The sequence below is a fragment of the Rhinatrema bivittatum genome, chromosome 7, assembly GCF_901001135.1.
Source record: "Rhinatrema bivittatum chromosome 7, aRhiBiv1.1, whole genome shotgun sequence".
NCBI lineage: Eukaryota > Metazoa > Chordata > Amphibia > Gymnophiona > Rhinatrematidae > Rhinatrema > Rhinatrema bivittatum.
This window is the reverse complement of record NC_042621.1, coordinates 264,644,624-264,932,981: the sequence shown is the minus strand read 5'-3', so window position 1 is coordinate 264,932,981 and position 288,358 is coordinate 264,644,624. Positions and strand designations below refer to the sequence as shown.

The 288,358-nt window shown below is 44.2% G+C and overlaps 2 protein-coding genes across 5 annotated transcripts; one reads left to right on the top strand and one right to left on the bottom strand.

Moving 5' to 3' along the window:
* Nucleotides 1–11,379: 11,379 nt before the first annotated feature.
* Nucleotides 11,380–110,529, bottom strand: LOC115095886 (aspartate aminotransferase, cytoplasmic-like). 2 transcript variants are annotated; one of them, XM_029610181.1, is made up of 9 exons: nucleotides 110,405–110,529; nucleotides 73,431–73,619; nucleotides 68,481–68,598; nucleotides 65,882–65,994; nucleotides 63,937–64,041; nucleotides 58,217–58,367; nucleotides 39,140–39,305; nucleotides 22,331–22,473; nucleotides 11,380–11,733 (listed from the first exon to the last, which is right to left on the bottom strand). In XM_029610181.1, exons 2-9 carry the CDS (start codon nucleotides 73,596–73,598, stop codon nucleotides 11,600–11,602), a joined length of 1,098 nt encoding a protein of 365 aa, XP_029466041.1. In that variant the 5' UTR covers nucleotides 73,599–73,619; nucleotides 110,405–110,529; the 3' UTR covers nucleotides 11,380–11,599. The 2 variants fall into 2 exon arrangements, with proteins under 2 accessions (XP_029466041.1, XP_029466042.1); XM_029610182.1 differs by lacking the exon at nucleotides 73,431–73,619 and having other exon boundaries at nucleotides 110,405–110,519.
* Nucleotides 110,530–144,682: 34,153 nt separating this feature from the next.
* On the top strand, nucleotides 144,683–283,697 carry PPRC1 (PPARG related coactivator 1). Of its 3 annotated transcripts, XM_029610178.1 has the most exons (14): nucleotides 144,736–144,864; nucleotides 165,423–165,572; nucleotides 174,702–174,851; nucleotides 193,158–193,265; nucleotides 200,742–204,501; nucleotides 223,290–223,343; nucleotides 224,070–224,130; nucleotides 224,832–224,899; nucleotides 241,529–242,393; nucleotides 269,608–269,796; nucleotides 275,587–275,653; nucleotides 281,417–281,538; nucleotides 281,907–282,058; nucleotides 282,852–283,697. In XM_029610178.1, exons 1-14 carry the CDS (start codon nucleotides 144,784–144,786, stop codon nucleotides 282,953–282,955), a joined length of 5,931 nt encoding a protein of 1,976 aa, XP_029466038.1. In that variant the 5' UTR covers nucleotides 144,736–144,783; the 3' UTR covers nucleotides 282,956–283,697. The 3 variants fall into 3 exon arrangements, with proteins under 3 accessions (XP_029466040.1, XP_029466038.1, XP_029466039.1); XM_029610180.1 differs by lacking the exon at nucleotides 174,702–174,851 and having other exon boundaries at nucleotides 144,683–144,754; XM_029610179.1 differs by lacking the exon at nucleotides 174,702–174,851.
* Nucleotides 283,698–288,358: the final 4,661 nt, after the last annotated feature.

The window sequence follows — 288,358 nt, the reverse complement described above, 5'->3', positions numbered from 1 at the left end:
CTGAGTATGCCCAGCAAGCCACTATCCATGGGGCCACGCGGGGTCCTCCTTCAGTCCTTTTCTTTCCGCGGTGCTGTTGCCTCGTGGTTTGTGGAGCCCTGTTCTGTTTTTTTCAGAGTTTTCTTCTGCTTTTTTGGCGGTTTAATCCTTCACATCTGACTGGGGTCCCTCTTCCCTAGTCCCCCTAGTTAGTAGGGCGGTGTGGTAAGTTTTCTACCTTCTTTGCGATCGGTTCCAGGGGTTTTTTGGAGTTGGTGTCTGCTCCGCACTGACCGCTTGCCGGCCTGAGGCATGGCTTCCTCCGGTTTTTGTCGGTGCCACCAGTGCCCGCAGACCACGTCTCTGACTGATCCACATGAAGTTTCTATTCTTTGCCTGGGGGCATCGCACGATGTCTGGGGTTGCCGGTTCTCAGACCAGATGATCCCGAAAGGTCATCAAGCAAATTTGGATAAAATGGAGAAACCTTTTGGCTCCAGGAAATCGGGCCATGCACGCTGGCGTCCAGCATGTCAATGCCGCAGAGTCAGGGGAAACCCTTGGACACCGAGCCATTGATGTCCACCCCCCCATCGGGTCCCGCTCTGGAGAGAGGCACCAGGGATCAACCGCTGTCTGTGTCGTTGGATTCCTCGCCCTCCTTGGCAATGGGGAAAGACCAGGCTGAGCACCATGGGAGATCAAGGAAGCACCATCACTGGTCGCTATTGGCACACGGCACTGGTTCCGGGAAGGCACTGGCATCGGCTGTGTTGACCCCGAAGTGGCCCCGCGGAGACGAGGCTTCGCTCTCAATCGAGCTTGGGAGTCCGAGGCATTCCCACGGATGCCCATGTCAGTGCCAGGGATCAATCCCCCTCATTTCAAGGGCAATTTGGTGGTGCCTGCTCTTCCTCCACCTGCCTTACCTACAGTGACCTTCAAGGATGAGCTGGATTGCAGGGTTCAGTTGACAGTGCTCTGCGCCCTCAGGGGTATCGAACTGCCGTCCCCATCAATGCCACCACCACCACAGATGCCGGAGCCTACTCCCTCGATCCTAGCACCACTGCTGGAGCCTTCGATGTCCTGCTGGGTGTCCTCCCTACGCAGCCGGTGCCCTTCGATGCCGCGGCAGCCATCATTGTCTCCCCCCTCCGGGGTGATAACCATTGCCAGTTCCTCCAAGGAAGAAGACTCGGCACTTCCAGGGCCATCAGGGCCTCTGGCATCTCAGCTGCCACTCCCAGCTCTGGTGCCGGGGACCTCGGTGCCATCAATGCCCCAGTGCCTACAGGTCCCAGGCCAAGGGCAGTGAGCACAGGTCCCCCACTGACCTTGCTTGGGGATTTCAGTGAGAAGGAGGCTCTGTATGACCCATAGGGGAAATGATACTTCTGAATCCCCCTCCGGTCTCAGAGGATGTCCTCTCGGAACTGTCCCCTCTGGAAGAGTGGCGCTAGTCTCCACCAGAGGACTTAACCTTTGCCGGTTTTGTCCGCTCCAAGGCAGCGTCCATTCCCTTCCAGCTCTTGACGGAAGAGGATGCCAGACCCCACATGCTGGAGGTGCTCCCATTTGTGGATGAGCCAAAAGAGGTGGTAGTTATTCCCGTGCATGAGATCTTCAAGGAGCATCTGGGCACATCCTGTGTCCGTGTCACCAGTAAGCAGGAAGGCTGACGCTGTCTACCTTGTATAGAAGTCCCTGGGCTTTGAGTGGCGCCAGCGCCCCCTCCAGTTGGTGGTAGTGGAGTCTGCCCTCAAGAAGGCCAAATGCTCCTGGACTCATGCTTCTGCAGCCCTGAGTTGGGAGCATAGGGAACAGGATGGTCTGGGTAGGAAAGTGTTCCAGGGGGCAGTGTAAATAGCCAGCATTGCCTCCTACCAGCTGTATATGGCCCATCATTCTCGGAACCTCTAGAAGCAGGTTCAGGAGTTAGCGGAACGCTTCCCTCAACAGCAGCAGGATGCATTCCTGGCACTGGTCCAGCAAGGCTTCGAGTGTGGTGAGTACAAGGTGCGTTTCACTTAAGACGTTTTCGAGACATCAGCTTGCATGGCTGCAGTGGGCATCAGAGCCCGCAGGATGGCTTGGCTCAGAGCTTTGGATCTCTGGCCCAAGGTCCAGGAAAAACTAGCGGACCTCCCTTGTTTGGGGGATAATCTTTTTGGGGATAAGGTCTAGGATGCTGTGGCTCAGCTAAAGGATCATCATGAGACCATCCCGCATCTTTCGGCTAGTGCCTCGGATGCCCCTCCTCTGCTAGGTCATCAGTGAGGTAAGGGGCCTGTAGGTTTTTCTACCACCAGAGGAAGTATTACCCTCTATTTTCCCGCAGACGCTCTCATCATGTGATCTCTAGAAGCCGCTCTGAGCAGCAGCAGGTTCATATACCTCAGCCAGCACCTCAGCCGAGCCCCGCTACGGGGTTTTGACTAGAAGCGAGGGAGCGCAAGTCCAGTCATCATGCCCTCGGCACCAGACCTTCCAGTAGGAGATCGTCTGCGGTTCTTTCTGGATTGCTGGCTAGCGATCACCCCGGACCAGTGGGTCATTTCCATCATTCTCTGAGGGTATCGTTTAAACTTCCTAAGTGTCTCCGGGGATGCTCCCCTATGCCTCCTCTTGGGGTCAGTCTTCCCCTCAGGAAATACTGCTGTCCGAGCTCTCCGGGGTCACCAAGATATAGACAACTCTCATACAGGCCAGGGTAGTCGAGCCCATTCCTCTGCAGCAGCAGGGAAATGGATTTTACTCCCATTATTTCCTGATCCCCAAGAGGACCGGGGGACTCCGCCCCATCCTAGACCTGAGAGCTTTAAAACATTTTCTCAAACGAGAAAAGTTCAAAATGGTCTCCCTCAGCACTCTGATCCCTCTTTTGCAGAGGGGGGACTGGCTTTGCTCCCTCGATCTCAAAGATGCATACGCTCACGTCGAGATCTCCCACAGTCACCGGGAGATATCTCTGCTTCCTAGTGGGCACCAGGCATTTTCAATATAGAGTGCTGCCGTTTGGCCTTGCCTCGGCACCTCAAGTCTTCACCAAATGCCTGGCACTGGTGGGGGTGCAAATGTTCCCCTACTTGGATGACTGGTTGATCAAGAGCAGTTCTCATGAGAGAATGCTTCGGTCTCTACGTTTGACCATTCAGGTGTTGGAATCTCTCGGGTTTGTCAACAACAACCCGAAGTCCCATCTGACCCCGTCAATGCACTGAATTGTATCGGTGCTCACCTGGACGCGGTGGAGGCCAAGGCACATCTGCCCCGCGACCGGGGCACTCACTCTGGCAGCTTTGGTGGGCTCAGTGCACTGGAGCCAGCAGGTCACCGCCTGTCTCATGCGCCACCTTCTGGTTCATATGGCAGCCACAGTCCATGTCACACCCTTTCCCACCTGCACATGCGCAGGGCGCAATGGACCCGGCGGTCCCAGTGGCAGCAAGCCTCCCAGGCTCTCAATGCATGTATATCTGTCATGTCACCACTTCAGACCTCCTTGTCTTGGTGGGAGGACCTGGCCAATTTGGAGCAAGGGGTCCTTTTCAAATCCCCCTCCTTCCAGGTTGTTCTCACCACTGATACATCCACACTGGGGTGGGGTGCCCATGTGGAGGTCTCCGCACCCAGGGCCTGTGGTTGGCTCAGGAAGCTCAGTACCAAATCAACTTCCTAGAGCTCCGGGCGATCCATTACAGTCTATCAGCGTTCCAGGATCGCTTGGTAACTAAATCGGTCCTAATCCAGACTGACAATCAGATGTCGATGAGGTACATCAACAAACAGGGGGGGCACGGTGTCATTCCTCCTGTGCTAGGAGGCAGTTCAGATTTGGTCCTGGGCCTGGTCTCAGGGTATATTACTTTGAGCGGTGTACCTGGTGGGGACAGAGAACATAATGGTGGACCGTCTCAATCAGGCTTTTCGGCCCCACGAGTGGTCCCTGGATCCAGCGGTAGCGAACATGATCTTCCATCGTTGGGGCATCCCAGACATGGATTTGTTTGCCTCTCTCTGCAACAACAAGGTGGAATCTTTTTGCTCTCTTTACTGGGAGGAGGGCAAAATGGCCTTGGATGCTTTTGCCTGTCATTGGGGCAAGGGGCTTCTGAATGCATAACCTCTGCTTCCGCTGGTGATAAAGACACTCTTGAAGCTCCAGCAGAACAAGGGAACCATGATCCTAATAGCCCCCTATTGGCCGCGGCAGGTTTTGTTCCCACTCCTGCAGAACCTCTCTGGCTGGAACCCGATCAGTCTAGGGACCTCCCCAAACTTAGTCACATAGGATTGGGGCAGGCTGCATCATCCCAACCTCAGGGCATTGTCTCTAACAGCCTAGACGTAGAAAGGCTAGTCTTGCAGCCTCTAGCATTGTCTGACGAGGTATCTCGAGTTCTGGTTACCTTCAGGAAGCTGACTAGAAAGTCATGCAGCCTGAAGTGGAGAAGGCTTGCTATCTGGTGTGAGCAGCATGGGATGGAACCGTTTACCTGCTCCACCCCGAAGCTCTCGGACTACCTGTTGCACCTGTCGGAAGCTGGTTTAAAGACCAACTCAGTCAGACCAACTCAGTCAGCGCCATTGGGGCTTATCATGGGGTGGATGGTACATTCGTCTCAGTACAGCCCTTGGTGGGACGTTTCATGCGTGGTCTGCTTCAGTTGAAGCCCCCCTGTGTCCTCTGCTTGTATCCTGGGACCTTAATGTAGTCTTAGCTCACCTCAAGAAGGACCCTTTTGAGCCTATGCGCACGTGACCTGAAATATCTGACCTGGAAGGTCATATTCTTGGTTGCAGTCACCTCAGCACGTTGGGTCAGCAAACTTCAAGCGTTGGTGACATACCCACCTTATACGAAATTCTTCCACGATAGGGTGGTTCTCTGTACTCACCCTAAGTTCTTGTCTAAGGTGGTATCGGATTTCCATCTAAACCAGTATATTGTCCTGCCCACCTTCTTTCCCAGACCTCATTCACACTTAGGTGAACAGGCTTTGCATACCTTGGATTGAAAGAGGGCCTTGGCGTTCTATCTTGAGAGGACAGCAGGTCATAGGCAGTCTACACAACTCTTCATCTCATTTCATAAGAGCAGAATGGGAGTTGCTGTGACCAAGCACATGCTCTCCACCTGGCTAGCAGACTGCATCTCTTTCTGCTACGCACAAGTGGAACTGCAGCTTGGGGGCCATCTTAAGGCTCAATCTGTCAGAGCCATGGCGACTTCAGTGGCTCACTTGAGAGCAGTCTCTGTGATGGAGATCTGCAGAGTGATGACATGGAGTTCTCTCCACATGTTTGCTGCTCACTATTGCTTGGACAGGGACGCCCACCAGGATAGTAGCTTTGGCCAATCTGTCCTCCATAACCTTTTTCAGGTCTAATCCCAACTCTCCACCTAGGGTCTTTTTTTTTTTTTTTTCGGGTTCAGGGTGTCTTCCTCTGTTACCAACAGCACCTAGGTTGTTGTGTTCTTTGGCACCTGTTTAGTGTCTGTTGGTCTGTTCCATTCAGAAACAGCTTGCAACTAGGTATTCACCCATGTGTGAGGACTACCATCCTGCTTGTCCTAGGAGAAAGCAGAGTTGCTTACCTGTAACAAGTGTTCTCCTAGGACAGCAGAATGTTAGTCCTCACGAAACCCACCCACCACCCCTCAGAGTTTGGTTTCATTTTTCAGTTTGTTACTTTTGTTTTGTGATTCTCTGTAATGAGACTGAAGCGGGACCCCGTGTGACTGCGCGGATAGTAGCATGCTGGGCATGCTCAGTGCCAGTTAAAGTTCTAGAAACTTTGACAGACATCTTCTGTACCGGGTTCCATCTGATGTCACCCATGTGTGAGGACTAACATACTTATGTCTTAGCAGAACACCTATTACAGTTAAGCAACTCTGCTTTACCAGCCACTAATACTAAATAATATTCATGGCTACAAAGATCAAGGCTGAAGGACTCTGGTACTGTAGAAGATGTGTGCTTGACCTATCACAGCCTGTTATTGAGTCAGAGAAGATTCCACTGACCTATTAGGTCCCTTGAGGCACTGCAAGAGAGACTGTTGAAGATTCAGGCTTTTTTTCTTTCAAGAAATTTATTAGAAGAAAATTGACTGACTCTTATGTCAGTAGCATAGTAGATGATACCAGAACACAGGTTTTAGTTTAGTGTAATAAAAATGTATTTATCGCCAAAGCACTAGGCGATTTATATTTAATACATTCATAAAAAAAACAGAAAATCAACATAATAATCACAGTGAAACTCCATCAATGTACAGCAGAAAACATAAGACAACATCTATTCAAAAGCCTGTTTCAACAAAAAAGCCTTCAACAAGCTTTTACAAGTTTTAGTACAATTAACCTGTCTAATAGTTAAAGGCATAGGGGCGGATTTTAAAAGGCCTGCGCCCCGGCGCGCGTAAGTCCCAGGGCTTTCGAAAAGGGGTGGGAGGGGGCGTGTCTGGGGGCGTTCCCAAAACGATGCAGCGTTTTGGGGCGTGCCGCAGCGTTTCGGGGGCGGGCCCAGGGGCGTGGCGCCGGCCCGGGGGCGTGGTCAAGGCCTCCGGACCAGCCCCCGGGACCGGAGGATGGAGCGGGGCTGCCGGCCAGCAGGCATAACTTTGCTGACAAAGGTAGGGGGGGGTTTTAGATAGGGCCGGGGGGTGGGTTAGGGAGGGGAAGGGAGGGGAAGGTGGGGGGGAGGGGGAAGGAAAGTTCCCGCCGAGGCCGCTTCGAAATCGGAGCAGCCTCTGAGGGAACAGGCAGCGCGCGCTGGGCTCGGCGCGCGCAGGTTGCACAAATGTGCACCCCCTTGCGCGTGCCGACCCCAGATTTTATAAGATACGCGCGTATCTTATAAAATCCAGCGTACTTTTGTTCTTGCCTGGTGCGCGAACAAAAGTACGCGATCGTGTATTTTTTAAAGATCTACCCCATAGTGTTCCAGAGTTGAGGAGCTGCCACTGAGAATGGCTGGTTTCAGAGAGATGAAGGCACATCAAGCAGGTCCAGCTGGGACGTCCTTAGACATCTCGTTAGTTGGTAAAAGCGAAGTAATGCATTAATCCAGGGAAATGAAGTAGCTTTTAATAACTTTTTGTACAATGAGAAGAACACTAGAATTAATTCTAAGTTGGACCAGCACTGGAGTGGTGTGATCACAGTATTTTTTTTGCCTTCTATGAGCCTGGCCATGGAATTGGAAAAGGACCAAATGGCCCACTCAGTCTGCTTAATTGTCTTCCTCACTGGATCTCCACCCTTTGGGTAGATGAGCATAAAAATTCCCATTCTGCAACCAACACCAGCTCCCCCACTCATGACTTTTGCTTAACTTGCAACCCTGTTCCTACTTACTTTTCTCTATATCTGTCACAAGCATGTTTAAATTCTGCTAGGACAAACAGTATGGTAGTCTTCACAGATGGGTGAAATAATCAAATGGAGCCTGGCACGGAAAACTTTTGTCAAAATTTCTAGGACTTTGACTGGCACACTGAGCATGCCCAGCATGCCACTATTCGCGTGTCCATGCGGGGTCCCCTCTTCAGTCTTTTTTTCCATGTAGTAGTTGTCTCGCAGTAGTGGAGCTCTTACTTCATCTTTTTCAAAGTATTTTTCCCGGTCATTTTTCGACTTTCTCGGCACCGGTTAAAGAATGCCTATGCCCACATCTAGATCTTCCCCAGCCACAGGAAGTATCTCCATTTTCTAGTGGGCAAGGAGCATTTCCAATACCGTGTGTTGCCCTTTGGCCTCGCTTCAGCCCCGCGGGTCTTCACCCTGGCGGTTGTAAGGGCACACCTGCACTGGCAGGGAGTGCACATGTCTGGACGATTGATTAATCAGAAGCAATATCCAGCAGGGGGTGCTCCGCTCCCTGACAATAACTGCCCATGTGCTCCAGTCTCTGGGGTTTGTCATCAACTACCCCAAGTCCCATCTCAGCACATCTCCACATCTGGGCTTTATTGGAGCCAGACTGGACACAGTTCAGGCCAAAGCGTTTCTGCCCTATGACCTTGCGCTTGCCCTGGCATCACTGGCGGGTTTTGTCCGCCACAGTCAGGTTTCCGCTCGCCTGTGTCTGGGTCACATGGCTGCATCTGTCCATCTTACTCCATTCGCTCGCTTGGGTATGCGCAGTGCTCAATGCACCCTGTGCTCTCAGTGTCTGCAAGCAACCCAGGACCTCAACGCACATGTCTGCATCACGCAGCCTCTTCAGTTCTCCCTGTCCTGGTGGGAAAATCTCTCCAATCTGGAGCGGGGACTTCCGTTTCAAGCTCCCCCGCACCAGATTGTGCTCACCTTTAATGCATCCACCCTGGGTTGGGGGGCACATGTGGACGGCCTCCGTACACAGGGTCGATGGATGGCACAGGAAGCTCGCTGCCAGATCAACTTCCTGGAGCTCTGAGCAACGGTCCCGAAACGCTCTCTGGGCTTTTCGGTACCGTTTGTCCCACAAAACTGTCCTGATCCAAATGGACAATCAGGTTGTGATGTGGTATATCAACAAACAAGGAGGCACGAGCTCCTTCCTCCTTTGTCAGAAGGCAATGCAGATATGGTCCTGGGCCCTATCCCAAGGCATTCTCTTGTGAGCGATTTACCTGTCTGGGACAGAAAATGTGGTGGACCACCTGAGTCGGGCGTTCTAACCACACAAGTGGTCACTGGACCTCAGGTGCATTGAGGTCCTGTGTTGCTTGCAGACACAGAGCACAGGGTGCATTGAGCACTGTGCATACACAAGCGAGCGAATGGAGTAACATGGACAGATGCAGCCATGTGACCCAGACACAGGAGAGCGGAAACCTGACTGTGGCAGGCAAAACCCGCCAGTGATGCCAGGGCAAGCGCAAGGTCATAGGGCAGAAACGTTTTGGCCTGAACTGTGTCCAGTCTGGCTCCAATAAAGCTGACCGGATCTTCAGCCTGTGGGGCACCCCGGATGTGGATTTTTTGCCTCCCCTTGCAACAGCAAAGTGAGCCACTTCTGCTCCTTGTACAGGAGTGACAGGAAGACAGCCTCAGACACCTTTGCCCGCTACTGGGACAAGGGTCTTTTATATGCGTATCCTCCGCTTCTGCTAGTAATGAAGACTCTCTTGAAGCTCCAGTAGGACAAGGGGACCATGATCCTTGTGGCCCCGTATTGGCCGAGGCAGGTCTAGTTTCCAATTCTGCAGGACCTGATGGTCAGAGAGCCCATCCGTCTGGGGACTTCCCCCGATCTGATCATGCAGGATCGGGGCAGGCTGCACCATCTAAATCTCAGGTCATTAACTCTCAAGGCCTAGATGTTGAGAGGCTAGTCCTGCAGTCCCTCGACCTCTCTGATGACATGTCTCAGGTACTAGTAACTTCAAGAAAGCTTTCCACCAGGCAGTCTTACAGGCTCAAGTGGAGAAGGTTCGCCATCTGGTGTGGAGGTCATGGTTTGGATCCATTCACCTGCCGCATGCTGCAGTTGCTAGATTACCTGTGGCACCTCTCGGAGGCTGGCCTGAAGACCAACTCAGTCGGGGTCCACCTGAGTGCCATCAACGCTTACCATCAAAGTACTGGTGGTACGCCCCTCTCTGTGCAGCCCATAGTAGGGCGATTTATGCAGATGAAGCCCCCTATGCATCCTCCTGTTGTGTCCTGGGACCTCAACGTGGTGCTAGCACAGTTCATGTGTGACCCATTCAAACCTATGCACTCCTGCGATCTGAGGTACCTAACGTGGAAGATTCTTTCCTTGTGGCGGTCACTTTGGCTGCAGAGTTAGTGAGCTTCAAGCTTTGGTGATGTATCCGCCGTACACTTAAGTTCTTTCATGATAGGGTGGTCCTGCATACTCACCCTAAGCTTCTGCCTAATGTGGTAACTGATTTTCATCTTAATCAATCTATTATTCTGCCCACCTTTTTCCCCGAGACCTCATTCTCACCAAGGCAAACGGTCTCCACATAGTTTGTACTTTAAGAAGGCTTTGGCCTTCTATCTCAAACGCACTGCAGGCCACAGGCAGTCCATGCATCTCTTCATATCCTTTGACAAGAACAGAATGGGCATTGTGGTGGGCAAACAAACTCTGTCCAACTGGCTGGTGGATTGCATCTCCTTCTGCTATGCGCAAGGGGACCTTCAGTTTGGAGGCCACATTAAGGCTCATTCGGTGAGAGCCATGGTGGCATCGGTAGCCCACTTACGAACAGTTCCCATTGCTGAAATCTGCAGAGCTGAAATGTGGAGTTCCCTACATGTTTGCTGCTCACTACTGCTTGGACAAGGATGGTTGACATGACAGCAACTTCATCCAATCTGTCCTTCGTAACCTCTTCCATGCTTAAAAACCCAATTCTCCTTACCTAGGGGCCATTGTTTGGGTTCATGCTGTCTCCCTGTGATACCAACAGAACTGCAGTTATTTTGTGCCCATTGGTACCTGATTCGGTGCCTGTTGGTCATAAGCCTTGCTGAGAGCAGCCTGTAGCTTGGTATTCACCCATCTGTGAGGACTACCATCCTACTGCTCCTAGAAGAAAGCAGAGTTGCTTACTTGTAACAGGTGTTCTCCTAGGACATCAGAATATTAGTCCTCAGGAAACTCGCCCACCACCCCGCGGAGTTGGGTTCTCATGCATTTTGTTTTATTTTTTTGCTCGTGAATTCTGTTACGAGACTGAAGAGGAATCCCCACGTGGACGCATGGATAGTGGCATGCTGGGCATGCTCAGTGTGCCAGTCAAAGTTCTAGAAACTTTGACAAACGTTTTCCGTGCCGGGCTCCAACGAATGATGTCACCTATCTGTGAGGACTAACATCCTGCTGTCCTAGAACACCTTTTACAGGTCAGCAACTCTGCTTTCTGTTAGCATGCTGCCTCTGTTATCTTGTCAATCACAAAAAAAAAAAAAAATCCAGAAGAAATCTCCTAATTATTAAAGTGAAAAACATCTTCATGGTTTAAATGTGTCATCAGCCCTTGCAAAAGAGCGACAGAGAGAGAACGATATCCATCCAAATCATATAGAAGTTGATATTCAACTGACCATTGCAAGATAAAATTGCCTGGACAGCTTTGTCTGGATGTTCAACCAGTAGAATAGTCAGGCTGAATATCTGCCTCCAGCACTGCCCATTTTTTTTCACCCAGATAAATTTTAAGTGGACAACAATTTACCGCAGAGAAAATTTAGAGAGGGAGCAGGAAGAAATGTTAAAATATTGGAGTTTGTCCAGCTACTTCCTAAAGTTAGCCGGACAAGCCCCTTAAACATTAAGGATTTACTACTACTACTATTTATCACTTCTGTAGTGCCACTTGACATATGCAGTGCTGCTCAGTACAGCTTAAGGTCTAACCATGACAAATGTACAGAACAAGAGCGACTTTGGGAATTTAATTTATTAAGAAAATGGTTAAAATCTATAAGGCAGTACATGGAATAATCAGGGATGTAGATTTAAAGGCTGTCTCCAAAAGGTAGTTTTAGACTGGATTTGAATAAGGCTGGAGAGGAGGCATAACGCAGTAACTCGGGAAGTCATTTTCAAGCATATAGTACAGCCAGGTGGAAAGGACAGAGTCAGGAGTTGGCAGTAGCCTCTTTTCAGGAGGTCACAGCTTCAATAAGAGCCTCAGCAAGGAAAATCGTACTCTGGGCAGTAAGGTCACAGATCTTGATGGCTCCCTCAGAGGTTAACGGAATGAGCTTCTTCTTCCTTAGGAACTCTGCCTGTTGGGCTGGAAAAATAAATCACACTATCTTTGAGTCATTCAGTCTGCACTTCCACCTGACTGTGAGTTAGCGTTCTCATTTTCCCATCTATCCAGTGAGGTCATATGTCCCAGTTTCCAAAAAAAATAAAATAAATGCAACATGGCATAGGAAGCACAAAGCCAAACTCCATTACTTAATGCAGTTAGTGTGCACATGCCCTGTAGAATGGGTGTTCGTTCCCGATACTATCATCCAGCCATTATGTTAAGGTGTCTGATGATAGAGGCTAAAAGTATATAGCCTGAGGCCTGCGTGGCATAAATCAGACTACAGGGATGCATTACCTTGATTGGTTCACTTAGAAGACATAATCTGGAAGTTCAAAGCGTGCATGTACATGCTGAAGCTTTATTTCCTTAATTGAGAAGTATTTGTTGGATTTTTATATATCATTTTGTATACTTTGGAAGTTTCTTCAAAGAGTTAGGGATCTCATCTCCTCCCAAATCAGGGAGCTGAAACATGGACTGAACCCTTTATTTATGAATCAGTGCTGTTGTACTCAAGAACTACATGTTTAATTCAGTGCTACTTTTTTTTAGATATTTAAAGGAAGAAAGAGAATATGAGCCAATTCATGCAGATAATATGAACTTTTCGCTAACCACTTCGTTTGATTTTTCTCATGTTTTAACTCATCCTAGGTGAGTGACTCCCCACCCCACCCACGTGAATATCACACCCTGACCTCCAAAAACAGTTAATCCTGAAAACAGCCAGTTCTGGGACAAGGATGCAAGGTAGTGAAAAAAGCAAGAAAGAAGGAGGGTAGACAGGAAACTTTTGGGATTATAAAGGATAAGGGAAGTTTTAACACTGCTATTGCTCACAGGATTCAAACTTGTGCTCATGCAGTAATTTTTCTGTAGTAAACTGAGAAGAAATAGCCTGGACAGCGACACAATACATAAACTTGGCAATTTTCTGCTACTAATAGTTGACATTTCTATAGTGCTACATGGTATATGCAGCACTGTACAAATGACACATAAGAGACAGTCCCTGCTCAACAGAACTTACAATCTAATCAAGACAAACATACAGGGCAAAAGAAATTTGGGGAGTTTCATATAGTAAACAATGGCTAAAATGAGTTCGCTAATGAAGCTGAAAGTGGACAATTAGGCTTAAAATTTAAAAGCAGTCTCAAAAATGTGAGTTATTAGATGGGATTTAAACAAGGCAAGAGGGACCATGACACATCACCTCAGAAAGACTTTCAAGCGCATGGTACAATTAGGTTGAAAGCATGGAGTTGGGAATTGATGATGGAGGAGAAGGACATAGATAGCAGTGACTTGTTTGATGAGCGGAGTGCACAAGGAAGGATGTGGAGAGAGAGAAAAGGAAATAAAAACATAAGAACATAAGTTTTGCCATGCTGGGTCAGACCAAAGGTCCTTCAAGCCAGCATCCTGTTTCCAATAGTGGCCAATCCAGGTCACAAGAACCTGGCAGGACCCCGAAAGGTAAATAGATTCCATGCTGCTTATCCCAGGGACAAGCAGTGGATTTCCCCAAATCCACCTTAATAATGGTTTATGAGCATTTCTTCCAGGAACTTGTCCAAACCTTTTTTAAACCCAGCTACACAATCAGCTCTTACCAAATCCTTTGACACAAATTCCAGAGTTTAATTATGCATTGAGTAAAAAAAAGTATTTTATCCTATTTGTACAGGTCCCTGGGTCACTCCCCTAGTCACCTTTCTCCAATGAGAAAATTGACCATTTAGCCTGCTTTATATCTTTTAACCAGTTCTCAATCCACAATAGAATTTTGCCTCCTATCCCATGACTTTTTAATTTCCTCTCATGAGGTACTTTTTCAAATGCTTTCTGAAAGTCCAGATACACTATATCAACTGGCTCGCCTTTATGCACATGTTTATTCATGCCTTCAAATGATTAGTGAGGAAAACTTCCCTTTGCTAAACCCATGTTGGGCTTGTCTACAATATACGTTCAGCAGTTTTGTTCTTTATAATACAGTGGGCCCTTGGGTTACGAACAGCTCGGGTTACGATCAAATCGGGTTACAACCAACATTCAAGGTTTTGGGTTGCGAACAAATTTTGAGTTACGAACACAATTTTCGGTTTCAAGTTACGACCAGATTTTGGGTTACGACCCGTGTGCCACGTGCATGCAGTTTTGTTTTTTTTCTGGATTGGTTGTAATTGGCCCGTTGTTGCTGCCTATTGCATTTTTTTGGTCTTGGAAGGCGGGATTTAAACAGAAATTGGATGGCTAGTGTTGCACGTGGGCAGACCCAGCACGGAAATGCAAACAACAGCATCGGTGAACAGCAGCGGGGGACAGCACTCAGCTGGCAAGGTACAGAACGGTTTCTGGAGGCCATAGATGTTCTTATAAACATTCAGGTCAATACAGTAAAGTGCGGCCGCGGTTACCCTGCTCCTAACCCGCTTTCTACCCACTTTTTGGCCGCGTTAGCCCTTCCTGCGATACACAATCCCCTTTAACCTACTCTTACCGCGTCCTTAAATCACCGGGTAACCCCAACGCCAGGGCATGTATATTACATGTAAACGATCGAATTAGCTATTCCCTCCCATACAGTAACACGCGCCCCGACTATCGCTTTTTTACCCTGCCATTTTGCCGCGTGTTTAACCTGCTAACTTACCGCCTACCCTTACCCCTGCGTTAGAGGCAGGGGTAGGGGTAGGCGGCAAACTTTCCCCCAGCCCCCGCTCACCTGCCCTGGCCGCGTCCATGGGTGCTGGTCTCCGGGGCAGCCCCAGTCCTCTCCCCTCCTCCCAAAGCAACGAAAGCGGAAAAAAGCGAGAAAAAAAAAAGCTGCAAGAGAGAGGGGAGAGAGGACGGGCAATCCTACGCTCGGGATTGCCGGTCCTCTCTCCCCTCCTCCCGAAAAGCAAGGCTGCTTTTCGCGCCTTGCTTCGGGAGGAGGGGAGAGAGGCAGTGAAAAGCAACGAAGCGACTTACTTTTTTTGCAGCCCCCCTCCGGAGACTGACATCGGCGACGAGGGACCGCGGCTCCCCTCCCCTGCCTCCAGCTGCCCACGAAGATAGACGCATCGCACGGGCGAAAGCGGCCCCTGTGCGTGCAATTGGGCCGCTCAAGATGTGGCGTCACGACGTTTGGCGTCAAAGAAGTGTTAAAATGGCCCCAAAGATAAAGAAATCAATAACTATTGAAAAGAAGAAGGAAATTGTGCAGAAATTTGAGACTGGCGTTCGAGTGACCGATCTCGCTCTCATATACAGCATGTCAAAATCCACCATTTCCACAATCTTACAAAAAAAAGATTTGTACAAGGAAGTTAGTGTGGCTAGAGGTGTCACTCAAATTACCAAGCAACGATCAACAGTGATAGATGAGGTAGAAAGCCTATTGCTAGTATGGATAAATGAAAGGCAGATGGCAGGTGATTGCCTATCTGAATGTCTAATCTGTGAAAAAGCTAGGGCTATAAATGCAGATTTCGTAAAGGATAAGCCATTACCAAGTGAACACGGTGAAATATTTCGTGCCAGTAAGGGGTGGTATCACAATTTTAAAGCAAGAACAGGGGTTCATAGTGTAACTAGGCATGGTGAAGCTGCCAGTTCAGATAAAAAGGCTGCTGAAAACTACATACCCCACTTCGAAGCAATGACACAGAGAAATGGCTTTTCCTGTCAGCAAGTTTTCAACTGTGATGAAACTGGACTATTCTGGAAGAAAATGCCCAAGAGAATATACATTACCCAGAAAGAAAAGAAAATGCCAGGCCACAAGCCAATTTATTTTATTTAAATTCTTTTAATATACTGATGCTCAAGACCAAGTCTTATCGTACCGGTTTACAATGGAACTAGGGGAAACAATTAACAACTATATAGAAGATAAAGTTACATTAAACAGGGAGCATAAACATGGGCGTTGGAAGAAAGGAAAGATTTCAAACGAATACAACTGGAGAGAACTGAAAATAGCGAAAAACAATTAAGTAGCGAGACATATAAAGATTAACATAAGGTTGCTGAATTCGGCTGGAGATTTATCATAGGCAGTTATTAGCATAACAGGTAGGCATTGGCAGCGGAGGGAAGAGCACTCCAAGACACCAAGAGTGGGAAACAGTGATGCCAAGAGTGGCATGAATAGCCCGAGGAACAGTGACAGGTTAAAGCAACCCAAACATAGGTATCAACACCTGAAGGAACTGTGAGAGGAGCAAATGTTATGAACTCTGCCTATGGGTCTCCCTGCGAGCAGGCCCTGTTTTTCTCAACTTGTTGCTTTATCTTCGCGATGCCGCCAATGTCGGCCCGCCCCCCGCGCGGCAGGAGCCACGGACTTTCCCTCTCTATGCGGCCCGGAGGCCGCCTGTGCTCCTAGTCTTCACCGCGGCCAGAGCCGCGGATTTTCCAGCTTCCTGCGGGGCCGGGACCGCCCCCGACGCTGCCTTTCATCTTCACGGCGCTAAGGCCGCATGCCCCAGGCTTGAGTAGCAGCTGGAGCCGTCCCCGGGGCCTCCTGCAGCGGCTGGAGCCGCTGCCGTCATCGAGGCCTGCTTCCCAGGCCAGCCCTGCGCTTCTGACATTGTGCGTCGGTGCAGGCCGCTGTCCGCGGTCCTGCACAGCTTCCTGCTCTCTCCTTAGGCACCGGCGCGCGCTTCTCTTCTACATTTAAAGGGCCAGACACAGGAAGTGTGCTGGCCCCATCTTCAATGGGACTTCCTGCTTCAGCCCTATAAAGGGCTGCTCCGTCAGTCTGTTCTTCGCCTTGCATCGAGGTGACTTCGCTCTGGAGGCTCCTGCCTGCCAGAGCCTTTGTAAGGTCGTCTACTCTTCGTGGAGCTCCTCGTCTCGTCCATTTGTATCATGTCAAGTCTTCGTGCCTGAGGCCCTTGTCCAGGTGTCCTGGTGTCTTGTGATGATCTTCTACGTCTGGTGTTCCTGCCTTCCTGAATGTTCGTTCCTGTGTCTTCGTCTGTGCTCCTGAGCCTTCTGGTCCTGTGGGCCGGACTCCCTCGGACGACGTCTTTCCCGGGTTGGAGTGGCCTGCAGGTGGACTGCTGTCCTGCGCTCTCGAGCCGTCATGTACTGGATCTTTCCTGCGCTGTCCCGTTCTCCTCGTGGTCCGTGACCAGCCTGCAAGGGCTGTGTAGGGTGCGCAGTAGGACAGGGTGGTCTGCGACTCAGTCCCGTGGGTGGCCTGAGTAGGGCGCCCTGAGAGACAGTGCCAATGTCCGCCTTCCCTACTTCTCGTCTCGTCTGGATTCCAAGTTCCTTGTTATGTCTGCACTTCAGCGTCATGTATCTGATGTCGTTGCATCGACCCTGGTCCGGGATGCCGTCGCATCGACCACTGGTCTGTGATGTCTTCGCATCAGCCTTGGTGTCAAGTCTTTGTCTGCGATGCCGTTGCATCGATCCTGGTGTCACGTCTTCATAGTCCTGGTGTCATGTCTTCAAGCCAAGTCTTCGTGCCATGTGATGTCGTTGCATCAACCCAAGTCTTCGTGCCATGTGATGCTGTCGCATCAATCTTCATAGTCTTGTCTTCGTGTCAAGGTCCGTCTGCCCTCAACCTCAGGCCAGGCCTGCTGCTCCATGCTGCTCGCAGCAGGTCCGAAAGGGCTCGGAATGGTCAGAGGACCATTCAACTTCCAACATCCTCAGATGTTGGCCTTGGGAGCTTGCCGGCCTGGCAGAGAGTAGACCGTCAGCCAGGCGGAGCCACCGTCAACCCTTGGCTCGGCCCTGAAGGTCTGGGTCGGGTTGAGGCCCATGGGCACACTAAACACCCCCGTTCTCAACAGAATGCAAGGCCTTTCGAGGCCCTACTCAACAGCAAAGCAGCACCAAGAGTGGCAAGAACAACCTAAGGCTCCAAAAGAGGAGCAAAAGGCACCAACAAAAGTGGCATGAATATCCCAAAGCACCAGAAGACCAGCAAAGGAGATCAACAGTAGAATTAGCATTCCCAAGGCACCAAAAAAGGAGCAAAAGGCATATACAAAAGTGGTATGAAAACCTCTAGGCACCTAAAGAAGGGCAAAAGCACCAACAGTGGCATAAGCAGCTAAAGACACCATGGGAGGAGTAAGATGGCACCAAAAATGCCATAAACATCCAAAAGGCATAGAGTGAGAGGTAAAGCAGCAAGCATAGTGGCATCAAAACCCCAATACACAGAGGGATAAGGCAGCAAGTACAGTAGCATCAATACCCCAAGACAAAAGAGGAGCAAGATAGCACTAACAATGTTATAAACTACCAAAGGCATAAAGTGAGAGGTAAGACATCAAGCACAGAGGCATCAAAACCTCAAGACACAGAGAGGTAAGGCAGAAAGTGCAGAGGCATAAACACTCAAAGGCATTGTGAAAAAAAGCAAAAACGCACAAACAGTGGTATGAACAGCTGTGATGAGCAGCGTGAAAGTGAGCCCTTGTTGCTGTGGCGTAGTTCACGCAGCTTCATAGATGAACCTATGAGGCCTACTCCAACAGCTGGTGAACATGCCCTGATGCGGGACAGACTAGAGCTTCACCTATATCAGCCGCTTCCCCCGCAGGTTGAGCCCTTGGATTCTAGTGGCTGGCAGGACTTAGGTGGGTCCCTAAGCTGGTGGAGTGGACAAGAGTCCAGAAGCATGCCAGGGTCAGGACAGGCAGCAGACTGGAGAAACAAGAAACAGATCAATGATCAGGGAAGGTGGCAGATAAGTATAAACAAGGTACAATGCAAGAGGTCAGGTCTAGGCAGCAGGCAAATGTAGTCAGGTCCAATGCAAGAGGTCAGGTCCAGGACAGTAGGCCAAGGACTGTTGAAGCCACACAGGAGTCACTGGATGTGACAGCAGGACGAGGCAAGGCTGGACGAGGTAGGGTGGAGCACAGGAACACAGGAATAACCAGAATTCAGGCACATAGAACAATCAGAAACGCACGAGGAATACACACTGCTACTAGGCAGGAGACCCATTGCTGAGACGAGGCAATGCTGCGGGGCCTTTGCTTAAATAGTCTGGTCGAGCTGACATCGGGAGGGCCCAGTGGCCTGACCACATCAGCGGCAGTTGGCAATGTGTAGAGACGGTCATATTCTGCCATGACAAAAGGCCTCTGACAGTGGTGGGGGTGAGTGCAGCAACTCATGGGGCAGTCCCATGATCCACCAAACATAACAGTCAAGACATTAAAAGTGCAGCAAAGCAGTACCAACAGTGGCATGAATACCCCAAGGCATCTTGAGAGGGGGCAAAATGGTACCATCATTGGCAAGAGTTCTCCAAGGCACCATAAAATTGCCAGGAGCAGGCTGAGCAGTAACAGTGGCAGAACAACTCAGCAAGGTACCAAACCAGGAGACAGGTAAGGTGGGAAGAGATGAGGTTTATTTCTTTTTTTAAATTTATTTTGGGGGCCAAAACACCCCAGTATAACCAAGAGAGAGACATGGTAGGGAGACCAGTCCAAGCTGCAAAATTAGTACAACAAATCAGCAAGGCATTGAATCAGGAAAGAGATAGGGCATAAGGAACTGGCTGAAGAATAGTGGCAAGAATGGCAAGGTGCTAAAGGGAAAACTTGCAGGCATTGGCTCACTGTAGCTATACAATCAGTCCTTCTTCCACTCACATAGAAATTCAGGTACTCTCAAAAGAGGGAAGTTTAATTTAATGAAGGCAAACTTTTCTACCAACTCTGGCATAAACCATGAACAATGTGGACTCATAATATCCTCTGCGATTGAGGATATCAATTCACTAGATCCACTGAAACTCATCCACGTCTGATCAGACTGCAGATTTGTATACCCAATATGCCAAAGAATCTGTGGCTATCTTCTTGATGGGTTATGCGAGATAGCATGTGCTGTGATTTCATTTGCTTTGGGGGTGGGGGGAATAATCTCCTCTGCTGCCAACTGCTATAACTATGGCCTGTGTTAGAAGAGTCCATTCTGCAATAGCCATGGGTGATGAGGGAGGGTGGTGGTGAATAAATGTAGGAGAGGAAGTGATAGCTAACAAGGTGCAGCTCATAATATCAGTAGTTTGTGGGGTGCCTGTTTTCTGTGCTGCATCCTTACTGTTCATCTGAGAATCTCTATCTGCTGCAGACGCTGCTCAGGAGGAATCAGAGATAAGCACTGTGCTGCTTTTTGGTGCTCCCTGTGGCATGATGGAATTTGAAAATCAGTTAGTCACTAGTAGTAGCTAAGTTTTTTTAGTTTTTCAATAAGTGTAATATACTGTAGGACTGTACACAAGTACTAGTGTGGTATAGAGACACACAGATAGCAGAACAGTTAGCACACATTCTCTTTTGTTACAAAGCATGCCACACAATATCTGCTTGCTGACTGGTTATATAGACTTCCACTAGGAAATTGTTGTGGTTCTGGCCGCAAGTACCGCCTGGCTCCTAGGCACGCGTGCGCGCCACTTGGGCGCTTTTCTAGGCCGTTTCCCGCCAGTGGTGACTCCGCCCAACTCCTGATGTCAGACGCCGCGGCCTTGATAAGCCGGCCGCGGCCATCCAGTCTTTGCCTTGTAACGGGTTAGCCTCCCGGTTTCCTGTTGCGCTGTGCCCCGGAGTGACTCGCTTTGCTTCGTCGCTCCGTTCCTGCTACAGTACCTGCCTGCCTGCTACAGTACCTGCTTGGTTCCTGCTTGCTTGCTACAGTACCTGCTGGTTCCTGCCTGCCTACTATGGTACCTGCTTGATTGCTACAGTACCTGCTGGTTCCCTGCCTGCCTGCTACAGTACCTGCTTGGTTCCTGCTTGCTTGCTACAGTACCTGCTGGTTCCCTGCCTGCCTGCTACAGTACCTGCTTGGTTCCTGCTTGCTTGCTACAGTACCTGCTGGTTCCCTGCCTGCCTGCTACAGTACCTGCTTGGTTCCTGCTTGCTTGCTACAGTACCTGCTTGGTTCCTGCTTGCTTGCTACAGTACCTGCTGGTTCCCTGCCTGCCTGCTACAGTACCTGCTTGGTTCCCGCCTGCCTGCTTCAGTACCTGGTTGGTTCCTGCTTGCCTGCTACAGTTCCTGCCTGGTTCCAGTACCCGAATCCTGCTACAGTTCCTGCCTAGTTCCAGTACCCGAGACTTGCCACAGTTCCTGCCTGGTTCCAGAACCCGAGCCCCGTTACAGTATTGCACTGTCCTAGTCTGGTTCCAGTTACCTGACCTGACCCACAACCCGCCTAAGTCCCAGTGGCCGGGCCCCTTCGGGCTCCTCCCGGGGGGGCTTCGGCTTCCAAGGGTGAAGCCACATAAGTCCCAGCGGTTGGGCTCCTACAGGCTCCTCCCGGGGGAGTACCAGCTTCCAGGGTGAAGAGCATCTACGTCCTGCTTGAACATCTGCCTCCCGGCCTACTATTCACTAGAGACATTGACCACCTTTCCCAGTCTCCAACAGAGACTGGGAAAGGTGTCCACTAAACAGAGACTCCCATAACAGAAATAACAAATTATGGAAAAAGAGTCTCTCTCACATATACTCACACACTGTAGTCTATGTATACAGACTCCTTTTTATACCCACAGAAGGTCAGAGAGAACAAAGAAAAGAAAGGCTGGTATTCTACCGGGTCAGTGCAGTGGGCACTAGTCAGAGACAGATCTCTCTGTGCTGTGTGTACACAGAGAGAGACACAATCTTACTCCTACCTGTTCAATGATACAGTAATTCTAACAGCGAACAGAGTAAATTGCAATGTCTCCTAACCACATCAACATTGTGAAAACAGGGAACAGCACAGGCCATCTTGCTTTAATGTTTCTCCTTCCTTTTCTTTCTAATTTATTTTTTTTTTTACTTTTTCTGTGGCTCGGAGAAACAGCTTTAGAAGTATAACCTCTCTGTCTAAAATTCAGCAGAGAATTGACTGAATACAAAACGATGACTGTTCAATTTGCATCTTGCTTTCAGTTTTAAAAAACGAGTAACTCATTGTCTATCCATACAGGTGCCAGCTGGGATAGGCTGCTTGAGAATAAATGAAATCTTGATTGATCCTGTTCCTTCCTTGTTCTTCCCACCCTGGCTCCAATCTGCCTGGTTTCAGTGGCTTGCCTTGAGTAGAAAAAAAAACCTATGCAGTTTTGCTTGCCCTTAGACTTGAATGGGATCCAAAAATGAAAGCAAATAAAAATATTTGTTATTTTCAGGGGCACTATTAATTAATTTAGTTTTAAACAAAATTAACTAAAAATGCCCTGTTTCATTTCTCATTATCCATTTGTTTCAAACAAATTCACATCTCTAGTTAACCTAACATTGCCCCCACTTACTGTTAATACCAAGATCTTAATGCAGATTATGAAGAAAACTTCCTAAAAGTGACACACATTAAATAAAAATGCAGATACATTAGACTAGCCCTGACAGTGAAGCAGCAGATAAGAGCAGTTGAAGCTGGATTGAAAATCACCATCCTCATAAAAGTCATACCAACCACACCTGACAGCCAAAATGTGATAAAGTGATTGTAATCCACTTTGAAACCATTTTGAAAAAAGTGGAATATCAAATGTTTGGAAATAAATAAATAAATAATATTTCACGTTACGTACAGGTAAGTTCCAGATAGGTGTAGATTCCTGTCTGCCTAAGGAGGTACTCCCAACATCCTGGTGTCTTCAGAGTTATTAGCAGATTCACCAGCATCTCTCTGATACTTCTTAACTTAGTGACCATTGTCCTTAAATCTTCCTTACTGATTCAACCAAAGGAAAAAAAAATTAAGAGACTGCATATGTCACAGTAAAAGTGCAATAACTGAAAAAAGTATGCACCATACTTCATGTTAATTTACCGTACTGTCATGTTAATTTCTACCTCCACATAAAAACCCCTCTCCTCTCAAAAGTGCAAATCTCCAAGATGGCGTTTTAGTGAGTCGAGCTGAAGCGTCTTTTTGCTTAATCACTTTTCTGCCATATGCAATGTGCAAGCGAAGGGCAAGAGAGCGTTTGGCTTCGGATGCTCCCTCTCCCATTCCATTGGTGGGCCCTATGGACGCCAATGTTTGACGGGGAGCTGTAAAAACCGGGAGAGGGCTCACTGGCCAGTGTTCAGGGGGAAGACAAGCCCGAACCCATCCCTGAGCTATTGACATCACTGTCCCCAGTGGAGAAGTCAACACCTGTTAACCCCACTGAAAGACGTACCCAGCAGCCCCATTGAGACATGGAGGCGTTGGAGATGGGTGCCTTCACCGAGTCTCCCCCAGAGCCCACAACACTAGAGGAAGGCATTTCAGCCCTTTTGGAGACCTTTGGGGAATTGGGAGAAATTGCTACAAGAGCTGCGTTGCAGCAGGCCGTTGAGATCTCAGCTGAACACTTATTTCAAGTTACAGAATTGGTAAGATCCCAGTCCTTCAGTTTTGAGACAATTTGGGAAGCAATTCATATTTTGAATTTAAATCTTACAACTCAGTTTAATTCTATCATTAATAATGTAAAAGATCTGGATATTCAGTTAAAGAACGTTGAGAGAATCTGGGGATCATAAAGCTGCTTTGGAATCTTTTAAATCTAATTTAGAGAGCTCCACCGTCACACATCAAGCATTAATCAAGGAAAACTAGCAACTTCAGTTTAAACTAGAGAATACAGAGAATCAAATGAGGGCAAGAAATCTACGCTGCATTAACTTTCCTAAAGTTTCACACATTTCACCTAAGGATATGTGGAGGAGGTATTTGCTAGAAATACTTAAAACCCTGGAGTCTATGCTTCCTATAATTTCTAAGAAATATTACTTTCCTCCATTGAAGAAAAACTCTCTGGAGAGTAATAATTTGCATGTCCTATTACCTCCTGAACCACCAAATTTGGATATTTCTGCAGTTTTGGAGATGGTTTTGATTTTTCTCTGTTCCACCCACCTCTACGAGGCTGTCCCTCGTCATATCCATCCTGAATCTTTTCAGCTGAATCTTTCTAGTCAATTGGAACTCCCAATAATTGAGCTATGTAACTTCGTCAGTTAATGCCACCTGTCATCTTTAGTTATTTTATGTAATGTCACCTTATGTACTGTTGCATTGTAATGTTGCCTTACGTAATGTTGTTCCCTGATTATCCCGTCCAATGTAATGTTTTTTTTATACACTGTTGCTTCCTGCAAATTTGATTATATGTACAGCTGTCGTAAGCTTTGTTGATTAATGTAACTGTTTTTCATTTAAGCCTGTCATTTAATCTATGGTTGAATTTTGCTACGTTAACTCAGTTTTTTAGATCTGTATCTTCATAGCCTGTCTTTGGTTATTGTTATCCTGTTTTTTCCCCTATCCCTTGTTACACTGAATTTTCCACACCTTTTGTTAAAATGTGAACCGGCATGATGTTTCTGACGAATGCCGGTATATAAAAGCAGTTAAATAAATAAATAAAGTCAGATGAAAAGTGGCAACATCTTCAACCTTGATTGTTACCTTTTTACTTGATACTGATAGGGAATAGATTTTAAAAAAATATTTTGTTCATCATACAGAGCTTTTTCTGAATCATAAAGTTCAAATATTTCCAGACCTTTCAAGACAGAGGAGAAGACGTAAGTTTTTGGTATTGCGGCCCAAAGTTCTTGAATTAGGGCCATTATTTGTATTAAAATTTCCATATAAATGTTTAATTAAATACCCATGGGGTTTCTTATCTGTTTTTCAACTTTCTCAATTAACAACTTTTCTATCTAATAAAGTTGGGGCCCAGCTTAGCTCCTCTCCGGTCTCTGTTCAATGAGCTCTATAAAGTAGCAATTTGACCTCTTATACATGATACACTGCCCCATTCTCGCTGGATTTGATATTTGATAGTTTTTTCCCCATGGATATTGTAAATCTTGGATCACTACATTATGGGCTTGTTAGATGTGGTATTTGGCTGTGTATTTTCTCATTTCTTTATGCTGTAATATTACATGTATCACCTTTCAAGTTTATGCTTGATATTATATTATAAATGCATAAATAGAAAAAAACCCCTCTCCTCTATACTACTGAGGTACCTCTTTGATGCTATACCCAGCCACCGCTCCTCTATCTCCCTTATACCCTGGCTTTATTTATTGAAATGCCGCCATAAAAGATAACAGGACTCGGCTCTCCCAAATAAAATTTCCAGGTAAATCATAATTAAAAGGTTGCCATATTAGTTTATTTATTTATTTATATATTTAAAAATATTTCTATACCGTCTTTTCAAACTAGTTTGATCAAGACGGTTTACAAATTTCGATTATATAGAGCCATTAACCAAAGAAAAAACAAAAATAAAAATAAAATAAAATAAAACGTCAAATTTAAAAAAGTATAGATAAGAAATAGAAAGAATAAAAATACATTATATTGTCATAATCCCTACTCATAAAATAAATATACTAATTTTTTAACAAAAATAGTCAAAGATAGAAAGGAAATAATAAATCTAAAAATATAACTCATATAAACCATATTCCTTCAAAATGTGTAATTGAATAGTAGATTGCTACAAAAAATGTGGCTTAAAAAGAAGTGAGTTAGTCAATTTTCAAGATGAGCATATGCAATCTTAAATAAATAAGTTTTAACTGCCTTCTTGGATAACATGAAATAAAGGTTAACTAGCAAGTTGAAGGTGATATCTGCACCGACCTGATGAAGAAAGCAGAGATCTTTAAAAGATCATCACAAATTTGTTAAGTTGGTCCTGGGACCTGTGCTCTTAACATATAAAATGTTCAAAAAAAGGGAACGACGAGTGTGGTAATCAAATTTGCAGAGGACACAACATTATTCAAATTTGTTAAAATGGTAGTGGATTGTAAGGAACTGCAGAAGGACCTTGTGAAACTAGAAGACTGAACAACTGAGCAGCAGATGAAATTTAAGTTCAAATCTTTTTATTAAAAGGGCATGGCAATGAGTTGACACTTTTCACCACCATGTAAGACAGCAGGTAAGTTATTACATGAACAACAATAATAATAGCAACAACAGTAATAGAGATCCCATCCCTGTCCCCAATCCCAAGTACAGGTAAATCTCATTGCAGGGGAACAACTATAGCACCAAACAAAAAGACATCTGCTATGTCCTTAAACTTATTTAATATTAGGCTCTGTGTGTCAACATTTGCAGGTATAAGTCCCAAACCTTTAAAAATGCTTTTTGTTTTTTAGTCAAATCTATTCTCTCAGCATACTGCTCCATAGAAAGTGGTGATGTAAAGCAATCCACAATTGCGACAATGTGGGGGCTTCCGACTCAAGCTATTTCTGTAAAATAGTCTTCTTTTCTAAAAGTAATACTTTCCTTCCCCACAGTATAAAGTATTTATTTTTAAAAGGTATATTTTTGATATCCTCAAAGACAAAAGATGAAGCTTCCAATGGTAGTACCACTCCTGTTACAGTAAAAATGTTGCATTGCACTTTCTCATAGGACTCCCTGATGGGAGAGCAAGACCAAAACTGTGACCCAGACCACAGCTTGAAATTTACAGTAATACATTGATCAAACTGAAAAATGGGCAATAAATATACATGTTTATGAGAAAAATAAAATTGCATTAAAAAATTTAACGGAGTTTCCCCACAAACCAGCAGTTGTAAGAAATAATATCCTAGAAAAACATTTTAAATGTTGAGATTGATTCAACTCTATACCCAATTCTTGTTTCCAACCATGCAACACATTAGTATACTTGGGTAGAGTTTCTCGCTGCATAAGAGACTTGTAAAAAGAAGAGATGGGATGACAAATCAAGTCAAAATGAGCTAATAAAAATTCCCTATTCTTATGAAGCACCTCAAAAGACAACCCCACGATTTTGTCATTATCCCAAATTTTCTTCAAAAGGGGCTCCTGAGAAAGGAAAAAGAGCAACCCTGATGTGTTCCCTATTGAAGGTTAAAAACATCTGATTGCATACCATTTATTAACACAGTTGCTACAGGTTTGCTTTATAGGACCTGAATGATTCTCATAAAATAGCCCTCTATACCCTTTTACCTTCAGGGTTTCAAGCATAAAGATCCAATCCATCTGATCAAAGGAGAACTTACCACTTACCTGATAATGTCCTTTCCTCTAAGGAAGGCAGGCCAATCCACATCAATGGGTTATGTATTCCTACCAGCAGATGGAAACAGAGTAAATCTGACTTGCTGACTTCACTGACATTTAGCTCTGCCCTGACATTGGCCTGCCAGTATCTCTAGAAGAGCCAAACTGTGGACAAACTGGTTATACTTGAACTTGACTATTAACAGTCAACCATTCATGCTTCCAACCAACTGGGAACCACTGAGCTCAACAAAAAAGGAGCACATCAACTAATCTTAGGGCTGGTTAAGTCACTTACCAGTCCTTCAAACAAATTAACAGACATAACACACTTCATTGTCCGCCTATAAAGGACGAACTAAAAGCAAGTAGGCAGCCCAGGATGGGCTTTGGATTGGCCTGCCTGTGGGATGTACCAAAGCTACTCCCAAAAAGGACGGGTGGCTGCCTGTAGTCTTATCAACACTGCACATGTGAAAACCGCATCCTCCTGAGTCCTATCATCCAAGCGGTAATGCTTGCAGAAAGTGTGTAAGGAGGACCATGTTGCTGCTCAGCAAATCTCAACAGGAGACAACTGAAGCTTTGCCCACAAAATCACCTGGGCTCTAGTGGAATGCACCCTGACCTGTCTAGATAATGGGACATCTGTATCCACATAGGTGGCTGTGATAACTTCTTTCACCCAGCGGACTATAGTCACCCATATCGCCAGTTCTCCTTGTTTATCTCCACCATGGAGCATAGTTGATCAGACTTCCTGAAAGAACAAGTAATCTTCAATTACTGCACCAGATGCCACTTGATATCCAAGGCATGCAACAGACGATAATCACGCTCATCTCTATCCCTGTCTAGCATGGGTAGGGAAATAGACTGATTTAAATGAAACTCTGAAACCACTTTTGGCAAAAAGGAAGGTACAATCCTAAGCTGTACCTCCCCCAAAGTTATTTGTACAAACAGCTCATAGCATGAAAGAGCATGCAGCTTGGAAACCTGTCATGCCGAACAGATTGCTACCAAAAGGTTCGCATCTCTTGTGAACACTAACCAGCCCGGTGTCTCCAAGGAAACCCCCTTCCTGTAACCACCACTGCAACTGGATGCTCACCTCCAATGGAGTCTCACTGTGTATTCCTGCGACTGCAGATTCCACTGAGAGAAATGCGTGCTGAAGGGGCCACATGTGTGCCCTTGCCCAGGGAACTATATCCAATGTGGCTGCCATTGATCCCAGGACCTGCAGGGTAAGACCACACCATCGGGTGAATAGTCCGTTTCAGGGCCTGAACTTGAGTAACTAACTTCTGAATGCAAGTCTCCGGTAGAAACACTGTGCCCTGCTCCATATCGAATCGCACGCCAAGTTACTCTAGCATCTGAGACGGCTGTAAACTGCTCTCGGCCAAGTTCACCACCGGCCTAGCTCCTTAAGCAAGGAAAGAACCTTTTGAGTTTCTAAGTAACTCTTATCTGCACTTTTGGCTTGAATCAATCAGTCATTCAGATATGGATGTACTTGAATGCCCTCCTTGCGCAGAGACACTGCTACCACCACCCTGACCTTGGAGAAGATCATGGGTGCAATAGTCAGCCCGAAGGGCAGGGCCTGCAATAGATAATGTCCCAGAATGGCGAAGCAAAGGAAACACTGATATTCCTGGAGAATGGAAATATATTGATAGGCCTCCATCAGGTTAAGAGACATGAGAAATTCCCGTTTGTACTACCATTATTACGTAACAGAGTTTCCATTCTGAAATGAATCACATGCAAATGTCGATTGACTCCCTTCAGATCCAGGATGGGCTGAAAGGACCCCTCTTCCTTCTTGGGAACAAAATAATGGAATCGCGCCCTGTATTTTCTTGCAATCTGGGAACAGGAATTATGGCTTTCAAATCCAACAGCTTCCTTAAACGTAGTCTCCACTTCCACTCTCTTCTGTAGAGAGTTGCATGGAAAGACCATAAATGCTTCTGGAGGGATTTGAAGAAATTCTAGAGCACAGCTGTTCCTTACTACTTCCAGGACCCACTGGTCTGTTGTAATTTGGACCCACCTTTGATAAAAGCAAGGTAGATGCCCACCTATCTCCATATCTAGTAGGTGAGTGTTATAATATGCTCCTCCAGAGGGGAGGAGTTAGCAATCTGTTAGGATCTGCTATGCTGAGAGGAGCAAGCTGCTGTGACCCGCTGCCCACGGGCCCCCTCCAGCGAGCAGACTTACCCGCGACTCTGCCCTTCTTCACCCGACGCGGCAGGACGCCGTCGTCGGGCCTCCCACGCGGCTGGAGCCGTGGCCTGGAGGCCGCTCTGGATCCTCTCCGGCCCCGTGGGCTGGGAGCCACCACCAGACGCCATGACCAGCTTCGCGGCACTGGGGCCGCATCCCCGGGCTGCACCAGCGGCTGGAGCCGCCCCCGGGGCTCCTCGCAGCGGCTGGAGCCGCTGTCGACGTCGGGGCTGGCGTCCAGGTCAGCCCTGCCTCTCTTCAGCATCACTACGTCGGTGCAGGCCGCTGTCCGCGGTCCTGCACAGCTTCCTGCTGCTTCTTAGGCGCCGGCGCGCGCCATTCTGCCTGATTTAAAGGGCCAGCCACAGGAAGTGTGGCTGACCCCACCTCTAATTGGACTTCCTGCTTCTGCCCTATAAAGGACTTCAACTTCAGTCTGTTCTTCGCCTTGCATCGGAGTGTCACCCTTCTGGAGGCTCCTGCCTGCCAGAGCTCCATCAGGCCTTCCTGTCTTCTCCATGGAGTTCCTGTTCAGTTCCTGTTCGGTTCCTGTTCTTTCGTCTTGTCTTCGTGCCTAAGGTTCCTGTCTACATGTCCGTCCAGATGTCCCGTCCAGGTATCCTGATGTACCTGCCCTGATCTGCCAAGTCCTGACGTCCTGCCATGATCTGCCAAGTCTTGACGTCCTGCCATGGTTTCCCCCATCCTGAAGCTCCTGCCTTCCCGGATGTTCTTCCCTGCGTTTTCGTCTGTGCTCCTGAGCCTTCTGGCCTGCTGTGCCATGGACTGGCCTGCAGGTGGGATTTGTCCCTGCGCTCTTGAGCTTCTGTTCCTGCCAGCCGTTGAAGCTTCGGATGCCATTGGTTCCGACATCGGAGTATGTCCTCGCCTGGTCCTTCCCTGCACATGTACCACTCTCCTCGTGGTCCGCGACCAGCCTCCGGGCTGTGTAGGGCGCGTAGTGGGACAGGGTGGTCCGCGACTCAGTCCCGCGGGTGGGCTGAGTAGGGGGCCCTGAGAGACTGTGCAACTGTCCTTCCGCCCAAGTGTCTTCTGTGATGTCTTCGTACCTGAGTCTTGCTACAGTTCCTGATGTCTTCATTCCCGAGTCCTGCTGCAGTTCCTGTACCTGAATCTTACTGCAGCTCCTGTCTGGTTCCAGTACCTGAACTATATCTACCATTGTCCTGTCTTCGTGTCAAGGTCCTCGACTGCCCGCTACCTCAGGCCAGGCCTGCTGCTCCATGCTGTTCGCAGCAGGTCCGAAAGGGCTCGGAATGGTCGGAGGACCATTCAACTTCCAACATCCTCGGATGTTGGCCTTGGGAGCCTGCAGGCCTGGCAGAGGGTCAGCCCACCAGCCACGCTGGAATACGCTGTCAACCCTCGGGCCGGTCCTGGGTTCGCCTGGGGTCGGGCTGAGGCCAAAGGGCACACTAAAACATTCACAACACAAGCAGATGAGAGTTAGCAGTTTGTTGTGCTCAGCTCCTGAAGTGGGAGGAGTGAGCACTCTATTGTAAATAGGTGAATCCTTGGGCCGATGGCAGATGACAGCGCCCCCAGGAGGATATCCTGAGAGGGACCACGGCTAGGCTTGGGTATGGAGACAGACACAGATAGTTCATTTATTAGACAGGTTAGTAGAACCACCAGAGGTGGCAGTAGTGAACTGATATGCCCAGCAGGGCTGAAGTCCCTCAGATACTGGAACTATGATCCCAGGGTTGCTGAGCTGTAGAGAGACTATAGATAGTGAGTAGACAGGGTATGCTGTATATATAGCCAGTAGTAGATGACACACTCACATAGATTCTTAAGAAGGCTCAATAGCTGGAAAGAGTTAGGCCCTCGAGGAGCGAGTACCTGATTCCAGGGAAAGCTCTGAGAACACGATGGTAACTCACAATTGTCTGTATCTGTAATGGCTTCCAGGCAGTAGAGAATCTTCAGTGTATTCAGGAACATGAGCCCTCGAGGCGAGTACCGGTTCCTATATGCAATCTGAAATATTCAGGGGCGGATTGTGGGAAAATAGTGGCCCGGGGGATTTTTCTCCATACTGGCCCATGGGTAGCTAATTACATATACAATATAATTTACATATATATATTTATTTATTTATTTTAGTTTTTTCTATACCGGCATTCGTGAGAGTGTCACATCATGCCAGTTTACAATAAATAGGGGAGTGACGAAAGGTATAGAGAACAAAGTAAATTACATGTGTTGAACCAAAAAACAATTACAGTTAAATAAAACAGGGATAAGTACAACTTGGAGCAGAGAAGTGATATGAAAAAATTAACATAATATATTAATCTAACTTTGACAAGGTACATTTACAAAGATTTGATGAGGTACATTAACAGGAGATTGTGGTAATTGCTAGGAATTGTCCATTTGAACTAATAGTAGGATTTATTATGTGAGGGTAGAGATAGGAAGTGTTGGTTTTCTGCATATGGGTAGTTATTGGAAGATGGTTGGAGGTGAGTTAAGGTTTAATCCGAGTCTGGGAAGGCTTTTTTGAATAGCCACGTTTTGAGTCTTTTCCTGAAAGTTGGGAGGCAAGGTTCCTGCCGTAGCTCTGGTGGGATGGAGTTCCAGAGAGGAGGTCCTGCTGTGGAGAAAGCCCTGTCTCTGAAGGTTATATGAAGGGAGGTTTTGGAATGAGGTACCTGAAGAGATTCCTTATAGTACTCTCTTATAGGTCTGGAGGATGTGTGTTTTTTGAAAGGGATTTGAAGGTTGAGCGGAGAGATTTGTTGTATAGCTTTGTATATTGTGGTGATGGACTTGTATAATATTCTATAATGAATCGGCAGCCAGTGAAGGTCTTTGAGGATCGGGGAGATGTGATCTCTTCTCCTTGTATTTGTAAGTATTCTGGCTGCCATGTTTTGCACCATCTGAAGAGGTTTGGTATGCAATGATGGGAGACCTAATAATAAAGCATTGCAATAGTCTAACTTGGAGAAGATTATTGCTTGTAAGATTGCCCTGTAGTCATGGTTGTGGAACAGTGGTTTTATTCTTTTTAGGACGTGCAGTTTATAAAAGCAGTCCTTGGTGGTTTGGTTTATAAACGCTTTTAGGATTAGCCGATTATCAATGATCGCTCCCAGATCTCTCACTTGGGCTGTTTGTAGATTTGCTGAAAGGTTTGTGGGGATGTAGCTGTTCTCTGTGGATATGAGAAGGAGTTCCATTTTTGAGGAATTTAGGATTAAATTCAGGCTGGAGAGGAGGGAGTTAATTTCTCTAAGGCAAGTTTCCCATAGATCTAGGGTTTTTTTGATGGATTCTTTGATGGGGATCACAATCTGGACATCGTCAGCGTAAAGATAGTATTTTAGGTTCAGGTTGGTTAGTAATTGGCAGAGAGGGAGAAGGTAGATGTTAAAGAGAGTAGGTGAGAGGGATGATCCTTGCGGGACTCCTAGTGGTGAAGGGTGGCTCTTGGATTCTTTGTTGTGTATTTTGACCTTGTAGCCTCTGTTTTTCAAGAATGTATTAAACCAGGCCAATGCTGTGCCAGCTATGCCGATGTTTGATAGTTGGTTAAGGAGTATTGCATGGTTGACCGTGTCAAAGGCGGCTGAGAGGTCCAAGAGAATCAATAAATAGGCCTGGCCTTTGTCAAGGCCCATGATGAGGTAATCTGTCAAGGAAATAAGAAGTGATTCTGTGCTTAATGTTTTCCTAAAGCCATATTGAGAGGGGAAGAGAATTTTGTGATCCTCAAGGTAGTCTGATAATCTAGTGTTAACTAGTTTTTCCATGACCTTGGCAATGAAAGGGAGGTTGGAGATTGGGCGAAAGTTGGTGGGGTCTTCCGGATCTAGGTTTGGTTTTTTCAGGAGCGGTTTAATGGAAGCCATTTTAAGGTCGTCTGGATAGATTCCTTTGGATAAGGAGCAGTTGATGATGTCTGCCATGGCTTTGGAGATGGTGTCTGGAATGAGAAGAAGTAGTTTGGACGGGATATGGTCACAAGGGTGAGATGAGGGTTTCCTTTTTTTCAGTACTCTTAGGATCTCTGAAGTTGTGATAGGTTCAAACGAGTTGAGAGAGATGTTTATGTTGGGGTGTAGATAAGTATTGTGAGGAGAAGAGGTATTGGGCTTCAGCTTTATTAGAAGGTTAGTGATTTTGTTGCTGAAGAAGAGGGCCAGCTCCTCTGCTTTTTCTTGGGCTTTGTTAATCGGTATATCCGTTCCTTGGATTTGAGTTAAGTTGGAGACGTAGGCGAACAGGGCTTTAGCGTCAAAAATCATGTGATGGATCTTAAATGCGTAGAAGTCTCTTTTTGTTTTTAACATGGTACTTTTGTAGCGGTGGAGGGCAAGTTTATAGGCAGAGAGGGAGGACACTGTAGGTGCTTTGCGCCATTTGCTTTCATTCCGTCTGAGGGAGAGTTTTAGATTTTGAAGTTCTTCATTAAACCATGGTTGTCTTTTAGGATGGTTGTGTTTGAATTTTTTAGTTGTCAGAGGACAGAGTTTGTTTGCTGCCGCTTTTGTTATATTTTGCCATGAATGAAGGGCTGAATTTGGAGTGGAGATGTCTATGAGGGGGAGTTCTAATACTAGGTGATTATGGAGGTCATCTGAGGTGCATGATTTCCTGTAAGTGAATTGTTGTTGAGGGGCTTGTTGTTTCTTTGTGTCAGCGAGATGGTGGTCGAGATTAAGGCGTGGTCTGACCAGGGTACTGGTTCGCAGACCGGTTGTGTAGAGTTAGAGATGCCTGAGTTAATGAAGATGAGGATGGGAATGAAGAAAAGAGCCATGGGGGTGGCTTGCTGGAATGGTGGCTACTACCTCCTGATTACTACCTTACGCAATAAGCCTTCACATGATTAATGCAACTCCAACATTGCTCTATGCTTCAACGGCAAGGGGAAATGTGGAAAAGAGGATTTGCATTCAGACAACAACCAACAAGGACTGAACCACACAGTTTGGGTAAATAAATAAGCATGGGGGTAGCTTGCTTATTGCGGTGGTTACTACCCTAAACCAATTAAGCCTGATACTTCACTTTGAATGCATCTACAGCATTGCTCTCTGCTTCAACAGCAGGGGGAAATGTGAAAAGAGGATTTACATTCAGACAACATCCAACAAGGCATTGATCTGTGCAGTCTGGGTAAACAAACACTGGGATAACTTGTTTGATGCAGTGGTTACTACCCTTAACCATTAAGCCTTATGATTCACCTTTGATGCAACTCCAACATTACTCTCTGCATCAACGGCAGGGGGTGGCAGGAAATTTGAATCAGTTACTAACAAGGGCCCTGAACTTGGTGGTCTGTGAGCTTGCTGGGCAGACTGGATGGACCATTTGGTCTTTTTCTGCTGTCATTTCTATGTTTCTATATATATGGCTATCTTAAAGTTTATCAAACTCTCTTTAGGACAGGTCTGTGGCCCTATAAGAGTTAGTTGGATAAGTTATCTGGCTAATGTTGAATAGAGGCGTTACCCGGATAACTTATCGGCTAATGATGCTCCTTCCTGGAATCCCCCCCCCCCCCACCACCACTTATAGGGCTAAATTCAAGCTAGACAACTGATAAATGGCTGAATATGTAGGTTTTGCCATTTAGATAGACACTTTTTAAGTTATCCATCTAAAAGGATTTTGAATATCGATCTCTTCATTGATTAAAATTTATAAGCCAGGTAGAACTTTAAGATCAGCAGACCACAACTTATTAGATGTGCCATCGATTAAGTAAGTATGGCTACATGAAATCAGAGAGGACATTTTTTGTTGCAGGGCCATCAATTTGGAGCAATTTACCAGATGAAATCAGGTCAATTCAATGCTATTTAGCTTTCAGGAAACAAGCAAAGGCATTTTTCTTTGAGCAAGTATTTGGTGGTCGGAGATAAGTAGGTGTAACATTTCGGCTGGCTGTGGGAAGGCCCTGCAACCAGATGCACCTATTCGAAGCACAGGATGCCACCAGGATCTCTTCATAGTAGTGACACTGCCATCATATACTGGGTTGTTCTTGCCGCACCTCCCCCTAAGTGCGCATTCGTCCTGCGTTTTTATATCCTGCAGTGGGAAAGCCCGGCCAGCGCTCCTCTGATAACATCAATATGGCTGGATATTTAAACCTCAGCCACGCTCCAGCCCAATGCCTCAGTAACTATTTCTTGTACACTGCAGTGCATTTTTGCTACCTTTCTGTGTTTTGCCTTGTTGTCCTGCCTGCTTCGTTGTCTTCTTCCCATTTTGCCCTGCCTACCCTGCTTTGTCTTGGTCCTTAGTTTCTTGACTTGCCTTGTCTTGTCCTGATTCCTGGTTCTGACCTCTGCTATGGAAACTGACTACTCTTTTGGATTGCCACCTGCCCTGACCCGGAAACTGTTTACTCGCTGCCTGCCCCGACTTTGGCTTGGACTTTGACCTGTCTTTTTAGTGCCTGCCCTGATCTAGGCCTGAGTCCAGGTACATTTACAATTATTTGAACTTCTGGATCGCCTAACACAAAAGGCCTAGGCGATAAACATCTTTACATATATAATCATAAAGTAAAATAAAACATACATTAAATGATTGTAAAAACAAAACTAAAGCAGCACACAGCAAAAGTGAAATCAAATAAAACCAATAAATAAATAAATAATATAATTCAGTAATAAAACAAATAAAATACATTCCAGAATTAAAAGGAAAAAAGTTAACTTAAAATGAGCCAACTTAAAAGATAAACTTAATATGCCAACTTAAAAAGAATGGTCTTAATTTCTTTTCTAAAATTCTTTGGTGAGGTACCCTTGCTCGCCCCCAGCCCTGACACTGCCTGCGACTGGACTTCATCAGACTGTTCCTTATGGGACTTTTACCTAAGCCCTGCTGGCCCCTGGAACCCAAGGGTTCAACCTGTGGGGAATGGGGCTGGTATATGTGAAGCTCCAGCTCCAGTCCCAGAGAGATGGAGTCCACCAGCTGTCGACATGGGCCTAGCAGATGCGCCTGTTAGGCTGCGTCAACCACGCCACAACCCAAGGGCTCCCATCCATGACACTGGGCATACTTAACATATAATACCTTTTGAAAGAAGAATTGGTATGTTACGTATGTTTGTTTTTAATTTGATTTTAAACACTTTTAAAGTCTAGCACTATTGTAGTACTGTATCTGTGCATTACAGTTTACTGTATATGTACCCTATTGTCATCCACCAGAGAACTTCAGATTTTGCAAGATAAAGGACCTGTAAATAAATAAATAAATAATGTATTAAGAGCCATCTGAGCAGCCACAAATTAATCATTATTAGGAGTAATCTCAATTCTTGCACTTTATTAGCTGCAGTCAACTGCCATTCTAATCTTAATATTGTACTTTGGACTGTTTGTAATCTGCTTAGCATGAAAGCTATAAATATAGTTGGAATATAAAAATAATTAAAAAATAGATAACTCATTTGAGAATATCTTCTTCACAGTAATGTAAGAAATAATGTTCTCTCATAGCACAACTGTGACCATTTCCCAAAAAAAGATAGAAGAATTTCAATGCCTCTTATTAGAGTTAGAAAACTCATCCCATCTATGTATTAAATAATCTTTAAACCCTTGGTCATTATACAGATTTTTAGGAAATCTTCAATACCAATGGGCTCCCAGAGGTCTGAAACCCTCATATCCAACCACACTGATGAATGGTCAGAGATTTCAAACTAGCCTATTTCAGATTTGACAACTCTAGTGAATTTGTCCCTTTCAGGAGTAGGTGATTCATATGAAGTGTGAATTATATGCTCTCGACTGGATGGAGGGCGCTCCATACATCTACTAGGTTCAAACTATTACATAGATATGATATAGCCTTAGTTTTAAGAGATCCCTGGAAAGACGATGGAGAGGATCTGTCCATAGCCAAGTCATGAATACAATTAAAGTGCCCTCCCATTAGTAAAGGGCCTCGTGTATAACCTGCCAGAAGATGTATAATTTTATTGAAAAATGTATGGTCATAAACATTAAGGGCATGCACATTACATATCAGAAAAGACTATGCATATAAAGTCCCAGCCACTAATAAGAATCTCCCCTCAGGGTCTTCCACTACTTTGGAAGCATTATAAGGCACCATGTTACCTGTAAGACTGGTCATACTTGCTTCCCTAGTGCTTAACTGTGAGGAGAATTCTTCACCCACCCACTGTCTCCATAAATTTAGATTTTCAACCTCATCCAGATGAGTTTCCTGAAGCATAGCAATATGAGTTTTATTTGTTTGTAGTGCATGCAAGATTTTATATCTCAGTTACTGATCCGATACCTGACACGTTTGTGATAATGCACCTGATATCTGAATGAATCATCAGGTCAGATTTAAACAGAGAGAAATGAAAGAGATATGAATAATCAAACTTAGGGGCTGGATCACCCAACCTAGATCTGGTCCGCTTGCTCCAGTTTCTGCAATTAACACATTTAAATACATATCAAAGATTGCAGAGTACCATCATCATCATCATCTCCCCTGATAGCAACCCCCTGAACCCACTCCTTTTCAAAAAATCCCTCCCAACATCCCCCTACCCTCTTCCCATACAACCATCCTGTCCTCCCCCTCCTTCCCTTTGGAAACTCCCCCCTTAACCATAAACAGGAACAAAACAGCAGACTCTACCAGAGAGCAAGAGACCTCTGAATATCAGAGTTAGTCAGATAACTTATCCAGCTATCTCAGCTCTTCCCAGTTAAGCCCCCTCCCTGCCTATTTAGCAGGATAAATAATTATCTGACAATGTGGCAGCTACTTATCCCAGGCAAATATGCCACCACCGCTACTTAGCCAAAACTTATCCAGATAAGTGATGCTGAATATGGAACTCATAGTGTCTTAGCATGACGACTGGCGTTTCCTCCTCCTTTCTCCAGAGGGAACCACCCTCTGTCTTGGCTCTCGCTCCTGGGTGTCTCTTAAGGTGGACTGGGCTAGACAGCGGAATCCGGTCTTTAAGGTTTTCTGGGGGGGGGGGGGGTGTCTTTGTCATATCAGAACATAAGAAATGCCAAACTGAGTCAGACCAAGAGTCCATCAAGACCAGTATCCTGTCCCCAACAGCGACCAGTACCTGGCAAGTACCCAAACATTAAAAATAGATCCCATGTTAGTAATGCTGGCAACAAGCAGTAGATATTCCCTATTGATTAAAAGCAGTTTATGGACTTCTCCTCCAGGAACTTATCCAGACCTTTTTTTAAATCCAGCTACACTAATTGCCTTAACCACATCCCTTGGCAACGAATTCCAGAGTTTTTCTGTGCGTTGAATGAAAGAATTTTCTTCAATTTGTTTTAAATGTGCTACTTGCTAATTTCAAGGAGTGCCCCCTAGTCCTTCTATTATCCAAAAAAGTAAATAACTGATTCACATTTATCTGTTCAAGTCCTTTCATGATTTTAAACACCTCTATCATATCCCCCCTCAGCCGTCTCTTCTCCAAGCTGAACAGCCCTAACTTCCTTAGCCTTTCCTCATAGGGGAGCTGTTCTATCTCCTTTATCATTTTGGTTGCTCTTCTCTGTACTTTCTACAGTGCAACTACATCTTTTTTGTGATGAGGTGACCAGAATTATACACAGTACTCAAGGTGCGGGCTCACCGTGGAGCGATACAGAAGCATTAGGACATCCTCCGTTTTATTTGCCATTCCCTTCCTAATAATTCCTATTGCTTTTTGGACCACCAGAGCACACTGAGCCAACAATTTCAAATGTAATATCAACTATGACGACCAGATCTTTTTCCTGGGTGGTAGCTGCTAATATGGAACCTAACATCATGTAACTACAGCAAGGGTTATTTTTCCCTATATGCATCCATATTAAATTTCATCTGCCATTTGGATGCCCAATCTTCCAGTGTCACAAGGTCCTCCTGCAATTTATCACAATCTGCTTGTGACTTAACTACTCTGAATAATTTTGTGTCGCCTGCAAATTTGATCAGTTCTCTCGTTGTTCCCCTTCACACCCATCCCAGTAATGATTTTCTGAAAGCATACAAGTAGTAAACATTATACAAAGCCAAGACTGCATCCCACCAGGCAGCAGCTGTGTCAGTATCCTGGAAAAGGGCAGCAATGATGTAGCCTCCTCGGATGGGTGGCTTGGACCAGAGAGTCCTGGCAATGTGTGCCATGTGACTAGAAACGTGCTGTAAAACTTCCTGATCCTTTACCACAATAGTCAGGCTTCCCACCAGCTCATCTACACAGATAGGGAAACAAAGAGAAGAGATGTTATAGACTTCTGCACACTGCCTTCGGCTGTTAACCTAACGGTCACAGCCATCTCTCTTAAAACACAGAGATCACAAAATGCAAGTCTCCACTGGACACGTAAATGTTCAAGGGCCATGTAGTGTCATTCTCAGTATTAGGACGAACGCCCGCTCTCCCGGCTTGCGCACCGGCCCTTTGCTGGTGCGCACGATTCTGTATTTAAATTAGGTGATGCCGGCAAAATTGAGCGTCTGGTTTTCGGCCCGACACCCGCGGGCCAAATTCAAATTTATTTTTTTTTACTTTTTGGGACCTCCGACTTAATATCGCCATGATATTAAGTCGGAGGATGCACAGAAAAGCAGTTTTACTGCTTTTCTGTGCCCTTTCCCGGCGCCGGAAGAAATTAGCGCCGACCTTTGGGTCGGCGCTAATTTCTGAAAGTAAAATGTGCGGCTTGGCTGCACATTTTACTTTCTGTATCCCGTGCGCATATCTAATAAGGATGCATTTGCATGTTGAGGGCGCTATTAGGTGCCGCGGGTTGGACGCGCGTTTTCCTCCCCTTACTGAATAAGGGGTAAGGGAAAACGCGCGTCTAAGAGCAGGCTAACAGTGCGCTCCATCGGCCTGTAACTGTACTGTATTGGCCTGTAACTAAGAAGTTAGCCAGCTAAATTAATATTTGGGCACTTACCCAGCTAAATTGTAGCCATCTAATAAGCTAGCCGACTAGAATTTAACCAAGTTAGAGGCATTCTGTGGGTATAACAGGCAGAAGTTAAGTCAGCCAGATAACTTAGCTGGTTAAGTCTGGTTAGGCCAAAGACCTGTCCTAAAGTTAGCCAGCTATATTCAACAGTGTGGCTGCATGATTGAATATACCTCCAAAGTTAGCCAGATAAACTTATCTGGCTAACTTTGCTATCCATACTGTGTCTGAATATGGACCTCACAGAGAATGTTTTTCAAAGAATCTAACTGAGTAACTATCCAGTTAGGCTTTTAAATTCCTCCTCTCCTGCTCTAGCTAGGGTACAATGTGCACACCAAGTAGAAGCTACAAATACATGTGTACACTTTCACAGAACACACACGTTTACTCAGATTAAAGAGAGGAATTCCTAAGGCCATTTGAAACCAATTGGATAGTTGCTCTTTGAAAATTGACTGAAAATTGGACTGGTATAAAAATACTCGTTGTAATGAGTTTAAATGCATTGCATGTCTCAGGAATGCCTCTTTACCACAGCAGTGCTCAGAATGAACAATAACTCGCAGGTGCTCAGGTCCTGAACTTTACAAAAGCAGTCCTTTAGGAAAATTGGAGAAATTACTTACCTGATAATTTCGTTTTCCTTAGTGTAGCAGATGGACTCAGGACCAATGGGTGTAGTGTACTCCTGATAGCAGTTGGAGACGGATCAGATTTCAATCTGACGTCAGCCCCTAGTACATATACCCCTGCAGGAAGTGCAGCTCTTCAGTATTCTCCTCGAAAAGCATTGTGGATATATGTGTGACTAATTGGATTAACTTGAATAACTTTATAACTTGATGTGGTTGAATTGGTTATAGCTGGAGACCGCCAGTATACTCAACCGGAAAGCATTCACACCCGGTAGGGTGGGTGTCCTAGGTGAATGAAAATATGGCTTACCTTTGAATCATTCAAAATTTCATGTGTAACGGCAGTTAAGGGTGGGATGCTGAGTCCATCTGTCTACACTAAGGAAAACAAAATTATCAGGTAAGTAATTTCTCCATTTCCTAGCATGCAGCAGATGGACTCAGGACCAATGGGATGTATAAAAGCTACTCCCAAACCGGGTGGGAGGCTGCCCTTGACCCACTTAGTACTGCCCTTTCAAATGCCATGTCCTCCCGAGCCTGGACATCCAGGTGGTAGAATCTGGAGAAGGTGGATGGATGGATGGAGGACCATGTCGCCACCCAGCAAATCTCGGTGGGTGACAGCATTCTGGTTTCTGCCCAGGACACTGCCTGGGCTCTAGTAGAATGGGCCTTGTCCTGTAAAGGCGGAGGCTTGCCTGTTTCTACGTAGGCCGCCTTGATGACTTCCTTGATCCAGCGGGCTATGGTTGCCCGCAAGGCTGCTTCTCCTTGTCTCTTCCCGCTGTGAAGGACAAATATGTGGTCCGTTTTTCATATCGGTTCCAACATTTCCAGGTATCTGGATAGAAGTCTGCCGATGCTGAGGTGGCGTAGACTACGAGCCTTTTCTGAATTCTTCAACTCATCCGGCGATGGTAGTGAGATGTTTTTGGGTTTTTTTTGTTAAGATGGAAGTGTGACACCACTTTGGGAAGAAACGAAGGGACCATGCGTAGTTGGATGGTTCCTGGGGTGAGTCTGAGGAACGGCTCTCGACAGGACAGTGCTTGTAGTTCCGAAATGCAGTGTGCTGAACAAACCGCCAGCAGGAATGCTTTCTTTAAAGTTAACAGGCGGAGGGACAGACTTCGTAGGGGCCTGAAGGAGGCTCCTGCTAGGAAATCCAAGACCAGGTTGAGATTCCAAAGAGGTACCAGCCACTTTAGTAGTGGGCAGATGTGTTTGAATCCTTTCAGGAAGCATGAAATGTCCGGGTGAGACGCTATGCTGTCGCCCTCGCTCTTGGAGCCGTAGCATGACAATGCGGCTACCTGTACCTTGATGGAGTTGAGAGATAGACCCTTCTGTAGCCCGTTCTACAAGAATTCCAGGATCACAGGAACTTTAATTGAGTGAGGATTGATGTTGTGGTCTTCGCACCAGGCTTCAAATACTCGCCAAATCCTTATGTACGTTAAAGATGTGCAGAACTTGCGTGCTCAGAGTAGTGTGTTGATTACAGCCCCCGAGTATCCGCTCTTTCTCAGGCGAGCCCTCTCAATGGCCAGGCTGTAAGAAAGAATTGAGTTGGATCCTCGTGGAGGATCGGGCCTTGTTGCAGCAGGTCTGTGTGGAGGTAGTGGCAGGGGGGTCCCTGCTAGTAGTCTTCTCATGTCTGCGCACCATGGTCTTCTTGGCCAGTCCGGGGCCACTAGAAGAATTAGTCCCCTGTGTAGCTGTATCTTGTGGATGATTGCACCCAATAGGGGCCACGGCGGGAAGGCGTATAATAGGGTCCCCTGTGGCCAGGTCTGTACCAGGGCATTGATCCCCTGGGACTGAGGTTCCCGCCTGCGGCTGAAGTACCTGGGTACTTGGGCGTTGGACCGGTTTGCCTGAAAGTCCATGTCTGGTGTCCCCCACCAGTTCACTATCATTTGGAATGCTGCAGGCGACAGCTTCCATTCTCCTGGATCTAGACTTTCTCTGCTGAGGTAGTCTGCCGTGATGTTGTCTTTCCCGGCGATGTGGACGGCTGAGATCTCCTGGAGGTTTACTTCCGCCCACGACATTAGAGGGTCGATTTCCAGAGACACCTGTTGGCTTCTGGTTCCCCCCTGATGGTTGATGTAGGCCACTGTCGTGGCATTGTCCGACATTACTCTGACTGCCTTGTCTCGAAGTCTGTGAGCGAATCGCAGGCAGGCTAGTCTGTCCGCCCGCGCTTCTAGGCAGTTGATGTTCCATCCTGACTCTTCTGTGTTCCACTGCCCTTGGGCGGTTAGCTCCTCGCAGTGTGCTCCCCATCTACGTAGGTTGGCGTCTGTGGTGAGCAGGGTCCAGGTTGGTGAGGATAGCCTTGCCCCCTGGTTCAGGTGGCTGCCCTGCAGCCACCACCATAACTGGGTCCCGGACCCTGCCCAGGAGCAATGGATGGCGTAGTTCTGAGACAGTGGATTCCATCGCGATAGGAGTGAGCACTGTAGGAGTCTCATGTGAGCTCGCACCCATGGCACTACTTCCAGTGTGGATGCCATCAGACCGAGGACTTGCAGGTAATCCCATGCTGTGGGGCGAGGTTTGCTCAGCAGGATTTGTAACCGGTTCCTCAGTTTTGATCTCCTTGTGGAAGTCAGGCTGACCTTGTCTTCTTTGGTGTCGAATCGGACTCCTAGATATTCTAGTGACTGTGTGGGCTGCAAATAATTTTTGTTTGTGTTGACCACCCATCTGAGGCTCTCCAGTAGAGTTTTGACTCTGTTGGTTGCTTGTTGGCTTTCCTCTGGGGATTTTGCCCTGATCAGCCAATCGTCTAGGTAAGGGTGTATGAGGATTCCTTCCTTCCTCAGTGTTGCCACCACCACCACTATGATCTTGGTGAATGTCCGGGGTGCTGAGGCTAACCCGAAGGGTAGTGCCCAGAAGTGGTAGTGACGGTCCAGGATTTTGAAGCGTAAGAAGCGCTGATGCTCCTGATGACTTGGGATGTGAAGGTAGGCCTCCAAAAGATCCAGGGATGTGAGGAACTCTCCCGGTTGTATCGCCCTTATTACAGAGCGTAGGGTTTCCATGTGGAAGCAGGGAATCCTCAGGTGGCGGTTGACAGACTTGAGGTCCAGGATGGGCCTAAACGTCCCCTCTTTCTTGGGGACGATAAAATAAATGGAATAATGCCTAGTATTTATTTCTTGTGGAGCCACTGGGGTTATGGCCTTGAGGGCCAGTAGTCTGGTTAGTGTAGCTTCCACTGCCACCCTCTTGGAGAGGTCGTGGCAGGGGGATTCCACGAACTTGTCCGGAGGGGTTCGTAGGAAATCCAGGTAGTACCCCTCTCGAATGATGGCTAGGACCCACTTGCTCGAAGTTATCTCGATCCATCTGTGGTAGAATAGGGCTTGTCTGAAAAAAATTTTGTTTTCATCTCTATCATAGGAAAAGAGGGGATCCAAGATGTTAAGAAGCAGATATTACAAGAAATAACCAAATATCATAGATTAGCATTAACATAAGCTTCACCTGCTGCTATCTCTATATATTACCTAACCTCCCCTGGAGACAAATTTAGGAGTGAGTGTCCAGATATTCTCGTAGATGCGATGGTTCTGAGAAGACATATTTAGTATTTTGAAATACGAGTATACATTTGCAAGGGAACCGTAAATTAAACTTTGCTCCTCTAGTTACAACCTCATTTCTCATACGAAGAAATTTTTTTCTTCTCTCTTGTGTTGTTTTTATAATATCAGGGAAGACCCGCACTTGCTGACCATGAAATTGTTGATCCGAATTGCGAAAGAAAAGTCTAAGTACGGAATCTCTTTCTGATATATAAGTAAACGTCACCAATAAAGTTGCTCTTGATGTAATGGGGGTCTCTGATGATTTTTCCAATAACTCTGTTAAATTTAATGATGATGTTTCCTCAATTGCTTGTATTCCCTTTTCCTTTTGGTCATTAGGCAATGGTATGTAGAATGCTTTAGAAATAGTTGGAATATCAGTCTCTTGAAACCTCAGAATCTTTATAAAATAATTTTTAAGCAATTCTCTAGGTGGAATAATTCGAGACTTAGGAAAGTTCAGAAACCTCAAATTGGGTCTCCTCATTGTATTTTCTATCGCTTCCATTTTGTTTGACTGTAAGGTTTCAGACTTAATCAAATTAACTTGAATTTCTTTAACTTTCTTTATTTCTTGCTCCATTTCTAACATAGATGCTGCCATATGAATTGTCTTATTTTCAAGACTTTATTAACCTGTTCTTTTAACATTGTAGAAATGGATTTAATAGATTTATCCATGCCTAAAAGTAATTTCCACACCTCTTGCAAAGTAATTTTTTCTGGCACATTCATCAACATCTCACTTGTATCTGGAATTATCACTCCTACCTCCAGGAGATCTCCCATGTCCGCTTCTGCTTTCCTTCCCTTCCGATCCTCAGCTCCTCGGCCGTTGGAGCCCTGCACTGGGCTCTCTGAGTCGGCTAGAGTTCCACTACCAACTCTCTGGGTCGGCGGGATCATAGGGGTGGCTGGGACAGCTGAACTCCCAAAATATTCCTCCGGTCTTTTAGGAGGTCCTGCCGGCGGGCTGGGAGTTCTAGGTGCTCCAGGACTAAGAGATGTTTCTTCGGCCATTGCGGTTGGCGTCTGCTTCTCGAACATGGCAGCGGCCCCTCCCGCCGGTCTTTCAGCAGCGGGCCTCGCAAAAACCTCCTCAATCTGCGGTTGTCTATCTTTTGATGTCGGCATTGAAGTATCTCACGTACTCGAGCCTTTCTTTTAGTGTGCGGCATCATAGATTAGAGGAAATATTAGTTCAAAAAAAGAAGAATATAGAAATGCTCGAGAGGAAATTTCACCGCGGTACTGGGGTGTCTGCGTGTGCTTATGCAGGTGCCACCTTGGATCCAGCCAATCTGTTTCAGAACATGATATTAATGTTAATTGATATGAATATTTTTTTCTTTATCTCTGTATTTTTCTGAGGACATTGTAATAAATGTTAATATTGTTGAAAATTCAATAAAAATAAAAAAAGAATAAAAAAAAGAATAGGGCTAGTCTGCCCCCTATGGCTTCTTCCCTTGGACGGGTCGGCTGAATCGCATTGTGGGGTGCAGCTGGGGCCTGGACCCAAGCTGGTTCCCCTCTTGTTGTGCTTGTTCCGAAAGGACTGATACCTGCCGGTAGGGTGGGGCGCTTGATAGTTGCTTCTGAATGGGTTGAAGCGTTGTGAACCTCTGCCCCTGGAGGCCCGGGGAAAGGGTCGCTGGTTTCTTTTATTCCTGTCCTCTGGTAGGTGCGGCAATGGGGACTCGCCCCATTTGTTGGCCAGTTTCTCTAGTTCACTGCCGAACAGAAGGGATCCTTTGAAGGGCATCCTTGTGAGACACATTTTGGAAGATGCGTCAGCCAACCAGCTTCGGAGCCAGAGTTGTCTCCTGGCAGCCATAGCTGATGACACTCCTCTGGCCGCTGTGTGCACCAGATCGGAGGCGGCGTTCGCAAGGAATGATACTGCTGGTTCCATGGCCTCTCCAGGGGTGTTGCTCCTGGTCTGAGATAGGCAGGCACGTGTCACTACGGTGCAGCAGGCCGCTATTTGTAGAGACACAGCGGCGACGTCAAAGGACTATTTAAGGATGGATTCCAGACATCGGTCCTGAGCATCTTTGAGCGCTGCTCCTCCCTCCACTGGGATAGTAGTCCGCTTCAAGACCGCGCAGACCATGGCATCCACTTTTGGGCATGTCAGAAGGTCTTTGGCCGCCGGGTCCAGGGGTTACATGGCTGCCATAGCTCGTCCCCCTTTGAATGTGGACTCTGGAGCACTCCATTCCAGGTCAATTAGCTGCTGGACGGCTTGTAAGAGAGGGAAATGGCAAGAGGTCTGACGGAGTCCCTCTAGCAGGGGATTCGTCTTAGGCTCCCCCGAAGCACTTGCGCTCGGGATAGCGAGCTCCTTCAGACTGTAGGTGATCAGGTCTGGGAGCTTGTCCTTGGTGAAGAAGCGTCTCATAGTTCGGTGAGGCTCTGTCCCCGGGGGGAGTTCCCCTTCTTCTAGGGGCTTTGCTTCCTCTTCAGAGTTGTCCGTGTCCCCATAGGTGGGGCTTCTGGGCGGTGGAAACATTTGTCTAGGCCTAGAGTGGTCTGAGGGATAAAGGTCTTCTGGTGGAGACTGTGGCTGTTTAGCCGGAGGCTCCGCCTGCATGTGGACGAAGTTGTGTAGCCCTTTGAAGAATTCCACCCATGAGATAGACGCTGGGTCCAAGCTAAAGGGCGTTGAGTCCCTGGAGGTCCCTATCTGAGGGGGTGTCCTGCTGGAATTTGCTAGGTCCGGGGTACTCACTGAGGAGCTAGTGCTCGGTCCTGGGTGGGACTGGCCCTGGCCTGGATCTCCCAGGACCTCCTCGCACTGGGCGTTGGCCTCTTTGCTTTGTGCGGCTCTGATATGGCATGCTGGGCAGAGGCCTTGAGCTCCATTACTGGTGGTGCCATGGCTATAGGCGCGTAAACCCTTATGCGCTTCGGCGCATCTAAGATGTGCGTCTAAGTCGCAGATATGCGCTCAGCCTGATAGGTGTGCAATGCACGTATATCTTATGCGAGCAGCCCTTGTGCGTGTACTTTATGCACACATGTCCCTTGTGCGTGGAACTTTATGCGCACATGTATTTTGTGCGCCTAGCTGGCCTTGTGCACCTGGATCGAGATGGCGGACAGAGCGGCGAATAGGGCCAATATGGCGACGGCGACCACGCGGGCAACATGGCGACCACCTCGGGGGTCTCCACGTGGGAGGACCCTTGAAACTAACCGGGGCCTGGTCCTGCTAGGGCAGATCAACCCGGCGGCACAGGTCCCGGCCGGCGACCTGTGCGACTCCTCGAACCTCGGAGACCGGAGTCTATGCTGAAGATTTCTACCTTACCTTGTCTTCGGCGCTTCCCGGTTTCGTCCCGGGCAATCTCCGGCTGCGGGGCGAGAGGGCAAATACCTTTATCGCCGCGCCCGAGGGTGCACCCGCTGCCTCTCAGCCACGCCCGAGATCGGGGGCTAGGTCCTCACCACGATTCGGCCGCCGGACCGAGGCTCACCTCTGAGGGACTACGGAAATCACCTCGGGAATTCTCAAATGGGGGAGGGACCCGAGGGTATCACCGCAGGAGAGCGGGGCTCGTCTTCAGGTAAGTTTTCTTCCGAATTTGGGTTTTCTCCGTTGAATTTTGTTCTAACGCTGTGAGAGCGTGCAGATAGTCCCTAACTGCTATGGAGACGGAAAATACTGAAGAGCTGCACTTCCTGCAGGGGTATATGTACTAGGGGCTGACGTCAGATTGAAATCTGATCCGTCTCCAACTGCTATCAGGAGTACACTATACCCATTGGTCCTGAGTCCATCTGCTACACGCTAGGAAAATGGAAATTATCACACAAGTAGTTATTATATACGACGATATACCTACCTCTGTACATATGTTCCTGATTTATGGTTCCTGATTTATGGTTCACAGTTACATTTAATTGAGTTTATGAAAGTTCTCTTTTAATAGTTTTCCTGTATACTTGTGTTAATGTATTCTGCCTTGAGGCGACTGTTTTAATGTATTTCCGCCCTGGAGGCGACTGTTCAGTTCCTTGTAAACCGGTGTGATATGTATTCTTTACAGGAACATCGGTATATAAAAATTAAAAATAAATAAATAAATAAATAAATAAATTATACTGTATATCATAGCAAGAAATTTGTTCTGGTATTTCTTTTGGAAGGAAGTTGTACAGTTAGAGGTCAATTTTCAAACCAACTAGCCACCTCACTACAGTTAGGCAGCTGTTTGAAAGGCTTTGAAAATGTATCCCTACTGGGAGGCTTAAATTTAGCCACTCAAATTCTGGGCAGGCCATAAATAGAGTTAGCTAGTGTTCATTTTCCGCACTAGGTAGCTAACTTAGGGCCTGATTCACTAAGGTTCTTCCCCCATTCTGTGTCTGTGGGAAAAAAAAGCTTAATGAATCAGGCCCTTAGCTGTCTTGAATTCAGCAGTTATGCTTGCACCTGGAGCCAGCTATCTACTACCTTCCCTCCCGCCCAAGGTAAAAGCAAGCCCCCGATAATTTCCCCTACCTACCTTCCTACCCCCAGAACCTCCCCAAAATTCTCTAATGCCGAGGTGACAGGAGGTCACAGTCTTATCTTCTACTGGCCCAGCATCAAGCGTTGCTCTGGTAATGTCTATCGCCGGGGCAACGTTGGGCGCCAGTCCAGTAGTAAGTAAGGCTGTGTCCTCCTGCTGCCTCAGCTTTAAGGAATTCATTGGAGCTTCCGAGGTGTGGTGGGGGCTTTTGTGGCACTTGTTTAGTTTTACGTTGGTTTGGAGGGAGGATTGGGGGGGGGGGGGGGCTTCTGGGACTCGTTTTTTACATCAGGTGAGAGAATGAGAGGAGAGTGGGGTGGGGGAGGAGTTCATCCCAGCCTCCTTTTTTTTTTTTACACTGAATGAGACAGGATGCAGGATTGACTGTTGGTCCTCATGGGGGCTTCTTTTGCTTTGGAGATTGGGTGAATGTGAAGGGGGATTGTCAGGTTTATTTGGGGGTATTCTTTTAAAAAGAGAACATTTAGCTGGCTAGTGCCAATTGTTGGCACTAACCAGCTAAGTTTAGAACCCAAATCTAAGCGTCTTAAATCTGGCTGTCTACATTTTTACTGATTTTCAGTTAAAAACCTTGGCACCTAGATTTGGCTAAAAATGTGCTTAGCTTAGCTGTTCAAAATCTTGTTGATTAAGTTAGGTGCCCTGAAGTTTTTTGAAAATTTCCCCCTTAGTCAAGTTCAGCCTTCTTTGAATTACCCACATTTGGGAAATTAGTTTGGTTGATGATTCAGAGGAAGAAACAAACACAGAGAAAACTGAAGTCAACCATACTGTACAGGTGAAAGAGTTAATTTCTTATTCTAAATTATTTTATTTATTTAAAATATTTATAGTCTGCTTGTAATAATAAAATCATACTAAGCAGATTAAATTAATCTAAAAACAATAATAATAATAAAACAAAACAAATCAAGTGAGCAGAGCAAGTCATTTGATGAGCACCTATCAATCAGAGTCTCAACAAATGAAATACCCACTAATAATGTTAACCGTTTTGTAGGATCTCATACAACTTAGTTTTAAAATGTCCATTGGATAAAAAAAAAGAAATCATCATTGTAAAAATAAGACCTGTCCAGGACTGTCTTGTGACTTCTAGCTCATGTCTGCATGGTTCACGGTCCTGGAGCGTGGACACTAAGAATGAAATATGGATGTGTGTGATAATAGAGATAGTCATTGTCTGATGGGAACGACTAGTTTTGCACTGGCAAGCTTTATGTGCTGTTTTTGCTGTGCAGTAACTCAGTGTATAAAGAGGGAGGGGAGAACTTCAGCAGATTATTACTAGTCTAGAAGGGACTCTTAACTGTGCTATAAATGCAGCTAAAACTGTCTCAGTAGTCAGCATATAACATAGTTTAAGAAACTTTTCCAATCAATGACTTTGAATCTCCTTCTTTCTAGTCCTGATGAGGTCTTAGTCTTCCTTGTATTTATTTATTTTTTGACGCAGTAGTTTCTTCCTGCTCAATAAGAAAGAGGACTAGACTCTAGCAATATAAGCCTTATTCGCAACTACCCAAGGATTTTTTCCCCCTCTTTTAATCCCCTTCCAATGTATATTTCATCCACTAATTGCAGTGATAGCCCTGAGCTGGACACCATGCATCAAGGCTCTTTCTGGAACCATTCAATCATGGGCTGTGAACTGTGGCAATGACCACAATTTTTGAAGGCTGCCTTTGGCAAGTTTAGTATAAATATAAATTCATTGAGAAGACAGACCAATCATAATCACCTTAACATGATGCAAATGTCTTCTATGAAAGAATTAGACTGAGATTAATACCCTAAAAAATCAGAAAGAAAATAAAATAAGAGAAAACAGAATGTAAAATCAATCACTATTTAACATGTGTAATGAACATACAGACTATGGAAGGAATAGTCAGGTAGACCAGATGGGCCAACTGGTCCTTATTTGCTATCATCTTCATTTGACTTAGGTTCAGAAAAAACATAGGCAGTATTTCCTTGCTAAGAAGGTGGTGGGTATCTGGAATCGCCCACTTGCAGAGGGGGCGGGGGGGGATGGGCACAGGAAAAATTGGTTTTGTGTTTCTTCTTTGGCTTATTTTTGTGTTTTTAAATTTTTTTTGTTTCATTTATGCACATAAAATGTGTTTTTATGCACCCATGTATAAAATACATTTTATGCACGCAAATGCGATTTATGCACATAAAAAAGTTCATGCATGTCAAGCAATGAAACACAATGAATGCACATCCCTAATAGAGAGCAGTGGTAGGAACTGAGTTGAGAAGATGGGTAAGAGTCATGAGATGGAGGTGGTGGCAATGGCTGTGTTGGTTTAAGTGTGGGAATTTCTATGCTTATGTACCCAAAGTGGTAGAGAAAGAAAATTGAGCAGACTGGATTGGCTAATTAACATAGTAATAATTATTAGCAATTGGTCTTTATTCGCCATCATCTACTATGTTACTATTCTTAACCTTTTGCAACAGCTGAATATAAGCATGCCGCTCTGAATGGGGATTTATATGCAAATTTTAAGCAAACTTTTCAATAGCCAAACAGAGAGCATATTTAAAAAGAAATCCAGTGAGGCACAACTATTATCCACAGTTAATCAGCTGTAATGACATGGTATTCAATGTCTAATTAGTAAAAGAAACAATTTTCCTTTCATGTATAATTTTTTTTCCCCCTTACTATCTAAATAACAAAATATGGCAATATTCGGCTCCTCTGGTCACAGGTTTTAAAACTGTAGTCAGAGAATTCTTTATGCCTTGCAATAGAACCCAACCTCAGGCTGCCACAGCGACTGGTGGCCTGGAGATAAAAAAAAAAAAAAAAGACAGGTTCTCAGAATACAGACCGTGCGTCTTGGCCTACAAAAAAAAAGACTGGGACGTGTTGTTTTTACATAACGAGGGAGATTCTCAAAGCCATTCACCGTGTTCAAGCGGCTTAGCTGAAAAAAAAAAAAAACTCTTCAAAAAACTTCTCCCCAGCCCATTGCCCAGCTAAACGTATACCTGGGTTTCCACGGCCCACATACCTTCACAACTGCGGTAAAAACAGCCAGTCCTTTGGTGGTGTTAAGGTTTGAGAACTAAAAAACTGTGCACATGCTTGACATTTTCAAACATATGCATGCAATTTTCATCCCCGTCAACGGGTACATGTAGCATGCCAAATTTGCCAAGGGAAACACTATGGGCCCGATATTCAAAGCACGTTCAGCGCTATGTAGCCGAATAAAGAGGACTTTTATGGCTAAGTAGTGGCAGCTGAATATGCACCTACTTTCAGTGGCCGCTGCTTAGCCACATAAGTCCCTTATACGGCTTAAAGTTACTCGCACAAAAAGTAGGTGTGGATTGGGTGGAGCGAGTTAGCCGTATAACTTATACGACTAACTACCCAAATTCGGAGTTCGCCGTGTAAGTTACTTACACGGCCAGCTTTGAATACCTACCCCTTGTCTAGTTGCCCTTTCAAACCTGACTGCAGTATACCTGGGATACAAGTGCCCAAATGCATTGTGAACAACAAGGGCTCTTCAAACTTTCCTCATGAAGCTGCCTAATTTTCCTGGTTATTGTATTTAGACATTTATTTATTTATTTAACGTTTTTCTATACCGGCATTCATGATTAGAAACCACATCATGCCGGTTTACATGAAACAAGGGGTGAGAACAAGATACGAAACAAACAAGTGCAAAGAGAACAAAAGTTACATTACAACAAGGGTCTTAAACTGGGAAGAGAAAATAGAATAAGAGAGCCGAACAGTAGGGATTACATTATTTACATTATAATGTGAGTTCTCTTGTATAGTTTGCTGTCTCTTGTAAAATTGCTATCGTTTAGTTCGGATCTGGGAAGGCTTGTTTAAATAGCCAAGTCTTAAGCCTTTTTCTAAAAGTCGGTAGGCATGGTTCTTGTCTCAGATCCGGAGGGATAGAGTTCCATAATGAAGGACCGGCTGTGGAAAAGGCTCGGTCTCTGAAAGTTAGGTAGTGAGTGGTTTTGGTTTGGGGGACGCGGAGTGATCCTTTGTAGGCTTCTTTGATGGGTCTGGTGGATGTGTGTTGTTTGAGAGGAATTTGTAAATCGAGCGTTGTTTGATGATGTATAGCCTTGTGGATAATAGTGAGAGACTGTTTCCCCAGCTGAAAGTCGCCCTAATTGGCATACAAAAGTTGCATACACGGCAGAAGAAACTTAATGTGGAAAAGCGCAGAGTGATTCACATAGGGAAAAATAATCCTAACTACAGATACACGATACCGGGCTCTGTATTAGGAGTCAACAGCCAGGAACAGCATCTCGGTGTCCTTGTGGACAATACGTTGAAATCCTTGACACAGGGCATGGCAGTGGTGAAAAAAAAAAACCCAGAGTATTAGGAATGGAGAATAAAATGGAGAATATCCTATTGCCTCTGCATTGGTCCCTGATGCGACCACACCCTGAGTACTGTGTGCAGTTCTGTTCACCCCATCTCAAAAAAGACAGAGAATTAAAAAGGTGCAAGGAGGGTGACAAAAATAATAAAGTAGGTAGAACTTCTCTCTTATGATGAGAGACTGCACAGGTTAGCTTGGAAAAGCCAAGGCTGGGTGGGGACATGTCAGAAGTTTATAAAATCATGAGTGGGGTGGAATGGGTAAATAAGAAGATAGCCATTCACCATTTCAGATCGTACGAAAGAAGGGGACAGTCCATGAAACTAACAACCCTCGGAATTCAAACAAATAGCAGGAAATGCATTTTCACTCAATGCACAAAACAAGCAGTGGAATCTGTTGCCACAAGACGTGGGCAAGGCGACTGGCACAGCAGGGTTTAAAAGAGGTTTGGACTGGTGCCCGCAGGTAGGCAGGTAGACTAAAGAAACAAATATTGCCATCCCTGAGCGTGAATGTCAAGATACAGATCTACTTTTTGGCATTTGCTGGATACTTACAACTCGGACTTGGCTACTGTCAGAGACAGGATGCAGGGCTTGATGGACCTCAAACTAAGCCAGCATGGTATTTCCACTGACTTAGTGATCTGCATGTGCAGCTGGATTGTGATATCACTAAACATCTGAATGGACCTGACATTGCATAGTGTGAAAACAGAAATAAAGATGAACATATGCTCATTTGCATACTTCCTGAGCCTGTTCCATTTTGCAGATACGTACTGTATACAACACCTCTGAGTATACTACCATAGGAGGATGCCAATCTTGAAATACACTTTTATCTACTTGGATTTTTTTTTTTTTAACTTTTCCCAGTTGGACTGCGATTATGGACAGAAAAAGAGAGAGGGTCATGTGTTCAAGAGTCAAGAAGAGCCTGGCTTCAAACTGTTTTCCCTTAAGCACAGACAAGGATAGGGCTAGCAGGGACTATGATTTTTTTTCCCCTGCACTAGCATGCTGTATGAGACAAAGGACAAGAACCAACAGACACAGGGTTAATTTCCAGAGCTCATGATGCAACTCCTGCCCCACTGTGTACTGCTGTGGGGCAGAAGTACACACTGAGTGAGCCAATGAGACTTTATTTATTTATATATACCGACATTTGATCTGAGATATCACATCGGTTTACATTCAGGTACTGTAGGTATTTCCCTTTCCCCAGAGGGCTTACAATCTGGCAGGTCAATACAGTAAAGTGCGGCCGCGGTTACCCTGCTCCTAACCCGCTTTCTACTCACTTTTCGGCCGCATTAGTCCTACCCGCGATACACTATCCTCTTTAACCCATCCTTACCGCCTCTTTAAATCCCTGGGTAACCCCTTCCGCCCGCGGCATGTATATCAAATGTAAACGATCAAATTAGCTATTCCCTCCCATACAGTAATGCATGCCCCGACTATCGCTATTTTACCCTGCCATTTTGCCACGCGTTTAACCTGCTAACTTACCGCCTACCCCTTACCCTGCATTAGGGGGAAAATTTCCCCCAAAAGGAAACCTAAAAACCTAAAATCCCCTCCTCCCGAAGTGACTTGACATGTTACCAACTTACTTTTTGTTGCTTTCAGCCCCTTTCCTTCTCTGCCGGGACCCTTGCAGCGGTCCCCCCGTGCAGGTCCCGGTTCTCCTGGCTCAGCCCTCATCTGAAGATTGTGAAGTCAGGTAAGAGCCCACTGTTCTGTGCCCTCTCCAGTCACGGCGCGAGTGGAGCAAAGCAAAGCGTACTTAAAGCACATGGACAGGCGTGCGTGACGCACGCCCGCCCGTCCATGTGCTTCATTGGCTTGAGCGCCCAAATTGACGGGCGCTCAAGCCAATGCGCGGGCGGGCATGATGTCACACCCGCCCGCGCAAATGGGTTGCGCGGGCCTAATGTGTCACAGACGCTTCTTGGACGCAGCTTGCATTTGCAAGCTATTTAAATACTGTATCGAGTGGTAGATGAGCAGGACTGTGCGTGTGGCAAACGCGGGTGCGCCCGGCACTAACGCAGCTCTTCTACCACTCCTTACTGTATCGGCCCGTAAGTTTGTACCTGAGGCAATGGAGGGTAAAGTGACTTGCCCAAGGTCACAAGGAGCAACAGCGGGACTCGAACCCTGGTCTCCTGGTTCATAGCCCACTGCTCTAACCACTAGGCTATTCCTCTTCCTTCCTGCTTTCTCTGTGCCCCTTGGATTTCAACATAAGATATGCCATACTGAGTCAGACCAAGGGTCCATCAAGCCCAGTATCCTGTCTCCAACTGTGGCTAATCCAAGTCACAAGTACCTGGCAAACATCAAATAGAGTCCATGCTACTAATGCCGGCAACAAGCAGTGGCTATTCCTTATTGATTAAAAGCAGTTTATGGACTTCTTCTCCAGGAACTTATCCAAACCTTTTTTAAACCCAGCTATACTAACTGCCTTATCCACATCTTCTGGCAATGTATTCCAGAGCTTAATTGTGCACGGAGTGAACATTTTTTTTTCTACAATTTGTTTTGAATGTGCTACTTGCTAACTTCATGGAGTGCCCCCTAGTCCTTGTATTACCTGAAAATGTGAAACTATAATTAAACTTATTTCAAGTCCTTTCATGATTTTGTAGTCTTTTATCATATCCCACCTCAGCTGTCTCTTCTCCAAGCTGAACAGCCCTAACCTCTTTAGCCTTTCTTCATAGGGAAGCCATTCCATGCCCTTTATCATTTTGGTCACACTTCTCTGTACTTTCTCCAGTGCAACTATATCTTTTATGAGATGCGGCAACCAGAACTGCACACAGTATTCAAGGTGCAGTCTTCACAATGGAGCAAGAGAGAGGCATTATGACATCCTCTGTTTTATTTGCCATTCCTTTCCTAATAATTCTTAATATTCTGTTTGCTTTTTTGACCACCATGGCATACTAAGCCGACGATTTCAATGTAATATTAACTATGACTCCCAGATCTTTTTCCTGGGTGGTAGTTCCTAATATGGAACCTAACGTCGTGTAACTACAGCTTGGGTTATTTTTCCCTATATGCATCACCTTGCACTTGTCCCCATTATATTTCCTCTGTTTATGGACACTCAATCTTCCAGTCTCACAAGGTCCTTCTGAAATGTTTCACAATCTGCTTGTGACTTAACTACTCTGTATAATTTTGTGTCATCCACAAATCTGATCTCCTTACTCATCGTACCCCTGTCCGGATCATTTATAAATATATTAAAAAGCACCGGTCCAAGTACAGATCCCTGAGGCACTTCACTGTTTACCCTTTTCCACTGAAAAAATTGACCATTTAATTCTACTTTCTGTTTCCTGTCTTTTATCCAATTAGTAATCTATGAAAGGACATCGCCTCCTATTCCATGACTTTTTAATTTTCTTAAAAGCCTCTCATGAGGAACTTTGTCAAACGCCTTCTGAAAATCCAAATACACCACATCTACCGGTTCACCTTTGTCCACATGTTTATTAACCCCGTCATAATAATGTAGATTTGAGGCAAGACTTCCTTTGAGTAAATCCATGCTGGCTGTGTCCCATTAATTCATGTCTATGTACATGTTCTGTAGTTTGTATTCTTTATAATAGTTTCCACGATTTTTCCTGGCACTGAAGCCAGGCTCATTGGGACGGACTTGGAGAGATGGCACCAAAAGGAGGTGAGCTGCTCAGGCTTGCTGGACTATAGCAGGGACCATTGTTCACAGAGAGAGAGAAAAAAAAAAAAGGCGAGAGCCCCAGCAGAATAATTGTTTTAGCAGAGATTTTGAGAGAGCCAGAGAGGGGCTGAAGCTGCACCAGAAGTGAATCACTCCCACAGGCTGCCAGAGCTTGGCTGCAGGGGTCCGACGAGACTCTGATAATTGTAAGTTCTGATCCTGTTTCGTGGCCAATGGATTTTTGCAGAATGGAAATGGAGAGAGAGAGACTTTTCCCAATCCAAGAACACTTGGGTCACTGAGTAGTGATAAAAGGAAAATCTGAATCCCTGGGGCATGAGATTTTGCTGCTGGAACTGCTTGTCTGGAGGTCTGGAGAGTGAAAAGCCATCCTCTGCCAGTAAAGAATCTCCAGCATACTTTTTTTCTATTTTTTACTTCTCTCCTCCAATACCAATGTGTTGAAGTACTTGCTGACCTAAGTACTTTTATACCACTGGACCCTGCTGTAAGTTGATAAGGGAATTCTGAAAGGGCTGACTGCTTCTTTTTGCCTGGGCTCTGGGAGAACTGTTTTGGTTGAGAGCAGGGAATAAATGGGTTTTTTTTCCCCCCTTTTCCCTAAACTATTGGTCTGTTGTCCGTGCACTAACAGTGTTTCATATCCCATCTCCAAGTTTAATTTTCTTCATAAGTAAAACTGTTTGTAAATCTTTAAACAGCTTGATATTGTTTTGCAGTGCTGCTCAGGAAATGCCTCGCGGGGCGTCTTGGGTGTGGTTGGGATGTTTTTTCGTCCCCCTCAGGTTGCTATGAATCTGAACTACTAATAATTTTTTTATTCTAGGTTTGGGTCCCCTCCCTTGGTGCCTGGTAACTCACACTACTCAGCATATTATTACTTGAGCATGGAATCTAATATATTAAGAACAGCAAATGCTGACCAGGTTCCAATCGGATCAGTATTCTCAATAGATTCTGCATGTCAAAAATTCAGCATATGTAAGATGCAAGGGCATTAAGCTAACATAATGTAAACCTCTCTCATGAACAGGGCACAGACGTACTGCAGACAATAATGGCTCTATCTTTCTCAAGTCCCCACACGTGCATCCTGAGTTCGAGACAAGCTGCTGTGTAGAAGACATGACTCGGTTCAGAACAGCTAGATCCCGCTGTACCGCTTTCTGCTTGCATATAAAACCCTGGGCTTTTAATTCCCTGGTGAGCTCTCAACCTAGATTTATGTACATGCATACAGCGGCCTGGCAGCCCTTTCCTAACTGCATCTGCCATCCTTACCATGCAGGCCAAAAGCTGTAGAGAAGGTCTGCGCACAGAAGAACTCAAAACCCTGAGATTCAAAGTAACGAACAGGCCAAGCATCTGCCTCCAGGTCCCCAGAAGAGAGGCCCTGCATGGACAGATCAAAGAATGGGAAAAGGCTCCTCACCTGTAAAACAAAAATCCTAGGTGGTTAAGGAGAAGAGGAGAATCCAGGGGGGAAAAAAAAAAACTAAAAAAAAACTAGTCAACAATATCACTACTGCCAACAACCCCGATAAGGGGAATCCAGGGAAAGGTATGGGGCCAGGGGGTCCACATTTTGCATCCCCCCTTAAAATCTCTCTCTATATATATATCTATATATATATGTTATATATGAAAGGCTTGTGTCAGTCAGTCGGTCATGTCAGTCACACTGTTGTAGCTGTATGTGGCCACCAGGTGATGCCCAGAACAGTGGAAGGTGCAATGTACAGAATCAATATACTCTGTCTGCAAAACACTATCGCAAACACACACACAGGCACATACATACACACACATGGATACTGGTACATACAGGCAGAGACACATGCACATTCTCCCCCAAATGCACACAAACACACACACACAGAGGCACTCACCCCCACAGGCACAGGCACCCACACACAGATGCACAAACACACAAGCTGTTATTGACCAGACAACCCAAGCAACACTGGGTGTTTGCTAATATGCTATTATTATTTAGTGTATTTAGCTCATGCCTTTTCACTGTAGCTCAAGGCAAGTTACATTCAGGTACAGTAGGTATTTTATATCCCATCATTCCAAATATAGATCAATGAAGGTATTTCTGTCTACAATCCTATCTTTCACGTTCCCACACACAGGGACAGACAGATTCAGGCAAAACACACGTAGGTGCGCATAAGCATGAATGCAAGCTCTTGCCAGCATGCACAAACTCCCAAATGCGTGAACACTGTCGCTGTGATAATTTACTAGTAACTGTATTAGTCTCTGTGCAAAAGACAGAATTTTAAACTATAAGGCAGGACATAATTTTGAAGCAAAATGAAGCTAGATCAAGATGACTGTCCCTAAAGGACTACATTTCCCATCTTCCCCACTGGCTAGCTTCCAGGGAAATCAGTACAGGGAGGAGCAGAGTCAGGGCTGAGTCAGCACTCTCTCAGCTGTAAGCTGTTAGGTTTCATCAAAGGGCCACAAGAAAAACAGCAAACACTACAGAGGGAGGAACACAGAGAAGGAGGACAGCACAGCCTACCCGTGGAGAAAAACTCTGGAGGAGGAAGAGTCAGAACCTGAAGACCACCACAGCCCTTAAATTAAGACCTTTCCCTAAGATAAGGAGAAAACTCTGTTGCTGTCTTAAAGGCAGCTTGGGGAACTTTGTTTAAGGAATGAAACATCTTTAAAGGTTCTGTAGGAATTCAGAGGGGACAGATGTGAGAGCGAGAGTAACACAGCACAGTTCATAGACGTGAGAGAGACACTGGGGAAAGGACTAGAGCTAGCGTATGTAGACACCAGTGAGCTCTAATTAAGAAAATACTCAAGTCTAAGAAGAGGAGATTTAATGCAATCGACTGGAGCTTTGTTTCTAAGAGAAAATTAAACATTATTTGTCAGTGAGAGTTCTGGGCAGTAGAAGCTGTCCTAAGTCATGGTTCTGTTTGAAAGGTGCTTTGGAAATGCAGCACTGCAACTGCGGAAGTTATGCATTTAAAACCCGGCTTTGAGAACCATGGCCTTGTAACTGCTGAAAGTGGACGTAGTGTGCAGGGTTACTAAGCAGCATCAGTAGTGTGTGCTTTGCAAATGCTGACGTTTTACATTTAGAGCCCAGAGTTTGAATTGTTGCTAATTGGGTCTAACTGGTGCTTTGGAGACTCTGACACTGAAACTGCTCAAGACGTACATTTAAAAGCCAGAGTTGGAAGTGTTACTGCTTGACTTTAATTTGCAGACAGTGGCACGGCAATTGCTTTAGCTTAGACAAGAATTACGTAGTTAAAAAGCCAGAGTCTGAGTTGTTATTAAACAGTTTTAATTCATGCTTTAGGAGACAGTAACACTGCTGGCTGGAGGTCAGGAAACTGCGATTCAATAAAATAAATCTACAAATTGAATTGTGGACAGATGAATTATTGGGGTTAGGGAAACAGGATAGCACTAAGATCCTGGGGAAACTATTACCAGAGTTGAGGGACAAAAGGCCAGGTTTAGGCCTCCTCAAAGGGAGAGGACTGGCACTCCTGCCAAAGGGTCTCCTACAGTGAAAGGCTAGAGTTATTCCTAGCCCACAGGGCATTAGTTCCTGACTGAAATAAGTCTTAGTCTCATCACAGGTAAGTAGGGCTGCCAACTGGCTACAGATTTTCAAGACAGGTTGATCCAGTCCTGGTTTTACCCCATGGCATGTAGGAAGTTGTAGTTCTGACCTACCTATGCATGCCTTAAGAAAAGCAAAAACTAGAAGTCCCTGCTTGCCATGGGGTAAAACCAGGACTGGATCAACCTGTCCTGAAAACCTGGAGCCAGTTGGCAGCCCTATATGTAAGCCAAGCTTTGCGCCAGTGCTGGGCCCCAGTATCTCCCCTTTACAGGCCGTTGCCATACTGTGTGCTGCTGCCCGTGCACGGCTCAACACGCGATTGGACGCGTGTCCATAACCCCCCCCCCCCCCCGATGCAAAATGGGGGAATAGCGTGTCCAAAACACGCATGGTTAATAGTGCTCATCACATATAAATTCATGGTGATGAGGTTATTAGCTATTCCCCTCCCCCCCCACCCCGATACAAAAAAACAATTTAAAAAAAGAAGAGCGCACCTGACGCATGCATTTTTACTCTAAAAATTTAATTCCTGCCCCGGAGCAGGCATCAATTCTTGAGGAGCCCCAAAAGTTGACAGAAAAGCAGAAAACTGGTTTCTTCAGACTTAATATTGTGGTGAAAAAGAAGAACCGTTTTCCTGACCCGCTGACAGCCACCTCTCCTGGGTGCTCGATGCCGAGGCGGCTCTAGAGATGCAAAGTTTTCCCCAGCGCCTCCTTCTTACTGTGGTAGTTCATTTAAATATTAAATCGGGTGCCCGGGAGAGATGGATTGGCGCGCGTTAAGAGAGCGCATGCTCGCTCGTGAGCACCAGTTCAACGCTTGCCGATATTGCATCGGCCTGACCGAGTCAGGGGATTGCTTAGAACCTCCCTGACAAGGTAAATATTAGCTTCTATAGCCACCAACCTGAGGGGGCCAATGCAATGTAGTGCGTGGAGTGTAGCGCACAGCTTGATGCGCGTTTTGGACGCGCTAGAATAACTCCCGATGCAATAATGGGATTAGCGCGTCCAAACCAGCGCGCGGTTAATAGCGCTCATCACATGTAAATGCCATGTAGATAAAGCTATTGGCTATTACCCCCCATGCCAAAAATTACCATGTGCCCCATGGGTACTATTGAACTGGCAAAAATTAAAGCCACCCCCGGAGCTGGCGTTAAGTCTTGACGCGCCCCAAGCCTCCACATAAAAAGAAGAAAATATTAGAGATGTGAATCGTGTCCTCGATCGTCTTAACGATCGATTTCGGCTGGGAGGGGGAGGGAATCGTATCGTCGCCGTTTGGGTGTTTAGAGTATCGTGAAAATCGTTAAAATCGTGAACCGGCACACTAAAACCCCCTAAAACCCACCCCCGACCCTTTAAATTAAATCCCCCACCCTCCCGAACCCCCCCCGCCCCAAATGCCTTAAATTACCTGGGGGTCCAGCGGCGGTCCGTAGCTAAATCGGGGGAAGGGGGAGGGCAGGAAAACCGGCACACTAAAACACCCTAAAACCCACCCCCGACCCTTTAAATTAAATCCCCCACCCTCCCAAACCCCCCCCCAAATGCCTTAAATTACCTGGGGGTCCAGCGGCGGTCCGGAACGGTCTCCTGCAATTGAATCGTGTTGTCTTCAGCCGGCGCCATTCTGCGCCGCCATTTTGCAAAATGGCGGCGCAAAATGGCGGCGGCCATAGACCAACACGATTCGACTGCAGGAGGTCGTTCCGGACCCCCGCTGGACTTTTGGCAAGTCTTGTGGGGGTCAGGAGGCCCCCCCAAGCTGGCCAAAAGTCCCTGGGGGTCCAGCGGGGGTCCGGGAGCGATTTCCTGCCGCGAATCGTTTTCCGTACGGAAAATGGCGCCGGCAGGAGATCGACTGCAGGAGGTCGTTCAGCGAGGGTTCCAGACCCCGCTGAATGACCTCCTGCAGTCGATCTCCTGCCGGCGCCATTTTCCGTACGGAAAACGATTTGCGGCAGGAAATCGCTCCCGGACCCCCGCTGGACCCCCAATGACTTTTGGCCAGCTTGGGGGGGCCTCCTGACCCCCACAAGACTTGCCAAAAGTCCAGCGGGGGTCCGGAACGACCTCCTGCAGTCGAATCGTGTTGGTCTATGGCCGCCGCCATTTTGCGCCGCCATTTTGCAAAATGGCGGCGCACAATGGCGCCGGCTGAAGACAACACGATTCAATTGCAGGAGACCGTTCCGGACCCCCGCTGGACCCCCAGGTAATTTAAGGCATTTGGGGGGGGGGTTCGGGAGGGTGAGGGATTTAATTTAAAGGGTCGGGGGTGGGTTTTAGGGTGTTTTAGTGTGCCGGTTTTCCTGCCCTCCCCCTTCCCCCGATTTAAAATTTTTTGACGATAAATCGGGGGAATTGGTATTGTATCGTGGCCCTAACGATTTTTGACGATTTAAAATATATCAGACGATATTTTAAATCGTCAAAAAACGATTCACATCCCTAGAAAATATTGCTTTTCCGTGGTTCCTCCTATTTAATATTATCGCGATACTAAGTAGGAGAAATCCCAGAAAGCAGCATCAGGGGGAAAAAAAAAAAAAAAAAAAAAGTCTTGATGGCAGTCAAGTTAGGAAAACAGATGCTCAATTTACAAGTGTCTGTTTTCCTAACCTGCGCACAGCCACCTGTCCTGAGTACCTGTTGACAAGGACGCTCAACTGATCCCCCTAGCGCATCCTTTTTAGCGCGGCACCTCATTAACATATTGAATCGCGCACCCAGGAAAGGTGAATGGGCGCGCGTTAGGGAAAAACGCTTGTATTGCACCGGTCCCCCGAGTGTTCGAATTCTAGGAGACTTGAGTAGAGGAGATTCTGAAAATTGGAAGCTCACTGACCTAAGAGGCACTCTTCTTTCTTAAAGTTGTAGGACCCTCCCCCAGAACGTGAAACCTCCAGGCCCTGCACAAAGGCCAGCTCTCAGAGACCTGATCGCCACCACAAGGCCCAGCACCATTACATTCACACATGCATATGTAGGCAAACACACAGGCAGGCAAACCAACACACGGGCACAGCTCACACACACACAGGCTCTATAGACCAAACTACCCTAGCAAAGATCAGGCACCTTTCACTAGGGTACATATAAACGAACTAAAGTTCAGTAAAAGGAACAGCTATTTATAATTTCCCTAAAAGAAATAAGACAAGTAATAAGGAAAAGCAATAATACTATCGTGTGAAATATAACGGTGGTTGATTCAGATGTGCCTCTCTCCTTCTGTATTTACCTGTGTTCCCATTCTATGGAAGCAGCCAGGTTGGGAACACTTCTGGGAAGTTCTCTTAAAATTGCAATGGCTTATCAAAATACTACATGTAGATCTGTGGGTCTGTGCTAAACACTATCTTCTTTTTTTTTTTTTTTACCTTCATGACCTCAGCGATGAGCTCCCACTGTTCAGGGGTGGGGTCAGCCCCCGTTGGAAAATGAGCGCAAGCCTGCAGTACGACGACAGATCGCTCGGGCGCAGCCTTTTAGTGAAGGAAAAAAGAAGGAGAAACAACAGGTCAGATCCTGGAACATTCACTTCACAGACAGCTGTCTAAGTCAGCATCCCAGCTATTGCCATAGCGCAATGCATTTCAAGATTCCTAGAGCAGGCTGAGAGAATGATGATCTTATTTTGGGTGGGGAATAGAAGGGAAATGGTTTGCATTGCACTCCGGCACCCCCTGGTAGCTAAATGTAAGCGGTTTCAGGGACTCAGAGAAAGACATAAACCATTTCAACAAATGGTCGGCAGAGCTGCAACTGCAGCTGCTATGGAAGATGAACAATTAAAAAAAAATTTCAGATACTTGCAATGGCCCACAAACCTTGGACTGCCTGCAACACCGCTATGCTACCCTTTATGTTATGTTCTCAACTTGGACTGGCTATACTTTCACCTGGGACGGTTCATTTAATGGATTTATTTCAGCATTGACCAGGGCACTTTACAACATAAGAGATTTTGAGATGTCCGGTCTGCCTCGAGATAATTTAAATATGATTTGGCGAGGACCCCTGAAGCAGGCATAAGCACGCCAAAACTTCACGGTGACAGGTCATTTGATGTATTCAAACTGATGAAAACATGTTTCTAATTTTAAGATAAGTACTTTTATAGTTCTTCTCTAGTTTGATTAATTATTTGAATAATCATTTTGGTCGCAATTGGTAGATTGGATAATTAGTACAGTACGATTATGTCTATACCCCATTGCATGGCACAAGACATGAGATTTGATCTTTAGCACTTTATGTATCTGATACTGATTGAATGATTTGTTTTTTGTTAAGTACTGAGCCCATTCCCTTTTATGTATGCATTTTACAATACAATACATACAGGTAAAACAGGCCTCTGTCCAAAAGAGCTTACAATACATGAGTTATACTATGAGTATATCATGTATCTACAAGTCAAGGGGGGCAAGCCAAAGCAATCCTGGTTTTATCCCACTGCATACAGGGAAATGTAGTTCTGGTTTCCCCAATTGATCTCTATAAGAAAAACAGGACTACACCTCCCTCAATGCAGTGGGGCAAAAGCAGGACTGGCAGCCTGGGCCCCTTGATCTGTAGCTGTGAGTCATTCAGATGGCAGTTTTCTGAGGGCGGTGAAGATGTAAAATGGACATAAAACTGCTATTAACTGGTACAAAAATGTATACTTTTTTAAATAATACATTTAAGAAAAATGTATACTTTTGTAAACCGTTGTGATGGCTCTACCGAATGACGGTATATAAAACTCAACAAATCAATAAATAAATACAAACTACTAGTTTCATCAAATATCTCTTTATCCTATAGCTGTTTCCCCTTTTCTCTGGTCCACGTCGTCATCTTTATTACCCAAGGATCGCACCCATTACTTCATCAGTAACCAGTCTCCCCATAGGCAGAGTCCAGTACACCGTGTGGGGATTATTTTAAAAGTGTCCCCATTGGTCCAAAGTCCATGTGTACTGTTTTCCCGGTCTTTGCAGCAATTTTCAAAGGAAAAGTAAGCGTGGACTTTCACTTTTGAAGATTGCCGTGGGTACGTGCAGGCACTTGTGCCTGTATTTTGCACAGGTAGAATTTTGCCTGAAAACGTACAAGGATGGAGTTGAAAATCCCATCTGTACGCGTACGTCTCCCCCACCCCCTATCTAAATATATCTCTGGGAGTGCTTCCTCCCACCGAAAGGGCAGGGCCTTTTCCAGCTTGTCGCGGCTGCACTGCAGAGGCCGAGAGCTTCTCAGGGCTACCTTTTGGTAGCCATAAAGACCATTTCAGTCCCACTACCACCGCCTGCACCTCCCACCCACAATGTGGCTTACCCTCAGGTCCTCCAACATCTCCGGCATCGAGACTCCTTTTGTCGCTGCATCCCAATATCGATAGCAACGGACATCTTCAAATCCCCAGAATGCAAACATCAGACTGTGTTCTTCTGCAATTGCAATAGAGCAAAGAAACTTCAGGAAAGGTCAAAGGTCCATTAGAAGAAGATTGAGCGATCCATTAATTCCATTCTTCCATTTAAGCTCTTCCTGCTATTTAGTGCTAAAGAAAAATGCTTGCAACCTTGCCCCCAGTGATAAAAGTCATGGTGTAAAAATGAGACCTTCAATTTGACCCTGCGGGGCTGCTCGGTGGCATCAGAGCTCACAGCTGCTTCGTTTCCTAGCAACCCCCTCCTCCCCCAGATTTACACACTCAGGGCCCGATATTCAAAGCGCGTTCAGTGCTATTTAGCTGGATAATCGGGAATTATGAGGCTAAGTAGCAGCCACTGAATATGCACCAACCTTCATCGGCTGCCGCTTAGCTGTTTAAGTCCCTTATACGGCTAAAAGTTACAAGGACAAAACGTAGGCGTGTACTGGGTGGATTGGGGGCGGAGCAAGTTACCCACATAAGTATCCGTGTAAGTTTAGACGCTCCATAGAGCAGGGCTAAACTTTGCCAGGTAGACTGATCCAGCTAGGTGCATATATATTTGTGTGTATATTTAGCAGCTGTGCCGTGCCGCTGAATATACAACCTACCTTAGCTGGATAAGTTCCAACCAGCTAAGTTATTTACACATCCAGCTTTGAATGCCTACCCCTCAAGTAGTGTTACATATAAACTCTGGAATGTGATACCAAGGAGGTGTCATTTCCAGAGCAAAACTGGAATCGGACAATAGGATATTCATTATCCAGTGGTCACATAATTGTCTCTTGACATCAGCTACAAAACACACCCTACATTTTCTGTATTCTCTTTTGATCATGCAGTAACTGAGTGCCCAAAAAGGGGATTCTGAAAGAAAAATTAGGAATATGGATTGACAGCACCAGATAACGAAGTCCTCTGATTAAGCACACGCACAGAGGAAGTGGTTGTGAAAAATCCCCATTCACTGCCCTGCAAGTCAGTCAGTCTCTATGCCCGTTCGGCTTCTGGCCTCTCTCCTGAGACTGCCAACAAAGGTGCCTGTGCCAAACTGTGATGACTTTTTTTGGGGGGGATGTAGACACCTGGTCACTGGCCACTAAACTGAAAGCACCAACTCGCTTTCCATCGATTGCTGAACAGCTTTCAGATAGTGGTGACTTTCACCAAAACTGATTGGGTTTTCAACCAGAAAAGCTCCTTTCAACCTGTTCCAGCCCACTGACCCACAGCAGCACATTCTGATCAAACATGTCTTATGCCTTAAGGCAGAGCTTTCCAAACTGTGTGTCGGGACACGTTAGTGTGTCGCCTGCAGTGTGCAGGTGTGTCGCGCAAGCCCGGTCAACTCTGAAGCGAGTTTGGGCTTTTTTTTTTCTAGAGATTCACTTTTTTTTTTTTTCAGTTTATGGGTTGCTTATTATTGGGTGATTTTTGCTGTCAATCGCGTTTTTTTGGGGGGCTTGGTGGGTGGAACGAGCCCAGCCATCCTTGCATTGGCTGCTGCTGCCGATGAGGCCTGGCCATGAGGAGTACTGACTGCAAGCAGCAGTGTCTGGTGATCATGGAAGGGAGTGAAGCACTTAACTGGCAACAATCAAAAAGACGAGGTACATGAGTGTGGGGGCCAGACATGTGCTGGGGGGAGAGAGATGAGTGAGTGGGGGGCAAACGTGCTGGGGGGACAGACATGTGCTTGAGGGGGAGAGATATGAGTGTGTGGGGTACAGACATGTGCTGGGGGGGAGAGATATGAGTGTGTGTGGGTCAGACATGTGCTTGAGGGGGAGAGATATGAGTGTGTGGGGGTCAGACATGTGCTTGAGGAGGAGAGATATGAGTGTGTGGGGGACAGACAATTTGTTTTATTATTGTTTCTCATAAATTATAACAATAACATGAATCTTGGAATATATATTTTTAATATAAATTTAAGGTTTTCATGAGATAGGTTGTGTCGTGAAACATTTTATTTATCTATATATTTAAGGAAACATACATAAATTGTCGAAATATGTTTCGTTCGTTTAACCTTTAACCTCTGGTTTACTAGTAGACTGAATTACTGTGTCCCGAAATTATGTTTGTCTAAAAGGTGTGTCACAAACATGAAAAGTTTGGAAAGCTCTGCCTTAAGGGGATGCATCAGTATTATGCAAGACTGGACAGAGAGCACCAGGAGCAGTAGGTACTGAGGGCAATGGTGGTGCCTCCCCTGATGACTTATGTTAGTCAAGCAAAAAGATGATTCTTCGAGGCAGAGTGAGAAGAAACAAAAGAGCAGAACTTTCAGTGTGCACGGGGACAAGTTTCACCCTTGGAGGCAACTGGAATTCTAAGGAACCATGGTCCTATTATTATTCCAGTTTGCCACAGGACCAAACTGGTCTGCCAGAACAGAAATTAGCTTTTAGCAAGAAATAAACCAGAGGGCTATCCTCCAAATCTAGTCTCCGAGGAGCACCTCTAAGAGTATCTTCAGGGTGGCATCCTTACCGTAGCTGGGGCTGGACAGGTAGATGGGGCTCCGCAGGCCCCTGCCATACCAGTGCTGCAGGAATGCTGCTCCCATTCGGAAGGCCCCCACAGACCCCGGCGTCTGTACCGCAGTTGCCTGCCCAAAATGAAAAGCTACATTTTTTTCTCCACAACCACCACGGACATTGTAAGACATTTAAAAGGAATGAACTGCAAAGATCACACTAAGCCCTGGTAGGTATTCCAACTGCCAGTTTAAGCTGTGCTGTTTGTAGTGTAAATGAGCCTTTCCTGCAGCAGTATCAGATGATATCTTAATTTTTTTGTAAATACAGAAACCTTAACTACAAGGGAGAAGATGCAAAGAAAGGAAGAGAAAAATCACTATTGTTATTTGCTGACTTTATTGTTTCATGTAGAATTAGCATGAAATAAAATCTGGTGGAAAGAAGAGCCACGGAAGAAGCCGCATAACTGCACCACAGGTCCCATGTGGTGGCAGAACAATTGTTTAAATTTTGAAAAACAAAGGGGGTAGTTTTCAGTCGTGTGCAGAAGTCAGCACGTACACGCACAAGTCGGTGCATCCAAAGTTACAGCAGTATTTTATAAAGTGTGTGGTGGCAGACACAAGACAAGTGTGATTTCACTTCCGAGATCAATTAGCAGATTTGGTAATGCATGGGCATGCACCACTTACGTTTGTGCATGAACTTCTGAACGCCGCCCCGCTAATATTTATGCGTACTTGTGGTGTATGTGTGTACCCCCTGCCTTTTCAAAATAGCGAGTATGCGTGTGCATGCTACCTGTGTACGCATATGCCTATTTTACGCATGTAACTCCTGTGGAATGCTTTGAAGTGACCCCAAGTGTACAAACTCTTTACTCAGGCACACCCCCTTCTTACTGAGGCAGATTTGACTGGAGGCGCAACCTGGCCCATCTGCAGCAGGTCACGGTGGACAGTGTGAGGGTGATTTTAGAATAACCCTATAAAGCCTGTGGTACTTTTTTACCCGCAGATTGGAGTCTGAATTTTCAAAGTGGACTTTGAAATTTTGCAGGTGTCCCAGTACATGCGTACATAGCTGGGTGGAGCACAGGTTAATTTCTGCTTCTACATTTATGCGCATACTTCCTAAAATAAAAAATATATATATATATATATGTAAATGCTTTCCCTACCCTAAACTCCACCCCCCAATCACCCCTTCTCCCAGATTGCCCACATGAAATGGGGTTTTGTGGGTATTTTTACATACACAACCCCCAACTGATTTTCAAGTTGCCACTTACACTCCAAAAACTGTCACTCTGAAAATCAGGCCCCCATGTGACCAGAAGAGATCCGTGCTCTGCACCTACAGATGGCAACGAGCGAGCGTGTACCACCACCAACACGATGACCAGCAGCTATGCCAGCCATCTTTTTACTCCTGGTTTATCCTCCAAGAATGAATTTTAACTTCTGGAAGTGTAAAAGATTCTGAGAAACTTGAAAAAATAAATGCTTGGTTGGTTGATTTTATTTTTACCCTAGTTTTCTAGAGGGAAAACTCCCCTTACAAAATCGTGTTTGTCCCCCTAATAATAACAACTTTTGAACCGTTCATCCAATTTCATTTAAATTTCTGCCACAGATAATACAGCAGCTAGTGACCCCCAGGTCACACCTTTCATGTGCCCTGGATGACTGCAACACTTAGAATCTTTGTATTTCTTACAGGGACACAGTTCAGTGCAGTTGAAATCTCAGGGAAGTCAAAGCATACTCTGATGGCATCAAGCATTTTGAAAGTTCTCCTGCCATTGGTTGACACTGAGCAAATGACATTCATTGCCTTTGCCTTGGGTCAATGGCTGACTACATTTCTTGCCTAGTTTCCTATTGGGCAGGGCTTCCCAAACTTGCCTTAGTGACCCCGCAGTCAGTCTAGTTTTCTAGACAGCCCCAACAACTATGCATGAGATAAACTGGCATTTACTAGGTTTCCAGTGCCTGCAGATTTCTCTCATGCGTACTGATTATGGATAGGGAGGAAGAGGAATAGCCTAGTGGTTAGAGCAGTGGGCTATGAACCAGGAGACCAGGGTTCGAGTCCCGCTGTCGCTCCTTGTGACCTTGGGCAAGTCACTTTACCCTCCATTGCCTCAGGTACAAAAACTTAGATTGTAAGCCCTCTGGGGATAGGGAAATACCTACAGTACCTGAATGTAAACCGATGTGATATGTCAGATTGAATAAATAACCTGAAAACTCAACTGCCTGTGGGGGGTCACCAGGACAGGTTTGGGAAGCTCCTGCTATAGGAAAACTCAGTCTCTTAATGTTTAAATGATGCACTCCTGTACACCAGCACTAGTCACTTCCATTCCCTGAGGGCCGCACGGTTGAGGCCATTAAAGGCATCCTGAGAACCTGACCTGTCTGCGGCCCTCGAGGGCTGCATTACAAAGAGGTTTTAATGAAAACTGCTCCCCTCCTCAATGTGGGCAAATATGGTTAGAATCAAAGCGCCTTATTCAGGTGGTGTTCGCGTAACCATCCTCATGTTTATGGTTTTGTATTATGTGGATGATTTTTTTTTTTTTACTCGATTTATAAAATTTCAAAATACAGTACAAGCAATAGCTTTAAAAAATGGCTAAAATACATAAACAGAAATATAAAGCAAACATTGATTAGTTCTACATAGCCCTAACAGTAGTGCACAAAAAGGGAGCTTTAAAAAAAAAGAGGACAGCAGAGGGCAGAGCTGTAGCGTGCCTGTGGCCACGGTGCCTTTTGGTAGCGGCACCCATGGCCAAGGAGGGAGCCGTGCAGCTGGCGGGTCCTCAGCGAAGTAAAAGCAGCGCAGCTCCACTGAAATCGACGGCATCGCCGCACTGCTTCGGAGAAGGAGCGCACCCTGCTGGAAGTAGTCCAATGCCTCGTGGCCGGAAGTCGTTCTCTTGGCCACAGGGACTGAAGGAGACTGCTGCTGCCTGCTAAGCCAAGGGAAGTGAGAGACAGCATGTGTGCTTGTGTGTGGGAGAGAGAGAGCATGTGTACATATGTGAATTTGTGTGTGGGAGAGAGCATGTATTTGGGAAAGAGAGAGAGCATGTGTGGTTGTGTGAGGGAGAGTGAGAGAGAGCATGTGTGTGTGCACATCTACCCCAGTTACTCTCTGCCTGCTAATCCATGACAGTTTCAGGGCATGTGGAAATCAAAAGTTCCAAGATATGGATAAACGGGGAATTTATTTTAAAATCCTTATTTTAATTGTTGGGTGTCATTTGATGTGTCTGTTTTGAAATATTTTATTGATGTTTGGAAGATTTTTATATTAGTTTTTAATTATTGAATGTTATTTTATTAATTAATTGTTTGCATTCTTTTTTTTATTGGTATAGTTTTACTAATTTTGCTTTATGAGGAATGGTAATGTTTCTGGTTTTTTTACATTGTTGCAGTGCATACAGAATTTGGCTTATTGAAATTTCCAGTTCAGTTTTTGTCTGTACATTTCTATTTGTACTGTATGGTCTCTTTAGTCTGTATTTGAGGGTCTGTCTGTGTTTTGTATGTGTGACAAAGTGAATTATTCTGTTAGTGTGTAGTTTCTATGTAAGGATCTCTAGCAGCTTGGCTTGTTCTGTTTTCCTAATAGGGATTTATTACTATTTTAGGCTTGGTGTAATTTTTATAGTATTAGCTTTCATAGGCAGGGTTGTTGCTGTTTTGAGTGGCTCTCTGAGAGTCATGCAGGGTTTTCTAGTTGGCACCTCAGCAGTGCATGTAATATAATATACATATTGTAAGTGATATTTTACCTCAGAAGATTGTGCTTTGAATGTTCTTTTTCATGTAAAATCTGTTATTAGAAATGCATAATTTTGAATTGTGTGTGAGGAGGGTGTGATGGGGTGGCAGGGGTAGTACAAGGCAGTAAAGTTTTCCTAGGGTACCTAATACCCTTGGCACTGGCCATGGGCATTGCTGCACAAACAGAATCTCCCAACTCGTGCTGTCGTGGGTTGTGTAGAGGGGGAGGCGCAGATTTTCACTTGGCCATAGGTGCCAAATTGCCTGGCTGCTGCTCTGCCAGAGGGACATCAAAGCAAGAAATGGAACAAAAAGCTAACAGCTGGAGAAAAAAAAAAAATTCTTAATAAGCCGTTACGTTACAATGCTGGAGAAGATGCAGGCAGGACCATGTGGATGACATTTTTATTGTTATGATATACAACCCTTGGCTGAGTCTGAGTATTTATAAATGAATACAATTAATTAAATGAAGGGGCGGAGCTACATCAGGGGAGCAGGGAAGCGCCTTGTGTAAGTTTCCAGAAAGTACTTAACGTACCGGCGGTGCACGTGCCAGAGCGTTTTCAACGGGAAACTGTGGGGAGTCTGAAAATTGGAACCCCCCCCCCCCCCCCCAATAAAAAGAGCGGTCATAAACATGTGCACATTTCTATACAACCCCCTCCCCGAAAGAACCCGGGCATCAAGAAATGTTCACATCTCTCTTGGTTCCTAAAGACCAGAGTAGCAATGGTACCTAAGAACATGTGTGTGATAGTAACTTTCAGAGCACTAACTGCACTCACACCCTCTCCTGGAGAGATGAACTAAAGGACAGCAGCTGCCCGAGAGAGCAATATCCCCACGATGGAGGAGCTTTTATACTGAGTTTTGCATTACTGGCCGTTCTTTAGAGCTTGGTGGGATATTACACCGCATGGAAACTTTTTTTTTTTTTTTTTTTTTTTTAAAGAGAGGCAATTGGGGCTCTTGTTTTTTCTTGTAGATGTGTATATGCTGACAGCACTGCGCTCTGAACTGGAGCCTCTTGCAAGCTCTTTGAAAGAATCTGGGATCCAGCTGTTTCCTTCCTCCTCCCCCCCCCCCCCTCCCAAACATTCCTGTCACTATGAGAACGGGAGCTGTCTGTTGGCCACATCTGCTATGGTACGTACCCTCTCCTCTGCGATGGCCAGACTGCAGCTTCCCAGTGTGATCCTCAAAGCCGTTTGGACAAAAGGTTGAAAGCCCAGCATGGACAGGTAGTCACTGTTCAGTATAGGATTTGAAGCTATCCCCAGCTGCACTTTCCTGACTGGACTTCCCGTCCTCTGGCCTTCCATGTAGAATACCTCGAAGAAGAGCTTTAATAGAAAAGCAAGAGAGTCCCAACTTATTTAGCAGTAGGGAAACGCTAGAGCAGGGGCTGGCAATCCCCCTGACAGGCCTGCAGAGCGCATTTGTAGCCAGCGTGCAGCTCCTCCCCCACCTGTGCTACACCATGGCCCCGCAGTGAAGAATTTGCAGCTGTGCTGATCTCATACATCCTATGTCCGACACCCCCTTTGAGATGCATTCATGCAGAATTAGAAAAAGTACAAACTGTTCTGTATTCTTTTTTTTTTTTTTTTGACAAATAGTGGCTCCCACATCCTATTAGCATGCTATCAGGAATGTTTGGATTTTTGCAGGCCCCCTGTTCTGATGATGTCACTGCCTGCCTTCTAACACAGCATCATCCCACCACACTGTAGTGGAGGAACAGGAATGGCCAACTCCAGTCCAGGTTTTTAGGATATCCACAATGAATATGCATGAGATAGGATTTGCGCGCACTACCTCCACTTTATACAGATCTCTCTCATGCATATTCATTGCGGATATCCTGAAAACCTTGGCTCTCGAGGACCGGAGTTGGCCACCCCTGGTATGTTCCAAGACTGTTTCACTAAAGCGCACTATCACATTAACGCGTGCTACTATACCCTATTTACCTCAGCTTCCAGTATTTTGAATGGGGGGTAGTCACTAACAACGATGTCAGGACGAGCTTTTTCTGAGCCTGGGGCAGGATATTCAGAATTACGCTCCCACTTCCCCCTCCTACCCTTGATGTACTAGTGGCTATTCCAGCATAGTGCTTTCTCCTTCAGCGGCAAAGGCACATCTGTTCCTCTGATGGTGATGGTGCCAGGAAAGCATCCCTGTATTTCTCTTCCACCACCTTTCTCTTCCCATCCACTCATTCCCTTGCATCTCCCTCTCCCCCAATTCGCTCTATTCCCTGCATCCCTTTCAACTAGTAATTAGTAACTAGAACCTTTCAACTAGTAATTAGTAACTAGAACCTTTCAACTAGTAACCCCCCTCATCTTTCTTCCCTTTAGCAACCCCCCCAACTCTCCTCCCTAACCACCTCTTACCACCTAGCACCCTCCCACGCCTTGCTATCATGTAAATACTTTGTCGCCCACATACCATGTTACTCAAATACCTTATTTTGCTAATTGTATACGCAGTCTCTCTCATCCTGTTGATAACCCTGTTTCCTTGTTTTGTTTTTTTTTTTATTTTGTTCCATTGTAAAGCCTACTCGCTGTTGTTATGTTCTATGTAAACCGATATGATTTTCCCAACGAATGTCGGTGTAGAAAAGCTTTAAATAAATAAATAACTCCCCATTTCTCTCCCACTCAACTCTGGGCTTGGCATCCCTTTCATTCGCCTGCAGTCCTTGATCTGCATCAGCCTCTTTCTCTCTCTGCTCTTCCTGCTGCCTGCCCTGGGTCCCCCACTCCCCTGCATACTCTTTTCACCCCCACCCTTCTCCTTAACTTGTATTTTGCTCTTCTTCACCCCCCCCCCCCACACTCGTTTCTTGCCCTGTATGCTCCTTTCTCTCCCCTACATTCCTTGCCCAACAGCATCCCCTCCTCTCTCACTCACCTACCCCTTGTCCAGCGCTAAATGTTATGTTTATTTTAGCTCTGTTGCGAAGTATTGTTGATTGTGAACCGATGTGATGTTACTAAACAAATGTCGGTATCTAAAAAATACAAATAAATAAATAAATAAATATCTACAACAGGACAAAAAGAGCACTCATTCTTGGCATAACAAAATAAATGGAATACTGGCCCATATTTTATTGTGACATGGGCAGTGGAGGTACAGCCCGTAGACTGAGGAGCCTAGTCAGCATACACTCCACTACTTGTCTTTTCTGCAGAGAGTTGCAGGGAGACACCATGAAACCATCCCAAGGGACACTGAGAAACTCCAGAGCATAACCATTTCCTATCACCTGCAGAACTCATTGGTCTGACATGATCTCGACCCACCTCCAATAAAAAAAGAGACAGGCGACCCTCTAGCTCCTTTTCTCAGGGGTGGGGTGGCACACATGCATTGAGAGGCTCAGGATCCTCCCTCTATCTTCAACAGCCGCAGGATGGACTCTGTGATGACCTACTGAGCCTCTCTATCTTCAGTTGCCAGTTGAGTGAAGTCTGTTGATGGGCACTGGGTCTTCTCTGTCTCTTTTCCTCTACCATGGGATAAGCTCCATGGTGGCCTGCCAAATTATGGGATGGATGGTAGCAGGAGCCATGTTACAAAATGTCGTCTGCTGCTGCAGGGCCGGTTTCAGGATAAATGCTGTAAGACTGGCCCTGCAGCAGCAGGAGATGATGTTTGTTTAAATGCAATTCCTGCTGTTGGAGTGGGGAGAGTATCACAGTCCTGTAGAATGCTGCCTGCTTAATGCAGCGGCAGCCACAGCCGGAGTTTCTGCTCAGCTCTATTAAGTGCTGTGCCATTAAAATGGCTTTGTGTGCCACTGATGACACAAATGCCATAGGTTGATGACCCTTGTTATGGATCTCTGTTCAGCTGCAGCAAAAATAGCTGCAGAAATTTAAAACAAAATCAGCATGAGGCCTTTGGCCATCATGCACCCAGAGACCCCCGAGGCAGTCCAGCTCACAGGCATAGTTTGGTTGGCATTGAAGGGTAGTACCCTCCCAAATACTTCAGGTTCCAGTGTTAAATCAGGCCCCCCCTCTGCCCCCTACCAATATGCCCTCCCACCCCTTGCCCCCCAAGCCAAGCAGGCAGACTACTCATATGGCCCCTGACCCTTCTCCCATACAAACTTATTAGCTGCAATGTCCTGAAAACTTGACTGGCGAGCAGGGCAGGTGTTTCCATTAGCAAACTAGGTGGTCACCTAGAATGCCAACATTTTGGAAATTGCTGCCAGCATGAGGCCCAGAAGGATGCTGTGCCAGAGCTAATACTGTCAAAGAAGGAAACACTGTTCTGGAGTAATTGCCACCAATAGAAGGTAGTACTGTGCTAGAGAACTAGAATGGGTAAATGTGAATCGGTTATTTACTCTTTCAGATAATAGAAGGACTAGGGGGCACTCCATGAAGTTAGCAAATAACACATTTAAAACAAATCATTAAACATTCTTGATATAAACGCTATCCTGATATAAACGCCTCTATGCCTGTCGATTTGGTACTGTGCACTAACTTTGTACATATTTGATGTATATAGTTTGATGTATGGGCTCCTCCCACAGTTTAATTATTTGTAATCTAGTTCAATATGTATGGGCTCCTCCCACAGTTTAATTATTTGTAATCTAGTTCAATATATTATCTGTTTTATGTAAGGGCCTTGCCCAACGGTTTTGTGTTCACTGTAAACCGATGCGATGTGTGAACGGCCATCGGTATAGAAGAAACGTTAAATAAATAAATAAACAAATAAATAAATAAATAAATAATTATTTATTTTTCACTCCATGCATAATTAAGCTCTGGAATTCATGCCAGAAAATATAGTTAAAGCAGTTAGTACAACTGGGTTTTAAAAAGGTTTGGATAAGTTCCTGGAGGGGAAATCCATAAACTGCTATTAATCAGGTTGACTTAGGGAATAGCTACTATATTACCAGCATTAATAGCATGGGATTTATTTACTGTTTAGGTACTTGCAAGAACTTGTAACCTGGATTAGCCACTGTTGGAAACAAGATGCTGGGCTTGATGGACCCTCGGTCTGACCCAGTATGACAATTTCTTATGTTCTTAGTTAAACTGAGGGAGGAGAGTTCATGACCAAAGATTTATCTAGAGCACAAAGTGCTTTTGTACCAGCCCTGATGGCGAGGGTCCCCCAGGAAAGGTTTGGGAACTACTTCCCTAGGACCTTCAGTCTTATGCTCTCTCCTCCCCCCAATTAATTTTCAGGCCCATAAGCCTCCCCCTGAGAGTTTGCGAATCAAACTCAATAACTATCATGTTCCTACCACAACTCTTCCCAGAGCAATCCTGTAAACCCGCATAATTGGACATCATATTTTTAAATTTTAAACTTTGTACACATAATACAATATAGGCATGTGCATTCTTTGCTCCATTCGTTTCATTTGTTTTCGTAGCATGCGCCTATCTGACAAATGGATAGTAGGCGCGCCAAAATGGATGGCGTGCACATAGTTGGTGCACACCTACGCGCACACCATCCGTCTTGGCACGCCTACTATCCATTTGTCAGATACGCGTGTTCTGCTGAAAGGAATGAAATGAATACAGCAACATAAGAACATGCCATACTGGGTCAGACCAAGGGTCCATCAAGCCCAGCATCCTGTTTCCAACAGGGGCCAATCCAGGCCATAAGAACCTGGCAATTACCCAAAAACTAAGTCTGTTCCATGTGACCGTTGCTAATAATAGCAGTGGCTATTTTCTAAGTCAACATAATTAATAGCAGGTAATGGACTTTTCTTCCAAGAACTTATCCAATCCTTTTTTAAACACAGCTACACTAACTGCACCAACCACATTCTCTGGCAATAAATTCCAGAGTTTAATTGTGCATGGAGTGAAAAAGAACTTTCTCCGATAAGTTTTAAATGTGCCACATGCTAACTTCATGGAGTGCTCCCTAGTCTTTCTATTATCCGAAAGAGTAAATAACCGATTCACATTTACCCGTTCTAGACCTCTCATGATTTTAAATATCTCTATCATATCCCCCCTCAGCCGTCTCTTCTCCAAGCTGAAAAGTCCTAACCTCTTTAGTCTTTCCTCATAGGGGAGCTGTTCCATTCCCTTTATCATTTTGGTCGCCCTTCTCTGTACCTTCTCCATTCCAATTATATCTTTTTTTAGATGCGGCGACCAGAATTGTACACAGTATTCAAGGTGCGGTCTCACCATGGAGTGATAGAGGCATTATAACATTTTCCGTTTTATTCACCATTCCCTTTCTAATAATTCCCAACTTTGTTTGCTTTTTTGACTGCTGCAGCACACTGAACTGATGATTTCAATGTGTTATCCACTATGACGCCTAGATCTCTTTCTTGGGTGGTCGTTCCTAATAAGGAACCTAACATTGTGTAACTATTTCCCTAAATGCACACCTTGAACTTGTCCACATTAAATTTCATCTGCCATTTTGATGCAATTTTCCATTCTCACAAGGTCTTCCTGCAATTTATCACAATCTGCTTGTGATTTAACTACTCTGAACAATTTTCTATCATTTCCAAATTTAATTACCGCACTCGTCGTATTTATTTCCAGATCATTTATAAATATATTGAAAAGTATGGGTCCCAATACAGATCCCTGAGGCTCTCCACTGCCCATTCCCTTCCACTGAGAAAATTGTCCATTTAATTCTACTCTCTGTTTCTTGTCTTTTAGCCAGTTTGTAATCCATGAAAGGACATTGCCACCTATCCCATGACTTTTTACTTATCCTAGAAGCCTCTCATGAGGAACTTTGTCAAACGCCTTCTGAAAATCCAAATACACTACGTCTACCGGTTCACCTTTATCTACATGTTGATTTTTTTCTCTGAAATATAGCATATCTTGCACTGTTTTTGTTGAAATATATCATTTCTAATTTCTCCAAAATTAACAAGATCATTTCGAATTAAAGTGCTGTCAACAAGATACTTTCAATTCCTTCCAGTTTGGTACCATAATCCTAATTTTGTAAATGTATTATCCGTGTGATCAGATGAGGAGTTAATAAAAATACTGATTAATAGCATCCTCAGGACTAATCCTTATGGAATCCCTCTGATTTCCACACTAAATGCTTTGTCAACAGCGTTTTGGAGACAGAATTTGAATGGGGAGTGACTAGTTGGTGAATAGTAATGCAGAAAAAGATCCGAAGTCCAAATATGAATAGAGTGAGCCATTCATATTTTATAAAAAAATCTTACTATGTATTTGTTTGAGAATTACAGAAAAGATTACTATTTACCTGATAATTTCCTTTCCTCTAAGGTGGGCAGGCCAAGCCACACCAGTGAGTTATGCACTCCTACCAGCAGATGGAGACAGAGTAAAACTGACTTGCTGATGTCACTGATATATAGCCCTTCCCTGACATCAGCCTGCCAGTATCTTTAGAAAAGCCAAACTGTAGACAAACTAATTATACTTGAACCTGACAATTAACCGTCAACCACTCAAGCTCCCAAACAACCGGGAGACACTGAGCTCAGTAAAAAAAAAAAAGTTAACATCTTATGGGCTGGTTCTTTCACTTACAAGTTCTTCAAACAAATCAAAAGAAATAATACTCTGCATAGTTCACATATAAAGGACAAACTAAAAGGAAGTAGGCAGCCCAGCGTGGGTTGTGGATTGACCTGCCTTCCTTAAAGGAAAGGAAATTATCAGGTAAGTAGTAATTTCTCCTTCCTCTGCACCTAGGCAGGCCAGTCCATACCAGTGGGATATACCAAAGCTATTCCTGAAACACGTGAGAGGCTGCCTGCGGTTCCATTAACACAGCATGAGCAAAAGCCATGTCCTCCTAAGCCCTAACGTCCAAGCAGTAATGCTTGGAGAACATAGCAACATCATATTGTTGACAGAAAAAAACCAAATGGTCCATCCAGTCTGCCCAGCAAGTTTCCCATGGCAGCAACTGCTGCTCTGTGCAGGTTACCCCCATGCCTTATGTTAAGAATAGTATACTAACAAGCAAGACCAAGCAATTGTCAAACCCATAACAAAATTACTGCAACATTTTTATATGGAGTATAGCCTTACAATTCAGACAAAACTGCTTTAACGTTCTTTGCTTTTGGACTTGACCACAGAAGCTTTATCCCAATAGAAGGTATGTAAGGATGACCACGTCCCTTGCCCAGCAAATCTCGACACGAGTCAACAACTGAATCTCCGCCCATGAGACTGCCTAGCTTTAGTGGAAATACACCTTGACTTGTCTAAATAATGGTGCATCTGCATCCACACAGACAGCCATGATGACTTCCTTCACACAACAGGCTATTGTTGCCCGCATCGCTAATTCCCTTGTTTACCTCCACCATGAAGCACAAACAGATGATCAGTCTTCCTCAAGGAGAAAGTAACCTTCAAGTACCGCACCAGATACTGCTTGACATCCAAGGCATGCAACAAACTTAACAATCCTGCTCATCTTTATTTCTGTCCAGAGTGGGCAGGGAAATAGACAGATTCCAATAAAACTCCTTAACCACTTTCGGTAAAAAGGAAGATACAGTCCCTAAGCTGAACTGCCCCCAGAATCATTCACAGAAATGGCTCACAGCAAGAAAGAGCCTTTAGCCTTGAAATTCACCTTGCCAAACTGATCACCACCAGAAAAACTATTTTCAAGGTAAGCAGTCACAAAGAGACAGAGCGTGCAGCAGATGAAATGTCGGACCCACCAAAAAAATGCAATATGAGATTGAGGTCCCAAAGAGGTACCGGTAGACACAAAGGAGGATGAAGATGCTCGACTCCCTTCAAAAACCTGGACACATCTGGATGGAAAAACAAGGTTCTACCATTGACCTGCCCCATATAACAAGTGAGAACTGCTACCTGCACCTTCAGATGTATTAGGCTTGGCCTTAAGCCTAATACAATATACATATAATACAAATATGTTTCAGAAATCATATCACAGTGTCTGATGAATGTGTCATCTGAGATGTTTTGAGGTAAGACTGCAAAAAAAACAAACAAACCCAAGAAATACATAAATGTATCAGTTAGCAGAAATTCATACTATATTGGCTGAAGGTAATCTCTGAAATGGCTAACTGTGCTGAACAGGAAAGTCTCCCTTTACTACTCACCATAGGAAAAACATTTGATTTATGTTGTCACTTCAGTAACAGTGACACAGATTCCCTCCATTACCAGGCACATTGTAAAGTAACACAAAACCCTGCAAAAAGTCACTCAGAACCTATATAGTAAACCTGCCATAGAAAACCGGTATTAACTCTCTGAACCCAAACAGCAACAATCCTTAATGAAAAGACAACACTGCAAATATTCCAGCTGGCCCTACAACATGAATACACCTAGTGGGAAAAAGAATAAGATGGATTACTACAGATCCCATACACAAAACCTACACACTAGCAGAATACTTGACCTTGGTGACACACACAGAACACAGATGCTCACCAAATATAGAATAAGGGATCATAAATTAGAAATAGAAATATGCTGACAAAAACTGAAATCTTCTTTGTTTTGCTGTCCAATCCAGCTTCACCCCCTCTCCATTCCTGTTCCTTTGCAGACAGAGGGGATAACAAGAGAGGGTGGGCTGGGTTAGGGAGCAGAGGTTCTTATTTGCTTTGCACTGGGCTCTGTCTACCTCAGGCTCAACCCCCACTTTACTGAATCATCCTAAAGTTATTAGCTCTGTAAATTTTGCTAGGTCTAATAGCTCAGTACCTTGCTGGCCCTGACCTCCTGAGGGGGTCAGTCTAGATGAGAGAGCCTCAAGAAGAGCAGGAGGAGCTCATCCCCTAGCACACCATCCAAACTTTCAACAAATCTAATAAATATTTTTCAAATTCAGATTTTATGGATGATGAACGGCCATGATTGTATTTTATAGAACGACTGTTTACAAATAAATATAAATAAATACATTTAATTTACAATGCAGAGCTTTTCTTAGGACACAATCAAATATGAGGATGTCTTCATTTTTCAAGACTAAAACATATTCTTAAACCAAATGTCCTACATTGGTCCCGATTATTATTCTCCATATGCTTGGGCTTGCATAACAGGCTGTTGCGCTTGGAGGTGGACCCTTGTCCTGGAGCAGTGGAGAATGGCTCCCTGGTAGGGACCAGGAAGCACCTGCCCCCAGGGGGCGGAGCACAGGAGGAGACAGAGGCTAGGATGAGCTTCACTACTGGAAGCTCGAGGTCCCCCCGGGTGGAGCCCATAGAGATCCAGGCCGCTTTGACTTAGGTGGGTCTCGCAGGATCTCCCGGAGAGGTAGTAGAGAGGCGTGCCCACGATCAGCAAGGGTGCACGGTCAGACTTCATGCTGTTGGCCTGGAGAGGCAAGGAAGGCCCAAACAGCATAGGTGATGACAAGGCAAGGGACAGAGCCAGAATCAGAAGACGTGGTCAATGACAGCCGAGGTCAGAATCTGAGGATCAGTCCGAGGAGTAGTCAACGAGGCAGAGGTCAGGTTCCGAAGGTCAGACAAGGTCACAAGGCAGGCAGAGGTCAGGATGCAAGCAGTAGACAGGAAGGTCAAGGAACAAGCTGAGGTCAGTACCAGTCCAGGGGTACTACCTAGGAGAACGGACAGGCAGACGCAAGAACAAAAGGACGCTGGAACAAGGCTGTGAACGTTGAGGCAATTAGTACAATTACAGTACCGACCCGATTGCCAAGGCAAGGAAGTGCAGGCAGGGACTTCCTTATATCGTTCCATCAAATCAGGGCACACCACGGAGCTAGGACCCACCCCTGGCCCTACAAGAGGCCGGGCGGTCCGCGCACGCATAGGGGCATGGCCAACCCCACTGGAGACGCCGAACTCCGACGTGAGGCTTGGTGCACAATGGAAGTGTGGATAGTAGGCGCACCCACACTGGCACCACATGGCAAGATCACAATACGGGCATCAAAGTATGTTACAAATATGAAGTCAATTGCAATACAAACTTTGTTGTATATGCTCTTCAGTGCCCATGCCAGATTTACGTGGGACGCACAAGACGAAAAATACGCACATGTCTCATGGAACATGAGACATGTGCGTATTAGCCAGTACTAGCCAGTCTCAACTTAGTTCTAAACACAAACAAAACGGAAATTCTTATAATAGCACCGGAACAATCTGCCCCAACCACCGCCTGCAATCCTCTAGACACCTCAGGATACACCACCTCACCTCAAGTCAGAGATCTGGGTGTTCTCCTAGACAACAGACTCAGCCTCAACAAATTCGTAAATAACACCACAAAAGAATGCTTCTTTAAATTACAAGTTTTAAAGAAACTAAAGCCACTCCTCCTCTACAGGGATTTCCGCACAGTACTCCAGGCCATCATTCTCCCGAAATTGGACTACTGCAATTCACTCCTGCTGGGCCTTCCCGCCTGCACCACCAAACCCCTCCAGATGGTCTTGAATGCCACAGCAAGAATTCTCACCAACGCCAAAAAAAGGGACCATATCACCCCGATCCTCCAGCATCTCCACTGGCTCCCCATTAAATACAGGATACAGTTCAAAACCAGCATGATGATTCATAAGGCCCTACATAGCATCTCTCCACTCAACTTAACCTTCCAGCTCCAACTACACACTTCTAAAAGCCAACCAGAAGGGCATATCAGAACAGAATGATCACCCAACCAGCAAAATCCTCCCTGAGGAAACGCGCACTATCCACAGCGGGCCCTTCACTCTGGAACTCACTACCACCAGACCTCCGCCTTGAGCCGTGCCATTCCATGTTTAAAGTGAAACTCAAGACTTGGCTCTTCCTACAAGCTTTCCCAGAGAGCTAAGAGCAGGAAGAACAACAACCCTCCCATCCCACAGCAATTTTGTAATGTTTATTTGCTTTATTTATGTGTTCTTAGTAGATCTTAGTTTGTATTCTACTTTATAATAGATTAACTGTTCGATATGTTCCATGTAAACCGCCATCCCGGCGATAGTTATCTCTGTTATCTGTGAACCGGAGTGATATGTATATTATACAGGAACTTCCGGTATATAAAAACCAAAAATAAATAAATAAATAAACATCGTAGCCGCATTAATAACAAAGATCATAAAGCCCTCATGGTCCAACATTGTATTGACCAAGGCCATACATTTGAGGACTTCAAGTGGATCATTTTGGACCACGTCCTGTCTTTTGGCGTGGTGGTGACAGGTCATCATCTCTCAATTTAAAAGAAAATCAATGGATATTCAAACTGCAGTCTATAGAACTGGGTGGACTTAATGAGAAAGTTGAATGTTTCTCCCTTATTTGATTCATTCGTAAAACAATTAAGGTATCCCCCGTACACAGTGGCCTTTCAAAATGGCCACATATAACATGTCATTCACCTTATTTGGCAACCCCCTGCCTCATCACATCCGGCTGTCAACCATACAGCTGGTGGAGTTCCCCTTCAAAAGACGGCATCTCAAACGTGGCCATTTGTCAAAGATAGGGAAACACACTGAAAGGTAGCCCTACAGCACGGAAAAGTAAGTACAAGTCTGTTTTTACAAATGGGAACCTCTTGGGCCGTTTTAAAATATAAAAAAGAACTGTTTCCATCTTTACGCCGTTTTCTTGACTTGTATTTACAGCATAATCAGTGATGTTAACCCACCAGTAAACTGACCGCACTTCTCTAAAATATGTAAGTGTTCAGATACCAAACCCAGCCATAGTTCTTACAAGCTAGTCGCTGATTTTAAGGCTCTGCATTGTGTTCCATTTGGTTGCACAGATCAATCCTCTGCAGTCTTCAATTTGAAGCTCCCTGAAGGAGTTAAAGCCACTCCGAAACACTGCAGTGTCAGAAGTATTGAACATTGCTGCAGTGTGGAAGATTCAGTCTAAAAGATAAGTGCATTGCTATAGCCCCGGTTGAGGGCATTCTTGAACTTTATACATAAGAACATGATCTATGATTAGAAAAGCCCAGTGCTACAAAAAGGCTTCATGTAAGCCATAAGCTGTAATGGGCATTATATGACGGTCACAGTTCTTATATTTATATAAATTTTGCACAGCCCCACGCATAGCGGAATATTTCATTTTTTATTTTGATTCTACATTTCACACTATTTTTTGGGTCATATACATTTCTGTTTAATAATTGACCTTAGCAGCCCCTGCTCTGCAGGCCATAAAAACTGGTACTGAAATCTTCTGCCTTCAGGAGGGTTTTTGGACATGTATCACTGGCCTATCTGTGCATTTAAGGCTGAGTTCATTCCCAGTGGCTTTGGCGTCCATGAAGTGAACAGTAGTTGCATATCAAGTTTTCCCAAACATCTGTTGCTGAAGCAAGCAGTTACTTGGGCTGCTATATAGTATGTTTTCAGACATTCTCAAAAAGATATCTGCAGCTGGGCCTGTGTGTGGCAGTGCGACATGCTGTCCTGATGAGGCCCTGGGTTGAACTCCCAGATCAGGTCTTTCGTTCCCCGGGTTAGCATTCACAGCCCCATGGGAGGGAGTTTCAGCAGCTGCTCAGTGGTAATACCTAGTAGCCAGACTTATAGAGCACACATATGGAACTCCAAAGGGAGGTGTGGTCTGTGGCCCCTAGCCCATGGACTGACACTGTAATGGCTGGGCTAGGTGCATCTCCCTATATTGTTGGCACCCATATGTACCATGACAGCTGGCTCCTCCCCAGAGTGTTCTAAAATCCTTCCTAAGTGAAGAATGAGATCTGCTATCTTCTCATCAGATAAGTTATCAAGTGATCTTCATGGCCATGAGACACCCAGTTGTCTGCATTCCTAACAACTGAATCACCATTTATAAACAGCAGTCTTTTTTTTTCCATTTAATTTTTATTAATTGAAAACATTTACAACCAAATGAAATAAAAAAGCAAAAAAACATCATGAATGTGACAAAGCAAATACGGCCACAATATATCACAAAAAGAAAAAAAAAGGGACATAGCCACATTCGACTCCCCTTATAATATCAGAGAAGGGGTATTTAAAAAAAAAATGGAAAAATTCAAAAAGAAAAAGAAACTAAGCAATCTTAACCCTTTGCTCCATGCCCTTGGAGATACATCCTTGGTGGGAGAAGATAATGCATTACCTGGAGGACAGAGCCTAGCTACAGGATCACTTCCTGCTATTCCAAGGTGATGATGTCTGTCCAAGTGACCTTGCTTTTCTATTTATTTATTTATTTATTTATTTAAAGCTTTTTTATACCGGCATTCATGATATAATCACATCATGTCGGTTTACAAGTAACAAGGGGGGTGATAACCTAGAACATATAACAGGTGACAAGAAGCAAAAAAGTTACAATAAAACAGGGGAAGCGGGAACTGGGAGAAGGCAAGAGGCCTGAATAGTTTTTAGGAATGAGAACAAAGAACAAGGATGACAACTATTTACATAATACTGGAATGTGACTTGGTGGTTGTAGCAATCAATCTGTTGGGTCTATTGGAGGAGTCCGTGAGGTTCGGGAAAGGCTTGTCTGAATAGCCAAGTCTTAAGCCTTTTTCTAAATGTTAATAAGCAAGGCTCCTGTCTGAGGTCCGGGGGAATTGCGTTCCATATAGATGGTCCTGCCGTGGAGAAGGCTCGTTCCCTGAAGGTGAGGTGGTGTGTCGCTTTGGAATGGGGGACCTGTAGCGATCCTCTGTAGTCTTCTCTGATGGGTCTGAATGAGGAGTGTCGTGTGAGCGGATTTGAAGGCTAAGCGGGGCTTGGGAATGGATGGTTTTATGGATGATAGTAATGGACTTAAAGAGGATTCTGAAGTGTATTGGTAACCAGTAGAGATGTGAATCGGAACCAGAATCGGTTCGGATTTCAGTTCCGATTCACATCTCTAGTAACCAGTGCAGATTTTTTAGAATAGGAGAAATGTGATCTCTTCTTCTGGTGTTTGTCAATATTCTAGCTACCGAGTTTTGGAGCATCTGAAGAGGTTTAATGTAGGAGGAAGGGAGACCTAGCAAGATAGAATTGCAGTAATCTATCTTGGAGAAGATCACTGCTTGGAGAACTGTTCTGAAGTCCTGGAAGTAGAGGAGTGGTTTGACTCTTTTTAGTACTTGCAATTTGTAGAAGCCGTCCTTGGTGGTGCGATTAATGAATGATTTTAAATTTAGCCTGTTGTCAATTAGAACTCCAAGGTCTCTTGCTTGGGTGACAAAGATATTAGATGGTGCGCTTTGTGTGATATTGCTGTTTTCTACAGCAGTACAGAGCTTTTCTAAAGCAGTACAGATGCTGCAAAGGTTGAAGGTCAGACCACTCTACTATGTTCCTGAAGGTCTCCTTTATATACTTCTCTGTCTCCCTGTGCTCCTTCAGGTCTGCCAATCTAGCCTCCAAAGAATGGACTTGTTCTCTGAGAGCCAGGAGCTCTTTGCACTGGGAGCACAAAAACAGTCTTTTCACTAACCCAAATATAATCGTACTGTAAATCTGGTACTTGATGGAAAAGACTGGATAACCCCTATCCTGTTGCTAGACTGCAGTCTGAATCTTAATGTTGTTGAGTTGTTAAAGATAGTGAAAGTTAAATAAGGAGTGGGGATGCTTAATCTGATTTAAAATTCTCTAATACATTTAAGGGATTTTAATTTTAATCTGTTTGTCAATGACATGCAATAGGACTACTTTGAATCAATTGCTAAAGTCAGAGTTAATTACTCACTTCTAGATATAAATTCGTAATTGACTCTTATTGGGAAAATTTCCCTCCTAATCTTCTAATTTGGGTAACAGTCTATACATGAATCCATGTGACTGGTGTGGGTGGGAAAGTCAAACAATGCAGATTACTTGTCCAGGAAAGAGCTCTCTCACCTTCCCACAACAAAATAATTGACTTCTGCAAACATTTAACACACACAGAATATATTCAATCCTCTAATTTCCGTACTCTACTTTAAGACACATCTAAATAACTTTAACCCTCTAACTACTAACCCTCATGACAGACACTTCTCACGGAACACAGAAATAGCACATGCCTTTCCAGTGCATGAAATGGAGAACCACACACAAAGCTCAGAAAGGAAACAATGCACAGCACATACACATGCACAGGCAAAAGAGAGCGAGAACATGCAGTCAGAGAAGTTAGATCAAAATACCTGTTTAAACAAGACAGGAGATCACAGCAGGTGCCAAGCCAGCATGCCAGACAGATACATCACATGAAAAGATATTTGCAAACACCCCCCCCCCCCCCCCCCGATGGAAAGGAAGTTCTAAAGAACAAGGGGTCATGATATGAGGCTCTGAGGGGTATACCTAGGAACATTGTGTTGCAGTCTCAGTCGCTAGACTAGCGACCGGGTCCTTACCTGCTTCGCCCCACTCCAGGCCCCGGGAAGCACGGGTGCGCGCACGCGAAGGACGTCGTTTTAAAGGTCCAGCACCCGGAAGTGCTGGACAGCCCCCAAACTGACGTCAGACGCAGGCAAAGTATTTAAGCTGGCGTCTGACTGCAGGAAGCTGCCTTGCAACGAGGTCTCTCTCCTGAGTGTCTAGTTGCGTTCCTGTGGTGCTCCTGCTGATCCTGACTCCGCTCCTGTGGTTCCTGCTCCGCCTTCTCCGGATCTTGTTCCCGCTCCTGGTTAGTTCTCTGGCTCCCGACTTTTGCTTGCCTCCGACTCTCCGTACTGCTGCCTGCCTCGACCTTCGGATCGTCTTCCACTCATATCACTGCTGACTCCTAAAGTCCCAGCGGTCCTGGTCCCTACGGGCTCCTCCTGGGGGGACCTAGGACTTCCAGGGTGAAGTCTCATCACTCATAGCCGTCGCTCAAGTCCCAGCGTTCCAGGTCCCTACGGGCTCCTCCTGGGGGGATCTCGGATCTCTTGGGTGAAGTCTGCATCTGCTCGTTGCTGTGGTTCTGCCTCCTGGCCTACCCTTTTGGCGGAGTTCTCCATTCCACCAAGCTGGCCCAAGGGTCCACCATCCAGTTAGCAACACATTATTAGGATATATTTTTTCACAAAAAGGGTGGTGGATGCCTTGAACATCTTCCAAACGCAGGTGGTGGAAGCTAAAACAGTAGTGAACTTCAAGAGGACATGGGATAAGCAGAGAGGATCCCAAGTTGCAAAAAAAAAAGTGAAGAGATTGCAGAAACATGCCCTAGCGGCAAGTATTTAAAGTGCCTTACTCAAATGATTCAACAAGCGATAGAGCTGCCCGAATGAACAGCAAGCAAGAACTATGAAATGTTAGACTGGAAACACAGGCAATCAAGCAGCTAGGTCTGTCTGGTAGGGTGTGATAGAATGAACTAGCAACTGGGACTGTCTGTCAGGCTGCAAGCAGAGTACTAATCAGGAAGAGATTTAAGTGGCCTGTGTTCATAATCAAGGGAGAGAGTGGGGAGGAGATGGATCCCCTTTCCCCTCATTGTCACTACCCAAATCCTCCCCTCTTGGCACCCTGCCTCCCCCTCACTTCCCGGCTCCAGGCAGGAACTCCAGATAAAAGAATTCAACATGGGGCCATCTATAGTCCTCACACATTGACAGGCCAGGCAGTACCCCTTACAAAGATTTGCAAAGTAAGAGGAGGAAGGAGTGGGTGGTGCATTGCAGGGCCTGTCAGCATGCGAGGGTTACAGGAGGGGCTGCTGTTATCTGGAGCTGGCATCAAGTGTATATCTGACTGTAGTTACAGGAGTTTCATTCTATGTAGGTAGGTGTCCTTATTACAGACCTCCAGGTACAGCCCCATGGTGATTTTAAATGCACAACTCTCCCAGCGACCATGTGGAAATCCTAGTAGAGGGGGTCCCCTTTACATTGCAAAAAATCCTACCTTTAGACATCTTCTTTCCCTCAGGCACCCAGCCTGTCCTGGTTCCTGGATGCGAAGGGATCCAGATGGGGGTCTCCTCTCTTTCTTTTGTTCAGCTGTTCCTTTATCCTTAGTTGTTACTTCAGGGATTTCTCTTGTGGAAAACTCAGGGGATCAGGCTATTAATCCTGCACCTAAAGGGGATTGATACTTCTTCCTAAACTGGGGTTCATGCTGTCGCAGGTGCTTGCCACATTCAGGGTGTGAAGGGGCTCACTGGTCTTCAGCCCCTGTCCTTTGAGAACGGCCAGCGAGGATGACTTTCCTCAAAGCAGAGTGAACTCAGTTCCTTCTAAATAGAAACTCCTCTAGCCTTGGCCGTCTCTCTCAGCAGGATCCATCACTGGGGCTTGCCCTCCTAGGGTTTAGAGAAGGTTCACAGGTCTTTGGTTCCCTGGTGAGAGCCCTTTTGCCCCTAAAAGGAATCGGGCTTAACCCTCTGACTTTCTGTGACTCAAAATAAGAAGGACCCTCTGGCAGGGAGTGCATGGTGAGGTGTCCCCTCTGAAAGAAAACTCCTTAAGCGAAGGCCAGGAATGTGGAAAATATACATCTTTACTCTGAGACTGCTCTCTCTAACTGAACCCCATGAGTGTTAAAACGACCGGGCTAAATAACACTGATAAGGCAAAACATATATGAAGGTAAACTGATATCTCTCAAAAATTGATAAATTACAATAACAGAGCAAGCAATTACTTCTAGATACAAATTTAATCATAATATAAATACAAACATACAAATTGAATCAAGTTATAAAGTACAAACTTTCAAAATTATCTTAACAATATAGCAAATATACATGTTATATTACTAATATTCATGTATCAATATTACAACTTCTTTAGAAAGACATCTTGGTAAGAACAAGGGATGAAAGCTTTAACTCCATTATTATCAAATATGAGATGATGGCCGAGAGATGGTGTTGAAGTCATATAGTAGTACTTGTCATTGAATGGGATGTACATCATTTAGATAAAATTGTCATAACATGAGGCTAGGTTATTTTCCTTGATGAAGCCTTTTTTTTTAGGGCAAAACGAAGAATTCTTTTTCCTGAGTTGGTTTCAGTATCTCACTGAAGTTTGGGAGCTAGTTTCAGGTATCCCAGTGAAGATCACAATATTATTATCTCTGTGATGACAATGATAGTTTAAGCTAAAGAGGACAGCGATTGAAGACTTTACTGATATTCTTGAATGTTTGAGAGTCTACTACTACTACAACTTAACATTTCTTTAGTGCTATACAACATACGCAATGCTGTACAAACATACAAAAAGACAGTCCCTGCTCAATAGAGCTTAAAATCTAAGACAAACATACAGGACAAGAGACTTGGTTAAAAGAAAAGAAAGTTAGTCAAGATTAAAAGCAGACCTTCAGGCATAAGATTTAAAAACGGTTTCAAAAAGGTGGATCTTTTTTGAGAGTTAAGGTGTTACGATATTTAATAGGTTCTATTTGAACTAATTAAGTTAAGAAAATATTTTGCATTATAGTGGTTCGTGTATAGAATGTGTATATGTACATACGTTTTAGATGAATATGTGTGGAATGAAGTATGACTAATGATGGTGTTTGGTGCCAATTTTTAATTTTAATTGTATTTTTACATTTAATGTGGTTAATTGTATTGATAGAAACATAGAAATGATGGCAGAAAAGGACCAATGGTCCATCCAGTCTGCCCAGCAAGCTTCCCATGATAGTATCTGCCATGCAGGTTACCCCCATGTATCAGTCAGTGCTGCTTGACGAGCTATGTTCATGGCTCGCGTTGGTTGTCCCTGAATCCAAATTTCTCTTATCTTTCACACCCCACTCCCCCCCCCTCCTTTGAAGCAGAGAGCGATCTTGCAGTTGCATCAAAAGCATCAAAAGCATCAAGAAAAACTGTTACTTCACACATCCAGCAGAGCTCTCTGCTTAAACGGCAGGGGAGAAGAAAAAAGGATTCACACTCACAAAGCGGGGAGTAGCTGGCTTGTTACGGCGGTTACTACCCCAAACCAAATGTGCCTGATACTTCACTTTCGATGCATATCCAGCATAGCTCTCTGCTTCAACGGCAGGGGAGAAGAAAAAAACTGATACCTCACGCATATCCAGCATAGCTCCCTGCTTCAACGGCAGGGGAGAAGATAAACAACCAATAAGGGCTGTATAACATAATCTGGGTAAAAACAAATAAGCATGGGTGTAGCTTGCTTATTGCGGCGGTTACTACCCCTACTACCTCTAACTACTCAAGCTAGATATTTCACTTGGATGCAGCTCCATCACCGCTCTCTACATTAATGGTGGGGGTGGAAGGGAATTAGAACCAAGAGCTAAGAGAAACAGATAAGTATGGGAGAAGAAATGAGGGAAGCTTGCTGGGCAGACTGGATGGGCCATTTGGTCTTCTTCTGCCGTCATTTCTATGTTTCTATGTTTCTATGTTAAGGATAGTAATCCATGTCTTCTGATAACGGTAGTAACTACTGCTCTGTTCAGGTTACTTCCATGCTTATCAGTTTTCGAAACCATAAGTTAGGGCCCTCGTTGGTTTCTCTCTAAATCCAATTCTCCTTTTCCCCTGCTGTTGAAGCAGAGAGCAAATGTTGGAATTGCATCAAAAGTATCCAGGCTTATTAGTTTAGGAAAGTAATCGCCGCACAAGCTAGTTACCCCCATGCATGCTTTCTTCGTTTCCTTTAGGACTTGGTCATAGAAGCAGCCTGTGTTTTTTCCCTTATGTCTGAATATCAATATCCCAGACCATGGAAGTCAGGGCCCTGGGTTGTCTTCAGAATCCAATTCCTCTTTTTCCCTGCTGTCTAAAGCATCAAAGCATTACAGTTAAGGGTAGCAACCGCTGTACCAGCAAGTTACCCCTTTGCACACTTAACTCATTTTTGTCTTCTAGCTTTTAGAGATCCACAGTGTTTATCCCATGCCCCGATGAATTCTTTGACTGTTCTCTTCTTCACCACCTCTCCAGAAGGGCATTCCAGGCCTCTCCACCATCCTCTCCATGAAGAAATATTTTCTGATGGTTCTGAGTTGTCCCCCCTGGAACTTCATTTCATGACCCATAGTTCTACTGTTTTCTTTCCAACAGAAAAGATTCGAAGTCCATAAATCTTTGAAACCTTTTAGGTATCTGAAGCTCTGTATCATATCTATCTTCCAGGAGGTGCAGAGGAGATATGATACAGATCCTTCAGCCTTTCCTCATAGGTCTTCCGATACAGACCCCTCATTTTTGTCATCCTTCTCTGGACCGCCTCTATCCTTTTTGAGATACAGGCTCCAGAACTGAACACAACACTCCAGGTGAGGCCTCATCAAGGATCTGTACGAGGACATCATCACATCCTTTTTCTTACTGGTTATTCCTCTCTCTATGCAGGCCAGCAATCTTCTGGCTTTAGCTATTGCCTTGTCACATTGCTTCACCATCTTCAGATCCCCAGACACTATTAACTCAAGATCTGTGCACATCAGTCTTTCACCCCCCATCACATACAGCTCTTTTAAATTACTGCATCCCAGATGCATGATTCTGCACTTTTTGGCATTGAATCCCAGCTGCCAAATCTTCGACCACTCTTCAAGCTTCCTTAAATCACTTTTCATTACTTCTACTCCTTAAGGCATGTCCACTCTGTTGCAGATCTTAGTATCATCCGCAAATAGACATACTTAACTTCTATCCCTTCTCCAACATTGCTCACAAAGATATTGAACAGAACCAGTCCCAACACCAATCCCTGTGGTAATCCGCTTAATATGGTTCTCTCTTCAGAGTAGATTCCATTTACCATTTCACGCTGTCAGTCAGCCAGTTTATAATCCACACTACCATCTTGGCGCTCACTCCCAAGCTTCTTATTTTATTCACAAGCCTCCTGTGCAGGACTGTATCAAAAGCTCTCCTGAAATCCAAGTAGATCACATCAATCGCTCTTCCTCGATCCAGTTCTCTAGTCACCCAATCAACGTAGTTTCCAGCCTCCTCTCTGTTACCACTCTTGTGAAGTAGGACCACCACCACTCCCGTTTCCAGGGATCTATTGAAAAGGTCCTTCAGTGGACCTGCCAGCACATCTCTGAGCTCCCTCAGTATCCTGGGATGTACCTCATCCAGCCTCATGGCCTTGACCACTTTCAGTTTGCCTAGCTCTTCCCATACTTTCTGTTCTGTAAATGGAGCTTCATCTACTCCATCCCAAGCTACATTCTTATCTAACAGCAACGGTCCTTCTCCAGAGTCTTCTTTAGTGAACACCAAACTGAAGTATGTTTAATATTTTTGCCATTTCTTCATCTCTCTCCACATATTATTCTTCATCATCTTTCAATTTCACTACACAACTTCAGACCTTCCTTCTTTCTCTGATATATCTGAAAAATAGATACACAGAAATGACGGCAGAAAAGAACCAAATGGTCCATCCAGTCTGCCCAGCAAGCTTATGGTAGTATCTACTGCGCCATGTAGGTTGTTTTGTCATCTCGCTTTGTTTTTTTTTTTATTTTATATTTATGCACTTTTACATTATTTCAAGAACAAAAATCTTGTACAGAAAAAGAGAAAACCATTCAATCATACAGAAAACTGTATTTTATACAATATTTCAAGATTAAACCAGAAACACCTTTTTACAGTTCCTCTTCTAGAGATCCAATATAGGAGGGGGAGGATCTGCCAAACCCAAGGAAAATAGTATCTAAACTAAATATAACAATTACCAGATGAATACAGTACCATATATTTTCATAGAGGACTAGGAGCCTCTTCACGAGGTGCATCAGCTGTTGATAAAGTCTTACCCACTAGAAATTGGGTTAACTGGGGTGGATCAAAGAAAACATATGTATTTTGTAAATACTTTATCACGCATGTGCAAGGATATTTGAGGAAATATCTCGCCCCAATTAACAAAACCTGAGGTCTCAAGAGTAAAAATGCTTTCCTCCTTCTCTGTGTCTCTCGAGAGAGATCAGGGAAGGCTCTAACCAAAAGCCCAAGAAATCTTACATTTCTGTATTTTATACTCAGTCTTAACATCCTTTCTCTATCTGTCTCTGAGGAAAAAGTCACAATTAGAGTTGCAGGAACCACCATCTCCGGATCTGATGTTTCTAAAAGTGCTGTTATATTAAGGGGTTGATTATCTACAGATGCCAGAGTCTCAACTTCTCCTTCTTGATTTACTGCTTCTACTTTAGGTTTCGATAAATAGAATATTTTTATGACCGATGGAATTTGGTCCTCTGAAATTTTCAAGATTTCCAACATGTATTTATTTAAAACTTCCCTTGGGGATCTCATTGGCAACTGAGGGAAATTTATATACCTTAAATTTCGACTCTTCGCATAATTTTCTAAGTTTTCTATCTTTGAAACAATAGTCTTGTTATCTCTCATCAACATTGATTGCGTTTGTTGAATCATTTTTATCTCAGTCCGAATAGTTGCAGTTTGTTGATCCAATTCCAAATTTGCCTTTTCAAGCACTTCCAACTTCTTTTCATGCCCTTTAATTTGTTCTCTTACTGGCATAAGTTGTTGTAATACATTAGTTCTCATTTCGTTTATGGCTTCCCACAAAGTTTCGAAAGAAAACACAAGCAGTCTTACCAATGATGGAATCTCTATTACGGGGGTAAAGACAGCAGCAGCTGAAGCTTCTCCTCCCGTGGCTCCATTTTCTTCACCGCCTTGCTCCAGTACTTCAATGGGGCTAGATGCCGCCGTTGGGACTTCTCCAGGCCTCGCTGGTGAAATCTCCTGCACACTTAGGTCGGAGATTCCTTCCCGTGGATACAGCACACCTCTCCCGGCGGCAGGATTAAGCGGAGGAGTCCTCTCCGCGGGACTCAAAGGTGATAACGAGCCTGGCAAAGAAGGGAGCTCAACTTCCCCTCCCCCACTCTGCAACGGCTGGTCTCCCACTGTTCTAATACTGCGTGTGACATGGGCGTCCATCGGGCCAATTGGAGCACTCACCAAAGGCTCTGCGGGGTAAGAAATCCTTGGTTTGCGCTTCCTTCCCATTATTGAAGAAAAAAGAAATCGCAAGAAAAAAGTGTTTTTTTTTCAGTTGCACGAGGACGCTCTACACGCCAACACTCATCCGGTGGCCATCTTGGATCCTCCCCTTGTTTCTCACTTTACCTCTTTGGCAATCCTTTCTTCCATTTGACCCTTTGCTTTCCTGATTTCTTTATTCATCTCCCTCAGTTCATCAGGTATTCTTCCCTGTGTTCCTCTTTCTGAGATCCTTTATACTTCTTGAATGCTTTTTTTTTTTGCCTTTATTTTTTTCAACCACTTCCTTTGAGAACCAGATCGGTTTCTTTTTCTTCTTACTCGTTTACTTTTCTAACATATAGGTTTGTTGCCTTTGTAATAGCTCCTTTCAATTTGGTTCACTTTTCTTCCGCCTTGCCTATTTTCTCCCTGTCTCCCATTTTGACAAAGTCTGTATTTGTGAAAGTCAAAACTCAGATCTTCGTTTGTCTGATGATCACTGGTGCTCAGGTGGGCACCTACTCAGACAGCATAGTGCAGGGAGCTATGTTGGAGGATCCTCTGACCAGAGGGTGCCACTGGGGTGGTATGGGGGCTTACAATATTGGTATTTGAGAGCCTGTTGTAATATTTATAGTGTTACCATTTCATAGATTACATTGTTACTGTTTGAGTGCTAGCAAGAAGTAATGTTTTGATATGGAAGGTTTACTATATTGTAAATGTAATTCAATATACTCATGGTTTCTGAGGACCAAGACCACACCGAACACAAGTGACCACAGGTCTAATAACATATGGATTCCAAATGTCTTTTTTGCAGGGCTTTCTAGTTGGTATCTCATCAGTACATGTAAATATAAATGATGTTTTTACCTCAGAAAATTGCACTTTTGAATGTCTATTTTCATGTAAAATCTGTTAATATAAATCCATAATTTTAAATGCTGTGTGTGGAGGATGGGCCCACTAGGTAGTAAGGATTGCGTAGGGCACCTAATAGCAATATCTGATCCCCAGGCCTTGCCCCAGTCACATAACAGGGGCAAGAACAGGTTGGCGCCATTTTGAAAAATGGTGTTGACTGGGTGGGGTGCTACGATGTGACCCAGCCCCAACGAAGGGCCTTCAATGATTTTCAAAGGTTTGGGGGGTGTGGTAAAGGGGTGGGGGTGCCTTGTGGTCTGGGGGTATGCGGTGTGGGCCCCTGAACCACTAATTATTTCACCACACCCAGGTTGAGCTGGGTTAACACCGACCCCTGCTCAACCATTTTTTTAGCTGTGGCTTTGGGTTTTTTTTAAGGTAGCGGCCCTTTAAGGAAATGGTGGTCCTTTGAGGTTGGGGCTGCTCTTGCACCTAAAGGACTGCTCACTGCATTCTTTTGTTCCATGGTATTTGTAAAACAAAAGAATGTGCCATAGTATGCAATCTTTTTTTGGGGGAGGAGCCCCACTATCATGGCGACAACTCCCACGAAAGTGGAACCTCTTTTATGAAAAAACATTGTGGCTTAATGCATCTAGACCTTGGTTTGTAATCCAATAGTTTGAGGTTGATGCAGGCAAATAATTATCTTTAAGTAATGAGAAATGTCCCAATAAAAGACATAGCAGCTAGGACATTCACAAAGAGCACTGCTCCACAATCTATCCCTGTGTATGAATTGTGGATGATGTGCTGTGGCATGGTTGATGCAGCCTAGTAGGCGAACCTACTAGGCTCATGCCGACAGAACATGCCCTGGGCTGGGACAAGACAAACTTCACCTATACCAGCCCTGTTCCCGTGGATTGATTCTTTGGGTTCCAGGGGCCAGCAAGACTTGGGCAAGGGTCCCACAGGGTGTTTGGGATAAGAGAGTCTGGACCAAGGGCAGGACAAGCAGCTGTAGAGAGAGTTTCCAGAAGCGAAGCAGAAGTCACAGCGGATGGCCAGCAAGACGTAGGCAAAGTCCATAGCTAAAGTCAGTGGCAGGCAGAAGAGTAGTTTGGGTCCATAGCAGAGGTCTGTTCTGAAGATAGGCTGAAGACAGGATAGGCCAGAGGAATCAGAACAGGAAGGCTGGACAATGCAAGGTAGGCTGGACTAGGTAAGGCAGACTGGACAAGGCAGAAATAGGAACCAAGGCAGGATGAGGAATGCAGGAGCAACTCGTACTGAAAAACTCTGTGGGGACTATAAAGAGTGCCATGCTGTGCATGTGCGCTCGCCTGGGGAAGCCCAAGAGGCTGGGGAGCTGGTGGCATCATGGTGGCGTTCTCGTTGCTTCAGAGGCAGTCAGCATCGTAGAGTGAGTGCTGCCGGAGGTGCCCAAGAAGCAGGAATGCCATGGTGTCAGAAGGCAGTCTGCATTCTGGGGTGAGTACTGCCGGTCAGTCGCAGGATGAACCTGAGACCGGAAAATGTTACACATTGTTAATACAAGGCTGCTGAATGGGACTCTGGTCACCACCAAGCAAGAGATGCAGCAAAGTAGTCTTCAGCCAGCTCCAGGGACTTAGTGATTTATTTCTTCAGCTCTCTTTATACTAACTGTTCTCTTGTTTAAACTGTCCAAACCCAGCAAGAAAACTCACTATTCAGACACCTGCAGTGACCAGTGAATTTCTTCTGCACAGAGACAGCCTGTTGTAAACTTTGTTATTCTTCAGGTGCTCAACCAAGCAGGAAATTCTCAGAAACAAATCCTTTGCAGAGAGACCCAAACCAGTGTCTCCTGTTTCTCTCTCTCTCAACTGATTTCATTTACAAACCCAGCAGCCAATTTCAGAAGACTCTCCGCTTTCTTGTTGGTTCATAAAATCAAGTCACCTTAAACATGGTGCAGCCTTATGATGCAATGACAGGTTGCAGCAGCCATGCTGAGTGGGTCAGCAGCAGTGAAGCCCTAGTACTTTGACCCTTCTTCTGTGTCAGAACCTACAGAGCAGGGCAGAAGGGTACTACATTTAAGAGGCAGGACAGCAGGGGTGTTCTGCTCCAGCACCTCCCCTCCAGACAGCCTGCAGAGAAGAGGAGGAGAGAGGGTGAGAGCTGGAGGAGAGAGAGCAGAGAACCACTCTGCTCCCTAATTCAGTTTCTTTCCTCCTGTTCTACATGGAACAGGAAGGGAAGAGGTGTTACTGAAGCAGAACATAGAACAGACCGAAAAAGGGTTTGAATTAGCACAAGGCTGAAATTTATGTGCCAGTTGTGAAGGCTTCAACCCCAACCTTCATGATTCGCACTATTTATTTAAAAAGCTTCTAGCCTGCAACTTCCCAGTGTTCAGTGCAGTGAACAAAGTAACATCCAGAGTATAACAATAAAAAATTAAGGCACGTTTAAAACAAAATTACAAACCAACTTTCTGTACATAATGCAATTTCAAGTAACATCTTGATAGATCTATTTATTTTATTTAAATAACATTAAAGCTCTCAAGTTTTAAGTTTGTGTTAATTAAATCGCTTTTTATGTCTGCTACCCAAGTCTTAATTTCTGGTGAAATGAGAAATTACTACTTACCGGTACCTGATAATTTCCTTTTCTTTAGGACAGTCAGATGAAACCAGAACAAGTGGGTTATGCATGCCTACCAGCAGATGGAGATGGAGTAAACTAACATCACAGTATATATACTCCTGCAGTTAATCAGCCTGCTAATATTCTCTTCAAAAGCATCTGTGGGCAGATTAGCAAAAGCTTGATGAAAAACAGATAACCACTGTAATACTCAGCCAACAGGCTAACACTTACCAGTAAGCCCTATAACACGTAGACAAACAGGAGGATCATTATGCAATCATATGGCAGCCAAGGGAGGGAAGCTGGATTCAACTGACTGTCCTAAAGAAAAGAAAATCAGGTAAGCAGTTAATTTCTCATTTCTTAGTGTCCAGTCAGATGAATCCAGAACAAGTGGTATGTACCCAAGATACTCCTGAATAGGGCAGGGGGTTGCCCACGGTCCAGTCAAAACCGCACGTGCAAAGGCTGCGTCCTCCCAGGCTTGCACATCCAGACAATAATACCTGGAAAGGTGTGTAAGGAGGACCACGTTGCAGCTCAGCAAATGTCAATGGGAGACAACAATCTAACTTCTGCCCATGACACTGCCTGAGCTCGAGTGGAATGGGACCGAACCAGACTAGGTAACTACATCCTAAATCTAGTGAGCTATTGTAGCCGGCGAGACTGGCTCTCCCTGTCTAGTACCACCATGGAGGACAAACAGGCAATCCAACCTACGCAAAGGCCCAGTGACTTCCAGATACCTGACAACATGCCGCTTGACATCCAAGGGCCACAAGAGAAGAGATTCACTGTCTCCCTGACCAGAGATGGCAGGGAGACTGACTGGTTCAATTGAAACTTAGAGACTATTTTTGGTAAAAAGAAAACAGCTCCTGGCAAGACGAGGCCTGCAGCTCGGAAACCCTATGTGCAGAACAATTTGCCACAAGGAACACTGTTGTCAAGGTCAGAAACTGCAAGGACAGTATACATAGTGGTCGAAATGTAGGGCCTATCAAAAACTCCAAAACCAAATTGATACTCAATAGGGACACCGGAAATGCAAAGGCGGACAAAGATATTCCACACTTATCAGAAAATGGAACACATCAGAATGAGCAGAGAAGGATCCACCATTGACTAGACCCCTGAAACAGGTTGGAGCAGTTATTTGTACCCTGAAGGAATAAAGGGTCAAGCCTTTAGTCAAGCCATCCTGCTAAAATTCCAAAATGAACGGTATCTTGACCGAACAAGGGAGAGTACTACAATCCTCATAACACTCTCCAAATCCACACATAGGACAAGGAAGTGGAGAACTTTCTAGCTCTTAGCAAGGCAGAGATCACTGCCACAAAGTATCCACGTTTCAGCAAGTGAACCCTGTCAAGGGCCATACCGTAAGACAAAATCAAGTCGGATATTCGTGAAGGACAGGCCCCTGCTGCACAGGTTCCAGTGTGCTGGAGTCCAAGAGACAAATCTACCAGGAGCCTCACAGATCTGCATGCCATTGTTTCCTGGGCCAATCTGGAGCAACCAAGAGCACCATCCCTCTGTGGCATTCAATCCTTCGAATCAATCTGTCCAACATGGGCCATGGAGGAAAGGCATACAGCAACTTGTCTTCCGGCCACTCCTGCACTAGGGCATCGATCCCAAATTACCTCAGATCTCTTCTGCGGCTGAAGAATCACGAAACTTATACAGTGCGCAAAATCGCCAACAGGTCCAGGAACGGGAGACCCCAATGATTCCAAATCAGCTGAAACTCCTCTTCTGATCATGCCCACTCTCCTGGGTCCTGACTCTCCCCGTTGAGAAAGTCTGCTCTCACGTTGTATCAGCCTGTGATGTACGAGGCTGAGATCATCTGGAGATGCACCTCTCCCCATTCCATAAGATGATCTATTTCCTGCGACACTTGCTGGCTCTTGGTACCTCCCTGCCGATTGATTTAAGCCACCGTCGTTGCATTGTCTGACTTTATGCAGACCGAGCAACTCTGCCAAACCCTGTCATCGAACGGTAAACATGCCAATCAGACCACTCTGGCCTCCAGGCGATTGATGTTCCAGAGAGACTCTCTGCACTCCAGCGCCCTTGCGTCATCAGCGCCTGACAGTGAGCTCCCCAACCAACCAAGGAGACTTGCATCCATTGTCAGGACTAGCCAGTCTGGAGGGGATAGCGAAACTCCCTTCCATAGATGATCTGCCTGCAGCCACCACTGCAGGTGGAAGAAGACCTCCATCGGCAAGTGGAGCCAAATCGAATAGTCCTAAGACTGCGGATTCCACCAAGACAGCAGGGAGCGCTGAAGAGGACGCAAATGAGCCCTCACCCATGGCACCACTTCCAAGGTCTCGCCATTAAGCCAAGGACCTGCAAGTAAAACCATAAGGTCGGGCGCAAAGTGTTCAACAACAAACAGAGTTGAGCTAGCAACTTCTGAATTTGAGCTTCCAGCAGGAACACCTTGGCCTGCTTCATGTCGAACTGAACCCTCAGGTATTCCAGTGACTGAATAGGCTGAAGACTACTCTTGGCTAGGTTCACCACCTGGCTGAGCTCCTACAAAAAGGAATTCACCTTATGAATCACCAGGCAACTCTCTTCCAGTGACTTGGCACGAATCAGACAGTCAACAAATACAGATGTACTAGGAGTCCATCCTGCCGCAACTACGACCATTACCTTGGAACAGGTTCTAGGAGCGGTAGCCAGACCAAGGGCAGCACCCGAAACTGAAAGTGGCATTCCAGAACTGCGAACCGCAGGAAGCGTTGATGTTCCAGTTGGATGGGAATGTGGAGATATGCCTCAGACAGAACCAGATAGGTAAGAAATTCCCCCGACTGCACAGCCATTATCACAGACAGTAATGTTTTCATGTGAAAATGCTTCACTCGCAGACGACGATTGACGCCTTTGAGGTCTAGGATGGAATGAAAAGAGCCTTCCTTCTTTGGCATCATGAAATAATGGAAAATCGTCCCATATTTTCTTGAGACTTGGGCACTGGGACCATAACCCTCATACTGAGGAGCCTTGCCAATGCTGTTTCCATTACCTGTTTTGTTTTGGGGGGGATTTTTTGTGGTGAGTGGCAGGGAGACACCATGAACATGTCCCGAGGAACACTGTGAAACTTCAGCACATATTCCTCTTGTATCACCTTCAGAATCCACTGATCCAATGTGATTTAGACCCACTCCGGTGCATCCCCTTATCTCCTGTTCCTGGGGGTGGGTCGGCAAACCTTCGAGAGGCTTGGGAGGTTCCACTACTGAGCCTGCACATCTTTGGGTTGTCGGGGACGAAAGGACTGAGACCCACCAAATGGTCAAGACCTCTGAAGGTCGCTCCTCTGCAGGATCAAAAATGCTTGGATCCTCTAGCATGACCTTTCATGTAAAGGGAGCGCTGCATCTGCTTCTTATCCTCTGGCAAACGAGGAACCGGAGATTTGCTCCACTTACTGACCAGTTTCTCCAACTTGCAACCAAACAAAAGCGAACCGTTAAGGGGCAGTTTGATGAGCTTAGCCTTGGAGGTCGCATCAGCCGACCAATTTCTCAACCATAACTGATGCCTGGCTGCTAGTAATCAGAGCCACCCCTCTGGCTGAAGTGCAGACCAAATCATAGCCTGCCTCCGCCAAGAAGGCAGCAGCTGGTCCCACAACTACCCTGGTGTTTACCCCAGAGTCATCAACCTCCTGAAAGAGAAGCAAACAGCAGCGAGCCACCAAAGAACAACAAGAAGTGATCTGCAAGGTAATTGCCACTGCTTCAAATGCTCGCTTAAGGATAGTCTCAATATTTTTAGCATGAGCATCCTTCAAGGCCACTTCTCCTTCCACAGGAATAGTGATCCGCTTGGAGACTGCACACATACAAGCTCATTTCCACTTTGGGAATAACTTAAGCGCTCTCTTACCACTGGATCCAGAGGGTACAGACCTTCCAAAATCCGATCCCCTTTGAAAATAGCCTCTGGGGCACCCCACTCAAGATCAATCAATTCTGAATGGCCTCCATCATGGGGAAAAAACCAGAGGCTTTACGCAAGGAAACCAAAATGAGATTTCTCTTTGGCTCAGACACTGAATCTGCCCCAGGAACTCCAAGCAATTTTCAAGGTCTGGGAAATCAGAGCTGGCATTTCATCTCTATGAAATAAAATGTAACATAGTTCCATACGGTTCTAATCCAGGGGAATTTCACCATTCTCAAGAGAGGTAGGATCGGCATCATCATCCATGCCGTCTGGATCTCTATCAAGAGGTCCCGTTGCTGCTCCAGTACTCTGGCACCCACAAAATTCCAGGCAAGGTTTTCCCCCTGCGCCTCTGCTCTAGGAGCATGGGACAGGGCAGAAGACTGTGCCTGAAGATAGGACTGCAACCCCTGGAAATATTCTATCCATGAAAAAGTAGAAGCATCCAGACCGGGAGGGATCTGAGGTGTACTCACTGAGCTACAGACCCCTGCTGAGGAACCAGTTAGGGGAATTCCAAAATCAGGCACCCGACTTGAATTGTCTTTAACCCAGACTAACATCTGGCTGGGAAGAACCAGGCTTAGTGAAATCAGAGGCAGACAATTCACCCTGAGCCTCCAAACAGCGCTGGGCAAATCAGCGGGCACTCCTAGCTGAGATACCCGTATATAACAAGCAGTGCAAAGAAAAAGACGCTTAGGCTTCTTAGGCACAAGCGCCCTTATGGCTGACAATGCACTGAGCGGCAACTGGAGGCATACGTCTAGATGTTTTGGGGTTTTTTTTGAGATAGGCGCTCAACTAGGCGCCCAGAAATTATGGGTCCAACACTTAGGCGCACACACCTAGGCGCTTACCTAAGTGGGAAAAATGTAAGCGCACAAAAAACTTACGCGCACAGTACCACTTGTGCGTATAGGTAAGCGTGTGGCCACTACATGTCACATATGTTACCGGTGTGGACCCTTGGACTGAGATGAGGTTGATGCTACCTGCAGGGAGAGCCTGTAGGTCCTCGTTGTTGGCAGGCGGAACTGACCAGTGCAGAGACACAACAGGACCTTCACTAATACCAGCCCTTGTTCCCCTCAGGTTGAGACCTTGGGTGCCGAGGCCAGCTGGACTGCTGGAGACGGAGAATACTGGCAGGCTGATGTAACTGCAGGGGTGTATATACTGTGATGTCAGTTTATTCCATCTCCATCTGTTGGTTGGCATGCATAACCCACTTGTTGTGGATTCATCTGATTGGACGCTAAGAAACAACCTTTTTTCTGAGACCCGAGGAAGCAGAGTGGATTTCTAGCTCTGCTGCAGAAATGGAGCAGAGCAGGTGGTGTAAATAAGTTCCAACTCTCTTGCAGAAACAAAGCAGAGCACAGATCGTTTCGGGCCACCCAGGACCCAGAGGAAGCAGAGCAGAGTGTGTTGGAGCTCTTTACCCCGAGACAGGATAGCCACAGGGCTTTGATTTTTGTGCGGCATCCTGGTTCAATTGAGAAGGCCACGAAGTATAAAGGCCACGACTGAAGAGGAGACATGAGGTGAATGCCTGTCAGTCCCACTGCTTCTGCCACCATTAGTTGTGTCAGCTTCCTGACCAAGTTGTTACTTACCATGCCGGCTTCTCAAAACCCCTCCCCCTCCTCTACCACTGGTGACCACACAAGGAGAGGAGAAGGGGCAAGAGAGTCAGTGAGGAGATGGGAGGGGCTGAGGATTATGTGGGGGAGAGTGCGGGAGATGATCAATTTTTTCGTGGGGTACGACTAAGAGGATAACTTTCAAAACTGCTCATGCGTGCCCATACACATGAATATGGGAAAGTGCAAGAGTGCTACAGTATTTTATAACCTGTATGGAAAGAATATGCACAGGTTATAAAATATGAATGCATATACATGCACAAATGCTCCTTTATGAAACACCCCCCCTCCCCCACAAGTTGCGCAAGTTCGAACTTATCCAGATAAACTTATCAGTTTATGTAGGCCTGCTGCTACTTAGCCAGATAAATCAGAACATAGCCAAATATGTTCAAATTTGTCCAGGTAGAAGGAAAAGTGTTATTTAGCTGAATAAGTTGGAAGTTAGCTGGATAAGTGTGCGCAAATCATATACCTGCATATTTGTGCTTCCAATTTTAAAAGGACATGCGTGTAGATTTTAATCAAATTAATTTGATGCTTTTTCCCCCATAAGTCGGCTTTTACACGTGTAAGTCAGGGTATTTAATCACATGCATGCAATGCAATAACAAGTTTACCGATTAGCGTACCAGATCACCCAGTCTATCTGCAGCTCAAGAAGACTCTCCAGGTTGTTCAGCCTGAAGTCCCCCCCATTGCACCCAGGCCCTCTATCCGGTCATTTTTTCACTTTAACAATGTTTATGATCACTTACACCAGATATTGAAGTAAATACAGGCAAGTAAAAGAAGTACAGTGTCACTTTAGCAACTTATTTGCATAAATATTGGCCCCACTACAGAACATTCCTGGCATGCCCCTTTCTTACATGCATAAACTTACTCATGGATCCCAATTTACATGTGGCAACTGCAGTTTTGAAAATAGTATGTATTCGTGTACGTGCTATTTTAGGCACGCTAGTGCTCATTTTTGTGCACGCAATGTTTGAAAATTCACCTGTGAGGGGATCAGAGGACTGTGAGGAGTGAGGTTAGGGTGAAAAGGGCAGTCTGTGAGGCAATTGTTGGGGTGGGGGGGAGAAGAGAGAATGAGGCAAGAAAGACAAGAAGGTACAGGGGTAGACTGCAGGAAAATATCACCCCAGGGGATTTTTTTTTCAAAACCGGCCCAAGAGGTATCTTACTCCCTTGTGCACTTTCTCTGCAGCAGATGCATCAACAGCGCCAAGTCGACTCTGAAACCCTGCAGAATTAAGCCCAAATATCTCCAAAATAATATTTCACTTTTTTCCTAAATAACTAAAAAATAGAGCATACTGTAGACCAGCAGTGAGTAAACAAAGCTGTAGACCCCTATTCCTTCCATGCAAATCAGCTGGGGCCACACCACAAGTCTGCTTAGCAGAATATCTCACCTTAGTCATACATGTAGAACACAGACAGACCCTCAACAAATACAAAATGAAGAGATAATAAAGTATAAATAGAAACATGCAGACAAAACTGAACTTGAAACCGCAACAAGCCAGAATGTATGGAATTGAAAAACAAATATCATTCCTCACTAAACATCACACAATAACATCAAGAAATATAAAGCATCAATCATAATAGTAAAACCAAACTCATAAAAAGAATAAATATTTCAAAACAGCTGATGACAAGATCATCCAATGATTACAAACATATAATAGTGATTTTTTAATTTCCCAAACATTGATAAAATATTTCAAAATAGACACAGCAAACACCCCCAATAATTAAAATTAAAGCTAAAATAAATAAGCAACAATGGAAAACCAGAAACATAATCACAACTCACAAAACATCAAGCAATAAAATCAAGAGATATAAGACATTCATAATGTTAATCCCATGAAAAGAATGAATATATCAAAGCAGCCGGCAAACATAGGGAGCCCAATATTCAAAGCGCGTTTTGGCACTACTTACAGGCCGATACGCACAATGCGCACTTACAGGCGGAGCGCACTGTTAACCCGCGTTTGGACGCGCTAGCTTTACCCCTTACTGAATAATAACCTCCCCCCCCCCCCGAAACTAATAGCGCCTGCAACATGCAAATGCATGTTGATGGCCCTATTAGTTATTCCCGCGTGATTCAGTAAGTAAAATGTGCAGCCAAGCCGCACATTTTACTTTCAGAAATTAGCGCCTACCCAAAGGTAGGTGTTAATTTCTGCCGGCACCAGGAAAGTGCACAGAAAAGCAGTAAAAACTGCTTTTCTGTACACCCTCCGACTTAATATCATGGCGATATTCAAAAGGAGGTCCCAAAAGTTACAAATAATAATAAAAAAAATTTTTTTAAATCGGCCCGCAGTTTGAAAACTGGGCGTTCAATTTTGCCGGTTTCCAAACCCGTGGCTGTCAGCAGGTTTGAGAACCGACGTCGGCAAAATTGAGCATCAGCTGTCAAACTCGCTGACAGCCGCCACTCCTGACAAAAGAGAGGCGCTAGGGACACTAGCGTGTCCCTAGCGCCTCTTTTTACTGTGGGCCCTAATTTGAATATATTTTTTAGTGAATCGCGCGCATAGGAGAGTGGCCTGTGCACGCGCCGGGAGAGCAAATTTTACAGTATCGGCCTGTATGTCAGATAAGTAGGACTTATGTGGTTAAGTAGCGGTCGCTGAATATGTGCTTACATTTAGTGGCTGCTGCTTAGCCACATAAGTCCCTTATAAGGCTAAAAGGTTAGCTGCAGAAGTTGTAGGTGGAGCAACTTAGCCGAATAACTTATGGAACTAAGTAGCAATATTTTGTCTTAGCCACATAAGTTTACCAGCTACGTTAGACGGTTATAACTGATATGGCTAAGTACAAATATATATGCATATAATCAGCGACAAGGCCGTGCTGCTGAATATACCGTGTAATTTAGCTGGATGAGTTATATCTGGCCAAGTTATTTAAACGGCCATTTTTCAATATTGGGCCCCTAATGATTTAAAAAGTCACATAAATTTGTTCTATTTCCCAAACACCAATAAAATATTTCAAAAACGTAGACACATGAAACACCCCAAAATTTAAAATAATAAAAAATTAAATTAAAAAATCTCCAGCTCTCCATACCATTAAATAAATACCTGGCATCTTTTGATTTTCCAGAGATTGTTGTGGATTTGGGTGAAGAAGGTCACACAATCTTTATTCTCTCTCTCTCTCTCTCCTTCATACACATAGGCACTCTTTCTCACACACATGCAAGCTCTCACACACACATGCAGAATCTCTCTCTCATGCACACGTGCAAGCTCTCACTTTCTCATGCACACATGCAGGTACTCTCAAACAAACATGTAGGTATGCTTTCTCATACTCATATGCAGACTCACTCTCATGCACATATTCAGGCTCTCTCTCTCTTTCTTTTTTAAACCAGTCTGAAAAAAACATCCAAAAAGGAAGACATTCCTTAGTGGACTGAGACCAAAAAATGCAAAGCAAAAGATTAGTCTAGAGAAAAGACTCAATCTCACTCTTTCATAAAGATAAGGCAACCACATCTGGCCTATAGAAGCCAGCGAGCAGTCTTCATCTGGTCCATGACACTCTCCAAGGCCAGATTAAGATGTGTGCGCCTATCTTCAGCTGGCTCCACACTAATTCTCTCTTACTGCCTCTGCCCACCACCGGCTGAAGATAGGCACAGATCCCATAGCACCAGCAGACAGGATCAAATAGCATCCCAAGTTCAAAATACATGATCAGGAAACGCTCAGTAATGACATAGCTGCTGTTTTTCTTCTAGGTCTTTTGTCTTTCTACGCCAGCTTTGCCTGGTTATAAACCATCTTTTTTTCCCTTCATCTCCTGTCATATGCCTTCCCAGATTAAGATGAGTCATCTCCACAAAATGGGCTATTCTTCAGCTCACTTCCCCCTTTCCTTCTTTTGACCGTCTCTGCTTGACCTGGCCCATATACGACTCCAGTGTTGTTTCTCGCATCACATCCATCTCATTCAAGCACTCTGGTTCAATGTGCTGTAAATACTGACAGACAGAAATCTGCTGGAGCAGCAGTTAAGCACTGGTCAAAGTTTAAATTCCTCATGGCTCTTTGCAAAGCTACCAGATACCGCATCTGTATATTAGGTGGTGGTAGCTGTAATCACACCATTATTTAGTAGGGTGGACAAGGTCTTGAATTTGAAACGAGAAACCTATCATTTTAGTAAAAAAAAAAAAAAAAAAAAAGATAATTTTTGCTATGCTTTATGAAAAATCCAAATCTAGTCCAAGATGGGATCCAAAGGGGTCTATGCCACATCCCTTATTTCCAGTGGTGTACTAAGGAGGGCTGCGGTTCACCCCGTGCAACAGCCAGCAGGGGGCTCCAGCCAGGAGGGGCTGCCATTGAGAGGAAGGTCGGCAGGGGCGAGCGGAGCCCATCCCAGTCACGGCACAAGAAGAGGGAGGCCGGTGGACTGCAAGCAGTGGAAGACAGTGAAGAGAGTGGCCAGATAGCCACAGGCAGCTGAAGAGGGAGAGGGCCAGAATGACCCCATGTGAAACCCCATGTGATTGAGAGAGGATGGAGATTGGGAGTGTGTGTATGTACGTAAGAGATTGGGAGTGTGTGTGTGTGTGTGAATGCATGTGAGTAAGAGACTGGGAGCCTGCACGTGTGTACGGGAATGCATACGTGTGTATGGGAGTGAGGATGCGTGTTTGTGAGAGGGGGAGCCTGTGTGAAGGGGTTGTATGTGTGAGGGAGAGACAAATAGAGTGAGCCTGTGTGCAGGGGTGTGTGAGAGTGTATGCAAGAGAGAGAGGAAGCCTGTGTGAGGGAGAGGAGAACCGGAGCTCACTGAGAGGGGGAATGGAGAAGTGAATTTGGGAGGGGGTGGGGGTGCTAAAGGAAGTATCCACCCTGGGTGCCAAATACTTTAGGTACACCACTGCTTATTCCCACTGTGTATTCCAAAATGTCCCATCAAATAGCTTTCGGTAACTGACCGCTTAGCTTTACAAACCCACCAAGATTTTAGCTTTTATTTTTTACTTTTCTTAATCTGAAAATAATTTACTCACAGTTTCTAGCCACGTTTCAGTATCTGGTGTTCACTCTGCTGCTAGAAATGAGATGCCCTCTCCTGGCACACTTTTACCATAAGCAGCAAACCCTTTAAGCGAAGGCGACCAAACAGGTCTCTCTGTCTCTTCCCACTGATTACACACACCTCCTCCAGTTCCAGGGACAGCTACAAATTCCTGTCCTGGACTGTGTGTGCAAGCTTGAATGAGGGAACGGCTATAAATTATCATACTCACTCATTCTCCCTCACAGGGAAGCAGATTTGTTTGCATTTATTTTGATTAAAATGCTTTCTGTGACATAGCGGCCGCTGGAAAACGAGGAGACTCTGGAAGTTATGGCATCTTTTGCTGGACCAACAAAAGAGAAATGCTACATTGCTGCTAGGGTAGAACAGCCTTTGGGTCTTTCTTCGTGGGTCGCTGCATCTCTGAGAGAGGAGGTGGATTTCTAAGCTCAGAAGAAACACATTTTTCATATGGAGAAAATTTTTGAACATGCCCGGATTGTGGCAAAGTCTATGGGTTCGCTTCCCCATGGACTTTGCACCAATTCTCAAAGGACGCACGTTCCCTTTGAAAATTACATAGGGAAAAAAGTACCCTCAGAGATATCTGCACCTGCGTTTTCTGTGTATATTTTTTTTTCCCTGAAAAACAACATGCATAAATATTGAAAATGCAAAACTAGGCACATTGTTGCCTCCGCTGACCTAATTCCTCCTGAGTCCACCTACTTTTCCCACAAGTGAAATTATGGGCTGGATTTTTAATAGATACGTGCGGGCGTAGATTTGTGCGCGCAACCCTTCGCACACACACAAACCTACGCCCGATTTTATAACATGTGTGCGCAGCCGCGCACATGTTATAAAATCCGGGGTCAGCGCGCGCAAGGGGGTGCACACTTGTGCACCTTGCACGCGCCGAGCCCTAGGGGAGCCCCGATGGCTTTCCCCGTTCCCGCCGAGGCCGCTCTGAAATTGGAGCCACCTCGGAGGGAACATTCCTTCTCCCCCCCCCCCCCCCAACTTCCCCTCCCTTCCCCTACCTAACCCGCCCCCCAGCCCGCCCCCGACCTTTGTTTAGTAAGTTGCGCGCGCCGGCCAAGTGCCAGCACGCGATCCCCCTGTGCTGGAGGGCCTCAGTCCCGCCCCCGCCCCTTTTTCCAAGCCCCGGGGCTTGCATGCGTCGCCGGGCCTATGCAAAATAGGCTCGGCGCACACAGGAGCGGGTATTCACGGTTACGCGCGTAACCCTTTTAAAATCCCCCCCCCCCCCATGTGTGTTGTGGATCCCCAGGCATACTTTAACTGCATACAGGGTGGGCAATTTTTAGACAGCCGCTTCACCTGAGCAAATGACTTTTGAAAATTGCCCTCCCCATTAATATTCTATGGGTTTATTTCAAATATTCTGCTAGAGAAATTACATTACGATCAATTGCATCAAGTATTGTATGAAATATGGAGCGGAGCAGAGCAGCCACAAAACAAAGTCTCTTATTTAATACATGATTCCAGTTATATTATGTTCACATGCTTTGTGCTCTGACACTTTTAAAGACAAAAGCACCTGCTTCTTGTGCCAGATGAATCCTGGTCTCCAATTTATGTCCTAACTCCTGAACCAAAGGTTTATAAGATCGCCATGAGGCACGGATGTGTGCAATGCCCTTGGCAGACAAGATATTCCCAAGTGCAGGAGGTTGAAAGAAAAACCAAACACCATTAAGTAAACAGAAAGAGGGCATTGGGGAATACTGCTTAAAAATTAAGATGATTTATTGTACAGAATCATTTCAAAGTACCAACTAAGCCAAAGAATACATTTTAGCAGGGCCGGTGCACAGATATTAGGTGCCCTAAGCAAATCTTGCAGCCTTGCGCCCTCTCCGCCCCAGGAGCTCACCACACACAATTAAAAATTATAAGGTGAATTAAAAGAGCTGCGCGAGCACAAGGTACGGTAGGAGATGCGTGCGCAAATAGTGCATGATTGCAGAAGTGTTATTTTATAAACTTTGCACATGCACGCACAAGTACTGGTGCACAAATAAATGTAGTCATATAAAAAAAGGGCGTTCCTAGGCGGGGAAGCCCAGCAAAACAATGTGCATGTGGCTGTTACCTGTGCATATTTATCAGGTATAAATCAGAATAAAGCTCTTCATAGCCAATTACTGACTGAGTGAGGGGTCTGGGTAAATAGTGGGGAGTTCAAGCTGAAGAACCAGGGGGGGGGTCTTGAGGATAAACTGGGCAAACTGGTGGACTAACTGGTAAAACTGGTAATTCCCTTCTCGCATGCATGTTAGAACATCTGATCATTTACACGTGCAAAACCTGACATGCTAAGAAAACTTACATTGTGTAAATGATTAAAATTAGAAGCAAAAATACTCATGCATAGCAGATGTCCGGATAATTTTTTACTTCTCCGGCTAAGTCGTAAAAAGCACTACATAGCTGGATAAGTAAGATAGCCAGATAAATCTTCCAATGCTAGTTATCCATCTATCTTACCTATCCACCTATGTAGCTCTTTTCGTTTACTTATTTGGGTATTTTACATAGTCGGATAAGTCTTAGCATCTCTACTTAGCCAGATAAGTCACTACAGCACTATGTAGCCAGATATTTGTCAACACTTAGCTGGATACGTCAACATTTACTCAGGTATGTTTAAAATACATGCCATGTATTTTTTGATACTCGAACTTGTTGTTATATAGGTTTACACATATTTTACATAGTGTGTGGGCATATACCTGTGTATATGGGCGCGCTTGCTCATGTTTTAAAGTAACTCTCCCTACATTTATAACAACACATTTTACATGAAAGAACATTTTGAGGTTAAAAAAATTACCTACAGCAACATTGTTGTGACAGTGGACCCTTGGACCAAGGGGGAGTTGGTGCTGCCTGTGGAGAGGAGCCCCACAGGACCCCACCATTGGTAGGCGAGGTGGACGAGGAGCAGAGGCCCTGCTGGGGCTTCACCACTACCAGCCCGCGTTCCCCTTAGGTTGAGCCCTCGGGTGCCGGGGCCGGCTGGACTTACTTGGGGCCTCTGAGAAGATGGACGTCCAGAAGAAGGCCACAAAGCAAGAGCACAGGCCAAGTCTGAAGTTGGGAAGGGAGCCCGCAGTGATCTACGTAAGGATCAAGATGACAGCAGACTCACCGACAATGTCCTGGCAAAGGTCGAGGCAGGCGGCGTATCTCGTAGTCAGTATCCAGACAAGGGTTGTGCAGGTGGCGAATCTCATAGTCACTATCCAATCCAGGTCAAGCCGAAGACAGTCAGGAGAAACAAAGAGCAGGAACTCAGGAAAAAGCACTTCACTAGAGTGAGGAGACCTATTGCCAAGGCACTTGCTAGCAGCAGGGTACAGCCTTATATAAGGCTGAAGAGATGTCATCAGCTTGATGGACTCTTAAGCTAGTTGAGAGAACATTGTACAAATCTCATCTTTGTGTGAGTTTCCTCACTCCAAAGGACATCAAATCTTCACAAGAGTGCACTGTTCTGTTCGTATGTCTCACTCTGCATGTCAAAGTGGCCCCTAACCCCTACACTACTACCTAACCTCACCTCGAGTTACTAGGTGGGCCTCCTATATAAGAGATATAAATACCTAACTACTAGAAGGGCCTTATAGCTAGGCGCTCTCTCTCTCACTCACAGAGTGGTGTGTAAAGTAGATGTGGCCTTTTGGGTTCAACACCAGGCAAGGGGCGCTACATAGGGGTTCTAAACTTTTTCAAACTGGGCCTCCCAGAATTAGACTGCTGCTGTTGAGCCTTTCCATCCAAGCCCACCACAAACTCCCTGTACCACCTTTGTTTTGTATAATTGATCCCCCATAAAATCAATCTGTGAGCTTAGATGCTAAGGCAAGATGCTCTGCTTACTGATGCTGATGCAGTCTGCAGGAACATATAGACTAAATAATTACCAGGCTAAATTGCCCCTTTAGAGAAGCTAAAACTATGCTCAGGCTTCTATAACATGTATAATATTGCATTCGGGAGTCAATGGGTTGCTCCCGTGAACCGCCATCCTTACCTCACAGGAAAAGTTTCAGTGGTCTAGATTTGACTAACTTGGTTCAGGTGCAATTATTTATTTACAGTGCTTCATAATTACATAAATCAAAATAATAGCTCACTTGCATCAGGCGCACATATTAGGTAGACATACAGCATAAGATAATTCCCATGAGGACCTACCAGCTCCCCTGAGGCCTACTCTGTCTTTCAAGGCCTGGATTCTTATGGTAGGGTGAAGGGAACCTTCCTTCACCCAGAATCCTTTGCGGCATCCTGCCTCAGCCCAAGGGTTCACAGACACAACAGTTGTTTCTGTGGACCCTTAGGCTGAGGCAGAATTGACTCTACCTGCTGGGAGGAGCCCTGCAGGTTCCCACCATTGACAGGCAGACCCAAGCGAAGCAGAAACCTGTCAGAGCCTTCATCTATACCAGCTCATATTCCTCTCAGGTTGAGCCTTTTGGTGCAGAGGCCGACAGGACTTAAGTGGGGTCTCGGCTGATGGCAGTAGAAAAGATCCATAGTAGTTAGGGGTGTAGGCAGGTGGCAGTCAGACATATCTGAGGTCCAGGTAATGGTCAGAAACAGGCAGCAGTCAGGCATATCTGAGGTCCTGGCAATAGTCAGAGGCAGGCAGCATTCAGGTATATATGAGGTCCAGGCAGTGGTCAAGCGTATCTGGATTCTAAGCTGAGGTGAAAACCAGGTATCCAACTGAGGGAGGTAAAGAGGGATGGATAGGCAGGGTAAAGAAGCTAGGGCAAGAACAAATAGACAGTGTGAATGGGACAGACTAGAACGATGATGGAAGGCAAGCTGGGCAAAGGCTGAAGACTGGAACACAGGGAATCAACATGCACTACTAGGAAGTAGTTGGATCTGTTGCTGAGGCAAGTTGCTTCCGGGGAGTTGCCCTTATATAGGACAGTGTGGATGATGATATCTCGAGGCCGCAGGGACTTTCCCGCTGCGGTCCCTTTAAATTGTAGGAAGTGGTGTGTGTGCGTGTGCGTAGGGGGAGGCACGACGGGCACTGTAGGTGGCATCTCACTGGCAGCATCCTGCTGCGAGGCTGGCCAGCAGTGTCCGCCATATCGGAGAGGAGCAGGGCCAGCCTGGCCAGGGAAGATGAATGTAGCGGTCCACGAGAGCAGCCCACAGTTTGCTGATGCCATGGGCATGACTTTGCCCCAAGCCATCCCTGGCATAGCCCACAGGCTGCAGGACCAGCAGGGTGCCTTGGAGCTCCTGGCCGCAGCTATGAACCACCTCACCATGTGTTTGGATGCCCTGACTACTCCTGCAGCACCGCCTCCACTCGCACTGGTGCCGTCTCCTTCAGCGCCTAATTGGCCAGTCTTTCAGCTGCCAGCTCCATCGCAATATGCCAGGGATCCAAGGCAGTGTCGGGGATTCCTTAATCAGTGCAGAACACATTTCCAGTTACAGGCTCTACTATTCCCCGACGATCAAGCCAAGATTACACACATCCTTTCATTACTAGATGGAACAGCACTGGCTTGGGCTTCTTCCATCTAGGAGCAAGGGATCCTATTGTGCTCATCTTCAAACACTTTATGGAGCAGTTTCACTTAGTCTTTGATGAGCCTGGTTGTGCAGCTGCGATAGCTTCTGACCTGCTCCATCTCCGTCAAGGCTCCCGAACCTTGCTTGAATATGCTGTGGAATTTTGGACACTGGCTTCTGAGCTAAACTCGTGAGAGGACAGCTTGGTCGCCATCATCCTGGAAGACCTCTCTGGGAAAATCAAGGATGAGCTTGCTGCCCGAGAATCCTCACCTCACTAGAAGCTCTCATTGCCCTAACTGGCAAATTAGATTGTTGCTTGCAGCAAAGAGCTCGAGAGACCTGTCCGTTATGGAGAAGAGTCTCCCTGGCATCCCGATTTCAACATCTGCTCTCGATCCTGGCTGCAACATCTTCAACCTCTCCTCCATCTCCTGAGGAACCGATGCAGTTGGAACGCTGATGCTTGGCCCCAGAATAAAGGCTCTGTTGCAGACAACAGGGCCTCTGTCTCTACTGCACAGACCGAGGCCATCTCTTGGCCCAATGCCCACAGAGGTTGGGAAACTTAAATGCCTACGGTCCTTTGGGGAAAGGACCCTAGGTCCCGAACTCCTGTCTTTCTGTTTATGTGAAGAATAAAAGCGCTTTTCTGTTGGAAGCCAGAGTCCAGCTGGTTTTGTACCCTCGAGCACACCTCCCTAAAGTCCATGCTATCACAGGTGCCTAGAGAAAGGAAGAAATTTAGGAGTCCAGAAAAGATGAAGTCCTGAGTCTCCAGAAAAAGGAAGGGTATGCGGGAGTTCCGAGTCTGAAGGTTCACTTTGTTATTTTGAAAAGGGAAGAAAGACTGTGGTGTAATAATCCCTCCCCCCATTAAAGTTAATTCAAGGGCATTTACGCATTATAAAGTAGTTCTAGATGTAGCAAGGAGACCTTTCTTTACCATTCAATAGCAAAATTATTTGAATAGATCATTAGAATTATTTAGGGTGGTTAGGGACATGTTGGAAGGATTTTCAAGAATACCACCCTCTTTTACAAGTGATAGTGAACAATATGCAACCTACTGTGTGGATAAGTTGGATTAAGTGTATAAATAAATCAGATACTGTGTTGGAGTTGATTACAAATGTGTCTGAGCATTATCCCCCTGTGGTGGTAGGTCTAGTGTTTGGTTGGTCGCAGTGAGAGAAGTGGTACACATTACGTCACAGTTAAGATCTACCCACTGTTTGATAGATCCCTGCCCTTTCTGGATCCTGCATAGTTTGAAAGACTCATTTGGTGAAATGTTGACAAAAACTGTTTACTCTTTCATTTACTGAGGGAATTGTGCCTGGCTTATTTTTTTTCTAAAAAGCCAGTCTGTAAAAGCAGAGACAATGCTTCCATTAGGCAAACTAGGCAGTTGTCTAAAGCATCAACATTTTTGGGGCAGCTAAATGCCACCATGCGAGGCCCAGAAGGGTGAGGAGAGTGCAAGGAAAGCCAATACCACCAAAGAAGGTAGCAGTGGAGGAGTAGCCTAGTGGTTAGAGCAATAGGCTACAGACCACGAAAACCATTCTTCAAATCCCACTGCAATTCCTTGTGACTGTGGGCAAGTCACTTTACCCTCCATTGTCCTCTGGGGATAGGAAAATACCTACAGTAGCTGAATGTAATCTGTGCTGAAAAGCAGAATAAAAGAAATCTAAATAAATAGCACTGAACTGAAACTGCTGCCAATAGATAAGTTGGTGAGTGTGCATGGCCTAAGGCACCAAATATTCTTACATAGGCCCTGCTTAAAAGCCCCACACTTGAGGCAATTGATTTAGCCAGCTATCATCCTATCTCAAATTGCTTTCTTTGGCGAAATTTCTGGAGAAATGTGTATTAACTCAGTTGTCCAAGTTTCTGCTTTCAGTTCAGTAGATGATGTGATGATGGTGAATTAGCTGTGTGCTGGGGGGAGGGGGTGGGGAAATCAGGGACAATGTACTGCTACAGTTCCAGTCATTTTTAGGAGGTCAACTTTTTCAAGTGTGCCAAGGAGAAAATAGTTCAGGTTGGAAGAGTAGGAGCTCCCCAGCGTCAGCTATTTCCCCAGCCTTGTTCAATTTGTTTTTGCAACCCTTGGCTACATTGTTGAGAGCCATGAGTATTAAGTATCGAATATATGCTGATGATGTGTAAATTATGTATGCAGTGGCAACTGACTTGTCCAGCATAGTGGAGGACCTAACTTCCTGCTAGCCCAGAATAATTTCACCCTTAATGTTAAGAGAACAGAGATTCTATGGATTAATACAGAGGGAGTGGTCCTGATGTCATCAAACTGCTAAGGTTTAAGTGTTGAGGTCCTAATCATTACAAACGTGTGGAATCTGGGGATCATTTTTGACACTCAGTTTTCAATTAAATCTCAGGATTCAGGCATTACTCAAGTGCTCTTTTTACAAACTAAAGGGATAATTTACTATGCTGCAGTATTTTACCTCAGAAGGTGAAAAATACTGTGGGCTGTGGAAAAACACCATGGGGGCGTTCCCACCGTATATACCCCCATGCGGTAAAATACTGTGGCTGCTTCCACATGCAATTTTTTCTCGCAAAAAAAGTCCAAGCGAATACTGTGGGAAGGGGAAAAAAATCTGCATGATGGCGACCCACTTCACCCAAGGCTGCTGTCTTCTTAAAGGGCCAAGAAAGCCCTAAGAGCCTTGCCCCATCGTATGTACAAGCTCCCTGCCCCAGGGATCTGGTGAAACCTCCAACCAGTCCTCCACTGCATCTAAAGGTGGCCCAACAGTGGAAAAAAAGTTTTTAAGAAAGAGATTTTAGGGTTGTGTGGTGCTGCCAGCTCCACCCCAATCTGTCCAAAATTCCTCCCCTTTCAAAAAAATTCAATCCCCCCTCCCCTGGCCACACCTGGGTTTTCTGTAGCCAAAAATAGTTTTGTGTTTTTAAATTTAAATCCGTCTTGAACTACTTGTCAAAGTAGGACGGGACATAAATATTTTAAATAGATAAATAAATAAATAAGAAGGAATCCATTCAGTATCAGTGAGAAGATTGGAAGCATCAGAAAAAAAGCTACTTGCCCCGTGATGGTATTCTCATATCTCCAGATAACAGACTATGTCTGCTCATAGCTATACACCAGGCTATAAGATTGCTGCCGTTTTGTAGACCTCTGTCTTTGTCGACACTTTTTTTTAATGGCTCTGCTGCATCTTGAAAAGGTTTCAAAACTTCTGCTACAATTTAAAATATAGTTTGCTGTGTTCAATTAAAAATATATATTACTTTTTTAAAGTCCATTTGTTATTATCTCTAATTCTGTAGAATAAGAAAAGGATAATGCAAAGAATAGCTATTTTTTTCCCGCCACTCTATGCATTGCAGGTTACAACGAAACAACTCGGAGCAACCAACGTCATATATTTTCCCTCCTACTTCCTCTTTTTAATCTACCGCCTCCCGCCCACCTGGAAGCAAAACAAATGCAATCCTCAGGAGGCGGGACCACGTCGGCTGCCGCGGGAAAACGGCACTTGTGGAGGTCAGCTTTGTGGAGAGTTGGCGCTTTAGTTCTCGTACAGGAGTTTTGGCGCCATTTGTGGCTATAGCTTTTGTTTTCGCGCCGTTGGGCTACGCCCGCAAGGAAGATGGATGCTTCTGTGTACTAAGAAATAATGCAATCAAAATTTGCCCACAGTTTAAATGACAATCTTCTCATTTGCTGCGAAATAAATTACAGCGTTCGGACCTAAGTGACAGGGAGACCCCCCCCCCCCATCTATATGGTAATATAGCGCCTGCTTACTAAGTTGTTGGTTTTTTTTCTGTCCTAGTGAATCAGACTGTTAGTGTCTCTTCGGTTGCATCCCTGCAATGTAACGATGGGCATTAATGGTTTTAAAACCGCGTGTGTTTGAACTTTGCTATAATAAACATTCAAATTCAAACTACTATGTCAGTAACTGCATTTTTCAAAGCAGGGTGTGTTTAATAATACCTTTGCTCTACCTTGTGCAAATGACTCATAGAAACATAGAAATGACGGCAGAAGAAGACCAAATGGCCCATCCAGTCTGCCCAGCAAGCTTCCCTCATTTCTTCTCCCATACTTATCTGTTTCTCTTAGCTCTTGGTTCTAATTCCCTTCCACCCCCGCCATTAATGTAGAGAGCGGTGATGGAGCTGCATCCAAGACTCACACAGCACTTTTAAGCAGCAGATGAATCGTTATACAATTCCTAGATATGAACTCATGTGTTCTAGTTCAGACAAGTCTTAACTAATGACCTTAAAAACTTAGGTGGTGGATATTCTCTGATTAAATACTTGTCCAGTGACCTTGGAAAACAAAACTTGTAGTCCATTACTCCTAACTGATCAGCATTTGGAACAAGAATGACCATGATTTTCTATATAATCAGTTAAATGTTTATTCAGGCAAAGACATTTGAGTGAGCAGTATAGTGTTATCAGTATTGCGGATGAAAAGACAAGTATAGATTTTAAAACTTGTTAGACAGTAAATAGAAGATGCCAAAATGCTTAAAATAAAACCAATTCATTTTCAGGCCTCTGTGCAATATTCATTTGATTATATATTTTTTTGAACATTTTATAATATTTTTTATTTGCATTGTTAATGCTATTTTACTTAAGTATTGAATGTATAGCCTTTCAGGCTGTCAACTTCTTAACAAAAAAGCAAATCGAAGAAATGTAAACAGTCATTAGAGCATGTAGGACATAAAAGAGCAGCGGAGAGGAGGAGAAGGATGAGAATGAATTGAGCACATCAGAAAGATTCATAAAAGAAACAAGAGCAGCAAAAATGAGGTGAGCTCATGCAGGGCTCACCCGATGCATGCATACGGATGGACAAGGTGCCAAGGTGTTCACTTCATAATAATCTCTGAAAAGGAAATGGGATATGAATGATAAACAGTAAGACTTTACATAGTCCGGTCTTATTTCAGCTTGCTTCACAGGTTTCAATTTACTTTTAGCAGAATCCTTTAAAAAGTGACATAACTTATCAAGACTTGGTTATGTTGGACCAGCCTGATAGATCCATGCCATTGTTGTGCTTTGCCATGCTGGAGATCCGAGGCCCAAATCCCACTTCGGTTTCTTGGGTTGGTAGAGGCTGGCCATGCTGTGGACTGACATAGGCCCTGGGGAGATCCATGCCATTGTCATGCTTTGCCATGCTGGAGATCTGAGGCCCAGATCCCGCTTCGGCTTCTTGGGTGGGTAGAGGCTGGCCATGCTGTGGACTGATACAGGCCCTGGGGCGAGGGAATCCAAGTTGTTGAACAACCATGAACACTTACTAGCAGGGATGGACTGACTGTGATCTGGGCCGCGGGCAATAAGGGCCATTGGCTCCTTACCAACCATACAAGACTAAGGGAGAGTGCTGTGGGCCTTCCGGCACTACCTCCCGGCTGTCTCTAGCTGCGCGTGCGCCTAACGTATGTCTTTTTAAAGGGCCCGCAGCAGGAAGATAACCGCGTCGGAGCAGTCCCTCGCCTCAGCAACAGGTCTCCTGTGCCCTTGTGTTCCAGTGCATGTTGCTGTCTCTTTCTAGCCTTGTGCATGTGCCTTGTTCTGTGTTCCTTGTCTTGTCCTAGCCTCCTCCGTGCTCTGTTCCTTGCCCCCCCCCCAATTATGTTCCTTGCCCCCTCATTCTTGTTCCCAGGTCCCGCTTTTTCCCTTCTTGCTTGTCCTGTTGGTCTTGTCAGTCCTGTTTGTCTCAGACTAACTACTTGTATTCTGACCCTGGCCTGGCCTTCAACTTCGGCTGTCTGCTGCCTGTCACGAGTCTTGCTTAATTCGGATTCTCTCTCTGGATAGCCCTAGGGACCCAGCTAAGTCCTGCCTGCTGCCAAAACCCAAGGGCTCAACTTATGGGAGACACTGCCAGTACAAGGCGAAACTACAGCCGGTCCTGCCTATGAGCTTCTCCGCCATCTGCCAGTGTGGGTCTAGCGAGCTTGCTGACTAGGTGGCTCCAACCGCACCGCAGAAGCAAGGGATCGCTTCTTTCGACAGTGTTACAGTATGTCCCTTAATCTTGGGGTAAAGGGTAAATAACCATCCCCTATTTACTTGTTCTCCCCAACTCATGAATTTATTAATTTCTATCCTGTCCTCTCTCTGTCTCCACGCTGAAGAACCCCAATCTGTTTAGCCTTTCCATGCGACATTCAGTTTCATTGTAAACCGGTGTGATTTGTATTTTTTACACGAACGTCAGTATAAAAAAGTTATAAATAAATAAATACTGGAGCCATTCCATCCCCTTTATCATATTTATTGTCCTTCTCTGCACCTTTTCTAGTTCTATATCTTTTTTGAGATGGGGTGACCAGAAGTGAATGCAACAGTCAAGTTGCAGTCACACCAGAGAGCTATACAGAGGCATTATATTCTCAGTTTTATTCTTCATTTCCTTCCAAATAATTCCTAACATTCTATTTGCTTTTTTCACTGCTGCTGCACTCTGAGCGGAGGATTTCAGTACATTGTCTACAATGATTCCTCTTCTTGACTGGTGACTCCTAATTCGGAACCCAACATTGTGCACCTAGAGTTAGGATTCTATTTTCCTGTGTGCATCATTTTACACTGGACCATATAGGGAGGATAATTTTCAACAGTGGGTGTAAATCAGCACCTATGCGCATACAAGGGGCTGCAGAAAGTTATGCCTGTATTTTATAAATCGTGGTAGAAGCCATGCAGTTTATAAAATACTGCATATCTCTGCCCTGAAAACATGTCCGCATATGTTTCAGCACACATACATTTTTTTTAATGCAGGGAGCTGCATATTTTCTATATATATTTTTTTTACAAAAGTATGTGCATATATTTAACATGCAAAATAATTGTAACATTTGTGCTTAATTACCACAGTTTACACGGGGAAGCAGATAATCTATTAAGCATGCGCATACACCACTCATGAAAATACTTATATGCATCCTTTTAAGCAGCAGTTGGCCAACATCTCCAGCAGTTCACCCAGACCTTCAGCACTTCACCCTGACCCCCCACCACTTAACCCATACCCCTCCCACCCAAAAACTGCAGACAAAAGAAAAGTGCAGTTTCAGTTCTGTGACCAGGGTTGGTGCAAGGGTATGAGGGGCCCTAAGTGAACCTTACAGCCTTGCGCGCCACCCACACCGTGCCCCCCAGGGGCGTCTCCCCTCTTTTCTTTAGCCACCACTGGCATCCAAAGGCCATGCTGGCAGGGCTGGTGCTCCAGGCGACTGGCTGGTTCGCTTAATGGAAGTACCAGCCCTGTCCATGACTCGGCAGTTGTAAAAGTGTATGTACAAGTTCGGCATGTATGCATGCCTACTGCTTAGGAACTACTAACAGATGCAAACTTCTGAACCCCACCCGGAATGACTCATATCAACCCCCTTTTTCCCCGTTAACAGTTATATGCAAAACAAACAGTACACACAATCTTCCGGCTTTTGGAAAATACTACATATGCACCTACATGCTGATTACTCACATAACTTCCAGTTTTGCATGCTAAAACTGTTTGAAAATGAACCCCTAGATTTCATCTGCTATCTAGATGCCCAGTTCCTCAGTCCGCCAAGGTCTTTCTGCAGTTCCTCGACCTCCATGTTTGTTTTAACTATTTTACTGCGTTACTATGATTATTTTCATATCATCTGCAAATTTGATCCCTTCACTCGTTGCTCTCTATTCCAGACTGTTAATATTGTAATACTGGTCCCAGTACAGAACCCTTCCAACAAAACTAATAATAAAAGCTTTTTCAAGTACATTAGAAACAGGTACACTGGGCAGTGTGTGTCTCCACCAGCAGGGGTCTGCAGTGGTCCATGTACTGTGCTGTCTAGTCCTCCAAGCTCTATGGCTTGGAAGTCCTGCTGGTAGCCATGTTCTTTCACCACTGCCACAGTTAAAAGCCTGCCTCAAAGTCTTTGGTAACTTTTTCCTCTAAACCCTTTTTAGTTAAACTCTCTTGTGACTTTGGACTCTCTTTGGAATGCCATATCATTGCTAGAAAGCTCTATTTTTTTCTCTTACAACAGTTTTGAAGGACTCTCAAAATCAATTTAATTCCTTAAATCCAATCGTTACCACACATACATCTAAGCTAGTAGAGTTGGATTCTAAACTGTCCCAAATTCAATCTACTCAGAGTGGTTTAATTCGGGGGAATTTGCTATTTCTAAGAGTGGAAAATTTGGAGAATGCATCAAGGTACTTAAACCTGAGAGTGTTAAACTTTCAAAAATGTAAATTAATTTCTCCAAGAGAACAATTTAGAAATTACAAGAAATATTACATCTCTCAATGGATATCATACCACCCACCTCAAAGATTTATTTTCTTCCAAATAATAAGTAAGAGGGTGAATGCCCTGCCTCTGCTCTCCCTGCTCCTCCATCTGCAAACCTTTCTGATTTTTTAGAAACAATTGCTGAAGCTCAGATTGAAAATAGGAGAACTGTTCTGGCTAATTTTGTTTTTCCCTCTGATCGGGATAATGTCCTTAGAATATTTATTCGAAATAGAGATTTCTTATATCTGGGCCAAAAGGTCTGGATCTATCCAGATATTTCTAGAGCAACAGCAGCGTCGGAAAACGTTCCTGGCTTTATGTCCTCGTGCACGACAGTTGGGTGCACGAGGACATAAAGCGGGGACTGTACGGTTTCCCTGCAAATGTGTGATGAAGATTGATAATGTCAGATATATATTCTTTGAGCTTTCTTAACTGGGTTTTTTCTTGGATTCCTATAGACCCCCAACCAAGTAGTAGCCGTGGATTGAAATAAAATCTGCACCTCCCTTTTTTTTTTACTTATTATTCTGATTGTTAAGTATTGTTCTTTTTTGCAATTATTTTCCTCTAGATTTCATTATAATTCAAGAAATGGTTTGACATGCCGTTGTTTTGATAGTATCATGGTATCTATATGCCGTTCTTTGTTTTCTGTGACATGCTACTGCAGTCTGTAGATTTGAAATGTTAATAAAATAAAAAAAAAAACCTGCCTCAAAGTAAGTATCTTGCTTTAGTCTGGGTCTCAGTTAGCCCTGTCTGTTCATGATCAAGTTCTGTTTGAACTAAATGGAGGGCCTTTTTCCTCATCTGTTTGGCTGAAATCTGTGGCCTTCTTGATCTATTTGTTTGTTCTGTCTTGTTTATTTATTTGATTTAATATTCTGCTTTTTGCCACTTGGTTAATCCTGTTCTGTGTGTAACCCTAGTTTAAGGCCTTCTTTCCTTGCTTATCCTGTTTGTTTGTTTGTTTGTGACCCTAATCTATGGCTCTGCGGTCTTAATCTATTTTTTCTGTTTTGTCTACATGCCCCCTACTCTTGTTGCTTTGTGGGCATCTTTCAGTTCCTTGCAGTTTAGTTCAGTCTTAGTAAATGTCTTTCAGTTCCTGCCCTTGGAGTACAACTTGTGCTTAAGTCCTGCTAGCCACCAGCACCTGAGGGCTCAGCCCAAAAGGAAGATGGCCAGTACAGGCAGAATACCTGATTCTTGCTCTGCACAAGCCACTCTTGCCAGCGTTCAGCCCATTGGCCTTGGGGTGTAAAACAATAGCACTGTGCCTTGACAATCTGCAAGGGAATCAGTTGGGCCATCAGATGACCTAGAGTGAAAGGGGCACTGAGGAAGGATAAAAACAGTAGATAGATCCCATGCTGCTAACACCCAAACCTACCTGGTTAATAACAGTTTATAGACTTCTCCTCCAAGAACTTGTGCAAACCTTTTATTAAGCCCATCCATGCTAGTTGTCTTTACCACATCCTCCGTCAATGAATTCCACACCTTAATTGTGTGTTGAATGAAATAATTTTCTCAGATTTGTTTTGAATGTGCTATTTACTAACTTCATAGTGTCCCCTAGTTTTTTTTATTTTTGGAAAGTGTAAATAACTTATTCACTTTTACCCATTTTATTTCACTTATGATTTTATGGACTTTGATAGATACTCTTCCTTCTATATTTCAGCCCACCCCAAACTACTGTCGTAGATCTGCTCCTCCAGAGGGGAGGAGCTAGCAATCTGTTGTAAATCTGCTGCTCGGAGTTAGCAATCTGTTATCGAGTTAGGAGTAGCGATCTGTTATAAGTCCGCCAGGGAGTTAGCAATCTGTTATGGATCACCCTGCCAAGGGGAAGAGCTAACAATTGTAATACTCCGTAGGCAGAGTTAATGATCTGTGGTGGGTTGGCTTCACACAAAGTGGCAGTCGTATAATACCACTCTAGTAGTGTAAGGAATGACACTTGAGGTAAATTGGTGAATCCCTGGGCCGATGGCAGATGACAGCGCCCCCAGGAGGATATCCTGAGAGGGACCACTGGCTAGGCTGGAGTATGGAGACAAACACAGATAGTTCTTTATTAGACAGGAAGTAGAACCACCAGAGGTGGCAGTAGTGAGCTGATGTGTCCGGGAGGGCTGAAGTCTCTCACATACTGGAATTGCGGTCTCTGGGTTGCTGAGCTGTAGAGAGAGACTATAGGTAGTGAGTAGACAGGGTATGCTGGATACATAACCAGTAGTAGATAATACACTCACAATTGTAGATATCTATAATGGCTTCTATGCAACAGAGTCTTCAGTATATTCAGGAACAGGATCCGTAGGCGAGTCCTGGTTCCTATATGCAGTCTGGAATGAGAACTCACAATATCTGTGTATGAGATAGCTTCTGGAATAGAAGAGAGTCTTTGGAGGGTTTTAGGAATACAGGCCCTCGTGGAGTGAGTACCGGTTCCTATCTGCAATCTAAAATAGTAATGCACAGGATATAGGTATATGATAGCTTCTGATATAGAAGAGAGTTGAGAAGGAATTTAGGAACATGGGCCCTTGTGGAGCGAGTACCGGTTCCTATCTGCAATCTACAATAATGACTCACGATCTCCGTACATGCGATAACATCTTAGACAGAAGGGAGTCTTCGGAGATTAGGAACATAGGCCCTCGTGGAGCGAGTACCGGTTCCTATCTGTAATAGAACTCACTGTGTTCATGTCTGTGATTGCTTCCAGGTAGTAAGGAGTCTTCTGAGCATTCAGGGACGTAGGCCCTCGTGGAGCGAGTACCGGATCCCATCTTAGCAATCTGAAATCAAGAAGAGAGAGCGGGGCCCCCGAGGAGCGGGTACCGCTAAGTAAGGTAGTGGAGGCAGAGCGGCGGAGAAAGAATTCCCCTTGCTTACTCGATTCGTAGTAGCAAGCAAAGACCTTTAAAGGTGGAAGCGGATGACATCACTACGGGGGGATGCCCCCGAGGTTCACGCCCTTGCCGGTACAAACTCTGGAGCGTGTGTGCGTGCCCTTACGACATCAAGAACATGGCTGATCAGCAGCATCAGGCCAGCCCGGGGATTCCAGGAAGTATGGCGAGGAGAAGCCGTGGCAGCAACTGTCCGTCAGACCCGAAGGGAGTCGCCACTAAGGTAGAACGGGTGGAGCGAGGGCGAGAACAGGCACGAACGCAACAACTACATGGGAAAGGAACCACATTCCCAGATTCAAAACAACTATAAAGAATGAAGTTTATCGCCATAGACTTTACTCGCAACTCTATGCACTCGACCTTCTCCATTCCTGTTTCTCCAATACAGCCATGTGTAGGCCTCCCCAGTATCCTTCACGGGCTGGGGCATTCATGGGGCATTTCTCATTTCGGAACAATCTCCCTCTTTCCTTTCTTCCGGACGTTTTTCCTTGTGGGGAGGAAACGCCTCTTCTCTACCCTTAGCATCTGAACCATTCCTCACAGGAAGGAAAACCTTCTTCCATTCTATGTCCTTGAGCTTCTTTCCTTGTGGGGAAAAGCCCTTGTAGGGCCCTACTCTACACTGGTCTTGTCCTTGGACCTAACAGCCCACAGGCTTGCTACTACAGGCCACTACATCCTGGAGGTCCCTTCCTCTACCAACGCCATCCTAGAAAAGACAACTCCCGGCAAAAAACACCCAACTTTATACCTCTCGCTTCACCATTCCCCATCAATCACACACCTTGAATCACACCACCCCTTAACTCAAACCACATTAACTCATTACATTACAAGGCTCACCTCTCGCAAAACACCATCCAGTGGTCATTTATTATTGCTACGAGTTCAAACCTTCAACACATTTCCCAAGAGGTCAACCAGGATAAATCTCCCCCACCCAGAATATCTTGTGTTACTAGAACCCAAACTGAGGCTCAGATCTAGGAGTCTCACTACATGTATGCTTATTTACACCTTCAAAGAATTCTGCAACCCCCTCTTTAAAATTCTAGATCTGCCCATGTGTGTCATCCAGGGACAGATTTGGTTGGCCACCGCAACTAGGCGCCATGCTGCCCCGGCAAACCAGGATATGTTTTGGTGCTCCCGGATCTTGGCTCCAGCAGCAATGCTCAAAGCCCAGTGAGCGTGCAGGCCCAATGACGAAGCAAGGTCAGCGAGTGCAGGCTTATTCCCTATGCTCACTGCATTGCCTTTGGACCCAATGTCCTGGGAGGAGATGGTGGTGGTAGAGGGGCAGCAGCAGCGACTTCCAAGATTTGGGGCAGGAAATTTGCTGCATGGGTTATGTGGGCAAGTTTAGGAGCGGTCTATGCACTGACATTCAATTTGTTTCGGAAGTGGATAAAATAAAATAAAGATATCTACTGACTTTTGGAATTTTACAAAGCATTCAGCATGGCAAAAGTTTCAATTGCAAAAAAAATTTAAAAATATATCACATTGGGATTTACAGTGACCCATGATTATATATAAGGCAGAGAGTGAACATCTGTGCAAATATTTTATCGATGATGCCTAGTATGATGGTCACACTTAAGTTTGGGGAAACACAGGAGGATTAGGAGTATTATTGTGCATTTTTCCATATGTGGCCAGACTGAAAAATGGTACAGTTGTGTGTCTTGTTGTTGCTTAAGGGCACAGGACAGTTTCTTTAAAATTCAGGGCTGTTCTGTATAAAGCAGGAAATATGGCCACCCTGTAACACAGGTGCCTGAGTCTTGAAAAAAAGAGAATCAGAAAATTAGAGCATAAGAACATGCCATACTGGGTCAGACCAAGGGTCCATCAAGCCCAGCATCCTGTCTCCAACAGTGGCCAATCCAGGCCACAAGAACCTGGCAAGTTCCCAAAAATTAAGTCTATCCCATGTTGCTATTGCTAGTAATAGCAGTGGCTATTTTCTAAGTCAACTTAATTAATAGCAGGTAATGGACTTCTCCTCCAAGAACTTATCCAGTCATTTTTTAAACCCAGTACACTAAGTGCACTAACCACATCCCCTGGCAATAAATTCCAGAGTTTAATTGTGCATTGAGTGAAAAAGAACTTTCTCCAATTAGTTTTAAATGTGCCACATGCTAACTTCATGGAGTGCCCTCTAGTCCTTCTATTATCCGAAAGATCCCAAAGTGATCGCCAAACCACTTTCGAATATCCTCAACTGCTCCCTAGAGCATGGCACTGTTCCCAACTTTCTCAAACAAGCAGTAGTGAAACCGCTACTCAAAAAACCCAATCTTGACCCTGCCTCTTTGTCTAATTACAGACCTGTTTCCAACCTACCACTCCTAGCTAAAGTCCTTGAAAAACTAGTTAACTCTCGCCTCTCCGATCACCTCGAACAAAACAATATTCTCCCGTCCACCCAGCATGGTTTCAGGAAGCATTTAAGTACTGAAACTTTACTGCTCTCCCTCCACGACACACTCATCAGAGGAACCAACTCAGGATCCTCCTATCTTATTGCCATGCTTGACATTTCCGCTGCGTTCGACACAGTCAATCACGATGTCCTCCTCAACATCCTCAGGAGTATTGGAATCACAGGCAATGCTCACGCCTGGATACAATCGTATCTACAAAATCGCTCTTTTACGGTCTTAGTGGACAACAACGAATCTGACCCCATCAGTCTCCCCCAAGGTGTACCCCAAGGTTCTTCCCTCTCCTCTACCCTCTTTAATATATACATGCTTCCCCGTACTACCCTTCTCACCAACCTGCGCATCAAGCATTTCATTTATGCAGATGATGTGCAAATCATTTTCCCCTTCTCTGACTCTCTCCAAACTGCTCTACAAAATTGGGAATCCTGTCTGTCCTACATCAACCAACTTCTCGCTGACATGTACCTGGCCCTAAATCCCCACAAAACCGAACTATTAATCATTTCCAATAAGCAACCGCTTCCAGCCATACTACCCTCATACTCATCCACCATTTTCCCCGCACACGTTCGAAATTTAGGTGTCCTTATTGATATCACCTTACTTTTAAACCATTCATTAATTCTATCATAAAAGAATGCTATTTTAAGCTGCAAACGATAAAAAAACTCAGACCCCTACTACACTTTTCTGACTTCCGTACAGTACTCCAGTCTGTTATATTGTCAAAAATAGACTACTGTAACGCACTCCTCCTTGGCATCCCCGCAACACACATCAAGCCGTTGCAACTATTACAAAACGCCGCTGCTCGCATATTGTCAAATTCTAAAAAAAGAGACCATATTACGCCCACACTTATTGAACTACATTGGCTCCCAATACACTCACAAATTCTTTATAAAGTACTCTCCCTAATCCACAAAAGTCTGGTAAACTCAAACCTCAATTGGATCAACCCTCCCTTCCTCCCCCGTACCTCCAACAGACCCACCCGCCCAGCCCTCCAAGGAACCCTACGTACCCAATCCATCAAATCTTTCAAACTCTCCTCCAACATAAACAGATCTTTTTCACTCGCTGGCCCTTCCGCATGGGACTCCTTGCCTCATGACATATGCATGGAGACCTACACTCCCAAATTCAAGAAAAAACTGAAAACCTGGCTCTTCCAGCAAGCCTACCCTATGACACCGCCCATCACATAAAACTCCCCTGTAATCTATTCTTCGTTCTACGATTAAGAATGCTCTATGACTAGGAATGCCTTATGACCACCGATTTATGCCTGATGCTTTATGACCTCTGATTATTGTATATTGTTACTCATGTTCATAATTTTTTATCTATCTATTTATTGATTTATTAATTGGCGTTGCCTTTCAGTATTATCTACTCCCCCTGTTTATTGTTTATATATCGGTTATATGTAAGGGCCATGCCCAATAGTTCTTGTTTTTTGTAAACCGATGCGATGTGCGAACGGCCATCGGTATAAAAGAGACTTTAAATAAATAAATAAATAAATAAATAAATAAATAAGAATAATAACCAATTCACATTTACCCATTCTAGACCTCTCATGATTTTAAACACCTCTATCATATCCCCCCCCCCCCCCCTCAGCCGTCTCTTCTCCAAGCTGAAAAGTTCTAAACTCTTTAGTCTTTCCTCATAGGGGAGCAAGAAAACATCAAAGAAGCAACCACTGAGAAATAGCAGATTATGAAAAGGAATCTTAAGACAGATGTCTGTAAGAGAAAGTGAGCAGAGTGCACTTACTCTGGCTTCCAGAAAGGACCAAGAGATGAAGAGAGAAGTGCAGGAGAGCAGCCATCAGCCCCACTAGCTAGATTGCTAAAAATACCTTCTTACCCGGTCCTGAGCATTTTTCTGATTATTACAATTTCACTTTTAGGTGTCTGGCCTTTTTTCGATCAGGTACATGTTTTAACTCTGTATAAAAAAAAGTGTTTTAGTTTTTATTGTTGCTGTTATGTCCATGTTTGAAGAGTGCTTTATGCAGATTTCAAACGCAGGCAGCCAACGCCTTTGATTCCAAGCATATCACTTTATTCTCTTTACTTGCCCAGTTAGAGGAAAAAGCATCTGAGTCAGCTCCCTCCTGCCTGTCCCCTTAGCCTTCAAATACTAATAATAATACCCTTTCCCTGAAAAATGGGATGAATCATTCTGGCTGTCCTGGCAACAAAGGTCTCACATGGTAAGGCCAGCTATAGAGGTGTGCAACCTGTGCAGCGGCACAGCGTATCACCATTTCAGGGACAAGGTAGTGGTTTTGAAGGGATAATGTCACCTGCAGTACTCCAGAAGAGAATAGCCATTACTGGTTCTTGGACAAGGCACTCCCGCAGGCCGATGAAGAAAGGTGCATTCACCTTTTTGCGTGCACTTGACCGAGACTTTTCTGGATGCAAAACTTAGTCCCGACGCAGCAAGGCGTTTTGCGCACAGATAATGTACGTTTCTAAAGGGAGTGCTGCTTAGCGCCCTCACATGGAAATCCCAAGCAAATGAGAGCACTTCCATGCAGAGAGACTGCATCTGGCCAGAGCGCATTGTTTAGTGCTGGAAAATGAACTCCTGGGTCAGGACTGGAGTTAAGTTTCTAGCGCTATGTAAAAAGAAAAGTCTGGAACTCTCTGGGTGAGTGTTGGCAGCTGCTGCCACTTAACTGGATAATTAATGACTTATTCGGGTAAGCAGTGGAGGCTGCCAGCACTTACCTGGATAGATACTGTTTTATCCGTCTCTCTGGTCGGGTCACTACTACTTGGCTAGATAAGTACTTTTTCTGACTAAGTAGCAGTGACCTGGACCAGATACCCAGATAAGTATTGACTTATCTATCTGGCAGCTGCTTCTCGCTGCAAGATAGACGTTAAATTGGTATTTATCTGGCCAAATAGGGCAGCGGCTGCCATCACTTATGCGACACCCTGTCAAGGATGGGCACTTCCCCCTCCTCCTGAGTTAAAATGTGAATTCAGCCAGTGCCGAATGCACATTTTAAAGTTTTAGTGGATTTTTTTTAAACTCCCGATGTGTTAACATATCATTACCTTAATGCATCGGGAGTTAAAAAAAAAGTAATAATCTGGGTGTAAAAAATCTATGCTGAAAACCAGCACATATTTTCTTAGTGTCCGGATTATTGCATTGGCCTTCCAGTGCTAAAAGCCAACCTTGCACTGAAGACCTAGGCAGGATATCATCTGACTAGCAGAGTTGCCATTCCCTCTCATGCCCTATTTTTATAAACTTCCTGCACAATGTTTTTGTTTTACTACTCCTATCAGTGTAATATAGAAGCAGGGGCCAGGGATCAGCTCACCAACCCCCTGGCTACTTCTGTTCAATAAATAGGAAAAATGAGTAAACTTAAAAAGAATTAACACTAGTACATTATCAAGACTCGCATTAAAAAAAAATCTTAGATGAGAAACAGCAATCAACTAACTAGGGGCCTATGCAATAAAGAATGCCCAGCCCAGCACAAAGGTTAACAAACGTTTGGACACACATTTTAGATGCACATCCACAACCTCCGATGCAATAAGGGGATCAGTGCGTCCAATGCAATAAGGGGATCAGTGCGTCCAAAACGCAAATAGCTAATAGCGCTCACCACATGTAAATTCCATGTAGTTGAGGCTATTAGCTATTACCCGGCGATGCAAAAAATCCCCGTATGCCTGAGGCACACTTTTTAACCCGTAAAAATGTAAGTAAATTCTTACTCATGGGCTCAACTTAAAAACAAAAAAACATTTGCTGTGGTTCCTCCTATTTGGTAGCGTCGCAAGACTAAGGGGGTCATTTTCAATAGCTTTCGCATGCGAAAAGGCACTGTTCACGTGCGATAGGGTGATCGGGGCGGAGTCGGCCCCGGAAGAGGAGGAGGCGGGGTGGCACCGGGGCCGACGCTGCAGAGACATCGCTGGCGGCGAAAGGTAAGGACCCTTATCGCAGCCAATTTCGCGCCGAATAACTACACCTTTTATGGTGTAGTTATTCGATGCGAAAGCCGGCAGCCAGCACATCGCAGTGGTGCGATGTGCTGGCTGCCGGCTTTAGCCTGCGGGAGCAGGCCTAAGTAGGAAGAACCACAGAAAGCAGCACCATGCGAAAAAAAAAATCTTGGCATAAAAAAAGAAAAAAAGATTTAGGGGTGCACAATATACACCCACAATATACACCCTCTGGGTGGTGTATATTGTGCGTGTGTGTATTGTGCTGGTAAATTAGCTGCTGCGAGATAAAACAGACACTCGTAAATTGTGCGTCCGTTTTTCAACCCATGCACAGCCACGTCTCCTTGATGCCGGATGCCATGGACATACTATTTATTTAAATTTTATTTAAAGATTTTTATATACCGCCACTCATCAGAGATATCGCATCGGTGTACAGAGAACAGGAACATACAAACAATACTAGGGATGCACAATTTATCCCTAACATGTCCTTTTTAGCATGGCAGCTCATTTGCTTATTGTATCAGTAGCCTAGAAACATAGAAACATAGAAATGACGGCAGAAGAAGACCAAATGGCCCATCCAGTCTGCCCAGCAAGCTTCACACATTTTTTTCTCTCATACTTATCTGTTTCTCTTAGCTCTTGGTTCTATTTCCCTTCCACCCCCACCTTTAATGTAGAGAGCAGTGATGGAGCTGCATCCAAGTGAAATATCTAGCTTGATTAGTTAGGGGTAGTAGCCGCCGCAATAAGCAAGCTACACCCATGCTTATTTGTTTTACCCAGACTATGTTATACAGCCCTTATTGGTTGTTTTTCTTCTCCCATGATGTTGAAGCAGAGAGCCATGCTGGATATGCATCGAAAGTGAAGTATTGAAGGGGTTCAATTTCGTGACCCCCCTGAAGTACGAACGAACAACTGAACATCCTCCGACTAATCATGCCAGCAGTGAAACGCACAGCCATCTTGAACGTACTAATATTTGCAACGCAAATGATGCGTAATGTGTAGTGACGCAGTGGCGCACTAACTTTTAGCGTAACGTAACGTAACTCCATTTTGGAATAATACTTTGTATTGTATTAATACGAATGCCGATGTAAAATGTCTAACACGTCAATTAAATGACGAAACAATAGTCTGATCATAAGCTACACCTACTAGAGGACCACGCTAGCTAATGCTTGTTCAGCAATTTGTGAAATGTTTGTTCAGCAAAAACCAGAACGCATGTGTGAAAGATAAGAGTTGTAAAGTGCATAAAAGTTTGCTCCGAAGGGGGCGTGGCATGCAGTTGTACTGAGCCTTTGTCTTAGCTGCATCTTGCTGGCAATAAAAGTCTATCTTTACGGATCAGTTGTCTGGACCTCCTTACTGACTAAAAAGAGACGGTTACATTTGGCGAGCCAGCCAGGAGGTACCGGGGACGCTATTTTAGCCCCCCAGTGGGTCCGGTAGTTTGGTGGCGGAGCGATCCCCCAGACGCACCTGGTGAGTGGCCACCGCTGAGTTCAGCGATCAGGTTTCTGAGGGGACCGTTCCACAGAAATTCTTCTGAGACCTCTGGGCTGGTGATCTGGGAAGAAGGCTTTCGTGACGATCGGAAGAACCCTGCAGGCGAGTATTATGGGAATGATGGGAAAAGTGAAGAATAGCTAAAAGAGTAGCAAATAACCGGTCCATCCGTGAGGGGACCGAGGGGGCTTTGATCACACCCCAAGCGGTGGTTTGGTAGGAATTGCATTCCGAAAGCCACGCGCATAAAAAGAGGAAAAAGAAGTAACGTGTACGATAGTGGGAATAGGTTTCTTGTTGTGTGAAAGAGAGTGAATGGCCTCGCAGTTCTAGGCCGGGCTGACCGCTCCTAGTCGGGGCGATTGTGACCCTTTTGTGTCTGACGGATACGGACCCCTTACCTATCCGTCTTCCCTTCCCTCCTTTGTCTGTGAATTCTATCCTAATGGGAGGGGGCTATTCAACTCCACTAAAAGTTATGACGGAGCACTATAGTGAAGTGTTCGATAAACGTAAATGTACGAAGCCCGGAATGATTCAGCGATGCACCCATAAGTGGCCCGGTTTGTGTGTAAATTGGCCTCCGGAAGGAACTTTCAATTTCCAAACGGCCACAAGGGTCCTGAAAATAGTTGAGAAAGAAGAGAATCCGGGTTGCCCTGAGGATAAGCCATACATAACTGCTTGGATTGCAGTTATCGAGAATCCTCCGAAGTGGGCAAAGAAGTTAGTGGAGGGAGCCGCCCTCGTAATGGTGGCGCAAGTAAACAAAATGGGAGACCGGAAGTCCTCAAACCGGAAAAGAAAGGGAAGGGCGGCCATCTTGGGAATAAAGGACCATGCGTCATCTGCGGCGGCCATGTTTGTAGTGCAAGGGAATTCATGGACTCAAGAAAAAAAAAGTTAAACCCCTGCCGCCTGCAGTACTGCCTGACGCAGAAGAACTTCTGCCGCCACCCTATGCCCCTAGCTACCCTCAATCGTATAATGCGCCACCAGATCCCCCAGCTCCCGCCGATGCCCAAGTTGATCATGAAATAATGCCGGTTCCCGAAGTACGGCTTGAAGCGGAAGCGACGGCGGCAAAAGTTGAAGACGGCGGCGAGTCGTCCATGTCAGGCGGCACTCGCAGTAAAACCCAAGCCGCAAGTTTGCAACTACCAATTAGAGAAACAACCACCGTAGTTCCCGTGGTCCCTACTGAAGAAAACGAGTATAATACTACGCAAACTATAAAGTTGTTTACTTACATACACCTTTCACTTCCAGTGATCTTTTTAACTGGAAACAGCTTGGCCCCTCTTACGCTGATAATCCAGATCAGATGCTAGATTTTTTACGAGGAATTTTTGCAGCCCATAACCCTAACTGGGCTGACATTCGGCATCTCGCCTCCATCCTTTTCACCACTGAAGAACGCCGACAAATACAATTAAACATGGAAGAAGCAGCTCGGCTGGGAGCCGGGTCAGACGGTAATCCAGATGAAGTAGTGAGAGAGCATGCCCCTGTCGCCGATCCCAACTGGGATTTCCAGACGGCTGCAGGGCGAGCCCGCATTGCTGCATATCAAGTCGCCTTTCTCGGAGCTTTAAAGAAAGGAAAGCAGAAAGTCATGAATATGGGAAAGATCCACGACGTGGTGCAAGGGAGAGACGAGACTCCCGGAATCTTTTTGGAAAGATTGATGGATGCCTATCGGCAATACAGTCCATTCGACCCAGAGGACCCCAAGAGTCAGTCCGTCATAGTGATGAGCTTTGTCGGACAATCCTGTCCCGATATCCGCCGGAAGTTACAGAAATCAGAAGGATTTGAGGGAATGACTATTAGCCAGTTAAAAGCCATGGCTGACAGAGTTTATGTAAACCGAGAGCCGGACGGAGACAAGAAAGAAAAGAAAGAAAGTAGAAAGTTAAGAGAAAGTGTTAGTCTGTTAGCCGCAGCGCTGGAAGAAACGAATTTCGGAAACTCGGCCAGGCACTATCAGGGATATCCTGGGCCGAGAGGAAGGGGCAGGTCACCCTCGAGGGGACCGCCCAGAGGACGAGCAAGTAGAGGAGGATCGTTTAGGGGTGGAAGGATGCCGTTGGGAGCCAATCAATGTGCATTTTGTAGACAAGAAGGACACTGGAAGTCTGAGTGCCCAGAGTCCCTGCAAATGAAGCAGGAAGGATATACTCCGTCCAAACCAAAGGAAGCTGAATGGCAGATGACTGTAGGAGAAACCTCTGGCGAAGACAGTAGTGAAGCATGACTAGAGAAGGGAATTCTTCCATTCGATCCCTTAGTAGAAATCAAAGTAGGGACTGAGACATTTAAGGGATTGTTAGATACCGGGGCACAAAGATCAGTCATGACTACCGCTATTACCACGCCCACTTCGAAAAACATTTCTATTGTAGGGGCCTCTGGAAAGCCACTTATCGCTCCCTTTCTTCAGAAACGACAGGTTCGAGTGGGAGGACAATTAGTATCTCATCAGTTTCTCTACGTCCCGGGATGCCCAGTTCCCCTCATCGGGAGAGACCTTCTTTGTAAATTAAGAGCCAACTTACAATTCGAATCGACAGGAGAAATAAGAGCATCCTTCGCTGATAACCCAGTCTCTCTCATCTGTCCACTCCAAGAAGAATGGAGATTACATCTTCCCATAGTCGAGTATAGCCCTACGCACCGATATGGAGAAAACACCGTCCTCAACGAAAAGCGCAGACAGCTAATGAACAGTATACCTAAAGTATGGGCAGAACAGAACCCAGGAGGAATAGCCATCAACGCTACCCCTATTTGGATCGAGATGAAACAGAATGCACAGGTGATAAATCAATCTCAATACCCCATTCCGTATATGGCCAGACAAGGAATTCAGATACACCTGCAAAGATTGTATGATTTGGGCATTCTCCGGCGAATCCGATCTGCTTGGAACACCCCTTTGTTGCCAGTAAAGAAGCCTGGATCAAATGACTATCGACCAGTACAAGACTTAAGAAAAGTGAATAGTCAAGTAGCAGATCTAGTAGCCCTCGTCCCAAATCCGTACTCAATCCTGGCTCAAGTCTCTCCTGCATCAAAGTGGTACAGTGTCATTGATCTCAAAGATGCCTTCTTCTCCGTCCCGGTGGCGGAGGAATGTCAAAAGATTTTTGCTTTCACATGGGAAGATGCAGATACTGGAGTAAAGCAGCAGTACACATGGACTCGGTTGCCTCAAGGGTTTAGGCACTCACCTACGCTGTTCGGTGAGCAACTGGCAAAAGACTTAAAGATGTATCAAGTAAAGTATGGGCCAGTCATACAATACGTGGATGACCTTCTGTTGTTTCGAGAGACGTACCTCGAATGTGCGGTATCCACTCTTCAGCTGCTAAAGACGTTGTACTCAAAAGGGTATCGTGCAAGTAAAAAGAAAGCGCAAATCTGTGAATTGGAAGTAGAGTATTTAGGCTTCCAAATACGTGGAGGAACCCGATGTCTGGGGATTTCTCGCACCAGTTCTATAAGAGATCAACCTGTACCCACTTGCAAGAAAGAGCTCCGGGCGTTCCTTGGAGCTGCAGGATACTGTAGGCTGTGGATTGCTAACTATGCAGTTATTGCCCAACCCCTGTACGACAAGCTGCGGGGTAAAGAGGCAGAATCTCAACCCTTCCAATGGGAAGGAAACGAACTGGCAAGCTTACGTCAACTAAAAGAAGCCTTAATTGAACCACCTGCCTTAGGATTGCCAGATGTGATGAAACCATTCCATCTATTCGTCGACGAGAAAAAAGGCATGGCCATAGGGGTATTGACTCAAACCTTAGGCTCATGGGAACGACCTGTTGCATATCTGTCAAAAGGAATGGACAATGTGTCAAAAGGATGGCCGGGATGCCTCCGAAGCATTGCTGCTGCATGTCTACTGATACCCGAAGCTGTTAAGCTAACATTTGGACAGATTTTACAAGTAACAACTCCTCATACTATCCAAGGACTGCTAGAGACCCATGGACCAAAATGGATGACAAATTCACGTCTTGTAAAGTACCAAGCGTTATTATGTGAAACTCCAGAAATTCAAATACAGGACAGTAAAAATCTGAATCCTGCAACTTTACTCCCAACCCCCACTTCAGTTTCTCATAAATGTGGGGAAATTATGGCAACAGTACATTCCAGCCGACCCGACTTACGCGACCAACCCTGGCAAGGAGCATGGACTTTATTCACTGATGGAAGCAGCCAGATCATAAATGGAATCAGAGTCGCTGGATATGCTGTAGTCTCCGAGGATGATATTGTTGAAGCCGAACCCCTACCCCCAGGGACATCAGCGCAAAAAGCTGAACTAATTGCGCTCACAAGGGCTTTGCAGTTGGCAGAAGGGAAAACTGTCAATATTTATACGGATTCAAAGTATGCTTTCCTTACGATCCAAGTGCATGGAGCTTTATACAAGGAACGAGGATTCCTAACTGCAGAAGAGAAACAAATAGCTAATGCATCAGAGATACATCAATTGCTAGACTCCGTATGGGCACCACGAAAGGTAGCTGTTATGCATTGCAAAGCCCATACAGGGAAAACTGATCCCATTGCCAAAGGAAACCAATGGGCAGATAAGACAGCGAAAGAAGCAGCACGTGTGCAATCACCACATACTTCAACTCCCACTTGCCCACTTCTACAGTTCACGAATGAAACCCCCATTTATTCAGCGGAAGAAAATGATTGGGCACAAACTGAACAATTTCATCAGCAGGATGGGTGGTGGATTGTACAAGAAGATAGGGTATGGATACCCGACGCCCTGGCATGGACTGTTGTCAGAGAAGCCCATAATAAAACCCATCTCGGTCGAGATGCATTAGCAACACTGTTGGCAAAAACTTACTACATTAATAGACTCTTTCAGCTAACTAAATATGCTGTTAATCAATGTGTTACCTGTGCAAGGAACAATCCCAGAAATGGACCTGGTCCAGCTCCTGGACATATACTACGAGGAACAACTCCGTTTCAAGTTTGTCAAATCGACTTCACCCACATGACTGCTTCAAAAAGATACAAAGCAATGCTGGTAGCTGTCTGTACTTATACCGGATGGATCGAAGCCATACCCACGCGAACTGAGACTGCCAAGGAAGTAGTAACATTGCTTCTCCATAAAATTTTACCACGATACGGATTACCACGGCAGATAAATTCAGATAATGGACCAGCTTTCACCAGTGAAGTCACGCGACGTCTGAGTCAAATTCTGGGCATCCGATGGCACCTGCACTGCGCCTGGAGACCTCAAAGTAGCGGAGCAGTTGAACGAGCTAACAGGACACTAAAAAATCAGCTCGCTAAATTGTGTCAGGAAACAAAGACTAAATGGCCAGACATCCTGCCATTAGCTCTACTACATGTCCGATGCACCCCACGGAAGTCGGGTTTAACACCTTATGAAATGATGTACGCAAGGCCTCCACCTCTTCCATCTTTTCCTGAATCGCTGCAAATACAAGGGGAAATGTCTCTCAGTAACCAACTTAAAGGACTATATAACACAGTCATTGCGATTCAAAATTACACCTGCGACACGGAACCATTAGTCCTGCTAACCCCAATTCATCCATACCAGATCGGGAATTCGGTGTGGATAAAAGACTGGGATGAGTCTGATTTCCTCCAGCCTCGATGGAAAGGGCCGTACACTGTATTACTAACTACTCCAACAGCTGTCAAAGTTTTTGGATGTCCTTCATGGATTCATTGGACACGTCTCAAACCAGCTTCAGCCAACTGGCAGGTCTCCAAGATTGGAGACCACAAATTAAGATTCACCCAAGGCAGGCCCAATGCTAGTCCTGAGTAAAAAGATATCAGTAACTGCAGCTAAATATTAATGTGTCCATTTCTCTCCTTCCTTTCAGAATCCATTACTTATGAATGCAACCATCTACGTCATAAAGCAATGTCACAGATTCCGACTTCCAAGATCTACGTTGCATCCATCTTCTACATTCACTTACTACTCTTCTGTACACCGACTACCTCTGTTTTCCTGTCCTTGAGCAAGAATTGCACCGAATGTATCAAGCTAATTCGTACTACCACTCAAACTGGATTTCAAGTTGTCTCAACAATCATCCACCAATCTCAACCACCAACTTCCTGTGCCACACTACCTGCTTGCGCCCTGAATACTACTCAAGGCTATCAATCCTTCCTTCGATGTTTAGAAACTGGCAAAGTCATCTGTCATACCCCAACCACTCCTAAGTACTACATCACCCTCACTGCAGGTCTACCAAAGAGCTACACATCAAGTATTGTCCCAGAAGGAAAGGGCATCTTGTACTACATCAACTCCACTAAGGTTCTTATGGGAAGTGAAACTATTGTCACAATAACGTTCGATGCCTGTGAAGCCATTGATAAACACCCAAATGCACTCCACTGTGGGTCTCAAGCCTGGAGAAATTCCTATGTCTACAATCACAAATACCTCTGCCCATACAACCGTGCAGCTAATCCATCCAGTTGGCTACCATGCGGAGGGGACCTGACACTGTCAGGATGGGCTCTAGTTTGTGATTACACCGGAGGAGGTTACCATGGCTGCCACGGAATAGGACGGTTAACTGCAGTAACTGGTAATACAGTATCTATACAATGGCCTCTAAGAAGTGAAGGATTCCCTTGGCAAGATACTTGGGGATTTGGTATCGACGGAACTGGAAAAGACCCTATGACTTACATTACCATCACTCAGCGGAGAGACAAACCTCGTCCAATTATTCACCAGACTACTGTGGTGGGTTATCAATCCTTTTTCGATGAAATATCTCATGCCACTGAGGAATTAAAGAAACATACAATTTCTCAGCAAGTAAAAAACCTGTTTGTCAATTTGGCAGAAAACATAGCTCTCTCTCTCGAAGTCAAGAACTGTTTTGTATGTGGAGGAACAGATACAGGAGAGCAATGGCCATGGGAAGCCAAGGAAACATTCCAATCTGATCTTAACACCTTGAATACCACTGTAACCTATAACCGTAAATCTCATCCATATGAATGGGCGCTACAGACTGATGTTATTGGCAGACTATGTATCTCTCGACAACATTCACGCATCTACACCGTGCCTGTTGGAAATTCTCCATGCACAGGAGTTCTTACTGCCAACCTTACCACTCAGACATGGTGGCAGACTGAGAATTCTACCATGCCTACTCCCATCTGGACTGAATCGACTTTGAACAAGACATGGACAGCTGCGGGCGTTGCTACTACTGTTTTCAATGCTCCAGATGGTTATTATTATGTATGTGGACGAAGAGCCTATGAACAATTACCAACAAGCTGGTATGGAACTTGCTTCTTGGCTACAATTCGGCCAAGTTTCTTCCTACTTCCCATCACTGCTGGGGAAACCTTAGGAGTTCCAGTATACAGTCCCATGAGACCCAACAAATGTCGAAGCACTCCTAAAGTATCCATAGGAGATTGGAAAGATCAAGAGTGGCCTCCTGAACGAATTGTACAATACTATGGTCCGGCCACCTGGGCTGAGGATGGTTCTTATGGATATAGAACACCTATCTATATGCTCAATCGAATTATAAGACTCCAAGCAGTACTGGAACTCCTGACAAATGATTCTGCCTTGGCTCTCAACATCTTAGCCAAGCAAAACACTAAAATTTTAACAGCTGTCTACCAAAATCGATTGGCTTTAGACTACCTCCTAGCCCAGGAAGGTGGTGTATGTGGCAAATTTAATCTTTCTAACTGTTGTTTACAGGTAGATGACAAGAGTAAAGTCATTGAGGAGATTACTGATCGAATGATTCGCCTGGCCCATGTACCAGTGCAGACGTGGACTGGAATTCTTGACTGGACAGGTTCTTTACCCAACTGGCTCACTTCCATTCCTGGCCTTAAAGAACTCCTCTTTCCTCTGATACTTCTTGTTTTGACATGCATTCTATTTCCTATTTGTCTCCCTCTTATTTTTAGACATCTCCGATCCATGATTGAACATATTGCTGATCGGCGAGCAGCTGCTCACGTCATGATGATTAATAAGTATGTGTCTGTCTCCACATTCCCTTCATCTGATTCTTCTGACTACGACACTAACAATGATTCGGATACTGATTCTGATAAAGAGTACCTAACTACTAACTTATAAGTCTGATAAACTCTAACCTCTAAGCATTACCATAATGGAGCCACCGTGTTGTTGGGGTAAGTCGGGCTACAAAGGGGGGTGACACCAATAGGGTCCACCCGTCTCAAACCCGTGAAGCAACCAACGACCTAACAACATATTAGGGCTCACATTCAATGTCACTGGTATTAACTCTTATTGTCGTTTCAGTTACTCTTCAGATATAAAGTGATACTTCTGCCTTCTCTTCAAAGTTGAAGTATCAAAGGGGGGAATGAAGGGGTTCAATTTCGTGACCCCCCTGAAGTACGAACGAACAACTGAACATCCTCTGACTAATCATGCCAGCAGTGAAACGCACAGCCATCTTGAACGTACTAATATTTGCAATGCAAATGATACGTAATGCGTAGTGACGCAGTGGCGCACTAACTTTTAGCGTAACGTAACGTAACTCCATTTTGGAATAATACTTTGTATTGTATTAATACGAATGCCGATGTAAAATGTCTAACACGTCAATTAAATGACGAAACAATAGTCTGATCATAAGCTACACCTACTAGAGGACCACGCTAGCTAATGCTTGTTCAGCAATTTGTGAAATGTTTGTTCAGCAAAAACCAGAACCCATGTGTGAAAGATAAGAGTTGTAAAGTGCATAAAAGTTTGCTCCGAAGGGGGCGTGGCATGCAGTTGTACTGAGCCTTTGTCTTAGCTGCATCTTGCTGGCAATAAAAGTCTATCTTTACGGATCAGTTGTCTGGACCTCCTTACTGACTAAAAAGAGACGGTTACAGTATCAGGCACATTTGGTTTGGGGTAGTAACCGCCGTAACAAGCCAGCTACTCCCCGCTTTGTGCCTGCGTTAAAAAAACATGTGTCCAATTTCGACTCACGTTTTTAGGGTCCATATTGCATTGGCCTGTATTTGATAGGGCCTGATGTACTAAAGTTTTTCCCATTTTGGGGACAATGCAATAATCTGTTCGTTAAAAAAAAAAACTGCACTGGTTTCCAGTGCACATTTTTAACGCTCGGGTTAATTTTTTTAAACTCCCGATGCCATAAGCGAATGATATGCTAATGCATCGGGAGTTAAAAACACGTAAAAACTGTAAAATGTGCGTTCGACACACCGTCTACATCGGCCTCTTTGTGTCTATAGAAAAAAAAAGCTTTCTACAGAAGTCATTTTCTTACCATCTACTCCTGAATTGTTTCGGTGATTTTTTTTTTTTTTTTGCGTATTTTGCGCGAACTGCGGAAGAAGTTTGCGCATACATCTCACGTCCCAGGCCATAGCTCCTCCCCCGAGGTTGCGTCATTTACCACGTGTCCTCGACTGTAGCTGCCGGTAAGTGGCGCCAGCGCCGAGGGGCCAAGATGGCGGCACGGTGGGGAGGGGGAGAAGAAACCCTAACCCTGGGCAATATGGAATTCTTTTCTGGCAGCGGCGCTCTGCAGGTACGGTACAGATACGCCCGCTCCTCGCCGATATATGCACTAGTGATTGTCGTTTTGCGGGGCCGTCGTTGTCCTTCTGTACTTAGCCCGTCTGTGCCGGCAAGCCGGTGACACGTGGAAGTTGTGTTGAGCCCCGTGTGCGCGTGGCTGGGGAGGGTGTCGGGCCTGGCTGCCTGCGGAGCCCCCCTCCCCTTCCTCCGGTTGGATGGGACGAGCGAAGCGACCGCTCCCTGGCATTATGTCTGGCTGTAGGCGGCCGGCAGTGCTGACACGTGGAGTCTGTGCCGGCTCCTTGTGGTGGAAGAGTTATGTGAGCTGGAGATCCAGCGGGCCCCGCTGGCGCCTCTTGTGTATATCCTCTCTAAATCTGCTATTAGGACCGGAAGGCGTGCATTCGGAGTTTAGTGCGACTGTTGAGCGGGGTTGGGTTGGGGTCGTCGTCATCTTTTTTTGCGAGTATTTATAACGTTTAATATTTCGGTGCACCGACATTTTTCCAGGTTGCCGCTGATTTAAAAAAAAAAAAATGTGCACAGAAATTTAAGTTCACCTCTTACTAAAGGCTCGGTGTGTGTCTACCCCGGTTCGGGCAGGTGACCTTCTTTCTTGTCTTAGCCGGAAGATGACTCACTTCGGGGTTCGCGGGGATGACTTGGGGTGTGGCGGAGGAATCGATCCTGGAACTTAAGGCAGGGCAACGATGCCGGTATTAAAGACTTCAGTCACCGCTTGCTTTTCCTAAGGCGAGGGAGAGACCTCCAGGCTGGCTTAGCGCAGCTTTCCAACTCCAGGGCTTGGAGAGAGAGCCAGGCTGGGCGAGTTGCTCGGCCGCTGACAGGATGGTTATTTTTTCTTGTCCGATTCCAGATCAGCCAAGACTTTTGTCTGCCCCAGAACTGTTTTTTTTCCCCCCAGATCGATTGTAAACGTGTATCGTCTGAACAGCTGGCGCGACACATTTCGTTTTTCCGTAGTCACTGAAACACGTGTTGTGTTGTCTGGACCCGGAAATATGTCTGGAACTGTTTGTGCGCCGAGCTGTCTGGCTTTTTTTTTTTTACCATGCGGCATTTCACTGTATTCAGGAACGAAGCCCTGCTTTTTCTGTTTATTATAGTATGAAGAGGGGTGTGATTGTGCCTGCAGTTGGACGATCAGATTGATGTGTGTTAATTTGGGGGTTATTTCTATCCACGTGGGCTTGAAGGCCGCATGCAGACCTAGCCTGTGTAAATGCCGCTGTCTGAGGAATCCAGTTCCTGTTTCTCTGCAGCATATCTCCTTAGGAACCACCCCCATACAATCACATCACTTGTTTGAAGCATGTACGGAAATGGAGGGATTTTCAGGTCAAGAGATAAAGTAAAATTGAATGTGTGCTCTAGTCTCCATGTTATAGTTTTCATTGTCTTGTGGGTGCTTTTTAAAAAAATTGATTTGGCTACTTAATGGATTTTAAAATACAATCTTACTTGAATGTAATCCATTTTGAAGTGACATGAAAGATGGAATATAAATGACTTTAGCAAGCTGTCAGTTTAAGGCACAACTGAATGGACACAGATATTGGGGCTTGTTCTTCTGATATTTAGCTATCCTGAGCCTTATGAAAGCAATATGTCATTGCATGGGTGGAAGAATTTAGTATTGGATACAGGGAAAGTTTTTAGGAGTTAGGGTTAAACATTTTTCCTTGCTTTTTTTTAAAATTTGTTTCCATGATTACTTTTTTTTTTAGGTAGGTGTTTTTTTTGTGTATCTTTCACTTTCTTTCCTCTGTGCTTTTTTGTTTTTGTACTTTAATTTTTACAGGCTATTTTTACCCCCTTTAAAAAAGCCTTGAATAAAAAAGCATTTTGAATAAAAAAGCATTTCCAAGCCTTGAATAAAACCTCCTCTCACTAGCACTAACTCGTATGCAATAATAGAATGTAAACACGAATCAACCAACCTCAAACCCTCTCTCACTAATTCCTGCTGAATATTTATCATACTATTACCATTCACAACTGTGTCATATTTATTCATTTGATTACCTATGTACCGTTTCATAGTCTTATTTTTTCACTTGCTATTCTAATGTATCAATAGGCTGAAATGTAAATATTGTGCTGTTCAATTTCTCCCCTTCCATCCCAAGTTTATTTTCCTTGTTTTTTGTAACTTTCCCTCTCCCTTTGTCTGATTCACTGTATTTAAAGTTCAAGGTTCTTATTGAAAATATTGTTTTTTACGTTACGTTATGCTTTACACTCCTTGTTATTTGTAAACCGGGTTGATGTGATGCCTATCATGAAACTCGGTATAACAAAAACAATAAATAAATAAATAAATTTTTAGGCTTGTCTGACATTTGCTTCTTGATTATAATGTTTTGTTCCTCCCCTTCTGTGACCTTTCTTGTGTGCAGACAGTTTTAGGGTTACCAGGGAATTTTACCCCGATTGTTTCAGAGACCTTTATTAGACCGCAAAAAGTAGTTTGAAGTGAGCTGATGTCTTTTAACTGACTTGACTGTATTGCCGTGCATTTTCTGGGCATAAACAAGACACTTGATTTGTATAATTCTAGACATTTGATGGACTTGTGTAAAGTTTCAGCAGACCTGACTGTTGTGAGAACAGGTCTTAATCATTTTATAGTCAATACTGTTAAGTATAGAAACATAAATAATGGCAGAAGATCAAACAGCCCATCCAGTCTGCCCAGCAAGCTTTCACAGTTATTTTTCTCATACTTATCTGTTACTCTGACCGCTGAGGTCAGGGCCCTTATTGGTAACGTTTTTAGTTCTAATTTCCTTCCACTGATGTAGAGAGCAGTGCTGGAGCTGCATAAAAGTGAAGAATCAAGCCTAATTGGTTCCGGGTAGTAATCGCCACAATAAGCAAGCTACTCCCACGCTTGTTTACCCAGCTTGTATCTACATAACCAAGCTGTTTTCGATCTTAAGATTGAAACTAGATTGACTTATTCTTCTTTTGTGCGTACCTAGGCAAATTGAGTCATACTTCATGTATAAGTGCTTTCATGAGTGTATGGTGGTTTGATAGGTCTATAATTTGTGTTGCTGTATTGTTTTGATTTATTGTGAATGTTTTTATTGTAAGTTGAGTTTTTTTGCTGGTCAGTGCGCTAAACATATAGGGACCCAATGGAATACAGCGCATTCAGCCTAGTGCACATCTTGCAGCGTGGTTGGACGCACTAGAATAACTCCCTGATGTAATAATGGGATTCGCGCGTCCAAACCAAGCACGTAGCTAACAGTATGCATCACGCGTAAATGCCATGTAGATGAGGCTATTAGCTGTTACCCCAATGCAAAAAAATCACTGTGTGCCCAACACATTGAGCACAGTGGAGCTGGTTTCAAGTCTTCATGTGCTCAAAGCTGCCTCAAAACCCCCCCCCCACAAAAATATTGCTTTTCTGTAGTTCCTCCTATTTAGTATAATCCTAAGTAGGAGGAACCGCAGAAAGTAGAGTATCTGTTTTCCTAACCCGTGGTTGTGTGCAGGTTAGGAAAACTGATGCTTGTTAATTGAGCATCCGTTTTCTTAACAGGTGCACAACCACATCTCCTGGGTGCTTGATGCCATAGACATGCTAGGGATGCACAATTTATCTCTAGCGTGACCTTTTTAGCACCCAGTTTGAGCACACGTTTTTTCATGCTTGATATTACATCTGCCCCCTAAAAAATAAAATTTCGGGCGGGGGGGTGGGTTAAGATCATATGTAGGATAATCCTCTTTAAACTGCAACAGAAGTCTGAAGCTAACAGTGATTTTCAGTAATGCCTAAGTTTAAATTGGGGAATATGATTAGATAAACTTTTCCATAGGGGAAAGGGCTGTTGACCATTCCTGAAACCTTGAACTTGTTGATTTTTGGTTAATTATTGTCAGGTTAAATATAATGTTACCCCAATTTATCATAAAATTTTCACCGTTAAAAATATTTAAATCTTTATTATCAACTATGTAGAATATTTTTTGTTTTTCAACATTTTGTAAAATTTTTAAGATGAGAAAAAAAGACCTCCGAGCTGGTAAGGTGTCTGGCAAACACAGATACTCGTGAGCCAGTAATTTGTCAATGGTGTTTTTCATCTCCTTTTTCCATTTTTTTTAAAACACTTAATTTTTCTTTATGTTGAAAAATTATTTATGCATGTTACAGTCCAACTCTATCTTTGTGGCATTACTTTGTCTAATATCCAACAGTTCAATATGGACGGCTTAATTTAAATCACAGCAGCTTTATATTTAACCAAGAAGCCTGACTAATTCTTTAAAGTAGAGCGTACTCCATGCATTCGAGTTTCAGAACAAGAATATCCCATATGTTAAATTCTGAAACATTCCCTACATCTTAAAGAGAACTGGCACTTCTCTGACAACTTGTTTCAGGTTTTCACTTTTTCAAAACACTTATTAAATCCACATTCATTCTAGTTTCAGGGAAAGTGACTTAAATGTTAGGGATAGATGCCTTACTCTTGAGAAGTCCTCTCTGTGGCGGAAAGATTGCATGGGTTCCAGGTTCATTTTTTCCTAGTGCTGCTGCTTGGACCTTCCCCTTCTCTGCTTTCCAGAAATTCAGACTGAACAAGAAGTCATACTGTCACAGCTTGTGGGGTGTTTTTGGCAAAACATGATTTCAGAAATAAGCATCTTTTTCAAGTTTGGTTACCCATAATTCTCCTTGAGTTGTGTGAAAGAATAGTGTAACAATGCTCCAATTCTAGGACAGTCACGGATTACAAAATAACTTTGCAGGGTAAAGAACTCGCTCCTCCCTAAAACCAGAGAAGTAATGTTAGGTCGCTTTTATGCTGAGGCACTGTTTTAATTGAAATTCATACTGGAGAGAAACTGAACCAATATTTTGCTGGTAAATAATGTTGGACCAATAAGTACAGCAACAACACAAAGAGCAAAAATCGCGACCCTGTCGAAACTAATAAATGAATACAAAAGGTATCGCCACACCTATACCCAATCACACCGTCGATGTAAAATGTGAAAAAAATCTAATTGTATGAGTTTTGAAAAAATTATTTAGAAAATGTGGAGACAAATAATTAGAAAAATTTTAGAAAAACAGGACTGCATCAGCAAGCCTTTGACAACGTGCACAATATAACCATATTGAGCCGTCCGGTCTTTTCAATCACTTGCAGCCTGTCATGTAAGCATGTATTCTCCAAAGTGTTCAAAAGCCCAAGAACATTGATTCTTTGGGGCAATTTCGCAATACATGGAATTCTAATAACTGTTCTGGAAAAATGTCAGAGAACAACAATCTCTTTCAGTAGTTTCCCGATGTATGGAGTTAAAGTAACTGCTTTAGTAGGATGAATTAATGAGAAATGCAAGACTCCAAACACTCTTATTAAATGCATTCATACGATTGAACATTATGACAACTTGTTGTTATAGTCAGTGTCTGGAGTGCCGACTCGACAGCGACCGTGTTTCGCAGCCTGCCGGCTGCTTCTTCAGGAGTCAGGTAATTCTCTTGAAAACAGGACCAAAGTCTCAAGTCATCCTTTGCAGCAAACGCCGAGCTGGAGAATACGTGCTTACATGACAGGCTGCAAGTGATTGAAAAGACCGGACGGCTCAATATGGTTATATTGTGCACGTTATCAAAGGCTTGCTGATGCAGTCCTGTTTTTCTAAAATTTTTCTAATTATTTGTCTCCACATTTTCTAAATAATTTTTTCAAAACTCATACAATTAGATTTTTTTCACATTTTACATCGGTATGATTGGGTATAGGTGTGGCGATACCTTTTGTATTCATTTATTGGACCAATAAGTACAACATAGTTTTTGAAATGAAATATTTTCAGACTGGCAGCATTTTTTTTTTTGACCCATAATTTCTTGACCCGAAGCATTTTTACAGAAGGGATATTGATCTTTTTTTTTTCCACAAAAAAGTGTTCCTTCCCCTTGAGAATCTTTTGAGGAAATTACTTGTAGCCAGATGCTGTATCCGCAGCTTGTTTGGTAAGCAAAGGGTGAGGCCCCAGGTCGGACTTCATGGCAGCCTTCCACCCGTCGCATTTTTTGTTGTGGAAGGAGATAAGGAGCAAAGAATCCCAGCAGAGGTTATATTGTCTAAAATTGACACAAGCTTTTGAAGCAGGAGATAAGAGCAGTACTTGAGCATGATTGAAGCCAGGACCACTAGCACTCAGAACCAATATCATGGGGCAGCAATGGTGAGCAGTGAAACTATCTTCAACATCCTAAGCAGACAGCAGTTGGCTGTCTGCTTAGGATGTTGAAGATAGTTTCACCACCATATGACAAAAAAGATCTCCAATATTTATTAACTGAATACTTCTGTGATTTGCATGAAGACCAGGAAGCTAGGTAATTTCTTTTCTAATGTCTTTCTTTCCCTTCCACCCTTAAGCTCATTCTTTGATTTATAAACTCTTATCCCATATAATAGGACAAGTCATTTCCACATAAAAAAATTGGAAATTGATCTAGAACAAGAGAGTGACATAGCTCTTATCAATTACACATCACATAAATTTAAAGGACTCTGGTTTACAAATCCCCACTCCCATAGCAACATAAATTTAACTAGAAACTCAACAATATGAAAATGCACAGAGTCCATCAGCGAGATGGGGGATGCCTTCTAGTCTATTGCAGAGAGTGTCGCATGTATGATTATCTACCAGTTGGTGAGAGGTTGTATGCATGTGCCCGGTACAAAGAGCTTTTGCCTCTCAACAGGTCCGATTTCTGGAGCCTAGTAGTGGCAGATCTGGAAGAACTGATCCAGTCAGAAAGGTGTATAGAGACGACCTTGAGGGATATAATAGCTAAGTTCCAACCCCAAGTGGGCAGCTGCTGTGGAAAAACAGATCACCTGGTCGGAAAGCATTACCCTGCTGTGAAGGAAGTGGTTCTGTAGCAAGGACCTGCTCCCCAGGTGATGCATTATCCTCTTATCCTGAAGATGAGTTTCCAAGGGTTAGTACCTAGGAGGGACGGGTTAGATCAGCCGTCATAGTTGGTGATTAGATTATTAGAAATGCAGATAGCTGAGTGGCTGGTTGATATGAGGATCACTTGGTAATTTGCCTACCTGGTGCAAGGGTGGCAGGGCTCGCATGTCAGCTAGATTGGATTTTAGACATTGCTCAGGAGATGCTGGCTGTTGGTGCCCACATGGCCCACAGTGACATAGGGAGGTTCTGGGAGCCATATTTGGCTGTTGAGTGATAGAAAACTGAAATCCACAACCTCCAGGGTACCATTCTTTGAAATGCTCCCTGTTGGATGCACAGGCCCCCAGAGACCGGCAGAACTCCAGAGTCTCAATGAGTGCGTGAGACAGTGGTGCAAGGAAAAGGACTTTAGTTTTATTGGGAACTGAGCAACATTATGGTGAAGGGGAAGCCTATTCTGAAGGGATGAGCTCCATCTTATTCTGGGTGGAACCAGGCTGTTGGCGCTAACCTTAAGAGAGAGCAGCTTTTAAAGTAGAACATAGGGAAAAGCTGGTCATTCAGCAGCACATGATTGAGGGAGATATCTTCAAAGGATACTATAATAGAGGAGTTGGGAGCATCCCAATAGAGAGGTTCCAAAGAAAGCAATAGTAGTCCACATGCCTAGAAGTAAAGAGCCACCCGAGTTAAAAGTCCAAAATACCTCTGTCAAGTGATAAGCAGATTATTAATACAAACAGAAAACATATTTTGAAAAGTCTGTATGATAATGCCTGTAAAGGGGGTGGAGTGTGTGGCTGACTGGTAGGTTATATGTCACAGAATACACAACAGAAGTATAGAAGTTTTACTTTAGTCTGAGAATAAGCAATAAAGGCATACAGGATTAAAGACTGCACTAAGAATATCTACACAAAATACTTTCCTCACAGTTCCCAATGTAAAACATTTTGGAAAATCTGGAAACATAACGTGTTGGAAAATCAGCAACAACTCATTGGTCACTTCAGTAGCCACTGATAATGTCCAAAAAGCTTTTCCCTCCTTCATGGGTCTCTTCATTAACACTGGTAATGTTCCAAAGCACTTCCTCTGAGCTGCTGGTTCTCTGATTTCAAACAACTTGTCTCATGTTGCTCTCTTTAAGTTAATTTTTCAGTCCTAGACTCTTCTCTGGAACACTCCCATGTGATCTCAAGGCCCCAGCTGCTGTTATCTCATCAGTGAGGTGTGGCCAAGAGGCTAGTGTCCTGATTTCCTCAGATACCTGCACAGTTAGCGTTTCTGAGTAACTGCTTTTTCAATATATCTGATCTCAGGACTTATTTTTTTGTTACAAACAGGCTAAGAAAAATGGCATATTTATTCTCAAAACTTATAGGCCATATATCAAATAATTACCCTAATAATGTCTGTGATTCTCTGCTTCATTACTTATAGCAGTACAATACTCTTCCGCAAGCTAACTTCCTCCTTTAAAATAATTTCCCACGATGCCAGAAGTCTTAAAAAGTAAATGGGAGAGTTAGACTGTATAGAGCTGAATGAAGAGGTAGACATAATTGGCATTTGAGAGACCCGGTGGAAGGAGAATAACCAATGAGACGCTACTATACCAGGGTACAAATTATATCACAATGATCTGGTGGGAGGTGGGGGTAATGCTTTGTTAGGGATGGCATAGAATACAACAGGATAAAGATCCTGCAGGAGAATAGAATAATCATGGAATCCTTATGGGTGGAAATTCCATTTGAAATGTGACAATGGGGCTATACTACCATCTACCTGGCCAAAATGAACAGACAGACAATGAAATACTTACAAAAATTAGGGAAGCTAATACATTTGGCAGCACAGCAATAATGGGAGATTTCAATTACCTCAATATTGACTGGGTAAATTATCACATCAGAACATACTAAGGAGATAAAGTTTCTAGATGAAAGTGTTACATGGAGCAGTTGGTCAGGGAACCAACAAGAGGGAGATCCATTTTAGACCTAATTATTAATGGAATGCAGGATTTGGTGTGAGAGGTAACAGTGATGGGCCCGTTAAGGAATAGCTTTCAAAATTAATTTGATTTAATGACTGGGAGGAGATTAAGTAAATCTGTTCTAGCATTAAACTTTCAAAAGGGAGATTGATAAAAATGAGGAAAATAGAAAAAAAACCCCCACAGGTGTAGTTACAAAGATTAAGAGTTTACATTAGGTGTGGTCAGTTGTTTAAAAATACTATCGGGCCGATACAGTAAAGTCCGCGGGAGAGCTCTCCCGGCGCATGCACAGGCCACTCTCCTGTGCGTGCGATTCTGTATTTAAATGAGGCCCGGCGGTAAAAACAGGCAAAAGGAGGCGCTAGGGACACTAGCGCGTCCCTAGCACCACCAGACGCCGGCAAAATTGAGCGTCCGGTTTTCGACCCGATAGCCGCGGGCCGACTTCAGATTTATTTATTTTTTTACTTTTTTTACCCTTCGGTACCTCCGACTTAATATCGCAGTTTTTACTGCTTTTCTGTGTACTTTCCCAGTGCCCGAAGAAATTAGCGCCTACCTTTGGGTAGGCGCTAATTTCTGAAAGCAAAATCTGCAGCTTGGTTGCACATTTTGTTTTCTGAATCGTGCGGGAATACCTAATAGGGCCCTCAACATGCATTTGCATGTTGAGGGCAGTATTAGGTTTGGGAGATTGGACGCGCATTTTCGGCCCCTTACTGAATAAGGGGTAATGCTAGCGCGTCAAACGCGTGTCCAATTGCGGGTTAACAGTGCGCTCGGTCGGAGCGCACTGTACTGTATCGGCCCGTATGTTAGAAGCCTAGTCCAGATGTATTCCATGCATTAAAAAAAGTGGAAGGAAGGCCAGACCTGATAACCTTAAAAGGAAAGGTAAAAGAGGCTGTTTTAGCCAAAAGAAACTAGTCTTTCAAATAATGGAAAAATAATCCAACTGAATCATTGGCAAGTTAAATGTAAAACATTGATAAGGTGAGCTAAAAGGTAATTTGAAAATAATCTGGCCTTAGTGGTAAAAACACAATACAAACTTTTAAAAATAATCCGCAGCTGGTTGTATCGTTAAATGATTGAGGGGCTAAAGTGCACTTAGGGGAATATAGGACCGTCGTGGAAAGACAATGAATTCTTTGCTTCAGTGTTTACTGAAGAGGATGTTGGGGAGATACTTGTGCCAGAAACTGTTTTCAATGGTGGTGATTCAGAAGAACTGACAAATCACTATAAAGCTGGAAGATATAATAAGGCAGATTGACAAATTTAAGAGTAGCAATTCACCTGGACCAGAAGGTATATACCCCAGAGTTCTAAAAACTAAAAAAATGAAATTGCAGATCTGTTACCGGTAACTTGTAACATATCGTTGGTATTGTCCGCCATGCCTGAAGACTAGAGGGTGGTCCATGGTAACCCTGGTCTTTAAAAAGGACTCCAGGAGTGCTCCAAGAATCTATAGACCAGTGAGTCTGTCTTCAGTCCCAGGGAAAAATCATGGAAACTAGTCTAAAGAACAAAATCACAGAAAATATAGAAAGATATAGTTTAATGGGACACACCCAGAATGGATTTACACAAGGGAAATCTTACCTCACCAGTCTGCTACATCTTTTTTTGAAGGGGTTAATAAACGTGGATAATGGTGAACCAGTGAATGTAGTGTATTTAGATTTTAAGAAGGCATTTGACAAAGTGCCCATGAGAGACTCCTGAGAACATTAATAAGTCACGGGATAGGAGGCAATGTCCTAGTGTGGATTGCAAACTGGTTATTTTATTTTATTTAAAGGTTTTTATATACCGATGACCGTTTGCACATCGTATCGGTTTATATGGAACAGTTTAGTTAAATAATGAGTGAAGAAAGTTACATGGAACAATTTGGTTGTATAGCATAAGAAGGTACATAACATGATAGGAAGAAGGTGCATAACTGTTAATATATAGTGGAAATTATATACATAGTAACTTTGTACAAAATGCTAAATAGGTTAGAAAGATATCGTACTTTCTAGGGCATAAAATTAGCAGTTGACATGAGGGGGATTGAAGGCAGTGTACACAAATTAAGACGTGAGAGGGAGAGCAGGAAGGCGGGGGTGTGAAGAGAAGAGGGTAGAGGAGGTTAAAAGCTAAATAGAGAGTAGGACTAAATGGTTAGCTTTCTCAGTGAATAAAGATAAACAGTGGAGTGTCTCAAGGATCTGTTCTGGGAGTGGTGCTTTTTAATATATTTATAAATGATCTGGAAAAGTGAATACGTAAAATGATCATATTGCAGATAATACAAAATTATTCTGAGTTTTCAAATCACAAGCAGATTTTGAAAATTGCAGGAGGATCTTGTAGGGCTGGCACTCTGGACATTTAAATGGCAGATGAAATTTAATGTGGACTCTGCTAAGTGAAGCACATTGGGAAGAGTAATACACACTACAGTTACATAAGTAACGTATTTGGAGTTAATCCTCCAGGAAAAAGGCCTGGGCATCATTGTGGACAACACTTCGAAATCCTCGGTTCAGTGTGTGGTGGTCAAAAAAGCAAACGGTTAGGAATTAGGAAAGGAATGGAGAATGAAACAGCAAATGTCATAATGCCCCTGTACTGCTCTATGGTGGGACCGCATTTAGAGTACTGTGTGCAGTTCTGGTTGTTGCATTGGAAAAAGTACAGCGAAGGATGACCAAAATGATAAAGGGGATAGAACATTTCCACTATGAGGAAAGGCTAAAGAGATTGGATCTGTTCAGCTTGGAGAAGAGATGTCCGAGGGGGGTTATGTTAAGAGTTGCTGTCAGCCCTTATACCAGTGTATAGTCAGCCTTGAGAATTTTGTCCACCAGGGCAGATTATCGGTTGGATGGTGCCCATTTTACAGGGAATTAGAAAACCAACAGGGATTTTTCCCTTTCATGAAGACCCTAAGACAGATGGTACTGGTGGAATGGGATTCCCTACAGGCAGGTCTTAGATGTCAAAACGATTTTTAAATTGTACCTCCTCCATGAAAACAAGACAAACAAGCAATTGTGTGTTTCTAAAGTGGACGCACTAGTGTAAGTTACCTGCAGAACTACCATTCCGGTAGAGGGAGGTACGAGGTTCAGGAACCCTCAAGATAGGAAGTTAGAAAAGGCCCTGAAACAGGTTGCATACAAAGGCACTATGGCAATCCTGGCCTCCACTTGTGGAGGCTGTGTGATGCGGGCAGCCTTATGCTGGGTGCTGAAATTGCCCTATGGTTAGGAAACTGTTCTCCTGGAATCAACAGTGGGCTTTCATAGGCCCTGAATTATTGAACTCTGCACCAAGAGAATTGCGGATGGAACCAAATTACCTACTTTTTTGGACGATGGTGAAATCTTGGTGCTCTTAATGCTAGACCTGAAAGCAGTATTTGCTAATCATGTGGCCCAGTGTAGATAATTTTAAGTAATTTTTATTTCATTATTTTGTTTTATTATTTTATTGGGTTGTATATTGATTTTTTAAAATTTGCTGTATGCTGCACCGACCAGATATTACCTGAATGAGCGGTTAATAAGAATGAATGTTTAAATAAATAAGAGATGATGTTTGATCCGGTTAGACTTGCTTCAAGGTCTGTCACCAGGAGGTTGTTTTGGCTTCATAATTGGGCAGCAAACTACAGCTTCCTTTGGGGGAAGGGGATTCTCCTATTTGGTGATGTAGAGAAACTGGTAAAAGACTTGAGTAAAACAAAAATTTCCCGGAGGACAGAAAGCACCTGAGTGGGTGTGAACATTTTTACCAACACAAGGGTAAAACGTCTAGCATGTAATACACATCTAGAAGCAAGTCCCAATTCTTTTGCGGGGTCAAGAGACCAAAGACTGACCTGTCTACAGTTGCAGGAAGCAGTCACCCTCAACATTGTCATAGGTCCCTCCATTGATAATACCAGTAGGTAGTTGTTTGGTGCAGTATTTATATGGAGTAGACTCAGGTTATGACAGACCAATGGTTCCTAGAGAGAATCTGAAGAGGTATGCACCCAAGTGCATCTCCACAATATCAAATTATCAGGTCGATCCAGTAACGTGCAGTTAAAGATTGCCCGTCTGTAACGTGCTGGGAGCGCACAATACAGACGAGTAAGGCCATCCAGCCATACAGTCTCCAGTTTCACGCGTCCTTAGCGCTTCCTAAAATAAACACCTAACCCTTTCCGCACCCAGCATGTAAATGAACGAAAAAGCTGTATAATGAAGGAATTAGCTATTCCCCTCCGATACTGTAACGGGCGCTGATATTATCTCCTTAGGAACGCGCTGTTTTGCCGCGGCCTTAACCTGTTAGTTTACCGCCTCCCCCTAGTAGGAGTTAGGACTGTGTAACAAATCCATCGACACCGCTTAAGATACTCAAACACAATAAAACAATAAGCCTGGCACCTTCCTTGATGTAGTACGTCCCGGATGCCCCCCCCAGCGTGCCCGCCACTACCCCTTTCATCAGCTGCATCCACCCATTATGCCCCTCACGGGCATGTCCTGCTTCACAGAGCGCTCCCACTCAAATCCGTTCATGGGTATATACCCTTTCGCCCCCCTCACAGCGCCATGCTACCACTGCGACCCGGAGGAGGTGAGGCACAGCGGCGAAGACAGACGGGAGAGGAGAAAAAGCAGAGCCGAGCAAAGCAAAAGCGTGCAGCAAGCCGGCGAAATAGACCTGCGAGCAGAGGCAATAGCAGCTGTTCGGTAAGCCTGGCACCCTCCTTGATGTAGTACGTCCCGGATGCCCCCCCCCCCCAGCGCGCCCGCCACTACCCCCTTTCATCAGCTGCATCAACTGCGACCCGGCAGTCCCGTGAGGCCTACAAAAAAAAAAAATCCCCGGCTCCCGCGCCCCCGCACTGGCCCGCTGACTCTACCCCCCCCCCCCCCCTCCTCCCGATCGGGCAGATAGGCGGCGGCGACGAAAACCAAAGCAATTTTTTTTTTTTTTCAAAAAGCGACATCACACATTGCATAAAATAATTTCTCCAGCCTTAAAGCGACTTACTTTTGGGATCTGTCAAGATCCCAAAAGTAAGTCGCAAAAGTAACTTACTTTTCTGAAGCCATCAGGAACATGATCTTAGCTCCTCCGGACGAAGACGAAGATGGCCGCCTGCATGGGGAAAGCGTGCAATTGGCCGCTGAAGACGTGACCTCACGTCTTCAGCGGCCAATTGCACGCTTTCCCCCGTGCAGGCGGCCATCTTCGTCTTGAGCTACGATCGTGATGGCTTCAGAAAAGTAAGTTACTTTTGCGACTTACTTGACAGATTCCAAAAGTAAGTCGCTTTAAGGCTGGAGAAATTATTTTATGCAATGTGTGATGTTGCTTTTTGAAAAAAAAAAATTGCTTTGGTTTTCGTTGCCGCCGCCTCCTTGCCCGATCGGGAGGAGGGGGGGGGGGGGGGTAGAGTCGGCGGGCCAGTGCGGGGGCGCGGGAGCCGGGGATTTTTTTTTTTTTGTAGGCCTCACGGGACTGCCGGGTCGCAGTGGATGCAGCTGATGAAAGGGGTAGTGGCGGGCGCGCTGGGGAGGGGGGGGCATCCGGGACGTACTACATCAAGGAGGGTGCCAGGCTTACCGAACCGCTGCTATTGCCTCTGCTCGCAGGTCTATTTCGCCGGCTTGCTGCACGCTTTCGCTTTGCTCGGCTCTGCTTTTTCTCCTCTCCCGTCTGTCTTCGCCGCTGTGCCTCACCTCCTCCCGGAGCAAGGCTGCTTTCGCGCCCTGCTCCAGGAGGAGAGACACAGCGACGAAGCAACAAAGACTTTTCGTGTTTTTTTACACTTCCTGGTTCCTGTCATTCCAAATGCCATTTGAAATGACAGGTACCGTCGCACCCTGGTTACTGTATAGGCGCTGTATTAAGCGCCTATACAGTAAAATGGGTTACGCGGCCATAACCCTTCCCTACCGCTTTAAAGCCGCGGCATGCATTTGCATGCGATTAGAGGAGAGTATCGGGGAGTTAGTGAAGAGAACTGTGGGTGCGGGGAGGAAGGGTGCGCCTGACACTGCCGCACTGTTTCTACCGCAGCCTTACTGGATCGACCTGCAAGTATGGTCTCTCCCTGCAAGTCAAAAGGGATGCAGTAAAATTGACACTGCAGATGCTAAGGAACTTGGAAGCTATAGTCTCAGTCCCACCCTAAGAAAAGGGACAAGAGGCATATTCAGTTTTCGTAGTACCGAAGGGGGATGGCACCTTTCGTCCCAACCTGGACCTAAAAGGGGTCAATAGGTGTTTTGAGGGTACCCCACTTCAGGATGGATACCCTCTGATCGGTAATATTGGTAGTAAGAAAAGGTGAATTTTTGGCATCATTGGATCTAGTAAAGGCGTATCTCAATATCCCTATGAGATTGTCGTTTCAAGGTCTCCTTCACATTTGTGTTTTAAGGACAGCGTTTTCAGTTTCAGTCTCTGCCCTTTGGACTTGTGACAGCACCAAGGACTTTCATCAAAGTAATTGTAATCGTGGTGGCAGACCTGCAAGTGCAAGAGATAAAAGTTCATCCCTGCTTGGACGATTGGCTCAGAGCAAAATCTGCCCAGGAGAGCAGATGAGCTTGGCTAGAGTAATCTGGCTTCTGGAAGGACTGGTTTGTGTATGAACTATTTAAAAAACAACTTGGAGCTTTCCCAGTCATTGGAGTTCTTAGGAACTCTTCAATACAAGGGAAGGGCACGTGTTCCTTCCACCCAAAATAATCTCCAGAATAATAGAATAAGTAAAGATGTTTTGTACCCTATTTATTTATTTATTTAGGGTTTTTATATACCGACTTTCTCGATATACAAATCAAATCAAGACGGTTTCCAAAGAACAAAACTTTCGCCGTAAGGCGTTACATTAAACAATAGATATAGTATTGAACAGGTAATGTGCGGCTTTACATTAAACAACCCTAGAGGCACCCAGTGCTTCTAGCTAATGAGATTAATAGCCGCAATACTTAGCTCCATGGGCCAGGGTGAATATGTGCCTGTTGCAACAGGCTCTACTAGCATGCTGGTCATCAGTGTCTCAGAAGTATGACCATTGCCTATGTGTCCCCCATATGGAGGATGAGAGCTTGGACTGGTGGCTGGAGCCCTGCAACCTCTCAAAGGGAGTAGATTTAGAACCACCTGACTAGGTCATATTAACGACCACTCTAGTATGGTCGGGTAGGGAGCAAATTGCCAAGGCTGGATAGTGCAGGGGAAATGGTCAGAAGAGAAAGCTCCATGCCTGTAAACAGGTTAGAGTTGAGGGTCATCAGGTTGTCACTTTGGGCCTTCCTGATGAGGCTACGGTCCTCTGTCATATACCATGACCGTGGCACTGTGAACAAGTCGGGGTGTGGTGGGAGGGCACAAGCAGCCCCAGGCTTGCAGAGGAAGTGAGCAAGATGCTCTTCTGGGCAGAGAAAAATCTGGCCTCTTTTATTGGCAGCTCATATCACAGGAAGGGAAAATACATAAGCTGATTTTCTTTTTTTTTAATTTATATTTTATTGCATCTTTAACATTTTAACAGGAACATTTACAATGTGATTACATATAATCCAGATAACAAAAATGTTTTAAAAGAAAATTTCCCAAGGATATCCCCATTTGTAATATCTGGTCATGCACACATTGAATCATCTAAAAGGAAATGGGAGAGGCCAAGAAATATAGCAGATATTTTTAAGAAAATTTGTTAAATCAAACATGTCAGACCTGTAACTGTCCTTTCAACTTTCCTTTAGGAGGATTTTAGGATCATGAAGAAGAATCTAGATAAGCACAGAGTTGCATTGGTTCATTAAATACATACTTAGTGTTACCACACAGCAAAATACAACGAAGATTTTCTAAGCAGGAACAAGCTGGACCCATGTGAATAGGAGCTAGCTGAAATGTGTTCCACATAATAGTGGAGTGATGGGCTACCTGTGATGGACTTAATGGTGACTCAAGCCAACCTCAGGACAGATGACCTTCCTGGTAGCAATTTGCTGTGTTGCAGGCCTTCCCATGTAAAGAGCCCTACATAGTAATATCCTTGCATTGTCACCTTTAAGATGACACCTTTATTCCTTCTGACAGTAGCATTTCCATTCCATCTGAATTAGGCAGCAGTACTGTCAGCTTTCAGAAAGAGGGCATGTAAAAGGGCAGAAAGTAGTTTCCATGCATTGAATGTATGCAGGGTGATACTAAGATACTTGAAGTGGCTAACTCCTTCAGGAAATCCAATAGACTGTTCTTGATATGTGACAGCTCTTGAAAGGGAGAAGCGGCCTCCCAAGCCACCATAACAAGACAGATCAAAGAGGCCATCTTTTCGGTTTATTTATTTACTTTTATATACCGGTGTTCGATTTTACATATCACATCGGTTTACATTTAAACAAAATTTGCAGGAACTTATGCGTTACCTTTGTCAAATACATTAAACATTTAAATATGGGGATTGTTAAGGGATATAAAAGAACATGGGGAATGGCTAACACTACGGGATGCACAAAAGGGTGCACAAAGGGGAGTGCCCCCTTTGTCGTGCCCCTTCAGCGCACGACGCCTGGTGTTCTGGCGCCGTTTAACGTTTATATGCTTAATGGGAGACGGGTGCCAATGGTGCTACATACCCAATCTACTCACGTGCTAGGCATCTTCCTCTGCACACGTATCGGTGGTTACCCCAGGGGAAATCTGCAGAATGGCCATTGGTCATCCCTACACTTATTTTCCAATCACTGTAGGCTGGATGTACAGGTAAAGGAGGAAATGGCCTTTGGGACTGGGGTCCTTAAGGCAGCTCTGTTTTCCTCCTGCCCAGCCTAGGGGGTAGCTTTTGTATCTCACAAGAGTCATTGGTCTAGCAGGCAAAAAGGAATGTAAAATTTTTTCTTGCTAGAACAGTCCAAGCACTACCCAGGAATATAGGGACCATAAGGTGTAGATCAGCTATGCTCTCTCCCTCTTCTTTCTTGTCCCTCTTTGCCCTTCCATGAAGGGGAGCTTGACCTCAGGGACCAACCAAAAAAAAAGGGAGAGAAGGAAAGAGAAAAAAGAAGTGTTGTAAAAAGCAGGTTCCTTATTTGATTGCTTTGGCGGAAGCAACCACTCCCCCTTTATAACTAAAAATGAAGTCATTAAGGGGTGTAACCTGTCTTCGGCAGCTGAGGAATGGGAAAATCCTAAGAGTAATGGACTGGTCTAGCAGGACTCAAGAAAACATTGAGAGTTAAGTTGGGCTGACTGGCATTTAGGGGTCTAGGAGCTTTACCGATTGTTAATGCAGCAACATCGGGGAAGGCATCATTTATCCCCTTGACATCGAACACTCATAGGGATCAGGGATATAGGCCATTGTCCAGCCCCCAGCTCCTGAAAAAAATGAAGGGATCTGCTTCTTTGGTTTTGGTATTGAGAGGCTGCAATGACATTTAGCGACAAAAAGTGAAGAAGCATTGACATTGCTAGGAGTGGGTAAATTCTAGCTGTTGCCCTGAATTCCCCACAGCATTCTTGTAGAGTACACCTGTTTGACTAGATGGGTTTTAAACTACTGACCCTGGAGGTGGTGAATAGGAGCTCTGCAAAGAGAGCCATGTTACTGTGAGAAATTGCGGAAGCTGTAGTGTTACCTTTTCAGGAAGGCTTCCATTGGCTATTCACTGGCTGTTCACCCAGCTGTTCTTAAACCATTAGATATAAAACATCTTGAAAGATGTGAAGAGGTTGTTAGAGCATCTCCTTCTGAAGCAGCATGATTCCCTGGAGTCACTAGTGGACAAGGAGAATACCGGCTGTGTGTGTGTTTGGTTTACCCTCTCTCCCAGAGCCATGAAGTCACTTTTGGTACAATCTGTGTGGTACTTTTTAGTAGCATTTGTGCCAACATGAATAAGCAGCATTAGATGATGATAATTATTTATTTAGATTTATATTCCGCTTTTCACACTTTTTCAGCGTTTCAAAGTGGATTACATTCAGGTACTGTAGGTAATTAGCAGGCTTGAGGATTTTTGGCAATCTCTCTGTAAATCTTGGATTTTGGTAACCAGCAGACAGCACACTTCCTGGAATATGTCTGGTCAGTAGATGGGATGCCTCTTTGCCCTTGAGGGGTGAATCACCAACCACCATTACCCTCTGCCTTCTAGGTACAGTGATTGTTGAGCCTGTAGTTTTGGGGTTTGCATATTTTCATTAGTTCACTCACCACAGAGGTCAGACTAACTGATCTGTAGTTTCCAGAATTTCCCCTTTTATGAATAGGAACCATATCTGTAAATCTCCAGTCCTCTGGAACTACTGTCAACTCTTAAGCATTGAAATGGTCAACCACCTGGCCCCATCATCTTTTATTTTACAGTTCAAAGTTGCTGTGTAATAAAAATACACTAGGATTTAGGATGATCACTGATGTTACCGGTACTTTCACAATGCTTTCCTCTTATCTAATGACATCAGTTTTTTTGTATTTCATTGTAGTCACTGTTTTTACTAAAGGGCTGGTTTAAACAGGAGTGGGAAACTCTGATTCTCAGGGGTCCCTAATTTGTTAGGTTTTCAGGATAACCCACATGAAACAGATTTGCCTTTACATTGCCTCAGTTGTATGCAAATGTCTCGTGAATATTCCTTTGCGATATCCTGAAAACTGGGCTGGTTGGGGGCCCTGGAGGACCAGAGTTGCCCACCCCTAGTTTAGAGGGTACAGTTGCTACTCAGAGCTTGTTTATACCATATTAATTGTAGGAGTCCTCTTGCTAAGTTTGTGCTTGCTTGCCTGCAATTTTCTTTTTTTTTTTTTTAATTTAACTTTTGGGAGGCACCTGGCTTTTTAAATTATTTTTTTTTTTTTGGTGCTGTCTTCTGTTGCTCTTTCTTAACTTCCAGGCCAGTTCTACCTCACACATCTGCTCTCTTATGGCTCTGTATCAAAGGTAGTGTTTCACAAGCTGTTAGGTCTTGAGGGTTTGCCATTGTCTTGGCATTTTACAACTCTTAACACTCTGCAGTTCCGGCCACTTTTCATCTCTTCCCTGCTCTTGTTTTAGCTTCACTGTTTACAGTCTGATTTTAATGTGTGGGCAAGAGGTTGTGGTCCTTAATGTGGACTGACATATTTCATGTGTGCAAGTTGATGAGGCTTTACCTTAGGCCATATCCTTAAGTTTCTGCAGATTTCAACCATTGTCACCTCCCTTCCCAAGCCACACCAATTTCTCTTCATTTAAATCTAGGATACACCAGTTCTGTAATTTTGCAGTTTCTTTCTGTTATGCTACAGAATATTAGTAACTAAATCTAGAATCATGTACCACTTTTCTAGGTATGGATAGAATCACATATGAACAGTTGGTGCTTTATTTCTAGCTCATGTGGTTGTTGCTCATGGTAAGTGGTAAATTTATCAGTTGCATTTGGTAGGGATGATTAGATTGAAAGCCTCCCTTAGCTGGAATTTTCTCGCATGTGATGTTCAAAATGTCTAGTAGTGCTATAGAAATTGCGATTAATAATAGTTTGTCTGTTTGTAGTGCCACGCTCTTGCAGAAGATGAGATCTGTGCTGAACTACCTGACCTTAGCTTGTCATTGCTGGACACAGGCGAACTCCTGGGAACATTCCAAGGCTACGTTGATCCTTCAGTCATTTCCATAATTGAGGATTCTGGTACCCAGGGAGAGGTAATGTGCCATCTGAAGAACTCTAAGCTAAGGGAAGGGATACATGACTGGGTGATTTATCAACCCTGTTTCTGAGGCACTTTAAGGCCACACAGGTTCAAAAAAATGTCCAAGTATAACACAAGATTGTGAGTATAAGAGTTAGTTTGAAACAGATGCTAGCTTAGAAGTATACTTGTGCAGTTTGCTAAATATTCAAAGCTATTACAAAGTAGCTCTCTCTCCTAGGCTTTATTTTTGTACTGATTCCAAGCACCTTGCTTGCAACAAATTCTGTATTTACTCTCACGTTTATATGACACTGCCATGTCAGCACCTCCCAGCTGGTTTCATCTCAGGTCAAACTGGCTGAGTAACTTTGTTCCAGTCCTATCCCTGAACAAGAAGATTGAGACATCTTGATTTTTTTTTTTTTTTAAATCCCTCACTGTATGATTAAATAACCAGACACTGCACTTTATGTACACCAGAGATGACCACAAACAGGACAAGTTGTCAGGATATCCTTAAAGAACATGCATCAGAGAGATTTGCATTCACTGCCTCCATAGTATGCAAATCTATCTCATGCATATTCATTGTGGATATTCTGAAAACTTGGCTGGTTTGAAGCTCTCTGACTAGAATTGCCCACCCCGATCTACACCGTGCTTTCCTTAACAGTTTTGTTAAGGTTCTCGTGATTTTGCTGTAATCTTCTCCTGGACGTCACAATAAACAAGATTGTCATGATTATAAATGGCAGAATGAAAGGATAGGTGTCTGGTTTGGAAAAAGCACAGGAATATTTCTTCTAGGAGGTAATTATTTCTGCCACCTTATGTCAACACTTTGTTGATGGTTTTGTAAAGGCATTGCTATGGTTTAGTGTCAGTTACAAAAAATTAGTGTTTTTATTTTTAAGCCACTTGGAGCTCTAATTGATGGGAGACGCATAAATATTTTTCAATAAATAAATGAACATTTCCTAGCGTGTAGCAGATGGACTCAGGACCAATGGGTATAGTGTACTCCTGCTTGCAGTTGGAGACAGATCAGATTTCAATCTGACGTCAGCCCCTAGTACATATACCCCTGCAGGAAGTGCAGCTCTTCAGTATTTTCCATCTCCATAGCAGTTAGGGACTATCTGCACGCTCTTACAGCATTAGAACCAAATTCAAAGAAGAAAATCCAAATTTTAAAGGAGAAACCTACCTGAAGACGAGCCCCGCTCTCTTGCGGTGAGACCCTCAGGTCCCTCCCCCAGATGAGATTCCCGAGGTGATTTCAGTGGTCCCTTGGAGTTAAGCCTCGGTCCGGCGGCCGAATCGCGGCGAGGACCTAGCCTCCGATCCGTGGGTGCACCCTCGAGTGCGGCGGTGAAGGTATTTGCCCTCTCCCCCCGCAGCCGGAGACCACCCGGGACGAAACCGGGAAGCGCTGAAGACAAGGTAAGGTAGAAATCTGCTTGAATCCGGTCTCCGAGGATCGAGGAGGAGCACAGGTCACCGGCCGGGACCAGTGCCACCGGGTTGATCCGCCCTAGCAGGGCTAGGCCCCGGCTATTTCCAAGGGTCTACCCACGTGGAGACCATCCGGGGGGGGTCGCCATATTGCCCGCGTGCTCGCCATCGCCATCTTGACCCTATTCGCGCGCCGTTCGGCTCAAGTGCACAAATCCGAGTTAGGCGCACAAAGCACTTGTGCACATAGACTTACACGCACATAAAACCTTCTACGCATAAGTTGCACGCACAGAGCCGGGCGCATATCTACGGCTGGACGCACAGCTGCGCACACAACTCATTCGCTCATCTTAAGCGCACCGGAGCGCATAAGAGTTTACGCACCGACAGCCATGGCACCACCAGAAACAGGGATAAAGGTTCAAGGCCTCTGCCCAGCATGCCACATCAGAGCAGCACAAAGCGAGGAGGCAGACGCCCTGTGCACGCAGTGTGAGGAGGCCCTGGGAGATCCAGTTCAGGGCCAGTCCCACCCAGGGCAGAGTACCAGCTCCTCAGGAGGTACCCCAGTCCTAGCAGATCCCAGTGGGACCTCCCCACAGATGAGGACCCCCAGGGAACCAGCGCCCCTCAGCTTGGACCCAGCGTCGATCTCATGGGTGGAGTTCTTCAAGGGGATTCATGCCTTTGTTCAAATGCAAACTGAACCTCTGGCTGATCAGCCACATGCTCCACCGGAGGGCCCTCATGCCCCAGGCCCTTCAAGGCCTAGGCACAGGCTTCCACTACTCAGAAGCCCCACCTATGGGGACACGGACATATCTGAAGAGGAAGCCGAGCCCCTAGAAGAGGGGGAGCTCCCCACCGGGGACAGAGCCTCACCGAACCATGAGACGCTTCTTCACAAAGGACGAGTTCCTGGACCTGGTCACTCAATGTCTGACGGAGCTCGCTATCCCGGTCCCAGGTACTTCGGGGGAACCTAAACCGAACCCCCTGCTGGAGGGTGTTCACCAGACTTCTCGCCATTTCCCTCTGTTACAAGCGGCACAACAGCTGATTGACCTGGAATGGAATGCTCCAGAGTCCACATTCAAAGGGGGACGAGCTTTGGCAGCCCTGGACCCGGCAACCAAAGATCTTCTGGCATGCCCAAGAGTTGATGCCATGGTCTGCACGGTCTCTAAGTGCACCACTATCCCAGTGGAGGGAGGAGCAGCGCTCAAGAATGCATATGACCGGTGTTTGGAATCCATCCTCAAACAGTCATTTGACGTAGCCGCTATGTCTCTACAAATTGCGGCCTGCTGCATCGTGGTGACGCGCGCCTGCTTATCACAAGCCAGGAACAACACCCCGGGAGAAGACATGGAACCAGCAGTATCATTCCTCGCGGACGCTGCCTCCGACCTAGTGCGCACAGCGGCCAGAGGAGTGTCATTTGCGGTAGCGGCCAGGAGGCAACTCTGGCTCCGAAGCGGGTCAGCTGACGCATTTTCCAAAACGCACCTCACAAGGATGCCCTTCAAAGGATCCCTCCTGTTCGGCAGTGAACTAGAGAAAATGGCCGACAAATGGGGCGAATCCCCATTGCCGCGCCTGTCAGAGGATAAGACGAAGAGAAACCAGCGACCCTTCCCCAGGTCCTCCAGGGGCAGAAGTTCACAGCGCTTCAATCCTTACAGGAGCAACTTTCAAGCGCCCCACCCTACGGGCAGGAACCAGCCCTTTCTGAACAAGCACAACAAGAGGGGAACCAGCTCGGGTACAGGTCCCAGCCGCACCCCACAATGAGATTCAGCCAACCCGTCCAAGGGAAGAAGCCATAGGGGGCAGACTAGCCCTATTCTACCGCAGATGGGTTGAGATAACTTAAGACAAGTGGGTCCTAGCCATCATTTGGGAGGGGTACTACCTGGATTTTCTACGAACCCCTCCGGACAAGTTCGTGGAGTCCACCTGCCACGACCTCTTCAAGAGGGCGGCAGTGGAAGCTACACTGTCCAGACTGCTGGCCCTCGAGGCCATAACCCCAGTGCCTCCACAAGAAATAAATACTGGACATTATTCCATTTATTTTATTGTCCTCAAGAAAGAGGGAACATTTAGGCCCATCTTGGACCTCAAGTTCGTCAACCACCACCTGAGGATTCCCTGCTTCCGCATGGAAACCCTACAATCCCGTAATAAGGGTGATACAACTGGGAGAGTTTCTCACATCCCTGGATCTTTCAGAGGCCTACCTACACATCCCAATTCATCAGGAACACCAGCGCTACCTACGCTTCAAAGTCCTGAATCATCACTACCAGTTCCGGGCACTACCCTTGGGGCTAGCCACAGCACCCCGGACGTTCACCAAGGTAATAGTAGTGGTGGCGGCAACACTGAGGAAGGAAGGAATCCTCGTTCACCCTTACCTAGACGATTGGCTGATCAGGGCAAAGTCACTGGAGGAAAGCCACCAAGCAACCAGCAGAGTCATAACTCTACTGGAGAGCCTAGGATGGGTGGTCAACACAAACAAAAGCTCCCTACAGCCCTCACAGTCGCTGGAATACCTAGGAGTCCGATTCGACACCAAAGAAGACAAGGTCAGCCTGACCCCCACAAGGCGATCAAAACTGTGGAACCGGCTGCAAACCTTGCTGAACGATCCACGCAGGTAATCCCATGCTGTGGGGCAAGTCCTCGGGCTGATGGCATCCGCACTGGAAGTTGTGCCATGGGCGCGAGCCCACATGAGGCTCCTACAGCGCTCACATATATCACGGTGGAGCCCACGGTCCCAGAACTACACCGTACGTCTATCACTCCCGGGCAGAGTCCGGACACAGCTACAGCGGTGGCTGCAGGCCAGCCACATGAGCCGGGGATCAAGACTATCCTCCCCAACCTGGACCCTACTCACCACAGATGCCAGTCTACAAGGATGGGGAGCACACTGCAAGGAGTTAACCACCCAAGGGCAGTGGAACGCAGAAGAGGCGGGATGGAAATCAACCGCCTAGAAGTGCGGGCAGTCAGACTAGCCTGTCTGCGGTTCGCTCACAGACTTCAAGACAAAGCGGTCAGAGTAATGTCAGACAATGCCACAACAGTGGCCTACATCACCCGACAGGGGGGAACCAGAAGCCAACAGGTGTCCCTAGAAATAGACCTCCTGATGGCGTGGGCGGAAGCAAACCTCCAGGAGATCTCTTCCAGGAAAGACAACATCACGGCAGACTTCCTCAGCAGGGAAAGTCTAGACCCAGGAGAATGGAGGCTGTCGTCCGCAGCCTTCAAAATGATAGTGAATTGGTGGGGGGACGCCGGACATGGACCTTCTGGCAAACGGATCCAACGCCCAAGTATCCAGATACTTCAGCTGCAGGTGGGAACCGCAGTCCCAAGGGATCGATGCCCTGGTACAGATCTGGCCACCAGGGACCCTACTATATGCCTTCCCGCCATGGCCCCTATTGGGTGCAATCATTCACAAGATACAACTACACTGGCAGCTAGTTCTTCTGGTGGCTCCGGATTGGCCAAGAAGACCCTGGTACTCAGACATGAGAAGACTGCTGGCAGGGAACCCCTACCCCTGCCCCCACACAGGGACCTGCTTACAACAAGGTCCGATCCTCCACGAGGACCCAGCTCAATTCTCTCTTACGGTCTGGCCATTGAAAGGGCCTGCCTGAAAGAGCAGATACTTGGGGGCGGTAATCGACACTCTCCTCCGAGCACGCAAGTTCTCCACATTGTTAACGTACTTAAGAACCTGGAGAGTATTTGAAGCATGGTACGAAGACCACAACATCAAGCCACGCTAATTTAAAGTTCCCGTGATCCTGGAATTCTTACAGAAGGGTCTGTCCCTCAACTCAATCAAGCCAGAAGTGGCCGCATTGTCGTGCTATGGCTCCAAGAGCGAGGGCGACAGCATAGCTTCTCACCCAGAAGGTCTCAGTCCTTTTGGAGCTGACAACCAAAAAGAGGAACTGGTTTGGCCTGAACTTTCCAATGAAGTTTTGCCACGCCATCCATGGGACGAGGAGATAGGGGGCAGACTATCCTCTTCTACCAGTGGTAGGTCGAGATCACACCAGAAAAATGGGTACTGCACATCTTACGAGAAGGACACGCTCTGGAATTCCGCAGCATCCCTCGGGACGTTCATGATGTCACCTTGCCACTCCCAGCACAAGAAACTGGCAGTGAAATCTACTAGTTTGATAAGGCTCCTCAGTTTGAGGGCTATAACTCCAGTACCTACACCCCAGGAAAATACGGGGCATTACTTCATTTATTTCAATGTGCCCACAAAGGAGGGTTCATTTCGCCCCACCCTGGACCTCGGAACATCAATCGTCATGTGTGGATAATTCACTTTCGCGTGGAAAATCTGCGCTCCGTCATAATGGCTGTACAACTGGGAGAGTTCTTAACCTCCCTGGACCTCTGAGACCTACCTTCATATTCCAATCCGTTAAGACCAGCAGCGTTTCATACACTTTATGGTACTGGGCCGCCATTATCAGTTCAGAGTGTTGCCCTTCGGCCTGGCAACTGCCCACAGAACATTCTCCAAAATTATGATGGTCCTCGCGGCGGCACTGAGGAAAGAAGGAATCCTGGTGCACCCTTACTTGATGACTGGCTAATCTGGGCGAAGTCATTGGAAGAAAGACTCCAGGTGACCAGCAGGGTCATGTCCCTGCTTCAGGAACTTGGTTGGGTCATGAACATGGACAAGAGCAGCCTCAAGCCCTTCCAGTCATTAGAGTACCTGGGAGTCCGGTTCGACACTAAGCAGGACAAAGTCTTCCCTCCCTCCCTCGAGGATAAGGAAGCTGATGTGCCAAGTGCATTGGTTGACTAACATAGCTCCACACCCTGGGGCGCATTATCTCCATGTCCTTGGTCTGATGGCGTCAACCCTGTAAGTAGTACCGGTCTCAAGACTACTCAATTTGCCTCCACCTACCGATGGAAGTATGTTCTCGGCTCCAGTGGTGGCTACAAGAAGTTCACCTAAGCAAGGGTGTAAGACTGTCCCCACATAACTGGCTAGTCCTCACGACGGACATGAGCCTTCGAGGGTGGGGAGCTCACTGTCAAGAACTGACAACCCAGGGGCGATGGCCCAAGGAAGAGGCGTGTTGGAACATAAACCGCCTGTAAGCCTGAGCTGTCAGATTAGCGTGCCTGCAATTAAGCCACAGACTCCAGGTGGTCCGCGTGATGTCTGACAATGCAACAACAGTAGCCTACATCAACTGCCAGGGGGGAACCAAAAGCCACCAAGCGTCTCTGGAAATAAACTCCCTTATGGAATAGGCGGAGTTAAATCTACAAGGGATCTCTGCCTCCCATATAGTGGAAAAAGACAATGTCAGAGCAGACTTTCTCAGCAGGGAGAGTCTGGATCCAGGGGAATGGGCGCTGTCAACCAGAGCCTTCAAGCTTCTGGTAGATCACTGGGGCCTCCCATCCATCGACCTACTGGCCACATCTCACAATGCGAAGGTCCCTGATTCTTCAGTAGCAGAAGAGATCATCGCTTCCAAGGGATCGACGACCATATCCAGACCTGGCCAGAGGAGGACTTACTGTACACCTTTCCTCCGTGGCTTTTCCTGGGCAAGGTCATTCGCAAGATGGAATGCCACAGGACTAGTCCATCTGGTGGCCCCGGATTAGCCCAGACTCCCATGGTATGCAGACATGCGGAGGCTTCTGGTGGATAGCCCCCATGCCTCTCTTCGCACAAGGACCTTCAACAAGGTCCAATCCTTCATGAGGACCCAACTCTGTTTTGTCTTATAGTCTGGCCCATGAGAGGGCTCGCCTGACAAAGCGTGGATATTCGGCGACAGTAATTGCCACCTTGCTCTGTGTGCAGAAGTTCTCGACGTCCTTTGCGTACATGCAGATCTGTAGAATATTTGAGGCCTGTGCGAGGAATGTGGGGTGCCCCTTGGATGACCAAGATCCCCATGATTCTGGAATTTTTACAGGATGACCTGAATAAAGGGTTGTCCCTCAACTCCTTGGTCCAGGTAGCAGCTCTCTCCTGTTTCAGAGGCGAGGTGAACGTGGCCCGCCTGTTCGCACATCTGGACTTGGCCTGTTCCCTAAAAGGGGTTAAATACGTCAACCACCCTTAAAGTGGCCGGTTCCCCTATGGAACCTCAATCTAGTATTGGACTTCTTAGCAGGGCCTTCCTTCCAGCTGCTGCACAGTTTGTACGCCTGTTAAGGCTGAAGACTGTATTCTTGGTGGCAATATGCTCGGCTTGTTGCATCTCTGAACTACAGGCGCTGTCGTGTCGGGAGCCGTCAACCAGTTGACTCCAGGAAGGTTACAGCTTCACATCATTCCTTTCTTCTTGCCAAAGGTAGTCTCCAGAGTTTCATCTGAATTTCCTTACTGTCCCTAGATAGATGCAAGGTCATGGAAGACTATAGCCTCCTACGCCACTTAAACGTCAGTAGGCTTTTAATATAGTATTTGGAACTTTCAGAACTAGTGCTTAAGACAGCTTGTTTGTTCTTCATGGTGGAAAGAAACCAGACGAAACAGTTTCGCGAGCTACCATAGCTCGCTGGATCAAGGAAGTGATCATGGGAGCTTACGTAGAGGCAGGAAAGCCTTTACCCCTTCAGGTTAAAGCTCATTCCACTAGGGCCCAGGCAGTATCCTGGGTGGAAGCTAAGCTACTGTCTCCTGTTGACATGGTCTTCCTTGCACACCTTCTCCAAGTTCTATCGCCTGGACGTCCAGGCCCGAGAAGACGCAGCCTTTGTGATCGCAGTGTTAACTGGACCTCAGGCAGCCTTCTGCCCCATTCTGGAGTAACTTTTGTACATTTCATTGGTCCTTAGGCCATCTGGCTACATGCTAGGAAATGGAGAAATTACTTACCTGATAATTTCGTTTTTTTTAGTGTAGACAGATGGTCTCAGCATCCCCCCACAGCTGCCCATGAATGGTACCAAGGAATCGCCCATGAGGTGAATCTCAATTCCAAGCGGTCACGGGTAAGCTGTCGCCCTATCCCTAGATCAGGGCATCTATAATATCGCTGGGATTCAGCTCTTATGTTTGGTTGAGTACAGTTACGGTCATCAGATTTTAATCAAGTTGTATTCAAATTTTATTCAATTTTTTTTCAATAGTAAGTTTACAATGGCTTTTGAAGAGACTACTGAATGGCTGAGGTCACTGCAGGGGTATATCTAAGGTGACAGCTTTGAAACCTGACTTCGTCTCCATCTGCTAGCAGGGGAGCACATAACCCATTGATCCTGAGTCCATCTGGGTACACTAAGGAAAATGAAATTATCAAGTAAGTAATTTCTCCATTTGGCAGATGAAGTCAAGATCGGTGCCTGCCAGGTTGGGATGCATACCTAACCAATCTGGTTTTCAGAATATCTGTAAATGCATGTACATGAGAAGTTTGTATACAGCTCATAGTCATTTCTTAAATATTCATGTTTTAATGGTATTATGAATGGTATTATGAATTGCACAGTAGGGAGGTTTCACTGTAACATCCCTAAATTTCTACCCAAGGTTTAGCAACCGAGAGAAGGTTAGATTTTGCTCTGTTTCTCTATCCAGTAAAACATTACTTCTCAGTTAAAGGTTTTATGTTTGATTTTTTTTTTTTTTTGTTTTTTTTTTTAGCATAATGGTAGTTTTGAAGTCGATGAATTATCATTGCTGACTGCCTTGACAGAAATTCTGGACAATGCTGATGATCAGAATGTCTCTCCTTTTGATACAATAACAGATGCTGAATTACTGGTGTCTCCAAAAGAGCGTGATAATTCTGTAGTAAGTTAAAATACAAACTCTTGCAGATTTTTTTTTTCTCCACATCTAAGATCTTGGCATTTAGTAATCATTTAGGAATTGTGTGTAACATGGGGAAACAAGCCTTGAGTCAGACTGTCTTTCCTATAGGGCATCAAACAGTGAACATACATGGACACACGGTAACAAAGCAGAGTTAATTCCAGTGTGTTTGTACTTAACATAACAGATGTGAGGGAGGGGGAGAGTGGAGCAGAATTTTTTTTTTTTTCTTACTCCTAACTAGTTTCAGGCTGTTTGTTCTGGACTGGCAGTTTATAAGACTAACAGGAGGAGAGTGAGAAATGCTAAGGAAGATGCTTAACTGAAGACATTGGTTCTCAACCAGGAGCATGTGTAAGCCTGTCAGGCGGTATGTAGTCAGATCATTGTACGCTTGTGGGGAAAAAGTTTCTCTTGCAGATCAATCATACATCATTGCCACAGGAAGAGTCAACCTTGATGCTCTTGGTGATCCATTGCAGGCTTCAATCTACACTTTATCCTTTCTGCTGGATCACCTGCAGCATCTGCCAGGTCATTACTAGCATGAGAAGAGGCTTCTGGTTGTAGAACTAAAGCAGAAGCAGCAGGCACCATAGGGGACAGTGAAAGCATGGCAATTTGTTCTGTCTGTTTCCCCCAGTCTTCCTGTTGTGTGGGCTTTCTGATTAAAAATGAAACCTGTATAAGGATAGGAAGGAAAGTCAATCACGGGGACCAGAAATGCAGTGCTTTCACTGTTTCCTGTGGTGCCCGCTGCCTCTCCTGAGTCATACTACTCCCTTGAGTTGGTTGCTGCGCTTCTGCTCCTCAGTTGCCAGGGAGGAGAACAAGATTGAAGAGATGAAAGGTAAGAGGTGGAAGGCACTAAGAAGGAAGATGATGTAGTAATAATAGGGGGCTGACAGGTGGGGGGAGAGAGCAAGCAGGGAAGTGAAGAGATGGGGGAGACAGGGAATGGAAGGCTACAAAAAATGAGGAGCTGGTTGAAATATTACTGTGTGTATGTATTGGGTGGGTGAGTAGGATGGGAGGTGTACTGAGCTGGGGGAGAGTCAGTAAAGAGATGGAGGGTTGGTGGGGGAAGGAACAGATAGGGAAAGTGAGATGGAGGGCTTAGAGGATCGATGGGAAAAGCAGGGAAGGGAAAGTATGGGAAATAGATGAATGGGGAGAGAGAAATAAGAGATAGCAAGCTAAAGTGTTGGTAATAAAGGGAGAGAGAGAGTTGAAAGATTGCAGGAAATGAGATTAAAGAAAGTTTCCTAGCACATAGCCAGATGGACTCCAGACCAATGGTTATGCTCCCCTGCCAGAAGGTGGGGAGAGTCAGATTTCAAAGCTGACCTCACCCTAGATAAACCCCCTGCAGTGACTTCAGCCCTTCGGTATTTCTCAGTCTCCAGCAGATGGTGGACGTGCTTCGTATGGGGATTGCTGTACTTTCTGGAAGGAGAAATTCTACATTCAAATTGGCGAAAACATTCAGCCCCGTTCTACGGCAATACCAAAAGGTCCCTCCCCCAGTTGAGAATTCCTGAGATGATTTCAGAGATCCCTTAGATGCGTACCTTAGTTCGGTAGCCGGTTCCCGGTGTAGACTTTGCTGCTTAAGCAGCTGAAAGGCAGGAGGTGCAGGAAGCAGATCATGGTGGTGATGGCTAAAGCCCTCCTCCTGCAGCTGGGGTCCATTTCTATACTCAGCCGGTAAGTGCTGAGCCCAGGTAAGTTTAAAAAAAAAAATATATATATTTACCTGGCTAAAAGACAGGAAACAGAGTAGGATTAAATGGACAATTTTCTCAGTGGAAGGGAGTGGACAGTGGAGTGCCTCAGGGATCTGTATTGGGACTCTTACTTTTCAATATATTTATAAATGATCTGGAAAGAAATACGAGTGAGATAATCAAATTTTGCAGATGACACAAAATTGTTCGGAGTAGTTAAATCACAAGCAGATTGTGATAAATTGCAGGAAGACCTTGTGAGACTGGAAAATTGGGCATCCAAATGGCAGATGAAATTTAATGTGGATAAGTGCAAGGTGATGCATATAGGGAAAAATAACCCATGCTATAATTAGACAAAGTTGGGTTCCATATTAGGTGCTACAACCCAAGAAAGAGATCTAGGTGTCATAGTGGATAACACATTGAAATCGTCGGTTCAGTGTGTTGCGGCAGTCAAAAAAGCAAACAGAATGTTGGGAATTATTAGAAATGGAATGGTGAATAAAACGGAAAATGTCATAATGCCTCTGTATCGCTCCATGGTGAGACCGCACCTTGAATACTGTGTACAATTCTGGTCGCTGCATCTCAAAAAAGATATAATTGCGATGGAGAAGGTACAGAGAAGGGCTACCAAAATAAGGGGAATGGAACAGCTCCCCTATGAGGAAAGACTAAAGAGGTTAGGACATTTCAGCTTGGAGAAGAGACGACTGAGGGGGGATATGATAGAGATGTTTAAAATCATGAGAGGTCTAGAACGGGTAGATGTGAATCGGTTATTTACTCTTTCGGATAGTAGAAAGACTAGGGGGCACTCCATGAAGTTAGCATGGGGCTCATTTAAAACTAATCGGAGAAAGTTCTTTTTTACTCAACGCACAATTAAACTCTGGAATTTGTTGCCAAAGGATGTGGTTAGTGCAGGTAGTATAGCTGTGTTTAAAAAAGGATTGGATAAGTTCTTGGAGGAGAAGTCCATTACCTGCTATTAAGTTCACTTAGAGAATAGCCACTGCCATTAGCAATGGTAACATGGAATAGACTTCGTTTTTGGGTACTTGCCAGGTTCTTATGGCCTGGATTGGCCACTGTTGGAAACAGGATGCTAGGCTTGATGGACCCTTGGTCTGACCCAGTATGGCATTTTCTTATGTTCTTACCTCCTGATTCAGACATGTTTGGAGGGGTTTTCAATAAGACTTCCTCAGATCTCCTTGCTCGGCATGCCATACTGATGGTCATTCCCAATCCTGTTGGGGTAAGGGGAAGTGGGCTTCTGAGCGGGTTGAGCGGTCCCCTCTGGGCTAGGTCCTACTTTAGACATGGTAGGCTGCGGTTGGGTGCATCTTTGTGCATGTTGCATTGCCCTCCATAGAACGTTGGAATGCGTAGTCTGACGGCTCTGCGCACGTGCTGCAAGCATAATGTTGCGCGCATACATACACATACAACCTACTAAGCGCAGAATGCAGGTAAAGCTGGTTGCACGGACTGTGCATGCACCTTGCCGCATCCTACCTAGGCACCCGAAATCTGTGTGCATAAAACTTTAAGCGCAAGCCCACAGAATGCACATTTACTGCCACCAGTGGTTCCAGCAGCCAAGAGACATAAGTGCCTTTTTTCTCTGTGCTGCTTTTTCTACTAGGCCTTCACAGTCTGACCTGGATTCTAGTTTGTTAGCACTGTGAGTAAGCCCAGGGAGAGTTGGCCTCCCTGGACTTTGCTAAGCTCGGCCCCTCCCATTCAGAGGATCGGTTAGCCACAGCCTTATCTGGAAATACCCCAGATTGAAGTACCCCGGTGACTGGGTCATTCGAAATTCAGCAGCGCCCTCCCCAGTACCTCCTGGGCTAGACATGGACCTGGCTGCCTTCTCTTGGATGGAATTTTTCTAGGGCCTTCGTACAGGTGCAGTCTGCTATCTCACTTGCTCTTGTCCAGACGGAACCTAGGCCGGTAAGCCCTCCTTTTCCCAGTCCTATCAGCAGACCTCGAGGCATGCCCTGCCTTATCAAGGGTATCTCTGGAAGGGACATGGATGGCACAGACTAAGAGGAAGAAACGGATTCCTTGCAAGATGGGGAAATTCCCCCTGGCTTAGAACCGTATCAGACTGTGTTACTGTTTTTCCATAGAGACAAACTGAGGGCCCTGGTTTCCCAGACCCTGAAGATGCTGGGAGTTCCTGGGGCAGACTCTATGACGGACCAAAGAATCATCCCATTCTGACTTCCCTACGGAAAGCCTCTTGCTAATTTCCAGTACCCGAGGCCATCCAGGAGTTTATTGACCTGGATTGGGATGCCCCAGAAGCAAGTTTTCAAGGAAGACAAGTGTTAGAAGCTGTATACCCACTGAATCCGGCAGTAAGAGAGCATTTGCATTTCCCTAAAATGGATGTGCTGGTCTGTGCCGTCTCTAAGTGAACAACTATCCCAGTGAAAAGCAGTTACAGCACCCCTCTCCTATGAGGAGTCAATCTAGGGGTTCCCAACAGTTTTGCCCCTACAGAAACCTGACATTTCAGATGTCTGCCGTTTGAGAGGTCTCAGTCCTTTTGTAGTCGATAGCCCAAGAGAGGGACAGGCTCGGGTTCAGGTTTGTCCCGAACACCCCAATGAAATTTTGCCGACCAACCCTTGGACCGAGGAGATAGGGGGTCAACTGTCCCTCTTCTACCAGCAGTGGGTAGAGATCACGCCTGACATGGGTACTGGATATCATATGAGAAGGATACGCACTGGAGTTTTGCAGCACTTCTTGGGACATGTTCATGATGTCTCCTTGCCACTCCCAGCACAAGAAGCAGGCATTGGAGACTTCTCTTTTAAGGCTCCTCAGGATGAGGACTATAATCCAGTACCTGCACGTGAAAAAATACAGGGTGGTGTTCCATCTATTTCATCATACACAAGAGGGAAGGTTCCTTTTGCCCCATCCTGGACCTTGAGTGTCAACCAATATCTACGAGTGAATCATTTCCACATGGAAACCCTACGCTTCATAAGGGCCATACAAACAGGAGAACTCTTAACCTCCCTGGGAGCTATCAGAGGCCTACCTACATATTCTAATCTGTCAAGAATTGCCATTATCAGTTCCTGGCACTGCCCTTTGGCCTAGCCACCGCCCCCAGAACATTTTCCAAGATTATGGTGGTAACAGCAGCATTTAGAAAAGAGGGAATCCTGGTGTACCTGCAGTTAGACAACTGGTTGATCCAGGCCAGGTCTGTGGAAGAGAGTCTCCAGGTGACCAACAAGGTGACCTTGCTTCCGGATCTCTGCTAAGTCATAAACCAGGACAGAAGCAGTCTCAAGCCCTCCCAGTCCTTGGAATATCTGGGAGTCTGGTTTGACAACAAGCAGGGCAAGGTCTTCCTTCCGACCACACAGATAAGGAATTTGATGCCCCAAGTGTGTCAGATGATGAGCACGATACGCCTGACAATGTGAAGCTATCTCCAAGTTCTCGGTTTGATGGCGGCAACCCTGGAAGTAGTGCCGTGGGCGAGGATACAAATACGACCACTCCAACGCTTACTACTGTCATGTTGGAACCCGCAGTCTTGAGTATTCGATTCACATCCACTTACTGATAGGTGTATGCTCTCTGCTCCAGTAGTGGCTGCAGGAAGCTCATCTGAGCGGGGGTGTACCCCTGTCTTCCCCGAACTGGCTGGTCCTCACAACAGACGCATGCCTCTGGTGCTGGGGAGCTCATGGTCAGGGACTGAGGAAGAGGCCACCTGGAAGCCCGGGCAGTCAGATTGGCGTGTCTATAATTCAGCCACAGATTCCAGGGTCAAGCGGTCCATGTAATGTTGGACAACGCAACGACTAGCCTACATCAACCGCCAGGGTGGAACCATGAGCCAGCAAGTGTCACAGGAGATAGATCTCCTTATGGAATGGGCAGAAATATATCTACAGATGATCTCAGCCTCCCACATCGCAGGAGAAGACAATGTCAAAGCAGACTTTCTAAGCAGGGAGAGTCTGAATCCAAGAGAGTGGGTGTTGTCAGCCAAAGACTTTCAACTGATAGTAGATCGCTGGGGTCTCCCATTAATCGACCTGCTGGCCACATCCCACAATGCAAAGGTTCCCCGATTTATCAGTCGCAGAGGAGATCAGTGGTCCCTGGGGATTGACGTTCTCGTTCAGACCTGGCTGGAAGATGAGTTGCTATACGCCTTCCCTCCGTGGCCCCTTCTGGGCAGGGTCATTCGCAGAATATAGCACTACAGGAGATTGGTTCTACTAGTAGCTCCAGATTGGCACGGGCGTCCATGGTATGCGGACATGCAGAGACTCCTGGAGACCATCCTGTGCCTCCCACCGCACAGGGGCCTGCTTCAGCAGGGACTGGTCCTTCATGAGGATCCAACTCTATTCTGTCTTATGATCTGGCCCTTGAGAGGGCTCACCTGAAGAAGTGAGGATATTCTGTGGCTGCAATTCTGTCTGGAACCGTTCCTCCGGATAACTACAGGGGCGTTACAGCTTCATACTGTTCAATCCTTCTTGCCCAAGGTAGTCTTGGACTTTCATTTGAATCAGTCCATTTCTTTGCCATCCCTAGATAAGCACAAGGACGCTGAAGAATACCACCTCCTCAGTTATTTGAATGACAGACTTTTGGTGCGGTATCTGGAAGTTTCAGAACCAGTCTGAAAGAGAGACAGTCTGTTCGTCCTTCACAGTGGAAGGAAGTAGCGTGAACTAGCTTCACGGGCTACCGTAGCTCGCTGAATTAAGGAGGTGGTCACGGGCGCCTATGTGGAGGCAGGAAAGCCTTTACCTTCTCAGGTCAAAGCTCATTCCACTAGGGCTCAGGCGGTCTCATGGGCAGAAGTTAGACTGTTATTTGTCTATATCTGCCAAGTGGCAATGTCCTCCTTGCACACCTTCTTCAGGTTCTATCGCTTGGACATATAGGCCTGAGAGGACGCAGCCTTTGCAAGGGCGGTGTTAACTGGACCATGGGCAGCTTCCTGCCCAGATTGGGAGTAGTTTTTGTACATCCCATTGGTCCTGGGTCCATCTGACTAACGCTAGGATAAGGAGAAATTACTTATCTGATTTTGTTTTCCTTATTGGATGGACTCAGCATCCCGCCACGGTTGCCCAAGAACGGTAATAAGGATTCGCCTGTAGAGTGGATATTCCAAGAGATTACAGGTAAGCCGTCATCCAGTCCCTAGATCAGGGCATCTATAATTCTTACTGGAGTTCACTGTTTATGATTGGTTGAGTACAGTTAGTTCTGTTTTTCATCATATTTTTAATCAAGTTTTTTCATTAGTATGTCCACCGTGGCTTTTGAAGAGAATACTGAAGGGCTGAGGACACTGCAGGGCTATATCTAGGGTGACTTCAGCTTTGAAATCTGACTCCATCTCTATATGCTGGCAGGGGAGCATAACCATTGGTCCTGAGTCCATTTGTCTACGTTAAGGAAAATAAAATTATCAGGTAAGTAATTTCTCCATTATACATGAGCCAGATGAGGGAGAGATGAAGAAAGGAACTCCCATCAACCTGAAGTAAGCAATGTAAATGTCTATCTGGCACATTCTACCCTTGCTGTAGCTTATGTTACTCTGCCTTTGAACTGGCACCAGTCAGAAAGAGACAAGTACTGCAAGAAATATGCCTTGCCGCTCCTCAGCATCACGGACTTCACTGCTGCCACTTCCTGCTAGATTCAATTTGAATTCAGTAACCTCAGCAGCTGGTGTATGCTTGTGCTTTTTTGACAGTTAAATGCTATTTGAAAGGCTGGCCCAAATGTATTTCACTCTGAAATATAAATGTAATATTTGCTATGAGTTGAATTTTTAGGAGTCTGGGATTTCATAAGACAAAGGAGCTCCCAGAAACCCCCGTGTGTCGCAACTACCTCTACCTCAGTTACAAAGGCTGGACTGACCTGTAATTGGTATGGTAGTCATGAAGGCTGAGAATCTCTGAACTAAGATTCATCTCTTGGTTGGTTCAGAATGGTCACTGAAAATGTGGGTGGATACACTGGAAATGCTTTCGGTAGGAAAGTCTCTAGTCCGGAGCCCAGTATTAGGCCACTTGATGTGAGGGGTGCGATTGTGGTTCAATGTCCGGTGCGTGTGTCCTCTCCCTGGAGACTCCAGGTACAGGACAGGGCAACATTTGTAAGTGATGAGGCGCCTGCAGTAGCAACACATGAGCATTCCTGGGAGCTCTTTTGTGCAAAGAAGGCTCTATCTCTCTCTTAGGGATTAGATTAGGATAGTGATTACCCCTGGCACCTTTTGCTAAATTGGTGAAGGCCCTCCAGGTCTGTATGCAGTAGTCAGGTTTGGGAGGCATTAGCTAACTGCCATGCATTTGAATCGTAGATATTCATCCCAGTCTCCATGTCTGAGTTTTTCCCTTTGTATTCTGTATTGCTTGAGGTTGCTGTAAAATTATTCTGGACACAAGATCCATACTCCTAACCTCAAACTCAACATATGAGATTAAAAAAAAATCCCCCTTAATATTTCAAAAACAGTACAAAAAACCCTCAAATTAGGATAATAAACCTCAAATTGAAACATAACTTTATCTGACCTTCGTCAGCAAGATATAGGAAAGGAATCTGGTAAAATAGTTCCCTGTACATACCCGGATCAGTCCAGGATAGCTGGGTTTTGCCTCCCCTCCAGCAGATAGCGACAGAAAAAGACTTTGCGGACTCTGTCCTATACCCCTGAGGTGCCACCTAGTGTCTGCCAGTATTTTTCTGTCTCCAGCAGATGGCGGAGGTGCAAAACCTAGTGTCTGATAGAGGTGCTGAGTTTAGGGTTGGATTTGGTCTGACTTTAGTCTCTTAGTGCTTGATTTTACAAGGGAAGCTTAGTTTAAGGATCCCTTTAAATTAAAAAAAAAAAATTTGGTTATAGCAGTGATTGGACAGTTGCGAGTAGCCTCCCAGGGGGTTGGCAGGTCCTGGTGGGACCATCCCCCCTGGCATTCGAGGCTGGAGGGCAGAGGGTTGGGAACCCTGAAACTGCCGCGGCGGGGCTGATACCGGGGGTCCCGGCTCATTCACCCTCAGCCAGCCTGTCTTCAGCCAGGTAAAAAAAATAAATAAATTGTGTGTTTGGGGCTCTCCAGTCATGCGTCCCCTCCGTTTTCGTAGATTTTCGCCGGTTTTTGACCAGGAAATCCATCCGTTCGCCGGGGTTCTTTTTTCAGGGAGAGCCAAAATCGAGGCTGGGGATATGCCTCATGGTTTAGCCTGTGGCAGTGCGCGCGCGGATTTCCCGCACTAGGGTCTGCACAGCCTGTTTGTTGGGCGGAGAAGGTCCATCCGGCCCTCCTTCCTTCCAATGCCATTTTTCCCCGTCCTTTTCAGTTCCTATGAGCTCCCAAGGGTTTGTCTTGGTCGAGCTGGTACTTTTTTCGGGCCCCGATCCTAATTTAGCTCGGGGATCATGCCACATGGTGTGGCCTGCAGGCCGGAGTTTGTCGGGAGGGGAAGGCTCTTCGGGGAAGCCGATTCCGGCGAAATCGCATCGCAGCAGCTCTAGAGCATGCAGGGATCCTGGGAGGGCAGAATTGCTGCGGCAGCCTCAGGAACCTTTTCTTCTCAGCGCAGGTAGTGAAGCCTTACTGCGAAGGTTCAGGGGAGCAGGAGAAGGCTGCCCTGGGGGAGGGGAGCTCTCCACCACCTCTTTTGCCACGTCCTGCCCCTGGGGGGGGGGGGGGGGGCGACTTGCAGGCAGCGCAGATCTAGGACTCTGAGTCTTCTTCCTCGTTCTCCGATTTTATTTTATTGCTGCATAAAGCCTTCAAAGAACGAAAAGCAGCAAAGAGCCAGGGTACTAAGGTACTCCATGAGGTCCCGCCGTCACTGCGGGCTGGGACAGGAGCTTCATCACTCCACAAGCGTGCCAAGTCACACAGTGGCATAGAAGCCCCCAAGGCCAAACGCCTTCTCCGGTCCTTTTCCTGTCAGGTGGACAGTTCAGATACAGACGGGGGTGGATGAAGGCGAGTCTCCTCTGCAAGCCCCTGGTGTGGGACCGGATGCGGATCAGTATCACCTTCTCCAGCCCGCCAAGCCAGTAGATGCGCCTTAGAAGGTTTCTGGCTCTTTAAAATGTGCTCGATTGTGGGAAAACAGCGGCAGATGGCGCAGTAAGTTCCTTTGAGCCTCCCAAGGGGTTGGCAGGTCCTGGTGGGACCATCCCCCCCTGGTATCAGAGGCAAAAGAGCAGGGGGTTGAAGACTCGGGGACTGCTACAGCCAGCGGGTGATACCGGGGAACCCGGCTCACTCACCAGCAGCAGGCAGCTCAGCACAGCCTTCGGAGCACCGCGAAAATAAATAAATAGAAAAAAAGTTAGTTTTTTTTTCTGGTCGGCCGGTCCAGCGTTCTCTCCAGCTCCTCTCTGCCTGCCTTACCACTGCGTTTCGGCTCGCACGAAGGCCCCTGCCACCCGGTCTATTTTTGGCGCGTTTACCTCGGCTAATCGGAGCTAAATTTAGCCCAAGGCTATGCCTCTGGTGCGGCCTGCTCCACGTGCGGCAGCGCGCGCACCCGCCTTTCTAGAGCCGGCATCTGTGCAGATTGTGTCTCGGGAGGTGAACGGACCTCGGGGAATCCCCATGGCAGTAGCAGTTCTTCACGGCGCCTGGAGCCTGGGAGGCTTACAGCTCAGCCACAGCCGCCTGATCGTTCCTGCTTAGTGCAGGGACGGAGGCCATTTTGAAAACGTTCAGGGATGCAGAGAGCCGCAATGGAGGCACGGAGTTCCCCGCCATCTCTTTCCCCCACCCCCTCGGGGCCCTCCGAGGGGGTGGGGGGTGGGGCGGCAGGTCGCAGGAGGATCGGGCTGATACTTCGGATGGTGATCCTGAGGGGGCCTCAGATGGGTGGTCTTCGTCGTTCTCCTCGGACTTTGAAGTTTTTTCACAAAATGTTCAAGGCACGGAGAGCATCCAAACGCAAGAGGGGCAAGGTCTCTGAGGTTCTCCCCCTCCCGTAAGCGTCCCAAGGCCCAGCCGGTGGGGGGCATACTAAGTCTAAGCGCCCTCTCAGATCCGTTGCAGGTCCGGATGATTCATCTTCGTCTGATCTATCTGATGGAGGAGACCCTTCCCCGCAAGATCTTCAGGGGGTAGACGCAGGCCAGGATGGTCAGCCCCTGGTGCCCAAGCAGCGAGGCGCTTCTGCGGTGGACGGTGATGATCCCAAGGTGGTACGCTTGTCCGGGGAGACGAATTGGGTCCGCTTACCCCGAATATTCTGGAAGAGCTCGGAACTGAAGTCTCGCAGGAGGATTCACGTATGGGAGCAGTGGATCCCGTGATGTTAAGTCTAAGAGGTCTGGCTCACTCTTTTCCCTTTCATATGTCAGTCACTGACCTCTTGTTCAGGGAGTGGGACACTCCGGATCTAGGTTTGAAAGTCAGCCGTGCTATGGATAAGTTGTACCCGCTACCGGAGGATGCGCTGGAGTTGCTCAGGGTACCCAAGGTGGATGCGGCAGTTTCTACAGTCACTACAAAGACCATCATCCTAGTCACGGGAGCGACAGCCCTAAAAGATTTGCAGGGCCGAAAGTTGGAGGTACAGCTTAAAAAGATATTTGAGACCTCCTCCCTGGGAGTGCGAGCGGCCATGTGCAGAAGGTTTGCTCTGCATGCAAGCCTGCGTTGGGTGCAGCACTTACAATCTGTGGCATCCCTTTCGGAAGTGGACGCGGTTCAGGCTGGTCGTTTGGAGGCGGCGGTGGCTTACAGTGCGGACGCACTGTATGATCTGCGCATGTCGGGAAGAACAATGGTCTCTGCTTTTCGGCCCGCAGGCTCCTTTGGCTCAGAAATTGGTCGGTGGATGTCTCCTTGAAAGCTCAGCTGAGTTCCTTGCCTTTCAAGGGAAAGCTGCTCTTCGGCCAACAGTTGGAGGACATGATTAAGTCTCTGGGAGAGAATATGGTCCACAAGCTGCCAGAGGACAAGCCAGGAGCAGTGGCTCTTTTCCTCAGAGGTCCAGATTCTGGGGGAATTGTCGTTTTCGGGCCTCACGATCTTCTGGATCCTCCTCTCGTCAGGCTCCCAGCCGTGACAGATTTGGCATGGTCCAGTCTTCTTTGGTGGCTGTGTCCAGATTACGATGGGGTGTGGATTTGGAAATTCCCTCCTGGATAGTGGTAACCACCGATGCCAGATTACGATGGGGGTGTGGATTTGGAAATTCCCTCCTGGATAGTGGTAACCACCGATGCCAGCCTCTCCGGATGGGGAGCGGTTTGTCGAGGAACAGCAGTGCAAGGTCAGTGGATGAGGTCAGAGTCGTCTTGGTTGATCAATCGGTTGGAGACCAGAGCAGTTCGGTTGGCGCTACAGGCCCTCCTTCCCTTAGTAGAGGGGAGATCAGTGTGGATTCTCTCCGACAATGCAATGACAGTGGCTTACATCAATCGTCAGGGCGGAACTCTGAGTCGTCCTGTGGCGACGGAGGCTCAACTTTTAATCACTACAGGAACGAAAATTAGCAGGTAAGAACCAATTTTCCTCTCTAGAAAAAATTATCATCCTTTCCCACTGTCTTTAGAGGAAAGGAAATCTCCTGAATGTCTCCCCAATCTTCGACCATCTTCGACCATGTAGGTCTACTCTGTGATCTGATCTTTGTCATGTAGCCAGCTTCTACTAATAGAGCCTCTGCCTCTTCCACTCTGGACACCTTTTGTTGTCGAGCCACTTGTGGTCAAATCCAGTCCAAAGGAAAACAACCTGCAGTACCTAATCCCCTCTTTTCTCATCACTTCAGTTATTTCTCTGAAATCTGCTCTTTTTTCTTACTGATGGGGGACAGATCTGCAAATACAGAGATGTTGTGAATTTCCCAAGTCCATATTTGTTGTTTCTTGCTGCATTCAGGATTTTTTCTTTTATGGGGAAGCGGTGAAAGCATGCCACTATTTTTGGTCCTGAGTTCATCTGTCTACACTAAGGAAAATGAAATTATCAGGTAAGTAATTTCTCCAATCTTGCAGTTTATTTCCAATTTTAGGTCCCAGCGTGTGATGTGCTCTTTCCAATTCTATCTCTGCAGAGCTCTGCTGATCTTCTATGTTTGGATTTTGACTCAGAAAAAATAAGCATATTTTCCTTACCACCGCATGACAGTCTGAGTATTCTTCAGTTTCAGGCACACCACGAAATCTTAGGACCTCCATTTTAGCAATTAAGGCTTTATTTTCCAATGAAAGTTCAGCGCGTATTGTGTCCAGGCGCTCTATTTTTTTTCCCCTTGTGTGTCCAGCCTTATCTCACATCTATGCACCGGCCCACTTCCGACATTTCTTCTTTAATTTCAGCTATGAGGCCCAGCATCTCAATTTTGTGTCGCACATATCCTTGTGCAAGTCACAAAACCACTGCCGAAATTCAGTGCGAGTCGGGAGATCTGGCAATAATGTCTCTGCGTGGTCCCCCGTTGGGGCTGCTGCCATTTCAGGATTCTCCAGCTCTTCTCTGGCCTCTAGTAGTCCGGGCCCTGGCGCATCTTCAAGGCCTTTGGCATAAGAAAATTGCCGAAGATCCGTTTTTTCTTTTTTACTGCCATCACTGGCGCTGTCACACACTAATGTTCGCTTGAGGGGAAAAGCAACGTGGGGATTACTGGGGTTTTTTGTTTTTTTTTTTGGGGGCGAAATGGCTCGGGCTCAGGCAGTCATCTTTGGCCACACCCCCTCCTCTTTCCGCAGAGCTTTCGTCTCGCAGTTAAGTGACTTGGGAAATTGTCTTGGAAAACTTTTGCACAGATTATTTTGGTTTTTTATTGCACGTTTCATTGACTCTGAATCCCTTTCAGTTCCCCTTAGACTCCTCAGTCAGGTTTTTCAGCGATTTTAGTAAGTTTATTTTTGCTTCCGTTTCCTCCCCCCCCTCGTGGCAGTGCCTTCGTGCCCACTGGCATTGACCGCCCACTGCCAGTCTTGTTTTTCCCCTTTTCATTCATCATGGCCTCGTACGGTTTCCATATTTACCCCCAGTGTCCGAGGACCATGTCCATCATGGACCCCCCTACGAGATGTGTGTCCTCTGCCTGGGAGTGTCGCATGACGTCTGGGGTTGTTGCTTATGTGCCCAGATGACCCCTAAAGGACGTCGCGCTCCACTCAAAATGTTTAAACACTTCAGGTTGAGGAAATCCAAGCCATCTGCACCGATGGAAGTTGAAGCCCACCAATGGACACTGAGCCATTGACTTTGGTGGGGGAGACGCTCCCATCGATGCCACCTGCAGATAGGTGTGCCGGAGACCAGTCCCTATCGGTCTCTTCCAGGTCAAGGAAGTCGGGTTCATTGTCATTTACCTCGACACTGGAGAAAGACGGGCCGAGCACCAAGGGAAGCAGAGGAAGCAACGCCACTGGTCACCTTCGGGTCACTGTGCCAGGCTCAGGAAGGTGCCGGCTCATGCTGTGATGCCCTCAAAGCGATTCCATGGTGAGGAGTTCCCATTCTCCACTGATGCCGGGGTTCCGCGACAGCCTCCACTGGTTCTGGTGCCAGTCGCTGATCCACCTCGGGGATCCAAGGAAGATCTGGCCAACCCTCCTGCCTCCCAGTAGGTTTTGGCATCCACAACTTTTGAGGAGTTGGAGCGCAGAGTCCGCAGGCGTTGCAGGGCATCAAGCCAGTAGCATATAGTGCTGGTCCCAGCGCTTTCCCTGCTGGAACTACTGCTGAAACAGCTCAGTGTGCTCATTGGTGTGTTACCATCCTAGTTGACATCGGTTCCTAGGAGGCCATCATTGCCTGGCGGGGTACCAATGCTGCTTCTGCCCAATACGGTGCTTGTTGCCGATTCCTCCGAGGAAGTTCCCTTGAGGCCAGCAGGGACACTGAGGCCTACAACCCCCCTTCTAGCTTTGCCAGTGTTGGTGCTGCCGGTGCCAAAGCCTCTGGACAAAAGCCGAGCACCTTGGGCCCCATCCCCTGTAGATTACAGTGAGGATGAGGCCCCGTATGACCCCTGGGGGGATAACACTGCAGAATCATCTGAGGATTTGGAGGGTCTCCCTTCAGAGCAGTCTTCTCCAGAAGAATGAAGGAGTTCTCCACTGGAGTCCCTGACCTTCGCAGGTTTTCTGCAGGCGAAGGCCATCTCTTTTCAGTTGGCGGAGGAGGGTGACCGGCACAAGATGCTGGAAATTCTCCAGTTCGTGGATGTTCCTAAAGAGATCGTGGCAGTCCGGTGCACGAGATCTTTAAGTAGTTACTGCTGAGGATCTAGGAACATCCCCTCGCGGTACCTCCTGTAAACAAGAAGGTGGATGGGTTTTACGTAGTCCCAACAGGCTACTGGATTTGAGAAGCTTCAGCTGTCACACCAATCTATAGTGGTTGAGTCTGCTCTCAAGAGGGCCAAACACACTCTGACCCATGCCTTGGTACCCCCGGGGAAGGATCACAGAGCGATGGATGCTCTTGGGAACTAAGTATTCCAGGGGGGCCATGCTCATTGCCGCATCGCCTCTTATCAGCTCTATATGAGCCAATACTTGAGCAACCTCTGGAAGCAGATGCAGGAGGTGGCCAAGTGGATACCTCAGCAGCAACAAAACACCTTATTGCTGGTGCGTTAGGGCCTGGAATGTAGAAAACACAAGGTTCGTTCAACCTATGATGTTTTTGAAACTGCATCGAGAGTCTGCAGCAGGAATCTGTGCCCACAGAATGGCATGGTTGCAGGCCTCTGATCTCCAACCGGAGGTACAGGAAAGACTCTCTGACTTGCCATGGATAGGAGAGACTCTCTTTGGAGATAAGTTGAAGGACACAGTGGCCCAGTTACAGGATCACCATGAGACCCTCCAGCAACTCTCCGCCAGCACTTAGACCTGCTCTCTGCTAGGAAGTTTGCGAGGCAGGGTCAGAGGAAGTCTTTCTACCGCCAGAGTAAGTAGTATCCTCCAGCCCCTCGCTCCCAATTGCAGAGGGTGAACTCCTACGGCCATCCCAGGCATCAGAGAGCTCCCAAGTCCCAGCCAATTCTGGGACGGGGTTTTGACTGGATCAGAGGAGAGTATAAGCCAGCCTCCTGTATCTGAGACGCTGCTACAGTTCTTTGCGGATTTGTGGCCCAGTATAACCTTGGACCAGGGAGTTCTGTCCATCATCCATCAAGGGTACCAATTGAACATATTGGGTGTCACACCAAATTGTCCTCTGTGCCCATTTTGGGGGCCAATAGTGCATCAGGAGGTACTGTTAAGAGAGCTCTCTGCCTTTTTAATGGCCAGAGCGGTTGAACCTGTCTCACCAAGGCAAAAGAGGGCAGGGATTCTATTCTTGGTACTTCCAGATTCCAAAGAGAACGGGGGGAGGGACTGTCCAATCCCAGACCTTAGGGCCTTGAAAAGTTTCTCAAAAAAGAAAAGTATAAGATGGTTTCCCTGGGCATCCCCTCCTTCAAAAAGGGGACTGGCTATGCTCCCTTGATTAAAAAGATGCAAACATATCGAGGTCTTCTCAAGTCACGGGAAGTATCTCAGGTTTGTGTTGGGAAAACAGCACTTTCAATGCAGATTGTTACCATTCGGGCTAGCGTCTGCCCCACGTGTCTTTACAAAATGCCTGGCTGTGGTGAAGGTGCATCACTGTAGGCTGTGTGTGCATGTTTTCCCTTACTTGGCCGATTGGCTGATCAAGAGCACCTCTCAGGCAGGGGCTGATCGGTCCATGCATTTGACCATCCAGGTGTTGGAGTCACTAGGGTTCATCATCAACTATCCAAAGTTCCATCTCAGCCTGTCACCTCACTTGGACTTTCTGGGAGCCTTGCTAGACATGACTCAGGCAAGAGCCTTCCTGCTGTGATCCAGGGCAGACACCTTGGCGTCCATAGCGGCAGTGATTCAACAGAACCAGCATATTTCAACTCTGCACAGGTTGAGGCTGTTGGGCCACATGGCCACAACCATCCATGTTACTCCCTTGGCACACTTACACAGGTGCAGAGCCCAATGGACCCCGATGTCATAGTGGCACCAGGCCACGCAGAGCCTCCAGGTAGCATCCGAGTCACTCCGTCTCTCCGAGACTTTGTCCTGGTGGCGGGTTCTCCCTAATTTGGAATGGGGAATATCTTTCCAAAATCCTCCTTCCCAAATTTTTACTAACTACAGATGTGTCCACCTTGGGGAGGGGAGTTCATGTAGAGGGGCTCCACACCCAGGGCCCATGGTCTGCCCAGGAAGTACTGTCTCAAATCAACTTCCTGGAATTCCATGTGATCAGGTACATGCAGTGGGTTTTCAGAGATTGGCTGTCCAACAAAATTGTCCTGATCCAGACAACCAAGTAGCAAAATGGTATGTCAACAAGCAGGGAGGCACAGGATCATATCTTCTTTGTCAGAAAGCATTCCAAATCTGGTCCTGGGGCCTGTCCCATGGGATGGTACTCAGGGCTATGTTTCTAGCTGGAATGGAGAATGTGATAGCGGACAGACTGAGTTGTGCCTTCAGACCCTATGAGTGGTCTCTGGACCAGGGGATGGCGAACTGGATCTTTTGCTTCTGGGGACTCCCAGATGTGGACTTGTTTGCGTCTCTATGCAACAAGAAGGTGACTCTGTTCTGCTCCCTGTACAGGTCAGATGACGAACCAGCCTCTGACACCTTTGCCCACCATTGGGGCAAGGATCTTCTCTATGCATACCCTCTGACAAAGACTCTCTTGAAGCTTTGTGAGGACAGAGAGACTTTGATCCTCGTAGCACCTCATTGGCCGAGATCTGGTTTCTACTCCTTTAGGGAGTTGTCCATCCGGAGACGATGAGTCTGGAGACTTCCCCAGATCTCATCACGTAAGATCATGGCAGGCTGCGGCATTCCAACCTCCAAGCCCTGTTGCTCACAGCTTGGATGTTGAGGTCAATTCTGCAGCCGCTTGATCTCTCTGAGGATGTCGCTCTGGTCCTGGTGGCTTCCTACGGACTGAAGTGGAGAAGGTTTTCTGTGTGGTATGAGCAGAAGGCCCTCTGTTCTCCTGCTCCACACAAAAGCTATGTTACTAGACTGAAGAGGGACTCCGCGTGGCATGCTGGGCATATGCTCAGTCGAAGTTCTAGAAACTTTGATGCAAGTTTTCCATGCTGGGCTTCATCCGATGAGATCGCCCATGTGTGTGAGGACTAACATTCTGCTGTCCTAGGGGAGCACCTGTTAGAGGTAAGCAATTCTGCTTTTTGTGCATTTTGGAAGAGAAGTGTATATATCAAAAGCCTTCATAATGCTTTTGTAACTTATAAATACTTGACAATTCCAGTTTCGTATTTCAGTAAAATTACCCCACGTGCCCAAACTACCACTTTTTTCAATATTTTAGTTAATCAGAAAGCTATTTCTTCTGGCATTTGATATGTTGTACCACACTTAGGTAATTTTATATTTTTCTAAAAGTTGCTCAAATGATCTGTTTTGACACAAGCAACCTATCACTTTTTTATTGTTGAGACAGTCAAAAGAACTCTTTATTATGGTTTTTCTCTGCATTAGCTACAGAAGTTTCTGAACTTGTCACAGTCTCCCATGGAGTGTGAGGTCTTCTCTTCAGACAACCAGTGGCGTCTTGGGACGGATGGCAGCTGTGGCACCATTGGAAAGGTGAGCTGTGATGAAGTTAACACGAAGAGGACTGGGAACAATGGCCTACTATGATTTTAGCAGGGGATTTTGAAGGAAAGTGGCAGTACTGTCTATGTAAAGTGTAAAAGGCAGACTAAAATCAGGAGTGCTAGAGGCAGCCAGGTCTCATACTGCCTACAGCTGTCTTTCACTTAGTTACCTGCAGCTAAATTACCAGTGCCATAGAAGTGTATGGTAATACTTGGCCGTATAGTTTATTCTGATGCTAAGGAAGGAAGTCTTCAAAGTAACCGACTTCAGTTACTGAATGTTTTGCTCCATGGGAAAGAACTATAATACACTGAATAGGGTTTTAAGGCTTTTCCAACATAAAGATGCAAGTTTAAGATGTTCAAATTCTGCAAGCCATGCAGAATGCTTTGGTGTTTCCTTGTCCACCCACTCATTCAGCTGTAGCAATTCTTGCTGAATTCATTTCTAGATTTTCAGAAGGCATTTGACAAAGTCCCTCATGAGACTCCTCAGGAAACTAGTCATGTGTTGGAGTAACATGTCCTTTTGTGGATTGGTAACTGGCTAAAGGATAAGAAACAGAGTAGGACTGAATGATCACATCTCTTATTAGAGAAAGGTAAACAGTGGAGTGCCCCAGGGATCTGAACTAGCATCGCTGCTTTATAATATGTTTATAAATCTGGAAAAAGGAACTGATGAGTGAGGTGACAATTTATTTAAGGTTGTTAAATCATGAGCTGATTGTGAGGAATTGCAAGAGGATCTTGAGAGCCTGGGGAATTTGACTTCTAAAATGCAGATGAAATTTAATTTGAACAAGTGCAAAGTGATGCATATAGAGGAGAATAATCCAAACTATAGAAACATGATGCTGAGTTCTGTATTAGGCACTGCCACCTAGGGAAAAAGGATATTGGAGTCATTGTGGACAATACTTTGAAATCCTGAGACCAGCGTGCAATGTGGTTAAAATAAACAAATAGAATGTTATGTATTAGAATAGGAATGGGACAAGGCCGTCATAGATTTAGCCAGGAGAAATCTTGCATCACCAAACTGCTGCATTTTTTTGAATGCATGAAGCAACTATAAAGGTGAGCTGGTTGACAAAGTATCTCATGCAAGACTCTTGAGGACATTTAAAAAGTCCAAGGATAAGAAGCAATGTTCTATTGTGGCTTGAACTGGTTAAAAGATAGAAAACAGAGTAGGGCTAAAAAGTCAATTTTCTCTGTGAAGAAAGGTGAATAGTGGAGCACCCGAGGGATCTGTACTGGGACCGCTGCTTTTTAACATTTTTATAAATGACCTAGTGATGGGGAAATGACAAGTGAATTGATCAAATTTATAATGAAACAAAATTATTCAAATTTGTTAAATCACAAGAGGATTGTTAGAAATCGCAGGATGACTATTGAGACTGGGAAACTAGGTAGCCAAATGGCAGAACGCATTTAATGTAGACAAGTGCAAAGTGCTGCACTTAGGAAAGAGTAACCCAGATTATAGCTGCACAGTGCAAGATTCCACGTTGGGAGTTGCCATCCAGGAAAAGGATCTTGGTGTTGTCATATGTTGAAATCCTCTGCTCAGTGTGTGGCGGCGCCAAGAAAGCAAATAGAATGTTAAGAAATGATTAGGAATGGAATGGAGAATAAATGGATATCATCATAATACCTGTGTATCGCTCCTTAGTGCAATTGCACCTTGAGTATTGTGAGCAATTCTGGTCACTGCATCTCAAAAAGATAAAGTGGAATTAGAAAAGTATATTTATTTATTTAGAAACATTTATATACCGGTATTAGTAGGGGACATCATACCGGTTTACATTCGAAAAATTAGGCTGGAAAATACATGTTAACAGGGCAATAGGAACTGGGAGGGGGTAACAAAGTGCAGCATGGAAATATAGATTAACAAAACTAGGTCCTTAACATAAGGAATGTATAATCACCATGTAGTGGCGCATGGGATGACAAGATGGGGGAAGATCTATTCTGGATAGGCTCATTTAAATAACAAGGTTTTTAATTTCTTTTTGAATTTGATCACACATGGTATAGAGAAGAGACCAAAATGGTAAAGGGATGAAATGATTTGCCAGTGAGGAGAGGTTAGGGCTCTTCAGCATGGAGAAGAGACGGCTGAGGGAACATATGATAGAGGTCTATAAAATGAGTGGAGTAGAATGGGTAAATGCAAATTGGTTGTTTGCTCTTTCAAAAAGTCCCAAAATTATGGGACATGCAATGAAGTTGGTAAGTACTACATTTAAGACGAGAGAAAATATATTTTTTATTCAGCACATAATTAAACTCTTGAATTCAGTGCCGGAGGATGTGGTAAAGCTGTTAGTGTAGTTGGGTTTAAAAAAAGGTTTGGACAAGTTCCTGAAAGAAAAGTTCATAAACTGTTATTAAGGTGGACTTACATTTTAATGGAAAATAGAAGATATGATATATCTGTATCGATCCATATTTCAACTACACCTTGGTGCAGTTCCCATCCCAGAAACCAGCATTGGAAAGAGGTACAGAGAAGGATGACCAAAATAATAAATAAGACAACAGGTTAGGGTTCTTCAGAGGTTAGGGTTCTTCAGCCTAAGAAGAGATGGCTGAGAGAAGATATGTTACAGGTCGACAAAATCACAAGTGGGGTGGAAGGTGTAAATAAGGAATATTTATTTTTCCTTTCAAATAGCTTTGTGGAGTATCCTTGTCCTAATAGGTAGTGCTTTTAAAACAAATTGGAGAAAGTAAACTGTGGAATTTGTTGCCAGAGAATGTGGTGTAAGCAGTTAGCATAAGTGGGTTTTAAAGGATTTAGACAAGTTCCTGGAGGAAAATTCCATAAGGAACACATTTTTTCTCTACTATCATCTAATCAAAATTAGTACCCTTTACATCATAATACACTCCCGGCCTCACTGCCTTCATTGGTCATTGTCCAGATATCCTCAATAGCTTAATAAAACTTTGGGTCTGATCACCACCAAGATCTAGGATATTCTGAAAATGTTACTTAGCACGCTTTATTTAATAGCATTTATATTCCACCAATCTAACACTCTTGGTGGATTACTTAAAATACACACACAATCATTAAATAAACACAATTATACAGTATTAAACAATCATAATGCACATCATTTAACATAGACATAACACCCCCCAAATGAAACTATTAAAAAAGATCTTAGCTTTTAAAAAGCTGACCTATAAAAGTGTTGCATTTTTCTAAAACACAGTAGATCTTGTTCCTCCCTATTATCCTCAGGTAAATCAGTCCATAAGGAAGGCCCTGCCATTTTAAATAGCTGATTTCTGGATTCTGCCAAACATGCTACTCGTATAGTGGGAATTTCTCTGAAATGTTTACTCAATGAATGAATTGCCCGTCCGGGTTGATACTCCCAAACTGCTGTCGAAATACATGTAGGCACCAAGCTCTGCTGAGCCTTAAACATTAAAACTAATACTTTTTTCTTCATACCTCATATTAAGCGAGCAGCAGAATTCATAATCGGTTGAAGAGTATTCAACCGAGATTTTGGCAAATCTAAGAACAAACATTGCAGTAGTCTGAGGAGGATAAAATTAGCGATTGTGTTACCAATTTGAAATGTTAAATTCTTCAGGTTGTGCAAAAGATGCAATTTGTAATAGCATGTTTGAAATAACATCTTAAAATGCAGACGAAGAGATAACGAATCAATAAAAAATACCTAAATTTCTGACTTGATCTTTGAGCAAAATGGGGAGACCCATCAAATTGAGTAATGGGAAAGGAATGGACTTTCTTTAGTCTAGATAACATAATAACCTCTGTTTTCTTAACATTCAGTTTTAATTTATTCCCAGTTAGCCAGTGTTTAATTTGATTCAAAAAGTTTAATAACTTCTTTTGTGCTGATTCTAATGACTTGTTAAAAAAATTGAATATCATCTGCATACAGTTTAAAAGAAACTTGTATATTCGCCTGTACATTTGAATCACACTGACTGACTTTTCGCAACTACCAGATCGTAATTTTGTTGTAAGCCCTCTCAATATCTGGGGGGGAGGACCAGGGGACAGTTGATTGTTAACTTCAATTTTTCTATTTTACTTAACAAAAATATGGTATGTAACAGAGTACATTATATATCATATGTTGTTCTTGTAATTTGATCTTTACAAAACTGAATAAAAAATTTATCAAAAAAAAACAAAACTAACTTGTAATTTAGAAAGTAATAAACAAAGTGGAGTTAAATATACATAGAATAAAATCGGGGACAGGGATGAACCCTGTGGGGTACTCCCGTAGAAAGTGAATGTAAACTCAGACTCTGTATTCCCTGTTACAACCTGAAATGACTGATTTTTTTCAAAAATGATTTAAAACATGAGTATACTGTGGCTCCAATTCCTAAACATTTTAGTCTCCTCGAAGGAATTTCATGGTCTAAAGTATCAAATACATTAACTAAATCTAATAAAACCAGCAAATAATCTTATCCTGAATTGAAACCTAGTCAGCTAGTTATTGTCAAATAATCTAGCAATAAGGTTTCGGTACTATTTTTTAGTTGGAATCCAAATTGAGCTGTCCAAAAGGTTATCTATCAGATAATCCTAAATCTGTTTGAATACTATTTTCTGTAATACTTTTGATAACAAGGGAAAAAGAGATGGGCAATAATTTGACAAGTCACTCAGATCCACCGATATTTTTGAGTAAAGGATATACTGTAGCTCTTTTTAATTCAATTGGAACATGACCCTCTGACAGTGAGGCATTTATCAATTTAGTTATAAACGGAGTAACTTCTGAAATCAAACTTTTTATAATAGTAGATGAACAGGAATTTAATTTACAGAAGTTTCCTTTTTGTTTCCATAATATAGCAGATATTTCTGATTGTGCCACTGAATCAAATTCAGTCCAAATTACCAAAGCCTTCTGCGGATGATCCAAGTCTGTCAATGTCAAAACTTCCAATGACTTGATTATGTCAACTATTTTTTGAGTGGGAAAAAATGCTGCAGATTTCTCACATGATTCCTTTGATTGGATTATTGGATTTTGAATCAGGGTCCTTGATATTAAGAACATAAGAAAATGCCATACTGAGTCAGACCAAGGGTCCATCAAGCCCAGCATCCTGTTTCCAACAGTGGCCAATCCAGGCCATAAGAACCTGGCAAGTACCCAAAAACTAAGTCTATTCCATGTAACCATTGCTAATGGCAGTGGCTATTCTCTAAGTGAACTTAATAGCAGGTAATGGACTTCTTGTCTATACAGTGCCAAATAATTCTTGCAGTCTTTAGGATGCAGCAGAAATCCAGTCTGAAAGCCATTTGTTTAACTTGGTCTATACTCTATAATCAATTTGTTATGATATATATTCATAGCCTCTTCCAATTTAGTTTTCGGTGACTTTCGTTCTGCCCTCGCAATTCCTGTTTTAAACTCCTTAAAGCTGGAGAATGCCAGAGAGCTGGTCTTTGCCTCTTAACTACCCTTGTTTGGACTGGATCCCATTTATCCAAGGAAGTTTATAAAGATGTTTTCCAACGATCAACTAAGTATTAGCCTCTTCAGTAACTGGATTTGCAAGAGTTGGTATCCAATTTTCCTTTAATAAATCTAGTGGAGGTCTTCTAGCGATATTAAATTTTTTTTGAATGATCTATCTAACTGTAAAGAAGGGTAGATCAACTTACATTGAATCAGATAATGATCTGACCTTAGAATTTCTCTAATATTTTCATATAGGGAATCTGACCAATGTTCTGCCACAAAAACAAGGTCTAACATATGACCCTGTTTATGCGTTGAAGTGTTTACCAATTGCACCCATCCCAACGCTTGTAAGGCCTCTAGCATATCTTGATATGTATTGGATAAAGGATTACAATCCATCCAAAGGTAAAAATTCCCAAGCAATATTGTATTCTTTACATCAGCCTTTTGAGTCATTAGGCCATCCATTAAAACATCTAAATTTTTATCCAGATAACTTGGAGGTGTATAGTTTAAACGAAGACAAAAATAACATTTCTAAAGGTACTGGGGTGTATCAATACCTACTATAGTTAGCTGCAAAGTTTCTTTTGCAATCACCAGTAGCCCATCTCCTCGTTTAAATTCCTGTAGTTTGGAAAACACTACATGGTTTGGTAGTGTCAAATCATTCAATAGTGCCGAATCAGATGAAAGAAGCTAGGACTCCTTTCACACAAAAAATATCTGAAAAACTGTTCATCAAGTCTAAAAGTATTGGTATCTTCTTCCGGATCACTTGCCCATTTACTAACCATAAAGATAAAGTAGCAGCATTCTCTTTAAAACCCAAATTATGATTATCTATAACTTGAACATTTTTAAAACATCTTTCCCTAATAAAAGCTGGGCCACCCTCAGGAGAGGTCTGCAATTGACCATAACAGCCCCAACCAATAATTACTGGAATTAAAGTACCCATACCTACAATAAATTCTGTCCTATTTAATACTATAGTAGAAATAGGCAGCCCCTCCTCTACCTCTGGGCCCTGCCTCGAACAAAGTATTCCTCCAACTAGCTAATATTATGTGCAGCTATGACAAAAGTATCCACCTAATACCGCCACAGTTAGACGCTCTTAAATGCATATTTAAAAAAAACCCAAAAAACCATATGTTAATAGCAGTTCTACAGCACTCATCCACGTACAAAGGAGCAAGCTCCTTTTGTTGAACTCCTTCGTGCACATGATGGAGCCGCATGCCTCCGGGATTGCCACGGGTTAATTAAAGAAGGCCTTTGCTGACATCACTAGGGGGCATGGCCAATGTCTGTCGAGCAGCGAAGAATTAAGGAAAACCAACCTGAGCAAAATACAGAAAACAGAGTCCGGCAATTTGGCAGACAGTTCGTTAGCAAAACAGGTAAAGGAAACAAGATCAGCTCAAACAGCGTTATTACTCCGTTGCCACGGGTTAATTATCCATAAAATACCTATTCTTTTAGGGAAGTACCTATTTTATGTAAAGCATACTAATTTTGATTAGATGATGGTAGAGGAAACTTGTTTCTTGAATATATTTCCTCCATTCTTTTTGACACAACTTATTTTGGAAAATTCCAAAGACCATTATTAGGCATGTAGACTTTAAGCCACTACTTATCCCTGGTTATGATCAAGAAAGATTGGATCTGTTCTTTGGGATCCTGCCAGGTACTTGTGACCTGGATTGGCCTCTACCAGATAGGATACTGGGCTTGATGGACCTTGGGTCTGACCCAGGATGGCATTTTTTATGTTCTAGTGATAGTGGCCACTTTTTGGCTGGCAATAATCAAAATTGGAATACTGCTTTTACTCCCTGCTCTAAGATAAATGTTCTGAGCCATGGACTTTCTTTATGTGACTCAAATGAAAATGTTGATTATGGTGTCAAAAGGTTACCCTAAGTTTGTATGCTTTTTGTTTTCCTTGCTAGGTTGAAGATCATTCTGCAGATGAAAATTGGGATGCCATTCCTATCCGCCTTGACAACTCAACTCCCAAAAGGTGTAGCAAATCTAGAAATGCGCGGAAGAGTGCCAGACCCAGAGTTCCAGAGGAATCCACCCAGCAGCGAAGCGATGGAGAAGAGGAGGAAATCCGTAGTCCAAAGCAAGAGTGCAGTACAGAAGCTAATAGAGATTTTGTGGACATTGGGATGGAATTCTCCATGGATATGATAAATGACAACCTTCAACCAAAGTCAAAGTCAGGGCAGAGAACTCCTTGTGTCTTTAATACAGAAAAAGTTACCCTCTGTGACTTAGTAAAATACATGCACCCTTATTGTTTACCTACCATAGCAGTATGCCTAGAGCCTGAAAATGAAGAGATCAGTGAAGAATTTTTACATAATGCTGTTGTACTTGAAATTGTGGCAGATGGAGACAATACAGCAGTACCTGTGGTTGTGCAGCTGTCTGAGCCAGGGTTTGCAGACTGTGGCACAGAGATTCAACTGGAGGAAAACTGCACAGTAAAAGGGATGATTCTTGAGGCGAAAAATGGATCCTCTATGCAAGCTTATGGCACCGGAATTAAACATGAGACAGAAATGCAGGCCATAGAAACTTTTCCCAGGACTGTGCCTAGAATACAAGATGGAGGACTTTCTGAGAAAATGGAGCCAGAAGCACAAGTCCAAGAAAAACGTGTTACACTTGCGCTTGTGAAACCAGATGAAATGTCTTTAAAGCAGATGAAGCCAGAGGTACAGGTCAGAGGAAATCCACTTAAGAATGAACTTGAAGTAAAATGTATATCACCATTACCTCCTATGGAGCCAAAAGCTCAGATTCAAGAAGCTTTTGTCAAGAGTAAATCTGGAGTCAAATATGAAACACCATATCAGCAGATGGAATTGAAAACTCAAACCCAAGAATCCACTCTTAAATGTGAATCTACAATACAACGTGGAGCAAATTCACAAGCAGCTCAGTCTGAAGAGCAAATTGGAGAAATGCTAGAAGGAAAAGTCTTAAAAGCAAAAAACTATTGGGAACATGGAAAGGCAGATGCCAAGAATTTAGGGAATGGAAGACACCAGATCCAAAATAATGCAGAAAAAGTTCAGAGATGTGAAAGATCTAGATCAAGACCGATGAGCAAACATAAAAAGAAGAGTGAAGATGTCCAGAATTGTAACAAACTCATTGATAACAGCCATCCTAAGTCTAACTTAACAACATTGCAAGAAAATGTACAGAGTAAAAATAAACTGCAGAAAGCTAACCAGCAAGCATCAAGCCATGTAAACTGTCCTCTGTTGCAGGAGTCGGATTTCTTAATTAAGCATCTAGAGAAGGTGAAAAAAGAATCAGAGATGGAGTTGAGATCAATTAAAGCATGCAGAGTCAAAGGGAGATCTAGAGCAAATATGGATAGTTCACTTATAGCAGGCTCTCAAGATAGGAAGGTACCACTTGAACCAGAAAAAAGTCCAGAAAAGTCAATAGCAAGTAAAGTGTTTGCTAAATTAGGTCCAGTAGGCAAAGAAACCAAGAGGCTGTCTGATCACGTATTGATGAACAGCAAAGAGCTTGTAAGTGAACATACTGAAGAAATGCAACTTCTGATAGAGGTCAAGAAGAGAATAGATACAGTGCCACAGTCTGTTATGCATCAAGAGAGTAGTGTTTGTAATGAAGCAGTTCTTCTAGTTCCTGCAGAGAAAGTCTGTGTTGTGGTAGAAGACAAGGATAGGATTTTAAAACAAGAGAATGTAGAAGAGGACAAGGATACAATCAGATCAGCAAAAGATACCAAACCAAAGCCACTGAGCCTAAAAGAGTACAGGATGCGAATGAAACAGCGGAAACCAAGTGCATCTGAGAAAACAGCAAAAGAGAAAATTACAACACAGTGGCCCAGCATCCCTGAGCCTCCCACTGAATTAGCAGAGATTCCTTGCTTGCTTGTATCTGGATCGACAGGTTCATTGTCAACAAAACCAATACAAACCAGTACGGCCCCAGTCGTAGAGAAAATGTGTGATCTGGGTATGTCTGAGAGAGTGTCTGGATCTCCTGCTTTACTGCCTTCTATAAATAATACTCCAGAGCTGGCACACAAGATAGTGTCTCAGGAGACTAGTCAGCAAAATCAGACTGACCCTTATAGTTCACATTCTTCCTCAGGAAAGACTGTTTCTGGAATAGGTCATTTCCCTGTACCTTACACATTGTATGCAGATGCACCTACTTGGCCTCACTTTTCCACCCAGCCTATTAGCTATCCTTGCTTGCCTCCCCTACCAATAGTTCCAGCTACTGCCAGTGGCTGCCCAGTTAATACCTTTCAACGTATACCTGTCCCCCCACCACCAGTGCCACCTATGCCACTTTCAGCCTGGCTACCACCTCCATTTCCTCCACCACCTATAGGAACAGTTCCACTTAATACCTATGGAGCACCAGGGTGGAATTCAGGTTTACCACCACCACCATCATCATATTGGTCTACCCCAGTGCCTTCTGTGATGCTTAATGATAGAGACAAAGCAGTGCAGAACCCGGCCAGGATTAGTTTTCCAGCTAATACTTCCCAGAGAGTTGATTGCTCAATAAATAACAAAGTGAATGTGAATTCACCAACAAACAGTCTTCTGCAGCATACAAAAGTGGTGAGGTGCCAAGAAAGTTCTGTTATGGTTCATGAAGTTCAGTCTCTTACAGTATCAGACCAGAACAAGCAAGTCCAAATTGCACAGGGACAGAAAACAAGAAAGCATAATATTCAAGGAGAAAAGCACTTGGGGCCAGTTGAGGGTGATGTGGAATCCTTGCAATCCATCCATATTAGTTGCAGTCTGAAAGAGGAAGTGAAAAATAATTCAGAGGTTCCTGCTAGAAATGCCTCCAGGCCTGTAGAATCCATGCATGAAGATGTTATCCCAAAGACATCAATGAAGTATTCACCTGATGAGGTTGCTTCACCCAAGGAGCCAGTGCAGAATCTGATGGGCGCTCAGTCATACACTACGGGAACAAACCCGCCTATATCGGACCTTAACTCTGGAAACAATGTTGTTTTCAAAATAATGGAACTATTAAAGAAGATGAATAGGCAGGGTGTTTCAGCAAAGTCCCAGACAACCCAAGGGACAATGGCATTAGTGCCAGACACTCTTCAGGTCACCCCAGGGGCAGCAGCAGCGATTCCAGCCAGGTCTCAGTACATTCTGGAAGCACCAGTTCAAGCCAAGCCACAGGCTAACCTAGGGGCTATGGTGGAAACAGCAGTGGTTCCACCTAAGCCTCAAATTAACCTGGGAATAACAGCACCAGCAGCTGCAGCCATGCCTTCAGCTGCCCTTGGGATAACAGCAGCTGCAGCCATGCCTTCAGCTGCCCTTGGGATAACAGCAGCTTCAGCTGCCCTTGGGATAACAGAAGCAGTGTCTGCTCCAGGCAAGCCTCCAACCAACCTCAGGATAACAGCAGCGGCTTCAGCTGGGCCTTCGACTAACCTGGAGATAACAGCAGCTCCAGCCAAGTCTCCAACTACCCCGAGGATTATAACAGCAGCAACTCCAGCCAAGCCTCCAACTACCCCGAGGATTATAACAGCAGCAACTCCAGCCAAGCCTCATACTGTTCGATCTCTCCAGCAAAGTACTGGATTAAAGAAAAGCCAAAAGAACATAATTCAGAAGCATAGTAAACCACGAATTGTGCAAGCATTCGTCAGTGAAGTAGGCAAGTCTGTTTTATTCTTGTCTTAAAGGGTGTGGAGGGGTGCATATTCTGCTGTAATCATTGCTAATGCCACAGGTTTTTTTTTCCTTTTGAAATTTTAACCAGATGTAATTCAAGCTTTCAACAGCCTTGTTCTAAGAGCTAGACTTCGTCTTAGTCTGTAACCCATATATTGCTGTATGAGTTGGAGCTGCTATAGCTCATGCTAGCGCTGTAATTGACAAGCGAGCAGAACGTTGTGTATATGTGTATATATAGATATGTACAGTGCAAAAATAAGTAATAGGCAATATCTAAAATGTTCATGCAATTAATACAAAATAATATGAAAAGGAATACTAGTGAAGTATTTTAACAAATTTACGAAATTGTTTATGTACAAAATGTTTCCATTTTTTAACTTGTAATCTTATTTACTCAATTACAAAAGAATGCTTTATACAAAACTTCATGAAAACAGGCCTCTTACAGTAGCAATACTCTTACATATAACAGGCACATTATATGAGTCCCTTATGTGATATCTCAAAACGGGGCCTTGTTTTGGGTCCCTGACATGAAAATTGAAGGTGGAAGGCTCTGTTAGAGATGTGAAAGGTCAAGGTCTTAGTTCAGAGTACTAAGTCAGTGTATTATTTTTAATAAGGTTCCTTGTATGCAAGATTGTAACTATTTCTCAGTTCAGGGTATCCCTTTCCCTGTTGACACTGGGACACTTTTAAAGATCTTTTGAGGCTGTTTTGAGATATTGCAAAAGGGACTCATATTGTGTGCCTGTATATGTAAGAGTATTACTATTTTAAGAGGCCTGTTTTCATGAGTTTTGTATAAAGCTTTCTTTTGTATAATTGAGTAAATAAATTAATAAATGGAAACACTTTGTACATAAACATTTTTTAAATTTTATTAAAATATTTAATGAGTGTTCCCTTTCATATTCTTATTTTGTATATATAGATATGTATAATTTGTAAAATACATATGTGAGCACGCTATAAATGTTGCAGATGCACTTGTAAAGTTATCAAAATTTTAAACTAATTTATCACAGGCGGTGACTGAACTGTTAGGAAATGCCAAGAAACAAAGCATTGCTAGGTGAGCAAACCTTATAATGGCAGTATTTTGTCACTCTTGTGGCTGCCGAGGGGGATACTCAGTTTGCTGTTCAGAAAAGCAGGTGCATATAAACAATGCAAAATGTTTTGCAGGCGAAGTCAAAAGCGTAAGAACAACAAATCTGGGACACACGTTTGTTTTCCTAGCATGTAGCCAGATGGACTCAGGACCAATGGGTTATATGCTCCCCTGCTAGCAGATGGATACGGAGTCAGGTTTCAAAGCTGACATCACCTTAGGTACACCCCTGCAGTGACCTCCACCCTACAGATTTTCTCCATCTCCTAGCAGATGTGGACATTCTTTCCCTGTTTTGGATTGCTGTATTTTTTTAAATTGGAGAAAGATTGAGCCCCGCTCTCCTGTGGTGATACCTCCCCCAGTTGAGAATTCCTGAGGCAATTTCCGAGATCCCTCAGAGGTGTGGCTTGGTCCAGTAGCCAGTTCCCAGTGTGGACTTTGCTACTGAAGTAGCTGAAAGGCAGTGGGTGTAGAAAGCCAAGCGTGGCGGTGATGGCCAAAGCCCTCTCTTCCCGCAGCCGGAGTCGTCCTCTGTACTCTGTAAGAGCTGAGCCCAGGTAAGCAAAAAAAAAAAAAAGGATTTCCTGATCAGAGATGCTGGAGGGGTTTTGGTAAGACTTCTCCAGTCTACTTGCTCAGTACATTGTCCATTGGTGTAAATGGAATTGGGCATCTAGGCGGGTTGAGTGGCTCCCCAGTGGGCTAGGCCCCACGTCAGGCTTAGTCGGCACACCGCCTGGTAGGCTATGTTGGCACCATCTTGCAGTTTTGTGCGCTTTGCATTGCCCTCCATACAGCTTCGGTACTCACGGTGTGTGCTGGCTCTGTGCATGCGCTGTGCACACACAACTTCGCACACAGTCGTACGCGCACAACTATTTAGGCTCAAAATTCCTGAGCACACAGACTGTGCGGGTGCCTTGCTGCAGCCCTCTTAGGTGCCCGAAATCTGTGCGCACAAAAGTCTTCAAGCGCAAGCCAGCTGAATTTGCAACTGCTGTCTCTAATGGCTCTGGCAGCAAAGAAGCATAAGCATCATTCTCTCTGTGTTGCTTGCCATATTAGGGCTACTCAGTCTGACCTGGTTTCTTGCTTATGTCAGCACTGTGAGGAGGCCCAGGGAATTGGCTGCCTCAGACTTTGCCTAGCCTGGGTCTTCCCATTCTGAGGATGAGTGAGCCACAACCTTTACCAGATATACCCGGACCTGAATAATTCCTGAGCTGGGTCTTCCATAGGAGAAGGAAATTCAGCGGCATCTACTCCAGTTCTTCCTGGGCTAAATATAGACCTAGTGGCCGCCTCTTGGGTGGAATTATTTTCAAGACCTTCAAGTCTTTGTATAGGTACAGTCTGCTACAATTGCCCCTGTCCTGGCGGTGTCACAGCCTGTAAGGCCTCCCCCTCCCAGCCCTATTGGCAGACCTTTGGACATGCCTCGCCTTACTAAGGGTGTTCCTGGCAGGGACTCGGACATCAACGGACGAAGAAGGAAATCCAAATTCCTTGATCCATAGAGACTAATTGCCGGCCCTGGTTTCCCAGACTCTGAAGATGCTGGAAATTCCTGGGGCGGACTCCATGATGGAACCTAAAAAGAATCCCATTCTGGTGTCTCTACGTAAAAAGCCTCTTGCTACTTTCTGGTACTGGAAGCCATCCAGGAGTTGATTGACCTGGAATGGGATGCCCCTGAAGTGAGTTTTAAAGGGGTCGAGCATTACAAACTCTATACCCATTGTATCCGGTGGTGAGAGAGCGCCTGCACTTCCCTAAAGTGGATGCACTGGTCTGTGCTGTATCAAAGCGAACTATCCCAGTGGAGGGAAGAATAGCCTTAAAGGATGCGCATGATAAGGCAGATGGAGTCCATTCTTAAGCCTTTGACTCAACAGCAGTGACCTTACAGATTGCTTCTTGGTGGCTCGCTCTTGCCTGCTCCTCTCTGGAGAGGTGGATGACTCTGAAGCGTATTCCAGAGAAGCTGTGTGGAGCCTGTCGCTGCCTTTTTAGCAGAGCGAGCTCTGACCTAGTCTGTACCTTGGCCAGAGGAGTGGCCTCGGTGATAACGGCCAGAAGACATCTATGGCTGCAAAATTGGTCAGCAGATGCGACCTCTAAGGCAAACCTCACAAAGATGCAAATTGGAAAATCTGGCCAGTAAGTGAGGTGAATCTCCAGTGCCCCGGCTACCAGAAGATAAGAGAAAGCAGTCACAGTGCCCCTCACCAATGAGGGGTTGATCCAGCAACACCCAATGCTTTCGGCCCTACAGAATCTCGACATTTCAGAGGCCTCGGTCCTTGGGGAAGTCTCAGTCCTTTCGGAGCAGACAGCCCAAGAGAGGGCCGGGTTCAGGTTCAGTCCGAACTCCCCAATGAAGTTTTGCCAACCCATCCATGGAATGAGGAGATAGGGGTTGCCTATCCCTCTTCTACGAGCGGGGGTCAAGATCACGTCGGACAAATGGGTACTAGATATTGTACAAGAAGGGTACTTTCTGGTGTTTTGCAGCACTCTTCAGGACATGTTCATGATGTCTCCTTGCCACTCCCAGCACAAGAAGTAGGCAGTGGATTCTACTAAGGCTCCTCAAATTGAGGGCTATACCACCAGTACCTACGCTCCAGGAAAATACAGGGCATTTATTCCATCTATTTCATCGTACCCAAGAAAGAGGGCTCCTTTCCGCCCCATCCTGGACCTCAAGAGCGTCAACTGACACCTATGGATAATTCATTTCCGCATGGAAACTGTACTTTGTGATAATGTCCATTTAACTGGGAAAGTTCTTAACATCCCTGGATCTCTCTGAGGCCTTCCTTCATATTCCAATCCAGCAAGAACATATATTTATTTAGAGGTATTTATATACCTTTTTTATAAAATTTGTCAAAACGGTTTACAGGAATAAAAAATAAAACGAGCAAAAATAAAATTTAAAATGTACATACAATTGACAAATAGCTAGATGAAATACTAGCATAAACAAAAATTTACTAAATAAAATATTGTGGCCATGGGACTTATAATTCCAGCAGAGGAAAAGTAAAGGGAGAAATGGGGAGGGGAGAAAAGGAAAGTAGAGGAGAAATTTGGTGAATTAATGAAAGAGCTGGGAGGGGATAGAGTAGGAAAGGGGGATATGGAGAGTAAGGAAGAATGTAGTAATTGATGTGTGGTATGTGAGATCTATGAATGTCTATGTGAGTATACGTTAAGTATTGAGTGTAGACTGATTGGGTGGAATATTGAAGGCAAGTTGGAAGAGGTAGGTTTTGAGCGATTTTTTTTTTTTTTAAAGTGAGAAGGATTTGGTAGAGAGTTCCAGAGTATTGGTCCGGCTACCGAGAATGCTCTTTCTGGTGATATCTAATCTGGCTTGTTTGGGTGATGGAATATCTAGAAGGTTTTGGGTAAGTGATCTTAAGTGTCGAATTGGTTTGTAAATATGTAATAAAGAACAGAGCCAAGTGGATGAGGGATTGTAAATTAGACCGTGAATAATGGAAAGTATTTTATATTTTATCCTAAACTTTATGGGTAACCAGTGTAAAGATTGCAGGGTGGGAGTGATATGATTGCGTGGAGAGATTCCGGATAATATCCGGGCTGCACTGTTTTGAACCAGTTGGAGGGGATAGAGTGAAGAATCTGGTAGTCCTAGATAGAGGGCCTTACAATAGTCTAGACCAGAAAAGATTAGAGATTGAAGAATAGTTCTGTAATCACAGTAAAAGAGTAAGGGACGGAGATGTTTTAAGAGTCGTAATTTGTAGAATGATTTTTTTTGTTAGTGAAGAAATATGCTGTTTCATAGATAAATCAGAGTTTATGATTACTCCAAGATTTGTGACGTAGTGTGTTATTGGAATGGATATATTAATTATCAAATGTGATGGTGGACCTATTGATGAATCTGAAATAGAAGTTAAGTGTATGATTTCAGTTTTTGATGGATTCAGTTTTAAATGATTGTGAGAAAACCAGGAATTAATGGTAGATAAAGGGAAACCATGGATAAGGTAATGAACCAAGATGTTTGTTTTATATGGAACAAGAAATTGGATGTCATCGATTATTAGAAATGTAGATAGGGTGGCTGGTGGACGTGAGGACTGCTTGGTAACTTGCCTGCCTGGTGCAAAGGTGGCAGACCTCACGCGTCACCTAGATAGGATTATAGACAGTACTGGGGAGGAGCCGGCTGTTGTGGTACATGTGGGCACCAACGACATAGGAAAATGTGGGAGAGAGGTTCTGGAAGCCAAATTTAGGATTTTAGGTAGGAAGCTGAAATCCAGAACCTCCAGGGTGGCATTCTCTGAAATGCTTCCTGTTCCACGTGCAGGTCCCCAGAGGCAGGCAGAGCTCCAGAGTTTCAATGCGTGGATGAGACGATGGTGCAGGGAAGAGGGATTCAGCTTTGTAAGGAACAGGGGAAACTTTTGGGGAAAGGGGAGACTTTTCCGAAAGGATGGGGCTCCACCTTAACCAGAGTGGAACCAAGCTGCTAGCACTAACTTTCAAAAAGGAGATAGAGCAGCTTTTAAACTAAAACAAGGGGGAAAGCCGACAGTCACTCAGCAGTGCATGGTTCGGAGAAATGTATCCTTGAAGGATACTAATGAAACAGGAGAGTTAGGGCATCCCAACAGAGAGGTTCCATTAAAAGCAAACATAGTTCATATGCCTATATGTAAAAAATCACCAAAACTAATGATTTCCGAATTATCCCAAACAACTAAAAAGCAGGTTGTTAAATCAAGCAAAAACCACACTTTGAAATGTCTGTATACCAATGCCAGAAGTCTAAGAAGTAAGATGGGAGAGTTAGATATATAGCAGCAAATGATGAGATTGACATAATTGGCATCACAGAGACTTGGTGGAAGGAGGATAACCAATGGGACAGTGCTATATCAGGGTACAAATTATATCGCAATGATAGGGAGGATCAACTTGGTGGGGGTGTGGCACTTTATGTCCGGGAGGGTATAGAATCCAACAGGATAAAGATCATACAAGAGAGTAAATGCTCAGTAGAATGGGTAGAAATCCCATGTGTGTTGGGTAAGAGTATAGTGATAGGAGTATACTACTGTCCACCTGGACAAAATGGTCAGACAGATGATGAAATGCTAAGAGAAATCAGGGAAGTAAACCAGTTTGGCAGTGCAATAATAATAGGATATTTCAATTACCCCAATATTGACTGGGTAAATGTAACATCAGGACTTGCTAGAGACATAAAGTTCCTGGTTGTAATAAATGATTGCTTCATGGAGCAATTGGTTCAGGAACCAACAAGAGAGGGAGCTATTTTAGATTCAATTCTTAGTGGAATGCAAGATTTGGTGAGAGAGGTAACTGTGGAGGGGCCACTTGGCAACAGTGATCATAACATGATCAAATTTAAACAAATAACTGGAAGGGGGACAATAAGTAAATCTGCAGCTCTAACACTAAATTTTAAAAAGGGAAATTTTTTGATAAAATGAGGAAAATAGTTAGAAAAAAACTGAAAGGTGCAGCTGCAAAGGTTAAAAGTGTTCAACAGGCTTGGACATTGTTTAAAAATACAATCCTAGAGGCACAGTCCATATGTATTCCGCGCATTAAGAAAGGTGGAAGGAAGGCAAAACAATTACCGTCATGGTTAAAAGGTGAGGTGAAAGAGGCTATTTTAGCCAAAAAAAATCCTTCAAAAATTGGAAAAAGGATCTATCTGAAGAAAATAGGATAAAACATAAGCATTGTCAAGGTAAGTGGTAAAACAGTGATAAGACAGGCGAAGAGAGAATTTGAAATGAAATTGGCCATAGAGGCAAAAACTCATAATAAAAACTTTTTAAAATATATCCAAAGCAAGAAACCTGTGAGGGAGTCGGTTGGACCATTAGATGACAGAGGGGTTAAAGGGGCTCTTAGGGTAGATAAGGCCATTGCAGAAAGACTAAATGAATTCTTTGCCTCCATGTTTACTAATGAGGATGTTGGGGAGATACCAGTTCCAGAGATGGTTTTCAGGGGTGATGAGTCAGACGAACTGAACGAAATCACTGTGAATCTGGAAGATGTAGTAAGCCAGATTGACAAACTAAAGAGTAGCAAATCACCTGGACCAGATGCTATGCATTCTAGGGTTCTGAAGGAACTCAAAAATGAAATTTCTGATCTATTAGTTAAAATTTGTAACCTATCATAAAAATCATCCATTGTACCTGAAGACTTGAGGGTGGCCAATGTAACCCCAATATTTAAAAAAGGCTCCAGGGGCGATCCGGATAATTATAGACCAGTGAGCCTGACTTCAGTGCCGGGAAAAATAGTGGAAACTATTCTCAAGAACAAAATTGTAAAGCATATAGAAAGACATGATTTAATGGAACCATAGTCAACATGGATTTACCCAAGGGAAGTCTTACCTAACAAATCTGCTTCATTTTTTTGAAGGGGTTAATAAACATGTGGATAAAGGTGAACCGGTAGATGTAGTGTATTTGGATTTTCAGAAGGCGTTTTACAAAGTCCCTCATGAGAGGCTTCTACGAAAACTAAAAAGTCATGGGATAGGAGGCGATATCCTTTCGTGGATTACAAACTGGTTAAAAGACAGGAAACAGAGTAGGATTAAATGGTCAATTTTCTCAGTGGAAAAGGGTAAACAGTGGAGTGCCTCAGGGATCTGTACTTGGACCGGTGCTTTTCAATATATATATCAATGATCTGGAAAGGAATACGATGAGTGAGGTTATCAAATTTGTGGATGATATAAAATTATTCAGAGTAGTTAAATCACAAGCAGACTGTGATACATTACAGGAGGACCTTGCAAGACTGGAAGATTGGGTATCCAAATGGCAGATGAAATTTAATGTGGAAAAGTGCAAGGTGTTGCATATAGGGAAAAATAACCCTTGCTGTAGTTACATGATGTTAGGTTCCATATTAGGAGCTACCACCCAGGAAAAAGATCTAGGCATCATAGTGGATAATACTTTAAAATCGTCGGCTCAGTGTGCTGCAGCAGTCAAAAAAGCAAACAGAATGTTAGGAATTATTAGGAAGGGAATGGTTAATAGAACGGAAAATGTCATAATGCCTCTGTATCTCTCAATGGTGAGACCACACATTGAATACTGTGTATAATTCTGGTCGCCGCATCTCAAAAAAGATATAGTTGCAATGGAGAAGGTACAGAGAAGGGCAACCAAAATGATAAAAGGGATGGAACAGCTCCCCTATGAGGAAAGGCTGAAGAGGTTGGGACTGTTCAGCTTGGAGAACAGACGGCTGAGGTGGGATATGATAGAGGTCTTTAAGATCATGAGAGGTCTTGAATGAGTAGATGTGACTCGGTTATTTACACTTTCGAACAATAGAAGGATTAGGGGGCATTCCATGAAGTTAGCAAATAGCACATTTAAGACTAATCGTAGAAAATTATTTTTCACTCAACGCACAATAAAGCTCTGGAATTTGTTGCCAGGGGATGTGGTTAGTGCGGTAGCTGGGTTCAAAAAAGGTTTGGATAAGTTCTTGGAGGAGAAGTCCATTAATGGCTATTAATTATACTTAGGGAATAGCCAGTGCTATTAATTGCATCAGTAGCATGGGTTCTTCTTAGTGTTTGGGTAATTGCCAGGCTCTTGTGGCCTGGTTTTGGCCTCTGTTGGAAACAGGATGCTGGGCTTGATGGACCCTTGGTCTGACCCAGCATGGCAGGTTCTTATGTTCTTATCTGCGTAAATTTTGAATTGTAGGTTAAGAAGATAAAATATGACATAAAGGAAGAAGATATATATTAATTAGTATGGGAGATAGTGATGAACCTTGAGGGACACCAGAATTAATGATATATGGAGTGGAAAATTGATGATTAAAATTGACTTGTTGAGGGCGGTCTGTGAGAAAAGATGAAAACCAAAACTGTACCTGTAATACCTATGGCTTTAAGACCTGAAATGAGCATTTCCTATACTTTGCGGTACTGGGCTGTCGTTATCAGTTCCAGGCACAACCCTTCGGCCTGGCCACCGCCTCAGAACATTTTCCAAGATTATCGTGGGCGTTCCCAGCCAACTTCACGGTCCTACCCTCAGAGCCTCCAAAAGAGCCCCCAGAATATTCCTCTCTTCCAGAGGATCTAATCTTACTTGCTTTTTGTTGAAAAAGTGGGCACTACCTTAAAAGTAGACATAAAGAAGGAACCAGATCCTTGAGCAGAAATGATGGGGATTCTAAAAATTTTAGATATCACATCAGAACCCACTTGCTCTTCCATCCCATCCAGTGTTACAAAAAGCATTAATGAAAGCATAGGAATCTTACTCTTCCAGGGCTACCGTTGCCCGTAAACGGGATCTCAGATTCAGATTGCAAAAAAACAGGCTACAGGATTGTACGACTCTATTCTAATTCACCCCTGAGAAAAGACAAGTTATTGGATGACGTTGGTAAGAAGGTATTCCAAAGTTCCATGCTCACCCTGTGCATACAACAGCACCGATTTTATATCATTCAATATTTGTACGAAACTTTGTAGTCTTTAAAGCCATATACAATATAATCAGAGAACGGCCAGCCTCCCCACAACCTCTACACGACATTGGAGGAAGGTCTCTGACACCTTTTAAGATTGGTTCATGAAGGTTCATTTGGGACATTTTGTGGTTCTGTGACTTCAATTCTTTTTGGAAACAGGTCTTTCTCTACACAGGCAGGATCTTGAGCCTTCACATCCCTTTTCTACCGCAACATTTTCTGTGGTAATGTCAAGCAAAGACTATGGATTAATAGTCTTCCTACTTGGTACAACTTCTATTCTTTGCATGTGGAGACAACTGGTTACCTCTTCTTTTACTCAGTGGCGCAACAGTATTCAGTCTTTTAATTTTGGAACAATTTTCAAACAATAAATCTACTCCAATGATCAAGAAAAGAACATTGGACATTTGGATGCCATATATAGGGTCCTACCTCACAGAGCTCATAAAGCAGTTCTCAGTAATTTTGAATTTTCCATGTATTTCTGAGATTTGTACCTTCCCAGCAGGGGATGGGTTGGGGTGTGGGTGGATGTTGGGGAATTTTCTGTTTTCATGTACATAGTTACAATGATATATGGTGTATATCAGCAACAATATATCATATGTTTTATTCTTTGAAAACAGATTTAAATTTACATTATGAAAAATCAAATTTGCATCCAACCTAATCTACCCAAATCATAGGGGCTAGAAATAGATCCCTTTCAGTCCGGAGTAACCAAGCTTTGAATCTTAGCAAACCACATCCTACAACAGACTTATATGTCGGCTTGTCATATTTTCATGCTACTAGGGCATATAGCAGCGGTGATACATGTGGTATCTTTAACCTGACTACAAATGCAGTGTCTACAGTGGGATTTACAAACACAAATTAATCAATTCCTGCAACCCCAATTATCCAGAATATCAATTATCGAATTCTGGAGCCCTCCTCCAAACTCAGCCTCTTCATATTGTACTCACCACAAATGCCTCCACTCTGGGCTGGGGAACCCTCTTCTACACTTCAGAACACAAGGTTTCTGGTTCCCCCAGGAATCTTTGTGTCAAATCTACTAGTTAAGAGCAATTAAACGTATAATTCAAAAGTATAATGATCCTCACAGACAATTGGGTGGCGCTTTTACATAAACCAGCATGGAGGAGTGGGTTCCTGGATCCTCTGCCAGGAGACACTAAAGATATGGGATTGGGGCAAAGCAAACTTGGCAACACTGCAAAGAGTCTACCTGCTAGGAATCGCAAATACAGAAGCAAACAGAATAAGCAGAGTTTTCCAACTGCACAAGTGGGCCCTGTCACAGGATATAGCAAACCGTCTCTTCCAACAATGGGGATACCTATACATGGAAAGCTCCAGACACCTTCCTCGTCTCGGGGACTCCTTTGTCTTCCCTCCAATTCCATTCATTGCAAAAACAATACAAAAATGCATGTGAGACTGGGCCAGGGTAGTAATAGTAGCCTCAGCATGTCAGAGACAACCATGGTCTGCATATCTATTACAACTGTCAGAATGCCACCCTCAAAGACTGGGAAACAATGCAACATTACTGACCCCGGAGGAAGGATCACTCCTTATGCCTCTTCAACCTTCACTCAATCTCACTGCATGGATATTGAATGCTCAATGATAGTGCATTTGTGTTTATCCACAGACATCGAAGACATCTTAATGTCGGCAAGTAAACTTTCCACATGACAGACCTATGCCTTCAAGTAGAATCATTACTCCACCTGGTGCAAGGATCATTCTGTCAACCCTCTCACCTGAGATCCTCATCAGTTACTAGAATACATACATCTCTTTACAAGAGGTCTGGCCTCCTCATCCATCTGAATACATTTAAGTGCAATAGCGGCTTTATCACTAAGAAGATGGGAACCCGATATCAATATACCCCCTCATCTCACGATTCATGAAGTGACTGATTCAAATTCATCCTCCTGTGCAAAAGCTCCCAGTACCATGGGATCTTAATATAACTCTCACCGCTTTAATGAAATTGTCCTTTGAACCTCTTGTGTCAGCCGAACTCAAATATTTAACTTGGAAAATAGTCTTTCTAGTAGCAATAACCTCCACCAGAAGAGTGAGCGAATTGCAAGGGTTCAAACACTACCCTCCATATCTGTAATTCTTTCATGACAAAGTAGTCCTATGGACCCATACAAAGCTACTGCCAAAAGTAGTATCGGCATTCCACTTGAGGCAGTCTTTCACGCTCCTCATCTTCTTTCCTAAGCCACAAATGCATGCTTCACACCTTAGTCTGTGACACAGATCATAGGTGATTTCAGCTCTTCATTTCATATGACCCCAGTAATTTGGGAACTCCAGTTGTAAGACTAACTTTCTAATTGGATTACCGCCTGTATATAATAATGCTATGAGTCCTAGTCCATTCCATTGCAACATCTCATAAGAACCACAGAGTACATGCAACAGTAATTTCATTAGCGCACTTGCACAATGTACCAATAGAAGAAATCTGTAAAGCAGCTACCTGGTCTTCTATTCACATCTTCACATTTCATTACTACCGAGATAAATTGGCTCAGTGGGATAAGCTGTCATCCAGATAAACGGAGTCCACAGAGGAGTCCAGGTCGTGTACAAAAAAAAGACGGGCTTCATAAATAGTCTAATTTATTTTGACAGTCTTCAGCTTGGGACTCCCCATGAGGCATGGTGAATTCATCTGCTTATCGACAGATAAAAGCAAATTTTCTTACCATAAATGGTGTTTTCCACAGATAGGATGAATTAGCTATGTGTTCCCGCCCTCCTCCCTGGACAGCTTTCTCTATGCATCTGGATGTCCTTTTCTGCTTGGATAAGAACTGAAGAGTCTTCTGGAACAATTGTTATGCTGGAACTGCTGCGCATGCCCAGTAGGGCAAAACCTCTAAAGCTTTGAGAGACAGCTCCGCCTGATGCTGCTCGATGTCATTGATGAAGCATGGCTAATTCATCCTGGTATCTACAGAAAATACTGCTTACAGTAAGGAAACTTGCTTTTTATTTTTTTTCTTTTCTTTGTAGTCTATTTTTGGTATACTAGTTGTCTTGTAACAACTTTAATAAACATGAAATACAATAAAAATGATTTTCTCATGGGACACAAATATCAGTTTTCTACACTTCATGTGGGTAAAATGGTCACCTCATCTTTGCGCAGCCTCTGGGCTTAAAAGTGTGTACGCCACCTCAGCCCCTTGGAAAAGTACACATGCTGTGTCAAAGTGCATTACGTTCAGTCATTGAGAAAAGGCAACTCCTGTGGAAGCGGAATGAATGTATGTGTGTAAATGCCTTTTCTTCCCATCGTTTTGGACTTTTTCTTATGCTAATATGTATATTGTTTTGGGGGCAGAGTTTGTGTAGATATTTGTCCAGAATGATGCACTGTTTTTTTTATAAGCTTGTTCTTTATGGATCAGTCCAAGTCCACATGCTGTTGATTCGCCAATCCTGTCAAATCTAAATAAGTCATCCTAAATTCATACGTTATTGAAGGAATGCAGGTGCCGCCAGCATCAGAGAAATAGCAGTAAATCATAAGAAAACAGTTGTGGAGCTCTGCTCTCAGTCCATAAGGTGACACGTATACAGTTTAAAAATCCATGTTCATGCTTCAAAAAGATCAATCATCTCCACCATTCAGAGCAATCTGAACATGATCAATGGCCATGAAGTTCAAATCTTCAAATGGCGATCTTTTCTGGGTAATGAGTTACAAGAGGGTTATCCGTTCTCCATCGCGCAAACTACTTTGTTTTACTAAATGAATCTGATGTGTTCCCATGGTCTTGCAAATATACATATGATTACAGGGGCATGGAATAACATATACAACAGATCCCTTTACTTTGTAGATGGCTGATTTTATCAGTGATCTTTGATGTTTGGATGACTAAAAGCAAATGAGGGTTTACAGAATACCTCAAGTAACTGTAGAATTTCCCAGTGCCAATTTATAATTGCCATTTGTATATAGGGCCTGTTTGTAGGCCTAGTTGATACACAGAAGAGGATGACCTGATCTCACCTGATCAGGAGGTGATTTTATATTTGCTTGAGCTTTAGCTGTGGCAGACCATATATTGGCATAGCTGAGGAAACTCACTGAAAGATTTTCTTTTAACCTGCTGTGGATAGCAACTAGTAAAATTCAAAAAGTGCATTTATCAGTTATCCTTTGGAAAATAGAAGCATGAAAGCTCCCATCAGTATTAGAAATTGTAATGCCTAAAATGGTGCACTAACTTCAAATCTTGTATCACAACTGGACTACAAGGATCGCCGAGGCAGGAATGATAGTGCTGAAACATGGCTGCTTGTCAGGTTTGTGCATGCAACAGTGCTTTTGTTTCTTGGAATTTCCACGGCACTTCAGCTAGTATTTTTAATCCATTTGTTTTTAAAAATGAATCACAAAAAATATTTAATGTTAAAATTTTGGTAAATGGTTATAGTTGCATTTGGATTAAACACTCAGACTGTGTATTCATACGTGATACTAGTGTCTTCACTACATCAGGTTTTGTGTGTGTATAAGAGGGTTTTGCTGCTATGTTCACATTGGCACACTTCTATCACCCATTCAGTTCTTTAACTTTTTGGTGTTTGGTTTACGATTCTCATTTCTGTATTTTTTTTTTTTTTGACAATTTCATCCATCCTATTTGGTGCTCTTGGCCAGGTGAAACTCGTAGCTGGGGAATATCATGAGATGGCACTTTCTTGAAGTTTTGTAATTTGGGGATGTGCAACTCCTTTCTCTTTAAACCTCCAGCAGAGCTGGGTGTTGCATCACTTCCCCTTTTTTTTAGTTGGCTCAGTCCAGGTAAACTTTATACCTTCAGATAGGCTCAGCCTTATCTGTTACTTGTCTTGTCTTGCTTTAAGATTTCACTTTCCTAATGAGCACCTTGACCACTGGAGAAAAAAAAAAGATGATTTGCAGAGTCTAAGGCATGGGTGTGTTGACTTGAAGTACTCTGTTTTGGAAGGCCTGGGTCACTGCTTCTGACTGTTTGCTTGACTGGTGGGATTAGGACATAGGGTAGATTTAATCCCCATTTATCACAGCCCTGCCAGTGAAATGCAAATAAAGTAGCTGGTGGTACCAAGAAAGTACCCTGGGGCTTCTAAAATGAGTAACTATGTTGGGTAAAACAATTGCTTATCCTTAGTGCTGCCTGTAAGCTCCTTTTTTCTTTTTGAAACATGTTGGCCATGCTAATAGAGCTTAGTGGTATGCTCTAAGGCAGTGGTTCTCAACCTTTCTAATGCCGTGACCCCGAAATACAGTTCCTCATGTTGCGGTGACCCCTTGCCCTGCCCTTGCCCCGCCCTTGCCCCGCGAGGGTGGGGTGAGGGTGGGGCTTTGGTCATATGGGGGCGGGGTTATGGATGGGGTTGGATTTTAGTGCATACTTATTTATTATGACATTTATAAACAGAACCACCATTCCTCATAAAACAATAAAATTAAGAAACATAAAGCATCAGTTATAATAGTAAAACCATACTAATAAAAGAATATTTTAAAATTACTAATAAATAGAATTTCTATTAATTAAAATCATATACATTTTTATAATTTCCCAAACACCAATAATATTTCAAAACAGCACATATATCAAATAACACCCAATAATTAAAACTAATAAGGATTTTAAAAAGCCCCTGCTGTCCATACATGGGAGCTCTTGATTTCCAGTCACCCTGATATTGTCGAGGATTAGGAGGTTATTCTCTCTCTCTCACACATACACTGTCACATACTTACACATTCATGCTCTTATACCCACCATAACCTCTCACTCTCACAGACACTGATACACTCTCAGGGTGTAAGACACTCACACACACACACTCTTACTCCCCTGGATTTTCTCATACACACTCATGCTCTCACTCTTACTGGCTCCCTCACAACCTCAGAGCCTCTCAGATAAAACTCTATGCAGCAGAAATAATGCTGAATGTTGAGAATTGTGTTATGCAGACTAATCTGGAAAATGCACTAATTTCTACATGAGTCATAATGAATCAGTCCTCAGCTGCAGGCATCAATTGATTATCCTGGCTCCCTTTATGTTTGCCAAATACAGTTCATGTGTAACAGCAATCCTAAGTTTCCACCAGATCAAGCTGATTTCACATCCCACTTCATACTTTGTCACCTTCAGCTGAGTCAAACAATTAATCTAATTACTGCCACTGCTGCCACGTGGCTATTGGGGAGGCACTGATTGCTGCTATTGGCACTGAAGCCCATTCTGCTGCCTCCTCTGTGCAGGCCCCGTGGGTTTCCACTTCCTCCATGTTGATCTCGTACATTGTGAGATCCGCCATAGAGAAAGTGCTACTCTTGCACATTCCCAAAGATTACATGTGCCAATCAGTAAAAAGTAATTTATTTTTTTTTTTTACATCTGCTTCCCTTTCTAATTTTTTGCCATTTCCTTTTATATTGCCTTTTTTTCTATTTCTTTTCTCTCCACCTGTCTTCTTCCCTCAAACACACAGTCAGGAACCTTTTTGGCTGAGAGAGCCATAAACGCCACATATTTTAAAATGTAATTCCATGAGAGCCATACAATATGTTTAAAACTAAATACAAGTAAATGTGTGCATTTTATGTAAGATCACACTTTTAAAGTACAATAAGTCTCTGAAAATATTACACCAGGCCTTAAGACACCAATACATCTCCTATTAGGAAAACGGACCAAGTCAGGCTGCTATAGAGTCCTACACAGAAACAACATGCCAGCAGAAAACCTCACCTGAATCACGTGCTGTCCCTCACCTAACATAGAATAAAGAGACCAAAACGCATAACAAGAAGCATGCAGAAAAAACTGAATTGGAAACTGCAACAAGCCAGAGTCTCTGTATGCAGTGTAACAAAGGAAAAAAGAAACATCACCCATCCTTATAAAACAAATCAAGAAATATAAAATCATCAGCAGTAAAACTGTACTAACAAAAAGAACATATTTCAAAACAGCTGATGAGTGGAATATCCAATAATTAAAAACTCATATAAAACATTTCCAGATACCAACAAAATATTTAAAAATAGCAGACACAAAGACCCAGTAATGAAAAATAATAAGGATACAAAAATTTTTTTGCTCTGCATACCTGGGAACATTTGATATCCAGGTGTCCTGAGATTGTTCTGAATTAGCAGGAGGTGGGGTGGTTTGCTTGGAACTTTCTCCTCTCTCAGTCACATACCAGCGCTCTCTCTCACACTGGCTCTCAATGACACACCTATACACACATGCTCTCAGTACTCACATATACACATGTTTTTTCTCTCTCATATAGGCTCTTAATTACACATTTACACACATGCTGTCTATCTTTTCACGCTTACACACACACACAGGCTTTCAATCACATAAATACATGCTGTCTTTTTCTCTCACACACAGACTCTCATTCACATGCTTACAAACATGTCCTCTCTTTCTCTCATTTACACACAGGCTCTCAATCACATACTCACATGCTCCATCACCTAAATCAGCTCTCAATCACACACAGACACACATGATCTCTCTCTCTCATTTAAACACAGGCTCTCAATCACATACTCACATGCTCCATCACCTAAACCAGCTGTCAATCAGACACAGACACACATGATCTCTCTCTTACTTATACACACAGGCTCTTAATCATACATACACATGATTTCTCTCACACACAAAGGATCTCAATCATACACACATACTCTTTCACACAAACTTACACATACAGGTTCCCAATGGTAAACTTACATTCATGCTCTCTCTCTCACAGGCAGGCTCTCAATCACAGACATACTCTCTTTCACATACACAGGCTCTCAATCATTCACATACATGCAATCTCTCACTCACACACACAGGATCTCAAACACACATGCTTGCTCGCTCATTCACTCTCTCTCTCCCCCACCCCGGGAACTCGCGGCGGCAGCAGCAGCCTCCTCCCAACGCTAACCTCTTCATTTTCAGCCCTCGCGGAGGCGGAGTCCCATCGGCCGCGGTTGAAACTCCATTTTCCTCCGAGCCGCGCTGCAGTCGTCTTCCCGTCGGACACTAGCGTGGCCTCTTCTTCCCGCGCAGGCACCCGATGCTCTCCACTTCCTCTTCCGGGCCGCGGGAAGAAGAGAGCACACCGGCGTGCTCTCTTCTTCCCGTGGCCCGGAAGAGGAAGTGGAGAGCATCGGGTGCCTGCGCGGGAAGACTCCCGCGCAGGCACCCGGCTGACTCCAGGCGTGCCCGGCGTGCTCTCTTCTCCTCCCCCCCCCCCCCCCCCCCCCGCGGCCCGGAAGAGGAAGTGGAGAGCATCGGGTGCCTGCGCGGAAGAAGAGACCACACTAGCGTGGTCTCTTCTTCCCGCGCAGGCACCCGATGCTCTCCACCTCCTCTTCCGGACCGCGGGGGGGGGGGGAGGAGAAGAGAGCACGCCCGGTGCCGCTGACTCCAGCTGTCCTGCCGCGTTCCGCCCGGGCTGACAGCAAAGGACTCACATTCTTGAAAGCGCGGCTCTCTTAATTTTACCGGGGCAGTGCCGCCCCCGGGAAGCTGGCGCCGTAGGCGACCGCCTACTGCTTCCGCCGGCCCTGTTTAGGCGACCCCTGCGTTTTGGTCGTTCGACCCCCGCCGGGGTCGCGACCCACAGGTTGAGAACCGCTGCTCTAAGACCTCCCTCTGCCTCTGAGGCAATTACATTTCTGGAACATAGCAAATCTGGAGCAGTCGGATATGGTCTGCCGTACCAGTCATTAGTGTATGTGCAGGGGAATTTCCTACTTTCCTTTGGGAGTATGCCTGTGGCATCGGTTTACCACTAGTAAACACTAACAGAATCCTGAAGATAATTTAAAATGTCAGCACCTCAGATTTGCTTTACCTGGATTATCCTGATGTAGCACTATCAGGTCAGAAATGACTTGTTGTTCATATGTAACTTGGGGGGAATCTTGAATGGGCTGGAATCAAAAGTTTTTAGGGATGTTTAGTTTTGAACAAGAGCACAGCAACATGTTTTCAGTATGGTGATTTGAGATCTTGTTTTAGGAATCGAAGCCTCTGACGTCACCAGTCTGCTGGAGCAGTTTGAAGAATCTGAAGGTAGGAGAGCGGTTCACAGGGCCTTTTGGAAAGTCTTGTTGCTGGTGGGATAGCAACCTTCTCTCTTCCACCCTAAATGTCAAATTGTTCGTTAGCTCTCACTATTAATAGGATACTACTAAATAGCTACCATTGGACCCTCAGCTGTCCAGGAATTTTACAATGTGCCCTGTGTGCTGTAACTTGCTCAACATAACATTTAAAAATGTAGTGGGATGACCACCTCTGGAATCTTTAGGACTGCAAATGGCCATTCCCAAGGCTGAAGCCTTGATTGACACTATTACTCCCAAGCTTCAGATTTGTGCTGATTCAGCCTTTTGATGCATAGGACATCCCTCAGTTCATGATACATTTATGTTTAATGATTGACATAAATTTGAGCATAGTTAACATGTATGCTTTGGGCACCCCAGAAACTGGGTCTGTATGTAGTCTGCAAAGTCTAAAATAGGCCATCACTTGGAGAAGGAAGCAGTAGAACCCTGTGACGGGGATTGTGTGTGTGTGTGTGTGTGTGTGTTGTTTTTTTTTTGTCAGCATTCAAGACATAGAAGCATGGAAAATGGCACACAAGGGGACCATCCATCCCATCAAGTCTACCCATTTTCTCAACCTACTTTAATATCACAGACTCTGCTTTTCTATTTATTAAAGGGGCACATGTGTAGCTCTTTCCTTCAGCTCCTTTTGGTCAACTTATTTTAACATTTGGTTTCTTTTCAGCAAAAAAGGAAGTGTGTCATTCACAAAGTCCTGGTGATAAGTTGGCTGTAGGAAACTCTGGGTAAGTGTAGAGAACAGAGGGGAGTTACCCTACAGCTACACAATGACGACCCTGCCATGGGCTGCGGTTTGCTGACTCTTCAAAATATTGCTCCTTCCCGAGGAAGAGCCAGCAGCCTCCTTTGTCTGTAGTTATTGCAGGTCTCTAGCCATCTTCATTGTGTCAGTGGTGATTGACCCTGTTTGGAAGCACATGGCAGACTACCTATGCCAAGGAGACTAAGCTTTGTTAGTGTCCCCAATGTGTCAAGATGGCAATAAAGTTGAATGCTTGCGGGGCCAAACTCTCAAGCTGCTAGGTGCTATTAAGAAGAATACTGCTATGAATGTAGACGTTATGCTGTGCCTGATGTAATTATTTACAGGCCTGCAAGGCTATTGCGCTCAAAAAAATAAAAACACGTGCTCCTGTTTGTGTCATCAAACTTTGTGTAAATTTTAAAGAGAAGGGAGATGGCTCTGAGCACCCCAAAGGTGCCCTGCCTTAACTGACAGCAGCAGAGTCAGAACTAGCCATGGCGTACATTACTATAATTGGGGTTACAGTGCCAGCAGGTATAGCTCAGGTTTCTGCTGCTGGCAGGCGGATCAGAGGGGGATGTCCCTAATACTTAGTGGACTGCATGCCATTATGAATAAAAATAAGGGTGACATTTTGAAACCTTTACAGGTTTACTTAATTTTTTTGTTTGTTTTTGGCAGATTGGAAAACAAAGGGGAGAGAAAACCTTGCAACAAACTACTTGCACCAGAACTGGCCAGTACAGCAGGTAGGTGACCAGGTGGAGAGAAGGCAGGGTTGGGGGATGCATGTGGCCTTATGGTTCCTAATGTGTAGACATTCTTTGGGAGAGGAATGAATGGAGCTTGGTTTAATTAAAAAAAAAAAAAAAAAAAAAGTTGTGTTTGGTCTAGCAACTTTCTTCTGCTCCTTTGTATCTCAGTTGAAACCTGCCATAACTGAGCTTAAGGCACCATAGGCCTTCATGCCACGCACTGCTATTCTTTCTGGATCCTGGCATGGTAGTGCTTTAGAGCCAGCAATTAAGTGTTGGCTGCAGCAAAAAAAGCTCAGATGCCTTCCTCCCCAGGACTGTGCTTACTGCCCATGCAGCATCCCCAGTCCTGCCCAGTTGGAATAGTGGGGAGCTTGGTTGGAGCATCCGAGCTATTTTATGCAAGTTTGAAAGGAGCATCACTGTTCTGTAATCTAGTGGGGGGTTTTTTTCATAGAACACAAATGTGATGAAAAGCAAAGCAAGCTTGTTGATAAAAGTAAAGTTGTGATTTGTTGGCCTTGCACAGATGTTCAGTAAATGTTAACTTTGTTTCTTTGGCTGCACCTTTGAATCTGGATATTGGTTGGTTTTGGACTAATTTTATGTAGTAACATGTGAAAGTAATAATTGTATCAAATAAGCAAACTTTTGAAAGTATCTTTATGCATGCTATCCCAGTTTAAAAGCAGATGTAAAGAAGTTTCTGAATGTGTAGTCAGTATCTGTTGGCATTGGTTTCACTGTTGCAAAAATTCTAATCGCTAGCATGCATTTTAGATGAAAATATAAACAATTCACAAAAAAACCTCACAGGGTCTGCAGTGCTGTGCCATTTCAGTACCCTCTCCCATTCCTCCTAGTGCTGATGGATTCCTGAAAAATATGGCTGTGATATAAAATGAAATTGCTTACCTGTAACAGTTGTTCTCTGAAGACAGCCATTCTCACATATGGGTCATGTTTAGACTGTACTGTATTCTGAGCAGACGGATTCTTCAAAAACTTTCTGGAACAGGAGAGCGCCTTTTACTACCCATATATGGTAATTCCTACACTTCTGCAGCTCTATGGTTCCCCTTAATTACACATTAAAACTGTGACTAGAAGGGGGGAGAACCTCTCAAAATGGGAGAGGAAGTACGTGGGTGACTGAACTGCGATCTTCAGAGAATACCAGCCTAGTCTTTTCTGAAAACAGCTTAGTTCACAAACTGTTCTTTGGTACAGTTTTTGCCCATTCTTCATGGCAGAAAGGCTCAGGCTCTCTTCAGTTGGCTGAAGATTATCGGTGGACTACAGTCTTCGCCTTGCCACAGATTTTCTATTGTATTCAGGTTTGGGTTTTGACTGGGCCACTTGAGGACATTCACTTTCTTCTTGCTGAGCCCCACTCCACTGTTGCTTTTGCTTTGTGCTTAGGATCATTATCCTGCTGAAAGGTGAATCTTTTCCCCAGTCCCAAGTCTGTGTAACAAGTTTTCCTCCAGCTGTGCTTTGCACCATTCTGCTTTCCCTTAATCTCCATAGCCTCCCTGTCACCTCTGCTACAAAGCATCCCTAGAACATAATGCTGCCACCACCATGCTTTATTATAGGGATGGTATTAGTAGGGGTGATGTGCTATTTGCCTTATGCCACACACATCACATCCATCTCATCAGACCACAAAACCTTTTTTCCACATTTATTTTAAGAATTTATATGGGGCGGGTCACGTGATGTGAAAGTGGTTGTGTTGCCTCTTCTCCAAGGGCCCTCTCCTTTCTTTGGCATAATTGGTGGTAAAATATCTTTTTGAGCATTGTTGCTAATGGTGTTTTGTTGCTGAAGGAGCCCGTATGCATTATTGTTGCTAGAGAGCAATTTTCTGTTCAGCCATGTCAACGTGTACGACACTGAAAGAAAGACAGGCGTCCTGGGGCTCTCAAAATGGCTGTCGTGGGTGAAGCTGCACACAGCTGAGGAAATCGAACATTCCTATTCAGATTTAGCTGCAAGAGTAATAGTGCCTCTTGATGGACATCTTACTAAACTTTCAACTCAAATTGATGGCTTAAGTACCTAGTTCACTGATTTTCAGTGGGGACTCACGGAGGCTGAGCATAGAATATCTGTCCTTCAGGACCATGACAATGTTGTGGAAGCTGCAATCATTGATCTTCAGAAAGCCAATAACCTGCTCAGAGAGGTCAATGACTTGGAGAACCACTCTTGTAAGAGAAATCTACATCTGGTTAGGTATACAAGAATCTGTTGAAGAATCTAAACTGGTGGAAATGCTTGAAAAATGACTGATTCATGCTCTTGAATTGAGCACCTAAGGGATGGAAAGAGCACATAAGTTGATTCTGGGATCCCAACCTAACGATAAACCCAGAGTGGTCATTCTTCGTGTACTTAACTTTGGTCATAAAATGGAAATTCTTTCAGCTTACCAGCGATTGCAGTCTTTCTTGTGAGGGACACAAACTACTCATATTTCAGGACTATTTGGCTACAGTGGCAGTGAAGAGATCTTTTACTCCAGAATGTACCCAATTGATTAAGAAGAAACTCTGTGCAACCCTTTTGTTTCCAGCCAAGCTCAGGGTTTTATATCAAGGCAAGATGCTATATTTTGATTATAGCAGTAGATGTGGTTCTAATTTTACAAGAAGTGGTAAATGACTGAACTTATCCCCATAAAGCTCTGTTTACCTAATTGGCTGAGGGTGTCGTATACACGTCCTTGCTTTGCCTCAGAGGGATGGTTCAGACACCAAGATTAGAGAGAGTACTGGCAATTTTTCTTCTTCACCTGCTTATACTCCCCCCCCCCCCCCCCCCCCCCCCCCTCCCGCGAACCTTAGAACACTTTGGGGTTTACTAAAGGGAGAGATAAGGCTTCAGATGTGGATAAGGCCTTGGCTTCAATGGAATACTCTATTCAGTCTAAAAGTAATTACTTATTAGTTTTGATGCCAAGAAGGCTTTTGATAGGGTTGATTGGGTTTATCTATTTGCTGCTTTGTGTACCTATGGCTTTGAAGGCTTTTTTTTTTTTTTACAATACAGAAAACAATTTATTATAATCCTAAAGCAAGGATATTAGTGAATGGTGAATTTTTGGAGCATTTTGTTTTACAAAGAGGCACCCGACAGGAATGTCTGTTGTCCCTCTTTGAATTATCGTTGGACCCCTTTGTTTCTAAAATATTCCACATGGAGTAGGTTTCTTGAATTTCCATGGGGGGGTTGTACTTTTAAAATTGCTGCTTTTGCAGACCATTTACAATATCTCCAAAAGTTTTACTAAATGAACTCTTACTATGGTGCTCAGGCAGGATTGAAGCTGAATCTGGAAAAATCTGAAGTAGTGGTCATGGTCATGCTGGCGATTGGGTGGGAGAGTTCTTAGTGAAGTGGACAACCCATAAAATGAAGTATTTGGCTCCCAGTTGATCTACAATTGTTGCATTCCATCAACGTTACTAAGTTGCAGGATCTCACAAAGGATTCTTTGCAGAAATGGCATCTAGCGATTTTTCTTTAGGAGGAAGGATACAGTTGTTTAAAATAACCATTTTTCCTAAGTTTTTGAGTTGAAGATTATTGCCCCTCTTCATCTTTGCTCTGTTATTCATGCTGGTTCCTCCCAGTTGCCAGACATTTTGAAAACCCATGTTTTGATTTCAACTACAGGGTATCTATCATTGGTAATGTTGGCTTTTTTTTTTTAATTCTATTTTTATTGAAATTTCACATTTTTCACAGAACTCTAAGTTCAGAGAAAATCAGATAAATCAAATAATTAGTAAAGAAAAACATTATTCTGTAGGAATTACACAGATCTGAAAAGTAACAGGAAAATGGGGGGTCCAAGATTACAGTGAGCAGTCATACCAAAAGTAATATCCCTTAAACAATAAAATAAAGCCGTCAAGAGTGCAGCCCATGAACTTAACTGAATGCCGAACCCCTACGGATTTATTTCAGGAATGTGAATCCAGATATGTACGTAACTGCTGAGGATCCAAAAAAATAAATCTTGAATTCTGGTATATTACCATACATTTACATGGAAAGCGTAAAATGAATTTTGCCCCTCCCCCCCCCCCCCCCCCCGTGATATCACTTCATTTCTCATCAGTAGGAATTTTTTCCTCTTTTCTTGAGTGTTCTTAGTAACGTCCGGATATATCCAAACTCTCTGACCATGAAAATTATTGGCTTGATTACGAAGAAAAAAATTTAATACTGAATCTCTCTCTGTATTAAACACAAATGAGACCAATAGCGTAGCTGTAGTCTCTATGATCATTTCTATAGTTAAATCCAGCAATGCCGTAACATTCAAAGATGTTTCTTGCACTCCCTTTTGCAGTTCTTCCTTTTTTCTTTAAACATAGGTAGATAGTATATCATGGAGATAGCAGGAATCCCTTCAGGAAATTTGAGAACGTTAAGATAGCTTTTAAATAAATCACGTGGGGAGACCACTTTCAATCTCAGAAAGTTTAGCACTCTTAAATTTACTCTCCTAATTTTGTTTTCTAAATTTTCCATTTTATTAAAGTAAATACTCTCTGATTTGACAAGATTATTCTGAGTTTCTTCAACCTTTTTGTTCAATTTCTTTTACAGAATTTTCCAGCGTTGAGACCTTAGAGTCCAACTTCTTAGTATTTTGTAAATTTTCTTTTAGAATACCAGTTAAAGCGTTAATAGATTTGTCCATAGAAACAAGTACCTTCCAAATTGCATCTAATGTTGTTATTTGAGGTTTAACCAAAGGCAGGTTGCAAATATGTACCTCTGGTTCAGTTTTTCCCTGCTTCCATAGGGTCCCGTCTAGGTCGTCCTGTTGCTGTGCCTCTACCTCCAAGCCCGTGGAGCCTTGTAAAACAGGGCTCACCGAAGAAGACAATGTTCCCACGTCCCTGCTCGGGGCTGTAGCTCTTTGTGAGGCCGTTTGTTCCTCCAGCCATTCGGCTGATACTTTTCCTGGGTTGTAGAAACTTCCTGACCGTGGTTCCGGGGTAGTCGGCACACCAGGGCTAAGGGATGTTTTCTCCACCTGGGAGCTCGGCGTCTGCTCTGCATTGAGGTCTCCCGTGGCTCCTCCCACCGGTATCTGTTGCATGGGTCCGCCAAACAATGACTTGATTCGCGGCTGTCTAGTGTCAGAATTCGGCATTGAGGTAAGAGAAGATCTTACTTTTGCCTTCCTTTTTGTATGAGGCATTTCCAGGCAAAAAGTAATAGGAAATAAGGCAACTTTCAAAAAATGGAGCGAGGTTGATTGCGACCACTCTATACGGCAGCCATCTTGGACCTGTAATGTTGCGTTACAACCAGGTATTGAAAGGAAAAATTTTGCTGACTGGGCCCAGCTGGAATTTCAGTGTTTGCCCATATTTTAGACAACACTGGAAAGATGTTGAATCTTTACAACAGAAAATGGGGATTACAGCAGTTAGATATCCTTAGTTATCTACAACTTAGACAATATGTTCTATCATTGAAACCAGAAGATCTTGTGGTGAAAGGGTGGGAGGTATTTCTGGATTGATTTGATTTAGAAGACCCAGGCAGACACCCTATCCTCCTTTTCATAAGTCTCTCTGAACTGTTACTCATTGTTTAGAGGATTTATGGGCTAGATGGAATCAGGAATTGATAAGTGTGTACTTTCATCTTTTATTGCTTGGTTTGGGTATATATAACAAAGATCACACAAAACATGCAGATGCGTGAAACATAAATATAAAATTTTGTCTAGGACCTATATATCGCAGTGACGGGCATGACTTGTGGGTGTAACAGATTCTGTTTTATGTATTACATGCAACATAATGCCTGGTACACTTGGACATTCCCTGTAATCTTGTCTCCATTCAGTTTTTCTGGAAGCAAATATATCAATCTGTTGAAAATATTCTTTCTATAAGATTGTCTTTTTCTGTTCAAATCGCAATCTTTGGGTCTATGAATATAGCAGAACTTGTGGGTTTCCAAATTTTCCATTGGAGGTGATATATGCAAATTCATTGTTGAGATCCTAAAAACCTGGCCTGTTTGTGGCTCTCGAGGATCAGAGCTGGCCACCCCTCCTTTAGTTTGTCTATTTATACTATTACTTCTTCAAAGTTCACCAGTTGATATACACTGCATTGTAAAGTGTTTCTTGCTAAAACTACTATTCTTCATCACTGGAGACAGGAGATAGATCCCCCTTTTATGTTCTGGAGAAATGCTATGCATCATCTTACTTTTGGGGTTACTGGTTGGGAGGAAGAGCTCCCCTAGAGGAAAAAAGAAAGCATTGGACACTTGGATATCTTACCTAGATTCTTTTTCACTATGTGCCAGAAGTATGATTTTGAATACTTATTGATTTCTTAGTGGGTCAGTTACATACATCATGGCTTTTTGTTATATGTACTGGGAATGGGGATGGAAAATGGGAAGATCATACCAACTTACATTAACAGGTACTTTGCACATGGTTGGTGAGCTCAGAGCCAAATCTTTCAGTCTACGCTTTTTTTTTTTTTTTTTGGTTAAACTTTAATAAACAGATTTAAACATAAAAATATATATGCCACGAATGCAGAGTCCCCCATGTGTGTTGTTTTTTTTGCAAACGCTGTGTGACACACTAGTGTGGCTGTTACTTTGTATTACCTGGTGGAAATAACACGCACACTGAGAGATAATGACAAATAGCAAATGTTGCTTACCTGTAACAGGTGTTTTCGCAGGACAGCAGGATGTTAGTCCTCACATATGGGTGACATAATCAGGATGGAGCCCAATCACGGAAAACTTCTGTCAAAATTTCCAGAACTGACTGGCCCCTACTGGGCATGCCCAGCATGGCACCAACTCTGCAGCCAGCAGGGGTCCCCCTTCAGTCTTATTTGAAAGCTACAGGCAGTGCCGAAAAATAAAATAACAAAACGTTACGAACCCAATACTGCGGGGCGGTGGGCGGGTTTCATGAGGACTAACATCCTGCTTGTCCTGTGAGAACACCTGTTACAGGTAAGCAACATTTGCTTTCTCACAGGACAAGCAGGATGGTAGTCCTCACATATGGGTGAGTACCGAGCTGAGGATGTCCGAACATGCACCAAATGTACCCAACGGCGTGCAACAGGCACAACAACTGGGGTGGAATTTGGTAGAGGGCATCCTGAACCCCACCGGGCAGGCGGAAGGGTGTTGGTACGTCACGTTGGAAATACGTTACGCAGGACAGACGGGCCGAAAATGGAATCTTGTCTTCCGGCTTTGTCCAAGCAATAGTGGGCTGCGAAGGTATGGAGAGAGAGCTCCAGGTGGCAGCCCTGCAAATGTCAGTGCTACTGAAGTCGCCATGGCCCTCACAGAGTGTGCTTTAACACGGTCTTGAAAAGGAATGCCTGCTTGCTGGTAGCAAGAAGATATGCAGTCCATCAACCAGGAGGAGAGAGTCTGCTTACCCACAGGTTGCCCTAATTTGTTGGGATGGAAAGAGACTAATAATTGAGTGCTCTTCCTGTGGGCAGCTGTACGGTCTAAATAAAGCTAGAGTTTGTTTACAGTCAAGGGTATGCAGAGCCTGTTCCCCTGGATTGGAATGGGGCCTGGGAAAAAAGGTAGATAGTATGATGGATTGATTAATGTGAAACTCCGAAACTACCTTGGGTAAAAAGTTAGGGTGAGTGCGGAGTATCGCCCGGTCCTGCAGAAGTTTACTGTAAGGCGGATAGGTAACTAGAGCCTGTAACTCACTAACCCTGCGAGCTGAAGTGATAGCTAAAAGGAAAATCACTTTCAATGTGAGATATTTTAGATCACAGGAGTGAAGAGGCTCGAATGGTGGTTTCATGAGCAGACCAAGAACCAGATTAAGGTCCCAAGAAGGGGCCGGAGGACGTAAAGGTGACTTGATATGGAGCAAGCCCTTTAAAAATGGTGTTACGAGGGGTTGTACTGATATAGGGACATCTCCGACACCTTTATGGAAGGTGGCTACCGCACTGACATGCATTCGGATGGAAGAGGTTTTTAGACCTGACTCTGACAAATGCCAGTGATAGTCCAAAAACCTTGGGACTGGACAGGAAAAGGGATCAAGGGACTGCGAAGTGCACCATGATGTGTACCTCTTCCATTTATAGGAATAAGATTTTCTTGTGGAAGGCTTCCGTGAAGCAATCAGGACACGAGAAACTGAATCTGAAAGGTTAAGTGGTTGAAGGATTAACCTTTCAACATCCATGCCGTCAGGGACAAGGCCTGAAGATTGGGATGGCGTAGGCATCCGTCGTTTTGAGTGATCAGACGCGGGTCCGTTCCCAAGGGAATGTGCCTGCGGATGGAGAGATCCTGGAGTATGGGAAACCACACTCGGCGTGGCCAGTGAGGTGCTATCAGGATCATGGTTCCTTTGTCCTGACGTAGCTTCACAAGAGTCTTCGAAAGAAGAGGAAGTGGAGGGAATGCATAGAGCAGACCGGTTGCCCACGAGAGGGAGAATGCATCTCTGAGCTGAGAGCGCTCGCTCTGAATGAGGGAGCAGTAATTGTCCACCTTGTGGTTCTGAGGGGACGCAAAAAGGTCTGTCTGGGGGTATCCCCATTGGTGAAAGATTGAGTTCGCTACCGAGGGGTTGAGAGACCACTCATGTGGTTGGAAGATGCGACTCAGTTTGTCTGCCAAGACATTGTCCACTCCCCGGCAAGTAGGTGGCCCTGAGGTACATCGAGTGGGAGAGCGCTTCCGCCCAAATCTGCGCAGCTTCCTGACACAGAAGGAAGGAGCCTGTGCCTCCCTGCTTGTTGATGTACCAAATGGCCACCTGGTTGTCCGTCTGAATCAGGATGACGTGATTTGACAGGCGTTCCTGAAAAGCCCTGAGAGCATATCGCATTGCTCGAAGTTCTAGGAAGTTTATTTGATGTTTGGCTTCCCCTGGAGACCAAGACCCTTGTGTCTGTAGATTGTCCACGAGGGCTCCCCACCCGAGGTTGAAAGCGTCGGTGGTGAGAATGAGTTGAGGATCTGGCACCTGAAAGGGCAGTCCCTGGAGGAGATAGTTGTGATCTTTCCACCAGGTGAGAGACAGAGTGAGTCGGTGATGTGGACAATGGTCGACAGAGGCTGAAGAGCTTGATTCCATTGTGACCTCAGAGTCCAATGCATGAGCCTCATGGCCAGGCGGGCCATTGGTGTGACATGGACTGAGGACGCCATGTGTCCTAAAAGGATGAAGAATTGGCGAGCTGTTGCTGTATGATGAGACAGCAACTGGTGAGCGAGAGACATGAGGGTTAGCGATCGTTTTTTAGGTAGAAAGGCTTTTGCCTGCAAGGTGTCCAAGTCTGCCCCAATGAATGACAAGATTTGAGATGGGACTAAATAGGATTTTTCGTAATTGACGAGAAATCCTAGAGAAATTAAGAGTGTGTAGGGTCAAATCGAGGGATGACAGAGTGGCTCGCTGGGTTGGAGCCCTGATTAACCAGTCGTCCAGATAAGGGTAGACGTGAACACCTTCTTCTTTCCTGAGAGAAGCTGCGACAACCACGAGACATTTGGTAAAGACTCGTGGTGCCAATGCTAGTCCGAACGGAAGCACGCGGTATTGATAGTGCTTTGGGCCTACTAGAAACCTGAGGTACTTGCGATGAGCTGGAGCTATCGCAATGTGTGTATGCGTCCTGAAGGTCTAGAGAGCAGAGCCAGTCTCCTCTTTGCAGAAGAGGTAGAAGCGAGCCCAAGGTTACCATCTTGAACTTTTCTCGCTGTAGGTACTTGTTGAAAGCACGTAGGTCCAGAATTGGACGAACTCCCCCGGATTTTTTGGGGATCAAAAAGTATCGGGAATAGAACCCTAGGTCTTGCTGCGAGAGAGGGATGGGTTCTGTTGCTCTTAACTGGAGAAGAAGGGAAACCTCCTGCTCCAGAAGGACAGAATGGTCAGATACTATCCATGCTTGCAGAGGTGGTGAGTCCAGTGGAAGAGCAAGAAAGTTTAGGTGGTAACCCTGAGCAATGATTGCTAGCACCCACTGGTCGGTTGTGATTGATTGCCACATGCTGTGACAGTGGCACAATCGACCTCCCAGTGAACCTGAAGCAGGCCCTGGCTGGGGAGCTGCATGTGGCTTTTGCTTCTGGGTCTGGCAAGGCTGAGGTTTTTGGGAAGGCCTTGTAGTTTGGGACCTTGCTGGTGGAGGATAGTACTTTCTTGGATGGAAGAATGACTTCTTAGAGTCCTTCCTAAAGGGCTGTCTTGAGAGGAAGTCGGAAGGTATCGATGAGAGCTGTTTAAGGGTCTCATGATGGTCCTTTAATTCAGCAACTATTTGCTGGATCTGTTCACCGAACAGATTGTCTCCTACACATGGCAGGTCAGACAGCCTGTCTTGTACTTCTGGCCGAAAGTCAGAAGATTTGAGCCAGGCCCATCGTCTTGCTGAAATGGCAGCTGCAGAAACTCTAGTAGAGGTGTCGAAGATATCATAAGCTGTTCTTATCTCATGCTTTCCTGCCTCAAACCCCTTGTTGACAAGGATTTGAAGCTGTTCTTGGAATTGATCAGGCAGGGTTTCAGAGAAGTCCTGTATCTGCTTGAAAATGACTCTATTGTATTGGGTCATATACAGCTGGTAAGCAGCAATTCTGGAGATGAGCATGGCCCCTTGGAACACTCGTTGACCAATATTGTCTAGGAACTTGTGTTCCTTAACAGGAGGGGTAGATGAGTGAGGCTTCGTCCTTTTTGCTTTCTTTTGAGCTGATTCTACCACAACTGGTGGTAGAATCATCCTAGGTGATTAGAATCATCCTAGGTGATTTCAACTGGTGGTGATTAGAATCATCCTAGGTGATTTCAACTGGTGGTAGAATCATCCTAGGTGGTAGAATCATCCTAGGTAATTTCAATTTACACGTTGATAACCCCAACCCATCACCTAACTGTGAAACACTACTCACAGCCTTCTCAGCGCTAGGCTTCACTCAATTAGTCGTCAAACCTACCCACAAAGCCGGCCACACGTTAGACCTGATCTTCGTTAACGCTGCCATCAAGCCCCTATCTATCCCAAATTGCACTAAGGTCCCTGGTCAGATCACTACCTCATAACAACTTCATTCTCTATAAAAGATACTAGCCCGGCTTGCATTCCTTCGCCCTCCTTCACTTACAGGAAAACTTGCTCCCCAGAAGACCTCAACAATCACCTATCACCACAATTACACCAACTGGACCTTACAGATCCGAACTCAGCACTTCGATCATGGAATACCATCACCGAAACTATAGCTAACAAGTATTGCCCTACAATTACAAAAAAACCACACCAGAATTCTTCCAAATGACAGCCCTGGTTCTCCTCAGAACTAAGAAAGCTCAAACTCCAACTAAGACAAAATGAGGCTAAATGGCGCAAAAACCCAGGAACCAACACCCTTTCAATCTACAAATCATCACTGCACCAATACAAATCAAGCACCTTAAGATCCAAGAGGGACTACTACGCCTCGAAGATACACGACCTCGTATTCGATGCTAAAGCCCTCTTCAGCTATGTAGCCAACCTCACACAATTAAACCAACCAGAGATTGCACATGACCAAGCTCAATCAAAAGCGGAAGAATTAGCTCTATTCTTCAGCAACAAAATCAACAATCTTCTAGCTCAGTTCCCCACTAACCCCATTGATCCACCAACCACTCCCCAACCCTCAATCAACTACACTCGGTTAGAAGAACTTGATGCAGCTTCATCCATTGAAATCCAAGGAATTCTAAGGAAAATGAAACCTTCCTCTCACCCTTCAGATCACATCCCAACTAAACTACTTCTCTCAATTCCAGACTCTATCTCCAAAACACTGGCAGATATCATAAATTGCTCCCTCACACAAGGATTCTACCCTGACAACCTTAAACTAGCCTCACTTAAACCCCTTCTCAAAAAACCAAATCTTGACCCTATTGATCCGAACAACTTCAGACCGATAGCTAACCTCCCCTTCATAGCCAAGATAATGGAAAAATTGGTAAACTCTCGACTCTCTAACTACCTTGAAGACAACAACCTACTATTCCCATCACAATACGGTTTCGGTAAAACCTTAAGCACGGAAGCCCTCCTCATCTCTATGACTGACCACATCATCCTAGGCTTAGACAAAGGACAAGCCTTCCTTCTGATCCTACTCGACCTGTCGTCTGCATTTGACACGGTCAATCACTCCCTTCTCATCAACCAACTAACAGCCATAGGTATTTCAGGCACTGCCCTGTCATGGTTCAGAACCTTCCTCAGCAACAGAGGATACAAGGTGAAGATTCATAATAAAGAATCCTCTCTTCACCCCGTGTCAGTAGGAGTCCTTCAGGGCTCTTCCCTGTCTCCTACCTTGTTTAACATTTATCTATTACCCTTATGTAAACTTCTCACTGACCTCAATCTCAAACACTTCCTCTACGCTGACGATATTCAGGTCCTGATCCCCATCAAGGAGTCGCTCGCAAAAACACTGGCTCACTGGGAAACCTGCCTCCAAAATATCAAACAGCTTCTCACAAGTCTCAACCTGATTCTAAATTCATCAAAAACAGAACTTCTACTCATCACACCAGAAAACAGTTCCCTCACACACACTCATCCTACCTTACCAAATACTACACAAGTGAGAGACCTAGGAGTTCTAATTGACAATCACCTAAACCTGAAAGCTAACATCAACAAAACCACCAGAGACTGCTTTTATAAGCTCCAAGTGCTGAAAAGAATAAGACCTCTGTTCCACACACATGACTTTAGAACAATTCTACAATCAATCATTTTTGCAAAGCTGGACTATTGTAATACCATCATGCTTGGTCTCCCCTCTTCACACACCAAGCCACTGCAAATGGTCCAAAATGCCTCCGCTCGTATACTCACGAACACCAGGAGAAGAGAACACATAACCCCTATCCTGATGGGCCTCCACTGGCTGCCCATCCACTTCAGAATAATCTACAAGGCCATTCTCACCATATTCAAAAATATCCACCAATTAGCCCCAATCGATCTCCATATCCCCCTCAGACTACACCACTCTACAAGACCGACAAGAGATGCTTACAAGGGATCACTTCAAGTACCTTCAACCAAAACCACCAGACACATCACGCTAAGAGATCGGGCCTTCTCCACAGCCGGTCCAACTTTATGGAATTCCATTCCCCCGGATCTTAGAATGGAACCTAGCATCTCAACCTTCAAGAAAAGACTCAAGACGTGGTTGTTCACGCAAGCCTTTCCTAACTCCAATATCATTTAACTCCCTTCAATCATCATGCTTCGCTAGTTATAGCATTAATAACCACCTCTTACAATGTTATCATTTACATATATAATTATCTGATCTTCTTTTTCCTTCTTAATCCAAGTTATTGTTTCCCTGTTACATGTAACTGCTTTTCTGCACTATTGTTCAAATTGTAAAGTTTATTATATTGTGCACCCCTGTTCCTTGTGAACCAGCATGATGGGACTTCTGTCTTGAATGTTGGTATATAAAAAAACTTAAATAAATAAATAAAATAAATAAACTGATTGGTAGTCGAGCTGAGATTTTTAAAAGCCGAGGGCTGACTGTACTAAATAGGTAGTGTCAGCTTTTCTATGGACTGGGGCAATGGATCCAGGGTTTTCCCAGTTCTTTTTGAGGAGGTCAAGAAGAACTTGATGAATGGGAATAGAAGTGATCACTTTAGGGGCATCCAGGAATTGAAGCTCCATCATCTGGTGCCTATCATCCTGCTCAGTCTGAAGCTGAAAAGGGACCAGCTCAGACATTTCCTTCACAAAATTGATGAAAGAAAGGTCCTCTGGAGGAGAACGCTTTCTACTTTCAGTAGGAGAGGGAGGTGAAGGTAGGTCATCGGTGTCTGTGGAAGTATCATCACCCCAGGTGTCATAAGGATCAGCAGACTGACCTGTAGGACGAGAAGGGGGTTGAATACCTGAAGGCCCCGGCTGAGGCTCTGAGAAAATTGAAGGAATCGCCGGGGGCACCGTGGACAGCCTGGAAGGCAATCGGTGCTGGTATCGATGGCGCTGATGTGCGTATCGCCCCCGATGAATGAATCGGTGGCGAGGGACGAATTGGCATCGATGGCTGAGGCAATACTCCCGAAGGAGGAATGCGGAATGGTGTTTCTCCTCCCGATGAAGCTGTCAAAGGGGAGTGCACCGGAGCCATCAGAGACCCGGGAATCACCGGTGGAAGGGCGGTCATGAGCACCTTCATCCGGGATAACAGCGGTGCCAGCGCTGCTGCAATCGGGTCGGTGACCGGTTCCTCTCTCGGTGCTGGTGTTGGAGGAACCTGCAGCCATTGCATCGCCTTGTTGACGGCCTCCTGGACCAGCTGGTCCAGTTCTTCCCAGAGATCTGGAACAAGCAGCCCCGGCTCCGTGACGGAAGAGGGAGGCGGAAGCACAGTCGGAGGGACCACCTTTACAGGCGGAATCGTGACTCCCAAACCCCGATCGGGTGAGGGTGGCCTCGATGTCCCGGTCGCAGTAATGGTCGGTGCCATTCCTGGACGGGGCTTCTTCGATAGTGGCTCGGACGGTGACGAGGTCGATGATTTTGCTCCCTTGACGGTCCGAGACTTACGATGCCGATGGCGATGTTTCTCCCTACGATCCCCTCTATCTTGAGGGGGAGTAACGGGAGTCAATGGCCGTGAAGACGTCTGTTGCGGACGGTCACCGGATGGAGGTCGATGCTGGTGAGACTTCAATGGTGCCTGTTCCGATGATGTCGATGCGATGGATGGCGTCGGGGTGTGAGCATGGAAGAGGAGTCCCATCTTCTCCATTCTGGCTTTGCGACCTTTTGGTGTCAGGAGGGCACATTTTGGTGCAAGTCAGGACATCATGCTTACGGCTTAAACACATTACACAGACTCCATGAGGGTCTGTGATAGACATGGTACGAGTACAGTCCGGGCACAGACGAAACACAGACGCCATGGACATAGAAAAAAATCGAGCCTCGGTATGGTCGACGGCCAGTAGGCCGCGAGGGCCAAACTAGACGGTAATCGACGAAAGACGATCAAAAAACTTACCGGAGTACCGCGGCCTGAGAAAGTTAGAGGAGGGGACCCCTGTGGGGCAAATTAAGTTTGTTTAACTCCGTGAGGAAAATTCCTGTCAGGAATCTCTTCAGAGCTCCTAAACCACGAGGCTACTGCTGCGCGGGAAAAAAGAAGACTGAAGGGGGACCCCTGCTGGCTGCGGAGTTGGTGCCATGCTGGGCATGCCCAGTAGGGGCCAGTCAAAGTTCTGGAAACTTTGACAGAAGTTTTCCGTGATTGGGCTCCATCCTGATGAGGTCACCCATATGTGAGGACTACCATCCTGCTGTCCTGTGAGAAAAGTATATACAATTGTGCTCAAAAGTGTACAGAACCCTGGCAGAATTTATAAGATGTGTAGCATTTTAAGAAAATGAATGATCAGACAAAACACAACTGTTGTTTTTAATATGTTTCAAGTTAAACTATTATGTATCATAGAATAGCACAATCATTAAACCATAGCAATAAAGGAAATAATGAAATGGGCCTGTTCAAAAGTTTTGCATACCCTTAGTTTTTAATATTGTATATTGCCCCCTTTTGCATCAATGACAGCTTGCAGTTTTTTTTTTTGTGATGGTTGTGAATGAGGCCCTTTATTTTCTTATGTAGTAAAGCTTGCCCATTCCTCTTAGCAAAAAGCCTCCAGATCCTGCAAATTCTTTGGTTGTCTAGCCTGAACTGCATGTTTGAGTTCTCACCAAAGTGGCTCAATGATGTTGAGATCAGGAGACTGTGATGGCCACTCCAGAACCTTCAGTGCCAGCATTCCAAGCATGTTTAAAACTGGTAGGACGCAGCTTCCTGCCTGCTGATTTCATGCAGTGAGCAACTAGAGCTGCTTCTCCTCCTGACTTTGTAGCCACTAGAGAAATGCTGTGCAGTGGGGCACACATGCATCTTAGAGGAAACATTACTGTTGAGCTCAGTGCCAGGACCTCAATTTGCCTGTCCATCTTCATCTTGAAGATTGTCAAGGACAATACTGGGGATGATTTTGTAGGGGAGTTAACATCTTCCATAACTCTGGAGGCCACTGGGACCAGTGCAGCATTGTCTGAGCTTGTCTCCAAAAATGGCTCCTTTGAATGTTACAGAAACTTCTGACTCTTGAAATTGTGTTTCAGAGATACCTGCTTCAAAGTCTCTGCTTCAGACTTAGGCGCTGAATGCAGTCATGTGACCTATACGTGAAAGACTGAACTGTGGTCTTCAAAGAACCACCTGCTCCCATATAGTTACATATGCTTTATTCTTTCAAATTATTTCAACTGGAAAAACTTTAGACTTAAGTATTACTGCCAAATGACTATTTGCCTTGGGATGATTCTAATATGCCAAATACAAATATTCCTCTTTATAACAAGCTGACAATCAACTATTTCTTAAAAGGTTTGTAGCAAAATTTGACTGACATGATTGGTGATTAGTTAGTTTGACCTAATGAAACTGTGTTCTTTTTTTATGAGACTAATAGCTGCTGTTGCCTTGTAGGACTAACACCTCCAGCAACACCGCCACATCAACTGTGGAAACCACTAGCAGCCACTTCTCTGCTGGGGAAGGCCAAACCCCCCAACGCAGCTCCTCAGGAAGGAATTGGTTGCTCTGCCTTTAAGACTGCTAAACTCATAGAGGCCAAGCCTTTGCCTAAAAACAAAATCCGTAGAAATTTGCCAGTCGTTGCAGACATCCCATCAGTCCATGTGGGGCTTGGAGATCATGATTACTGTTTGCTTGGACAAACCAAGAAATGTGTCAGTGATGCTCTTCCAGTGGCAGAAGCTGCACCGCAACAGTCAAGTGCCCAGTTCGGGAGAGGAACCCGTCTGAACATAAAGCATCACCAGACTATCACTATCAAGCCCATTGTGTCCTTAAAGGAAAGGCTTCAGAACAAGCAGGTCGCTGTTGCAGAGTACCCATCAGAGTCTGCTAATCAGATTCCTTGCAGCGAAGACAAATCCAGTCACCAAAGGGAACATGCTGTTAGGAACAATTGCACAGACCAGCTGGATCATAGGACTAGTGAGAGCAATGATGCAAAGTTGGGCATGAGCCAACCAATGTCAGTATTAATGTCTCCTGAGGCATCGCCCTGTAGGAGCAAAGATGTGGAGGTGAGGAGGACACATAACCTTCGTGGAAATGCTTCAGCCTCTAAAAGGTCTTTGCGCTGCTATAGGAAACGGAGGCATTCGCCCAGCCCCCAGGCATCCAGCTGGAGGAGCAGGCGGGCCCACACTAGTCGCTCATGCAGTTCTTGTTCGGACAGTGACAGCAAATTGTCATCTTCATCATCCTCATCCCGAGGGTCCCATTCGAGGTCACGATCACCTTCATCAAAGAGAAGGAATAGGTGAGTATTGTTTGGGTGTATATTATAAATGAACTCATGAAGGAGCTGCTGGGAGGAATGGGTATGTATTGTAGAATATTCTACATCTACTTGTGGTTTAAAGTAACTTGAACTGACCCACCTCGTATAAACTGGAATATAGTCGTGTGTATAATATCTTTCTAAAAGGTGTTGGATTGCTTTGAGTGATCATCTAATTGCATTTGCTTATTTATAGGCACTAAACAAGTAGAAACAGTGATCATGGTCAAAACAGTGTGTTAAATTTGATTTTATAACTCAGCAAGAAGGCATTTTAGGCAATGCATTTATAGGTGAAGCTTAGCATTGGCTGCTTGGTGATCAAAGGCACTTGACCTCCAGCAATGTGCCTCACCAACAGATGTGGCCTTCATATCACTGCTTTCACATAGTGTGCCTTAATGATGGGAGAAGTTCTACTCTTATGGCTGCTGAAGGTTCTGCTCTCCTAAAGTAATGATATGGTCTAAATGTTCTGTAAATATAAAATGCAGATGTGTTAATATATGCCACAATTTACCCTTTTTCAGCTAAGAAATATGCATAAAAAAATACCAAAGCCAATCAGAGGAGACGCAGAATTAGTCAAGGGAAGGGAAACAGAGCCACCCAAAAAGCAGGTTGAATCTTTATCCACAGAACTTTATGCCTGGTCAGACATGGATGTTTGATTTTGGCTCATATGACCAGTTTTACCTCTCCTTATTCTTCACTATTCTCATTCTTGCATTTTCCATCTCATACTTACAATGGTAGGAATACTTCCCCATTTTCTGCATTTTATGGCAGATATTGAGATATTTCAGGCAGTATTTGAATTACAAGATTTATAAAATATCCATTATATTGGCTTATACCCTCTGCTTTTAATGCTTTTGTGTGAGTGTTAGGTTTAATATAGTCCACTGTGCCTAGTAGCTGCTCATGAACTAATAAACTTGCTCTGTGATATGGGCCATAGGCAACATAAGAACATAAGAAATTGCCATGCTGGGTCAGACCATCAAGCCCAGTATCCTGTTTCCAACAGTGGCCAATCCAAGTCACAAGTACCTGCAAGTACCCAAACATTAAGAAGATCCCATGCTACTAATGCCAGTAATAGCAGAGGCCATTCCCTAAGTCAACTTGTTTAATAGCAGTTAATTGACTTCTCCTCCAAGAATTTATCCAAACTTTTTTTAAACCCAGCTACACTAACTGCATTAACCACATCCTCTGGCAACAAATTCCAGAGCTAAATTGTGTGTTGTGTGAGAGAGCATTTTCTCAGATTAATCTTAAATGTGCAACTTGCAAACTTCATGGAATGCCCCCTGGTCCTTCTATTATCCGAAAGTGTAAATAATCGATTCACATCTACTCGTTCAAGACCTCTATCATATCCGCCCCTCAGCAGTCTCTTCTCCAAGCTGAACAGCCTTTCCTCATAGGGGAGCTGTTCCATCCCCTTTATCATTTTGGTCGCCCTTCTCTGTACCTTCTCCATCGCAACTATCTCTTTTTTTTGAGATGCGACGACCAGAATTGTGCACAGTATTCAAGGTGCTGTCTCACCATGGAGCGATACAGAGGCATTATGACATTTTGTTTCATTAACCATTCCCTTCCTAATAATTCCCAACATTGTTTGCTTTTTTGACTGCTGCAGCACACTGAACAGATTTCAAAGTATTATCAATTATGATGCCTAGATCTTTTTCCTGGGTGGTAGCTCCTAATATGGAACCTAACATCATGTAACTACAGCAAGGGTTATTTTTCCCTAAATGCAACACCTTGCACTTTTCCACATTAAATTTCATCTGCCATTTGGATGCCCAATTTTCCAGTCTCGCAAGGTCCTCCTGCAATATATCACAATCCGCTTGTGATTTAACTACTCTGAATAATTTTGTGTCATCTGCAAATTTGATAACCTCACTCATCATATTCCTTTCCAGATCATTTATATATTGAAAAGCACAGATCCCTGAGGCACTCTACTGTTTACCCTTTTCCACTGAGAAAATTGACCATTTAATCCTACTGTTTCCTGTCTTTTAACCAGTTTGTAATCCACGAAAGGACATCACCTCCTATCCCATGACCTTTTAGTTTTCAAAGAAGCCTCTCATGAGGGACTTTGCCTAACGCCTTCTGAAAATCCAGATACACTACATCTACCGGTTCACCTTTATCCACATGTTTATTAACCCTTCAAAAAAAATGAAGCAGATTTGTGAGGCAAGACTTCCCTTGGGCAAATCCATGTTGACTGTGGTGCTATTAAACCATGACTTTCTATATGCTCTGATTTTGATCTTTAGAATAGTTTTCCCAGCACTGAAGTCAGGTTCACTGGTCTATAGTTTCCAGATAGCCCCTGGAGCCCTTTTTAAATATTGATTACATTGGCCAGAGGTACAATGGATGATTCTAATGATAGGTTACAAATTTTAACTAATAGATAAGAAATTTCATTTTGAGTTCCTTCGAAACCCTAGGATGTATACCATCTGGTCCAATGTCAATCTGGCCTACCTCATCTTCCAGGTTCACAGTGATTTGGTTCAGTTCCTATGACTCATCACCCCTGAAAACCATCTCCAGGACTGGTATCTCCCCAACATCCTCATTAGTAAACACAGAAGCAAATAATTAATTTAGTCTTTCTGCAATGGCCTTATCTTCCCTAAGAGCCCCTCAGTCACTCCCTCACTTCAGATATATTTGAAAAAATTTTTGAGTTTTTGCCTCTATGGCCAACTTCATTTCAAATTCTTTCTTCCTTTTAGAGACAAAGCCAGTTGTGGAAAATATTTAGTAAACTTGGGTATTGGCTAACATTTATTTTATTTTATTTTTTTTAAGAGCCAGAGGGTAAAATGTACTTTTTCTTTGTAACTTTTGTTTTGTCTATTTTTTTGGACTTTTTTTTTACTACTGTTTTGTCTATTGTTGGTATTTTTTTCTTCCCCCTCCATCCTTTTTCCATCCCATCGCTCCTCCAAGCCTGTCTTCCACCACCACCTCTCTTTGGTCTCTACCATAGGACAGGGATCATCACAGAGTCTCATGCAACTCTCCTCTGGGCCGGGCCCACCACAGGTTGCAGTGGTTCTCTTTCAAGCTGCTTGGGCCCTAGGTAACCTGACATCTGGGAATATCCACTCCTGGATAGAACCAGAAATAGTGTTGGCAGTTTTGTAGCAGAGACCTGAGAGGTGCGGTCAACTTCTTCTTTTTTTTTCTTTAAATCAACACTGTTTTAAGCTGAAATGTTCAGCATGACTGGATTTGCAAAGCATCATGAGCAAGAGAGGCAGGAAGTGCTGGAAGGTGGAGTTTTCTTTCAGAGCTGGTAGTAATGGTAAACAGCAGTCTACAAAGACTTAAGTATTTTCAGGGTTTTCCTTCTCTATAAACATAGAGAACAATCTGAATAAAGATGTGTTAATGCTGGTGTAGAAGTACATAGTTCACTCAGATCATCTCTAAAACACTAACTCGCACAAAAGAATGTACACTACGTTTATCTGCTATGTGGGTAATTGTAATATTTTTAACCTAGTTTTCTTTAGAGATACTGACGACATAAAATTATCTTCTCTTGCTCTTAATTTTTGAGCTTCATACTTGTGCCACTTATGGTAGATCACCCAGTCAACCCCAGTTCACGCTTTTTACGTGCCCTCTACGCTATAATAAAAAACAAAAAAGTATTCTAAGTGTATTTTCATATCGGGGAAACTAACAAGTTCAGTTAAATTTGTTGTACCTCACTTTTATGGAAAAGTGAGGTACAACATTGCTAGGGTACAATTAAGACTTCTGAATTTTAGTTAAAACTGAAAAACCCCACTAGAACACCTCTGATGGGAGAAATTTGGGTTTTAAACTGAAACCCCCCCCCCCAAAAAAAAATAGACCTCCCTTGCAGTTGCTCTGTCGTCATCCAGCCACTGCAAGTCTAGGGACAGCGCTAGGAGCAGCACCCAGATGTCATGGGAGTATGCCAGTAGGGAGTCCAAGTCCCACCGGCAAAAGAAAAAGCATTGCTGAGGGAGTCCAAGTCCTGGCAGCTGAAAGAGCATGAGACAAGAAGGTATGAGCTGGGGAGGGAGCCCCTTCAGCCATACGCTCTGACCCCTCCCCCCATCCTCCTCCAGCCACACACTGCACAACACAGGATGTAAAAATTTAAAGATAAATAGATTAAATTGAATCCCCCTAAAAATGTACCGCCAAATGTAATTCATGCTGTGAGAATGCCAGTAAACACAGATTTTTAGTATCTGCCAAATACACATTATTGCCTGAAAAATAAACCTCTAAGATCAGAAGCATTAGGTATGATTTAAATCTCGGGGAGATCAAAGCAGATTGTGATGTGTCAAGCATCTTTAAAGCTGTCCTACTACTGCTTTTGATGTTGAAAGATGGTCTGCTATTGATTAGTGCCTTTAGTTGCCTATTAGTGGAGTGTGTATCATCTGATGAACTTCGAAGATGTAGTAGTACAAAAAACTAAAGCGGAGGTGGCCAGCTCTGATCCTCGAGAGTTACAAACAGGCCAGGTTTTTAGGATCTCAATGATTTTACATACACCACCTCCATTGTATGCAAATGTATCTCATAAGAACATGCCATGCTGGGTCAGACCAAGGGTCCATCAAGCCCAGCATCTTGTTTCCAACAGTGGCCAATCCAGGCCATAAGAACCTGGCAAGTACCCAAAAACGAAGTCTATTCCATGTTACCGTTGCTAGTAATAGCGGTGGTTATTTTCTAAGTCAACTTAATTAATAGCAGGTAATGGGCTTCTCCTCCAAGAACTTACCCAATCCTTTTTTAAACACAGCTATACTAACTGCACTAACTCATTCTCTGGCAACAAATTCCAGAGTTTAATTGTGCATTGAGTGAAAAAGAACTTTCTTTGATTAGTTTTAAATGTGCCACATGCTAACTTCATGGAGTGCGCCCCCTAGTCTTTCTATTATCTGAAAGAGTAAATAACCGATTCAAATCTACCCGTTCTAGACCTCTCATGATTTTAAACACCTCTTATCATATCCCCCCTCAGTCGTCTCTTCTCCAAGCTGAAAAGTCCTAACCTCTTTAGTCTTTCCTCTTAGGGGAGCTGTTCCATTCCCCTTATCATTTTGGTCGCCCTTCTCTGTACCTTCTCCATCGCAATTATATCTTTTGTTGAGATGTGGTAGCCAGAATTGTACACAATATTCAAGGTGCGGTCTCACCATGGAACGATACAGAGGCATTATGACATTTTCCATTTTATTCACCATTCCCTTTCTAATAATTCCCAACATTCTGTTTGCTTTTTTGACTGCCGCAGCACACTGAGCCGACTATTTCAATGTGTTATCCACTTATGACGCCTAGATCTCTTTCTTGGGTGGTAGCACTTAATATGGAACCTAACATTGTGTAACTATAGTATGGGTTATTTTTCCCTATATGCATCACCTTGCACTTATCCACATTAAATTTCATCTGCCATTTGGATGCCCAATTTTCCAGTCTCACAAGGTCTTCCTGCAATTTATCACAATCTGCTTGTGATTTAACTACTCTGAATAATTTTGTATCATCTGCAAATTTGATTATCTCACTTGTCGTATTTCTTTCCAGATCATTTATAAATATATTGAAAAGTAAGGGTCCTAATACAGATCCCTGAGGCACTCCACTGCCCACTCCCTTCCACTGAGAAAATTCTCCATTTAATCCTACTCTCTGTTTCCTGTCTTTTAGCCAGTTTGTAATCCAAAAAAGGACATGCATATTAATTGTGGGTATCCAGAAAACCTGGCCTGTTTGTGGCTCTTGAGGACCGGAGCTGGCCACCCCTGAACTAAAGAATAACAAATTACCCAGACCAGATGGTGGTAACCCTAGAGTTCTGCAATAACTCAAACATAAAATTGCAGACCTGTTACTAGTAATCTGGGTAATTGCCAGGTTCTTGTGGCCTGGTTTGGCCTCTGTTGGAAACAGGATGCTGGGCTTGATGGACCCTTGGTCTGACCCAGCATGGCAATTTCTTATATTCTTAAAATCTCCTGTTGTACCTGATTGGAGGGTAGCCAATGTAATGCCAGTCTTTGAAAAAGAGCTTCGGGGGGGAATCTGGGAAACTATAGACTAGACTGGTGAGCCTGAAGTCTGTGCTGGTAAGAAAAGAAAAAAAATTCTGGATTACTCTGGAGCTCTTCCCCCCCCCCCCCCCCCAAACATTTTTATTAGAAAGAAAACAGCAAAACGCAATAACACAGATTTCACTCCAATTTTCACCATTTTTCTTCACTCACCCCCCTACTAGCCACCCAACCCACCCTTCTACATTGTGAACGAATAGAGCAAAGAAAAAAATCATAAAAGCAATACTATACAGAGATGCTAGGATCGATTTAACAGACAGTTTGTCTGACATATATTTTCTTGTAATGCAGAAACATGTGGCAACTGGGATTTCATCAGAGGATATAAAGACTGAGTATCCTCTGACAATGTCTTATGAAAAGGACCCCATTTACTCTGAAAGTCAGAGTCTTTGATTCAGTCTGATACACTGTATTTTCCCTCATGAATAATTCAATTAGTTGTATTCTCCACATCACAAGTATAGGAAGTTCCATTGAATAGCAAAACAGCACTTCACATTGCAGCATGATTTGATCAAAAATTGACTAAAGTATTTCCCCAAAAATTATCCAGGTTGTCTGTAACATAAAGCAAAGGAAGGGATCAAAGACAAAGATTTGTTTGCCATCAAAAACGCATTGTTATACTTTCCCAAAATCGTGAGATCTTAGGACAAGACCATAAACAATGAAACATATTGGCCCCTCGTACAGAACATTTGACATTGAGATTAGTTAATCCTCATGCGACATGTTTGAAATGGAGATATCAATGTTCTATGTGCTGTTCTGTATTGAAGCTCTCTAAGATTAATATTGATTATGGCATCAAACATTTGGGAGAGAGAGTCCAAAAGAACTTTTTTGTCCAGGACTATATCTAATCTGACTGCCTCATTTGAGTTAATTGGTAAGCAGTTTGATACCCTTGATATAAATACAGAAATTAGTATAAATGTGACAGTAACCCTTTAGGACGTTTAAACAGACATGACATAAAGCTAGAAATTAAGATGATTGGTAAATGTGGTTGTAATAAGAGATATGTAATGATATTGAATTTGAAGGTAAAACAAATGGTCTGATGGCCTAAACCCAAGTTGATCCACACACTGCTGGAAGGACAACAATTGTATCCGCAGTGATAAAATCTTGCAGTAACCATTCAGAACCCAATTTTATATAGGGGTATCTTAACCCAATTCCTCTGTGGTTTTTTTTTTTTGGTTTTTTTTGAAGTATTGATTATTAAGAGGCAAAAAAAAGGGGACATACCTCCATCGCGGACCTTCCAACAAGCCCTTAAGATGGATCATATAAACATAGAGAATCTTATCTTGGAAGATAATTCTTTCACTGACCTATGCAGTATGTCTCTATTATTCCATGTGTAAACAATCCCAGAATATATCTTCAAATCTGTGAAGTTATTTTGATTTTGTAACCAATCACCCACAACCCTCAGTGAAATCTCTAAAGATGATCAAAAATTTGGAACCCCCAGACCACCCTCTTCCTTAGGTTTTTCCCTTTCCAAAAAAATTGCCCAAATATGTCATTAACCAAGTTGATATTTGAATTAGATATAATAATTCAGGAAGCTCAACCATGGAAAGAGTGGAGGAGTAGCCTAGTGGTTAGAGCAGTGGGCTATGAACCTGGAGACCAGGGTTCAAAGTCCCACTGTCGTTCCTTGTGACCTTGGGCAAGTCACTTTACCCTCCATTGCCTCAGGTACAAACTTAGATTGTAAGCCCTCTGGGGATAGGGAAATACCTACAGTACCTGAATGTAATCCACTTTGAAGTGCTGAAAAAAGTGGAATAAAAAAAGAAAGCAGAAGAAACTTCCAGCTTTCAAGTTTAGTTTGGAATTTTTTAATCACGGGTATAATGTTAAACCCGTACTTAGGCTCCCTATGAATATTGAGAGCCAAGTATCTAATTTGATCTTGGGCCTATTTAATTGGAAAGTTTAACCAGGTACCTCTGAGATTACCCATTATATCTAACTCTTTAGTTTTGTCCAAATTTAATTTAAAACCAGATAATTCCCTTATTGTGAGAATAACATAAGAGCAGAAGGTGAAACTGTTGCATTAGAGAGCAATGTCAGCTGTAAGCAAGAGTGATGTTAGGCTCCCTGCTTACATATATCCACATATATTAAAGGAGAACTCTTAAGATTACATATGAATGGCTCCACAGAAAGAATAAACAATAAAGGGGAGCGAGGACAACCCTGTCTGGTGCCTCTATGTAAATTAAAGTGATCTTTGAGAAAGCCATTAATGCTTATCCTGGCAGACAGATTAGTGTATAAAGGTTATATGTATTTCAACATTCTGCTAGAAAATCCAAACTCATGTAACTTTTCAAATAAATAGGGCTATACCACTCTATCAGAAGCCTTTTCGGTGTTGCAACTCAAAAGCACGGGATCACAAATTACACCTTCCGAATGTTAATTTAGGTTCATCTTCCATAAATAATTCATGCTTGATCCCTACTATTTAACTTTGTAAGAATAAATTTCAGCCTGTTAACTAGAATTGTTGCAAAAAATTTTAATATCTAAATTTAACAGATATAGGTCTGTATGAGGCTGGAGATAAAGGATCTTTACCAGTCTTTGGGATCACTACTATAGCTGCTTCCTTTAGTGATACTGGCATGACACCCTCATTACTCAGATTTTCAAAGAGGGCTCTCAGTGGTTCCAAAACCAACTTCCCCAAAGATTTGTAAAAACACACATCCAACCCATCAGGCCCTGGAGATTTGTGTGAAGGAAGAAATTTAACAGCCCAGAGAACTTCAGAAGCTGTAATAGGGGCATTTATCTTAGAGATCTTTCTGATCTAGCTTCGGTACCTATAAACCATGAAACAGTTCAATAATTTTTCTTCACTGATGGAATCTGCTTGTTCTTCTTTATCCGGGCAAGCCAGTCCACACCAGTGGGTTGTACACGCCAACCAGCAGATGGAGACTGAGAACGATGATTCGCTGATGTCACCCTTGTATAGCTCTGCTGAGATGCCAGCCAGCCAGTTTTCTCTGACTCTAGCAGGTGGTGGAAATGCATCCTTGCTTACGGATCTCGGCTTGCCAGGATTGAACAGGCCTTTTTGAACTCCTGTCTGTCTACACGCTAGTAAATGGAGAAATTACTTACCTGATAATTTTGTTTTCCTTAGTGTAGACAGATGGAACCGGGTTCCTGCCCTCTGCTGCCCCATGAGTGTGTCAATAGTTCTCCTGTGGGCCTCTGGGTCCCAAGGGATTAGTGGTAAGTGTTCATCCGGAGCCTAGCTTGGGGTACCTAGAAAATTTACGTCAGTACAGTTCTGGTTACCTGTTTTCAATCATGTTTTTTTAATCAAATTTTTTGCTAGTCTGTCCATAATTGCTTTTGAAGATAATACTGGCAGACTGGGGTCACTTCAGGGTTTTATATATACACACTGTGACGTCAAGTTACTCTGTCTCCATCTGTTGGCCTTGGAGCATAAACCCCCACTGGTCCTGAGTCCATCTGTCTACACTAAGGAAAACAAAATTATCAGATAAGTAATTTCTCCATTATCTGATGATTTCTTTCCCTCCAAGTAGGGCAAGGCAGTCCACCATCCTGCCCTGGGTTGCTTTTGGGCAGCCGACTTTGTTCTTTTTTTTTTTTTTTTTTTACTAGATCCTTGTCAAGGAAGGAATGAGGTTCAAGGATCTCTCATGCAGCTGAACTTCCACAGATCAGATGTGAGTTCTCTCCTTCTAGAATACACTGATTGTCCTAGGGGAATGTTGTTAATGGAGTTGAGTTCAAGGTTTCCATTTAAAAAAAAACAAAAACAAATCCACAAGGTTAAATTGAATAGTGTTTGTAGGATGTGGTATTCTTAAATGTTTGGTTAGTGTCCATAGTTTGCTTTTGAAGAAATACTGGCTGGCTAGTTCCTGAGCAGAGTATGAGGATGACATCAGTGAGGAGTTGTTCTCCGTCTCCATCTGCTGGTTGGAGTGCATAACCCACTGGTGTGGACTGGCTTGCCCTACTTCAAGGAAAAGAAATTATCAGGTAAGAAGTAATTTCACCATATAGGTTCTGGTAAAAATTCACAAAGATTTGAGATATCTCTTTAGAAGTATGAACAATATTCTCATTGCTATTCCTCATAGCACTAATAAACTTTGAGGCATATTGCTGTTGCACTACATTTGCCAACATTCTACTTGCTTTGTTCCCATAGCAATAAAATTTTAATTTGATATATTGCAGTGATTTATATAATCATTGTATCCAATTATTCATTACTGTTTGCAACTGGCTAAACTCCTGTCGCAACAACACTGAACGATTAGCATTCAAAGCAGATTTGCATTTCTTTAATTGGGAATCAAGTTGAAGTATCCTAGCATTTATACATTTCTGCTTAAGATGGACTTAACTAATTATTTCACCCATTAAGACTGCCTTTGCTGTTTCCCAGAATAGCACAGGATTGTTCAGCAACCTCCAAACATCTACTGTATTGAAATGTTTGCATAGAAAAGGTACCCCTTCCTATTACACATTGGCATCTTAAACTAACTTGGTATTTGACTCACTACAATTTGAATCTCTACCCACAAAGATAGAATTGCCCAACTCTACCAGTTTAGCTACTGTAGTAGAAAAGAAAGCATGTTCATAAGAAGTAGGTGCATAAATGGAGGCCAGAATAACTTCTTTACCCATTAGGGAACCTAGGAGAGTTATAAACCTACCCCCTGGGTCCTTAATATCTTTGTACAGTTGAAAGTCTATAGTTTTTTGTTTTTTTTTTTACTAGGATCGCAATACCACAACTTTTAGAGGAGTCCGAGGCATAAAATACTTGCCCCGCCCACTTATGGCATAATTTAAGATGTTCCAAATTAGATAAGTGGGTCTCTTGTAAGCATCTCCTTTTAGTCTATGGAGATGAGAGAAAACTTTCTCCGTTTTTACAGGTGGCCCTAATCCTACCACATTTCATATAAGAAATTTTAATCTATAATTCTAGTAAGGATGTAATTGGAAGCCCTAATTACATGAAATGGGCATCCAGCACTTCCCCCTGTACCTAAAATTGTAGATGTCCAGTCAGCAACTCGTCGCCAGCAAAAAGCTATCCCTGGAGAAAGCCACCAAATATGCATGAAGGTGCCTGTATCACCGCAATTTCGCCAAAATGATCGCTCACAAGAGTGGTAGATTCGATGGAGCTTAACAGGGGTCAAATGCAGACACATTCCATCTCTATCATTGAGAGACCCTGCCTGTCCCACTGCAAGCAGCAGGACTCCTAAGCTCAGTTAATTGAGTTAACAGAACAACTAAAATGATCCTAAGAGCCATAGAAAACTTATGGCTCACACAGGATCCTCTTCTCCCCTCCCCCCCCCCCGACTCTCATATAATACCCATACCATAATCTATAGCTCTATTTAGAGCCCAGAGGTCACAAGCACGTTCAAGTGCCATCCTCTACTCCAGGACATAGTGCAATAGTGTCCGTAAAAACTAAACTTCAGAAAAAAAAAGTTAAATATGAACATTAAAACCAGAGAGCTTGAACAGTAGTAAATATACGATATTGCTCCTTCTCATGATTCTGTCAACTAGAGCACTCTACCAGATCATGCCGTGTTGCTTTTAGAAGACTGAACAGGATGAAGTCTTCCTGAAATTCAACCATCAACAGATGTACATTCACGAAGATCATTCAGAATCTTCTCTGTTTCCTGCGGAGAATCGGCGTGTAAAATTTTGCCATTTACCCATAGTCATAAGTGAGCTCGAAACAAAGAAGTGAATGTTCTTTAGCACTAATTCTGACATGTGGTTGAGAAGGCCCTGCATTGAGAAACTGCCTCTGAGGAAAAGTCTTGAAACAGTAGTATTTTACCATTTTAAGTTATTTCCTCCTTTCCGCCGGTATGCTTGCAGGAGCTGGAATTTGAGTATAATTCAGAAACTGTGCTATCACAACTCTCGGTCGGCTTTGTTGTGCTAGCTTCAGGCTTATACGGTGAGCACATTCAACTACAAACTTGCCCGCTAAGGACTCAGCAGCCACTGCCTAAGGCAGCCACGTCACCACAACCCAGCAAGTTTGGTCTCCGGAATGGTGTCTGGGAGACTGGAAAATTGGGCATCCAAATGGCAGATGAAATTTAATGTGGATAAGTGCAAGGTGATGTATATAGGGAAAAATAACCCATGCTATAGTTACACAATGTTAGGTTCCATATTAGGAGCTATCACCCAGAAAAAAATCTAGGCGTCTTAGTGGATAATACATTGAAATCGTCTGCTCAGTGTGCTGCAGCAGTCAAAAAAGCAAACCGGAATTATTAGGATGAGAATGGTGAATAAAATGGGAAATGTCATAATGCCTCTATAGCTGCACTGTGAGACCACACCTTGAGTACTGTGTACAATTCTGGTCGCCGCATCTCAAAAAAGATAAAGTTGCGTTTGAGAAGGTACAGAAAAGAGCGACCAAAATGATAAAGGGTATGGAACAGCTCCCCTATGAGGAAAGGCTAAAGGAGGTTAGGGCTGTTCAGCTTGGAGAAGAGACAGCTGAGGGGGGGAGGATATGACAGAGGTCTTTAAAATCATGAGAAGTCTAGAACCGGTAAATGTGAATCGGTTATTTACTCTTTTGGATAATAGACTAGGGGGCATTCTATGAAGTTAGCAAGTAGCACATTTAAAACTAATCTGAGAAAATTCTTTCACTCAATGCACGATTAAGCTCTGAAATTTGTTGCCAGAGGATGTGGTTAGTGCAGTTAGTGTAGCTGGGTTTAAAAAGGGTTTAAAAAAAGTATGCATAAGTTCATGGAGGAGAACTCCATTAACTGCTATTAATCAAGTTGTCTTAGAATAGCCACTGCTATTACTGGCATCAGTAGCATGGGATGTACTTAGTGTTTGGGTACTTGCCAGGTACTTGTAGCCTGGAAACAGGATGCTGGGCTTGATGGACTCTTGGTCTGACTCAGTATGGCAATTTCTTATGTTGTTATCTGTGACTTTTTTTTTTTTTAATTAGAACGTTTTATTGGATATACAGTTACAAATTAGTAACGGAGAACACTAACAGACATCCATACTTTTCCAACAAGGAGCTCAATCTCCTCTCCTCCCCCCCCCCCCCCCATAAGCAATACTGCACATATTTAGAATAAAAGTGAATAGTCAGCATGAAAAGATTTTATTTTATTTATTGTTTTTATATACCGACATTCGATCGAGATATCACATCGGTTTACATATAACTAAAACAAATAACACATGACCTGCTTATTTTACATTATAACATGGTAACTGTTTGTAACATGGTAACAGGAAGGAACGAACAAATGACTATACATGGTATTTGATGAGAACGAACAATTGATTGAACATGTGGCTAACTAAGTAGCACGATCTACTTATTTACAATGTAAGAAGGTAACTGCTAACAACGAGGAAAGAGATATTTACAGGAGTGTTCTAAAATTGCACTGCTGAGATGCTGTAAAGGATACTATCTAAGGGATTCTTTGGAAAAAGATGTGTGGAGATTCTGGAGGAGGGGGGAGGGTGAGAGGAGAGGAAATGGGTAAGAGGGAGGAGGGTGAGGCAGGGAGAGGGAGGGTTGTGGGTGGCTGTAGAGAGGGGAAGTTGTTTTCAGGGAGGGTTGTGTGCGGAGGGGGTGAGTTAAGTATCTGGTGGGAAGGCTTTTCTGAAGAGCCAGGTTTTGAGTTGTTTTTTGAATACTTGAGTGGAGGGTTCATTTCTGAGGGGGGGGGGGTAGGAGGGTGTTCCAGAGTGCGGGGCCTGCCACGGATATGGCATGTTTGCGGGTTGATGAGCGGTTTGCTGTTTTAGAGTTTGGGACAGCTAGGAGTCCGGTGTTTGAGGTGTTTGAGGACCTGAGCTTTCTATGTGTGGAATGAGGGAGTATGGCATTGTTTAACCAATTCATATCATTGTTGTTTATCTTCTTATGGATGAGGGTGAGGGATTTGTCCTGAATTCTTTGGTTGATGGGAAGCCAGTGAAGCTCTTTTAGTGTGGGAGTGATGTGGTTGCATTTTTTTATGTTTGTTATTGACCTTGCGGCGGCGTTTTGTAGTAGTTGAAGGGGTCTGATGGTGGCTTCAGGGAGACCGAGAAGTATTGTGTTGCAATAGTCAATTTTCGAGAAGATTATTGTTTGCATGACTGTTCTGAAATTGTGAGCGTGAAGAAGGGGTTTGAGCTTTTTCAGTGTTTGCAGCTTGAAGAAACCATCTTTGATCATGTTGGAGACGTGGTGCTTGAAGTTGAGTTCTTTGTCGATAGTCACTCCCAGGTTTTTTGTAGCTGGTGTGAGTTGCACCCCAATGTTCTTTATGGAGGTGTTGATTTTGAGGGAGGCAGAGGGGTGATCATTGGAGATGAGTAGGAATTCTGTCTTGTTCTGGTTGAGGCAGAGGGATAGTTGTGATAGCAGAAGCGTTATTTTTGTGCTAATTTGGTTCCAGCTGTCTAGGGTGCTTTCAATGGTTTTGTTTATTGGGAGTAATATTTGGATGTCGTCCACGTATTCAAAATATGTGAGATGTAATTCTGTTAGGAGTTTGCAAAGTGGAAGGAGGTATACGTTGAAAAGGGTGGATGATAGGGATGATCCTTGCGGGACACCGTGTGTGATGGATATTTTGGAGGATTTCGAGGTGTTTATCTTTACATTGTATGATCTATTTGTGAGGTAAGATTCGAACCATTTGAATGTAGTGTTTTGTGGTCTGATTTCTTTGAGTCTGGTGAGGAGGGTTCTGTGGCTGATGGTGGTGGATATGTCGGAGTATCAGGAGGTATGATTGTCCCTGGTCAAGTCCTCTGAGAATGGTATTGGTCAGTGTAAGAAGGAGGGTTTCCATGCTGAATAGTTTTCTGAAGCCATGCTGTGCAGATTGTAGGATGTTGAAGGTTTCGATGTGTTCTGTCAGTTGATTGACTGTTTTTTTTCTAGTATTTTGGCTAAGAACGGAAGATTGGATACCGGCCTGTAGTTAGCTGGATCAGATTTGTCAAGTTGTGGTTTTTTGATGATTGGCTTGACTATAGCGTTTATGAGCTTGTCCGGGAATATTCCTTGTTCGAGTGAAAGGTTGATGATGTCGGTAATGGGCTTGGTTATGGTCGGGCTGATAAGCTTTAGGGTTTTAATGGGAATGGGGTCTACGGGGTGGGATGCATGGTTGGTTTTTTTGATGATGGATTCAATTTCAGTTGATGCAACCGGAGTGAATTTTGACCACGTAGCATTAAGTGAGTGATGTTGTGTTGCTTCAGGGTGGGCTGGAGGTGGTGGAATCTTGGCGATGATGGTGTTGACCTTGTCTTTGAAATATTGAGCTAGCTTTTCGCTGGAAATGGTGGTGACGTCCATGGCTGAGTCGTTTTGAGTTGAGTCGGTTAGGTCTTTGACGTTGGAAAAGAGTGTCCTGGGGTTGAACTGGTATTCGTGTATTTTTGTTGAATAGAAGTTTCGCTTTCCTGTGTTGATATCTGCTGTGTATTTTTGGAGGAGGGTTCTATTTGTCCTTCAGCTCTGTGGTTGGTGACTTTCTCCATTGTTTTTCGGATTGTCGTAGGATTCGCTTTGTGTTTTTTAGGTCTGGGGTGTACCATGGGGACTTGTGGTTCGTTGAAGTCTTGATTTCTTTTCTTACTGTGGGGCATAGTGATTTGGCTATTTCTTCATTTATGGAGATCCAGGCATTCGTGGCGGTGTTGGTGTCATTTTTGTCGAGGTTCTTTAAGGCTTCCGGTAGTAACTTGGCGAGGTCATCGCTGGAGCATGGCTTGGTGAATTTGATGATGCGTTTGTTTGGTATTATTGGGGTGCGTTGGAGTTGTAGCTTGGCTTGGAATGAGACTGTGGTCCGACCATGGGATAGGGGTCGTAGTGGGGGAGTCTAAGGAAGAGATTTTGTTGTTGGTGAAGAGTAAATCAAGAGTGTGACCGGATTTTTGAGTGGGAGTGTTGATAATTTGGGAGAAGCCCAAATACAAACTATACAAAGATACAAACTATACAAAGCATAAGTATTAATGATCTCCAAACATCTCGGGGGAAAAAGCATCCCTACGGTTTCCAAAAAATGTTTACATTAAACACAAAGAAGGGTATTGGGTAGGGGGTGATTTAGTTGTGTACTGATGTATTAGGGATTGCATCTGTTCTTTCTATTTGTGCTTGTTGGATACTGAAGGACAGCTGTGTTCAGCAAGCTATCTGTTTTTGTTGATGTATGCAAAATGCAATAAAAATTGACAAAAAAAAACACAAAGAAGGAAAAGTGAAAGAAATCAGTCTCAAAATGTAACCAAGCCCTGTGAGCATTTCCATCAAACATATGTGTCCCAAATAGCATTAAAGGATGGTAATCAATTACAAAGATGGGCTGTTAAATAAGCTACATGATAACTATTATATAGATAGTTTAAAATGTCTTTGAGAGGTGGTGCTTCTGTATGTTTCCAGTACTGAGCAATCACACACCTGGCTGCTAAAAAGATTTGTTGACAGAGACGTTGCTGGGACTTAAGGTTGTAATTGGAAGTCCTAATAACATGAAATGGGCATCCAGCACTTCCCCTGTACCTAAAATTGTGATGTCCAGTCAGCAACTCGTCGCCAGCAAAAAGCTATCCCTGGAGAAGCCACCAAATATGCATGAAAGTGCCTGTATCACCACAATTTTGCCAACATGATCGCTCACAGAGTGGTAGATTGGAGCTTTACAGGGATCAAATTTCAATGGTACAACATTTTATAACAGTTCTCCTAAAGGTTAGCAGAGAGAGAACATTTAGTTGTACAAGAATATACAGAATCCCTGTCTTCCGCACTCAAGCCTGTCCCCAGGTCCAACTCCCAGGTGCGAATGTGTGCAGATTTTTCATCTATCTGCCCATTAAGAAGAGCGTATACTTTAGAAACCAAACCCTTTATCTGTACACCTGTTTACAAAAGTTTTCGAAAAGGAATTTCCCTTGTCGTAAGGCTGAAGCCTTCTGTTGAGCTAAAATAAAATGTCTAATTTGAGCATATTCTAAAAAATTCAAGTTCTCCATATTATAAAGTGGGAACTATTCTCAAGATCAAAATAGTAGAGCATATAGAAAAATATGGTTTAATGGAACACAGTCAACATGAATTTATCCAAGGGAAGTCTTGGCTAACAAACCTTCATTTTTTTGAAGGGGTTAATAAACATGTGGATAAAGGTGAACCAGTAGATGTAGTGTATTTGGATTTTCAAAAGGCGTTTGACAAAGTCAAACTAAAAAGTCATGGGATAGGAGGCGATGTCCTTTCGTGGATTAAAAACTGGTTAAAAGACAGGAAACAGAGTAGGATTAAATGGTCAATTTTCTCAGTGGAAAAGGGTAAACAGTGGAGTGCCTCAGGGATCTATACTTGGACCGGAGCTTTTCAATATATTTATAAATGATCTGGAAAGGAATATGACGAGTGAGGTTATCAGATTTGCGGATGATACAAAATTATTCAGAGTAGTTAAATCACAAGTGGATTGTAATACATTACAGGAGAACCTTGCAAGACTGGAAGATTGGGCATCCAAATGGCAGATGAAATTTAATGTGGAAAAGTGCAAGGTGTTGCATATAGGGAAAAATAACCCTTGCTGTAGTTACATGATGTTAGGTTCCATATTAGGAGCTACCACCCAGGAGAAAGATCTAGGCATCATAGTGGATAATACTTTAAAATCGTTGGCTCAGTGTGCTGCAGCAGTCAAAAAAGCAAACAGAATGTTAGGAATTATTAGGAAGGGAATGGTTAATAAAACGGAAAATGTCATAATGGCTCTATATCGCTCCATGGTGGTTGTAAACTGTGAGGTTTGGGTGGACCCTTGGACACTGTGGCAGCTAACCACGCCCACGGGGGGAAGTCCCGTGAGGGGCCACAGGTCAGGCTTAGCTCAGGACACACAAACACAGTTTGATCTTTTATTAGACTGTGTAAGGAAGCCACCAGAAGTGGCAGTAGTGAGCAGCTGGAGTAGCCCGGCAGGGCTGGTATCCCTCAGGTGCTGGAATAGCGACTCCTCCGGTAGCAGTGCTGTAGTGGAAAGAACTGAGAGAATGAGTACAGTGCAGAATATACAAGACCTTAGTATGGAGATCCCCAGGGTAGAGAGAGCAGATCCTCGAGCGAGTATCTGAGAGCTGGGAGGCTTGCAGATGATGTACTCACGCAGCGGTTCCACGGAGATGGCACTGGGGCTGGAACGGAGGCAGGCCCTCGAGGAGCGAGTGCCTGGTTCCAGGGAACAGCTGTGAGGTGAAGATGGTAGTACTCACTGATGTTGAAGATTAGAGAAACCTTCCAGGCTGAAGAGGAGTAGGCAGCGAGCCAGGGAACCTTGGGCCCTCGAGCGAGTACCGGTTTCCTGATAGCGATCTGGAAAGCAAGTGAGGCCCCATAGCATTAGAGTCCAATAGAGATTGGAGAGGCAGAGTAACTGGGTATGGAGAGCGAATCCCATCCGTAGAATTCCCGTAGGATAACCTTTGCTAACTCAAAGGCGAGCAAACATTGTAGGCTTTAAATATCTGGGCATCATGACGTCATCCGGTTCGTGCCAAGTAAGAAATAAGGGCTGCGCAGCGCACACACCCTATGGTACAAGCGGAGCATGGCGGGAGGCAGCGCCCATGCCGGTCTGGGGACGCCGGAGAGGACGGCAGGCAGACGCCGCGGTAGCCAGGCATCCATCCGCAGCATGAGGAGGAGCAAACAAAGGGAGGCGGAGTGAAGCCGTCGGAAAGGGACGGTTGCACAATGGTGAGACCGCACCTTGAATACTGTGTACAATTCTGGTCGCCGCATCTCAAAAAAGATATAGTTGTGATGGAGAAAGTACAGAGAAGGGCAACCAAAATGATAAAGGGGATGGAACAGCTCCCCTATTAGGAAAGGCTGAAGAGGTTAGGGCTGTTCAGCTTGGAGAAGAGACGGCTGAGGGGGGATATGATAGAGGTCTTTAAGATCATGAGAGGTCTTGAACGAGTAGATGTGAATCGGTTATTTACACTTTCGAATAATAGGACTAGGGGGCATTCCATGAAGTTAGCAAGAAACACATTTAAGACTAATCGGAGAAAATTCTTTTTCACTCAACGCACAATAAAGCTCTGGAATTTGTTGCCAGAGGATGTGGTTAGTGCAGTTAGTGTAGCTGTGTTCAAAAAAGGTTTGGATAAGTTCTTGGAGGAGAAGACCATTAACTGCTATTAATCAACTTTACTTAGGGAATAGCCACTGCTATTAATTGCATCAGTAGCTTGAGATCTTCTTAGTGTTTGGGTAATTGCCAGATTCTTGTGGCCTGGTTTGGCCTCTGTTGGAAACAGGATGCTGGGCTTGATGGACCCTTGGTCTGACCCAGCATGGTAATTTCTTATGTTCTGCAGTAATATCGCAAGGGGACATGAGACCACTACAATGAAATAGGTCTTCACTCTCGTTATGCCACGCACCTTCCATGCCCCATATGCGTTCAGAGAAAGACACATGGACAAGGACAAGTTGTGAAATAAATTTGAGAGAGAAAAGTAAGGAGCAGTACCTGCTAGTTTGCCCCTCCATTGAGACCTAACTTGGAGGGTTGTCAGAAAAGCCAGTGGGTAACAACGTAGAGCTTGTCTTGTGTTGCGAAGCTGCCAGGGAGTCGTTGAGAGTGGCATAGGCCAAATCAGTTCTTGTTCTAGTAAGATCCACTGCTTTACCTCAGGCATTCTATGGAACTCGAGTGCTCGAAGTTGAGCCGCAGCATAAAACCAACTTAAATTAGGTATCCACAAACATCCCCTATTCTTGGCTTGTATAAAATTAGTTGAGCTTCTGCCACAGGCGCAACTTCACAGAAGACAAAAAGATAGGAAGTGTACAAAAAAGGTAAAGAAATCTGGGTAGGACATTTATTTTAACAATGGCTGTTCGCCCTAACCAGGAAAAATGTTCCTTATGTCACCTTTCAGGATCTCTGTTTACCACCCATATCAGTGGGACATAATTCAGGGTCAATAAGTCAACCACATTAGAGCCTATATGTACCCCCAGATATTTCAACGAGCATTTAGTCCATCTAAAGAGGAATTGTTTAAGGGTGCTCTCAGTGATCCCATCTAGATTAACATTCAGTGTATCTGACTTGTCAAAATTAACTTTCAAGCCAGAAACTGCCTTAAAAGAGCATAATTCCTTCCAAAGGGAAACGTGGTTAAGAAAGAGTAAAGAGAATATCAGCAAATAAAGATAGTGTAAACTGCAAGTCGCCCCCCTGACTCCTTTAATCTGGTTTGAGCGTCTCACTCGTAGTGAAAGGTTCCAAAAAAAAAAAGGGCAAATAATAAAGGAGATAGCGGGCAACCCTGTCTGGTGCCATGGCCTTTGTCGAAGCAGGCACCATACCCACCATTAACTTTTACCTGAGCACGGGGTGATTCATACAGTTTCTAGATCTACTTCAAAATATAAGGGCCAAACTGCATCTTCTGCAGAGTTTTGAAAAGAAAAGTTCAGTGCACCATGTCAAATGCCTTCTCCACATCGACAGATGACAGTTTGAACAAGTTCTTGGCGAACCTACCATAGTAGATCCACTATTTTATATACGTTGTCTGCTGCTGATCAATTGGGAATGAAGCCTTCCTGATCATGGTACACCAGTTGTGGTAAAATCCTATTCAAACGTTCAGCTAATACTCTAGCCAGGATTTTGAGATCCAAATTGATTAAGGATATTGGGTAGTAGGATCTCTGCCAGGTTTTGGCAATAACAGAAATACCCGCTGCATTGGAATTACTGGCAAGAGAGCCTCCCTCATGTAGATAATTAAATATGTCAGTTAAAGGGACAGCCAAGATGTGAGATAACTGCTTATAGTATTCACTAGTAAGCCCATCCACAGGTGATTTTACCCTTTTTCAGGGTCTTGATAACCTGTAAAACCTCAACAGTGCTAATCGACTTGTCTAGGTAGCTTTGTTGATCCGAAATAAGGCAAGGAAGTTGAATTGGATTAAGATATGCATCGATGTCTCTATTGTCTATAGTGATGTCCCTATTATATAGAGTGATTTAAAACTGCATAAAGCAATTACGAATTGCAGTAGATTTATTAACCATATCCCCTTGAGCTGTTTTCACTTTAGAGAGCGCTTTTAAACGCCTTGCCAGATATCTTCCAGCCTTGTTTCCCCCTTCAAAATAGGCCTGTTTAGTAAGTTAAAGTCTATGAGCCACCTTTAATTTCCAGGGATTGTAGCTTCGAACGAGCTGTGGATAATCTGTGATAAATAGATTTCGACTGGGTCCACATATGTTCTCATGATAGCTGGGAAATTTCTGCCATTAGTTGAGACTGTTTACACTCAACTTTTTTTTTTTTTTGTAGTAAGCTGCTTGTACTATTAATAGACCCCCTCACTACTGTCTTTGAATAGTCCCAGATCACCGTTTGGTGCGCAGGAGTGTGAGCAATAGCGTTTCAGAGGAGTCGCTTTTTAGCAAGCTACCATTAAGACACCCAAAAAGTTGGTCGCAATCCAAATCCTGAAATGAGACATCAAGCCATATAGGAGCATGGTCCAGCCATGTAATGGATCCTATATCCACCCCTAATACTTTATTTTGCAAGAATTTGTCAAGGAGGAAGTAATCAATACGGGAGTATGATCTGTGGGGCAAGGAATAAAAGGTGTATACCCAAATTCTAGGGCATCTGTCTCCAAATATCAACTAAACTCCAGTGAGATATCAGAGAATTAAGAACTTTTCTAGCACCATGTAGCGCTACAGAGGTGGAGAGCTGATGTGAGTTGTCTAAGGTTGGACATTTAGTAATGTTAGTCATCCCCCCCCCCCCCCCCCCCCCCCCAAATTTATGTCCCTCCGCATAAGTGAGTAGAATATCATCTATTGTGTGCACAAAGGGGCCTTGATCGTGGTCAGCAACATGACAGCTACATTACCACCCTGATTTTTAATAAAAGAATTCTGCCGCCCGGATGCATAAACTTGAAAAGCTCTTCATAGGTAAAAGAGAAATTAGAATGGCTACCCCAGCGTATTTGGCTCCCATTGTGTTAGCCGCAAAAAACTGAGGCTAGTCTCTTCCCTGAGTTTCCTGTAAAAATGCAATGAAAACTTTGAGACATGAGATCATTACATAAAAGCTGATGTTTCCTATACAAATTTAAGCCTTTAACATTAAAGGAAAATATCCTATTTGCCATTAAAGAAAACCCAAAACAGAGTTCCCCAGCCCTGAAGAGGATGCTTTAGTAAGATGCTGAAAAAGATGCGGGATGACACAGCCAAAAATGTGCAGTAGAAAGAACCACATAACGCTTCCCATAAAAATCCCATCCAGCAGATCTATCTAATCCTGGGGGACATTTGAGAGAGACCCAAGATGGAATCGCAGCCACCCCCCCCCCCCCCCCACCATTCACATAAGCCCGTGTAACAGACCATAAGATTGCAAAACATTGCTCCTTAAACCATAGCTCAGAAATGCCTGTCCAAGATCACCCGCCTCTCAGCAGGACTAATCCTAACAGGTAGAAACTTTACCAGCAGATAATAAAGAAGCCTAAAAGTTCTGTCTGCCCTGGTCAGACAGCTGAGTGAGAGTTCTCTGATTGCTTCTGCAGCCTTCTGCCTCCTTTTTCCAGCACATTGTCATTGCAGGAGAGACTCTGCCCTGGGTGCGGCCACCATTTTAGGTGCAGGAAAATTGAAAGGAACATTTGTTGTTTTAAAGACTTCCACAGCTGCTGTAGTAGTTTTCATTTGGTAAGCGACTCCTTTAACAGTAAACTGGAGTCCGAAAGGGAAGGACCATTGGTAGTGAATATTCTTGTCTCTCCATGTACGCGTCACCTTGCGTAACTCATAGCGCTTGTGAAGAGTAGAGGGAGCAAGGTCCTGGAATACTGAAATGGTATGTCCCTCTCACTGCCATTCAGACCATTTACAAGCGGCCTTATAGATAGCAGACTTTTGAGCAAAGCTGTGCAAACACAGAACAGTGCCTCTGGCCCTGTTTTCAACTCTAGGGCCCAGTGCCCTATGAGCACGCTCTAGTTTGATCTGGGGGGAGGGGTTTCAATCACGGCTTCAACCCCTGTGGTATTGAAGATGAAAGTACAAATTTTCAATATGGCTTAAATTACACTGACATGACTGCTCCTCTAATTTATGTGCAAGGACCGAGGTCTCAGTTTGTAGCAATTTCTGCTGGACCAAGAGGCAGTTGAGAGGGTCAGCATGGCCTTCAACTCGAACATCAATGTCATCGACGCGCGCACCCAAGGCCGTCAAATCTTCCCTAACCTCCGATATGGAGACCTAAAGCTCTTTCTTATACTGCTTCATATCTGCTCGAATTTCGAGAAATCAACCCCACATCTCATGTCGAGATGGCAAATCAGTAAGACCTGGAGTGGGGAGGGAGTGTGGTTCTTCTGCAACCGGGCCTTCACTGTCTTCCATAGGCGGTGCTCCACGAGCCTCGAGAGTTTCCAGGGGCTGTTTGCTGTATGAAAACTGCTTTAAATCTGCTGTCTTGCTCTTAGACGCCATTCGGGTCATATAAGCAGCTTAGTAATCGCAAAATATAATGCAAAAGCAGGCTAAAAGCAATGTAATGATGCAAAAAAAGTGGCTGGTAGGGAGGCTTCATCATCATGCATCCATCTTGCTCAGCCTCGGAAGAGCGCCCCTGCCGTCTCTTCTTCTTGGCCATTATATCAAACCATGCTTACTGATCGCTGGTGTTCTCCGTCATTAAAGATATTAATATTATATATTACCAATCTTATTGCTTCAGCCAGGAAAAGTGGCAGCAGACTCTTACAATACTGTTCTCTCTCTGCATTGCCAGTCCCATATGTATGTCAGAAGTCCTGCCTCATCCCCAGCACCACATTGACTCCTGACTGACCATGGTGTCCTTGGTCTCTTCTCTCCTCAGGAGAGGGGAGAATGAGAAATGCTCCTAATCCAATGGCTGTTTGCTGCTGCACTGCTGCTGCCTCCCTCCCCACCCTGGGAGACAGCGGCCAGTATTGTTAGTCCAGAGTCAGTTTTGAACGGATGATTTCATGTGCAAGAAAGCACTTTCAAAATGTTTGGGTCAGCCTTTGAGTTTTCAAAGTGCTTTCTTGCACATAAAACGGTCTTATTGGACCTGACCCAGAAGAGGAAGTGGTGACAGTGAAACAGGTAGTGGTGTTTTGGAGTGGGCAGCAACAGCTTGGCATTAGTGGCAATACAGTCTCTGTCCATCACTGAACCAGTTGGGAGTTTCCTGTGTTGGCCACAGTGAGGGAAATGAAGTTGTCGGCAGTGACAGGCGATTTGGAACAGGCCAGTTGTGCTCAGCTTCTGCAGTAAGACAAGCAGATGCATGCTGCAGTTTTTAACCACAGTCTTAAGCCAGTGGATGTGGGTTGGCAGCTGGTGCCAGTATGGGAGATTCAGGCTTTTTCCAGCAGCTGTTTGTCTAAATCTTATCTTTCTTTTTTCTTTTGTAACTCATTTTAATTGGTGTAAAGACATAACATCAACAAAACCATAGAAAGAAAAGCCATTCAGATAATGAACATAGTCAAGGTTCATGTTTAATTCACATGCCTTCATACAAATATATATATGTGCTCAAGTTTATTTTGTAACAGTCAAACTGCAGTCGCTGCCAAGACATCCACACCCCCATGCTTACTGCATCTACACATACACATTCACAAAGTGAACAAATAACATCAGACTATATAACGTTAAGTCTGCTCGTGAGAACCCATTTTCCCTCCACTTGACCTCTATTAGCAAACAAACACAATTTTTTTTCAAATCCTGAGAAATCAATTAATATATCTGCACCGTGGGATCTAGTGTTCCAAATGTCTTAAACTCCATTTTCATCACTCTTACCGTCAAAGAGATCCAAAGGATCAAGTCCAGTGGATTCTTATCAATTTGAGGAATAGGTAAAATTATGGAATTCTGTTTTAAATTCTTCCCTGGATAAGGCTGCCACTCCAAATGCATCTTTTGAAATCTAATCATTCTTCTTATTTGTTCAATTCAGGTTTGACCATCCTTGGTAGGCAAAATTGCCAACTGGAGAAAAAAATGGTGCACATCTAAGACCCCATTAAACTTGCATCTTTATAAAGCTGCTATTGCAATCTGCTATCAAAGTAACAGGTTTTGCTTAGAAACTAAACTTGATGAAAAATAGTCTAAGGCAGTGGTTTAAAATTTCATATCCAAGCACGAATCATAATCTGGTGAACAAATTACCTATCCCCCCCCCCCCCCCCCCAAAAAAAATATCATGGATATTGAAAGTGATTTCCTTTAAACCTTGCACAGAATGCTTTGAACCGTGTAGACTTGGAAGCAGCTGATTATCTCACCTTTTTACCTGGGAGTAAACTTTTATCTTTCAGTCTTATCATACCTATGTACGATTGTTAATACTAGTCTTGAACATGTAATTGTGCCAGCCTCTTTTAAAATGGTGAGAGTTGATTGCTTGCCCCCCAAAAATTGAAAGTTTAGAGTCTGTCATTGCAGCCCACTATAGGATTATTTCTAACTCTTTCTGAAATACTTCAAAGATTGGTTTGTTTGGACAAAACAAATGCTTTCCACCCAAGGCATTCTGGCATCTGGGCAGAGCATAGTACTGAGACTTCACTAGTGGGTATGTTAAATGAGATAAGGCTGAAAGCTGCACTTGTGATCTTTTTAAACATGAGTGCAGTATTTGGCACCATTAATTCACTTCTTTTGAAATTTTTATTCGATGTTGGACTTAAGGAGATATACTTTAAATGGTTAAAATATATGTATTTTTTAATCAAACTAAACAAAGTGGGCTGATCTTTCAACAAATGATTCAGCCGGTGATTTATGGGGTTCTCTTGTCTCTCCCCTGCCACAACCGTTTTCAACCCTGATTCAGTCGCATGGCCTGTTTTCTGTTTGCAGATGATATTCAGGTGGTAGCTTACTTTTAGACCCTTTTGAACAAGATTTAACTAAGGTGAATTGCTGAGTGAATGCCATTGCTACATGGTTGATGGAACAGAAATGTCAGCTAAAATTCACAAAAATCAGAGGCCCTCTGGATTGACAGAGGTGATTTTCTTCTGAAACGTCTTCCCTCAGTAGCAGAGATATCTTAGGGGTGATCATATTTGAAAAATGTGTTCAATTCTAGAGGGTACATCTCTAGAAGGATACAAATAAATTAGAGGCACCCCAGAAAAAAACTGCAAAAATAGTGGTCTACCCCATAAGCCTTATGAAGTAAGAGCTAAGTATGTGCTCCATAGAGGCATCTTAATACTTCAAAGCTGTAAATAAAGCATAAGAGCAAAACATTTTTAGTGGAAAAGACATTCTAGAAAAAGAGGTCATGGTATGAAACCAAAAAAGGGTAAACTGAGGAGCAGTATATGGAAATTCTTTCCACAAGAAAAGTGGGAGATACACGGAGCAGCTTCCTATTAGAAATGAATGCAGAAACATCAGATTTTACAGTAACATAAGACAGAGGTTATCTATTTGCACCGAAGTGAAGGTAAAGCCATAATTGAAGTAGAACCTTTTGTATATAGCAAGAACAGAAATGGGTAGATGAGCTTTGCAGTCTTTATCTGCTGTTAGTCTCTGTTTTTCTTTATTTGGAAAAATCCAAAGGCACAATGTATATGGTCTTGTAATATGAAAAGCTACAATATTACTGGATACTTGAGAGAAGATTAGGTCAGAACTCCTAGATAGGACTACATAAAAAGATTCCAAGCACATCTCATGTTTAAATTCAGCATCTCATTTACTAACAGGTCACAGTAAAAGGTTTGTTTGGATTTAAGTATGAGAGATTCCTGGAATTTTTTATTTTTTCTTCTATCTATATAGATACCAATCTAGAAGTTCCTGTAGCTCACGTTTCTCCTCGAGATCAAGTTCGGAGTCACGTAGCAGGTCAAGGGGGAGATCATCATCAGACTCTTGCTCCTCTTCAAGATCATCTTCGACGTCCTATAGCCGTTCACGGTCTCGTTCCTGCTCCCCTTATAGCAGACGTCATAGGAGACGTGGTAGAAGGTAAGGAGCTTTTGTCATTTAACGCTCAATGGAAGGGAGAAGGATGTTTTTTCAAACCTGTTCTTTTTATTTACTTGGGCATTGTTTTTTTGATTACTCCTCTTTTAAATTTTGTGTTGGTATTCTTAATGCATGTTACTTTGTTACTCACCCTGAACTTTGGAGGGTGCAGGTTAAAAATATTTTAAATAAACAATCTTGGTGAGACAGCAAATGTTTATGCTCAGCGTAGCAATGTCTTATGTCCTTAGTCAGAAACAAATTAAAAGGAGCAGTTGTAAAGGTTACATGCTTGTATGAAGCATGGATGCTGTTTAAAATCATTATCTTGGAAGCCCAGACTAAATATATTCCATGCATTAGAAAGGGTGGAAAGAAGACTAAAAGATTTCCAGCATGGTTAAATGAAAAGGTGGAAGAGACTATTAAAGTCAAAAGGACATCTTTCAAAAACTGGAAAATGAATCCAAATGAAGAAAATACTAAAGAACGTGAGCACTGGCAAGTTAGATGTAAAACCATAAGGCATGCCAAATGAGAATTAAAAAAGAAGCTTGCCTAAATAAAAACTTTCAAGTATATTTTAAATAAGCCTGTGACGGAGTCAGTTGGACTGCTGGATAACCAAGGGGTAAAAGAGGTGCTCAAGGAAGACAAGGCTATAGCAGAAAAACTAAATTTAATTCTTTGCTTCACTGTGGAGAATATCGGAGAAATATATATGCCAGAAACTGATAATTTGGAGAAACTGATTATGTTGTCGTTTTTAAGCTTAGTTTGTATTTTGTTTTGTTAATTATGTTTGTGATTATGTAACCCAGAGTTCTGAAAGAACTCATGAAATACTTATCACTAGTAATGTCTAAATTTAATTCAAAGCAACTGTGGTACCTGAGGACTGAAGGATGAACAATGTAACACCCATTTTTAAGAACTGTTCCAGGGATTAGGAAACTGTAAACCAGTGAGCTCGGCATCTGTACTGGGCAAAATGGTAGAAGCTACTCCAAAGAACAAAAGTACTGGCCATCTGGATAGACAAATTAATGGGTCAGAGTTAACATAGATATAGCAAAGAGAATATTTAAAATAAACAATCTTGGTGAGACATCTGATAGAATTTTTTTGAAGGGGTTATTTATTGGTAATAGGTGCCTTGGGATTTACTTGTTTCACTGTTCATCAGATGTTTTGAATATACATTTATTCTCTGGTTATTGGAGACCTTAGGGAGATTGTTAGATCTCAGAAAATTAGTGTATCATGGGATAAGAGACAATGTCCTATTTTGGATTTCTAACAGGCTAAAAAATAGGAAGCAAATTAAGACTGGTTGGTTGTTTCTCTCAGTGGAGAAACATAAATAGTGGCGTGCCCCAGGGATCTGTAGTGGAACTGGTGCTTTTTAATATGTTTATAAATGATCTGTAAAGAATGATAGGTGAGGTGATCAGATTTGCAGATGACACAAGTATTTAGGGTTGTAAATCACAAGCCAATTGTGAGGGATTGAGTGTCTAAATGGCAGATGAAATTTAATGTGGACAAGTGTAAAGTGTTACATATAGGGAAGAATAATCCAAACTATAGTTAGACGATGCTGGGCTCTGTATTTAGGAATCACCACCCAGGAGAAAGATCTTAGACACTGTAGACAATACTTTGAAATCCTCGGTTCTGTATGCGGCAGCAGTCAGAAAAGCAAATAGAATGTTAGGTATTGCAAGGAAAGGAATGGAAAATAAACTGGAAGATAAAATATCTGTATTGATTTATAGTGTGACCACGCCTCAAGTATTGTGTGCAGTTCTGGTCACCCCATTTCAGAAAAGATATAGCGGAACTAGAAAAAGTACAGAGAAAGGCAACCAACCATCAGCTCGACTCATCACTGGCAGGCACCTGGAGTGAACTGAGCAACCACTCAAGGATCATTGGTGCTTGCCTCTGTGCCCTGAATGCCCCAGCACCAGAGGCTCTACAGTGCCTTCTCCAAAGATCTTTTTATCCAGCTCTTCCTCGAAAATCGCTGATACCAGCACTGACTGGGAAGCAGGAGGCATGATCATGATCGCATCCTCTTCGTAACAGAGAGGTGGATCAGTGGCAGACACCATGTGAAGACTGTCACAATTCCCAGCACGTCTAGAGGATGAGCTGTCCTTGCTGTGGGACTGCTTAGGGGAGTTCTCGGCATGTGCCGAACCATCCCCACTCCTGGCATCACACATCAATGGAGACTGATGTATCTTTGACTTCTCTTGATGCCCAGCATGAGATGATCTTTGTCAGTTGAAGAGACAGAATCTGATGCCAACTTCAAACAGGAAGAGTCAGACCTGTACCCTGGTTCCCTGTTGGCTGACAGCATTAAGGGAACTGATGGTCCATCCGGCGCTCCCCGCCCCCCGCCAAGGATACTCTTTCCATTGGTACAGCTACAAGGTCGACATTGATGCCTCCTATACTGATCCTGCTGGATCGGTCTTCTGGTGTCCAAAGAGTTTATCCATGAGCTCCAAACAGGACCGGAGACCTTTTGGGGAGGAAAGTTTTTTATCAGGTATTATGTTGACCCCCCCACCATAGCTTTCTACCAGCTCTTTATGTGGGATGTGCTGAAGCAAGCGCAAGGGGTGGCTGAGCAGCTTCCTCAAAAGCAGCAAGACACCCTCCAGTCACTGGTGGACAAAGAGCTGGCATGTAGAAAATGCATGATCCATTTGCCCTTCAAAGTTTTCTAAATGGCATTGAGTATCTGCTGTAGGGATAGGGGCACACATTTGCCTGGCTAAGAGCCCTAGATCTCTGTTCAGAAGTGCAAGATAGAATCATCAGTGCGCTGTGTCTAGGAGAGAATCTTTTCAGAAATGGGGGCAAGAATGCAGTAGCACAGATCCATGTTCACTGTGCAACGCTTCAGCAGCTCTCCATGGGCACTCCCAAACTGGCATCTTCCTCCTCTTGGAGATATTAGAGGACAAGGTACAGGAGGCATTTCTTCCTCCTGAATAGGTGCTATCCTCCTTCCCCCTTGGTACTGCCTGTAGCAGACCTATTGTGTCCAACACCTGGGATGGGGTTTTGACTAGATTGCAGAGAACATAACCAGACTCACAGTACCCATGCCAGAGGACCTTCAGGGAGAGGCTGTGGTTTTACATAAACTGGTGGCCCAATGTAGCCTTGGATTTGTAGGTCCTCAGCATCATCAAGAGGGTACAGATTAAAACTTAGTATCTCCACCAAATCAGCCCCCAAATCTCATTTGTGAGTCAGTCCTTGCATTAGGAGCTACTTTTTGTGGAGCTCTTGTTCTTGAATGCCAGGTCGGTCAAGTCTGTTCATGAGGACAAAGAGGGCATGGATTCTACACCAAGTATTTCCAGATTGCAAAGAGAACAGGACTCCTCCATCCCATCCTAGACCTGAAGGCCATGAACAAATTCATCAAAAGAGAAAAGTTCATGGTTTCCTGGGAACCTTAATTTCTTTTCTTGAAAGAAGGGATTGGCTATTTTCTCTCTGTCTCAAGGATGGTTATACTCGGAGATTTTCCACAGCCATAAGAAATATCTCAGATTCCTTTGGGAGACCATCACCTCCAGTATCACGTTCTGCCGTTTGGGCTAGTCTCTGCCCCACATGTCTTTATGAAATGCCTGGCCATAGTGGTGGTGCACTTATGCAAACTGGGGGTGCATGTCTATCCAATCTAGATTGGCTCATCAAGAACCATCTAAGACAGGAGCCAAGAAACTGATGTGCCAAGATAGAGTGGATTACGAAATGGTTGGTTGACAGGAAACAGTGTGAAATAAGTGGAACCTATTCTGAAGAGAAAACAGTGTTAAGTGGCATGTCATGAGGATCAGCTTTGGGACTGGTTCTCTCAATATCTTCGTGAGCAACATTGTGAAAGGGATAGAAGGTAAAGTTTGTCTTTTTTTTTTTCTGGATGAAACCAAGATCTGCACTAGAGTGGACATGCCTGAAGGAGTAAAAAGAATGAAAAGTGATTTAAGAAAGCTGCAAGAGTGGTTGAAGATTTGACAGCTGGGATTCAGTGCCAAGAAGTGCAGAGTCGAGCATCTGGGGTGCACAATCCAAAAGCGCTGTGTGCGATGGGTGAAAGACTAATGTGTACAGACTGGGAGAGGGACCTTGGAGTGTCTGGCAGTCTGAAGGCAGTGAAGCAATGTGACAAGGCGATAGCTAAAGCCAGAAGGATACTGGGCTGTGTAGAGAGGAATAACCAGTAAGAAACAGGAGGTGAAAATGCCCTTGTACAAATCCTTGGTGAAGCCTCACCTGGAGTACTGGGTTCTGTTCTGGAGACCATATCTCAAAAAGGATAGAGAGAGAATGGAGGCAGTCCAGGGAGAGGTGACCAAAATGATGTGGGATCTGTATCTGAAGACTTATTAGGAGAGTCTGAGACTTTTTCTTTTGACACAAATAAGCTGGGAATCACTATTACCAGACAGACTATTCTAATTGGCTAGCAGATTGTATCTTTCTGTTTTGCCCAGCAAGCCTGAGTATTTTGGGTCATGAGGCTCGCTTTGTTTGAACCATGGCAGCCTCTGTAGCTCACCTGCGATCGGTCCCCATGGAAGAGATCTACAAGGCTGTGATGTGGAGTTTTCTTCACTCATTCACATTGTATTGTTTGGACAGAGATGGCTGATGTGATTAGTAGGTTTGGTGAATCTGTCTTTTGGGATTTGTTTGAGATATAGTACCCAATTCTTTTCCCTCCTAGGGCCCTTCTTTTGGTTCTATCCTGCCTCTCATAGCTTAAAAAATAAAGGCTTATTGCCAACAAAAAACATTGTTCCATCCCCCTTGTAGCTAGGGATTCCTCATGTGTGAGTACTGTCCTCAGAGAAAGCAGAGTTGCTTACCTGTAACAAGTGTTCTCTGAGGACAGCAGGATGGCAGTGAGGTGCAGTCAAAGTTCTAGAAACTTTGATATTTTTCCCTGCCGGGTTCTGTTGGATGATGGCACCCATCTATGAGGACTGACATCTTGCTGTCCTCAAAACATCTGTTTCAGGTAAGCAATTCTGCTTTATTTCCAACAAAAAAAACCCTGTTCATTAAGCTCAGAGTTAAAATTGATAGAGAGCACCTGCAAAACTTAGACTATATTTTCTACGTAACATATCCCTTTATCAGCCTGAGAAGATATTCTGATAAAATACCTGGATTAGTATCTCTCAGTTTTAGAATTTTATTTAATGTGAATAATCTGGAATACTGCTAACCAGTGGACAACCTAAACTGCATTTACTGACATTGGCAAAGTGTTTCATAATTTTCATCCAGTCTTTGCATAAAAAATATTCTTTTCTGTATAGTCTTGAACTTCCTTCCTTTTAATGATAATTGGTGACCCCTTATTTCATTTACAGAAATTAAAATGTTTTTAGTACTCCAGCTCTTCAATATTATTCCATTTTTGGCACTATGTCCATTTGTTTGCTAAAAGAAGACCTTGTACAATGAGTGTTTTCACTATATATAATTCATTTGGTGTTTCCTCATACCTACCGTCCTTTGCATCCAATGTTGAACCCTCCTCTTCAACTCGTGGTACAGTGTGACATTGTTCAGAAGCTGGCGTTGCTAGCCCTGATGGGTCCATCCCTAGCATTTGACTTGCTCCCGTAGTATGCTGCAGCCTGTTTATGGATGCACATGAAACTTTCCAGATGCCCCCTCAAGAAATATTTCAATGCTTTTACTGACATGTAGTGTGATTTTTATTCAATTTTGCTTTGACAGATACAGTTTTTATGACTCGCGCGACAGCTACCAAAGACAGAAACTCTATCACAAGGAACTTGCAATAGTAAGTAAAGTTTCGAACCATCCAATATATACTTACTCAGTAGAGGCATTCTTTCAGTTAAGGCTGGTCCTGAGTCTTGGCTACAGGCATTGTGGACACTGTAACCTCTCAAGTCTGGGGATTTGGGTGCATAGTAGAGATGACTGCTGCTTTTGGGGGTAATATCTGATTAGCTGAGCAGCACTAAAAGGGTTTGGTCTTGGAGGATTTGCTTTCCACACTCCATTAAAGAAATCCATATTGCTCAGGCAGTCATGGGAATGGGCAAGGGCATGAATTCTGGTTCTAGTGTCCCAATTGATTGATCTCCCTAAGAAGAGGAAGACCCGTCCATGCAGGCGGTGGGATAAAACCAGGGCTGGCTCAGCTTGCCCTGAAAATATGGAGCCAGTTGGCAACCTTAAGTGTCAGCGCCTGGCAGAAGAGAGAAATCCAGTCTGATGCGCCTGTTTCTCCCCTGCAGTTCAAATAGCCGATTGTAAATTGAATTGGTGTTTGGGTGGTTAGGTGACTGCCTGTGTGTGTGAGAGCCAAGGTTAGTGGGTGAGTGAGAGTCTGTATTTGTGAGAGAGAGCAGATAAAATATTTTACACCTCCCCCTCTCCCAATCCACAAAGTGGCTGGAAATTGAAACATCCCAGCTATGAAGGGCTGGAGATTTTTAAAATCCTTATTTGTTTAATTATTGGACTTTATTTGTCTTCTGTTTTCCAAAAATACCAATTTAATATTTCAAATTTTATAAACATTTTTATAAACTTTTAGTTATTGGATGTTCTGTTCATCAGTTTTTATTTATTTTTAGTAGTATGGTTTTCCTTTTATGATTGATGTTTCTGTTTATTTTGTCTGTTGGTCTCTTATTTTGCCTTTGGTAAGGGTCTGTGTTCTGATGTGTGATTGAGCAAGGGATTCTGATAGTGTATAGCTTCTGTGTAGGGATCTATAACAGTCTGTCTTGTTCTGTTTTCATTAGGAGGTGTATTGGTCTTCTAAGGCCTGATGTAATATTTGTAAAGCTGCTCTTTTCTGGGTAGGGTTGTTGCTGTTTGAGTCCTGCTGATATGGCAGATTTGTCTCTTGGGGTAAACTCTATTCTTGGCAGGCTGTGATAGCTTTTATTGAAACTATGTAAATATCCAAAAATACTGTATGTGAGTTATTGAGACAATATAGGACCCATCTTTAGATGTGAATGTATCTGATCTGACATCTGAAGAAGGGACTTAGTAGTTTTAAAAGCTTTTGTACAATGTTTTTAGGTGCCTGTATTTTTTTTATTTTACAGATATTTTAGGCAGCCTGGCTTGTTTTGTTTTCTAAATACGAATATATTGGTGTGTTAGAGCCTGGTATAATATTTGTAGTATTGTCTTTTTGTTGATAGGGTGGAGTTTGAGTGCTGGCATTTAGTGCTGTTTTTGGTATGGGAGGTTTACTATATTGTAACTATTTATTCATGGCTTTCTGAGGGCCAAGTCCACACCCATTACATACTAAAACTGGCCTAATGCCATATGAGTTCCATGTGTCTCTTCTCTAGGGGTGAGGGGGTTGAGGGAGCGAGACTTCTCTAGGTTGGTGTTGCATGTTACACTGGCTTTCTGTGCACTGTAAAATTATAGTTGTACCTTTTACAACATAGGAAATAGCAATATACTGGCATATTCTCCTGCTAGTTATAGGCCAATTTCTAATTTGCCCATCTTTATGAAGGTGTTAGTTTTTAAAAACCACTTTCTCATATTTTGCATCAATGTCTGTGACTTTCATTCAAGACACAGTACTGAGACTCTTTTTTGCTCTCTGTTTTGGATGTTGCACTTTGGGAACTGGACAATGGTGGTGCAATATTGGTGGTATTTTTAAACATATCAGCTGTCTTTGATGCCATTAGTCACTCCATATTTAAGACGTTGGTTGATATAGGATTGAGTTGGGAGTGCTCTTGTTTGGTTTAAGTCCTATTTTCCTAGCGTGTAGCAGATGGACTCAGGACCAATGGGTATAGTGTACTCCTGATAGCAGTTGGAGATGGATCAGATTTCAGTCTGACGTCAGCTCTAGTACATATACCCCTGCAGGAAGTGCAGCTCTTCAGTATTTTCTGTCTCCATAGCAGTTCAGGACTCTATGCACGCTAGCACACCGTTAGAGTAATTTACCAAAGATACCCAAAACAAGAAGAAATCTTACCTCTACAGGCAATCCATGGTTTACTATAAATTCCTGGAGTTCCTTAGGGTTCTGTTTTATCTCCAACTTTAATGTCTTTGTCCATTACGTTCCATTATTGAAATGTACCATGTTATCAAGATTTCCTAGTGTGTAGCCAGATGGACTCAGGACCAATGGGTTATATGCTCCCCTGCTAGCAGATGGAGACTGAGTCAGGTTTCAAAGCTGACGTCACCTCAGATATACCCCTGCAGTGACATCAGCCATTCAGTATCTCTCCATCTCCTAGCAGATGTGGTCATGCCTTCCCTATCAGGATTGCAGTACTCTTTAGAAGAGGAAATGTTACCTTTAAATTGGAGAGCCCCACTCTAAACTCTAAGACTGGCTGTATGGTTTTCAAGATCCATTTCAGATAGTTATAATTTTTCAATAATTGGGACTAAAATATCTTTTATGGACTCTGCGGAATTTAGGATTATATTTTGATTCATGCTTTATCGTTTAGATCACAGATTAGGCCGATGCAATATTGCATGATCAGGCTAGTGCATCCATAACTCCTGATGCAATAAAGAGATCAGCATGTAGCTAATATTGCTAATCACATGTATATGCCTTGTTGAGGCTATTAGCTAGTACCCACAATGTAAAAAAAGATTGTGCACCCAACGAGCACATTTTAACCCTCAAAAATTAACACCAGCCTGGAGCTGGTTATAAGTCTTGAGACACCCCAAAACTGAACACAAAAGCAGAAAATACTGCTTTTCTGTGGTTCCTCTGACTTAATATAGTTGTGATATTAAGTCAGAGGAACCACAGAAAGCAGCAACATAAAAAAAAGACTTCTCAGAGGCCAGGTTAGGAAAATGGATGTTAAATTTTACGAGCATTTGTTATCCTAACCTGCACACAGCCACGTCTCCTGGTGCCTGAGGCCGAGGAGGCACTAGGGGCCATACAGGTTCCCCTAGCGCCTTCTTTTTAACGCTGCAGCTCATTAATCTACTGCATCATGCACCCGGGAGAAGTGAATGGGGACACACATTAGGAAAGTGGGTGCTCAATAATGAGCGCTTGTTTTTTGTGCGCTGATGCATCGGCTTGTAGGTTAGTATTTAAAATCGGGGGTTTTTAAGTAAAAGAAATTGAGACATATCAACTATATAATGAAGATTTTCGAACAGTTCAAACACTTTTGTTAAAATCTTTGGATTATTGCAATTCCCTGTAAGTGGGACTCTAAAAATCTGACATTAGGGTAACGACAGTATTACGGAATTCAGCTGCAAGACTTGCTTTAGGGTGTTTGCCATGGGATCAGGTGACTTTTACTCAGGGACGTACGTTGGCTACCAGTAATGTAAAGAATAAAATTTAAAATCTTAGTGCAGGTACATGAATTGGACAATGCCAATGCAGCTTTTATATCTGTCTGATTTGTTTGGTAGATGTACCCCCTTAGGAAGTTGGTGCAATGGGGAAATAAATTGCTTCGTAATACTTTCTATGAAATGGCCATGTCTACATGAGACCCGAAACAGCTTTTTTAAGTTATTGGTGCCGCTTTATGGAAGGCTGTGCCTGGGGGACTTAGGTTCCATATCGCAAAGTTTCCTTATCCAGGTTTATAATGTTATAATGTATTTTTCTCCACCTGTTTATATGTAAACCGATGTGATGTTCTTCGAACATCGGTATAAAAAAAGCTTCAAATAAATACATAAAAGCAGTTAGGAAGAGTTAGAGGGGAACCTCCAACCCCAATAGCCAGTGTTCCTACTCAGTCCACTATTGGAGATTTTTTTACGCGGTTTGGTGCAGAGACTCCGGGTGTGTATCCAGGCGTTGGGGTAGGTGGAGAGCAAACACAAACACCACTGGAATTTAACATCTCGTTAAGCCCCGGGGAACCTGACTCCTCTACCCCCCAGTCTCTCACCACCACCAAATTTGGTTGAGGACAACCAACCCACTGGGTCAAAGGAAGTCAGCCCTATTGGAGGAATTATGGAGGAAGGAGTGAGTAGACATTTAAGTCTGGGGAACACTAAAATAAATGGTGTACCCTCGACATCAACACCTGAGGGGAGTGGAGGGGGGGCAGAGGCCTCCGATGTGAGAAGTAAAATCTGTCCTCAAGGATTGGTGAATATTTTGGACAATTCCAGTCTGTCTCAGACACAACCTGTTACTTTAGAAACTATTTGGACTACCCTAACAGATTTGAAGACCATTATTCTAAATTTAAATGCAACTATTATAGGTACGCAAAATCAGATTTCAAAAATTGAACCAGCAGTTGTTAAACATGAAGAGAAATTGGTTAACTTAGAAAACAGGCTTATTCAAGTTGAAAAAATTCAGACAGGCCTGATCCAAGGTGATATGTTAAATAACAGAAAAATAGAAATGATTGAAAATCAAATAAGATATAATAACATAAGACTATTAAACTTCCCTAACGTAAAATTAATATCTCCCTTTGAGCAATTTAAGAATTTTATGAAGGAAAATTTGAAATTAACAGAGGGAGAGATACCAAAGCTTGAGAAAATATATTTTATAGCAATGGGAAGAAAAAGAAATGAGAACAGTCCACAGAATATACAACAGATACCATTAAGTAATTTAACAACTTTTTTGGAACAGTCTATGTCCGAGCAAGTTGAATTTAGAGGCACCTTGTGTGTCAAGTTTCTGAAGAGTACAGATAGAGACAAGATACTTAAGTTGTGTTTAAAAAATAGAGAATGTTATTTCTTGGTCAAAAGATATCACTAGGACAGCCCAAGTTCGTAGAAAAAATTTTCTTCAAATGGTTCAGGAAGTAAAGGCATTAGGAGCCCTGTGTACTATATACTACCCATGTAAATGTGTGGTGAAATAGCAACAGGAAAGGTTTGTGTTTTTAGAACCAAGTGAGTTGAGAAGTTTTCTTGATGCAAGATTACCTGTCACTAAATCCTAGTTTAAGGTATGTTAGTGTAATGCACCATTATTACCGTTTTAGTTATTTCTATGACATTGCTCAGAAAGTAACCAACCAGTCTCTTTTTTCTTTATAACAGGGTATTTCCTAATATATGAAAATTGTTTTCAAATTTTGAAAATTCCTGTACCTTTTGTTTAGACAAGCGGATATTGCTGTCAGCATTGTTTGTAATGATTAATAATAATAAAAAAAAAAAAAGCAGTTAAACACACTTATTTCAGGATGCATGTGCCTAGTTTTAAGTCTAAGGTGGAAAGGATGGCCATGGGTATACAGAATTGTTTTATTTATTTATTTGTTTTTATATACTGATATTCACCCGAGAGTATCACATCGGGTTTACATGATATTTAGTGAGAGAGTGTGATTACAGGTCATACTATCTTTACATTGAGGCATTACAAAACTACAGCGAAGTTTTGTGAGTTCTTATAGTTTTTATTTTATTTATCTGTATTTTACTGTTTTATATATTGTATTGTACTCCCCTGGGCAGAGTTTGGTTTGCTACGAACAGAATAAAACTCTTTTAATAAAATAGAATACAGAGTTCTTTGCTTACAGCTTTCATGGCTTTCTCTTTTCAGGAGGAAAGGCGTGTTGTCTATATTGGCAAGATCCACAGTAGGATGACAAGATCTGAACTGAAGCATAGATTTTCAGTATTTGGCGATGTGGAAGATTGTACTATTCACTTCAGGGAAAAGGGGTAGGGCTTTCATGATTTTAAACTTTTGCAGATAAAATAGAAGTTTTTACCATTTCTAATCTGAGTCCTGGTTTGCATTTGGGATAGAAAATTAGGTAATCTGAACAATCAAAAGTGCAAATCAGAAATTCGATTACATGAAGCAAAAAGGTTTGCTTTTGCCCTGCTCTCTGATGTCAGCTGAAAAACCAGAACTGTGTAATCCCAAGTTGTTTCTGAAATTAAATTCCTCTTCTCTTAGATGTGTCCAGTATCACCTCTGTTTAATACATGACAATGAACAGTTAACTCTAGTCAGTCATTTCCTTAATATTTTCATGGATAGGGGTGGCTTGAGAGGGGCATCTAAAATGTTTTATTTTTGTCAGTGACAACTATGGATTTGTAACGTACCGCTACACTGAAGAAGCTTTTACTGCTCTTGAGAACGGTCACAAACTCCAGCACCCGGGTGAACTGCCTTTTGACCTCTGTTTCGGTGGCCGCAGACAGTTCTGCAGAAGTAACTATACAGATCTAGGTGAGGTGATTGGCTTTACAGTTTCCACTTTGGCTACAAGATATCAAATTTAATACTGTAATAATGAATGATCTTGTTCTCTTCTTTGAACAGCAATGGTTTGATTTTTGTGTGTTTGGCAGAATGAGGTGGTGGAAGAACAAATGTTTAAGGTTCATTGATTTGCAGAAGATGGATAATTATCTTGTTCAAGGGACAGGAGGTGGAGCTGCAGCAGTAGAATCTTACTTTTTTTCTTCATGGCCTTAAAATTCAAGAGTTAAGATTCCTGAGTGCAACCTGCCTGTTGTAGTGGTAGCATATTTATTGTTGTGGAGGTTGCTTATTATGTAAGAATCACATTTATTTTGGTTGAATTCCAAGTCTGGGGGCTCAAGAATCATTTTATGCACTAAATTTCAGTGTCAGTAACTGTAATTCTTTTCTATCCCTGTGGCGCCAGTAGTAGAGGTATCTCTAGTATTCCAATAAGGGACAAGTTATGTGTTTTGAATTGTGATATTAAGCGTAGGAGATTGGGAATTTTATGATTAGTAGAGCTGGTGTTCATATAGGATAAGGAAAGCATTGGCAAAATGTGTTTTGTTGATATTTGTCTGCTGCTGTGTTCCTAGTTTTTATGCTTCAGTTTTGAAGTCAGAATGTTTTTCCTGATATGGTCAGAAGAATGTTGAGAAGAGAAGCAGCAGCCACCACCTAACCTTAGCCATGCGTTGTTGGGTCACAGGATTCCTTAGTGCCTGATGCAAAAAGATTAATGTACTGTGTATTTCTCTACCATTTTTTTTTCCAGATTCTAATAAAGATGATTTTGACCCAGTTTGTATGAAGAGCAAGTTTGATTCTCTCGACTTTGATACTTTACTAAAACAAGCACAGAAGAGTCATCGGAGGTAATATTCAGTAAAAGAAGCAATCCTCTCCAGAATAAGAAATGAAATAAAGTATATATATATATACATACTTGGATGCATTTACCTCTGAGGAAACACTGGAGCTGCCTTTCCACTAAACTGAAAACAAAGCAGCAGCATGAAGCTGCTCTGCTCAAGAATGAAATTCAGTTTTATAAGTAAAATATAAACATAAAATAAGATGTGTAAAAAACATAAATTGGAGACTTTTAAAATGAAGAGTGTGTTGTTTTATTTTATTATTATTTTGCCTGGTAGCTCCCTTGGATATGCAACAGAGACGGCCTCTACTGAGGCTACCGTGCTATTAAATTTCATGAGTTTTCCCTTGCCTTTAAGCCTCCTTTCTTCTCTAGCCCAGCCATCTCTGTAACAGTTCTTGGGCAGGGGCCACAGACTGCAGCTCCCTCAAGAACCCAGTATGTGGTCACCTTGGATTTGGCTAATAGGTGTCACTCTTGCATTGTAGCCGTAGTTTGCTCTTAGCTGGGACTGCATCATCCCCAGTGACCCAAGAAGCAGGAACTGGGTTCAGGAATCAAACCTGGGGGTCTCCTGCATGACAGTGCTGCTGCTAAGCCAGCAGGCAGGTCCTGAAAATTGTTTTTATAACGTTAAACAGATTTTTAATTTGCATTTTGAAACAAAAGTAATCATGAGCTCTTTACAGCAAAGAATACTGTAAGTTAAATCACTATGCAGATTAAAAATGAAATGACACATGACTTTGCTGTACTTTGTTTCATTTATTTATTTAAAATATTTATATGCTACTCAATAACTAAAGTTCTGAATGGCTTACAGAAATAAAACCAAATCACACAAAACAATCAAAACAAGGCAAATGCATAGTATTGCTCATTTGAGTCTATCTCAATCATCATTAGTAAATGCAAGCTGAAAAAGGAAAGTCTTCAGCATTTTCCTGAAAGTTGTTGAACAAGAGGTGAACTGTAGAAGTTCTGGCAATTCCATAATTCAGGGGCGACCACTGGAAACTACCTCTCGAGTCTCTGAGAAGAACAAAGCGTACCAATGGTATGTCCAACAAATCTCTCTGGGAAGACCTCAGGGCTCTTGATGGATTATGTATCTTTTGGATAAAAGGAGGACTAGGGGCACTCCATGAAGTTAGCATGTAGCACATTTAAAACTAATTGGAGAAAGCTCTTTTTCACTCAACACACAATTAAATTCTGGAATTTGTTGCCAGGGGATGTGATTAGTGCAGTTAGTGTAGCTGGGTTTAAAAAAGGTTTTGATAAGTTCTTGGAGGAGAAGTCCATTACCTGCTATTGAAACATAGAAATGACAGCAGAAGAAGACCAAATGGCCCATCCAGTCTGCCCAGCAAGCTTTTGCACTTTTTTTTTCATACTTAGCTATTACTCTTGGTCCTTATAAGTAACTTTTTGGTTCTATTTCCCTTCTACCCCCGCAATCAATATTTATAGCAGTGCTGGTGCTGCATCTAAGTGAAGTATCTTGCTAATTGTTTACGGGTAGTAAACACCGTAATAAGCAAGCTACTCTCACGCTTGTTTACCCAGCCTGTGCAATTCAGTCCTTATTGGTTGTTGTCTGAATATAAATCCTCTTTTCTTCATCCCCCCTGCTGCTGAAGCAGTGAGATGTGCTGGATATGTATTCCAAGTGAAGTATTGGGCTTAATTGATTCTGGGTAGTAACCGCCGTAACAAGCAAGCTACTCCCCTGCTTTTTTGTGGATGCAAATCCTTTTTTCCACATTTCCTCTTGCTGTTGAAGCATAGAGCAATGTTTGTCGTATTAACCGTGTGTGTTTATTGAATAAGGATATTAATCTCCAGGTAGTAGCCATCATTCCCGCAAGCCACCCCCATGCCTCTTCTCTTCATTCACATCCTCTAGACTTTATGGATCCACAGTGTTAATCCCATGCTCCTTTGAAATCCTTCACAGTTTTGGTCTTCACCACTTTCTCCGGAAGGGTGTTCCAGGCATGCACCACCCTCTCTGTGAAGAAATACTTCCTGACATTGGTCTGAGTCTTCCTCCCTGGAGCTTCAAATCATTGACCCCTGGTTCTGCTGATTTTTTTTTCTGACTGAAAAGGTTTGGCTTAGACAATAGCCACTGCTATTACTAGCATCAGTAGCATGGGATAGACTTAGTTTTTGGGTACTTACCAGGTTCTTATAGCCTGGATTGGCCAGTATTGGAAACTATTGGAAGCTGGGCTTGATGGACCCTTGGTCTGACTCAGTATGGCATGTTCTTAAGCATTGTATTCAATCCTGGTAGGGCCTCAGAACTAAAGAGAACCATGTATGTACTCCTAAACATAATTGGGAGGTAGTGCAATTTCTTCAAAGTTGAAGAAATGTGTGCTCCCTCTCTTTAAGTTCAGTTAGCCAGGCGATGGAATTCTGCAATAGTTGGAGGGTGTATAAAGCATAAGCTGGCAAACCAATTTAGACATTACAATAGTCCAGACTAGGAAACTTCATTGCCTGGACCACTGAGTGAAAATCATTACCAAGAACATGCTTTAGAAGTCTTAACAGACAGACATTTATAACCACCAGCTTTAACTACTGGAATTTGGGGGGTGGGGACACTGAAAGCTCAAAGTCGAGGAGAACTTCCAGGGCCTTCACCTGCATAACAATCAGATTTACAATTTTCAAGCATAGAGGACGAGGTGGCTTTCTGGTCTTTGCAAAAATATCACTTCAGTTTTGCCAACATTTAAGGGAAGGTCATTATGTCCCAGCCATTGCTTGACAGCTGAAAGGTATAAGGACACTAGTCTCAAAGTAGCAGACCATGATGAGGAAATGGGAATGAAAAACACTATAGCTGGCATACACACGGTAACCTTCATAGAGCCCAGCCAACAGGGTGCGGCCAATGAGGCTGAGCCCTGGGAGACACCTGTTATGGCACATCATTCTGAAAAATATGAACCAGCTAGGATTCTGTAAGACCTGACCCCAACTGATACAGTACTAGCATTACTGCGCTCACATACGGGCTAATACAGTAAAATTCGCGGGAGAGCTGGCGCTCAGAGGCGAGCGCCCGCTCTCTCAAAGTGCGCCCAGGCCACTATCCTGGACGTGCAATCCAGTATGCAAATGAGGGCCTGCAGACGCTCAATTTTACCGGCGTCTGTTCTCAAACCCGCTGACAGCCACGGGTTCTGAAAACTGACGCCGGCATAATTGAGTGTCCATCTTTCAACCTGCGGGCCACCGGCCGATTTAAAATTTTTTTAAATTTTTTACTTTTTTTTTTAAATTTTGGGACCTCCGACTTAATATCGCTATGATATTAAGTCGGAGGGTGTACAGAAAAGCAGGGGGGTTTTTTTCTGCTTTTCTGTACACTTTCCTGGTGCAGGCAGAAATTAACACCAGCCTTTGGGCAGGCATTAATTTCTTGTTTAAATTTTTATTAGACATACCAAACATATCAAACATACCATGTGCATGAAAACACCTGTAACGAAACTGGATACAGCACATAGAATACTTGGCGAACAGTAGCACTGTATAATATGAAGAATACATAAAATGTCAATAAAGCAATTATACAAATAGTTGTGTAGTGTCATTTGAATTTTGCATGAAACATAGAACCCCTCCCCCCCCCCACCCTCCACATTTCCCGCTCGATAAAGGCTGAGGTAGTTTATAAAAACCTAAGTATGAATATAGAAAAGGAGAATATATACATCCAGAAAAAGACACACAGAGATAAGTGCAAAATTAGTAAAACAGCATGGCACTCTATAAGATTTTCCACTCTAAAGCTCCGATTTCCAGGAGCAGAAAGGCGACCAGACCTTCTTAAATTGGCCTATGGATTTGTTAGAATGTGCGGTAATTTCGGCTAAGACATATAGTTTGCCAAGTTTACTTTGGACTTCACATAAAGTAGGCAGGAAGGTGTTTTCCATTTCCGTGCAATTTCAATTCTAGTAGCCGTGCAAATATATTGCCCCAGGCCAAATTCAGGCTGTTGACACAAGGGAGAGGAGACACCCAGAAGAGCCAGAGAAGGAGAGCACACCATATGAGCCCCCATCATCTGCTGTATCCATTCTCCAACCTGTGTCCAAAGTAGGCGAACCTGCACACACTCCCTCCACATATGGAAGTATGTCCCCTACAGTCTGACAACCCCGCTCACATAGGTTAGGTAGGGCAGAGTTCATTCTATGTAATTTTGCTGGGTAGTAATGCCATCGGAATAGTAATTTTAGGGAGTTTTCAATCAAACGGCTATAAGCCCCCTACCCATATACTTAAAGATTGTCTCCCAATCTTTTTGAACAAAGGTGTGATGAAGGTCTGCTTCCCAAGCCAACATAGGCTTCTTCGTAAAGACCTCTCTCCCCAATAAAGCATATATAATTGAAAGTAATTTGGTGGCATGATCTGCCTTACAGCATAATGACTCAAAATCCGATTTTCCCTGCTGGAAATGGCCCTTAAGCAGCATGACCTGAGTGTCTCAATTGAATATAGGGATAAATATCCACATCCAGTAAAAAGTATATTTCAACTGTAAAACCGAGAATGGGATCAATCCCCCTATGCTCCAAAGTTGTTCCCAAATCTGAATTCCTTTTTGTTGCCACCCTCTAAAGGCTGGATTTTCATATCCCGGAGAGAAGGTGTTATTCGCATAAAGATATGTACTGTGATGATATTCTCTCGTGCCAACAAGTAAATGCCCTTGTGCTATCCAGAGATCCATGGGAATAATCATTGTGGGGGGCAATATCTCACGGAGCGGCAGTAACCACGTTTTTTTGGGTTGCCAAATAAGACTAAATAAAGGAATGTCTCCCAATAGTTGTAGACTAAAAGTAACCCAAGGTTTAGGATTGCTCTTTCTATGCCAATCTATGAGCATCTGGAGCTGGGCAGCCAAATAGTAGTTGGCTAAATTGGGAACCCCCAGACCTCCTTGAGGACGATTTTTGTACAAAGTGGTGGGTGCTATGCGTGGTTTTTTTTTTCCTGCCCCATATGTAAGACATAATCTTTTGCCAATACAATAATTTCCCTTTCGGTATGGCCACCGGTAAGGTCTGGAACAAATATAAAAATTTAGGTAGCACTGACATCTTAATAGCGGCAATTCTACCTATCCACGATATACTGAATCTGTTCCATTCCTCTAGATCTCGGGATATCTTAAGCCAAAGTGTGTCATAGTTTAATGTAAACAAATCTAGCGAAGCACTAACGTAAACTCCCAAATATTTTAATTGTGTGTGCGTGCCCATTTAAAGCAGAAACTGGATTTAAGTTGCAAAGCTAAATTAGGATGTATGTTAATATTAAGGATCTCTGATTTATCCCAGTTAATCCGGAATCCAGAGACTGCACTA

Bases quoted from the DNA above. Each gene is read 5' to 3' on its own strand.
- PPRC1 (XM_029610178.1), top strand. From the start codon at position 144,784: ATGGCGGCACGGTGGGGAGGGGGAGAAGAAACCCTAACCCTGGGCAAT. The intron at 174,852-193,157 runs GTAAGTTAAAAT...TCTCTGCATTAG, and splicing joins AAGAGCGTGATAATTCTGTA to CTACAGAAGTTTCTGAACTT. The intron at 193,266-200,741 runs GTGAGCTGTGAT...TTTCCTTGCTAG, and splicing joins GCTGTGGCACCATTGGAAAG to GTTGAAGATCATTCTGCAGA.
- LOC115095886 (XM_029610181.1), bottom strand. From the start codon at position 73,598: ATGGAAGGCCAGAGGACGGGAAGTCCAGTCAGGAAAGTGCAGCTGGGG. The intron at 68,599-73,430 runs GTACGTACCATA...CATTTTGGGCAG, and splicing joins TGGCCATCGCAGAGGAGAGG to GCAACTGCGGTACAGACGCC. The intron at 11,734-22,330 runs GTACGTAACGTG...TTATTTTTCCAG, and splicing joins CACCTATCTGGAACTTACCT to CCCAACAGGCAGAGTTCCTA.